Below are 286,900 nucleotides of genomic sequence, written 5' to 3'. Positions count from 1 at the left end.
GCTGCTATTGTAACTTTATATGTATCAATGTAGAGTCTTAGAACATGCAGAATATTTCTGAAGAAATGGTCCAAGAGGACAGTGTAAGAAGGATAGTTCGTTTAGCAATCTGTAGAGGAACCACAAGATCCTTTCCATTTCTTCAGGCATTTAGGAAAAATGAAGATATAGTGAGCAAGAGTTGGGATAAGGTTTGCCATTTGATATAGTTAGGGATTTTGCTCAGTGAGGACGTCTGTATATTTTTATGTGTAATTGCACTGTAAGCATGCACTATGTTAAACAGATGTCAGGACTGCAGTGGGCTTTACAAACTAAATAAACAGTGGAAGAGAGATTTAGTTTTTGCCTCTTTAAGATTTACACAATCCATGCAGATAAGGATTTTATTACTTTATTAATAAAAAATGATAGCAGAAAGCAATGAATCTAGGCATCTGTTATAACTCGTAGCTTAAACATTTGACTGAAAATGGACTATGTGCGGCAATGAACTATGCATGCCCAGATTCTCCAAGCTGTTCTGGGCATAAGACCAGAGAAGGTGACACAAAAATAGCTTCATGCCATCTTTGCCATTGCCCAAATCAAGTAGCAAACAGGGAGGCCAGACCCAGCTGTGCACGCCACCCTGTAGCTACAGGACCGCTCTGTGTATCACCCACCCGCCTGTGGCTCCTACAGCGTTGAGGACCACTTTAATTCCCCCAGGGATTTTCCCCAGGTACAGGAAACATTAAGGGAGCTGGCTGGTACTAAGGAAGTACGTGTCTGACCTTTAGAAACATCTCAACTTAAAAACTGTAGTCCACGAACTTTTTAGATGAAGCAATGCCATAAAATTAACATGAGAACACTCAGGTTTAAACTGGACAAAGTATATAGGCAAAGCAGAGATCCTACAGGTCACTGTGTCCATTTTCAGTTTCTGTTAATCCACAGTATTGAAAGGAAAAGTTCAGAGCCATGAGTTATCTAACTCCACCGCCAGCTGTATCAGTGCAACTATGCTCCCTTAATTAAGAGATACAGATCTCACAATTCCTTTCCCCAACAGGATGTGAACTCTTGCTCACCTAAAATACTTCATTTAGAAGGAAATGTTAATTGTTAGGCACACACCTGCGCTGCTGTATTACAGGCTTAACTAAGAATTATGACTTCTTTTTCCTCCCTAGTTACTGTTCCTGTAATGTTCCCTGAATATGTTTTGTAGTTTCTTTGCTTCTGAAGAAGGCAGCATAATATAAGTACAAGCATCACAGAGATGTTACCTGACACGGACAGGCTGAAGTCGAGACATTATCAGAAGCAAAAAAGAAATTTCAGAGTGCAAATCCCAGTGAGAAACAAGATTTAGGCTTTTAAATGCCTTCAATTTTTTCAAATGCTTTTAAATTTTTATATGTTCATCAGAAATTCCCCCTTTTCATCTCTGGGCCCAGAAATCAGATCATTTTCAAATTTGAGTACAAGCTGCTATCTACACCCATATTTAGATCAGTAACACGAACAATAGTACCCAACAATAGAAATCTGAACCTGAAAATTGTAGTTGTGTATTTTTCCTACTTTGATTATCCTTGATTCAAAATGGAAACCCATTACGCTGTAATTAGATATTTTTAAAATTTCCTTTAGATCTTTGAATGAAAGACAGTATCTGGATGCCAAGCTGTTGTCAACTGTTTTCACTGTCTGGAACTGTATGTTCAAATCCTGGCTCAATAAAGCCAATCTTTCTTATTTCTGAAACAGCTATTTCAGTGTGCTCTGGTTTACTACAAGCAGAGCTTTCAAACAAGGCCGTATAATACAAGGCTGTTTCAAAAACTGCCTATAAAACAAAGTCTTAATACTCCACATGTTGCGTGTGAGTATATTCTTTACAATTTACAAGATGTTATTGTTTTTAATGGCCATCCGTTCAAACTTACCTGCCAGTTTGCAAATTGCTAATAGCAACAGAAAGTCATCAGAACAAACTGCACCCTCAGTGTCACCTACACTCTTACGTATCCCCCAGTTTGTTGGCCCAAGTGTCAACAATTCTCAATTACAAGTCAGTAATTCTCTAGGCAATGCACATGAAGAGAGACGATACAAATTGTTGTGTCAGCTCTGCCAGTTTCGCAATATTAATAGAAACCACAGTGCCAAGATTTGTTTTAGTCTTTAGTAACTGCAGCTATCACCTTGATAAATATGGCAGCAGACGTACTGAATAAGAAAATAAGACTACTACAAATCACCTCCCAGAACAAGATTTCACTTTAAAAATTGCAAGCACTAAGATTATTGTGACATTATAGAAAAGATATTTTGGCAAAGCTATAAACACTTTCAGGAACAGGAAGTCATTTCAGAATAAGTAATGTAAATTATTTTGATATAGTGGCACCAAGATAACCTGTTCCTCAACAATAATCTTTGTCGACAGTGTCTTCTTGCAGGACGACATTGGGATCTTTAGTGTGATTTGCCAGGCACTGTCACCAACCTAAATGTTCTTTAAAAAATATCATCAAATGCAGCTATCACCAGCTAAGTCCCCACTTAGAATTATGGAAATTAAGTACTATGCTTCAGTTCATTGACAGGCAGTAAGTCTATTTCTACAAATAACATGTTGATGTACAAAGCAAGCAGTATTTTTTTAGGGGAGAAAGGAACCAAGTGTTATATAGGAAAAACATGTCAGCCTCACACAAATACAAATGGGGAGTACTCGGCCTCCCAGCCCCTTGTGTCACCTCACTGACCCTGCTGACTCCCACCGCCATGCCAGGGCTTGGTTCTTCCCCCATTTCACTCGTGCAGGTCTGTAAGAGAGCAGACAGCGCCAGCCCTGCGCCTGCCTCAGCTCCCACCCCACCACTGTCTCTTGTCAGGACTCCACATCTGCTCCAGACCCTCTCACTACTGCCGGTTTCGGTACCACTGCAGCAGCTCTCATCACACCACGCTGCCAGCTGCCTCATCCAGTGCTGAAGGTAGAACGTGAGACGTGTCCTGCTTCAGCCAGAGTAATTCCGGTTTGACAGGCACTTTGGGGCAATGAAGTATTTTATGAAGGAAGCCCAACAACAAGGAGAACCACTGCACTTCTCTCCATATTGTTCACCTATATGACACCAACCAGCACATATAGGTATTTCTGGCTGTAGTGAACTCCTTCCTATTAAGAGGGCCTTACATCCAATTTTTGTTGCTCTTTCTTCTTAACATACTTCACTGCCCCAACTGAAAACTGAAATAGACTCTATGAAAGCAATGAAAATTACTACAGCAAAACAGCTCCCAAAACCTTAATCTGCTTCATTCTGGCGATTTCCAATATACGGCAACAGATCCTGCCTGTGTGAGAGTCCAGCCAGAGCTACTGGTGCAGCCACGGTCAGAACACAGACTCAGCCAGAATGTACATACCTATGACTCTGGTGATCAGGCACCATGTGGTTTCATTTGAACGTCAGTTTTCAATTAAAACTAACCACTTCTAGATTTTGTGGCTGCGAAACAAAATTTCAATGCTTATGTAGAGTGAAACAAACACAGTAAATGTTGCAGATAGTCCAGAAGATGAAGGGATTCCAGTTATTAACACTAAGGAACTAAAGCTCAGGTTCTCAAAGGTTCTGGAGATATTCGTCACCCACTTTAGGCACAGAGATTTTTCCACCCTTGAAAGTGTCATCCAGCTGCTGCTTAAGCCAGAAGGGTTGAGACCTCATCTCTGCAAGGCAGCACATTGACACTGTGCCTCCTGCACCACTTCACAGAGGGACACTGCTCAAACTTGCAACGGAAAGCTCCCAGGCAGCACATTCAAACTACATGCTCTGATCATGCTAACTGTGGAAGAGGGAGGGTGAAAGTTTCTCCTTAAGATTAAGCAGAGCATTCTGATTGACAGCTGCTTTCAAAGGCTTAGGTATGCAAATGTCCACAAAAACGGACATGACACATCACAGACGATTACCTGTGCAAACACTTGCTTCCAGAGAAATGGAAGCAGCAGGAATTGCCCCTCAGCAAGCTGCTACAATTACTCAATCTACCACTATCCTGGAAAGTAAAAGAAGCATAATCTGCTATCAGTATGTTTGTTAAAGACAGAAGTCTACATCGTATCAAAAATTCATGCTTATACATTCAAACATACAATGACACACCACTGTTGCTATCAGTGTTTGTATCCTCATTACAATGCTTTGGACAAGGGTATCATATGGACTAATGTATTTAAAGGACATTGTGGGGCAACAGGTGGAACCTATTTCTGTTGTTTAGAAGCCGGACTTTTATACCCAGTTTGTCATTCACTAACCGGATCCAGCCCCTCCAATCTCAAATACATAAAACAGGAGAATTACAGTTGCTTCCCTAAGGTAAGATAAGGACTGTAGGCAGGTTCCCTGAAACAATAAACACAGGCAGCAGAAGATTTAGGATAACAGCTCAGTTTATAAATGTGTGCATTTCCCTAGACTGAAGGCCACCGAATGGAGGAAACTCATCAGCTGAGTTTGACATTTTATCATTTGTGCAAGGATATGACAGTCTTGCAAAATATATGGCTAGGCAGAAGACATAAAATATCTGTAAGACTTAAATGTGGTGTAGATTAGTTGTCCTTTGAGCAGGCTGTTGTCTTTCCAGTACGAAGTCTCCTGGAAGGAACTACTTCCACAATTCAAAATACTTACAAAACACTTGTGTAGAAAGAATGGCATCTGAAAAGCTGCAATACAGCATGGTGTAGTGTACTGCTTGGTGTGGACTGGGTACACTTACTTAAATCCCTCCTCAAAGGCTAAATGTAAAACATGCTCTAAAACATAAACAAAAAGAGAGATCTGAAAACTGGATTGCTGTTGCAGGGCATGGACAGCTGGCTTGATCAGGGTTAGTCAGAAGGTCCTAATGAGTGCCACTTATATGTTCAAAATATTTAAAACCACGTACACCTAAATAGGTCATCTTGAATGCAGCTACCATAGCAGACTAAGTGTGGTACACGTGGACCCATTCAGTCATGGCTTACCGCATCGGGGTTTCAAGTGGCGCTGAAGAACTGAGCAGAAACGTGCATTGTGCATGGCAAAGACAGCAATGAGGTGAAAACTGGAAGAAGATGGGAATAAGGAGTCAATCCCTGCCATAAGCACCAACTCCTGAGGCACTAATCTAGACATTCAAACCTGCCTACACCATGCCTCACTATAATATCAGAGATAACTGCACTGCTCTGGCAAACATAACACAGGACCTGCAAAAGATCCTTGCCCTTCTGGGGTGCAGCAGCTGCAGGCTAGGTGACATACTGCTGTGCACCTGAAATGGAAATCACTGTGTATTTTAAAGGTACCTGAACCTTTCTGGGAAGAGGGAAGGGTGCCAACAAAACCATCTGGAAGCTCTAGATCAGCTCAGGCTTTCTCAAAGAAGAACTTAAGTAGAAGACTGTATGAACAACTCATCTGCTACCTCAGTCCCTAATCTGTAAATTCACTGGTGAACCCCATCACCACTAGACCTCAACTTCCCTTTTTGCCTTGCCTCTGTGGAGAGTTTTGTGTGACAGACCACGCAAACACAGACATGAATGCGTGCTCCTGGGGAGCACAGCGTTTGCTGAGCGCTTTGACCCAGTCAGTATAAGATACAGATCTGTTGCATGTTCACTGAAACTGCCAGTCTGCTCCCATCCCCCTGCCCTCCTGATGCTTCCAGTTGGTACCAGAGGAGCCAGGAGTAACAGGGCTGGATGAAATCTCACCATAATATCACATTCCTCCAACAGCTTGTCTTCAGTGGTGCTCCCTTAGCACAGGCAGCTCTCAAACACAGAAACTTCACAAGCAAATGCTTGAATTAATGGTGCCAGGTCATTGGTGAACCAGAGGATAGAAAAACAGGAACGGGGAATGAATGTCCCCTTTCAGGAAGATTAAGGTTATCAGATAAAAAGAAAGCACAAAGAACAAAAAGTAAAAAAATACAGGTTAGACGGTACTTCTTGGAGAAAAGCACTACCTCTGTTAAGCTTTGCTTAGAGAAGATGGTGACAGGAAATGGAAGGATGAAATGTCTTTCATCTCCTTAACCTCATCTGCCCGAGATGACTTCAGCACTTTATGGCAGGGACCAGCTCGCTTTTCTGTTTGCAGAGCATACTGCAGACCACTGTTCTGGTTTGTAAGATGTCCTCCTAAGTGGAGACAAGTAAGTGTAACAGTAACGGGTCAGCAGCCCCACTGCTTGCAGAACCCACAGAGTGCTCTGAGCAGGACTTGCTGACTGAAGGCAGAAAGCAGGCAGAGCTTTTTACAGCAGGGGTGATTTATAGTGACACTTTAATGTTGCATTTTGCTCCAGGTTGCTCCTAAATGTTCTGTTTCTCACAAGATGTATGTAAAGAAACCCAAAGCCCCTAGTTTTCCATATTTTAAAGATACCAAGTGCCCAACTATAGCAGCATGACAACAGGCAAACAGCAGCATCAGAAGTCAAAGTCTTTCAAGCTAGAGAGCTTTCTGTAGATGAAGAGATCTATATGTTTATTATTCATGAAAAACACCTGATAAAAGTCCTAAACCAACCATCTTAAGTTCTATGAATTCTCGTGTATTTGATTTCCTCAGAAAGGTTGGTGTATCTGTTACCTATCTTTTAAAGGCCACACATTGCTCTTTGCAAGTAGTAAGTTTAATTAGCAAAATTTACTAAACTATTCCCATAATTTAAATAAGTGTTGTAGAGAATTTATTGTTACTTATTACGGATTACTTAATGTGTTCCTAACTTATTAAGCTGAAATAGCTGTTTCTAGATTCTGAATACTGGTAAAAGTCTCAAAAATAGTGTATTTGTGTGGACTATTACACAAACCGAGTATATTAAGGAATTCCTGTAGACAGTAGCACAGACAGTGAGTTAATTTCTCCAAATCGGTGCCCAACAACTTAGCTGCAATGAACAGAGTATTCCGATAACCCACCTACTATTTTGGTTGTGAGAAGTCTGTGAACAGACTGATTTTTACCATTTATTTCTGGACCATGAGTGTATCTTTCTAGTTGACTCATGGCTATGTATTCATTTTTTGAGATGACTGAATTTCATTTCATGACTGTCCACGGGTTGCATCATAAATTCAAGACTACACACTCCCCTCTCTCCACTGATCTCCCACAGATGCCAAAAGGAAGCTTGTACAGAGATCAAAGGAAGAATTTGGGCTCTGTGTAGTAAAATAAAACTTTCAATTGTTATTTTTTACATCACATTCAGAATTGCTTACTGGAAAATGTTCCCTTTGCTAAGATTATTGCCACCCTTGCTCCTGTGTCTTTTTCCTTCCCCATCCTTCTTTCTTTTCTCCATCTTCTTTTCCTTCTCATTGTATGTGTCATCACAAATTCCCGTTCCCTGTGCAACATGTTGGAATGGTCACTGTTAGCATGCAAAGTGCCACTATTAACCAGGAGTACTTGCACTCTGACAAGTCCAGAGAAGCAATGGTTCACATCCACCTCTAGACTTAGGACACAGCGCAACGGCCCTCACTTTCTGCACAAGAGAATATTGCATATCTCGATGTATAATGTCACAGCTGTGTTTAAACCCCCCCTCCTCCATTTTTCAAGAAGCAAGAATCAGAACCCAGGCCCTTACTAACTGCCATACCCATATCAGACACTCACCCAGGTGTTCAGCATGTTGTCCACCAAAGTATTCAGCACCAAGAAGTCTCTGTTCCAGTGCCAGGCACTGTAAGCAGAGACAGGTTAATATGCCAGGCCCAAGTGCCTCAAAGTAACTATTAAGAAATAGAAACTATCAAGTACAGTAGCATAAAGTTTTCCCTCCGACTCCAAAATGGATTTAGATCTGTTAAGCTAGTTTCAGGTACAGGGGATCTAGTTATAAGGTCCACCTGAAGACTGCAGAACAGAGAAGCAGTGGCCTGACCCTATGCACCACAACAGTCAGTTCAAGCCTCTGCAAATGGGGGTGGAAAGGATCAGAAACTTCTGAACCCCTCTACTTTGCCTGTTCCCATATGGTAAACATGCCTTACAACACCACCCAGCTTCTTGCATGGCAATTCCAGTGCTCTTTAGAAACCCTGTTTCTACACAAGACATTTCTGGCAAGACCCTGTGAGGCACCATTCTTACCCCCCATTGTGAAACCAGAAAACTGAAAGGAAATGGTTCACCTGAGGCCAGTGTCCAAGCCCAGAACAGGTTCTGAAATTGTCTTTACAATTAAGTCACTAGATCATATTGCCTTCACTAGCATTTCACGTCTGCACGAAGTGATTACAATCTCTCATATTCTGTGAGCTGAGTAGTTCATCTGTCCTAACTTTCTCAGCTGAACAAAAGATGTGCTTATACAGAATTAGCCCTAATACATCAGCAGAGATGATTTTGGCTCTAAAGCTACCAGACTGACTTCTGTCAATCCCCCCTTCATGCTACTTGAGTGTCAATAATGTTCTTAACAATCACTGGCACAAATTAGTGTGGGTAAAGCATTCTGCACTCTTGCAGTTAATAAGTGACTGAGAAAGCCTACCAACTTATGCAGAAGAGGTTGCTTGCAACCAACATGCAGACAGAATGGAAGCAGGCTGAAAAGCTCCCACTGTCTCACTTGACTTTTTTGCTTATATTTCGGAAGATAATGCTAACAAGTTTGTCAACTATCAAGGAAGTATTGAGGTTTGAGAATGGCACAAAGGGTATCAGACTGGCAGATCTGGGATCTCAATTGTTTCACTGAGCCACAAAGCTTAGCACAAGAGATAACTGTACAACCTTCTCTGTCAATATTGCTTTACTGCTACTTCAAGAACGATGTCAAAATTTTGCCTGCATGCTATCCACTCCATCACTAGCCTCTTTGAGAGGTTATGGGTAGGACAGTCTGGTGTGTCCTGTGGCAAGATCTGACACACACTTGGGCATAGAGTTGGGATCACCCTAATAATTCTATAGATTACCCCAAATATCAGTTATGTCATGTACTAAACTAAAAGAAGGGATGCTTTGGGATGCTCTGTGTGCCTTCTCATCACCAACGTGCCATAATCAATCTGCTTTAAAACTATCTACTTTTCAACACCTTCAATTATGTTAATTAAATGTAAGCTAGGTATTGAAACAGTGTTTCATCTGAACAGCTAACAGATCCCTTCGCCACATCTCAGTAAATCTCAGCAAAAATATTCCTAATAATCATCGTACTAATTTTTTCCACTCTCGTAACTGGAAGAGATGTATGGATCGAGGCTTCACAACACTGGGATCAATGACCAGACCCCAGTGAATGCACAGGGACCAGAACCAGATCCTGTCCCCGGGGTGGGAACTTGCATTTCTCATTGAAAGGAGAGCCTCGTCCCCCGGCGTGGTGAGGCAAGAAGGGTAGGACAGTTAAGTGAAAGAGTCCGCAGTTGCCCAGCCCCAGCCTAAATCAAGAACAGGAGTTAAGGGCTCTAATGTCTACAATTAGCATAAACACTCTCAGGGACACTGCACCGCCTGGGAAAGAGCCTTAGCAACGCCTCACTAATACTCCCCTGACCTTGCCCCTCCCAGCACATCCTCTCTGCGTTTACACCAGGTGGTGAAACTCGAGTAGGAAGCACGAGAGTCTCGGCAGCGATAGAGACGCTACTCGCAAGGGGAGCTCGGGAAGAGCCTGCGGAGCCGCTCAGCCCCGCGTACGGGAGCGAGCAGGGGCGGCGCGCTGCGCCCCGCCGGGCCGTGCCCCGCCGCGCCGTGCGGGGCTCCCGGGCAGCCCGCCGTGTGCAGCCGGGGCAGCTCCAGCGGGCACCGGGGCGGCACGGCACGGGGCGGCATGGCACGGCACCCCGGGGTGGTCTGGGGGTCAGAGCCTGAGGGTGAGCCGCAGGGCTGCGCGTAAGGGACCGCCCGTTTCAAGAGGGAAAACCACCCGTAAAAAGGCAAACGCTTCAAACAAACATATGGCAGTAACTCTAAGGGTCATCTCCTGCATCCACACAAGTGCAAAATGAAAATTTTAAGGACAGGTTCGTAGTTTTTAGAATCTATCTTCAGATATGTCGTGAAATTTATTTTGCGCAGTGCTAGAAGCTCCCCAGACTCCGAAGTGTGTTACAAAGTGGTGTGCACGCCGCTGCTGTTAGCCCTTTTCCACCAGGATCACCCGAGGTGATTTTTTTCCCCAGCGCGTGTGATCTCAGTGAAACAACCTGTTGCTCTTTAAAGTTTTGCTACAAATAACTGTTCTTCCTCTCAATATTATTGCTAGGTAACTTCAGCCAGAGAAAACACCCTCGAGCCAGATGGAAATGTCTCCTTTTTGCCGGTTCCTACACGCATTAGCAGCCACTCTGCCCGGGATTTGGGGAGGGGAGGCGCAGGGGTCCCTCCGCGGAGGGGAGGGCACCTGGCACGGCCGGCCGGGCTCGGCCCGCCATGTCCCCGGCTCCCCGCGGCCCTCGGCTCGCTTCCCACCCCGCCGCGCCGGGGGGCTCCGCGCCTCCGGCTTTCTGCCCCCCCAGCCAGACCCCCGCCCTGCGCTGCGCCGCGGGCTCTCCCCTCCGCCTCGCCCCGCCGGTGCGCACCGTCCTTCCCCGGGCGCCCCCAGCCCCCAGCGCCGGCGGGCTGGCCCCGGCGGGAGCACTGCCCGCCCCGGCCCGCTCCCGGCGCGCACCCACCTGCCCCGCTCGCCTCGTCCCGCCGCCGGGGCCGCTCCTGCCGCCACCAGCTCCTGCCCTCACTCCGGCACTGGGCAGGGCGGCGGCAGCATCCCCCGCCGGCCCCCCAGCTGCCGCGGCGGCACTTGCAGCCTCACGGGAACCGGCGGCGAGGGGAGGAGGGGGTGGGGGAGAGAGGAACCCCTGGCCAGGGCCCCGTCCCAGCCCTCCCCACCGCCTCCGGCACCCGGGCCCGCTCCCACGGGCCAGGCGAGGCGGGGCGGGCGGCGGCGGCGGCGGGGACCCGCCCGGGCGCGCCCCGCTCCGCTCCGCGCCGCCCCGAGCCGCGCCCGCAGGTAGCGGCCCCGCTGCTCCGGGCAGGCGGGCACGGCCGGGGAACGTGGACCCTTCCGCAGCTGGGCTGCGCTGCGCGGGGTGCGGGATGCCCCGCACCGGGGCGCGGCCGCGGCTCTGGCTGCTCCCCGGCAGCGGCACGCCCGGCAGGGGGGCACCCCAGCCCCGAACCCCGCGGCAGGCCACACCGCGGAGCACAGAGCGCCGCTCGCTCGGTTCGCTCTGCGAGCCGGGTCGCCTCGCCGTTCGCACTGGGAAAGCCTGGCCGGCTGTGCTGTGCTGGCCCCGGTACCCGGACCCCCGCAGGGAGGTACCGGGGACCTGCCTCTCCTGAAGCAGAAAATCCTCGGCTCGCCCTGCACAGTTAAACTGGTCTGTGGTGTGGGATTCCTCCAGCTCCAGCCCTGCTACGCTCACCGGTGTACTTGGATCTTAAGAACTGAAACGCAGAGAATGAAAAGTTTTCACCGTTGTTTGCTAGCACTCACGTTATTATACTGCTTTTCACCTCCAAAGATCTGTCAACACTGGCTGACAGCAACACTGTCTTTTCGGATCATTATACAGTATAATATAGCTCAAATCTCTTAACCTCAGGAAATGCTTATTGGAGGAAAAGCAGCACGTAGCCCTACACTCACAGGTTCTGGTGCCATTCTACAGCCTGGCCCTAGTGGCCTGGATTTGCCCTGAGAGGCTGCTTTTCATTTTCCCAAATAACAACAACAACAATATTGTTAGAGTTGCAAACGTACTGGTGAGAGTGACATTTACAATATATTGAGTGTTTTTCACCTTGAAAGGTGACAGAGACCTTTATTTCTGAAAGAGATCCATGAGACCTGACTTTAGCAAATGACTGGTCCAGGTGCCATTGCAGAACTACCAACAGACTTAAAGTCACCTAGGTCCTCAAACAGCATTTCATGTATTAGGATGAAGTTAGGTTTGATAAATAGTTGTATTTTCCCACTTCTATTGCAGTACACTAACTTTTGAAGAAATGGATCACCCTTATGATAGTTATTACAGTATAACTGCACAATAATAATGAAATTATCACGAACACTTTTCCAGATTAAAAAAAAAAAAACCCAGAAAAACCCAACCCAAAATTGCTGATTGCAAAAGTGAATGAATAGTAATCGTGCTTACTTGGAGATGATTCTAGATCAAAGGTCTACAAATTCAGAGACTTCCCTATCAAGGTTAAACTAAATGTTCATCTGGGGATGCAAGCAAACCTAACACTTCCCTGCAGCAGTCAAGTGTTAATGTTTCCAATCCCAAATCAAAATAAACTCTTGTTTGAAGAAACAGTAGAGATTTCTTTGTACACCAAGTATTTGGAGCCAGGTTTTCCAGGACTACACCGTAGCATGGCAACAAACCTAAATTTTTTTAAGGCTGTTCTCTGGTTGTGTAGAAACTGGAGAAGGAGACGAAGCTGGTTATTTTAAGTAATCGTCTAGCTATAGCTATGGGGCAAAGACAGAAAAGATGGAAGAGAACAAAACCTTTGAAATGGGAAATGATGCAGGTCAGATGTCAGATTGTGGTAGCTTTCCAAACTTCCACAAAATCTGTAGGTCAGATATTGCTGTATCCATTGCTGCACTACCCCCACTTAATAAACCACGGGATTTATGCTGTAGGGTTTTTTATGGCCCAGTATTTGAGGTGTGGTTGTATCAAATAAAAAATAACTTAACCAAAGGTTTTATTTTTTGATTTCTCTTGATATTAATTCTAGCTCCTCATTATCTGTCATTTCATCGCTTTGTGATTGCTTCTTTCACCACTATAGCAGCAACATGCTGTCCTTCTGAAACCCATGCTATCCTTCCTTTTGTTTCACATGGCCTTATTTTATCTTGAATTAGGTGGGAGGAAAAAGAGTAAGTTCCTTACACAAGGGAAACACTAACATTTTGAAACCTGTGCTAATGACAGTTGATTGAGGTTTTGACTCTATCACTTTCTTTGCAGATGAAGCTGACATTTTTATGAGAGTCTCTGGGTCCAAGCCAACTTCAGTAGTGACTTGATTTGGGAGCTAGTCCTTATATCTCAGCTTCTCTCTGTCTTTGCCATATGCAACACACACTTAAAATATAGCATAAAAATAACCAGTAAAAGCCAAATCTATTATTTCTATTATTTAATTCCCTATTTATTGTAATACTAAACAGCATTAGTAGCTCAGTGATACAGTACCTGTGAAAGAAGCAAGTCAACAAACACTGAGAATCACTTCTACTTCAAAGGCACATATGAAAGTAAAAAGAAAAGGAATACACAGAACTGCAGAGAACATGCAGCTGTTTGTTCCTTTAAAACTACAAGTCAACACCACCTTTGAACATTTCCTGGAAATATCACAAGGAGTTAAAAGGGAGAAGCCAGGAAGGGCTGAGCTGGAACACCAAACCTAAGGATAAAGAAGGAAAAAGCTGCAGTGGCAAGGGACTTCTCTGGTTTCCAAAGCAGTGTGGTCACCTCTGCCGCACTGTGGCCTTCAGGGTTTGATCTCAAAAGATCAAAGGCTGTATTGTCAAGCCCATCTGTGAAGTTGCAGCAGGTCCTTTGTTGCAGGGTCAGTGGGGAGATTCTTCAGGGAGCAACAAGGCATGTCTCGCAGAACAAGGAGAGGGTTCAGGACAGAAAGACCCTCAGAAACATCTCCTTCCCTCTTGCAAGGGCTTGCTTTGATTGCAGGGCTGGTATGGGTTCAACTGCATATCATCAGGTGCCCAGGCACATTAGCAACCCAGAGGCAAAAGCAGGTTGGGAGAGAGGTGGGCAACTGCTGGCAAAGACTTCTGGAGGAGACCACTGAGTTGAGTGGCACCTATAGTCAGTTGGAACTACTGAGGATATAAATCTTACATCATAAATCTTATGAGAATATGCATCTTATTGTGCAGAATTAAGGCAAACAGGATCTCACAGACTGTCCTTTGGGGCATAGCTGGACAAGTTATGTTAGACTGCTGATCCTTTTGATGATGCCTCTGATGATCCCTGGTCAGGAATAACGGCTCTGTTGGATGGCATTGCACACCCATCTTACACTGGCTGTGTGGATGACTTTTGCCACTCCCAGTTAATTTCCTAGTGAGTAGCCAGAGTAGGGAATGTGCAGGTACCATGAGGTGATGGAGTTCGCAAAGGCATGGGGAGTGGTGAGGTCATGTGTAGATGTGAAGAGGGCAGGTGTTAACCTATAAGGCAGAGTATTGAAGGTTGCTCTCTGCATACAGACATTTTGTTCACCCACAGAAGTGTTTTCCTACAGAAACTCGGCAGAGGGACAAATCTGTCCATCATCTGGACAAAGATGTAGGTGACGTCCCAAACAGAACTCTTGCAGCTCTCAAGTCCAGCAGTCAGGCAGCTCTCCAAAAGGGCTTGGAAAGCCTGATTCACCTCATTCTAGTCAGGAGGATGGACTGGTGCTAGAACAGGCTTGCTGCTCTGTAAGTTAGCCTCTTCCAGCTATGTGTCCCTTATTCAGGGCACGATTGTAGTTGGGGAAAAAGAAAGTGTCAGGAGGAAAGTGCAAAGGCTAGACGGCAAGGTGCGAAGTCAGATGGGATAACTGGAAAGTCTGATGTTCATTCTGACAAAGCTCTCTGAGGGTGCCGCTGGTACTTGCCAGAGGTATGATTAATAAAATGGGTGTGAATGCAAGTGGCTTCAGCCTGTTGCCTGGGAAGCTGAAGCCCAAATTCGAGCCAGGTTACTGATGGCTGAGTCTTGTTCCCGAGGCCTAATATGCTGAAGAGAATTGTACTGATAAAGCCTAAACCAAGGTCTCTATTGTTCTGTTCTGTTCTGTTACAGAAGTTGAGAGAAGTGTGAGACAGGGAGAATGACTGTCTGCCTCAACTTCTTAAACTACTTCTATTGCTAAAAAAAGAAGCTACACTGATAATTTGATGACTGACAACCCCAAAAGCTGAGGTCTTCTCTCCACTGGACAACCTGAGCACCACAGGCAAGGAATATCCCTGGCTCCCTCTACCCCAGAATGCTCCTCATCTTTGGCTTGTATAGGAAAAAAGGCTTTATTCAAGCCTTCCTCTCTGCTGAGACTGAATGATGAGTACTCGGAACATACACAAGCTGAGTTTTGACTGGGATTCCAAGAACATTTGAGCTGTTAGGCTGTGAAGGAAATACTAGAGAGGGGCTGGGGCTGTTACAGGGGTGTGAAGCTGACATACTTCGGCTATGAAGATGTGGCTATATCACTGTCTAGTGGCTGTCCCATGGAACACAAGTCCCCTTGCTGCAGCTAGACTTTATGGATACACCACATGCTCAGATAATGAGTTCTATGTTTTTCAAGCCAAAAATTCTTCCTCCCCTGCTGAGGACCATGAAGCCTGTATATCTGCAGCACACGGATCCCTTACAGAGGAGCAGATTTACTCTTGGAGAGCAGTTGATGTTGTTTTGGTCAGTGCAAGCATGAAGAAAGGAATCAGCTTTTGGTGACTAAATGCTGAAAGGACTAGGCTGGTATTACACTACCCAAAATTAAATCTACTGGTCCAGCTAGGAGTGCAACACTAAAAGGGCAAAATCTGAATTAAAGGCTGCTAGAGAGAGACAGCACCCAGTGTGCATTGGATAAAACCAGCAGCCCTGTGGACTGAGGACAATCCAACAACAACTCCAGCCCAGCTCCACAAATGTTATTGAACAAGTCTCACGAAGGTGTGTCCTATGTGAATTAGCCTTAAACAAAGAGGACTAAAAATCTCAAGCCTGTTCCTTCTTCCTCCCCGCTGTCTTGGTTTAAAAAGTTGAAAAGTCATGATTAAATTGGCTGAACTTGTTATTTAATATGTTTTATTTAGTTTGTATCTATGATTTTTTAAATATTTATCGTATTGCTAAAGAATGGTGACTGTTTTCATAGAAACTGGAGATGGAAGAGACCCAGTAAGTTCACATCCAGTCCATCCCCCCTGCTGCCATTGCAGACTTGTTCTGCATGTACATTTTCCAGGACCACCTCCAAATTAATTTTGAAATGTTCTACTTCCTTGGCGAGGGTCTGTGCTCCTTGTGTACAGGTCTGGAAATAGCTGGTGATGTCCATTCCCATCTTTTCTTTACTCCTTTCTCTCTTCATCTTCTTTGTTCTCAAATTCCCTTTTCAGGCACAGGGGCTTCTTATTTGGTTATCCTTAAGTGTTTCTTCTCCTTCCTTAGCTTTTTAAAAATGATCTGCACAGTTGGGCAGGGCTACTCTGGCAGATACAAGCAGCCTAAGCAATATCATTTGAGCAGTTATTTGTTGAGCAACCCTGGAATATCCTGCCCTGGGGAGTATGAAAAACCAAAACAAAAGCTCCAAGGTATTTGCTGAATATCAAAGCAGAAGCATACAGAGAACATTGTCCCTCTATTAATCACAGCCAAGCACACTCTTCTTAAAATCCTATTTTGCTGTAACTTCTCAGCAATGAATTTTCTGTTAAAAATGTTATTTATAACAACGTAGCTCCTTTGTTTATTATTCAGTCCCTTCACTTGTTTGATCTATAGATCATATTTGGCCTACTTGGGGCAGCTTAACGAGCTGGCTGTTTTCCCTCATGACAGAGTCATCTTGTGCTTCAGGAGCTAGCCATGGATAAAATAACAGTTTCATGTCCACATTTTATGACTGCAAAGAAAACTTTCCAGATGTGAGCCAGTCAAAATGGATGTAGTGGTATCTGCACCAGAAGGCTGCCAGCTCCAAACAGTAACTCTGAGAGGTAGGACTTGCTTTCCACATTTCAGCTCCAGAGCCTGTTAACAACTATTTAAAAATTAGTGCGGTGAACAGTATCTCTGTTTGCTCATAAATGAAAAGAGACAACTAGTGTGAAAAAACAGGCCACTGAGGATGAAGCTTTCCAGTGTTAGCACAATAACTTAACTGAAGGCAAAATTTACTAGTGTCTGGCTGTCTGCTTTTTGCAGTCAGGCTCCTCCTGTAATCTCTGATCTCCTTTCCTCAGTCAGGTGTGGGGCTTTTTTATTTTATTTTATTTTATTTTATTTTATTTTATTTTATTTTATTTTATTTTATTTTATTTTATTTTATTTCATTTTATTTTCCTTCTGATATTAGTTCTCTCGCTGTCTATCCTCATTTCAACATCTTTATTCCTTCTCTGTATTCCCAAAGTTTGATTCAAGAGAACTACAGAAAAACCTTGTGCACACTGCCCTGTCTTTTTTCCTCAAACTGAAGCACAAAGGCAGCGCATCTATCTAAGGCAACAGTGATTACTGTCTGCAGGTCTGTAAATGTTATTCCTTTTGTGTTAGTCTGCAGTTAGTGCAAGTGAAGTGTTGGGATGGAGAACCATCAAATCTGACCTCAAAGGAGGCTTGTAAACACCCCTTCAGCACTGACAACCCAAGCAAAAGTTACATCATAGGATTAAAAACAAACACAGAACCATGTTGAAATCAGAAGACTTTGAAGTTACAGCCGCGTAGCTTAAGAATGTTTCTCCCCCTATATTTAGAAGTGCTTTTGGAGGACCTGTATGTAGGTATTCAAAAATTTCAAGGTCAAACCTGAACCTTAAGTGCTCATTTACTCTTGGGAAACCTCTTGATCTTCCCTTGTTTCCCACAGCTCCTTAGCTCCTGTCCTTCCTGACCTCCTGCTGCACTTCTATTAAGAGAACATGTCACAGAAGTGCTGCATTTTAGCCAGATTTCTAGCCATATGCATATAAGCTTGCTTTTCTGGGTTCTTCTCCCAACTCCTTCCTCTTGTAATTTCTGTTCCACTTCTGAGTTGCACATACAATCTGTCCCAAAACTGTAGCATTCCCAGAGAATTTACACTTCAGATAATAAACAGCCTTCTAAGAACAGAAGGATCTTAATTAGCTCACACACTAAAAAGAATTTCAAAATGTAATTTATTTAAAGAGTCAATTCTGTTTCATGCGGTTGCAGGCGTGAGCAGATTTTGACAGATTGACTGGGTGTGGTGTGGATTTTGTGTTTGTTTTTTGTCAGTTCAGGTTATCTGTCTGGACAAACATTAACTGAGAGATGAATCTTAAGTTCAGCTGTTGTCATGGTTAATTATTCATGATTATGAAGGTTAATAGCTGCTTTTCCCTACGAGCTTTGTAAGTGAAAGTTTTACTGTAGTAAAGGCTGAATGCTAATGCAACCCTTCACATAAATAACAGCGATCTGCCTTTCCACAAATTAGTTGTTGTCTCCTGTTGTTCTTTAATAACAATAGACAGATGAAGAGCTGGCAGTGCAAGCAGTGATCTGTAAATGCAGATCCTTTAGGATACTTACTGTAACACACAACAGAAAGTGAGTGAAAGTGTAAGGCCCCATCAAAAGATCTGAACGGCCCCCTGGAGGTGCCCATCTCTATGGAGCAGAGAGGCGGCATGAGGCAATTTTTGCTTCTAACTAAGATACTCCCGTCAGGGCCTTAAAATTTAGATGAAGAAAAGTATCTTAAAAATAGGATGAATGTAGTTCTCAGTTATCTTTTTAGATTCACACAAAAGGCCATCAGTCTTACCTCAGCACTTCTACACAGTCATTCACAACAATTTAATCTGTTCAGCTGACGTTGGGCTGTTCATGATGGGTAATCCACAAACATTGACATTTGTTCGTGTATTCACTATGGCTTAGTCCTCAACTGCTATGAAAGGAGTTGGACATCTCAATGGACATGTAGATGAACATCACATTCACCCAGACAGTGCTGCACAGAAAAGTGTTAATTTATAAACTGAGGATCTTCTGCCTCTGATTTGCACTGCTGTGGCAACAGATGGAATGATGCATCAAGACCAAGTGTTATCACTTTAAGACAGATGGCCTTAAAACTGGAGATGAGCAAGAAAAGGGATATAAGAATTATTAAAGATTTGAAAAAAAATACGTCTCTGAAAATTTGAGAGAGATTTGTTTAGTTAATGAAGAGGAAGGTGAAGGTGTGAGTTTATCACAGCCAGCAAGTATCAACATGGCAGGAGGAGATAGTGGTAATAAAGAGCTCTTCAGTTTCAAAGGCAAACACAGTTTTATGGTAGTAAAGCAAAAAGTAGATAACCTTACCTGTTTGGGGTTCCAAGCTAGGCAAAGAGAAGGGGAAACCCTCTGCTCCTCAGAAATGGACAGACACCCATTTGCCCGTGTTTACACCCAGACACCTAGCAGGGCAAGAGACACTCAGTGGAATTTGAATTTAAGCAACTGCAGACTTGAAATCAAGTAAATTTTGTAATACTGCTGACAAATAAAACAATTACCAAGAATTTCTGATACAATCTCATGCCACGGAAATCTTTTCAATTCAAAATTGTTTTTTTTTTAATAGTCAGGATGTTACTTCCAAATCCAACAGTCTCTGTTACAGAGGAGGTCAGACTACACGTTCACAATGCTTTCTCTTGTCTTTATAACATCCCAGCATCTGAATTTATGCCTTTATTACAGTATTGTTTGATCATTAGTCTTAATGAAGCTCTCATTAACCACCTATGCTTTCCTGTGAAAGGGTCACATGTACTGTTCAGCCATTACTGAATAAAGCTAGTCATTAAAGAAAGGAAATAACTATTCTCCTTTTGTCTTCTGTGTCACAGCTGCTAATGGGATGATATGATATCTATAATGTACATCAGAAAGTACATTCTGTTTCCTTTTAATAACATAACAGGTAATTTAACATGTTGCTATTGTTTTGCACCTACTTGCTGTCATATACTTTTCCACCATTATCATGCCTTAGAACATACTTCATGGGCAGAGTGAGTCTTCAGGCTTTTATAGACTTTTAAATACTCAGTTATTGGTCAACATTGACAACATGTTTGAAGGATAAGGGAAGAAGAGGTGTTATGTTTCGCTAGATGTCCTACTACATTCTTTTTTTACATCAGTCTTAATAGTTTCTATGACTTAATGTCTCAGTTAAGGAAGTATTTTGCTTCTTGGAAAGTTCTTTGTTCCAAAGACACACTCAGTTAAGTATTGCATCTCCTTCACAAACAGGAATCAACTCACTTGAATTCATATCCATATTCAGTATTGCAGAGATTAGTTTCAGATAGTTACAAGAATGAGTAACTGCAAACAGCCTCACTCTCCTGCTGGGCAGTGATTTGTTACATAGGCCTTTAGTGCTGAGTATTTGAAAACCTCTCCACCTTACCAGCTGTGACTTGGTCTAATTGTCTGTAACAAATCTTGGTACAATCTTGTTTACCTCACAATCTGTCAGTGATCAGCTAGTTTAACTAACTGATCCCGCAGCCACATCCAGTCCTCTGTGGTAGCTGATTCAACTAAGTCACTATTGAAATAAAACAAACGGACCTATTGTCATGACACTGATATTTCTGGATTTTTAGCAGAAAGAAAGGGTCTAACAAGATACACAGATGAATATCACATATCATCTGTCTGTATTGGAAGCTAAAGCTCCAAAAAAATCCTCCTAGCAGAGCCACAAGGTTAAGAAATTCCTGCTTGCCTCCCTTGAACCCAAACACTTATTCACCCCTCTTTGTTGTGTGTGGTTGGCCATGGAGGTGGACAAGAAATTTGAGAACTGATCTGATTAAATAATCAAAATTAAAAATACATATGGTTTTAATCTGGTCCTGTTCCCTTTACATCCCCACAATCACTGGTATCACCACAACTAAGTGGGCTAGGTAGGAACAGAAAGGGAACCCTCCTGAATTAGGAGAAATAGCTATAAACAGTGGCCTGGAAGAATGCCTTTATTCCTGGAAGATTCCTGAAATTTTTCTGAGAAATAACCCAGAAAACATTAATTAGTCTGAGGAAGATTCTTCCAAGCTAACCCTCGCTTAGGAATTCTCAAAATGCTTTTGTAAGCTGAAGTCACTCCTCAGGTTGAAAGCCCCCTTCTCAGTATAATCGAGTTTCAATGAGACATTAATTGAAGTTTTTGCCTCTCAGTGCTCACCTCATACTTCTAGGCATTTGGGGAAAGATTGATAGAAGTACAATTATAATCTAGTAACTCAATTAATTACACATTTTCAACTCTGAAACTACAGGAAGCACTTTAAACGTAACTCATTTGTTATAATAAGGGTTCAGCAATCAGTATCACCACCTCACAGTTTTCCACTTTGAGATGACTGAATGACAGTACTCAGAGATGGTATCTCAGGTAGTATTCCAGAGTCTTAATATTGGTATTGTACCTTCTTCTTTATGTGGGTCATTGCATAGTCCTCCATCAGTACTTGTCATACTGCTTTCACCATTTGCCTTCTCTTTTAGTCGTTACACTTGTTTTGCATCATTTGCTTTTCTAAGTAGCACTTGCCACCGTCAGAAATTATTGTAGTTATTAATTTTTTAACTTTCCCAGAATCCAATTTATTTTGCTTGGAGTTTGAAATAAATTGATCATCAATCATCTTGTAAGACAGAAAGCAACATTTGGCACTGTAGCTTGGTGTTAGTAACATTTTTCCAATGTATTTTTCTGCTGGTGGTTAGTTTTGGGTGATGGCAAAAATTTTGTTATTTTGCAGTCATTGGACATTTTTCTTCTTGTTTTTTGGTGGTTGCTAATTTTATTTATTTCATTCTTTGTTTTTTAGAAGTATTTGTATAGTATAAGAGGACTTAAATCTATTACAGCTGGTTGCAGTTCAGCTACCAGTTATTTGCCTTTTGACTTGTTGAATCCAGTAGACTAGGAGATGCCATGGGAACTAGAAGAGGCACAAAATAAAGGAATAAGAATATTCAGTGGACTGGGACAGCTCATGTGCTGGGAGACACTGAACAGGCTATTCAGTTTGGAGAGGAGGCAGCTGAGGTATGTTATGATAGAGGTCTGCAAAATCATGAATGGTTCGGAAAAAGCAAAAAAAGAAATTTGCCATTTCTCATAATACACAAAGCAGACTGGGAGGCAAGTGAAGTGATATGGAGAACTGTTGAACAAACAAAAGGATGGAATGTCTTTGCCACATAGATTGTGGAGTTCAGTGACAAGGGATGTCATGGAGGCCAAAAGTATGAATGGGTTCAAAATGGGATTTGACAATCTCATGAAAGAAAGCACCACCCAGGACTGTTCCTGTTTAGGAAGGACTTGAACTGGTGGATTTCTAGAACCTGGAAGAGAACTGAACCACATTTGGACTGTTCTTTTACTCCTTCCCCCAGCATTTGCCACTGGCCTGTAGAGGCAGCAGGATACCTTCTTAAGTGGACCTTTAGTACAATTAAGGATGGTTGTTCTTATGTGCTTCCAAAGGTTGGGACCAGGGAGGGAGAGATGAGGAGGAGAGCTGAACACGTTAGAATATTAGATCAAGTCATCAGTGAGACAGTGCTGAGTAATGTGATTGTTGAGTACTAGATGGGAAAGGCAGAGATGAGGAGAGCATGGAAAGCATATCTTTTCCTCTCTTTGTTCTGTACTTTCAAGTGACTCACTTTGCGGTTTTCAGTGTGAGGCTACTGCCTTGTCTCCTATCTTTCTCATGTTTTCATTCTCTTTATGACCCTTTGGCTTGGGCAAGCAGTTTCCTTCTTTTTTTTTCTAAAATCTTTCAACATTATCAGTATACAGGTATGCATGTAAGGTGTTTGTGGCCATCTCTGTTCCTATTCCTGTCCCTTTCATAGCCTCACAACATTCCCTAGAGGCAAAGTATCAGTTCAAAAACAACTGACCTGAAGTGAGCCTTCCACACTCCATACCATCTCCTTTGTCACCAGAAGCCCTATAAAAATTGAATTTCTTCTGCAGGCTTCTGTTCCTCTCTTCTATCCATCACATTTCTTATTCCACACCAGCTACTTTAATGTCACTAATGGTTTCCCCTTGTTGTGCACCCAGTGTATAAAAAAAAGTTCTTTTTGCACAAAACAAAGTTGAGTTATCATCTTCGATCAGATTGTTTGGATCAGGTTCAGCTGACAACTACAGAGTTGTTTTTCCACCCCTATGCATTTTCAACATGCTGCAAATCCCTTATGCTTGTGGGATTTCTGTTTGTTTGCTTGGGTTTCTTCAGAGGTTAACTTCTCCAAAGAGCAGTGTGGAAAAGAGAAGAATGCAGCAAATTTCCCAGATCTGGAGGACAAAGAATGTGTGCTGCTGGCAGACAGAACATGATTGCTAAGAAACATCTTGGATGCCATCAAGATAAAAGCATAAGGGCTGTGAAGTGAGAGGGCATCCACAGGAAAAAGGTAAAGCTGAAGCTGTCAGGCCTTTGAGCATATGGTGCACACCTGAAATAGATCTTCAAGATCAAAGGTTAAAAGTTATTTTTTAACTCATGTAAACAGTTCTTTTGTGCTTCCACAGTACCTTTTGTCTGAGGATGCCAAAGCGTTTTTGTAGCTTGGGGGACCATTACCTTATCTAACAATCAGGGACACTAATGTGCAGTTGAGGTGCAAAATCCACTCATGCAATCAGAAAGTAAGGGCTGGCAACAGCAGACACTGTTCCTTTCTCTGTGGACCTTGTTTTTACAGTATCAAGGATCTAATTTTTAAAAGGGCCAAATACTTTGTTAGTAGTGTAATTATTAAACTGGCTAACCCTTCCTATAGCCAAAAGACCACCAAAATGTGACTTTATAATGTGATTTACCAAAGGGGAGACTGATGACCAGCCAGGTAAGGAAGTATTGTTATTCCCATTTTAGAGATGAGATACTCAACGCTCAGTCCTGTGTTCTAATGAATGAACAACATTTGCAACAACTTTTATGCAGCTATAATTCTACTCTGTCCACCTTTGTAAGAACATACATACTGAAACACATGCAGTCAGACAATGCAGCGATGCTTGCTGCGGGCTCTGATCGACTCCCTGCCTCTCCACCTGGGACCCTGTACATTGCAGTACTGGTGCAGTCAGTATGAAAGAAGTTATTTACTGGATACAGAACTTGACAAAAGCAATGCTAGGCATGCTTTGTCCAATGTATTAAACATCAGTGCCCAAAGTTCAAATTCAATTTGTGCTTTTCAGTGCTTACATATCTCTTCACTTGCCCTCATCAGTCAGAAACGAAACTAGAAATAGCACAGTACTATACAGATAGGTCAGATTGCTCTTGCAGTATTTCAGACCCTGGTACTGAAATGTGGGTTGTTTCTTTCATCTAGAAAGTCTGAATAACACCTAGAGTACCAAAGTGATCTACAGGAAAGGGCACAATGGAATGTATTCATTTTGCCAGTGTCTGTGATTTTAATTGAACAATGCTAAACACAAGCAGATGTTTGGAAAGTAGGAAAAGCAATTGGCAAAGGCCCTAATAAGAACCGCTGTAGAAGAGTGCCTGATCTGTGATATCTGGATAGGCATCAGTGATGTGAAAAAATAGAGGTTTACAGAGGAGTCTCAAGCAGTTTTTTGTTTCTGTGAAGGTCTGATTTTGAAGTATCTCTTCTTCCTGACATGGCACAAAGACCCTAAGCTTCTCAAACATAGTGAATGGAAATTCTGTGGGAAATAATTGGGGGGGGCGGAAAAAATAGGGGAGATTTGAAATATTGTTACGCTGATTTCAAAAACCACATTTTCCATTTGAGCTTCTAAACATTCTGAACATTTAAAACATAAATATTGGAGACAAAAAGATTTTCCAGTTGAAAAAGAAGGCTTCATTTTGAAAACATTAAATTCAGATATCATAACTACATATTTTTTTCCCCAGACTACTACTGAGTCAATTTATGAAAAACTGCTCTTTCCCACTAGCTGGGCTGGTTTCAAAGAATTAGCTTTTCATAATGAACAGTGTTACTTTGGAAAGTCTGTAACCAGTTTTAAGAAGGACTGTGTTTAAGAGCAATGCAAAACTCACATGGGGGCCTGCGAGCACATGCTGCTTGTCAGTAACATATCATCAGCTGGTGGTAACAAGCTTTTTATCAACAGCTGTCAAAAGGTACAGGTCAGCAAGACCAGCACAGAGAAAAAGGTGCTGATGCAGGTATCCTGAGTAGGAGTCCTGACCATGTAAGATGTAGAGATGATAACAAAGTCTTTCTTTTTTTTTTTTTTTTTTTTTTTTTTTTAACAGGGGCTGGAATTACTGGAGGCATCAATTAGCTACATGGATATGCACACAGGGAAGCATGTTCTTTATGGTTACAAATGAGACAAGAAATTATTTACAAGGCAATCTATCTATTTCTATATTGTCCCTAGCCTGGTAAAGTTTAAAAGCTCCCAATCAGCTTAGGAAGCTGGTCGCTGCTGCCTACAGACGGCTTCCTGGCACTTTCCACTAGCTGTATCTGCTCTGTACTGCTGATGCAACGCCTTTCCTTGGGTGTTTGGGAAGTGAGCGACTGCAGAAGGATTACTACGGAAAATCTATTGACACTGCTGTGTACTGACTGCACATGTACAATGGTCTAGGATGCAGGAGCCATGGAAATGCCAATGCCTGGTTTAAGAAATGCAGTTATTATTACAGGTTAATATACTTGTTGGGAAGGATGACAAGCAGGGATATTTGCTCTGGGTAGTACAAAAGTATATTCTGACAAGAATATGGGATACTTAAACCTATAAACCAATAATTCCTTTAATCCACATTTGTCAAACTGCTACTTTCAAGCCTCCGAATTGTTTCCTTCTCTGTGCTCTTTTTCCCTTGCAAAGTCTGCCCAGATTCTTAAACCTGCCTGTTATCCATTTGTCATTCTACATCCTTTTTTAACCTCATTCAAGCAAAGCTCAGAATGTGGATTTCCTGTTGGAAAAGAGGCCTGCAGTGCCTGAGATCAGTTGCTGAGCAGTTGGCTCAACAAGGAAAAATGGCCTTGTAGATCAGACAGTGGAGTGATTCTCAGGAGATCAGATTCCATACCCTGCTTTTTCAAAGCTTTCCTGCATGGCTTCAGTCAAATTGCATAACTGTGCTTTAGTTTTCCCATGGCTGGCACAACATGACAGTACTTGTCTACTTCCCTTGGGAACTGCTTGTATATTACAGTGATGCTGACAAATTGAGCACTTAAATGACTAGATAGCTCCAATGCCAATTTCTGTACCTGCCCTGACATACACATTAGTTCTACAAAGACACCAGGACCTTCACAGGTGCCTTCCCTTAAAGTTAGCTTCCTAAGTGTTTCCTCAGGTCTTTTTTGGAGCTGTTTACCTCCATTGTTTGAGTTCCAGGCTTTCCCTATTGCTGAAAGGTTTCATTTATGCCAGATTATAAATCAGATTGCAGCTAATTGTAACAGCCATTTTATTTTTTTCCTATCTACTTTCAAATGCAGGAAACAAGCATCTTGGAATTTTCAGCTAGTCAGCTGTCCTTCTAATTTCCTTTGAACCATTTGTCTGCAGGCGATGTTAAACAATTGCTGTGGTCCATCTCAGATATTTCAGTAGTGAGCTGTTCCTGCATAGAATGAATATGACACATACAGGATTAGGCAGGCCTCCCTCACTGAAGGTAACTTAATCTCTCAGGCACATTTGCTTGTGGCTGAGAGTCCATTGCAGGATCATTCTTGGGATGTGTTTAGCAGAGTCTTCTGAAAACCAGTAGGAGATAACTGGGTCAGATCTCAGTTCCCTATTTTCACGTGGGGGTCAGGCTGCAGGAGAGAAGTCATTAAGGATAAGGGTCCATGACACCAGTGACTTGTTCTTTCCTTTCACCAGGGACATTGCAGAGGGCCCTGTGATTCTTTTTTTCTATTACTTAAAGGTGGCAGATTCCTCCTTTGGTCTGTGAATCAAGAAGTTTTACTTACTTCCCCCCGCGCTCTGCCAATGCTTTTGCCTTATGATACATCACACAAGTTGTGTAATTATACATTAGGCTGGACAACTAACAGGGCAACAACATTCCTCTTTCACTGAAAATAAATTCCACCTAGCACTCTGCTGAAGAAGTTTCGGAACAGAGTGGAGCTTCAGGCAAATATCTTTACTCTTTCCCGTGTGAAGAAGCATGAAACATCTCCAAATATGCAAACTCACACAGGTAAGTTCTCCTCCTGATGGTGCTCTATGCGTACTTATCAGAAAGATAAGGGATGAGGTTGTGATGTTTCTGCTAGTTTGATTCATGCAGGATTGGTTCCAGGGCCTGTTACATTTTCTGGTACAAAGTTTCAGAAATTAGCCTCTTCTCACATATCTTCTTAAGATCAGTTAAGAGTGGCTTTATCACTCAGCTGCTTAATCACATCAGCTACTTCCAGCTCTCTGAGGAATAGAGTAAGCTTGTTGCTCTTAAGTAATAAACATTTTAGTTAACCACTGGGAGAAGACCACTGGACAAACATGTCAGAACCATCTGCATTCTCTACCATGTGTAAAATCTAACTCGCTTTTTCCTGACACCGCATTTCTACCAGCTACATTGGACTACTTACTGAAAAGCAGTAGATCTTCCCACTGAACGATGAGTATGCATTCACTAGAAGTATTGCCATAAAGAATGTTGGGGTTTTTTTTCTGGTTTTCTCTTACTGAGCATTGTGAAGGTAGCTCTTGCTACCTCTGCATTGTGCTAATGCACCAAGGTCTGCATTTACATAACCTAAGGCTCAGAAACTTATCATCAGGAGCTACAGAGGATCTAAATTTTTTTCCACTCAGAATCTTTTGTAAATAAATCACCTAAGCTTGTGGTGACCTGCTGTCATCTTCATCTTTTCACATAAACAGCATTTTGGTTGTATTCACATCACCTGAAAGAGCCAGGAAGGCAAAGACCCATTGCAGTTGCCTGCCACCCAATATACTGTCTTTGTTGACATACCTATTAGAAGTTATTTAAGGGGTACACTTGAATCAGGAAATTTACTTCTCTAGATGTTTTTCCTGCATATGTTTTTGAAGCTTCTTGTGCAATTTGGCTTTCAGGCAACTTTTTCTTCTCATTAGTAGGGCTAAGAGTATACAATGACTTTTGTTTCTTAGCCAGAGACCTAAGGGCTGGCAAGATCAGTACAGAGACTGTTCTTTTCCTTTGAATTCTTCAGATATGTACAGTGACAGATAGAAAAAAGATGCTCCTACTACAATCAAGGTATCAACTGCAACAGCCCAAGTGATATTGATGGCTTTCTTCCAGAATATTTTGTATTCTTGGAATGTGCAGAGCTGCTGCCAGGACTGGATGGGTGGGGCATTCCCTATTCTTTTTTTTTCTTTGGTTTTTTCCTGCAGATGTGAGAGGGAGAAAGGGAGGAAAAAGGAGTGGGGTTTTAAAGTACTTTTTAAATATTGCCAAGGCAAAAACTTCAGTTAATATTCCTTGTATAGCCAGAGTAGGGAAGGACACAAAGTAGCTCAGAGACTCTCAGTAATAGGTAAGTAACATTTTTATATAAAGCCAATGGGTAGTTATGGTAATGACTCCAAGACTTTAAGTCCCATGTGCTCTTGTTTACCTCCTAAAATGCCCAGGGAAAGCAAAAGCTGGCTGCTAAAAATCCATAATCACAGGAATACTTGCTTCATTCTGACAAAACCTTACATCTCCTTTGCTGCTGCCTTAAATAGTGCCATAAGGACATAACACTATCTTTCCAGAAGATGTTGAGGTCACCAGGGAATGTGGCATATGTGGCAAATAAATGCTTTGCAAAATGTCACTGTGACACCCTTACCCAGCTTCAGACTTCTGTCAGTGCTACTTTACATCGCACAGTGGGAGTCATTAGGGGTGTGTAATAAAAGCCATGTTGGACCCTTCACCTACCTAAATGCCTGGAAAAAAGAGGCATGCAAGAGAATGGATCTGCATATCTCAGATGGCTGATGTTCTGTTATATGGAGTGCTAGTGCAAACTGGAAGGACTTAGTACTACTGTTTCTTCACAGTTCTGCCATATGGAGACTCTTTTAAGGGGGCTTTTCTTGTGTGACCTTCTTGCTCTTAGCAGTATTACTTATTTCCATTATTTTCTTATTGTTATTTATTTTTGAAATTGTACTTATTCACACCAATGAAAGATTCAGGAAATAGAGCGGATGGAGAAGAGTATACACAATGGAGTTGTACGTACTATGTAGCTTAAAAAACACTGTACTTCCATTGATACATGTCTAATGACACCTGTTAGGTAGTGGAACCTGTCTAACCAAAACTGTCAGGCCTCTATTCACTAGCAGATCTGTCTCCCTGCATTTCTCTCTGGGTCTGTGGAAATCAGCCCATGGAGAAAATTCAGTGCAGAAAAGCCTTCAGGTATTAAAAATAAAATTTCAACAGATTTTTTATTCCTCTTGAAAATGCTGAAAACAATTTGCAAAAATTGTCTTTGGAGGGGGACAAATAAAACTCAAAAGGATTATTTTGATATTTTATATGTTCTTATTCTGGCCCTTATTTTGTTTGGATGGTATAGTACTGACACTACTGAAATTAAATGCTGAGACTAGATTTTTTCCCAGTTTTACAAATACTTTTTTTTTTTTTCATAATTTCCCTTTAAGAGTATGAGTATACTTCAAATTATTAACATTTTCCCTGAGAGGAAAACTGCTTTCTATCCACTGGAATTTTCACCTGCGCCATTTATAAGTTTCATGAAAAAGGAACTTCTCCCCTTAGAGACTTTCTGTCCCTGTCTCTGATGTATTATCATCCAGATTCTCAATTGTCTGTATGAATTCCATTCTCCCTGTTGCATTCAGTTTTCTGGATATCTTTTCACTTTCAAACACACCTTATAATTCATTTCCCCTCTTTTCTAAACCTCAGCCTTGTTGTCCCATGGCTTCTTTTTTTGCCTGGACTTACTTACAGTTCTGTTCACATGAATAAATCTCTTTTTCTCTGTATCTTCTGAGTACCTGCTAGTTTTACATGTAAAATTCCCAAAAATGTGAGCAGAACGAATTGCAAAGAATGTGTTGAGAGTGAGCTAGACTTGTGGGATTGGTCATGAGCTAGGCCTGAGAAGAGGAGGAGAAATGACAAGAAAACTACAATGTGACATTAAATACTGTCAGCGTGAATACAGTACCTCATCTCCAAAAGTGCTAGCTGCCGCTGCAGAAAGGACAGAGTGCCATCAGTAGTGAGCAGGGTACTGGTGAGATGATTCCTGTCTGTGTAGGTCATGACAGAAGAGTTCCTGGCAGCAAACAGGGCTGGTGGTATCCGGGGCTGTGTTGACAGCAGCATTGCCAGTAAACTGAGGGAGGCGAGTGATGCTGGTTTTTACTCAGCACTTCTTAGACCACATTCAGAATACTGTGTCCAGTCCTGGACTCCCCAGTTCAAGAAAGATGCGGATAAATTGGAGTAAGTTTGGCGGGAGACCACCCAGACGGCGATGGGGCTGGAGCACTTGCACTGTGAGGTGAGGCCAAGGGAGCTCCCTTTGTCTGGCCCGGAGAAGAGATACCGGATCGCACTTTCCCATACCTACAAGGAAGCTACCGAGAAGATGGAGCCAGGCTGCTCATGGTGGTATGTGGTGGGAAGATGACAGCCAACAGTCAGAAACTGAAAGAAGCGCGGTTCAGGCTGCGTGTGAGGAAAAACTTTTTCCCTGTGAGGACAAGCAAGCAGCAGAGCAGGTCCCCACTTGAAGGTTTTCAAGACCTGACTGAACAAAGGCTTGAGGAGCTCAGGCCGGCCTCAGAGCTGGAGCTGGAGGGTAGACCAGCAGCCTCAGAGCCCGAGCTGGAGGGCAGACCCAAAGCTGGAGGGCTGACCCGAGGCCTCAGATACAGAGCTGGAGGGCTGACCCGAGGCCTCGGAGCCGGAGGGCAGGCTGGAGACTCCCTGCCATCGCTTCCAGCCTGCGGCGCTGTGACCCCACACCCGCGCGCAACGCCCTGCCACCGGCAGCGCCTCCCCAGAGCCGCCCCCGAGGGCGCCGGCCCCGCTGCCCCGCCGTGGCGCCGCGGGCGGAGGCACCGAGCCGCCAGGGGGCAGGCGAGGCGCGCGCGTCCCGGAGCGGGCGGGCGGGTCCGGGGGCGGCCTGGTGGCACCGCCGCGCCTCGCTTCTTTTTAAGGAAAAAAATAGGGTCTAGAATGTAAAGGGCACCGCGGCGGCAATGCAGCCGGCGAGCATGGGCGGCTTTTCCCTCAGCGAAGGCCACGGGCTGCAGGTCGGGCCACCTGAGGGGCGGCCCCGCCTGATGGGGCTCGGCGGCGGGAGGAGGCCGGTGTGCTGGGCCGCCCGCCGGGCAGGGCCGAGGGAAGGGACGGAGCGGACAGGGGAAATAAGGCGCCAAGGCCAGCGGCCCGGCTGGGGCCCGTCGGTTTACGAGGGTTTTTCCTCAGTGGCGTGCGCGGGTGCGGGCGTTCAGGGGCCCTCAGCCAGCCTCCCGCCCGCCCGGCGGGTCAGCGCCGCGGTGGGGGGCCCGGAGCCTGCCCTTCGGGTCGCTTTGGCCAAGGGGGGGAAGCCAAGGAGTGGTAAAAACCGACAGAGACAATAATTATGTGCCGTGGTTCCTAACTCTTGGCTTCTAGGTTCAAATAGCTGCTTTGCGTGACTTCAGGGGCAGCTGGGTTTTGATGCATCGGTGTGTTATGCTGATAAAGCATTTTGGTGTTTTGCTTGATCAAATCTACTCCATTCCTCTGCCACAGTTGTTTTTATGCATTTTCTGCTCTGGGTGCTTACCTGATATTGAAGGACTTAACCACTGACCCAATTACAAAAAACCCTTCCTAGTGCTTACAGTCTAATTGAATTTCTATAAAGGTTTAGGTCTGCAGGCTGGTTTTCACTCCTGAGCACTTCTAACCTGTTTCCCATGATTTCAAAGATGTTAAGCAATACCTTTACATTCTAAGTATAATGATCACCTCTTAACTGTGGTTGCACCAAAGCAGAAGAAGGAATTAGTTGTTATTGAGAGGTTCTTTACTTTAAATGATCTTTCTTGATACATCTGGACAAAGATGACTGGTCATATGTCTGTTGTTATCCAGCCACATAATTCTGCCAGTCCCAGGCAAGCCTATCTGACCAAACCTCACCCGGGACACTCTCCAAACAGCAGCTGGAGAGTGGATCTTGAACGATATCCCAAATATAGAAAGAAAATCTCTGAAGAGAGAAGATGTCAGAGTTTTAGAGTCTTCCTCTGCTGGAAGCTTGACTCACAATATACTCTGTTGCCATAGGCAACTTGAGTAGTGGAAGCTGTGACCACTGATAGTTCTGCCAGGAAGCTAGCTAGTGATGAGGGAATGTGCTACTAAGCCTCATATTTTCTTTCCTTGGGTTGGCTTGGCTTTCCTTCACAGATAGGGTCTCTTGCTAGGTGTCAATTTTTCTCCCTCTAATTTTTTAAAGTCAGTCACTTTCTATTCCACAGTACAAACCTTTATTATGTGCTGGTCCTTTCAGATACATTCCAGTATCTGCCTCTTTTAACCTAACTTCTTTGTCTCCTTTCCATGCAGTAGCACATGCTGGGAGCTGACAAGCTGGAAAGCAGCTTTGCAGGAAAAGACCTGAGGGTCCTGGCAGACACAAAGCTGAACATGAGCCAGCAACATGTCCTTGTGGCAGAGAAGGCTAATGGTATCCTGGACTGCATTAGGAGTGTTGCCAAGGATGTGATCATTCCCCTCTTCTCAGCACTGGTGAGGCCACATCTTTAGTACCATGTCCAGTTCTGGGCTCCCCAGTACAGGAGTCCTGCAGTGGAAAGGATCTCTCATGTCTTCCTTACCTAACCAGTCATTCCAAGTGCTGGAATGCTAGACAGATTCATCAGGTCCTTTCTCTGTTTTCTTCATCATTTCCATAGGTTGAACTCCATAAACTTCACATTGTAAACTTGCTTTCTAGAGCCTTAGTCACTCTTTATCCCTTTTCTATTTCTAATATTTTAATACCTTTTTGAAATGTGACATGGTTCTGGATACAGTAGTGCATTTAACAGTGCAAGGTAAAGTAGTAAGATCTCTACTTCTGTGTCTTACCTGCAGGCACCGCGTTACTCCTCTCAGCTGTGAAACAGATTGTCATTTTGGCAAACTGAAAGGCAAGTGAAAGCTGTTTTCATGGTGTAACTGAAGTCCCTTGAGAAAAAATGTCTCTCAGACTGTGGATTTTGTAATATTTGTGGGAGAGTGGGAGGGCAAAGATGAAAAAGAGTGCAACGGAAAGTTGTTAAGGTGGTAGAGAGGATCTCGGTTTTGAACACCCTGAAAAGGGAGCAGTTTCTCTTGCCAACAGCAATAGGACTAGGCTGAGGAAAGCTTTAGAAAATTACTCTGAAACAAACTAGTTATGCTTTTGATTTAACTTCTGTATTTCAGAAGAGGGTGGGCTGTTCATCAGCTGTTGATGCATGTATGTAACTGCAATTTGAGCTATTCTCGCCTCATTTTCCACTTTTTCCTAGATCTTTATCCTTCCAAAACAAATAAGCACTGGTTGTTAGGAATAGGAGGCTAGGCATAATTTTTATGATTCTTACGAGTTTTTGTTTTAAGAGTGGTATTAACAAAAGCAGTGGACAAAAGTTATGCAGGTCTCAGCATCGGGCACATGCCCAGTGCTAGAAAATTTGATCTTGCATATCTGCCATAAAATTCACAAGTATGTCAGGAGGTATGGCAAGTCAAGGACTGTGAGAATATTCTGGATTTCAAGATTTCTGTGCAGAAGCTCTCCTTGGTAGTGGCAATGCTGCTGACTGGGTAGTGGCAATGCTGCTGACTGGAGAGTAGCCTTCCCCAGAAGGCAATGGGCAGACAGTTGCCAGAACCTTTTATTTCCTGGGGTCTGTGAAGCAGGGGCTTGTGCCTAGGCTCTGCATTTGATGCACGTGCACTTCCAGTTGCAAGCTAGCCCCGTGTGTTACTCTTTTTCCTTACACTTTCTCAGACTTTATCCATTTCTCCCCTCTTTCTCTTCTTTCACCAGCTTTCCTGCCTAATTCTATTTTTTCTCTTAAGAACCTTCTGGTAGCCCATTCTGAGATCAGAAAACATGTCTTCCCTAGATGCTTCCCTACCCCAGTGTTATGGCCCTCCCACTGTAGAACATGGGAAAGCAAAGAGGGACCAATTATGAATTATGACAGCCCAGCATTCCAAGGTTTTTTTTTTCTTTTTTCCTTCTGAGTTTGTAAAGGAGGAAGATAATTTGAAACCAAAACACTGAGGTAATACACACAAAACCTAGATTTCTGTAATGGAGTTGCCATATTTCTGTGGTCAAATGTAATCTCCAGTAGCAAATAATTCACCTGAAGAGAAGTCCACCAAGGAGCATTTGCCTTGAAATGGTTTGTTAATGACAATCCCCTCAGACGGGACTGGACTATTCTGGAAATACAATGCTTCACTGTCCCCTCACCTGTTAACCATAGGAACGTGTTGCTTGTTGCAATAGCACTGACTGACATTAAGAAATCTGCAGTAAAACTATACTGACTTTCCTCTTCACTAATGACCTTGATGATGGGAGCGAGTGTACCCTCACCAAGTTTAAAGATGATAAAAAATGGGGAGGAGTGGCACACCAGAGCGTTGTGCTGCCATCCAGAGGGACCTCAAGAGGCTGGAGAAATGGGCAGAGAGGAACCTTAACAAAGGGAAATTCAAAGTCCAGCACCTTTGGAGGAATAACCCCATGCACCAGTACTGGCTGGGGCAAACCATCTGAAAAGCAGCTTTGCAGAAAAGAACATGGGTGGCGTGGTGGACAAGTTGAAGATGAGGCAGCAGTGCGCCCTCGTGGCAAAGGTGGCCAACAGTATCTGGGCTGCATCAGGGAAAGCATTGCCAGCAGGCTGAGGGAGGTCATCCTTCCCCTCTACTCAGCTCTGGTAAGGCCCCACCTGGAGCCCTGTGTCCAGTTCTGAGCTCCCCAGTACAAGGGAGACCTTAATGTACTGGAGATGGTCCAGTGAAGGACCACAAAGTTGATTAAGGGACTGGAGCATCTCTCATCTGAGAAAGGGTTGAGAGCGCTGGGATTGTTCAGCCTGGAGAAGAGAAGCATCAGGGAAATGTCATGAGTGTGTATAAATGCCTGAAGGAATGGTGCGAAAAAGACTGAGCCAGGCTCTTTTCAGTGGTGCCCAGTGACAGGACCAGAGGAACTGGGCTCTGACTGAAACCCAGGAGCTTCCCTCTGAACACAAGGAAACCCTTTTTTTGTTGCGAAGGGTGACCGAGCCCTGAAGCAGATTGCCCAGGTGAGTCGTGGAGTCTCCCTCCTCGGAGGTAATCAGAAGCTGTCTGGACATGGAGCTGGGTAACTTGTTCTGGATGGCCCTGCTTGAGCATGGGGCTTGACCTGGACAATCTGCCTTGGTCCATTCCAGCCTCAACTGTTCTGTGATTCCGTGCTTGTTAATCAGGAAACCTGAAGCAATCTATCACAAGTGTAAGTCTGATGTCAGGATTTTACCTTAGGGTATTGGATACTGATTTAACACACCATTTCCATTTCTTTGTTAGCATGTTCTGGAATTCAAAATGTTACACCCAAAAATAAAGGAATAGTGTTTTCAAGTGAAGCTGTTACATGCTGTGTTATGTAGTGGGCATATGCTCATTTGTTTGCTTGCCATGTTTATAGGATCACTAAATGACTGAAAGCATGCTGTCAGAGGAAAAAAACCTACAAAGCGGGTGAGGAGATAACCTGGAAATCTGAATGTATTTGTATGGAGGACAAAATATGTCAACGCATCAGCTACTTTTTTCTTGTGCCTTGCTACTGTGCTCATTACACCTGCTAGTGCGGAGGATTAATGCATTTGAGCATAAAATTTTCCCTGAAGCCCTTCTCCTTTTTTTCCCCTTAACTGTCTTTAGCTGCAGGAGGGAATTAGAGTTGATTTTTAAGAGCAAGAAAAGAGGAGGTAGAGAAACTGAGCAAGTAATAGAAAGAGGTTGGCAGCCTAAAGTAGAGGGATGGCAAGGGGTGGAGGGTGGGGGAAACAAACAACTGCACTAATTAGGAACAAATTAAGGATGGAAGGTAGCTGCCAAAAGATAATCTAACCCACCATGTGACTTTTCCCACTACTTACAGCTGCTGGTAGTGATAGCAGATGGTGTATCGGGGTGCAAAACCCCCTCAGAGGTACTAAGACATGTTGCAAAAACTGCCGAATTTCCAAGTGTTCAGAATGTTGGGGGTTTTTTTTCTGCTAATTGAATGTGGTAGAGGACTCCCAAATCCTATATTTCCAGATACCATAGGGTATAACCACCTCCATAACCACCTGGATAACTATTGTGAAGGAACCGGTTATTGTTTTTCTCCTACAGACAAACATGAAAGGTCAGTGATGGTTTTTTTCCTCAGTGCATAAATATCTGACCAGATAAGCAGCACATCAGGATTTAGGGACTAGTAGGAGAGTTCTGAGACTGTGACTTCAAAAGTGTATGTGAACGTGCATAAACCTAGTCATATGGAAGACAAAAGACACACGAGGCTTGTTGTTTGGGTAGGAGCAAAGTAGGGTTTAGCTGCTGTTCTGACCACCTCAGTGTTAGTGAGGATTTGAGGTGGATGACTTGAGTGCGAAGGGAAAATGATGGGAAAAAAAATGAACTGAATTACAGCATGTGTTAAAAAAAGCAGAAAAGACAACACAAATAGAGTAAGCATCTACCTGATTTAGTATACCTGATAGTTTAATACATCTTTATTTAAGGAGCCAAATGTTAATCAAGAGTTAGAAAAGATTGCATGACCCACTGGAGATACATTTGACAACTTGCAGCATAGAACCAAAAGGCCAGGTTTTCAGAGTGGAATTTTGTATCTAATCTTCGAGGTCTATTGGTCAATAAATCAAGGAGGTATGCACACACAGAGTTGTGAACATATATCCAGCTCCGTGAATGAATATATGAAACCTTCAGTTATGCCATTCTTGGTCATTGCAGCAATACCCTTTTTTATTCATTTGCTTCTGAGAGATAATTCTGGGAGTGTTTCTTCCCCGAGAACTCCAAGTGCAGATATCCCCAAATACACTGCTTTAATGGCAGGAGAATAAAACACCAATACAGAAAAAGATGTATATTTTAATAAGTCATTAAATAAATTTGCTAGCAAATATAAACTTTTACATAAAAATAAAACCTTTAACTTTTAATAAAATGTGAATGATATTAATCTGAATTAAAATATTTGGAATGCTAGTGTAATAGCTTAATAAAGTGACTCCCAAATGGTTTAGCTAACTTAGAAGGGCATGCACATTCTCTTACACTCTCGAAAAGGGTAAAAATTGAGGTGAAATCTAGCAATTCACAACATCATTTAACAGAAAAGAATATTTGTACTCAGCAGAAACCGCAGAGAATTTATGTCCCTGGACTGCAACTCTGAGCTGAAATTTGTCTTGAGAATGTGATGCTAATGTCCCTGCTCTTGCTGAAAATGTCAGACCTACAAATGCAATCAAGCCCTCAGAAGAATTTTGTCACAATTCTGGTGCGTGCTTCCTCCTGAAAGATGTCAATGCTGTTGAAGAATATAAAGTGCAGAGATTGTTCAAGATTGGAGAACTGGCAAAGTAAAGACAATTTGTTTTGAGTAAAACAGACAATCTTTCTTTTCTGAAAAGTAAAACTACTTCCTATAGCTGAGCATACCATAGCATACAGATTCCTCTGTCTTCAACATTTGAAGCAAAATTAAGAAAGGGAGAACATAGTCAACAAAACTGGAACATGACCTACTTATATAATATTTTTTTTGATATCTGTTTATCTTAGTTTTGTATATTTCAATTTATACAAATATGAGTGATACCTCATGCTTTCATTTTCTATCTCTGCATCCACCTGAGCATCTGGTCAGAATACACAGGACCAAAGTGTGGAGGTACTAACTGTCTGGGCATATTAGACTTGGATGATAGTAAGAAAAAATAAATCAAAATAACCAGAAATCATGTTTAAAACAAGTCGTCTTTCCTTCAGGTGATTTCTAGTTTCAAATGCCTGATAGGAATTGCATGTCTTTTCTCAGAAGGTGGGTGGGGAAGTGCCCTGAAGTTCCTCTTTCTGCTGTGGAGCTTTACAGGAAAGTTGCTGGTACAAAGCCACACGGGCTCTGCCAAAAGCATTTGTGGCTCATGACTAGCTTGCCTCTGATCATGTTTCCAGTGATGGTTATGATTCACAGATTGTAGCCTCTTTCTGTTTTTGTGACCCATGCAGCTCTGCTTTCCTCATTGACTGTCAGGATTTTACAGTGACACAGCACGTAATGAAAGATGCAGCAAAAAGTCATGCAGACAGGCAGAGCATCATATTTACTACCATTCTGGAACAAAAATAAAAACGGAGAACACTGGACAGTGGATTTCGGCCACCAGACAAAACCATCGTGTGTTGCTCTGTAGGGTATCTGGGGAGGATTCTTGTTCTGGCAAAACATCTAAGAGCATGGGACCTCAGGCCTTGCTACGCGCAGAGATGGTTCCCAGTCAGCAGTCTGGCTGATGTCCTCAGTTTCAAGCTGGATAGCTTCTAGACTGCTAGACTGACATCTAAAATAGATGAATATGTGATTGATAAAAATGTGAGAAATAGGAGCTGAAAAAAGGTTGATAGTAAATGCCCAGTTATCTTAGGATTTGGAGAAAGAATGAGGTGGGGCTCAGGACCCTTGGCTGTACAAGGAAACAGGACTGACTGTGAGGAATGCATTTCCCCCTTGCTGTGAGAAAGAGTAGACTGTGATGTCAGCTTGAGGATCCTTTCAGTGCAGAATAAAGCCTGGAGTGCTGAGACCTAGTTCTGGATCAAAATAAAGAAATGCAATGCAAAGACTGAATTCTGGTCCTAGTGCAAGATGATCCTTCCAGTCTGATGTTGGGCAGCCTGTGGTGGAGCAATCCTTGAGCTCCGTGGTGACAGAGATAGTTGCTTTTACTGGACAGAAGTGTTACCTCATCCCTGCCTCAGCTCCACTCTTCTTATAAATGGTGAGACAAGAAAGGTTTATACAGCCTAATGATTTTGGGAACCAAATCTACTGAAAGAACAGAAAAAAAGGATGAAATTGCAGGAAAAGGTGGTAAGCTGGTGCCATGGCAGTCTCACAGAGCACAAAGAGGGAGAAGGGGATCCCAGGACAAGACAGGAGGAAAATGTTTTGCCTTGCTTCTGGGTGGACTAAGTTGTTGCAGGAAATAAATTGTCCAAGGAAGTTAGCTGAAATCCAGCATGAAACCTAACTTTCTGTCAGCAGCTTGAATGCAGGTAAAGGGATAATTATAAGGAGCAAAGTCTGCGACTTGAGGGACAGTTGAGCTGAATGAGAAGTAATAACTTACTCTGGTCAGTAGATGAGGTATTTCTATTCTTCTTCAATATCACAAAACCCAGAAGAATTGTGATCAGTACAATCACAGCTATAAGTGGGCCAAAGAAGTTTATCTTCATTTGCTTAATTTCTTCCCCCTGTATCTCTGATTAAGAAAACAGAGGAGATACACACAGCAAAGATTTAATTTGGTGACAATTAGCCTGAACAACCTATCCCAAAGTTATGTGAATTAGAACTTTAGGGAAAGGCCCTCAGCATCCTATGCTTTTACATTGCTTTAATAGTGTCAATAAATCACTATCCACATCGTTTCATTTCCAGTAACTAGTGAAACTGCCAGGTCTTACTGGCCACTTCAACAACGGTAAGGCAAAGTACTCTTTCTGAAATTTGGGTAACGTGAGTGATCGGCAACTTAATAGAGGAGCCTATGAGGCAGCTACTGTGCTAATGCTACTCTGTGGTGCTGTGCACAAGAACCTGGGATATGTTACTACTTGGTATCTGTTGGAAATTATGGTCAAAGCCTAATGAAATGCCATAAGGGATGTGAAAGTAGCAGGGAATGCCCAGGAGTTTCCCTCTATTTCTGGTTATTGAGCTTTGGAGGTTTTGGTTGCTAAGCTTAGAAACTGATAGAGCTTCAGTTATTGCCAAACAAAGCTTTTCTTGCCCACCATCACTGCTTATCAGGTGGCTTCTCTCATAAAGCCAAGGAGGAGAGAACAATTGACTAGGGAAAAGCAGGATGCAACACTATAGCTAATATAGTAAATATAGCCATGTTAACACTCAGGAGCAACACAGAGAGCTGTGCAGACCTCAGAAGGCTTCTGTATTGCATTTTAATATTATTTAAAAATCCTACAATGTAAGGACATCACAGACAGTTTGCCATATCTAGCATTGATGATTTAACCCTTTAGCTAAATTTATATGAAGAAAACTGCACTGTGGAACTTTTTTCAGAATAAGTGGTAAGCTTCTTTTACACCTGCATTAGTAAGGTGCATGCCTGGACTACCCTGTTAGGCTTTCCTGCGATGCTGCCATTCCCTCTTGGCTCCTCCTTCCTGTCAGTTGAAGCACAGTTCTCCATCTTCAACATTGTCTAAAGGAGACGTGCAAGCCCAACAAACTTATGAGCAGAGTGGCAATTGTCTATATTTTGATGTGCTTGTGCCATAGCTTACAAACAAAAATATGTCAAAGGATGTTTTCCTGTTCCAGGAGTTAAATAAAATGTTGCTTTATCTTAAAGAAAGGATCAGTCGTGTGGAACCCTGAGATAATCCAGCAGTAAAGTCTTACTGGACTTTACTGAAGCAGATCCCCAACTTCTTCTTGCAAGGGGTGTCTGAAAAAAGAACATCATCTCAGAGAAAAAAAAATCCCCAAATAGCCATTTTGGTATGTGCACTTCATTGTGCCCAATGTTATGAAAACCACCAGGAACACTTCTAAGACTAGTCAAAGTTTTATGGTCTTTATACTTAAAGTCAGCACAGTCTATTTGGCAGTTTCTGAGCCTGATCTGGTCTGAGGGACTCCTTTGTTTAGACTTCTGCCTTTCTCTAAGGAATGGTTAAGAACAGCAGCTCAAGCACTTAAACATCAGAAAAAAGCTTTTTTACTGTCAGGGTGGTCAAACAGCTGAGAGAGGTTGTGAAGCCTCTGTCCTGGGAGATATTTAAAACTCAACTGGATAAGGCCCTGGGCTACCTGTTGACTCTACTCTGAGCAGAGTGGCTGAGCTAGATGCCTCTTCTAGCCTCAACAGTTCTCTGATTCTGTGAAGCAGCAACCTCCCTTAACAGCTGTCACCTCTGGAGACTAGTGGCCACCTAATCCAGCCATCCAGGCGGCTCGGTTGCTACTGCAGCAGCACCTAGGGAGAGGATGAACAGGGCTGTGTTCTGGACTGTGCAGCAGTAGCCTTCCTTCTCTGTGCCCTCTCCTTGCTGTAGCTTCCTATATGGAAAGGGGAGGGAATTTGGTGGCCGTGGCTGTTGGTGAACAGGATGGAGAACATACAACCTTTGTAGCCAACTCCTGCTGCTCCTTAGGGTTTATTCGCTGCCTTGACTATGCTGCGATCTGTGATCGGCTCTACTGCAATGTGACCTGCTCCGACCCATGCAAAAATTGGAATGGGCAAATGGAGACTCACCTATGCCTAGTGGCACTGAGACAAGGCTCCCCAGCTGCTCTCCGAGGTGAAGCAAGCAGCTAATATTAGTGAGGGTGTTTGCAGGAACTGTGATACTCAGCTTGCTAGTAACATTGTACAGCTTTGTTACAGCATCCTGTGAGATGTCCGTGTGATGCATAAACCTGCGTGTTTTGTTTTCATGTGAAATTAGCCAAGTCATCTGCTTGGGCTTTGGATAACCTCCGCTGGAAGAACAGGAAAGATTCAAGTATTCGTTGGGCTTTAGCTCCCCACTGTGCAGCTGTGCTATCTCAGGTTGACTATAGTTGGCTGAAACAGACCAAAGAGAAAGCATTGTGAGTCAGACATACCACATCTCCTGACGCTTCTTGCCAGGGGTTTAAGATTTTCAGGCAGAAGAAAGCTTAAGCAATTTTCTCAGGAAAACAATGGGAGTCCCAAGAAGGGTTTGTTATGTTTTTGGTACATGTAGATTTGCTGCTCCTTGTCTTCAGGGTGTTTCTGAGTCTGATCAACCAGTCAAGAGACCTCTGTCTCTCCCACCTCCTTTAGATCCATTGACACCTCAGGATAACCAGACCTGGCCTGCTTGCAGGTCAGTGCTTAGGCACAAAATGGGAATGGGACACAGTGCTGCCTGCTCTTGGCCTCCTGGTTAGGTAAGGGGAAAACCACTGACTTCTAAATGTGAAATGCAGAGAAAGAAATCGTCTGAGGGACTTCAGATGGGGTAAATTGGAGGTCCACTGTGTCATAGGTAGAAATATCCTTGGTATCAGTATCATGAGTAGTCATTTTGCAGCATCTAAAGTAGTTCACTCAGCTTCCTAGCAGGCCTCCTTTTGCTTGTTTTTTTTTTACGTGGAGGTGAGCACGACACAAGGTTTTTACTTTATGTTATTAGATACTCATCCTGCTCAATGAAAAACATAGCTGTTGCTTTAAAAAAGTCAAGTTTCCCAGGCAAGAAATAGTTACTGAAACAGGATTGAAAAGATTTTTTTAAACATAAAATATGAATGATAAAGGGAAGCTTTTAGTGAACACTGTCTTTTAAATCACCTCCCAAATATTTTCAATCAGGATTTGTTTGGTTCAGGGGTCGTAGTAGAAATAGTAGACTATAATGGAAAAGGAGGAGAGAACGCAGACATAATATTGACTGCATGTTGGTATACAGCAGGTTAAAAAAAAAAAAACAAAACCACCACACCACAACAAATACCAAGGAACAGACTCAAGACTTCATTGAAAATACTTCATTATTTTAGTGCCAATAGGATTAAAGACAATATGGAGAAATATTGGAGAAGGGAAAAAGGATTCCTAGAAACATATGAGCCTAAGAGGGTCTGACTCTTCTGTACACGTGCTCAGTGTGCTGGATCCAGGCTCTAATCCTTGCCCTAGTGAATTCTTAATATGGCTGGATGAAGAAATGTGATGTTGCTTTTATTTGCTCTATCCCAACACACAGCGGGTAGGATTTAGCTTAGTCACTGAAATCCCCAAGAGATTCCATGGCTGTGAATTCAAAATGGAAAAAGCCCCACCCTTTTTAGACCCCAAAATTTAGTTATGTTGTCCCTCAGGAGAGCTCAAGCTTCCTCTTTCTCCTCAGGGTCTAACTTGCTTAGCTGACTGCTCACTCCAGCTCCTAGTCTGCAGCATGCGTTCTCTCCTTGGCATTTTACAGGGAGGCAGGAACGTAAATCCATGGCTGTGAAACTTGCCACATTGTCCAAGTGATAGAAGAGTTTCCACCTTATTGACAGGAAACAAGTGGAAACAGTGGAATATACCCTGAACAAAGCACTTCTGTTTTATGGCTTCTGGAACCTCGATTTACTGAAAAGTGAAGCTGGTTGCATGCAGGGTGTGGGCTATGTGTGTGTGAGCTTTGGATTGTTAACATAAAAGCATGTTTCAGGAAGTCTCCTGTATTTAAAGATGATGTGTCTTCCAAAAAGGCAATGGGCTTAGATTTGAATAACTCAAGAGACAGCAGATCCGTCAGGCCCTTAATATTTGTCTCAATGGCTTAATCACTCTGCCTGGTTTTATTCCGTTTTGTAAAGTGTCAACATGCCTTACTTCTCACTTGCCTCCAGCCACTGACTGTTTTTATATCTTCGCTGAATAAATTAGCCTTTTTTTTGTTTGATATCCAGTATTTTATGTGTATTTCAGAATCTCACACTCTGAAAACAAGACTCTTCTCAGTCTTCTGTGTTATAAGGTAATCAGGTTGATCTTTTAATGTCTCCAGTTGGACCGTATTTTTCCAGCCTTCAGAAAACTCTAGTAGAGCTTTTCTTCATGCTTTTAATTTTTTAAACATCCCCTTTAAAATGAGGACACAAACTGTTAAGTCTCTATCCTGCCATCAATTTCACTCCCAACACTTGGAACAGCGTGTATTTTGAACTAGCTTCCCTAGTCTCACCTGCTTCTGGAGACATGCTGTAGCAGCAGAACTTGCAGTTAAGCTGCTTGTCACCACGGTCCCTGCCTTGCCTGCTTTAAGACCCAAAGCTTCCCAGTGTGAAGCCCACCGTTCCTTCTGGAGAAGGTTCTGTGTTCGTTGTTCTTATACAAATCATCCTGGCTGTACACAGTAGTATATCTGGCTATATATTGTGCTAATGTAATTCACATAAATAACAGGTGTAAACTGTATTAGAAGGTACTTCAGTATTTCTGGATGGGCTTGGTCACCGAGTGGTTAGATAGCTTTGTGTGACTGCCCCGTCATTCTTGTACAGGCTGCAGTCCTTCCTATGGCCATTCCAAGTGTGACGTGCCATGCTACAGAGACCCCTCCATAATTAAGAAACAGTAGGTGAGTACAGGTACTTTCAACATTTCTGTTTTTCTTCTAATTATTTTTAAGGATTTTTTAAAAGTATGATTTTATATTGCTCTTTGAGAGCTTATTGAACAGAGAGTCATTTGGAAGGAGCACAGCAGCAGAACATAGTTTAAAACAGTCTTCCTAAATTAAACCTTAAAAGGTCTAGTAGAGTTTTAGTGCCAATGAATGAGACTTCTGTAACATGTTGCTCAGATGTTGGCTAAGCTGATCACTTATTTAACTGCTTGAATTAACTGAACGGCTGATGCTAAGCATCAATTAAATTGGAGGCCTTGATACTGAGTGCACATTATGAGTTTCTGAGTTCTAAAACTTTGCTGAAAATACTTGTCAAGTAGATTCTGGGAGAATGAAAATTGACAATCTAGGTTTTCTGTCTGTGGATTTGAGGGAATGCTTGCTGGTAGCACAAAACTCAATAGGCTGAGATGTTTTGGCACTCCGTTTTCGGCTGCCGTTACACATGGCCTGTCTCTCTTGAAGCACTGTGGTGACTGAAAACACCAGTGGAAGTTATTAGCTGTTGTGATTAATGACTAGCACTATCATAGTGGAAGAGAGAACACAGGCATATGGACAAAGGTTACTAACAGGACAGTTTAAAATAGAAAATCATTACGAAAATATATTAGGAATTACTGAAAATATTAGAAAATCTTAGGAAAAGATTGCTTCCTCACTGCCATTCCCCTGTTAAAAGATTTCCTGCCTTTTCCACTGATAAACATGCAAGAAATCAGGCTGAATCTTATCAACGTGTGCATTTTTTCTTCAGAGATATTTTCAGTCTCTCTTTAACTGAACATATGAATTTCTACTCCTCCACATGTAAGCTGCTCTTTTCTTTATTTTCCCTGTGATTTATATGATCATAAAATAGCTGGGTGTTTGCAGAAATCTTGTTATGTTTCAATTGTAATTTACCACCAATGATGATAACTACTGCTACTTTTAATAGAAGGTAGTGTATCAGATGCAAATAAAGAAGTGTGTTTTTCAGAGTCCTAAAAGCCACAAAACGTGCAGGAGTCAAGAGGAAGAAGGCAGAATAGTTTTCACTATAAAGTATGACAGGCTGGGAATCAGGAATAATACAATATTGAGCAAATTATTGCCTCATTTTCTACTTCTGATTGCTTCCACCTGAGCACTTTTCATCCAGAGCTGAGGATTTTCTATTGAGGATGCTCTTATCCATCTTTCGAAATTCTGCCCCAGTGCAGGTGCATCTTCAGTGGCTCGGGGACAGTACCACACATTTCTGGACAGAGCAAAGTGACAGAGAACTCCCCCTCAAAAAACCCAGACCAGACGACAATTAGAAGAGTCACTTACCAATGACGTTCAGTAAGCACTCAGATGTGTGTATGACCCTTGCTGATTCTTTCTCTCTCTGCTGTATAATACACATATACTGTCCCTCGTCCACAATTTCTGCGTTTAACAATTGCAAGGTCCATTTGTCCATGTCCATCTTGGTGCGATTTATATATTTAGGACTAAGGTTATCATGTTTTTCCTGGCCATAGTATACTTCATGCACCACTTCATTGTCTTTTTGCCAAAATATTCTTAAATCCTTTATGTCAGTTTTCTGAGAGTTTGGAAAATAGCAGGATAGATATGCAGTGTGATTGAGAAATGACTTCACCTGATGCACACTGGCAGCAATACCTTGGACAAAGAGAGAAGAAATTAGGATTTCCATCAGCTACAAGAGAACACCAAGTATTTGTGCTCACAGAGACAACACTTAACAACAGTAACTATAAAAACACCAGCATTTAGACACAAATTCTCCCGCTAGGTATGACAGGAGATGCAGTTCTTCAAACTGACTCAGTCTTCTGGAGTTCAGGTCATAAAACTCTTTCTTATTTTTCCTCCCATATTTTACTTTCCGAGGAAGGCCTACCACACAGAGATTGTGAGCGTCTGTATTTTAGAAGACTTATCTGCAGGCAAAAGGTCCAAACCATTCCTATACATAACATCCTGACTGTAATGAGATTCTGCCACAAAGGAGATAGCTGCACAATTTATTTTTTAAAAGTTGAAATCATTCTCCTAATAAAATAACACAGCATTGCTGTTTCAAAGAAAATGTGAAGTGCACACTGTGTGGTAAATGTTGGTGTCTAAGGAATATATGACCAGAAGGTCAGAAATAGGTGAACACTTTCAGTCTTGCTGAAGAATTAATCTAAAGTTTAATGACAAATTAAATGTCAGATTTAACTGTTCTGTAATTAATCTAGAGTTTGATGACATATTGAATGTCAGATTTAACTGTTCTGTTGCTGATCTTGTTAACAGAAATAATAAACACAATTATGCCTTTGTGCAAAGAACGGATGAACTGTGTCACACAAGGGATGATTTTTCTCCCGCTTTCATCAGTGTGCGTATCCGTAGGGGTGGCGATGGGCCAGGAGGGCTGTCTCTTCTTGAGATGAGAAATGCAGTCCTCTGTCCCAGAAGAATTAAACACCTTTGCTCCATTCAAAAGGAAAAGGTTTACAGTCTCTCTCCTGGTACAAAATGTTGACTGCTCTTCCAGAGCACCAGACTGCAAAATGATCTCCACGGCTGCCTAAAACTCCAGCTGTCCCATATCAAACTGTCAGCCTTCAGTTTAATACTGTTCTCCTCTGTAATATACAGAGGTGATATACACACACTTTAAAGACAGATTTAAATTGAAAATTTAACAGCAACATAAGTGTAAAGATATAAAGTTGAAGAGAGAAAGTAATTACTATATATTTTAGAGTGTCCCTGCATACAAGTTAAATACATGTCACATAGGCTATATGACCTTGATTGTGCAACAGAAATGATTAATTACTGCTGAGGAGTAAGCTGCTTAGTGGATGAGAGAGAATCGTGTAGCAGGACACAAATAACCAAACTGTTTTTTACAATTAAAAATGCGCCTTTTACCTGGGAGAAGTATCATAGCGTAAAGGAAGAATATGCAGACCTCCATGATGCTGTAAGAACAAAGAATGAAAGAATATGTTAGAGGTTGAAAACACTCCAGGACCTTCTCCAGTACTCCCACAGACACAGTAAAACAAGAAGTTTTAGCAAGAGAGGGACTATTGAGAAAGTTAATCTCACCTTTTCCCATGCACTAGAACTTCTGTGTGCTTCACAGCCTTTAGCAACAAGAGGCATGCCATGACAGATCTCTGGTTTACAGAGAAGGTGATGTGGTGCGAGATTGCTGCAGACAGGGTCTGCCATGGGAGGAACGCAGAGCCCCTGCGGTGCAAAGGACAGGATGAGCACCCAAAACGCCTGGTGTGGAGGAAAGAGGAATGGGGAGCATGCTTGACCTGGCAGGCTGGGGAAGAAGATGGGGGAATTGAAAGTAGAGGGGGAGGAGAAGGTGACACAGAAGGAGGAGGTGGGGGAGATGGCACGATGATGTCAGCTACCAGAAGTGATGAAGTGGTGACCTTCAGTTTTTTAACAGGAACTGTCCGTCGCGACAGTAAGTGCAGCGTCCTTCACAACAGTAAAAGGTAACTGAGATAAAATCCTATATGGTTTAAAGAGTCAAGGCTAAATGGTGCATAATTTGTGGTCAAAACCCCCTGTTACCTGTTTAGAAAAAAAGAAAAAAACCCTGTAATTCGTCTCATAAGCACAACACTTCTATGGCTGCTCGCGTTCCTGTGGTGTGAGGGGCTGTGACGCCGGTGCAGAGCCGAGCGTCATTCCCACGCACCCCTGGCAGCAGGGCGCCTGCGCCTGGCCGGCTGGTGGTTGTGGTTTGCATCTTGGCAACGCCTTTGTGTTTTTCCTGTGCCTTTTCCATATGTTTGGGAGAAGCCTCCACACCACCCCTGCCAAGGTCCTTCACTCTCCTCCGTTAAAAACCTCCAAGGAATGCTCTTTTGCTGGAGCAGATGTAAAACCTCTTCAGCTCTCACACTATTTAAACCGGGTGAGACTGCTGTCTGCTGTCCTCACTGGTAGTACAGCTCCCTGATGTTTCCCATTTTTTGTCATGTTTTATTTTAAGCTGGTACACTTGGATCTTTACATTTACCCCAGGTTTCTGGGTGCAGGAGTCTCTTCTGTTTAATGCAGAATTCTCCTCGATCTGCTGACATGTTTTTTGAGTGCATGCCGTAACGTACAGAACTGTGAATGACATTTCTTCCAGACCAGATCCATCCTGCCTTTTCTTAGGAAAGGGGAGAAGGAAGCCCAGATGTCTCAGAGGGTTTAGGGAACTTTCTTTGTGATTCTCCTGCTGGAGCCGAGGAGGAGGGAGGGCTTGGGGTGAGCAGCGGCTGCTCTGCCCCAGCCGCCCTGTTACGCGGTGAACTTTTATCAAGGGGTTTTCCTCCCAGGCTGGGCCCCGCTGAATTAAACCACACAAATGATCGCCTAAATAAAATTGCATCTGCCAAGCCACTGAAAACTGCAGAACCTCCTTCTCAGCACTTGTATTTCCCTTCTGCAAATAAGAATTTTTGCTTTCAGTCAGGTAAAAAAAAAAAAAAAAAAAAAAAAGGATAGCCCTATTTTTTTGATCCAGTGCAGGTGTCTAAGAGGAGAAATTAAAGCCATTTAGCAACTGGAAACGTAAGTGAAGCAGAGAGAGTGTACGCTATGGCTAGGCGTGTTTTGCAGTGACTGTCTCACAGCAGGAAAGGCCAAAACCGGAACTGAAAATGAGAGGGAAAGACAGAAATAAAGCCCACGCACAAATACCAGATATCACCTCTCGCCTTGCTGTGTGGGTTGGGTTTGGAGCTGGGAGGGCAGAAGTCTCAAAGATCCTACGTGGTGCCCTGGCTGCTGCCTTCCAGGAGAAGGTGTGTGGCGGGGGATGGCTGCACGGGGGAGGGTCCCGCGGGTGGGCAGCGGGGGGGACACCCACGTTCCCTGCAGGGGGAGGCCACTGAGCATGACAAGCTGCTACTCTTAACGTGAGCTGCTTCATGGAGAGTTGCTGAATCATGAACCGGGCGCTAAAACTTCAGTGCTGCGAGCAGCTTCTCTTCCTCTTTTTTACGAGATGCCTTTAACCAGCAGATGCAAATCCTTGGAGCCAGTGTCCCAAAAACCGAGGGGAGGAAGGAGAACTATGCAGTCTCTGTGTTGGCTACTTACACCGTTGCTTTGGTATATTCATTACAAATTCTGTGCTCAGTACTCTTTTAGGTCATAGAAAGTCTGGTTGTGTCCCAGGACTGTTTGGCAGTCGAAGGGGACGAGGTAAGAGGGGGAAGAGAGGTTTTGCATCAGGGTATGGTCCGCTGTTGGCGAATGATACAGACCGAAGTGCCCTCTTCATGGCCAGGCCCGTGCGTGAGCACGCTGCTCCGCTCCACAGCCTTGTGGGGCTGCCTGGGGACGCGTGGGCTTTCTGTTTGCGTGCTGGGTGCATCCAGCGGTGGAAGCGGCACTTTTTCATGATGCCAATAACAACTGATGAGGTGGGAGTGGTTTGAAGACCCAGGGCTTAAAAATTGTCTGACATGCAGAATGCTGTGAGGCCGATCCACAGGGAGGTAACCACTTTCCCTTGCTGAAGGAGGCTAGCACTATGTGGCACGGCTTTTTTTGCCCCTTGAGGCTGTTCCAGGCTTTCCTAGAGATGTCTCCATGACTCACAATTACAAATCATGTGTGGATTGAAATTATGTCAGTAATCACATTCAACCCTTTATTTACTATCTCTGCAGTGCAGTCACTGAAAGGGGAAGGAACCGTAGGAAGGAACATGCACTTTACTGGCTCTTTTCATGACTGCTTTGGTTTGTCCCAAACCAGTCTGAGAAGAGTCAGGAGGCGGTTCCCGCTGGGCTGAGTACGGGCGGATTCCTTCCCTGGAGAACTCTAAGATCGGTGTCTGGGAAAAAGAGGCAACTTCATTCCCTTTACGTTGGAGGGCAATTGCCAGAAAGCCCTGTGTGACTTAAATGTGCAGATTAGCTTATGCTTTCTGTCTCTTGTTCCTCCCACTCTAGCGTGTGAATCCAGCATATGAAAACCCAATACACACAGTGAAGCGTGAAGGTCTTGCAGTAAACAAGAGCTTTGTGTCCGGTATGCTTGCCTGGGCTTTCATCTGCTCTCCTGTACCGTTTGCATTTCTGGATGTAGTCATCGTTTGAAAGGCACTGTCAAATCTTTGCTCTTTGACTCTTAAATGCCATCGCTGCCTTTCAGTTCCTTTCAAAATATTCCTTTCTTACATGTTCTTACATGTAATTAGCTTTAAGGGTAATTAGATGCAAGAGGTACACTAATCACATTACATCAGGTACATATCTTCTATGGGAAGGCTCTCCTTCCCCAAGTTTCACAATGAATTCAGAACAAAACTGGCCACTGAACTAGTAACCTTTTTTGACTTTTCTAGTGTGGGGATTTTTTCTAAAATTTCCACCCGATGCCATGCTGAGCAGCTCCATGAGCAGCGCTGAGAGCCCCTGGAGACAGGACATCTGTGACTCAGACTTTCCACCACAGACCTAAAAGCTATCCTAGAGACTTCTGCATGAAATTCTGCAAAAAATGCATTTACCAGCCTTCCCCCATGTTGTAAGCACAGATTGATCTGAACAAATGTTAACAAAGGAAATTGCAACTTAAGAAAATTCCTTTAAGGTGGTGAAGTCAGAGAATTCTAGGATGCCCTACACACAAATACTAAGCCACACGATCACATATATATCCAACAAGGGACACATTAAAAACATACCATTACCCAGGCAACCTGTGTTTCCTACGTGCTTCTCCAGTTAGAAAGTGGCACCATTCTAATCAGTTGCTAAACGTTTTCCATTGCTCATTCTTTTAGAACAATCTTTAAGTTACATTTAAAAATTCTGGGCTTGATGTTTGATGATGTTGTTATTACATGAAAAAAAGCCCTCCATCTCCCTAATTTTTGATTTCTGAATGCATTTTGTATTCCTTCCCACTATCTTTCAGTAACATCTTTTTATTACATCTAAGACCTCCAGGGGAACTATGACTTTCTTTATGATTCTGGGATCACTTTGCTCTAACATCCAGAAACTGCCCTTTAATAACAACCAAACACCACCAATTATTTAAATAATACCTTTGGTCCAAAGGTCATGGAGCATTCCGCTGCCTCTGCAAGCAGAATTCCTCATCCACAACTGAAGGGCAGGTATCCCTGGCAGAGAGCGCAGTGAGTGCCCCACGGCACACAGCCCCGCAGCACAAACCATCGGGCACGGGCTTGAGCTCCATGGTGGTGAAACCGCGGGGGAAGTTTGGAGGGGAGGAACGTCATCAGCCAGGGTGAGACCTTCACTGGGAACAGCTGTGGTGTGTGTCCTGCGGTCCATTGAAAGCCTCGGGCAGGTTGCCGTATTTTTTACATGCTGTAAGCTACACCTGGCCACAGAACTGGCAAGTTGGCTGAGCCACCTCTGCATCACAGGTACCAGCCGCCTCAGGTGGCCTCTGTCCTCCCGCCCGGCCCTCGCACCCCAAGGTTATTAGCCAAGCAGACTCATCAGCTGGGAAGCAGCAATTACCGATCCACTTCTCACCAGATCACGCTAACCTGTTTGTGCAACGAAACAGAGGAGGAGCGCGCCCCTGCTCCCACATGGGTGACAGTTTAGAGATGCCAGCTCCGTAACAGACCCGTCAGTCGCTGGAGTTCCCTCGAGAGCCGTTGTACAGAAGAGGGAATTCAGTGCCCGCTCCCAGGTTGTTTCTCTTCTGCACAGGACACTTTGCCTGGAAGTGGCAGCACGGCTGCACACAGCAGACAGGCGTAACCTCAAACGGCAGCTTGCAGGGCACCTCGAGCACAAGATATGTACTGCACACAGGAGGGAGCATCCCTGCTCCATTGCCAACCCCTAACCAAACACACGTGCTGAGGATCAGCAGCCATACCGCACCTTATATGTTTTGTCCTCGGGTACTACATCCTTTATTTTCAATTAAGTGTCTTTCAAAATCAGCTAAGCATGTGACACAAACCTCATGCTGCTTCTTAAGCAGGAGGATCACTCATCAGGAGCTACTTTTTCTTGCAATAAATTAATCTCAATTGTTAAATGAAGATGTGATATTCAGAAGTGCGATTAAACGAGCCAAGCCCTCCTGCTCTCGGTTCCAGTGCAGAAATCGCTCCGGGGACACATACTGGTTTTCTCACAGTGCTTCTCATGGCACATTAACTGATTTACAAAGCTAAAGGAAAAGGTTTTGCCTTTTGGTTTTGGTTCCCTCCCTACAACCACCAGAATTACAGTAGTTGGGTACAAAGGACCCGATTCTCCTATCTACTGGTGGAAAATAAGACCACCATCCTTGTAACACTCATGATTGGAAAATGCCCTGCAGATCCACTTTGGTTCTTTTGCCCAGTTTCCAATTATAAATGTCCCGCTTCAGGAATTCAGGAATAATTGTGCTGATGCCACTATGGGCTCTGGCTCATTCTGCTACAGGCTGGTCAGCTTGCTCCAGAGAGTAAGGGATGTATGTGAAGCTGCTGCAATTAGCAGCTGTGACTCAAATGAAACAGCGAGCAGCTGTGGAGTCACTTTACTAATAGCAATTACATTTTTACAAACCTATGCTCCTACTTGTTTATAGGAGCATTACAAAGGCTTGCCTCTGTAACTGCTCAAATTGTTACCAGATAAATAAAAAAGCGAAACCACTCAACTGAAAGCATTATCACAATCCTAGGGAGTACCTTATTGCTTTCTCCAGGCTTTCTGTCTCACAGGCAGCGAAACACTCCAGTATGGATCTCACCAACAGAAACATTCATTCTTTCTTCTGTCCTCAGTGCCTGCCCTCCACCACATGCAGAAAGCCTAGGTCACAGGGAATTGAACCCTTCCCATCACAAATACGTATGTGCTTCTTTTACAGCAAGCACCCTCTGTCCAAAAGAAGCTTCCTCTTTCTAAGCTGAAATTCCCCTTCTTTCAAAGCCCATCCAATGCTCTCGCAAGCCGCAGCGGTATTCACAGTGCCCCTGCGCTGCGGCGCAGCTCTGGTCTTCAAGAAAACCTTTGCCTGGGTTTTGCCTGAAGGAAATAACCCGTCTTGAATAAGGCTTAGTTTTCCTGGCTGGCAAATTCCATTCACTTTTGTTTGCTTAAACAGGTCTTGTATAATAGAATGGGAAATGTATTTGTTGGCAAGGACCTAAGTTTCTCCAATGCGATCAGACAAAATTGTCTGTCCTTACCCAATACTCTGCCGCAGAAAGTCACCAAGTTAATTTAAGATCTGATGACACAATAAAAATACAGATGAAGGGATTCTTATATAAGAATGTTGATATCAGGACTGATTCCATGACATTTATGGGAAATGGGAGAAAGGTAAGGCCATACCTTTACCGCAGCTGCCGTGCTTGCCATGTTCCAATCAGTTTTTCTATATGACTGAGTGAAGAAGTCATGCTTACGTGTTTGACTATTTGTATGTAAAATTCTTTGATAAATTCATCACTTTATTCTCCTGTACTGTCAGTTTGTTGACACGGAATCTTATTTCTTCTGTAACCACATTTTGATTCTGCCACCTTAGTAAAACCGGCAACTTTATCACCCATTAAGATTTGTTTTAAGGTGGCTGATGAGCATGCAGTGAGCCTCATAAAAGCCCAGCCTAATGACTGTGGTTGTGCTTGCAGCCGTAGATCAGACAGCATTCACACCTGAATCTTTTTTTGTCTGAATCACACTTTATACATGGCTTTCAAAAAGGGGCTGTCTGGGGAGAAAAATTCATCCTGTGTCTGTTGCCTATTAAACTCTGTTAGAAATGAATTCCAAATCAGCTTCTATACAGATGCTTTTCTTTGCCCAGGACAAACTACTCAACAGCTCTGATTAAAAATAGAGGAGTAGGCTGTTATGAGTGAAAAAGGGGAAGTTTTTTCTCCGGTCTGTAGCAATCTGAGAACTGTAATTTGCTTTTAACTCAAGTTTCCTGTGGAAGCTGCCAAAAGAATAATTTCTTCCACTAGATTGATTGAAAACTAATTTGATCTAATTTAAGTGTTTTCCAAACAAGTTCAGCAAAAATCTAAAACCTAGGAGCTTTTACAGGCTTCATTTTTTTTACTTGCTTGCAACTTAGTCTAGTAGTTAACAAGAAAAACAGGAGAGGTGCAGAGGATTTTCAGAGGTGATGGACTATCTTCCCCCCACTCTAGGATGTCACCGAAAGTAATGATGGGTGAGACCTAAATGTACTGGAAGTAACCAAATTGAAAATGCTAAATATTGTTTGTCTTTCTGCTTACAGAGTCTCACCATTTGTACTGAATGCCATACAAATTTATTGAGTTCAGTTTCCATCTGAGTCAAACCGCCAGCCAGGCTGTTGCAGTTTTAGTGCCCTTTGTATGAGCCTGAGTAACTTTTGATGCGGTGGGATTTGGTTCCTTGCTCAGGATGAAAGTTTTGCTATGCATTTATGGGTTGGCTTTGCCTGTACTGTTAGTGATAACGATACTGGGTGCTGATAGCTCAGTTTGCAATGTATTGCCTGTGAGTCACTCTACAAACTTCCTGAGTGTCATCTGAAACAGAAGCCGATGTGGCTAAATCAGAAGAGAACCTAAAAGATTTGGAGCAAGACAGAGATGGTGTGTAGGCAAGGAAAAAGAAACTGTATCAGGCTTTAATTGAAACATGAAATTTACATAAGAAGACCACGGAGAGACAGAGATTTTGTAGAATAGAATTAGGAGTTAGCAGCAGGTAAGATTTTTAAGAAGACGTTAGCAAGAACACTCTTTTAAGAGTGTTAAGGGAAAAGAAAATACTTGATGGTAGATAATGAAGAAAAGGTAAGCAATTATTCAGAAAGACAGACTGAACTTTAAAGCTCAGGTTTAAGAGTGATTTTTCATCAACTGTTTAGCCACTTTTTTTGTCTGTTGCTAGAAGAAAAACATTGAAATTGAAGAAACAATGTAAGGATGCAAAGTAAGGATTGAAAACAGATCTCCAAGATACCAGGCACAGAAAGAAGAAACGCATTCTTTTTTGAAATGGGTCACACTAAACATTGTGTATATTTCTAATACAGCACCAACCGTACAAGCCAACAGGTGCCTGGTGAGAGGTTTCCTTGCAGCCTAGATTCCAGATCCAGAGAGGTTTCCCCTGGAGATGCATAGCAGCAAGGACAAGATGCTACGGACTGCACAGAGCCTTGCTGAAATTCACAACGGTGCAGCAGGGATGCAGGTGAAAAAGATTTGCCAGTCTGGAGCTGCTTGTGATGCTGCAAGTCACTTAAATTACAATAAGATGATACGCAAGAGATAACTGAAGTATCCATGGACATACGCCTGCCACCCACAGCACGGGTGCAAACGCCGTGAGCAGCTCAGGCTCATCCCCCCTGCGCAGCAGATGCTCCAAGCTGCCAGGGGGCCAAAGTGCGGGTGGCTGAAAGCTTGAGTGTCCTACACACAGATACTACTTACCAGCTTAGTGTTGTAAGTAGATTTTCCTTACAGTAGGCAGTCATTTTACAGATACTTGCCAGAGTTGAACAAATGGCATGAAATGGTCAAAGGCAAGCAGATCTGGTGTCCTGCATCATGTGCAGCTATGGGGAGATTTTCTCAGAAAGCTGGTACTGGTTTCGCTGGGAGGGAGGTAAAGGACATCCTGAAGGAAGGGATCGCAGTGCCCTAGGCGATGGTGTGGCCTGCAAGTGAGTGCTGCCTTCCTTGGGAACCCCAGAAAGCTTCCAGAGGAACCATGTGATTCATTGCCTGAGGCTGAAGTAGCCACCAGGGAGGCAGGTGAGAAATTGCCAGCAGCCCAGATCCTGGGTGATGCTGCCTGTGGCAAAGGGAACAGTCCAGTTTACGGTGAGAGAACCCCTCAGCCCTGTGCAGGATCTCGGTTTTCTGCTAAAGGCATCAGGGATGCCAAGACTCTCTTCATTAGCCCCAGAATATTACATGCTGATGCAGAGATGCTGCTTGACTGATTAAAAAGAAGGATGAACTCCAAACGGAGGTGTGGTACAACAAACTGGGAAGTACCCAGGGTATTGTTGGGAGGCATCTTGAGGCTCTGGAAGTACAATTATGGAATTGTTTCAGCATAGTCAGTCTACAGTTTCTGTACCACTAAGGCCAAACCCTCTGCTAAGTGGTCTGAGGGTACAAAGCAAAAAAGATTAAGAAATGAAACTGTCTTGCTCATACCGCCCCAGCACCCTGTGAGAAATAAGAACAGCCCTGGCACGGAGGTTTCCCCAAATGGGTTGTACAGGACAGATTTTAAAATCTAGGAAAAGTGGTAATACATTCTTAGCCATAAATTGATAAGAATGTTTTGTACGCAGAGAAATATTTTTTATTAGATCCAAATATTGGTGGAAAAAAAACCAGAAAGAGCTTGAAAAAGGCCTGAGAGTGTGCTTTCTTTTCCCTGGTGCATGAATCGCTCCAATAGCAAACATCATCTCTCTGCAAATCTTCCTTCACTTTGACTATCCTGGCTACAGCAAGGCTACTGTTATAATTAAGCCTTTGCATGCCCACATCCAGAAAAAAAGAGATGCCAAATATACGGCTTGCACAGTTCATGGGGAGAATGCAATGGTTCAGCATGGAAATGTTGACAATTAGCATACCGAGGAGGGAGCCAGCACAAACATATCTTCAATCTGACCACTTTCTGCAATGTGGCTTTTCTTAGTCTGTGCCAACAGGTACCTGCTTTCCCACAGGATTCACAGTCTAGAACTTTTCTCTGCTAACAGGTGTAGAGGAATTCTAGAGGCATGAAGGCAGGTTAATTAACATTGACAATATGCAGCTGTGGGCTGGCTTCAGGGGCGGCGGGGTGGCTGATGGGGATGAGGTGCAGCCGTGGCTGGTTCCTGCTAAGGAGTTAAATGGCTCTAAGGGGGGGCGGGAAGAGGAGCAGCCAAGGAAGAGAGAGCTGGAAGAAGCAGAGGGAGGAGAGAGTGTGCCCTGGATGAGGAGAGACAAGGAGAAGGATGCAGCAGAGGCAAGAAGCAGAGGGACTGGCCTGAAGAGTATGAAGAAACAGCAGGAACAGTAGATAAATCTTAGAAACCTTGTGGGGGGTGGTGGCTGTGCCAGGGCGAGGTGTGGGAACCACTTATTGAAGTTAACCTGGGATGGGAGGGTAAAAGCCTTGTTGCAGCTTGATAGTTTGTTTCTGCTGCAACAAATAGGTGCCTTCCTCTCCTCCTTCTTAAAGGAAAGGTGCATTGCTCTGTTGGAAGAGTCCAAGCAAATCCCCTTTCTCTTCTTTAGGAGCTAGGCCACTCACTCGGCACGCAGAAGGCCCATGTTCATGGTCACCATGAGAAGTTTCTACGTTACTTTTATGCACTGCTACTCTGTGTACCAGGCTAAAGGCAGTCCTGGAGTAGGACCAAATAATTTCTGAGCCAGTTCTGCTTTGCCCAGAAGTATTACAAAGCCTCTGGGTCAGAGAAGGAGCAGAATGGCATTCATTTTCTGGTGCTCCACGTGGGACATGGGAGCTGTGGATTCATATTGTAGCTCCCAGGACTGTTTCAAGAATTTTGCATTAAATATTATGCCCAATATGTTGGTGGTGGCTTGGGGTTGAGGAAAAGAAGACCAGGAATGACCTCTTCTGTGAGACTGCTTTCATCATACAGCTAAAGCAGTGTTCCCTCTTCCTACTTCACAGATTCAGGGGTGGTTGAGAAAACCCTCTGCCAAGGAATGTCTACAGTGCTGTTTAGGAACCTGAGAGAAGGAAGTGTGAAGATATCTCTCAGGCAGGACTGGGAACTGGCATGTACCCTCTCCATCTACTCATCAGGGCTCTAACCACTAAGAAGCTGTGAAAATAGTCCCAATCTAATAGGCAGAGACAGACATAGTCCTTCTAACTGTATTTCAAAAGGAATAAGGGCCTGCAATCCAATTTTGTGCTGAGACTGATTTAATAAATATATTCTGAGACAACTACTATGTCAAGTCCATCAAACAAGACAGAGGAAAGGCTTTCTGCTGGGGCTGAATCAGTAAACCCTAAGAATATCAGGTTTTGTCGCCTGAATCCCTGGAGACCTATAGAACTTAGGTTAAGTAATGGCTGTAAAGGGGCTTTCATGTTTGTCAGTCTGTGTTCGGAGGCTGTAAATCCAGCCCAGGGACCGCCCTTGGTACCGAGACCTCGGTGGATTTGCCCCAACTGGACGGACCTTCCCCCCCCCCCGCCCTGCTCACGGCTGGGGCAGCTCCGGCATTGCCCACGGTTAGGTTGTTGGTCGCTGGGGATTGCCGGTGCCTGCTGGAAACAGCATCCTGCATCATCTCATAGTGTGGCCAAAATGCCTGGAGATTAAGGCCAATCTCATAGGGGATGCCCACGGCGGTTCCTGGGAGCAATGCCCAGCAGTGCCTGGGAGAACGCTCTAGCCCTCAGGGAAGAGGCAGATTTAAAATTCTGCTGGTCCCAGGGCCTATTTCGGTGAGAGTTGTCTAGGAATAAGAACCCCATCAGAGTGCTGAGGCACACCCTAATTAGCTCTGATTCAGAGAAAGAAGCAGTTGCCATTATGGGGCAGGGGAACTACATTTAAACTTCAGTCCTTCAGGTGCTTTAATCAGCTGTGTCCTACAGGAAGTTCCGGTTAAACTGGGAGCAGGATTTATTTAGTATACAATGCCCAAGCCTTGTGAGACAAAGATTAAAGTATCCAGTATGCTTAGAGAGGATTTCTTTCTCATGGCTTCTGGTTTAGCAACATGCCTAAACAAAACGTGTTTCTTTGATGTAGAAGTGATGGTAACGTAAAGCGAATTAAATACATAAAATTTAAATTCAGGTAATGAGCTTACAAACATGTAACACTGTATATATGCTGGTTCACTGAAGTGATCCTGCCCATGCACCCTATAGACTCACTCACTTTTTTTTCTATATTATGCTAACTGGAAGAATGATGACATTTAAGACCAGGGCAGAGAGCGCAGCCTTTTCAGCTCAAGCCCTCCCAGAGCACAAAAGACTCTGGCAGTCCTAATAAAAAAATAAAAACTAAAACTGGCTGAAAATGGAAGAACGTGACTGTAATCTGTTCTGGAGTGCAAGTCCACTGTATGGAAAAGTTATCAAAAGAGAATTGGCATGTGTAACAGGAGATTTTGCTCTTAAATGGTTTGCTTTTTTAATGTAACTTAAAATAAATATTGCTGAAAAATAGGGGAAAATCACTTAAGAGGTTAAGCTGACAGTTTATAATCACTTTTCTGTGTGGTTTTGTTTTCTTTAAAGTATTGAGAATATCTAGTTTTTCTTTGAAGCCATCACTTGGAGGCAGCAGCGAAATAAGAAGCCCCTTTGAACAAAGCTGGGGTATTTAAACCTCTCTTTCCACCCTCTCCTATGCTATGCTCTGCTAATGCTGGTTTTCTTTGCCTGACTAAATTTCTTATTAATGGAACTGCAGACAATTCTTTTGCCAGGGGTGACCTTCCTCTAGCTAGGGCGAACAAAATTACTTCACTTCCCTGACCCTTTGAAGCTAATAGGACTAAGAATAATTGAAGAATCATCGAGTGCATACAAAGTATTGACATGTGCACTGGGGGCATCAATGAAGTCAGAGAAAATATTGGTGAATCAGGTCATCGATGAGACTAAACAGCCGGAGGGAATGAGAGAAAACGACATATCACCAACTCATCTTTTATCCTGTGTGGGAGTTGAGAAAAGAGCTGCACAGTAATCTCCTTATCCCAAAAGCTTCATGTTTTGAGACCCTTCTACCATTGCTTTAAAAGAGTGTGATAATATGCAAACTGTCAGGAAAAGGGTTCAGTTTTCAGAGTTCTGATGTGAGGCTAAATTGAAGATCACCAGAAGTCAAAGGGGACAGCACAAGGAGAGGAGGCAGCCTGTTTCAGAGAGGCAAGATGTGACACCCCTCAACACGTTTGGGGAGTTACAGGAGAAAGAAGGATCCCATCCATAAGGGGAAGCAGCCCGGACGGCATCCCCTTGGAGCAGCAGGATGCCGGCACTGCTGCCCGAGGCGAAGCCAAGGCACCCGCCGCGCGGGGCTCTGCACACTCCCTGCAGATCCTTGCCTACCGGTGAGTAATCTTTGTAACCTTTAGAAACTGTGGTTAAGCGTGTCTGCATGATAGCTTGTAAGCATCCAAATACGCAGAAATTGCTATCTTAAATTATATTGCTTTGCGAGGGTTGGAAACTGTGTTTGCAGAGTATTAGCTTGCCAAAATGGGAAACAGAGGGTTTTAAGCCATTTTGAATAAAATGAGAGCAATTAGGTTGAATAATGGAAAATTGCATAGGTTGCTCAATAAACAGCAATTTTGATATGTCTAGCAGCTGCCTCAAAGAGACTGAAGGAAGGTTATGTTTGTTATATTACCATTATTATGTGTTTTTAAGGCTCAGACAGGTAATTTCGCAATCTGAATCCCGCTTGTGTTTATCTGAAGTGCAGTTGTTGACTTTATGCTATATCTTAAAAATACATTAATTCACTTTATTCCAGTTGTAATGTTAATTTGAGCATTATCTTGCTGGAGTTCAGTTAGCTTAGTGGGAAACACTGTTTTATTAGGATATGAATGCATTTTAAGCTTGTTTGTTTATTAATAGGCAATCATCCTTGTAAAAGGCTCTCAGGTGTAGGGTGTTTCCCTTTCAGAAATGCAGTAAGGTTGTAAAAGCTGCGCTCACTTTGCTGGTAAGTATTTGTCTCTGCCTCTTGATGTGTACTGCATTCGTCACAGAACATTATGCACCTCTGAGACACTTGCTTACCTTATCTTTTAAGACCATGACATTAGATGCCTGTATATACACCTCTGTGTGAGTGCAAACACAAATAACAATGTATGAACCAGGAAAAAAATGTAGTTATTTCTGATGATGTATAACTTCAGGAGGTTTGATGGACTGTTTGTGTAGTTACAGTCCCCTAAAAACCTGTTTGGTCCACACTGTGTCTCCCGCTGTGTTTTGCCAGCCCTCATCAGGAGGCTCTGCTCTTTGAACTACTGTAACTTGTAGAACTCAAAGTACTTCACCTTAAAATTGCATTATGTGTAACAGCCAATGGATCTTGAACTACCGCTCAAGGTTATTTCACGTACTTCTGTTATCTCATTACAGTTCTGGCAAACTCCAGTGAAAAGCTGTGGAATTTATTAGCAATGCTCTGATATATTTACTCCATCAGAATGTGCCAAAAAAGGATTTTATAATCCCCAAGCATCTCTTTTTTTATACCTTCTAGATTTACATCTATATTGCAAAGGCAAGCTATCCAGGCTCCGAGACCCCTGCACACGTTGCAGGGCTCAGCCTGTCTTGCCCAGAGCCTTCAGCCCCGTGGGCCCGCAGGAGCAGCGTGCCAGGAGCAGTCCCTGCGCTGCGGTGGAACCAGGTCCCCTGGAACTGAGGCAGCTGCACCTGCCTCTCTGTGGCACCATTCAGGCACCTCCTGCAATGCGTTATTTCTGTCACGTACTGTCTTTTTTATCCTACGAAAAGTCATGAGCAGCATTTGGGTACCTCAGTGCTATGGCACACTAACATTTGAAATGAGGCATGTTTTGAAAGATTTTTTTATGAAGCATTGGGTTGCATTCCGATGAGGAAAAGACCTGAAGAAATGGAACGGCCTTAATAAAAAAAACTGACATTATCAATGACATTGACCTGCTCAGATGTTAATGACGTGAATGTTAACACCTCTGGTTATGATGTGATTTAGAAGAACAGAGAGGAAAAAGAGCTTCAGAGGTAGGACTATACAGGGAATATATGATAATCTTGTTTTAGGCATGTAGGTCATAGAACCAGGGAGAATCTACATTGGAAGGGACCTCTGGGGATCATCTAGGGGAACCTCCCTGCTCAAAGCAAGTCTAATTAGATCAGGTTACTCAGGGCCATGTCCAGTTCAATCTTGAGCACCTCCTCCTGGGACGAGACCCTGTAACCTGTCTGGGCAACCTCTCCCACTATCTGACCACTCTCAAGGGAAAAAGAAAAAGCAAACCAGACTAAAACAAAAAATATGATGTATGCTTGAGATTTCCTGTGTTCTAACTTGTGCCTTTTGCTTCTCATTCTGTTGCTGCACACCTACAAGAAGAGATAAATCAGAAGTGAAGATTCTGAATGGCTGTAGACTAGTGTGCCAGTGAACACTGCCTGGGAAAATACAGCTGAGGTGGCTGGGTGGAAGGAGACAGTACGAGGAACATGAAAAGGGTCACCCTTTTAGCTTAGAAGGGCTACAAAACTAGTGATTACATTGATGACTTACACCTAAGCAAGTTTCTACAATGGGTAGAATTAAAACCGACACTCTTATGGGGAAATTAAAAACTGGGAAATCTGCAGATACTAATAAAATATCAATAGACTTTCTCTTTTTTGCTCAGAGACTTTCAGAGTCTCTGGCCAGAGGGGACCTCCCTCTTCACCCAGGCTGACCCTCCCTGGGCAGAGCCCGGGTAATGTTTATTCAGAACTAGATCAAAGAACATCTTTTAAAAAGAGATCTAATCTTGTCTTCGGCATTCAAAGGGATGGTGACCTAACCACTTTTTCTGAAAAGCTGGTAAAATGTCACTTACATAACTTAAAAGCCTTACCAGGGTAAGGTAAATATTTTGGACATCACCGCAAGGAATAGAGATGGAAGTTGCTGAATTGGAAGTTGGTGGTTGCCAAGAGACCAGCATTCACGGCCTGATTGTATTTCACGTGGCCAACCACAGGGGAGTCCCACAGGCAGCATGAAAAGCTTTGATTTCTCAAATCTCGAGAAAGTTATAAGCAGAATCAGTTGGGGAAATATATCTGGGCAGAGCGACGTAAAGGGCAGATGGTGGCTCTTGAGCAGGGTTTATTCACTGTCCAAAAGTCACCGTCAAAGAAAAGAGCACTGGCCGTAGGGCTTTCAGTTGCTGAGGGAAAGCCACGATTCAAAATAAATAAATAATTTATAACAAATGGAAAAAATTTGAAACAAGTCGTAAGAATGATGAATGTGGAGCCACAAATCTTGGAAATCTGATATGGGAAGATAAGCCTGCCAAAGGCAAGGTCTCTGGCTGGAAGGTCAAAGGACAATATCAAGTTATTTAAGAACAGTAGTATTAAAAAAACCCAACCAAACCAGAAATGTTTCAGACACAGCTGACAGAATTGCTTCTAATGGTGCAGAAAAGGCAGAATAATTCTTTTACTATATTTGGAAGAAAACAGTGTGATATATGTATGGCAAATTAAACTGGTGAACTAATTGCTGACCCACTAATTATTGACATGTTAAGTAACAGCTGCTAGCATTGTTAAATCTGCAGGCCCCAATAATCTGCTCCTAGGACTCATGAAAGAATTGGCCGAGTTGGCTTCTGCGCCTCTGATAATGTTTAAAAAATTTTGGAATGATGGAAAAACACCAGAAAAACAAGTCTCGGTGATGACATTGTATCAGTGTTTAAAGAGAATGAGAATGGCACCACTAATTACAAGTTACTGAGCCTGGTTCAGTCATGGTAAAATAAGGGAAGAGTGGTTAAGGGATTAGCTGAGAAAGACCTGAAGGGTAACATTATAATTAATGGCAGTTAGCATATTTTTAGGGAAATTAGTCAGATCAAACAGTTGTGCTGGGAAGACAGCAAGTAATACTGATAAAGACAACAACGTTGATATAGTATATATGGATGTTTATAAGGCAGCGGATTTAGTACCTCATTACACCGATCAAAAAATTTGCATGGTGTGGTGAGAAGAGAAGAGAGCCCCCGTTGACGGGGTTAATAGCTGACTGAGTGAGGGCTACCAGCACCTCTTGGCCAAGCTGAGGTGTCACTAAGCCACCGAGGTTCCTTGCTCAGAAGTGAGTTTGGGGTGGCAGTGGGCAGTGTGGGCACCTCTGACCCTGCTCTGGGGTGGCCGCGCTGTGACTGAGCCCGCAGGGAGGTGGGCTTGTGCTTGGCAGGGCCACGTTGTGGGGCAGCTCCATAACTGCAAAGAGCCCGAGGACTCTCACCGTGATTAATTTAGCTGTAGGTAAAACAGACCACAGCTTCCCCTTAATTTTGGGGAAAAAGAAAAAAAAGACACCCACTTTCTTAGCGAAAGAGTGGGAGGCTTTGGCTGAGAGTCCATGCTCACAGACAAGTAGCTCAGCGGAACACGGTGAAGATCAGTAGTCTGATAACCATGGGCTGGCTTTTCTTGGGTGGGAAAGCTGGAAATCCGGAATCCTCCCTGGCTGTGGCACGAGTGCCCTGACTGCATCCAGCGAGATGCTTTCAAAGTCTCTTCATTTAAGTCAGTCAGAACTTTCTTTTTCTCAACTCATTGTTCAAGTTTCAGATGCTTTGGAGACAAGAGTTGTAACAAAAGAGGAATTCCCCCTGCTTTCCTGATGAAAGAGGCTGAAACTGGTTTTGCTTAAACTTAACAGAAGAAAATTCAGCAACTGGGTAAGCCAGGCAGAGGAAATTCTTGTCATAAAATTATGGGTAATTGCAACCAAGGGATCAGAATTTAAACCCTTATGCTGCCTAGCCAAAGTGAGCATTACTGATTCAATAAAACTGTATTGTAGATGATGCATATTTTGGTTAATCTCAGCTTTTCAACCCTTTTTCTTCTTTTCTTTTTTTTTTTCCCCTCCCAAAAAGGCTCAGGGTAGGCACATAATTCTCCGCTTCCCGCGACTGGTCTCTAGGAGCACTGAGCAAGGTCAGGCAGAAGGGAATTTTTGAAGGATCTTTCAGAATGAATCTTGGGTGCTTTCTTCTTAGGTGCATTTCTCTTTTAGTAATGATAAAGAAGTCCCGCAGTGGAACATTTATTCTGACCTGCGGGGAATGTGTCATGATCTGTTTTCTGCTGGCTGCTGATGGAGCTGTGTGGTGGTTTAACTCCAGCCACCAGCGCAGCATCGCCCAGCTGCTTGCCCGCTTTTCCTGGGTGGGATGGGGGAACGGGTGGAGAGGTAAAAGCCAGAAGACTCACGCAGTGAGATAAAGACAGGTTAATAGGTACAGCGAAAGCAAAACAAGGAATTCATTCACCACTTCCCACCGCAGGCAGGTCACACCATCACTCTGATTGTCCCCCCCCTCCTGCTTCTTCCCCCAGCCTTATATGCTGCGGATGATGCCGTATGGGGAGGAATTACCCCTGTGGTCAGCTGTCCCCACTGTGCCCCCTCCCAGTTTCTTGTGCCCCTCAGCCTACTTGCTGGCGGGGCAGCCTGAGGAGCAGAAGGGGCCTTGGCCCTGCGTAAGCGCTGCTCAGCAGTGACAGACATCCCTGTGTTACCAGCGCCGTTTCCAGCACAAATACAAACCACAGCCCCATACCGGCTATGGTGAAGAAAACGAACTACCCCAGGCAGAAGCTGGCCGAGCTGCCTGCGGGCGAAGTGCGGGCCGTTGGCCGTGCTGGCAGGAAGGCATCTCTGGTTTGTGAGAGCCATCACTGGGCACAGCCCACGCTGGGGCGTGCAGCAGGGCCGGGGCCTTTCTGGGAGAAGCAGGAGCTGCGGAAAGGGAAGTGGGACCGAGGGAGCCGCGAGCGGCCGGGCCGGGCAGCTGTGGGTGCTGCTCCTGGGGCAGGGCGGGCTGGTGGGGTGGGTGAGGGGGGTCCCACCAAACGAGGGCGAGAAGCCGAGCTGCTCAGTCGGAGGGTGACTCCCACAGTGCCCAGGCCTTTGGGAGAGGTGTGGAAGGTGGAACGAGGTTGCTTGCTCTAACTTCTCATTCCGTTGCTGCCCAGGGCCTGGGCTGTTAGAGGCATGAAGGCAGGTTAATTAACATTGACAATATGCAGCTGTGGGCTGGCTTCAGGGGCGGCGGGGTGGCTGATGGGGATGAGGTGCAGCCGTGGCTGGTTCCTGCTAAGGAGTTAAATGGCTCTAAGGGGGGGCGGGAAGAGGAGCAGCCAAGGAAGAGAGAGCTGGAAGAAGCAGAGGGAGGGGAGAGTGTGCCCTGGATGAGGAGAGACAAGGAGAAGGATGCAGCAGAGGCAAGAAGCAGAGGGACTGGCCTGAAGAGTATGAAGAAACAGCAGGAACAGTAGATAAATCTTAGAAACCTTGTGGGGGGTGGTGGCTGTGCCAGGGCGAGGTGTGGGAACCACTTATTGAAGTTAACCTGGGGTGGAAGGGTAAAAGCCTTGTTGCAGCCTTGAGAGTGCTGTGATGCTGGGTCAAGACCATTATCTCCCAGTGTACCTTAGAATGATCTTAAAAGTCTGTCAAATTAGTTTTGTAAGAGATTTCAATTATTAAACAATGCCTGTGAGGGAGATTGAGTGCAGCTGATGACAACATCTAAGGTGTCTTTGCTGTCACCAACCACACCTGAAGTTTAGGTTGCACTTAAAAGCTTCCTGGCTAATGTAAGCAGTACGTTTCTTCTACCTGTCGGTAATCAGGTAAATAGACGTGAAAAACCATGAAACAGCATAAGCGGAACTGTATCAGGCACAGATCTACACTAAATGTTACAGAAATTTGCTTTGTTTATTATGGGATATCCATGAACAATCTCTGAATCTCTGCCATGAGGAAAAATCAACCAAAACTAGATTTCAATGTCTTCCTAAAAAGAAATCATAAAAACAGAATGATGATGCTGGTATTTCAACAGTAGCATCTGAGCAAAAATGAATGGCTGTAAATTAGTCCAACCAAATCTAAAACAGATGCTAGAAGATTTTAATCACTGAAGAATGAATTTCTGGAACATCCTTGCACACTGAAAGGTAAGTGCAACCCAGGCTGAGACAAATATAGCACAAAAGGGGCAGAAAATGTGGGCATGGGCTATCATAGACTCATAAAAATGTAGCTGATCAATTGAGAAGCTGGTGGACCCAATGACAGGAGAACGACAGGCTGGGGAGGGTGCCGGCTGGGCCGCCGGCTCTGGCAGAGCTGCTCCTCTACGCAGGAGCAAGCAGGGTGAGAGCAGGTATGGGGTGGGAACCAGACCTGGAGGTGGGTACGGAGGTCCTTGTAGCTGCACACAAGCATCGCGGCTGCAGAGCATGCTACGGGCGAGTGTCATGAGGCAGCATCTACCAAGCACATCAGAAGAACAAGTCTTTAGTATTGTAAAAAAAAAATATTGTAGGTTGCACTGATTTCTAAGGCTTTTTATCAATATTCTTTTGTCTCTGAGAGACATCTCCTTCCTCTATGCGATGCGCCTAGCTGCTCAGGTGGGCCAGGTCTGTTAGGGAGGGTGATGCCCTGTAGCTGCATGCACCTTGCCCAGACCAAACACCTGCACCCCCTAAGATTTTGCTGGAAGCTGGCTGGCTGGCTGTGCCCCTGCGCCCTTATTTCACCGTTCCGCAGTTTCCCTGACTTGATCCTGCCCGGTTACCCAGGCCTGGGATTTCTCCCCCCACCTGGCATTTCAGTTATTCCTGTTTCTGCTTTGACTTTCCCAGATGGTTTTCTGGCTGTTCTGTATGTATGCTGGCGTCTGAACCGTTTGTGCCTGGTTTTATTAGGTATTCTCAGAAATTGCACATTCTTCCATTACCCTGCCTATAAGGAGCTTATTCCATCTTCAGCCCAAACATTTTTCCACCTTGTGTGCCCATCTTTGGGAACTAGTTGGGCTCACCACTACAGTTGCTGGGCTTCTGCCTGGCACTTGAACGTTTGCTATTCCACCTGCCAGCTGCTGTTTTGCAGACACTGTTTGGCACGTTTATTTCCTTTGCTATTTCATTTTCTCTCATCTTTACTGAAATAGTTTAAAACAGGTTGCTTAGTATCATGTAATCTGTGCCTTTTAAGGGCCTTTGGGATGTTGAATCAGTGGTCTTTCAGATATTCCTTTCTGTAATGAATCACAGGTTCTCTGGTCATTAATGAATAGTCCCGAATTAAAAAACAAACAATAACCGCACAACAAACAACAAAGCTCTTCAGGGGGTTTGTGTGGGGGGAAAAAAAAAGATGCTGCTTCTGGTTTTTTTCTGATCTCTTACTGAGAAAATGGGAAACACTTCTTCCTGTGCACACAATGTTCTTCTTCCTACCCTGGCAGAGGCATTTCAAATCGATGTTCACCTTTATCTCCCTATACAAAATGCAACCAACGCTCACCAAACCGGTGCCATTCCTTTAATCATCACCCATTTTACTAGCCCTAATGGTTTTCATGTACAACAGAAAGTGCTGGTTGAATCTGACCTTTTTCAAGGATTCATCAGCATCTCTCATAAATTTTTAAAGCTGCCAGGTTATTTACATGGTGCCACCCCAGAGACTTTGGAGCTTTGTTTTTATTGTGGTTTTTTTTTTTTGTACTGAGATTAGTAATTTTTGTCCAACATCTTGGAAATATAGAACCATTTAGACTGGAAAAGACCCTTAAGATCGAGTCCAACCACTAACCCATCACTGCCAAGGCCACCACCGAACCACGTCCCTGAGCACTGCACCTGCACATCTTTTCAATGCTTCCAGGGATGGTGACTCTGCCACCTCCCTGGGCAGCCTGTCCCAGTGCTTGACCACCCTTTGGTGAAGAAATTTTTCCTAATATCCAATCTAAACCTTCCTCTTGTCCTGTTACTTGGGAGAAGAGATGGACACTCGCCTCACTCCAGCCTCCTTTCAGGCAGCTGTAGAGGGTGATGAGGTTCCCCCCTGCACCTCCTTTTCTCCAGGCTGAGCACCCCCAGCTCCCCCTGCTGCTCCTCATAGCACTTGTGCCCCTGCCCCAGCCCCCTGCCTGGCTCTGGACATGCTCCAGCCCCTCAAGGTCTGTATGGGAGTGAGGACCCCAAAACCAGACACAGGATTTGAGGTGCAGCCTTGCCAGTGCCGTGTACAGGGGGACCATCACTGCCCTGGTCCTTCTGGCCACGCTGTTGTCCCCCTTGGTCACCTGGGTGCACTGGGGGCTTGCGTCCAGCCGGTCCTTTTCCTCCAGGCAGCTTTCCAGCCACCCTGCCCACAGCCCGCCGCGCTGCGTGGGGCTGGTGTGACCCATGGGCAGGACCTGGCATCATCTTCCACTCTCCTGTTCTTTTTTCTGTATTTACTGGGATTTGTGATTTCCACTTTTAGAACTCCATTGCATTCTAGGCCTATTAAATGCAAATTTTAGGTAACAAAAAGGAAAACAAACAGCAAGCACAGCACTCGTGCTGCTGTCTCTCAGCCTGACTTTAGTCCCTGCCTCTACTCAGGAAGGATTATGTGAAAATCTAGCAACGGTCCAACGCAATAACCTGCCAGCAGTTATTTAACCATTGGATGGAACATAAACCTCCATTGCGAGGCTGCAGGGAGGCTGGACAGGCTCTCTGAGGCATGAGGGCGCTGGCTGCAGAGCTCTGGACGTGTTCAGATGAGATCAGCAGATTTTTATTCGTGCTTGAGAGGGAAGGATGAGGCTGGTTTCCTTCCTCCTGAGGGGAGATGGCTGGGAGTTACTACTTGTCAGAGTGCGCACACGTGTATGCGTGCGTGTCTTTCTAGAAGGGAAAAGAAAGAGGCTATATAATGCGGCGGAGGTATATAATCATGGCTGCAGTAGAGCAGAAGTTCCCAGCCTGTCTCTGGGGGCATTCCCATCAGCAGTGGCAGCACCGGTCACCACGACCAGCAGAGGCAGCAGCAGAAACACCTTTTTTCCTCACCCCTTGTCACATGCCTAGATTTCCCCAGAGAAACTCCGTTTTGTTACCCGGAGTGCCAAGCTTGCTGGAACTGCAGGATTTTTAAGTGTATCCGGTAGATGCAAGTGGCTGCAAGTTTCTTGCACGGCTGCTGCACCGGGTGGCTCTGTGCCTGGAGGTCACGACGGCTCCACGCGCACACTCGGTGGCTGCTGCGTGCCTGCCCAGCAGAGCTGACGCCGCAGGATGCCCTGGACTCAGTTACATCCCTCTGCTCCTCCGTCAGCTGAGCCTAAGCAGCGTTTCCAGCCGGTGCTGGGTTCACCCTGTATGTATGACTTTGATTCACACCTTAATAAATGCAGCATGAGCCGAAAGCTGAGGCTTGCTACTCACAGACACCTACGTACATCTGGAAAATCCCAGCCCAGCAGTGGGAAGCCACTCAGCCTCACACGGCACCGCTGGAATACAAGCAGGGATCTGCAGGGATTTGTGACTGGAAAGCCTCATGCAGTGGGGGTGGGGAGGGTATTGGAAGGCGCTCGAGGCGTACCCGAGCTGCCGGCTAGGGGCACTTTGGAGACACCGCGCAGGGCCTTGGCTGGGCAGGTTTGCACGGCGGGTTCCGCAGGGAAGCCCTGAAGTGCTCGCCTGGCCTCTGGGCACGTGTGGTTACAGACCCGAGCACACGCTCAGCTCGGAGGCTGTGGGAAGGAGGAACCGTGGCCACCTGAGGGCTGGGCAGCTTCAGACAAGGTGGAGGGAACGATGGGAGAGAGGGAGAAAGTATTAGATAAGGGAGGGGGAGGATTATTGGAAAGTGCAGTGGGCAGACTGAGGGATGAAGAGAAGGCCTTGTGTCTGTGTGATGAGTGTCATCTTTCCTGGAAAGCAGATCCATTGCCTTGACTTTCATCCTGCACAGAGGTGGGTGGGAAATCCCTGGTTTAGTGCTGCCAGCCCTGATGGGTGCCCTGACACCTTCGCAAGGTAGGAGGGATGAGCACGGTGCGTGGGACGCAGCGACGCAGCTCTCCCTGCTGCCCGCCCGGTGCAGTTAGCTGCATGCTGCAGGCTGGGCACCGGCGTGCCGGGCCGTGCTGGCTGAGCACCGCAGCCACGCAGCACAGCCCTGCGTTTGCCCACTGCGGCTGGTGGCGGTGCCTGTGACCTGGCTTTTCCTATTGATTTGGAACCAGGGAGCGTCGATACATGAACCTTATCTAGTCCACGACGTATGACGCTACGTGACAGCTGCTGTGCCTGGTCAATTTGCCTTGGTGCCTTTGGCTGTGCCCGCGGGCGTGATCCAGCCTAAGCGATGCCGGGTATAAAGGTAACGTGGGTGCAGGTGGGGGAGCTGCTGTCTGTGTGCAGCCTTCCCTCCTGCCAGAGCTGCGGCTGGGCTGGAGCAGGGAGCTGCTGATGTGAGAGCTGGTGCTGTTACTTCACATCAAGCGGTATATTCGCCTTCAACAGCCGAATGCTTCACTGACTGCCCATGGCCTGACGAGCCATACATCCTACCTAAAGATTAGGCTTCCACAAGGACTGGCGTGTCAGCTTGTTTTAGTTCCAGGGCAGCTTAGACTTGAATGTCCATCTTTCTTTCATGGTTTTTCTCTTTCTAAAGATTTTTATTTTATCTTTTAATTGCTCTTTTAGCATGGAATGAAGATAATACAGAACTATCAACAATGCAATGAGAAGATGTCAACTGGCAATATATGCAGGGGCCCTTCGGTTTTCTATGTATTTATGACTGACTTTCTTTTAATAGAAAACATTTTTTTCTCCTTTCAGTGTACAGATATAGAATAAAATCACTTGAAAGCCAAGAGTGAAATTGGTTCTCATTAAAACACGGAGTTAGTGAAATGGTGACAGATGGGCCTTGCTGGGAAGGAGAAGATCAACGCATGAGACTGGGATAAGTTAGTGAGTTTGCAATTATAAAGCATGTGGCTTTGTAATTTCTAACCCCCCGATTTGTGAAGTAATCGGTGCAGTTGGACCCATATGCCTGCAGGGAGGCTCATTGAGACAGGCATGAATATCCGTGTGGAGGAACAGGGACGTGCAGATATTCCAAAACATAGCTGCAAGGAAGGGGATCTCTCTCTTTTCTCGCCAAATTTTAATCTGCCCTCTCTAGAATGGAAGAACACTTCACTATGAAATACGAAGCTGATTTCCAGGCTCCCCTGCAGTGGTTACCAGACCTGGGCTGGAGTTGTAAGAAAAACCTTAACCTTTCCAACACTGATTGATCTGCTGTTGTTCAGTGCTGTCCATCTCAGCAAGCCTGTGGCGATGGGCGAGAGGTTTCCTTAATTATGTTTCTAAGTGGACTCTGACTTGGTTTTGATAATGTTGAAAATCTTTGTCTTGACTCATTTCTGTAATAAGCTTTTGGCAACAGGAAGCTATAATTTATTTACTTAGAAATTTCTCATCTCCATTATCGTAAAGATGCCTTAGCAATTCTGTTTTTAGGATTGCACAAGTGGGGCATAAATCCTGTTTTTCTTTTAAAGCAGATTGTGCTTGGATGTAAAACGTCAAATGTGTGAGATTTGTGTCCATCTGAATGATCAGCTTGGTTTTTATTTCCAGGGACAACTTCAGTCATCAAGTCCCGTCATATGCAAACCCAGACCACCATGTGGATGATATATTTAACTTGTTACACAATCTCTTCCGTATGTTTAACAAGCTCCAGCGATTTAGGGTTGGTCCCCTCAGTGCACAACTACAGGCAACTATTTGGTCTCAAGGTCCGGAAGCCATGTTGCTCTTGGTCCTTTTTTCTGAGCACCTTTGGAAAACTTACTTTCACTCTCTCAGCCAAAGAACAGCAGTGCTACTGCTGATCACAACACACACTCATAGACCCACATTTTCTTCTTCAGTCTGGTATTTATGCCCATTTTGTGTCAATGTACAGAAGTTGCCATAAGTAAGTTCAGTTTTCATAGCTGCAATTTTACTGGTATAGTCTAACACTCTTTCATGGTTCCAAAATTTCCTTTTTGATGTACAAGTCCTTTCATGCCTTAGGGAAGCACAGAAGAAAGCATGGAAGTACTTGAAACGTTAATAAATAGGTGCTGGAGGCTGATATTATAGGCCAACTGGGTGTAGGAGGAGCTGGTGTCTTGGTGATGAATCAGAGATGCTGGGAGAGGAGGGAGGCATGTCAGGAAAGATTGGGAGGATGCAAAGATTGAAGTGACACAGTAAGAGCAATTGCAGACACAGAATTATTTTTCCAGAAGCACTTTGAATGGATGGGAAAGGGGCAAGACTGCCTTTGTGAGAACCAGAGCCCAGGAAGCAAGATAATGCCTCGGTGGAATAGTTTGGCCGAGGTGATGGATGGCAAAGTGCCTGTCTTTGATATGTAACACAAAAAAAATAATCAACAAGGTGTGGTTCAGAACTTGGATGTGAGGATGGAAGGAGAACCAGAGCAGAGGCCAGGCATGAGTTATGGGTCTGAACTAGGAGAAGGTTGTGTTCTCCACCTCAATCAAGAAAGGAAGTAGGAGAATGAGATCAGGGCAGTATTGATCACCCTGCTGTAGCCATGCTGAGGATGAGCAAGGCTGGTCTTCCTCACCAAGATCTAAGAGTAAGGCTTGTTTGGAACAAAATGGGATCTGCATTGGAGAGGTTGATTTGTGAGTTATCCATATAGAAATAATGGTAAAACATGTTTACATGCATTCAGCAGCACAGGGAGGAGGTATAGAGAGAGCAGGGAAATGGCCCAAAGACCAAAGTCTTATGGCAAAGCTTGGCTGCGGGTGTAGAGTCCCTTCCAAGGAAGTAACTGTTGGAGGGATAGGGTGAGAAACACGCAGACACAGGAGCCACTAGAGACCAGATTTCACAAAGAATGTGCTCGCAGGACCCCAGTCACCGTTGGGTCCGAGAGTATGTGAGTGCTGTTTCGAGCTGTGTCAGGCTTTCCATGGAACTTCGAGGCCAGAGGAACAACTGGAAGGTGTTTGGGGGAAAACTGAAGAAAAGGCTTTGCAAGTAACGATTGCAGCCCACGTGCCCAGACTGTGACACCAGAAGGGAGCACTGCAGTCATTTCAAGAGGAAAGAAGTGATACGGGGACATGGATCTGTACTTCCAGAGGACTGACTTTGCTTTTGAAAAATGTGAACTACCCTAATAGCTTTCCAGATATGTTGGTGTGTGGAAATACAGTGACTTTAGTGCTGATGATCAAGCACTTTTGCACCTCATGCTCCCAGATACATTAGTAATTGATCAAAGACAAGGCAGCGAGTACAGGAAATTTCTGGTTCTTGTGAAAACCTTTAGGTTTCAGTGCAGGACACTTCTGAAAATGGTCTGGGCATCTCTGCGAAAATACTAATAGATGCAGAATCTACACAGTGTAGCACGGGCTCACAAAAACAACAAATTCAGTATAGTTCTATATTTAATGTTGTTCAGCTACAAAGCACCACCACTGCAGCGTGGAAAATCACTGGCAGACTTACAGGAATATGCATATTACCCAGTATGACAGAACCAAAGGATGAAAAAATACTCTTAGACTTCGGTAAAGAGTAGGGAAGTCAAAACAAGCACAAAATTGTAGAAATACAAAACTTCATCATGGTTTAGACACAGATGCTTTAGAATTTGGAAAGGTCATCATAAACTACAAAACCTACAGAAATGTCACTTCCTTGCAATGAGCTAAACACAAAGAAACATTTTATAAAGAAATTGGAAAGCTTCTGCTTAGTCTTTTAAAGCAAAGAAAAACTAGCACTTGGAGGAGAAGAGTAAAGCAAAGGGCAAAAAGACTGAAGAACAAAAGTCTTCACGGACTGATCTTTTGCAGACTGTGCAAAAGCAATTTAACAAGTGAAGACTTGAACATACTTGAAAATACTTCAGTTTACCAGATCAAAACTAGAAGACAGCTGAAATGGCCAACAGACCAGTTGAAGCCTGTTGATCCTGTAGTAACAACACAAAATGTTAGGTGTAGCTGCTGTACTGGTTGGAGTGCATTGTGGTATCATTGATAATGCATCTCTTTTCGGGTATGTCCTCTCTTTGGTATTGCTGTCCCACACTGGCTCTTTGGTTTTTATCACCTTGTGGTGGAGTTTCTCACTTTATTTTGTTTTTTGCTAGTGCAAGACTAGTGAGCAGGGTCCAGCTGCCTGCTGCATGGCATTGTCGTGGGTCGTCTTTGTAAAAAACAGAAAAGGAAGCAAAAATGTAAATTGATGGAAGAGTTCAGCTGGGTGGGCAAATGGGAAAGGCCACTATCTCCGATATGTTATGCAAAAAGATCCAGCAAGGTGCGGTTCGTAGCTTGGATGTGAGGACACGGGCAGCGATCAGAGAGGAAGAGTTAATCTCCTGTGGAAGCTGGTCACCTTCACCTTTATCACTTAACTTCAGATAACCCGACTGACCTCAAGGGTTTATCAATCTGGATTTTTTTGACCCACCCCACACCCTTGCCACTGCATTGACCGTCAGAGTTTTTTATTAGCTCAGCTGCTTTTCTTCCCTGGAATCCTCCCAAGTTAAACTCTCTTGGGGCTTGATTTCCATAGTACACCACAGACCAGAAGCCCAGCACTAACCTTCATTAATTCAGCATGTCCAGCTGGGCTTGGGACATTTTTTTCACAGGCCAGCATAATTCCCCAAAGACTCAAAACATTTAGAGCAAAGTGTAAGACTGATAACAGACCTAAATGCCTGGTACTACTGTTGGCACGCCTGCCCCGCTCAGGTACCGGCAGCCGCTGTGCCTGGGATGAAGGGCACCCCAGCTGCAGGCACTGGCAGCATTGGTGGCAGTGGGCTCCCGGCTCTGTGCCTGCTCGACACATGCCTCAAGGCTTTCTCTCCCACTTTCCTTGTGTATTGACACCTGTAAACTGGATCGCTCACCCTCCTGCAGCTCAGCTGGGGCTGAGGACGCGGTTCCCTGCAGCGAGGTGCTGCCTGCCCTTCAATCCAGCCCTCGCCCTGCTGCTCCTGCCGCAACCCGGGGATGCTGCCTTACACCCTGGCAGTCCTCCCCAGCCCAGCCAACCTCAGCCCACCTGGCCTCCCCCCTGCCTTGGTGCTCCCTCGGCTGGGATCCAGCCTGGCCTGCCAGGTTGGCTGAGCACGCTCCGCTCGCTCCGTGACCTGGGAGCACCAAGGCTCCAGCGATACCGTTCAATCTTTATCCAGTGAAAAACATCCTGCTTGGGAAAGAGCTGCAGGTGTAACCTGTCTCCCCAACTTATGGGCATGCTTTTCTTTAACTCCTCTGAATGTGGTTCCTGCAGCTCACCCAGGCCTTTTATTTGACCTTTCCGTTTGCTTTTTGCATGAAACCCATTCCAGGCCGGGCAGCTCTGCCTGGCCTGCGTGCAGGTGGCAAACTGTGGCCGAGCAGGGTAAAGGGGTCACGTTTAATATTTGTAAAGGGTAATTCAATTATGGTTTCTGCCCATCACTTCATCTACGTCCCTTCTCATAGCACTTCTGCCTTGACCCTCGCACAGGTTCAAAGCGGTCAGGGGAGCCGGGTGGCTCAAATCGCTGAAGTCACCAGCCCTGGCAGTGTTTCTTGCCGAGCCTCAGCCACACCAGGCTGCCTGAACGGACCAGAACAGCTGTGCCAGGCTCAGCCCCAGGCTACGCAGGGTACTGGCACAGTCCTGGCATAGCTCTTGTGACATGGCTGCCGTGCTGGGGACATGTATTGCTCCTTCGTGGGGCTGGGTTGGATCTGCACAGTGTTGTCAGAAAACGGCTTGGGTTCAGCTGCCCAACTGTGCCACCCTCATGGCACCGCTGGCCCGGGGCTGGCCCAGCACGGTGGGATGCGCTTTCCCACTGGGGCAACGGTGAGTGCCGGGGGAGGCTGCAGTGCTGGCGGCGCGCAGCTGCCCTGCCCTGCCTGCCCTGCCTGCCCTGCCTGCCCTGCCCTGCCCTGCCTGCCCTGCCCTGCCCTGCTCAGCTCTGCCCTGCCTGCCCTGCCCCATCCCATCCCTGCCCTGCCCTGCCTGGCCTGTTCTGGCCCTTCCATGCCCGTGCCGTGCCACGCCATGCCATCCCATCCCGTCTCGTTCTGTCCCGTCCCATCCCATTCCACTCTGCCCGGCCAATCCCATCCCATTCCATCCCGTCCTGCCCGATCCAGCCCCATCCCAGTCCACCCGGCCCGGCCCTGCCCATCCCATCCCCATCCCGCCCCCTGCCGCGGGCCCCGCCCCGCCCCCGCCCCGCCCCCCCGCCGAAGGGGCGGAGCTCCCGCGGCCGCCGCTTCCTCGAGGCCCCGCCGCACGCCCCGCGCCTGCGCGCTGCCGCCGCGCCTGCGCCGTGGGGCCGGGGAGCGGGGCCGGGGGGGGGGGGGCGCGGTGGCCGTTCCCGGCGCCGGCGGCAGCGGCGCGGCGGCGATGAGCCTCCGCCCGGCCCGGCTGAGGAGGGCAGGCGGGCGGAGGGACGCGGCGCCTTAGGCCGGGCCCCCGCGGCCCGTGTGCCGCTCGCCACTACCGGCGGGGTCCCGCGGCCGCGGAGCTGAGGGAGAGCCGCTGACCGCAGCCGCCCGCTCGGGCCCTGCCGGCCCCGGGGCAAGCGAGGGGGACGCGCGGGCAGCGGGGCGGCTGAGCACCCCCCCCCGGGGGGGCGGGGGCCGTCGGGGCGGCCCGGCCCCCCCCTCCCCTCCCTTCCCCCGCGCCCGGTGGCCCGGCGGGCCAGGGGGGGCCGCGGCCCGGTGCCCGCGGGCAGGATGGTGCAGCCGCCCCCAGCCCCCGCGCCGGGCCGGGAGGCGGCCGGGGCGGGCCGGGCCGGGGCCGCCGGCCGGAGGGGCTGAGGGTGCCGCGGGCTGCGCGGCGGGCGGGCGGCGGAAGGATGACCACCCCTGCCCTGCTGCCGCTGTCCGGGCGGCGGTTGCCCCCCCTCGCCCTGGGGGCCGCCGCCTTCCCGCACCACAGGGCTACCCTGAGACTGTCGGAAAAATTTATCCTGCTCCTTATTCTTAGTGCCTTCATCACCCTGTGCTTCGGGGCGTTCTTCTTCCTCCCCGACTCCTCCAAGCACAAGCGCTTTGACCTGGGGCTGGAGGATGTGCTCATTCCTCACGTGGACACCAGCAAAGGGGGCAAGAACCTCGGCGGGTTCCTCATCCATGGCCAAGGGCACGACGAGCACCGGCACAGGTGGGTGCTCACCCGCCGGGAGGGCGGCGGGGCCGGGGTGCTGGGGGCGTCCCTTCCCCTGGCTCTTTCCCGTGGCCGTGTCCATCCTCGCTCCACGGCCCCGTGTCTTCCGACATCGTCGCGGCTCCCCCGTGGGTGCCACCTCGGGGTGCCACCTGGGGAGCGCTGGCCCTGGGTCCGCTAGCTGCCCGGCGTGGCTGTGGCTCCGGCTCCATCGTTTTTACCTTTTTCCAAGTGAATTTAGCATTCTGGCTAAATCCCTTCTGCCTAGCGAGGGCTGGGAGGATAAACCTGAGCTCTCCTCCAGGGACTGGTTTCTTTCCTCAGCCTAGCCCCTTCCCAGGGTCAGTCGTGGAAAGAAGGGGCTTAAGTTGTGGCATTGGTGGAGACGGTAGAAGTGACTGAAAACTCGCCACATCTTTTCTCTAGCTTTTATGTGTTTACTCAAAACAGCTGCTTGTTGCTGAATAGCGTAGTAAAACTTCAATCTGACGAAGACTTCGTGCTGTGATCCGGAGGCTGTCAGCCGATGACATGCAGGATGTAGAAATAGCGTAGGTGGCACACAATCGCCTTTCCTGGCCCTTAAAATCGCTTCTTGTAATGTTATTCCAGACAATTGGAGGTGCTGGTGGTTAAGCTTCCTTAATTGTGGTTACCAGCATAAGGAAATCGGATATAAAATAGCAGTTTGGAATAACAAGGGTGATTGTCATGCTGTGGATAGCTTTTTGGGGCCACCTAAGGCTTTGTGCGGTGCAAGCCTCTAAATGTTCAAGGCAGGGTCACGTGAAGTTAAGCCTTCAAAAGTGAGATTAAAAAACTTAAAGGAGGCTTATACAGTATCTTTGCATCTAACGTACTTTAATTGCTTAGATGCTTCCCTAGCACCTGGATCAACAGTGAAGCCGACTGATCTCTCTTCACTGTCAAAAATGTGCAAAATGTGATGATGGGTAATGAAATACATGCTTTTCCATACTCAAATTAGTAATACAGTGAAATTTAACAAAAGGTTACTTTTGCTGATAGTGTTCCTTTGAGAACAGCTTAAAGCGTATCCTATCGATTGATGTGATATAAGAACTATTTAAAGGTTATTTGTGCTAGCTTAGAAGGGGAGGGTATAACTACCTCATCTTATTCATCTGTTGTGAGTTACACGGTATTCGGGTTGTCTGTGTATTTGTCCTTAAGGCATCTTTGCTGTTGGATGACTTTGGGCATTTATCATGAGCTTTTCCTCCCTAACTGAAAGGGCATGGGTGCTTAATATTTAACAAAGGCTTCTTTTGTCTATGATGTGAATTGCTGGTGCGGTTAAATGTTGCACAAAACATAGGTTTAGACACACTCTAATGTGACTTAGAAGGTCTTATCTTTGTGGTCAGTTTTTTTTGTTTTTTTTTTTTCTGTGATCTTATTTCTTTGCTTTCCCTGTCGCTCTGGTACATACAGTCAAATTGAGGTTTTAAAATAGAAGACAAATGAAACAAAAGAACAGTTCAGAAATGTTCGAAACTCCAGCTGTGACTGTTGTACCTTTTGTTGCCCAGTAGATGGGCTGAAGAAAAAGGAGTTTGTTGATGCTGATAATTCTGGAGCGATGCTCTTGATTGACCTACATATGTGGGTCCTTTTCAGGTTTCTTCTTTAAGTGTAATTACTGAGGCTACAGCTTTAGTAACGAGGTTTGTACTGGTTTTGTCTGTCATGTACATAAGCAGTAACTTACAACTGTCAGAGCTAAATGTGTTGTGTGTTTGGGATCTGTTCTTGAAGGAAGTGGTAATCCCATCATCACTTAACTCTCCCAGGGTTCCTCCGTTAGCTGCGAATGTGTACACCTCCCTGTGCTGCTCCCCCCCCCCCCCCCCCCCAAACTGTCCCTGTCATGTACAGTTTTTTATGGCTGCCTCTTGAGTTATTTGAGAAAACAATAGATATTACCCTTGGTTTAGCCCTGCAAGTGTGTTTTAACTACTAAAAAAGCCCACCTGTTTAACCTGCTTGTGAGACACTTGTGTGAATGCCGCAGCAGGCATTGTGAAGCAAGGCCATGTGCTTTACTTTTGGAGCAGCTTTTTTGGCTTGTTACCAGGTAGTCTTACCAACAGGCTATTTGCTAACTTGGTGCCATTGTGGTGACTGTTTTCCATGGAGGAAAACACCTGTTGCCATTTTTGTTGCTGGGTTCCTGCTGCTGGATTGGCAGCGACATTGCCAGACAGCATTTTGGGACAGTATAGCGGCTTCAGTAGTGAATTCTAGCGTACTCAGTATCTGTTTGGGATGGAAAATTGTGTTCAGCATACTATCAAGGAGCAAAGTTGTATGTCAGCTACTCCATAAGTATTGTTTTTTGGATGGCATTGAGGAGTTACAGTACAAAAGGTAAATTAACCTACTGGTAACACAAAGGAGGGTGCAGTCTTGTATGTGGAGCGTGATGATGGCTTGACAAGCTGTATTTCCAAGAACTGTGGGACTTCAGAAGGAATCAAGTCAAAGGTCATTCATGTGAAGTATACCACTCTATCATGAAATGACAGGTGTGTTGATTTAGTGGCTAAAGGTAAGTGTTTCTTCAGTGAATGCTGGTATTGACCTGTATCAAATGCTAAAACCCACATATCATTATTATGCTGCTCCCTTGGTATATAGGTGATAATATTTTAATGCCCATTTCCCCCTACCCCTTACATTTTGAGCTGTGCAGGCTATTGGGGCATGTTCATGTTTGTCTTCTAGCAAAATAAAGCGATGGTGTACGTAGAGTCTTGTTGTGCAGCCGTGCCTTAGTGGTGTTGGGTGTGCAAACAACCATTCTCCCTGGACTTTGTACTATATTGCTTTCCTACATCTTCCCTGCCTCCCTTAACATTCTTGAGTGTTTTTATTGTTATTGTTACAGTGGTTACTCCTTGGTGATGTTAACAATACACCTTCCACTGACCTGTTTGTTTTTTGGTTTTTTTTTACTGTTTCTGTCCCTCTTCTCCCCTTCCAGACAGAAGAAGGTGGGAAAACCCACTCCCTTCCTGATGATCTTATTTGTTTCTGTTTAAGGACTTGTTTTTGTAAATAAGCATTTGTTAAAGAATTGCAGTGTCCTTTCCTATCATAAAGAAAAAGAGCTTTCTTGTGAGAAGATGGTTAAAATCTGGAATAAACCTGCAATTTCTATTTTGGGAAACGGATGGGCTGTAGTGCAAGCTAATACTTATTTTTAGCTGTTCATATTGTGGGTAAGCTCTTCGTGTGCACTTGCAGGAAAATGCGTGGGGAACGGGTTACTAATATTGGAAAGGTGTACAGTGAGATTTTGCCTCTGGGAGGAGGGAGGATGGAAAAGGCTTGTCCAGGACTTGTGAAGATATGTGCATACACATGCTTTTTAAAAATCAATTTCACTTCCCAGAGATGAATTTCTCTCAGTTTCAAATAGGATATTGCAAGGATTCTGGAAGGAGAGCAGCATGCTTTTGAAAAGACATCTTGTGAAACAAACTTGTGCATCACTCAAAATTTATTACGCTGTTTTGGGTAACTGTCACTTCTGCATCTCCCCTGCCACACAAAAACGCGTAAGGTGTTTCTCACTACCCTGTTACTTTCCAGCTATCTTAAGTATTTTATTGTTTGGTGCCAGTTCTGCAGGACTGTTTTGTTTTCATTCCAAAGCTTTCTTATGGTTTCTTGGCATCTAATGTAAATGAGTGAGGATGCAGATGCCCTGTAATTCTCTTGATTGATCAGATTTTTTTAAAATAAGATTATCTGTAATATGAAAATTGAGCAGACTTGTTTCTTTAATGATGTGTCAAGCAGCTGTTCTTTATATTACTTGACAAAAGCTAAGATGATTTCTGTGGTAAAAGTACATTAATCTTAGAGGCAAGGAGTAATGTAATTTTATGAGCTGAAAGCTGCAAAGCCACTTTGTAAGAGCACTTGGACTACTGTTGTGCCAACCATTCAGTGCCTCGGAACTTGCAGAGCTGTATCTTCAGCTGCTAAATTCCCGTGTATTACTGCAAGTCATTATTCCTGCCTGTGCCTAAAAAAGCCCTAAATCAACCACCAGCCCTTATGTTATCAGATTGATAGCAGGTGCTGCTAATCCCATTGACCGCCACAGCTGGCTTGGCCTCGGCATGAGTAGGTGCGGATGGGTGTAAGTCACGCCTTTGACTTGGTTCCTGTGAAGCTAAGGAATATTGACTTGTGTTATGCGAAGATATAATCAGCTTGGCAGTCTGGTATGGCCGGTTGTGGGTCAGCAGCTGTATGGCAATAATCTAAAAGTGCTCGCTCTGCTCTTGCTCAGTGTATGGCTGTCTGTGGCAGTAGCAGCTGCTGTCTCTACTCTTAGGAGGTGAAAGTAACAAAAATGACTCTGAAGACCTTTCAGTCTTAATTTCTTCTTTTCAATTGTGCTTTATTTTTTTTCCTTTAAAGAAATGTGACAGGCCTAATATCTCTTTTTGGATACTTCTGTCTTTGGTCTATATGACTTAATTAGCCATAGTAGAAGTGGGCAGAGGAGGTAGTTTAACCTCTGTTGCTCAGTGGGATCAGTGTCTCCTGTCATCCTCAGCCATGCCATCAAGTATAAAAGTGTATAAACCTCTTAGTTTTTCCTTTCCTGCCTTTACTTGAGGCACAGCTCATTAGGGTAATTAAGATTATTTGCTACTGTGATTTAGAGAACCTGTTTTCTTCCCTGAAAAATCAGGAGCTGGTGTAGTGTCTGGGCCCTGACTCCTGCTCTGTCCATTTTTTCCTTGCATGAAATTGAGACTGTCCTCGGAGTAGACTCCGCAGTCTCTCTGCAGTGTGGGTACTGAGTTTTAAGGTGAGGGGCTCAGTGTAGAAATGAGGGCTTTTTAGGGTGCAACGTGCAGGAGGTGCAGCTCCTCATGGTGATGCCTGTGGAGCTGAAAGAGGGCAGGAGTGGAACATCCCAAGTCAGGGTTCAGACACGTCTTGTATGCCTAGGGTAAGAGCTCCTGTCTGTCTGGTGTCGGGCTTCAGCTGCTGAAGCTATTACAGGAGCACTGCCCATCTGTACCTGGAGACTTTTCTCAGCTGGAGTTTTCAATAGCCACATGCCATTCTCTGTTCTGGCCTCCGTTTTGAGAAGAGGCTTGAGAAGCGATGCTGGTATTGAAGATTTGTGGGAGTTTGATTTGTCTTGATTTCTTCTGGAATCCCCATGTTGTACCCTTAAACCCCATTTGGATTTCACCTGAAGTTGTACTGGATTGCAGGAGAGGTACCCTCTTGTATTATTCCAAAGATTTTTCTGAAATTAGCGTGTTATGTTGTAGGCTGAGAAATGCTTTCATTGTCGAATTACAAAATGCAAATTCTAGACCATCTGTCTAGATGTCCTCCCTCCTCCCCCCCATCTGCTGAACAGCCTACATCATATGTACAATGATGCTTTCTTCAAGTTATCTTGCTGTACTCCAGTTTGTCAAAGTATTTCCTGTATTATGAAAAAGGAGTTGAGAGCTGGTGTTCTCCAGTTCTTATGCTTTCCAGGTTTGGTTTTGGTTTTTTTTTCCCCCCAAAAAAAGTTTTAACTTGTAGCTCACACAAACCCAGCAGTGTCTACAAGCTGGAATGCAGTCGGGCATGGGGAACTGGCAGAAAGTCTGCCGGCTGGATGTAGGCCAGCTAGTGGGTGGGAGGCAGTAGCACTTTGGTTCATTCGGAGTTTTGTAGATTAAAATCTCAAAAGAACCTAAGTATAAATGTGGGTTGCTTGATGATGGTAGCAGTGTAGGCAATAGTAAGAAGCATGGCTAGTTGTGGGCATATTGCACTATAGGAGTTCTCCCATCTTCTGGTCTTCTCAATTTGCTGTAGTAAACGCAAATGTTTCAGTCCTCCCCAGCTAGTTCTGAGTGACAGGTTTTTGCTTCCTTACAACAAATGTGTGTAAAACTAATGGTGAGTTTGGTGACATCGTGTTGTACGTGTACGTGTTTTCAGCACAATTGAACTGAGGCGGAATGCGGGCGAAGAGGAAGCATTTTGTAATGCCTTTTTTCTCCTCTTATGCCATTCCCTGGGAAGCCTGTAAAGTCCAAAACGCGGTCAGTGCTCGTATTCCACCACCCCAGGCTTTCGTCCGCGCAGCCTGGGTGTTGAGGAGCCCGGTCTGATGGGTGGGCCGCCGCTGTTGGGGCTAGCAGTGGGAGCTGGGGGCGTGTGTTCAGGTGTAGCTCCTGGGATTTGTTCTTTTCACCACCAGTTGCAGGCTCAAGGGAGTGCTATCACCTGTCTTAATTCAGCAACTAGTTATCACTTTATTGCTAGAATAGATTAGATTCAGAACACTGTTACAAGTTAGCTGTTTGTGGGGAAAGGAGCGTTCAGCAGGCCCACAAGGTAGTAAGGCAAGAAAGGGGAAAACCAAGTGCCTTTCCCCAGCTGCCCCAAAGCTTGAAATAAAAAGTCGGAGGCTCTTGATGTCCTGTATGACTAACTTTTCTGAAGTACCTGCGTTACAATGTAGATTTTTACCTCTTACTTGATCGTTATGGCTTCTGCTATTTGTTGTGAAAGTCAGCAAATACATTTTACTTTATTCATTCTTGATACAATAAGGTAATACACTTATTCATGGGGGGGAAGTATTGGGAAAAGCTTTGAGAGCTGCAGAGTTCTGGCAATATAATGTTTGCTCATAAAATTTGTAGGCTTTTGGTTCCTTTTGTCTTTATGTTGTCTGATCTAGAGTCCTGTACAGAGCAAATAAGGTACCTTCATTCATTCATTCGCTCAAATAAAAGGTCAGGAGTTTCGGTATTATTTGTGTCGGTTAGTATTTGCAGATTTCAAAAAATAAGGCAGCTGATTTTCCCTGGTGAATTCTATTCTTGTTTTTTGAGTACCCAACCAGGTACACTGGTGTTTCTAAAACAAAACAAAAAAATTGGTAAGATATTGTATAGGTTATTTATTAACCTTTTCAAAGCTAGAGACTACTTTTAAAAGGCTGCTTTAGCCTTGTCTCCCCAGGAAACAAAGTTTATGTGGCTGTGCCATACGTTCATTTCTAGCGCTGGCTGACCTTGTGCTGTTCTGTTCCCTCTTTCTCCCCCGTGACATCCATCAGCAGCAAAGGGTGACCTGTCAAAATAAGTATGTTTCTGTACCTTGTAAATATCTCAGGGCTGGGTGAAAGATAAAGACCTTAATTAGCAATGGTGCTGAAGGAAGAACTGCAGCCATGAGCCCAAGAATCCTTTGTGGTACTTGTTCTGCTGGTCAGTCTGTGCCGGGGTAGCTCTGACCCAGCCCCAGCACGTGTCCTCTGTTCTTCCCTCATCACTGGAGAAGGGTGGCTGGAAATCAACACCGTGGTGGCAAAGGGCTGGGGTTTGTGGGGTGCCAGTAGTGATGGGGAGCATTGCTGAGGCGGTGGGAAACGTTGGGAGAGAAAGCTGAAGGCTGTTGAGGTGTGAAATACAGGGCTATGTATGTTCTGCTCTCTGCAGGATTTATTCACCCAAATGTTGAATCATATTTGTGATTCTTTCTGCCTTCTTTTTAAAAATACTCTTATGATGCAAACCCATGAACTGGATTACCTTGCATATGGTGTTCAGCACATTAATGTTTTATGTGCTTTCTTACTTGTTAGCCACCTCTTAAACCACCGGAGGATTTTGTAAGTGCTTGCCTGACTGCTTGCTGCAGGGCTGCCATCGAGGCTTACGGTGATCAGGTAGCTGTTCTCTGTGATTCCATTTGAGAGCGCAAGCTGGAGGTTTTTATTTGGTTTAACATGACCTAATCTGATTGGTACGGCATGAGCAAAATCACAGCTGTACGAGAGTGCATACGATGGAAGTATTTTCTTGCTGTATGAAGTTTTAAAAGCTCTTAAATGAGGTTACTTTGTGTCTATTAACACCAGCATGCAGAAATACAGGTTTTCACATTTAGTATGTGCTGGTAGCAACTTCTGCAAGATGACATGCATCTCAGCTGAGGTTTAGCCCTGTTTGTAGGCCAGCAGAGCATCTGGGGTTTGCACAGGCAAGGTACATAAGTAGTTTCTCCCTCTCAGTAATTTTGTTACTGTATTTCCCTGGGACCTGCTGGCATGTTGGATGTCAGCATGCATGACATGGCTGGAGTGTAGGGTCAGGCCACTTACGAGCAGGTGACAGTCAGTGGTAAATCAAACTAATCTGTTTTCCTTTTTATTGGATCGAACAACGTGCTCACAAAGAGTAAGAAAAACATCTTGTGTATGGGAACGGCATATCCCTTAAATCCTTCACTGGGAAGGGGAGGATGACGTCTGCAGTGTTCTTGCTCTGAATATCCTGCTGGATAAGTAAACTTGTGCTTTAGCTTTAGGTTTACTCGTGGTTTAGGTTTGTTGCTGGCAAAAATAGCTTTTCAGCATGTGCTGTGTCCTCGGCAGATGTTTCTTGGATATGTTGCTATCTTTACAAATGTATTGTGTTTTGAGTGCTATTTACTATTTTCCATATGCATATTAGGGGATCTGCTTTTGCTCCAGAATACTTATGTCCTTTCTGTGATATATTTCAATAAAATCATGATCCAGAGCTGACTTTCTGGACCACAGACTTCCTGGTTGTTTTAATTGCTTCTGTGAAATAAAATTTGCCTTATGCTTTAAGAACGAAACTTGAAAAAACACTTGCCACTCTCTGGGCTTGAGATGATAGAAGTAGTGGGAAAGATGCTTCTTGGAGAAGAGGGCAGTTATTTTTCTGGATAAGATACAATATTCTTCCCTCTCTTTTTTTCCCCCCAAACAAAGAGAAAATCCAGTCCTGAAAAAACTAGTGTGAACTAGTTTGACTAAGAACCATGTTTCTAGTGACCTTTTAAATCTCTTGTTAATCAGGTTTATCTTGGAAATGCTGAAGACTGTTTAATTCTAAACTGAATAATTGCAGATGATACAAGAATGTGTCTGTTTTCCTGGTGCTATAATCACACATCCTTAGTTTCCTGAAGGCATCTGTTCTGCTGTCATTGGCTTCTATTTGAGTGGAAAGTGTTTTCCAAATTATTAAGTAACGCATGTATTGAATTCTAAGTTGCAATCCATGGTGTTCTGGAGAAGAAAATACTGCAGAGGGGTGAGCTTTTCTGCATCACAGAGTTCTGGTGGTATAAAGGGTGTTCAGGGAATTCAAATTTCTACTTTTGTGAATAATTCCACCTTCCAGAGATAGTGGAATCTGTGGCAATTAAAATATTAATGGGTCTGTGAAACAGCTGTTTTCCAGTAAATAGGAAAAATCAAAACAAATAAGTGGTGCTAAGAATTAGATACATTTTTAACTTCAGTTTTATCACTGTATTTTGCATGTTATTTTAACTGGTTGTTGTTGCTATGAACTGTTAAAAATGCTGATTTAGGTACTTAAACAGTCAGGTTGAATCTTCTAACAGTTAGTTATACTTGTGAAATTGGTCCAGATCAGTGTAGTGAGAAGTTCATACAGTATAAATGTTATGCCTGTTTCTGTGTGAAATTAATTACTATTTCCCATCCCAGATGATGGAAGGGAACTTAACTGTACTGCAATAACTGCCACCCTGATAACTGAGATTATTTTTTTTGTAGTTTTATATCATGTCTGGGAACTTTCTCATATCGAGGGATGGATACCTACGGAAGGATACCAAGGTATCTGTATATATAATATCCGTAAACTACTCAGTGAAGTGGATAATCAGTTGTTATTGCTGTCACTTCAGTGCTTGCATGTGAGACTAAAACCAGTGGCTAATGAGGTGACTGATATTCTACTGGAAGATTTTATAAATAACTTCTGTATGAACTTGGTTTAGCTTTTTCTTGTGGTGATACTGGTGAACAGAATGGTTGGGAATAATTCAAAGTTGTATTGGTAACCAAAGCTCTTTTATAAAAACAGCTTCAAACCCCATCAAAAAACCCTAGGCAAAACCGAACAAAAAGGACCCCATTTACCCCATCATTCTTGGTATTGCTTGATGTGAAAAATAACCACAGAAAAAAAACCCCGGTGATGGAAGAGAACTTTCTGACTGGCTTTTAGCCAGTAGTGAGTTGGCACTGCAGCATCTGATAGCTGTTTGCTGGCCAGAGGCGGCAATGGGAACAGTTTATTGACTCAAAGTCAAATGCCTAATGGTGACTTTGTTCTTTTGTGTGTTTTTGAAAAGCAGAATTTCTGCGATTGTGTTACTAACACTACACATGAACCCCAGGTCCTTGGTGTGCTCTGGCTTTTATACATCTGTAGTCTTTCGGTATGTTTATTTTGGTTTCTATAACTCACGTGAGCGCTAATTTTATTCAGATGGATATGCTATTGCAGTTATGCATAGTCGTTTGCTTGACACCCCCTCTCCCCTCTTTAGACATAATTTTCTCAGAATAGCATCTGGCCGTCACACTACGGTGGGACTAGATCATCCAGTCTGCTGCTATTACAAAGAAAAATGAGGCTTGACATATTTGTGTCAATTTGGCAAGATGCCTGAATCATTACGCTCAATGAAATATGTGACGTTTGAAGTGGCAATGTAACCAGCAGTAACTCTGGCAGGAGAAACTTGGGGCACTGCAAAGCAAATGGCACCTTACCTTGGTCTGGGGGGCTCGGGCACGGGCGTGAGCCCCCACCAGTCCCAGCACAAGGCTGCAGCTGAGGCCATGCAGGTATGCCATTTTATTCCAAAACTTCGTGTGCTCTGGGGTTTGCTGGTGGTGATCCTGGAAAAAGTTAAAGTGCCTTTTGAGTTTAAAAAGAAAAAAGCCCTGGTGATCCTGGAAAAAGTTAAAGTGCCTTTTGAGTTTAAAAAGAAAAAAGCCCTGGTGATCCTGGAAAAAGTTAAAGTGCCTTTTGAGTTTAAAAAGAAAAAAGCCCTGGTGATCCTGGAAAAAGTTAAAGTGCCTTTTGAGTTTAAAAAGAAAAAAGCCCTGGTGATCCTGGAAAAAGTTAAAGTGCCTTTTGAGTTTAAAAAGAAAAAAGCCCTGGTGATCCTGGAAAAAGTTAAAGTGCCTTTTGAGTTTAAAAAGAAAAAAGCCCTGGTGATCCTGGAAAAAGTTAAAGTGCCTTTTGAGTTTAAAAAGAAAAAAGCCCTGGTGATCCTGGAAAAAGTTAAAGTGCCTTTTGAGTTTAAAAAGAAAAAAGCCCTGGTGATCCTGGAAAAAGTTAAAGTGCCTTTTGAGTTTAAAAAGAAAAAAGCCCTGGTGATCCTGGAAAAAGTTAAAGTGCCTTTTGAGTTTAAAAAGAAAAAAGCCCTGGTGATCCTGGAAAAAGTTAAAGTGCCTTTTGAGTTTAAAAAGAAAAAAGCCCTGGTGATCCTGGAAAAAGTTAAAGTGCCTTTTGAGTTTAAAAAGAAAAAAGCCCTGGTGATCCTGGAAAAAGTTAAAGTGCCTTTTGAGTTTAAAAAGAAAAAAGCCCTGGTGATCCTGGAAAAAGTTAAAGTGCCTTTTGAGTTTAAAAAGAAAAAAGCCCTGGTGATCCTGGAAAAAGTTAAAGTGCCTTTTGAGTTTAAAAAGAAAAAAGCCCTGGTGATCCTGGAAAAAGTTAAAGTGCCTTTTGAGTTTAAAAAGAAAAAAGCCCTGGTGATCCTGGAAAAAGTTAAAGTGCCTTTTGAGTTTAAAAAGAAAAAAGCCCTGGTGATCCTGGAAAAAGTTAAAGTGCCTTTTGAGTTTAAAAAGAAAAAAGCCCTGGTGATCCTGGAAAAAGTTAAAGTGCCTTTTGAGTTTAAAAAGAAAAAAGCCCTGGTGATCCTGGAAAAAGTTAAAGTGCCTTTTGAGTTTAAAAAGAAAAAAGCCCTGGTGATCCTGGAAAAAGTTAAAGTGCCTTTTGAGTTTAAAAAGAAAAAAGCCCTGGTGATCCTGGAAAAAGTTAAAGTGCCTTTTGAGTTTAAAAAGAAAAAAGCCCTGGTGATCCTGGAAAAAGTTAAAGTGCCTTTTGAGTTTAAAAAGAAAAAAGCCCTGGTGATCCTGGAAAAAGTTAAAGTGCCTTTTGAGTTTAAAAAGAAAAAAGCCCTGGTGATCCTGGAAAAAGTTAAAGTGCCTTTTGAGTTTAAAAAGAAAAAAGCCCTGGTGATCCTGGAAAAAGTTAAAGTGCCTTTTGAGTTTAAAAAGAAAAAAGCCCTGGTGATCCTGGAAAAAGTTAAAGTGCCTTTTGAGTTTAAAAAGAAAAAAGCCCTGGTGATCCTGGAAAAAGTTAAAGTGCCTTTTGAGTTTAAAAAGAAAAAAGCCCTGGTGATCCTGGAAAAAGTTAAAGTGCCTTTTGAGTTTAAAAAGAAAAAAGCCCTGGTGATCCTGGAAAAAGTTAAAGTGCCTTTTGAGTTTAAAAAGAAAAAAGCCCTGGTGATCCTGGAAAAAGTTAAAGTGCCTTTTGAGTTTAAAAAGAAAAAAGCCCTGGTGATCCTGGAAAAAGTTAAAGTGCCTTTTGAGTTTAAAAAGAAAAAAGCCCTGGTGATCCTGGAAAAAGTTAAAGTGCCTTTTGAGTTTAAAAAGAAAAAAGCCCTGGTGATCCTGGAAAAAGTTAAAGTGCCTTTTGAGTTTAAAAAGAAAAAAGCCCTGGTGATCCTGGAAAAAGTTAAAGTGCCTTTTGAGTTTAAAAAGAAAAAAGCCCTGGTGATCCTGGAAAAAGTTAAAGTGCCTTTTGAGTTTAAAAAGAAAAAAGCCCTGGTGATCCTGGAAAAAGTTAAAGTGCCTTTTGAGTTTAAAAAGAAAAAAGCCCTGGTGATCCTGGAAAAAGTTAAAGTGCCTTTTGAGTTTAAAAAGAAAAAAGCCCTGGTGATCCTGGAAAAAGTTAAAGTGCCTTTTGAGTTTAAAAAGAAAAAAGCCCTGGTGATCCTGGAAAAAGTTAAAGTGCCTTTTGAGTTTAAAAAGAAAAAAGCCCTGGTGATCCTGGAAAAAGTTAAAGTGCCTTTTGAGTTTAAAAAGAAAAAAGCCCTGGTGATCCTGGAAAAAGTTAAAGTGCCTTTTGAGTTTAAAAAGAAAAAAGCCCTGGTGATCCTGGAAAAAGTTAAAGTGCCTTTTGAGTTTAAAAAGAAAAAAGCCCTGGTGATCCTGGAAAAAGTTAAAGTGCCTTTTGAGTTTAAAAAGAAAAAAGCCCTGGTGATCCTGGAAAAAGTTAAAGTGCCTTTTGAGTTTAAAAAGAAAAAAGCCCTGGTGATCCTGGAAAAAGTTAAAGTGCCTTTTGAGTTTAAAAAGAAAAAAGCCCTGGTGATCCTGGAAAAAGTTAAAGTGCCTTTTGAGTTTAAAAAGAAAAAAGCCCTGGTGATCCTGGAAAAAGTTAAAGTGCCTTTTGAGTTTAAAAAGAAAAAAGCCCAAGGAAATCTCTGTGGAGCTTCCTTTCATGCAGTAACAGGTAGACAAACCAGCAACTAGCCTGAACCCCAAAATGGCGTGTATTTTTGACTAGGTTGTAATTACTTAGTAGTTCTCTGGTTCCCTAGCAAGTTTGTTTTGAAAACAAACTGGATAGTAATGTCTAGTGTTCTAGTAACAAGAAAATATGTGGAAGCATAAAAAATTAAAATATTCCTTAAATCTGATACTTCACAAATTCATTTTTCTGTCTGACTTCTGTTAATAAGAAAAAATTCTAGAACCTGCACAAACTGCAAATAGAGCTCTTCCAGGCTGCCTTGAAAAATTGCCTTAAACTGCGTCAGCCATAACCTGCCTCACCAGCTTTCGGGTGGATTTAATAATGCTTAAAATAAGAGTGCCTTTCGAGATTCAGGAAGCCTTACACTTACATCAAACTATTCAAAAACATTTGTGGCAGGTGGTTTGTGGGTTTATATTTCATTTCAGTTTCTGCTCTACCTCTCCTCTCTGTAGATGTGGACGCCTGTTTTGAGCTGTCTGGCCCTGCCGGGTCGGTGCCCAGCGGCTGGAGCGGGGCAGGGCTGGGGGTGGTGGCGCCCTGGGGCTCTGCCAGGCCACAGCGTTAAACCAGCATCACCATCTTCTCTGCCATGTGGAGGTGGGAAAGCTGGGAGGCGAGGGAGGGTTAGGAGGGGTCAGATAGGAGTGTAACCCAGTTTTTAATCTTTTTCTTATGCTCCTTTACGCCGTGCAGGTTTTCAGATTACAGGTAGCCCTTGCCGCCACCTGACTCCCCCAAAGGCTAGGTGTGCTCCTGAAACACGCTGTGCGGAGGTTTGGCTAATACTGCCTCATCTTGTAACCCATCAAGGATCACTGAACGTTAACCTCTGAGAAGCAAGAGTAAATAAAAACGTCCATAAAAACGAAGGAATCCTCAAGAAGGGAAGCTGCGTTAGGCTCTGACAGCCATCTTAAGTATCATGTTTTGTGTTCTTTATATTTTCTCCCATCCCTTTCTGGAATCCAAAATGATAATGAGTGAAGGTGATGTAATGTTTATAGGGGAGGGAGTTAAGCTTCCATTGCCTAGTCTGAGTGCTTGATTTTTGCAGCATCTTTACTTCAGCATTGGAAAGAACGTCAGCTGATACCAACTTTCATGCATGACGATTGCAAGGATACGAGTTTTGCCATGGTGATATTCTTTCTCTATAAAATTGCCATGGGTATGTTTGGCATCTTGCAGCATACACAGAGGTTCCTCAAGCAGGAGATACACAGCAGTTGTTTTCTGGCTGGTGCAGAGAGCCTGGCCGGTTAGCTGCGTATCGAGGACTGATGTGCTTACCAGCTCCGTGAGTCCCTGCTGGCCTGGGAGCTGCGAGGTAGGAAAGTATCAGCCTGCTTTGGTTCTTGGAGTGGGTTGGTTCTTGATCTTGTTGAGTCAACATATTCCAACTCCACTTTTTTCTTTCTCAGATTTGTATGCCTTTTTGAGTCAATATTTTCCTTTTGAAGTAAGTTAGTGCTGCAGCAATTCCATATTTTTTTTCTTACCTATTGTGGCTTACAGCCATGGGAGTATCCTCTTGCGACTGTTTGATTTTGGTGGAGGTGAGCCCAAGCTCGCATTGGTCTTTGGGTGGTAAAGAGGGGAATCTCTTGGTCTGGTGGTCTTGGAGCCACGTGCTTGTTTACTCTGGACCAGTGTGTTTGAAACTATTGGGTCTGAACTTCTCCAAATAAACATGATTTTGTTGCCTGCAGCCAGTGAAGGAAAGAGCAGTGGATTGTTCCAGAATTTCCATTAGTCCAATCAACGATGTTATCCTGTTTGAGTCATCTCTTTCTTATGTACTGTAATATTACAGATAATATACTTGTTAGGGAAATGACCTCTTTTTTTCATGAAAGAGGTAAGGAAGTTGCCATAATCATCTGAGCTAATGAAACAGATTTTAATTTAATCTTAGGGGAATCAAACATATGACTGCAGCTGTCCACGAACTGTATTTTGTTGCTGGGAATTTAGATAGTTGACTATGGAGGCAGTGGTGGTGATGGAAGAAATTTGACCTTACATGCTCGATGTACATGTGATTGTATTAAGCAAATTAAGTGCAGACTCTGACGTTTATAAAGCTATTTGAAAAATCCGAGGTCCTGTGATCTTTGAATTGTCTTCATCAACATCAGTAAGACATTTTATATCCCCAGCTCTTCTGTTGTTTTAGATTCATGTTCTGAGCTACAGTACTTCTGTGTGCATTCTGTCTTGGTCGTGTCAAGAGTAATTTGTGTCCAGCTCATCTGTTGTTGCATACATACAGCCTGTGTATGTAGGCTGTAAAACACTTCAATATTAAAGCCTTCCACTGGTAGTGGAAGTGGCACTGATAGCTGTTGATCGGCATTTCATTGTTTTAGTTTAACCTGTTAATTCTGTCATAGGTTTATGAAAAACATCTGTGATAGTTCTAGATGTACTACTGTACTAGAGTTCAAGATGTATATACTAGTGAAACATTGCTAGTTTGCTCTATTTTGTTTCAATTCTTGTATCTTGACTATTTTTATTGCAGATGTGTATGAACAAAGATCTGCTCAGCAGTTCCCAAAGAATGCCAAGTCATCTTTTGCTGACTTAATTGTAATGTGTAAAAGTAGTTTACACATCACAGTTTCCTCTTTTATACTTTTCTTTGTGTTCTGTTGCATTTAAGGTCCTGATGGACCTTACCTTGGTTGTGGCTCAGGCATTCCTTAGACTATGTCTGTGTGGACGTGGTCGTGGAGGCTCTGGGTGTCGCTGCTGGAGCAGGGGGCTGGACCAGATGACCTCCAGAGGTCCCTTCCCACCTCAACCTTTCTGAGATTCTGTGATGGGGACTGTATTCTCTTCTGATGTGCAAAAACCTGCTTTCCATGTTCATATACGTGCTGAGTAGCATAAGCCTTGCTTGTTGTATTTTTTGTCTGGGGAGTTACTGATCCAGTGGTGCTTTTCTGGCCTTTTTCAAAAGGAAAAAAACCAACACCCAATTATCTGTCTCTTGAATCAAAATTGTGTAGTTTATTAGCAGGGTGGATTATTTTAATATGGAAACTTATTAAAGGCACCTGGAAGGCTAAATCATTTGTCTCTCAGTTGCCTTTCATCCTTTGCTTTATTGACAAGATTAAAGAACTTTGGGAGCAATGAGATACAGTTTTGTTCTGTGGAACAGTGCAGATTAGATGGTGTGTCATGATTTCCAGGTATTTTGTTGCTCTATCTTTAGGTACTGTTTTGGCTGATTTGCCAAGTAGAGAGGAATAAAGCTTTGCTGTTCTTTCCTTCTAATCAGTCCCAGTGGTGCTGTATGGGAGAGGAATCTATATAGATTATTTCTATTGTGATTAATCCAATATTACTGTTAAAAATATATCCACACTGCAGTCTGTGTCCTCTTATATTAAATCCTTTTGAATCACAGTATATTTGGATTTTTCCTCTGAAATAAGGATTGCGTTTGACAAGAGAACATTACCTGCAGCTTCTGTCCTGTCGGGATTTTTCTCATGACATGTTGCAAAAGACCTTCTGCAAGCTATTGATATTCTGAGACAGAGTTCAAATTAATTTTTTTTTCCTGTTGCCCCATAATTCTTCCAGTTTCTGTGAAGCAGGGCTACATCTTAAACTGCTGCCACGCAGAGGGAAGGGAGTGCTGGTGGCTGCTGTGGTCCCACCGATCCCATGGTGCAAGAAGCTGATCCGTGTCGGTCAGATGGATCAGACGCTGCTCTCGCGCCACGGCAAGGGCAGACGGCTGGCGCTGATGCTGTGTTAGCCAGGAGGGTTATGCGTAACCGTTTCATGGTGGCAAGAGGAGCAATTCAAGAGAGATTGCTGTAGACTTGCGTGTGGACTAACTGCACACCCCTAGAACTATCATTCCCCTGTAAGGAAGAGCTGGTGTGGGACTCACGGTGGATCCCAGTGGTTCCCCTCTCCTTTTCCTCTTCAGCTCTTTGCTATACAGCATTTAGTGTATGGTGTATGATGCCATGCATATTGACGAATATTATTTTAAATGCATTGATAGACGGGTATCAATTTACCAGATAGCTTTATGGTAACAGTTGTAGGTGGAGGGAGAAGATGAATCTCAGCAGTACGTGTGAGTTTCCAACAGGGTGTTTAAAGCGGCGTTGCTGCTGGGGTGTGCAAAGCAGCTCTGGCTGGGTGAGTAAAACAGCGTGGAGGTGTGGTAGCTTGTGCCGGTGGAACATTGTGTGAGGGCAGTCACTTCTCAGGGCTCTGTAGGACCTGCCAGAGGGTTTCCCATGCAGAGGACTCTGGTACCATCTGCTCACCTGAAAGTTTGCCGTCTCTGAGTCTGCATTATATGCTGCTTGCTACTTTTGCTTTGCAATAGCCTTTTCCTCTTTGTCTTTTTTTTGCTCTCAACTTATTTTGTATTTGAACAATTGATAAGTTCTAGACTAGGACCACACTAGTATCATGGCTATTGCTTTAAATTGCTAACTTTCTCCAGCTGTTTTTCTTCTTCACCAGCTAAGGTGAGAGCCTTAGCATTTACTGCTGGAGATCAGGCTGCCTGGAGGACTCGTGGTGTAAAAGGAGGGAGCTGCCATGCTTACTGTGGTACCTCTTCTGAACACAACGTCAGGCAGAGGCCATTGCTTCAGTTAATAACATTCTCATTTTTTCCAGTGTAGGGGGTGGGGAAAATGGAAGGAAGTACCTGACTGATCAGTACCTGAGAACAGGAACCTGGAGGGGAAACTGAGCCAGGGCTAGCAGGGGGCCTGGGTGGTGGTGAGTAGCAGCAATTAGTTTTTCTGTGGAAGCTGGGGATGGGAACTGCACATGGAACAAAATAAAGGGGGGTGGGATGACTGTGAAATTGTGCTTTTTGCTTCCGTCCCCTTTTTCCCCAAGCAGAAAAAGATGAGTGTTGGCTGAGGCAGCAGAAGAGGCGGGCATGGGCTGAGTTGAGGTATCAAAGACTAATCAGAGTGACCTTGGGTAGAGGAGACATTTGAAGCAAGTTGGTGCCCGGTAAGACATAAATAAAATTTAGGATGGTAGGGAGTGACTCTTACCTGATGGAGGAAGCAGTGTCATTGGGATAAACTAGAGGAGAGGAAAGGGTACAGCTGCGTGGGGGGACAGAGGTGGTGGCAGGGGAGGGAACGACGGCAGTTAATGGCCACCTGAGTTTGTGTGCAGAAAACATGTTCCTTTTAGCTTGGGCTCTAAGTTAACAGCCCTGAGCATGCAGGTCTGTAACACTTGAAGCTCACGCCCTGTTCTGCTGTGTTCCCAGACATTTAATCTCACCTATATCCTTGTCCGCACAGCAGTGTTTGGGCAGTCAGCCAGTTAGGAGACCTGATTTGGCCCAAAATGATCAGTGATTTTTCAGCTGGCTCAGCTCACCACTGGCTGACTGGCTTGTTGCCTGGTCTCCTGAGTACCGGCGTAAGGAGTAATGGAGCTTCCTTTTGTAGGGTGACTAAAGTCCTGAAGCTTAGAAAATGTGCGCAGAGAAGGTGGGCAACACAAGGAATACAGAGTTGTGATATCCTTTATTGCATAAACCGACATTCCAACTGTTACTGTCGATCATATTAATGCTACAGTCATACGGGACCAGTCTGTAACCTAATAAATCAGCAGCATGCGTGGGCATACAAGAATCCTTCATGTGCACGTGCTAGTCGTCTTATTTCTACAGAACCACTAACGTCGTGGCCGTCAGTGCCGCGCTGCAGCAGCACCAGGGATGCTGTGTTCCCGTGCGCTGCCTGCCTGCTGGTCAGGAGAGGGGACCCGTGCTGATGGTGGGCAACTCTTACTCATGCAGGGGTATTCTCCCACCAGTCCCCGCAGGTGGACTCCTCTGCCTCGGGCATTGGTGTCGTCGTCTCTCCGATGCAGCCGGGTCTGCAGGTGGCTCCCCTCCCAGTCTGTCAGAACTTCCCAAGGTTTGACCGGCCGTGGCTTGTGCCTGCATTGGTAACCTCTGCTCTAGGTGCTGTGTGTGGTGTCTAGTCAGTTCATGTATTTCCCCATGATTTTATCCAGTAGTCCTTGGTTTCCAGTAGATCCTTGCCTTACCGCTGTTGGCTCTGACTGTTTAACTCTGAGCACTACAGTTAGTTTTGTTCCTTCTTACCCCAGTCACCTTAAAGCTACAGTTCACACACTTGCTCTGTTAAGGGAAGGCTGTGTGGACTCAATCTGAAGGTTGCTCTCGCTTCTGTACCCATGCTAGCTTGGACTGTAACGTGACCCCACCGTCAGCTAATTCAGGGAGCTAACTCCATGCAAACCCCCTCAGAATGAACACGTGCCCAGGAGAGTGCTACCGAGCCCCCAGAGGGTCTATGGTGTGAAGACCCTCAATCAGTTCACCAGCCGTGGACAAGCGCCAGAGCTGGTGCAAGGTTGAGTGGGACCTTTTACTTGGCAGTAGCTTGGTATTAATCAGCTTAAATATAATGTGAAACTGTAGCTGGAATCTTTTATTTTTCTGCTGCAAGCTGATATGTGTGAAACCCTGTCAAGGTATTTTTCTCTTCCTCTGTTGTTGACCTACATAGTAACTGATAGCAGGAGGCTGTCAGCCTCTTTTAGCTCAAATGGTGGAGTCTCTCATGGATGTAAAGCTCCAGCCTTACCATTTTGAATCACAAGGATGTTAAAATGATTGTCATAATTTTTAGTGATTGCTGCTGCTTAGTTTCCTATAAAAAAAAAAAAACAAACAAAAAACCAACACCCAAAACCCAACACCCTACCCCCAAACACAGTTCTCTACAGCAAATGTCTTTTGGCACCCCGTTCTTCTCTTCTAGTGCCCCAAGCTCTGTCCTTAAGGTTACTTACTTGACACTTTCAAAGGTCAGCCGATATTTCTGCTCACAGTTGGTGTTAACTTTTTTCTGATTGTTATTTGAAACTAAATAAAACTTTTAAGTCTTGTTCTTAACAAAATAAAATCAAGTTAATTATGTAAAAGTGAGTTATTAGAGGTGTTCTTGGTAACTTGAGAAGTTTTCTTGGGTCTTTTTTTTTTTCCCAAGGCAAGAGTAGACTAGGAGTTATGTTCTTTCTACTGTTGTTCTTCCTGGACTCACACATTTATTGCGGGTTTTTGAGGCAAATTCTTTTCAAGTGTATGCCCTCTTGTTATTTCATTTATAACAAGCTTATAATGTCTGTGGAATGTCACAGAGGCATCGTCTGTCCTACCACATGTGGAGGGCGAGGCTGCCCCGGTATATTAAGTATTTAGTATGTTTATATTTAGCACTTCCCATTGCAAGGAATTAATGCAGCTTTCGTTGTGACATTTTTATGTAGTGATTTCAGCAAGCTTTTGATATCTGCTGGAGGGAAGTTTTCAAGCTGTATTTGTGAAGGTAAACGGGTAAAATCCTGGTTTTCTTCTGCTTAAATGTTCTTTCATGTATTGCTGTTTCTGTATCTCAGGTGAAATGTTAGGAAACTTTTCATAGCTTATTAATTAAACTGATGTCACTATGTTCTGTTATTGGACTAAAGGATGTGAACAAGAGCACGCTATAATCCAGAGATGTGCTAAAGCAATTCCTTTTCTTCTTTACCATATGGGTGCGCAGAAGGAAAAGGAATTTCTGAGCTGGCCAAGACTCCTGCTTAAAACTTCTGGAGGCTATTTGGGTCCTTTCAGTCTCTCCTGAAGTTTTTCAGCATGCCTCTAGGAACTCTTTTCCTCCTCTGGGAGTCTCACGTGTGCAAGCGGGGATTTGTAATCCTGGGGGCAAAGCAGATGAGGAAAGAAGGGAGAGCAAGGATGCTTTATGTAAAACACAATACGATTGGAGTTTGTTTGTCGCTTTTGTTCTTGTTTATGGCCCCATCTCCTCCAAAAATTCCTGTACAAAATCTAAGGCGGTGATGCCAGCATCCTGTCTTGCACAACTTGGGGGATGTAGCTAGTACAGAGGGTGAGGAAGCAGGAAGTTGGTGCTGTCGTGCTGAAGATGTAGTGCAGGCTTCTGTAGAGCGTATACTGAAACAGCTGCTGGTGTGGGGCAAAAAGGCACCCATGATTCATTTATTCAGGTAAAAAAGTGATGTAAGGGTTACGTTTTGAGAAACCAAAACTTTTCACTCCAGGGAGTGTTAAAATGTTCAGGAGGTGCTAGTTCTGCACTTGCACATGCAACTTTAATGTGGCTTTTCATGTGTTCAAAAGGGTGAGAGAATGAAGGTGTAGTGGAAACCAGTGATATTCTTGGTTTTCAGGTGTTTGAATCTTTTTTTTTTTTTTTAATCTAAAATTAGCCATCTAAGTCTGGCTAAATCTAGGATTCTGTTTAATAATGGACAGCTTAAGTAGGACTGTGGTTTTTGTGGGCAAAAAGTTGCTATCAAACCAGGTTTGTTTTTATCATTGTGAAAATGAGTGTTTACAAATATTTTTGTCTAGAATAAAGAAAAATAACTTTTGTAAGGATTGTAGCATGTTAAAAGATGAGCTTAGTGGTATGGAAAATACAGCAATGCTTCAGACTCTGCAGCAACTCCTGTGATCCATGCCAGGTCACAGAATGCACCACTCTTATTTTCCCTCCTGGCTTGTCTTGTTGGATTTGTCTCTGGTGGGTTTTTTCCTGATTGAAAACTTAGGTTTTGGTAGTTGTAGTTGTAGACTGGACATAATATTTAAGAGCTTGATGCTGTGCATGGGAGCGCTCTGGTTCCTTTTATTTCTGCTTGAGCATATGCTTCAGTATCCGATCTGTGCCATCGACATCAGCGGGACTGCTTTGTCCTATGTGTAAATGTGGTTATTTGTAAAGATGCCTCCTTTAATATTAAGCAGAGCTGATGCATTGCTCTTGCGTGAGAACCCAGTTCATTGCTTTCGCAGTAGTACAGGCCCAGTTATGTAGTATTCTGCCTTGATCAAACTATTTAATCAATAAATAATATAGTATACAAGATGTTTGTCCATACTGTCTTATACTTGATTGTGATGAGTAGAATGTATAATATATTGCTATATACATATCAAACTTGCTCGACAGCAGTGATGGCTTATAGTAGAAAATTCTGTGGTTTGACATTGTTAATTCTAGTAGGCTTCCACAGTTTTGAATAAAAAATATCCTACTCGTTTTTGGTGCTGTTTGAGGTCTGCATCAAAATAAACTCTGTTTCCAGATCTTTGTTCTTTTCTACCTTGCTAATTTCTAACTTCTTATCCTACCAAGTTCGCTTGTTCAATACTGGTTTATTTTTCTGTTTCTTATTTCTGTAGTCAGTATGTATCTTTCACTCCTTGTAAAGTTCTTCAAAGCATCTTTATTATTTAAAAAAAAAAAAAAGTCTCATTGGGGTGCTAATTGGAAAGGAAGATCCAATGCTCCAGTCAGCTTCCTGCCTTCTAGCATCATACTGTTTAAAATTCTTTTGCACAGGGCAGATAGCAACATTCGGGTTTCTTGATAAAACATGAAGAGATCCTAAATTTCATTGACTTTTCATAAGACTTAGGCTTTTCAGTGTCCTTTTTTTAGAAGGAAGATTGATTCCTAAAAAACAAAGTATTTTTTTCTCTGTATTATTAGCATTGTAAGTGCTTTGACAATCGAACTTAAAGACGTTGTGCTGTAGAGGCTTAATATTCTGCACAGAAGTAATTAGCTGCAGCTGTTAAATGAAGTTTCTTTAATCAGCAAAAATTCTGAAATAATGTCTACTTTTATTATATGTTAGTGCCTTAAAACAAATATAATTGTACTCTTTTACATCGTATAAGCAAAAGGATATAAATGAGATGTTTGATAGCTATAGTGATTGAAAACTCTACATTGTTGAACTTTATGCGTCTATTGCTTTTCCTAACAAAGTGGTTTTGTACCTGAGTGACATTAAGACACTAAAAACCGAATGACTTTGCTTACACGTAGTTGAAAACTTGTGCAACCGTTATATGCAATTTGTTTTTTGTTTGCTCCTCACTAATGAAAGTTGCATTCGTTGTTGTAGTCAAAGTATTATATTTCTTAATTAAAGAGTTGATCTGATTCTTCTGAAAATCTGTTTCAGCTGATACTGTAACTACAAAACTAAGAAATGTTACGTAAGCTCTAAATGCTTACGCAGTTTCTAGTGATCCTTCTTAGTGTTCGTGAGCAAATGCCTGGCTGCTGATACGAGTGAACTGTTAGAATGTGGAAAGCATCCGCCTTTCTTCACCAGTAAAACTGAAGCTGTGCCAGCTGTGACGGTGCTTAGGGGTCCCAAGGAAGCCATTGATTTGGCCTTGGTACCCTCCTCCTTTTGAGCTGATGCTTGGGTGTAGGTGGCTGCTGTAGGCAGAGGTGAGGAACAAATGCCTTGCTAATGGTCACAGCGCATGACAATCTCAAGATAAACTCTCCCAATTCTGTTCATGTTAATGCTTATAACATAGGAAGCAAATAATTCCTGAAGGATGACCCCTTGCCTGCCTGTCCTTTTTTTTTTTTAATCCTTCAAAGTTATACATGTTCTGCATTTGATAATGGAATCTGTGTTGTTTGGTTCTTAACTAGAAGCTACATTTTGTATGTGTGATTATCATTGTGAAAGAAAACAAGAGATATCTTATTAATGCACTTCACTAATGAAGTATTTAATTGGCTGTATTACCTTCAGATGATTTAGGAAGATTCTGACTATGTTCCAAAAATCTTATTACAAAAATACTTAGCAATACTAAGGAGCTCTTTGGCTTTCAGTTTTGCAGAGGACTTGCTCTTCATGCATAAGGGATGTGCTTCAGCTCTCCACTCCCTTCTGCAAGTTCTGTGTGTCCGTTCAGTCTGTCGTTTTGAAATTCTGTCTAAATGTATTCCCCAAGGGTTTTGCTTGTCCTCGTTCCAGAGCTGCTTCCAAAGGCCCTGCCTAAATTACAAGACAAAGGAAAACTGGGTAGACGTGGATACCAGAGTAACAAGCAGCAGTGGCCCTTAATGATCAGCATGGAGATCTGTGGATTTTAACATATCGAACATCTAGAAGTGGCTGTTTTCTTTCTGTTATGCCTAGAAAAATATATACAATGAATTACCATTTTTGCAGGAAAAAACCCCACCAGAATGGCAGTGCAAGGATGCAAATAATTAAGTGGCTTGTCTTCTGAACAGAATTGCTGGATGAACAGAACAAGATCAAGCTCTGAGGCTTCTAACTGTATGGGTTAAGAAAGGCTGCATTTAAAATATGGAATCTAAGCAGAGAAATTTGGGTGTCATCAAGTTCTAGGAAATGGGAAGTATGCCCAGGCACTGGCAATCTGGGCAATGGGGAATTTTCCACTGCTGAACAAAAGATGTGGGAGGAAGATTAAACATTAAGTTCCAGTTCCTTTGGCTTGGAGGTGACACCCAGCTAGAAAACAATGTCAGAGCCAGAGGTTTGGTCCAGACGAAAGGACAGGTCTGGAACAGGATCTGTGAGCTTCCAGCATCGAGGTGGGAGTTTTTGAGGGCAGTGAAGGCGAGGTTCTGAGAGCCCAGATCCTTGGTCTAAGACTTGGCTGCAAAAGAGATCAGTTAGGGCATCATTGCGCAGAAGTGGAAGGAAGTTTTGTGTGTGGGAAGCCTATGTGGGATTTAAAGGAGGGTGTTTAGGATTAAAGGAGAATGCCCGTGTGAGAATCTCCTCTCCCTAGCAGGGTCCAAAGAAGCTGCATGACGAAAGCAAGGAGGGCTGGTGTTCACAGTGGTGGCTGTGCCTTTGCAGAAGCCTGAGGAAGCAAGCTGGTGGAGCCTGAGTTGGTGCAGATAATAGTAAGGGAAGGCAGGAAACAAACGTGGAAAAGGTCAAGGGGAAGCATGATGGCAAGAGGGAAAACTTCTGAGGCTGGATGGAGAGGGGTAAGAGGACTTGAATAAGGACTCTGTGTCATGTTCCTTGTATTTGAGGAGCAGTACTCATCATGAACACAAATCTAACCACTTGCTAGAAATAAATTCTACTGTCACCTTTGTCTAAAAAAACCCACTTGAGGAATCTGCAACTTGGGTTAATACCGTGGGTGGTGAGGGGAATTGTGTATGTGTATATATACATACACGCACACAGACATCTCCAGTGTTCTTGTGTGTTGTGAATGTATATTCTCCATATACCAGAACATGGAGTTGTAGTATTTGTGCATGTTTTAAAATTGTGTATGCTGTAAGATTGGAGGGAAAGCCAACTTTGTAGTTAATGTGAAATGTTTTTTAGGTGCTGACTCTCAAAAGATTATTTTTTTAAAAAATTATCACCTATCATTGTGTTTCACTGTGTCTCTGACAGTAGCCTCTGGTTGAAGATTAAACTTGGCAAAAGGTTAAAAGTTCAGTGTTGCCACAGGGATTTATTTCTGGATGACAGACTTACACAAATATTTATGTGCTTTAACAGTTCTTGTCTATCCATCTGCTGAAAATCCAAATGATAATAAACTGGTTGTCCTTTTGCTGTGGTGACCCAGTGCTCGGCTATTTAGTGTGCGAACAGCTGCTGTTGGCCAGTTTTTCTTTTCTTGACTCCATTCTAATTTTTATTTCTTTTGGAGCTTGAATCTTATCAAGAAGTTTGAAAGCATTTTTGGGTGGTTTTTTTTTTTTTTTTGCAATTCAGCTTCTAAAGAGCCTGTTGTCACAGCAGATAGGAGAGACATGTTAAAAGTCATTGTCTTGGTAAGTGAAGCTTTAGCAGCCATTAAGTTCAGAAGGCTCACTACTGCGTGCATAATTAAAGCACATTAATTTTCGGTTAATGATTTGGTTATCAAGCGTTATAATTTATGGTCTTTTCTGAATAACATTTAGACAGTTTGTGGGTGCTTTGAGAGTAGATGCTGTTCCTGCATAAGCAGCTGCAATAGTTAATTGCAGCGATTGTTAAAAAACTTGCACCTGTTTCTAGTTTCAGATTCTAATTGGTCTATTTATGGTTCTTGCTGGCAAAAATAGTTTAATCGCAGATTCTTTTAAATAATGTTGTTTTTAAAATACTTACTGCTGTAGTTTTGTGGTACTTGAACGTCTGTCATGAGACTTCAGAATAAACGGTTGGGGTGACTAAAGGAAGCAGCAGCTTTCTGTTAGGTAAGGATTTTGAAGGTTTACTCAAAATACTGTGTATTTTAAGACCTTGCTTATGTTGCCTAGAAGGCGGGGGTGGGTACTGGATAGGGAAGCTGACACATTTTGGTATATGAGTTTATGCTGGGATTCTTTCCAATCTTACATTTTTAGATTGATGCTTTCTGAGGTCTCTAACTCCGAGTATGTGAATGTAGTGCTATCTGCATGCATCAAACTGCCTGCCTGCCTTATGCTGGATGGAGAGCTGCTTGGTGTTTGGGTGTCACTTGGGGGGAGCGGGGGGTGGCAGCTGCTCACACATTTGCAATCTTCTCATCCTCTTATCTTTATTCTGTATTTTCACTTAGTTCTTGTTGCTTAAGAACTCAGAAGAAACACGTGGTATTGGTATTTAGGGGTGTGATTTTATTTTTTTTTCTTCCGTTAGGCTCATATACTTCAATATATTTGTAAAGTAGATCTTCAGCTGGAGTGTAGAATATGACATTTCCTGTAGCTCATGTTGTCTATCATTGGTAATTGCATAGAGAATATGTGTCTGCAGAAGAAGCTCTTGTAGTACCTCTTGTAAACTCCCTCAAATACCTGTTGACCTTTCTTTTCATCTTACTGTTTTCTTATTTTGTCTCCAAATGTCACTTCCTGGAAGACTTGGAGCTGATCATACAGTTAGTGCTAGAATTTTTCATCTCTATTGAGTCTGTGTGCTTTCTTCAAACACTTAGGTATTCTGCTGAGTGACTGAAGGAAAGTAAACTGTCATTCAAACCTCCTTAATGAGTCTAATTGGGTTATAGTGCTGTAGAAATCAACAGCTTTTGTATGTTTATGTAGTGGTTCCTGCAGTGTAGACAGACGTGAGTTCAAAACTTGTTTTCCAATTTATGGCTGTTTCATGCCATTTGAATCTAGAAATAAATGAAGTTGCTAGAGTGACAGAGCTTTTATTGTTACTGTTGTGTGCAGCACCTGGGACTGAAAATTTATTGAAGGAAAGGTAAAGGCAAAATCTTCATGGCACTTGATCTTGATGGTGCACAAAGCCCATCACCAGTGACTCAGTTTAGGGAGTCAGGCTCACTTCTAGCTACTCAAACACTGTTGATCTTTTCTACGCAGAGGGATTGTTTCTGGGGGCATGCATGTTAACCATGGGTTTTAGCAAAAACATTTCTGGTTATGAATAAAGCACACTCATTGTAAAGCATCATCTTCAAATTAGGTTAATGTGGATGTGCCTTGGGTGTCTATTTATTAAATTCTGAGATACATTGTTACCCTGTTTTTCTAAAAATTCATGTTTTTCAGTGGTAGTTGATCTTTTGCAAAAAGGATTTCAGTATCTATTAGCAAAATGCGAGTAGATCCAGTCAGAGGGTAAAGGCTGTCACTTGCCTCCAGAAACTGAGTTTTGAAAATGAGAAACTTGCCTCCAAAATACATATTCCACATTGAAGTATTTTGATTCTGAAATGTTCAGTAACACATTTCTCATTCTCAAGCCATCTCCTTGGCTCCCGTACAGCATGCTGTCTCTTGGTGAGAACATGACTGTGGTGAATGATGTCTCGTTCTGGCGATCTCATTCTCTCTAGCTGCAGCTCGGCAGAGCCCTCTGCTAGCCCTGGGAAAGCGTTCCAGCCTACAGATGTATGGATTCAGATCCTTCAGCTGATAGAAATGTTCGGCTGCTTTTGTTACTGGGTTGAACACATCACTGCCACAACAGAATGTCGGTAACTTTTGCAGGAATATGAAAAGTTATTTTCCCCATAAGTAGGTCACAGTAGAAGAGTTACCCTAAACGGCATTACTTGTGTTTTCTCTCTTTAGAATAATGTTTTGACACTTTGAAAGTTGTTTCTTTGCTGGACAGTTGAGAGAGAGAAGCACTGTTACTGTTAAACAGTATTGATGAGCTCGGATTTGATAGTCAAAGTGAGGAGCTCAGTCCTTTGTTTTTTATTGGAGAAATATGAATGTGATGTGGGTCATATTGAGAAAAGCGGCTGAAGAAATTCAGTTTAAAAGCCTTTCAGGCAGTGCATCCATTAAAACCTCTGCATTGTATCTCTAGTACTGAAATATTGAAAGGTAATAATGCTGCTATAATTTTTTTAAATGCAAGCCTAGTAGCACTTCAGAAAAATGTAAGGGCTAATAAACCACCCTGTGTAACAACGCATTTTGCTGCAAGCACAAATGCTATAGTGCAGTGGTGGTTTTCCCCCAGCACACTATGCACATTGGCCTGTAAATTGGGAAGTTATTTTCTGGGTGACATCAAGTAGTGTCAGACTTAGTCAAATTGAGAATAAAATGTGTGCCTAAAAAAAAAAAAGAAAAGTCTCTATTTTTCAGCTCTTGAGCCCAAGCTAAAGACTGCAGAAAAGAGCTGTATAAATTTTAACTTAAAAATACACTGGATGTTATGAGAGCAGTCAGGGCTAGTGCACCGGGGGTTTGAACTGTGAATTTCCAGAGCTAAAAGCTTGATTTATTGCACTTGGACCTAAAATCAGCTCTCCTTAGGCAGAGAACTGTAACAAGTCATAAACCTTGCACAAAATGGGCCAGTCTGGTGGGATTGCTCTGATACTATTGTGTCATAACTCTATGCCAGTTATTCATTACCAGCTTTGTTCTTTGACCTTTATTTGTAAAGGTGAAGCTGTGCTCTGTAATAGACACGACATGATCTGTGAGATTAATAAAAATATTTCTGTTATACTTGGAAAGCTCAGTGCGATCTGTAGATATAACCAGATATTCCAGCATAGCACCCCAGGGAGTTCCGTAAAATTTGTTTGAATCTCTGGAAGTGTTAATTGGTTTATCATAGATTTTGTCAAATACTTTTAATAACTGTTGTAGGAAAAAAAATCACATTTTAAATATGTAGATACATTGCTGTTTCTGTTGTCAGTGTTTGGTTATCATTTGTCAATCTTGTGTTTGTTTTTTTCTGTAAGTTTTGGATTGGCGTTTAGTTGCAGTTGGACTAGGTGGTCACTGTAGGTCCCCTCCAGCTGAACTCTGTATCAGAAGGTGGTTGCTCCTTTTCACTCATATGTTTTCAGTATACTGAAAAAAATGTGGTATGGATCAAGTGGCTCAGTTCCTCCTAAAAGCAGTTAGGCCAAGCTTGATATTTCTTACATGGATTGCTGCTTGCCATCTTTCCATTATCCATTGTCGTCTTCATACTCTTAGAGGAAAAAGTGTTTTTGCCTGGGGGAGGAAACTGGCAGGGAGTGTGGTGTTTTGTTGGTGGGTTTGGTTTTGGGTTTTTTTTCTGCAATTGGTGCTTATTTTAGATCCCTCCAACTGTTTTGGTTTATGTTCGTCATTGAGCAACTATGTTTTAAAGACTCACAGAATGGTCGGGGTTGGGAGGGACCGGGAGAGCATCTAGCCCAGCCCCTGCTGAAGCAGGTTCCCCTAGAGCGGGGTGCACAGTCATGTCTAGGCAGGTCTTGAATGTCTCCGCTGAAGGAAGCTTGAATAGGTTGTGTTGTATTGAGAGCCTGATGTGTATCTTTCCGATGCCTTGAAATATTTTAGGACTGGAATGTCCTGAATAACATTTTTGTCTGTTGTTAGAACAGCCTCTTGTTTAACCCAGGCTTTAAAACAGCATTCTTTCATTTTGTGTGTATCTCAAAACTTTTGCTGATCATTAAAGATTGTGATGGAAGATTGTGCTTAAAGCCAAGATGTTGTTTGTTTTGTTGACTGTGAGTTTCAAAATCAGGCTTTACTAAAAGCTCTTAATGTTCCTAAAAGGCTTTATAATTAACTCTGCATTTAACTTGAGGTTTGTGGGCCGTACTGACTGGAACAATGAGGTCTGAATTCAAGACAAAACATGCTGTGGTGGGGTTTGCAGCTTTTGCATCTCACACCTCATTGTTAATAAAAGGAGTGGCCACAATTTATTTTTTTTAGTAGTTACTTCAGATCTTTTCAAGTTGCATGCGATGTATTTATTGTGCAGAAGGCAAGTGAGAGCCCTTCTGATCTTTTTTCCTTAAACTGAATGATTGCTAGATCTGCCTCTGCATGCATCCTGCGGTTGAAGCACAAGATGTAGGGCTTTTCCTCTCTGAAGTCTTGAGCAGAAAAGCAAAGATGCTGGGAGATAATCTAGAAAACCTCTATGACACATTTTTGTACAATAGTGTTGCTGATGTGTATGCTCTTGTTCTTTTGGGGTTCCTGGCGAAAATAGTGTATGCGCACTAACACAATTCAGTAACTGGTCTGAGTCGCTGGAATTACTTTGAGTAAACCAACTTGGGATGTGCCTTCTGTTTTGAAGCTGCAGTTTGTTTATAAGCAATGTGTTTTTAGTAATGAGATGCTGACTAGCATTTGTATCTCCAGAGAAGAAGAGGAACGTCTGAGAAATAAGATCCGAGCAGATCATGAAAAGGCTCTGGAGGAGGCGAAGGAGAAACTGAAGAAATCACGTGATGAGATTAAAGCTGAGATTCAGACAGAAAAGAACAAAGTAGTGCAAGAGTTGAAAAAGAAAGACAGCAAGCCATTGCCCCCTGTTCCTTTACCAAATCTTATAGGGATAAACAGTGGAGAACCAGCAGACCCGGATGTGCGAGAGAAGAGGAACAAAATTAAAGAGGTAAAGATGATGATGATGTGGTCCTATGTGTTCTTGTATCTGATAGCAGTTATTTATATGGCATTTAGTTGGTGTTATGATTTATATTAAGAAGAAAAGACAACCAGGATTACAAGTCTTTTTAATAAACAGTAAGCTGAAAGTGCACAGCAAGTATTCATGAACACCAACGCTATTGCATGTTTTTTCCTGGTGTTGGGGTGTTAATTTTTTAAGTTGTTATCCAGTGAAATATTATTTTAAGGATTTCTTCAGCTTAGTGGTATGGGTTCAGAGTGAGTTTGTTGTTAGCACATGGAACAGCACCAAGTGCATCTTCAAAGCAGAACCTGACCTTGTCAGGTTCCATTCAAAGAATGGGATGTGCTAGTGTGTCACAAGATATTTTTAAATGTTAAAAAGGTGCATTGAAGAAAGGGGGGAAGAAATGACCTGTTGCTAAAATTTTCAAATTATCAAATTGCCACACTCTTTTCAAAATGTTTTTAATGGGCCTAAAAAACTAGGAGTTCATTGAAGTAATTGCCTCATTTACCTTGTAAAACATTCACACTGAGATACTGGCCTAGGCTTTTGATTCTGTGGCAGCTTATGCTATGGGGATTGCTGTTTCTGGTCTTGTCCTTTCCACTCCTGGTTGGCCATGTGATTCATTGCCCTCTTTAGTCTGAGCAATGCCAATTTCCTACTGTTACTGCCAGGCATTTTTCTCAGTCTGTACTTCTAACTGGTACGGCAGAAACGTTGTTTCCTGCAGTCTGCTTAGTTTTGTGCCTAAAAATGAAGTTAGCAACCAGGGATGGTTAAGGCCAGAGGTAGACAAACACAGGCCATGTAACCACTAAGCGCTATTGTCCTGGATGTTCCTTAATTACATCAGCTAAATCTTTTAAATTATAATCTGAGTTTAGTTAGCTCATAAAACCAAATAAAAAAGTCAGTCATACACCTGCCCTCATAGCAGGGAGGAGTTGCAAGCTGTATGTACCGTGCTGTGGGTAGGTCACAGAGGCTGGAATTTTGCTTTTGAGTATTAATGATGACTGGATGAAATTTACTCTTGTCAAAGAGTGAACAACTGCTTTAGATGCACGAGTGATACAGCATGGAGCTGTATCGCTATTTGAATCTCTCGGGTAGCAGATCCTTCCCCAGAAGGTGTTCCTGTTCAGTGTCTACTGCAGAACCAGTTTTGACTGAAGTTGTGTGTGGAATATTGGACCCCCTTGGCCCTGCTGGGTTAGGGCTGTTTCCCGAAGGACAGCACTGAATTGGGGATTTCAAAAGGCTCTACTGCTTTTTAAAACAGCCCTCCAACGTTTCAGTGAGAGCATGCGGAGAATCTTGCTTTTCAAAATGTCTTTTGCAGGGTGAAGGTGAACGGTATGGTCATGTAGTTGTCAAAACTACTTAATTTTAACTACAGATTACTGTATTTAGATACCTTTTGAGTTTGCTACTGATGGATTTAACATGTAGAATGAAATTGAGTGGGCCAAGCAATGCGAAAGTACTGAGCACAGCTAACAGCAAAGAACAAGATGTGAAAAATAATCAGCTAAGGGATTGGAGGGACTGTTGAAAATTAGTATTTGTGTTTCTGAAGTTGTTTGGTCAGAATGTAGACTGAGGAGTTGAGAAGCTATAGATCGATACAGAATGGTAGTTTTCTTGGTGACTTGAATAAGTAGTACAGTTTACATCAGCAAGAATTGTCCAAACCTGGAGGTGTAGCAGTTTGTGGGTAAGGAATCCAGGGCAGTTTGTGACTAAGGCAGTAGGTCTGGTGATCCTTAGCTGCAGTTGCCCCAGATCTCCTGCTGTAAAAGGCTTACACTTTTTTTTTTTTTGTGATCAGCCTATGTGAGTCACGCTGACAAGCTGGGGTTTTATTGCTTAATATGTTGATGGGTCTTACTGTGGTTTCTGAAGTGTAGCTTTTCATATCCAGACCAAAGATTTTGTGGGAGTATCTATTAGGTAGGTAAGTACTTCAGTTAGGATAATCGTACCTTTGTACTGAGCAGTCCTCAATAGTTTGACCACTGTGCTTCAACAGTCCAGCATCGTAATGGCATGACTGAAGTTTCTGTCTTTGTGTGAATTGCCTTCACTGAGTCAGGCTTGTTAGTACTGTAGCTACAGGTGTTCTCCAGAATTTGTAATGTTTTTGATGCAGGGCAGCAGAATTATCGCTTCTACAGCCAGGTGCGTGAAGACATAAAATACAGGAGTGGAAGGTCTGCTAGTGAGAAGGGGAAACGATAATGCTGAGGAGCCCGTTGTTGGTATATTGTCATTTTTGTTTGGCTTCTGGATTTTGGCATACACTATCTTGCGGTGAATATAAATATAACATGGCACAAAACCCATGTATTGACAGTATCAGATAAATAATATTTTGCCTGAAACCTGTTTTTGACTGTATCAGATCTATCTGCAGCGATTCCAGAAATGCAAAGTGCCTTTTGAAATATGCTATGATCATCACCGAGGTATTCTCTCACTGTTCTTGTAACCAGTGTGGACTAATACAAATGGTCTTTGTAGATGAGATAAAGACTTAGCAAAAGAAGCCCAGGTTCCAGGAGCCAGTATCTCTAACAGAGGCTACACCTAGCACATATGCCATTTCTGACATGCAAGATACTATGATTACCTGGATTGAGGAGAAAAAAGAAAAAAAGTGTAGCACAGGGAAGCTCCTAACTCTTTGGAGGCTGCTTCAAATTCCACGTGGACCTGGGAAGGCATTTGGCCTGTGCCGTGCTTTACTTTGAAGTGTCCTGATGCATATTTGAGGAACTTCACTTTCACAGGAGAGCTTTAGACTGTTTAAATTAACAAAATGAATGGGTTTATACAGTCTGTTTTGCCTAATATGAGATGGAGAGAAAACTATGTAGAATTGGGCTGATTACTGGGGACAGTTTGTAATACAATCAGGGGAGAGACTGGAAAATTTTCAAAGCAGGATTTAGTTTCTATCCTTTTTTACAGAAAACTTATTACTCCTTTTTCTTTCTGAAGAACAACTCAGTGAATCTTTTTTTTAACATCTTTTGTATAAAAAGTGGTTTTGCAGTACTTAAAAATCAATACGTATTTTTAAAATATTTAAGTGTGTATAAAAGTGCATACACAAAAAAGAATTTGTGTAATGCTCATAAGAGAGCTTTGTAAAGCACTTGAAAGCTTTATATGATAGAAATGTTTACTGAGCACAGAGAGGGAGGCTTCTTAAGGTCACAGAATAAACCAGGAGCAGAGTCCACATCGCTTGGTTTGGTTTCTGTGTGTCTCTTGGTTCTCATATTTGTATTTAGCGTTACATTGCATTCTCGATTGTAACTAATTCACAGAATTGTATAATTTGTCTATATTCTCCTAACAAGCTTTTCATTCAGTTATTTCAATAAGGCCCATTTAAGGGTTGGCTGGTTATTTTAGATGCACAGTGACAACTTTGAGAAGTAAATGTTTTCCACCTGCTCGTTGTACATGCTTTGTAGCACTACTTTAGTATATTAGCTTCCTGTTCTAGCTTTTAAAAATTGCTTTGTCTTTTAATTAACTGGTATTTAAGAATAATTACATCTGAAAATTATTCTTGCTGCTACACTTTTGTATTAATATTTTAGTGATTTTTTTATACCAAGTAAAAGATGAGAAAATGGTTTTATAAGAGGGTAGATATAACTTGTATAATTTTCCAAAGAGATTTTAAGATTTGGGTTTTTTACTGTGGCTAATGCAAAGAAATTAAGAACAAAACTCATCTTTTGGAAGTCATTGGATTCATTTCAAAGTTAAATTAGATATAAATTGCATGAGCACTTGGAATTTTTGGCACTTAATTTCCATTATTATGCCCTTTTAAATGGTGTTCAGAATATTTAATTTTTTTCTGCAGTTGAAGTTTAATCATTACATAGTGCTCTCTTAATGAGTTTTGTTTCCTTGAAGTTAATTTTTACCCAGCGAAATAACGAAAACTTTAAAATTCTTGTCACCCTACTGAGGGTTGAGGTTTTCTTTCATTTCAACCTAAGATTTCATGGTGTTGTCTTACCGCCAGAGTTCATCTCGGATATGGGTTCAAATAGCGCTTTGCCCTCAGTGATGGTACTAACCCCACGCAGGGTATTCTGTGCATGCACCTTGTTCTAACCGGTGTTCTAACTTGTTTGTGTAGAGTCCTTGTGTTGCTAAGGTCCGTAGGTGTTTGGTCAGTGAATTGTTGAAATAATGGATGTATAAGTTTTGTGTACAAGTCAGTGTGTATTGCATTGCATATGCACTGACTGCAGAGCGCTGGGGGAGGTTGTCAGGGTCCTGGTGGCCTTGGGTGGTGTCCCCTTGCTCCTGCCGGTGAGGGGAAGGGGTGCTGGGAGGAGGGCACCAGCAGTGCACGGCAGCAGCTGGTTCTGCAGCTGGTGTTGGCAACAGGTTTTGGGCTCTGCACCATGGGACCCTGTTTGCAGGGGCTACCTGGGAGAGATGGAATCCACCTCCTTGAGGCAGAACAAAGGTGTCCTTGACCTTGTCAGGGCTTTGGGCTAGGAATGATGTGGGAGGGAGAGAGCAACTAGCAGCCCTGTGAGGGAGTGACTGACGGGGCGGGTGAGCAAACGGTGTGCAGTGATGTGGCAGAAAGGCATCACAAAAGCAACAAAACGGGGCCTGAGCAGGGTCACCTCTAGCATTTGCACATCAGCAAGGAAGTGCCTCCAAGGCACTGCTATGGAGAAATCCCCAACACCATTTCTGGGAGATCAGCGTGCCCTGGGGCACCTCTCTGAAGCGTGTGGACAGTAACGCAGCGTGGGGAGCGACCGCGGCGCGGCAGAGATCTGTGCGCGGTCGCAGGGCTGCAGGCGGGCTGGGAGGTGTGGAAGTGGATGGAGGTGCAGTGGAATGACTTGCATGGCTGGAGCGCTGCGGGGGGGGGGGGGGAATGGACTCCTTAAGAACAGGACAGGAAAATGAGGGGGTAAAGTATGTGCAAGAGCAGCTGGGGTGCCTGGAGCTCTGCCTGGGGATGGATGATGGACGGACGGAGTGAGGATTAAAGAGCAGACTGGCGTGGGTGACACTGCAGCATGTGTCTGCTGTAGGCCACCTGCCCAGGAGTAACAAGTGGACGAGGTGCTCTGCAGACAGATTGGAGCAGCATCATGTTTGCAGGCCCTGGTCTTCATGGGGTGCTTCAACCAACTCTGTATCTGCTGGAGGCACAACACAGCAGGGCATAAGCAACTTGAGTTTTCTGAAGCGCATTGATGACAACTCACTCCTCCAAATGTCAGTGCAGCCAACAAGGCGAGGTGCTCTGCCAAATCTTGTATTCACGAAGGAGGGGGTTGTTTGGGATGTGAGGTTCAGAGGGGGCTTTGGCTCTAGGGACCATGAGATAGTGGAGTTCAGGATCTTGAAAGGAGGAAGGGCAAAGATCAAGCTCACAACCCTGAACTTCAGGAGGGTGGAGTTTGGCCTGTTCAAAGATCTGCTTGGTAGAGTCCCTTGGGATAAGGCCCTAGAGAGAAGAGGATTGTGGAGTCTCCCTCTTTGGAGATACCCATAAGCTGACTGGACGTGGACCTGGGCAGCCTGCTCCCGATCACCCTGCTTGAGCAGGGAGGTTGGGCCAGATGACCTCCAGAGATCCCTTCCAGCCTCAGCCCCTCTGTGATGGCACAGTGTTTGTTGGCTGAGCCTGTCAGCTGGAAAAAAGCTTCTCCAGAACGTGACGCAAGTGCGTACAGAAAAGAGTGAAATACCTTCTATGTTCTAGGTTTCAAAGAAAGACTGGAAATTCTGAGTTCTCTGGAGCTTGTGTTCTACTGCTTGTTTTGTATTTGTTGTGACAGACAGTCATGTCATTAGGCAGTGCTAATTGTATGTAGAGTTTTTTATATTCAGCTCAAAGGAGATGGGGTGTTCAGGCAAATAAGCCAGAGCTGTGAAGCGAGCGCAGCCGCTGGCAGTGTGCTCGCTTCTTGTGCGGTTTAAAAGCTGTTGCATTAAGGAGGTGGGACAGCGAGGAGGTATCTTAGCTACTTCTGATAAGCTCTTTTCAACGCAGCAGAATTTTGGTTCCGTTCCTGCTCGTCACGGCTTAATGGTAAAAAGAAGCAGCAGAGAAAGACGTTTAAGCAAAAGTTGTGAAATGGGTGTGCAGGGAGCATGGAGCTTCAGCGAGGGTCGCAGGCTGTGCCGACACCTGTGGAACCAGCCGCTGGTACGTTTGGATGCTCTGCACAAGTGAGGAATAAAGTCCTGGCTGGGAAGCTGGGGACCTTCTGGCTGGAGATCGTTTGCCAGTGAACTTACTGTGGCCTGCAGCAAAACTTTCAGTGTATCCTCTTCTAAAATGTGGCTTGGGACTATGAAGACAATTTATTTAATATTAGTGGAGGTGCATTTGGAAGTACTGTTAGAAATGTGCCAGGAAAAGTGATTAAAATGTGCTTTCATCATGGCCTCTGGACGATGCTCAAGAGGCTGCTAATGTTGAAAAGTAACAGGCAGTTTCAGAAACAGTAAAACTAAGTTTCCCGTGGATTTTTGACCTACATCCCTTTATACCACCCCCTGCTCCTCATGCACACGTTGCTGTGAACACCCTCTTACCTTCCCTTTGACAGCATGAATTGCAGGTGTTCTGTGCCTGGTTTAGAGCTACCTGCATGCTTAAAGCTGCCCCTCTGACAGAATAAAAGGTCTTTCTAACCTATATGGCTCTATGAATAAAGGGTTGGATTGTAACTGCCTTCCTCTCAGTTGGGGTATTAATTTGTGTCTGTCTACCTTCTCTAGCCACAGATATTTTTTTCTTCCCCCCCCCCCCCCCTTAAAAGTAGAGCTCTCAAGTGTCTGGTTCCTCTAAGTCTGTAAAATCAAGTTTGAAATGAGAGAACATATAAAAGGCTACTGCAAACATATGTGGTAAATGACAGCTATAGAGACAGCAAGATTGCATAAACCTTATTCTCTTAAGAAATCAGGTTAAAAATAGTGTCTCTTTACCTCAATTCTGTTTTGTGTGCTCCTTGAGAAAAGAGCTGCACAGAAGAAAGAAATGTAGAGGTCTTTTCATGCTGCATAACTCCTGTTTTCGTAGTTACTATTTATACAACTTCCACTGCTAATCTCATTTATTTTTTTGTAATTGCAGTGTTTCTGATCTAGCCAAATAGGCTGCCTGCTGTGACTGGGGAACTTTCTTTTTTTCAGTATCTAAAGCGAACTTAGAATGATCTTGTTATTGCTGACACTTCATACTCATTTTGTGTTCTTGGTCAAACTTAGTTGGACTTCTGGTTGGTTAGAACATCATTTTTTAGTAATAGATACCTATTGTGTTAGAGTTCTGCATTGTATTTTGTAGCTTGCTGCTCCTGGCTTTGATCCCGATAAAGAAGCACGATAAGTATTACAACATATCTTTTTCAGTATTTAAGACAACACTCCCTGCAGTGTGTGTGTTTGTATAAAATATATATACACACGTACAGAGTATGTGTCCCTGAGTATTACATATCTGTATGTGTGTATGTGAAAATGTGTTTGTGTCTATACATATGTATACATACACGTAGTTTGTGAAGTGTTTTTGTTTGTGCACTACTTGGATTCTCAAATGTAATTCAGCATGTTGAGAACATCTAAGTTGGCTTTAAATTAGTTTCCCTGCACTTTTTTAGTGCTGATCTTATTTTTACTGAACGAGTAAAATCTGCGTAAAGTAAGGATGGGTTCTTTTTGATTAAGCCTGTTAGTAAACTAATTTTCAGTGGATAGATTAGAATGAAAATAGTGCAGTTAGCACTTTGGCTAGTACAGGCAAGTTAGGAATGGCTCTACGCAAAGTTGTGTCCCGGCATGTTGGGATGATTGTATAAAGAACTCATTTTACATTGGAGAATCTTTTAATTTTTCCCTAGGAGAAGCTCTGTAGCTTTGTGTATTTATTTTGCTCTAACAGAAGGATGAAAAGAAGGCTCCTAGTGTGGATGGTACGGTATTTCAGCTGCACATCCTGGACAGGTTGCTTTGGTTGGTAACTTAGAATGTGCTACTAATGAGGAATTAAAGTTTGTGTTTGAGGATATTTAAAGAATGAATCAGTTTATTCATGTTGTAGCAATTACAAAATTCTCCAATTATGTGCATTATTGGAAGCATGTGAAAAGTTCAAGGTCTTCATTATTTAAGATTTTTTTTCCCAGACTATTGTGGGAAGAACCTGTCTCTCAACAGTAAACTAGCACATTTGCAGTATTTAAATTTCATAAATGCAAAATAAAATCAAGATAACAAGGAAATATTTCACTTCCCTGATACAATCAGCCAAACAAAAATGAGCAAAACCCCAGGAAAATTACTTATCTTCAGAATGGGTAAATGAAAAGGCTCCGTGATATCTGATTGACCATGCCGCTATTTTTTATTTTATGTGCCATTTGTGCCATACTACAGAAACGTTGGTAGCAAAGATAATTAATTATGGCTAGATGGAAGAGAGCTCTATGTTAAATTAAACAAGATCTGTTATACAAGTGACAATGTGTGTTTTGCAGCTATGGAGACTGACTGGAAAGCAGGAGCATCCTCTTTAAATATAGTAAAACTTCTACTGTTTGTTAGTTGACTTTGCATAATTTCTCCTGTAGTCCCTCCTGTGTTTCCCAGAGCAGCTCCACAGAATGTATGCCAAGCGTGTTCTTTAACATAGTTTTCCTGATGATGTTACATCTCGGAATTATTGGTATTAATGATGTAATTGATACACCTTAGAGTGGATGAGTAACCTTTTATGGTGTGTTCTGTTAAGACACAGATATCAGTGTACAACACTGTAATACACGCAGCGTGCAATAGTTTACTCTGACTCTGTTTGCTCTGAGATTTGGATCTTTGATTTGCATTGCTGACATCCATTCTTATTTTCTGCTTTGTTACCAGAGGACTAAAAAGTGACTAACAAGACATCAGTTATGGAAGGGGGTTCAAGGGGACATCAAAAAACTGCAGACCCCTACGCCTGACAAATCAACTACAGATTAACAGAAACCAGAACAGGGAATAGAGTTGTTGAGCACCCAGATATGTAAGGTTTCTCAGTGTATTTCTAGTGATGTCATGATGCACAAAACTGTAGAAGATCCCTGAAAGAGTCAACAAGCATGTGAACAAGGGAGACGTGGTTATAAATGTAACTTTACAAAAAAATCTTTGGCAAGGTTTATCACTGACAGCTGTGGAACCAAGCAGCTGTGGGACGGAGGATTGTGGCTTTGCTGGGGGAAATTGGTTAGATGGTGGGAAGTGGAGAGTACAAATAAATGGTGCTGGAGGCCATAGAAGACATGTGCTGGGGATCAGTGTTCTAAATTATAAACCCAAAACATTTACAGTTTGAAAATGGATGAGTAGTGATATGATTGATTTTGCCGTCAACAGAGATCTGGAGTACAAAACTTCAGGCCAGGCTGAAGAATTGCAGAAAAATTTTATGGGACTGAGTGATTATCTTTTATTTCTCAGCTAAATGTAAAACGATGCATATTGGAATTTCTCCCCCTCCAGCACCAACTTTATGCTTAATATGAGAAAGTGTGAGGTGACATTATCACTTGAGAATGAGAGCTTGTGTTTATGATAGTTCCTTGGAAATGTCACTGTAGTGCTCAATAGCAGACAGAGCAAATATTCAGTATTTTAGGAAAGGAGAACAAAACAGGCAAGGTTCTTACGGAAGTGTGTGGAACTAAGGTGCCTCTGCATCTTGCATGCTTCATATAGTTACAGTCTCTGCTTCAAAAAGGATACAGGAAAACTGGCAGAGGAGCAGGGGTAAGGCGATGAAGGAGGTTCCATTGATAGCTGGAAGAAAGGAACTGCTTTCTGCTGGCTGAGGTGCAGTCCTCAAAATGATCTGGAAGGTTCTCATTTTCCGACTACCACAGGACTAGTCAGACCCGTGAATACCAGTTTCTTCTGAAGCCAGGAGGATACATAAGGTCAAAACCACTGATTCATCATCTTGGGGAAAAAAAGCAGTTGGCTTTCTTGTATGAATCTGAGCAGCTGGTTCGCTGCTCCAAGCTCTCCAGGTTTAGGCTTTTTACATCTACTGTTCCAGTTCTCACCAGTCTGAAGTATTTTCCCCTTAGTTCCATCAGGAGTCTTAGACTTCGAGTATTTCATGCCAACAAAAAAGGACAAGCTTCTCATCTCGCATACATTTCATAAACATTTTAGTTCTGTTCTAGTAATGGATTTGTTACCAGATTTCAGTGTGTCTTAGGGACATGTTCCAGTCATCTTCAGTGGCACTGTTCAGAAACGCACAGCGGAGGCAGAGACTGATGCCTGAAATAATTTCTTTTTAGGCAGAGATTTGTAGCTCCTGGAAGAATAAGTTTGCTGAGTTTCTTCAAAAATCTGAGTATCTGTACAAGGAAAAGGTAGTTCTTTAACCTCCAAAAAGTACTCTCTGCAGACAGCAGGAAAGCAGTTATTAATTTTTAATCTGCTGATTGAGCAGTAATCTTGTCTAGCAAGACTTTGGTTAATTTTAAAATAGAATTTTGAAGGTGGTTTATGTAAATCTCTTGAAATGGTACCCTTAACCAGAACACGGTCCTTTGAAAGCAAAACCTATTTGTTCTCTCTATTATGCGTGTTCCTGATGGAATGGCAAGAAGTCAATAGGTTTCTCATTTCTAGGCACAACCAGTAAATGCTGCAATTTGCCAGTAAATTGTTTCTTTTGCTTATTTCTCAGGGCTCTTATTTTCTATTTGCTAGGTGTCTGCCCTTTTTGAGGAGTGGAAAGGGGCTTTTGAACCAATCTGTGGTTTGAATTATTGTTTCTAACATGCTGCTGTGGTGATAAGAACTCCTTTATAGAAATATTTTCAATCACTGTAACATCCTTTCACTGTTACAATTATGATTACTGTCAAAAGAGATCATTACCGCTCTGTCTTTAGGAAAACCCGGTTTCCCAGTGACTGTAGAGGATCAGATCTCATAAACATATTCTGAAGTCATTAAAAGCATCTAAATAATGATGTACCTACAAAAGCAGTTTTTCACGTGCCCTGCTTCTTGTCGTTCAGGCTCTCTTGCAGCAGAGTCCAGGTTCATCATCTTGTAGAATTTTCGTGCTGTACATGCAACAGCATCTTGCTGGCTGTTGTATATAGTGCATCCCATAATTAACATTTACAAGACTGGTATTCAGTGGACCTATCCCCTATGAATGATTTTTGCCTTCAAAAGCAAAATCTGGCATTAATAGCATCAGTAGAAAGTCCACCGCCAAACCTGTTGGTTCTCTGGCAGACAGGCTGCAAGGTCTTCACACGACGCGCCGTCAGGCACCAGGCCCTGGCTGGGCACACGGCTCCAGCTGTGCATGCCGCAGCTGTGGAGATGTACACCTCGCCTTTTTCACACTGTTCATCCACGCCTGGATCTGCTGCTTGTTACCACTCTGCTGAGCTTAAGGTGCCTCTGTCAGTGGGTTCTTTAGGGATTGGCAGGTGGGGTTTGTGGGGTTTTTTTTTGCAAATATTTTACTGTCTTTCTATTATCATTAATGCTGATGTTCCAGTCGTTGTCTGAGACTTCCCTCTCCTCTAAGAGACAAGTTTTTGGGATTTTTCCATGGTTGTGGGTTTTCGTGTGTGTTGTGTTTGGTGGTGGTTTTTTTGTGGTGCTGCTTTTTTTTTTTTTTTTTGTTAAGAAAAGCCTATCTATACTTGCAGCTATTCCACAGCATTTACGTAGTGAAAGCTGGAAATGCTGTCTGGCATAACCATAGAGATAATCTTGTGTTTTTCAGATCAGGAGTTCATGTGGCTTGTATTTGCTGAGCCAAAGTGGCATCCTCTTAAATTTTTAGCTGTTAAAGGCATCTGTCTTCCATATCTCAAAAGCTGCTGCGTGCACAACTGCTCCCAATAGTGTAGATGATGTACCTAGAGTGTGTCATGCTACGAGTTTCTGGCAGTAACAGAAATGTCCACGTTGTTACAAGATCTTTTAGCATATCATCCTTACAAAACTTAATATCACCTACAAGAGCTGTGGGGTTTCTCACTTGCCTGTGATGTGCCGTTACCTGCTAATGCGGGTACCGAGAGCTCTGCTCGCTCGGCGGCAGAGGAGAGTGGCGAGCTGTGTGCCAGAGTGACGGTCAGTGTTCATCTGGAAAAAATCAGTTAACTAGTTAGTGTAATAAAATCAAAAGATTCTCAGGGAGTTAGAATACCCTACTCTTTGTACACTGTTTGGGGGAGGTGAGGGGACAGGACAGACACACGTTCGTCTTTATCACCGTGGCTTAGTGTCCTCAAAACCGTGGTGTCCTGTCTCAGAACCTTAGGCGATGCGGTCAGCTGCACCTGTCACCTGCCTTCAGTGGAGTTCCTGCTCTCGGTAGTGTATTCTTGAGTTACTTCTGCATTAATTCATGAATCTAGTGAAATTGACTCCTTTACAGTTCTATCTTAATGAAATTTTATCTTAGGGTAAATTCTGTCTTATGGGTATAGGGGTATAGAAACATCTTGCATTGTGATGTTTTATCCCTTTGTAATTTCCATAATTTTCTTGGGGTTCCTCAGAACTAAACAGTCTGTAACAAAATCCTTCTCCCCCAGAAGCCCGGCAAAGTGGGACAGTGAAATATTCCACAATTAACATTCTGCTGTGAGGAAAAATGTCATTGTTGTTCTTTTAGCCTTAGCTAGTTTTGATCTGTACTGATATTTGCCTACACTTTGAGATTCTTAAAAAGCTAAAATGTCAATGGTCATTTGATTCTCCTTCATGAAATGTTTATGTGATGTATCCAAAGGTCTCAGAAGCCCTGTTTCCCTTATGGGGAAGCAAGTTTGTTAGATCTGCCATGTCATGGTAACCTTGTTTAAACACCTGTCTGCTACCAAACTCGCACAGAGGTCACTGGTCAGTAATTCTTTATTTTCATCCTCTAGTGCCATCCAAAACTACAGGTCTGTGTTTTCCCAAGTACAACTTTTAGGACCTGAAGGTGGACTGGCAAGCTGCGAGTTAGAGCAGGACACGTTGTGGAGGCTTACTGTCCCATTCGGGATGGAGGAAACCTTGAGACCACCTGAGCGGAGAAAGCCTTCTGTTAAGCCTGGTCTGATCCCAGCAGGAGGCTGACCTAGAGACATCCTGGGCACCCTTCCCACCGGGATGATGCTGTGGTTCTGGATTCAAGGATCTTCAGTTAACAAACAACTCTTGATCTTAAGTTAATGAGCAACTTTGCATAAAAAGTTGTAGGTTGATTCTGCGTATTGTTAGTAGGAGATCTCAGAGGAACTTCTGTGCTGCCTGTGATCAGGCTTTTATGGCGTTTATTGTGCTGTAGTTTTCTTACCAGTCAGGAGAGGAGCACTTCACCTGAGTCACCTAGAGGTTCTAAGAGCTGTTAATTGGTCAGCTCACTAAGTGACTTGTAAACACTGAGGAATTTGTGAACACTAATGAAATTGCTTTTCTCTCCTCTTCTAGTATCATGAATATTATTAGCATCCTCTTTTTGTTACGTCACAGATTCATGATACTGAAAGAAACAATAGGGTTTTATTGCCTAATCAGGGTCAGAATCCCTTACTGCAAACACCCAAAAGTGACACGTGAGCTGACCTTGAATGCCAGGCGGTAGAAGTGGGACCTGTGGCATCCTGAGGGCCGTCAGTGCCTAGGTGGATGCCAGCTCACCTTCCCAGCTCCAGGCCTGTGCATGTACCTTTGTTGCAGGTCAAGTTTATTGTCCGGATATTGTCATGGCTCTTAACGGAGCCGCAGGAAATTTGAAGGGAGCTTATGTTCAAAGGCATCACAGCTGCATCGGTTGGACAGGGATCTGCTGCTGCTTGTAGGGAGACAGGGACTTTGTTTTGCACGTTTAGATGCGGTTTGAAAGATTTGGGATTACCAGAGGCAGACTTGCGCTAAGTCCTGAGCCCGGTAAGAGAAGAGAGCTGAGTGCGTGCTGGTGGGGCAGCTGGCTGCACCTCGCTCTCCAGCCAGCACCTCCTTGTTCCCTTCCATCGTCTAGGAGTACAGTGACTCTCTGATTAAAATGAGAGAAATATAGTCCTGTAAATTGCAGTGAAAACTTTACTTGCCCTGATACAATCAGATTCTTAAAGGGTCAGAAATGGTCTGTTAGTTACGTTAGCATCGTTTCTCCTTTCAGAGAGCATTTCTCAAACTAGTGGGGATCATGCTTTACATCCTGTCATTTTCTTGGGGATTTTGTTTATATTAACAAAATTTTAATACCATTTTTAAGATGCACTATAAAGATGAAATATGTATAATGCTATGGATACAGCCACATGGCTGTTGTTTTAGAACAGATCTGTTCCTGACCTTGTGTCGGGGCAGTATCATTTGGAGTCTGATTTCTTCCTGTTACTTGCTCTGATCTGTTTAGTTAAATAATATTTAATTTTTATATTTTTTTAATTGCATTTGCTATGCAGTCTGGAAGCTGCTGAATTTCTGCTTTATACCAACAAGCAAGGAATTTGAAAAGTTTTGGCAAATCCATAAAAGCACTGTTTAGTGGCTGATGAGCACAACTAATACTTGTGGGTCAACAAGATCCTTTGGTTTTTTTGATGTACTTTGCTTACTAGGTGGTAGAAACATTTATTAAAGAGCTGGGAATGTTTTGTGGAACAAATATTAATAATTTTATACTGCTTTGTTCATTGTGCTTTCTAACAAGAAAAACTTGATGTTTCTTTTCATAGAAGCTGTATGACAGTGTATCTTTGTCAAGTAGGTGTTGCTAATAAAAAAATTGATTTTTGCAAAATTGTTTAGTCATACTTGGATACACCACTGTAAATCCCTTTTATGCTTTAGATATTGGTAGATATTTTTTAATTTTTTTGGTTCTTAGATGTTAGCTGGTATTTTTCGCCAATTCCTTATGCTTAAACGCATTCCTTACGGCTGTGTCTGTATTGAAGGGAAAGAAAGAACAAGAAAACGATGTAATGCAGAGCATCAGGCTCTATAGCTCAGCAGAGCATCAGGCTTTATAGCTCAAGTCAAATAGACTTGGAGTTGTTTCCAAATTTATTCATGCTGTACAGTCTGATTTCTGTAACAGATAGAAATAGTGGCAAAGTAATTATCAGTATGCTGGGATGACTGTGAAAGATGAAGTCTCAAATAAGAAGTAAAATATTCATACAAAGTAGTTCTATAATGTAATCAAATCCTATTTTTTTCCTTCTCTTAGATGATGAAGCATGCCTGGGACAATTATAGGCAATATGGATGGGGACATAACGAGCTCAAACCAATTGCCCGGAAAGGACATTCCACCAACATATTTGGTAGGCTATGTTTTCTGATTGTTTTTTTCAATATTTCTGTCCATGCTGTCCTCTTTGAAAGTCTACCCAAACCTACTAGCAGATTTTAAAGTGTAGATGACAGAAGGGTATGGATTATTTCAATTGTACTTCAGTGAATTGCTTTACTAAACTATCTTTTGGGGAGCAATATGTTCTTATTGTTGCAAAAGCCAAGCTGCTTGTGTACACACACATAGAAATAAAAGTTGCACCCCAAAATATCATTACTGCATTGTAATGAAATAGCAATTTGTCTTTTTAAAAAACCAATCACATCTTGTCCAGACCTTTGTGGTTAGTTCCATGAGAATGTGATACAAGATAAAATGTACATGCAACATGCTGAAAAAACTGCTGGTACCATGGTGAAATCTAAAGTGGCCTTTAAAAAAAAAAATCTGAGTTAAGGAGAAGTGACATTGTTACTTGATGTGTGGCTTATGGATCTTGAACCTGTAGACTGGAATGAAAGAAAAAAAAATAACATTCAAAATGCATAAGTTTGAGGGTAGGGGTAAGTTTTGAAGAAATTCAAGAGATGGAGTGTGAACATTTGAGCAGTGGAGTGTGAATGAGTGTTACAAATGACATTTAGAATAGTATGAAACATGAGGAAGGTAAAGATCAAGAAAATAAATAGCTTTGTGTTGCGTGTGTGTGATCAGACTAGATGACTTTTCTTCCTTAAAATGTCAGGGATCTGCAGTAGCACTGCTTTTTTGGTGTACTTGCACTGGCACAAAATAAGTAGAAGAGTGATTGGAAAGTGATAAGCATTTTATTGGTACTGGAACCAGGGAAAAATCCTTTTTTTGTCCCCAGTTCTGTAGGACTGATGGTTGAAAAGACCTGGTTGTAACTGTTGAGAACTGAGCCCTGGGGGTTCTGTAGGTTCATCCTCTGGTACAGCGAAACACATGGCCTTGATGGTAGTGAGCAAGGCTGTGCTGCCCAGGGTGCACAGCACCTAGGGTGGCTGAACCAGCAAGTTCATGCATTCATTTCTGAAACGGGCACAGGAGAGCTGCTCTAAGACCGGTACGGTTTTCTGAATTTTCTTCAGGGTTTCATACTGCATTCATCCGCTCTGGTATCCGAAGGAGGTACAAATTTGTCATAACCGCTTTTTACACCAAGAGTGACTGTGAATATACTGTGTATGCCTTAATTATGTTAGTATCGGTTATTTATAACAGTTTGCCTGAAATCAAGATGTTACTGGCTTTTATTGTAAGGCAATTGCCTAACGACCTTGGGGTTGGTTCCCATTGTAATTGGTGTGTTTCGCTTATCTTGCTTTAAATCTTGAATTTTTGTGGATGATGGAAATACAGATTAGGACTGCATACGGATCATTTTCTGTGTTTAGTGCCTGAACCCAGAATAAATTATGTAAACTTAAATCAAAATGTGGTTAGCTTTTTCTTTTGCTGTTCGTAGGGAAGAAATAAACTCCCAGAGGAAATCTTCCAAAAGAAGAGTCAAAGGACTTGTTTCGAAAGTATTGGAATACTTCAAGGGATTTTTCATTTTTGCTCTGTCCCATCCCCTAATCTCCATACATTTTTATCTTGAAATTGGTCTTATATCTTACCAAATAAACAAGTGGTTTTCTTTACACCTAAACAGTTTTTCCATCAGATTTATTTGTACAATGAATTACAACCTTAAATGTGTGTTCGATATGGAGAAGTGAGAACTTTAACTAGGCATGCTGCTTCTTGCCCCTGCTCCCAGCGATGGAAGGAGAGCCTTCAAGTTAATTTTCTGCAATACTTCAAATCAAAAAACTGCCCACAAATACACCCTTCTCCCCAAACCTGCAGTGTGTAGAAGCCTATTTAAATCCATAGGAGAATTAATTCTAGCTGCTGTGCTAGTCCTGTCTGCTGTAAGCACTGTTCACCTTTCCCGCAAGCAAACCCCTCAGAGCCTGGTGTTGGCGGCTTCTGCTCATGCGCTGAGACCTGCCTTCTGGCACTTCGGGGTGGTGTGAGAGCTGATACTGTTCTACCTCTTTATATTCCTTTATATAGAAAATGACTGGGTCAGGGGGAGTTGTCTGGCGGGGGAGATGAGCAAGCTAGCATGCTCTGGAGAGAAAAGCATCTGGTCTGGAGGAGTTTGAAGAGTGAAATGGAAGAGTCTAAGATGCAGCCAGTACTGAGCGTGGGGCTGCAGGGAGGGCCAGAGCAACAGGCTTCTGCCGTGGCAGATGGAAGGAGATTTCTTGGATTCTTAAAGAGTATTGTGTAGTACTCTTAGATAATTTCTCTTTGCTACCTTGTATGCCAGCACTGCTTTCATTTCTGCTAGAAGAATCTCTTCCGAAGCTTCCTGTGATCTAGGTGATCTGTGTTATCTCTAATACATGGGTTGCCTTGATATTTTTTTTCCAGCTGGTGAAGTTTGGTCTGACAGCGGAAATCTTTAATATTCACCTGTATGATCATGTAGTTTTTGCTGTTGAATTTATATGCAATTCTGTTGCTTAATTTGCCAACTGTAATTTTAGATTAGCCTTAGTTTGTAACCTAGACTCTCTGTGAAGTGAGGTTTTGTCTTTATATGGCAGGAAAACATTTTTCTAATGTTTGTTTTTAATGCAACTGACACAATATTTTGAAGCAATTTTGAATTATCATTTTACTGTAGTCTTTTCTCTCTGTTCCTCCTCTGCTTGCTTCTAACATGTTTCCTAATGAGTCTGGAAGACTTCTACTTTCTTTTTTCTCCTTGGAATCCTTGTTCTTTGGAGTTTTGGCATTGCTGTCTGAAAGAAATTGCAGGCTTCCTCCACATTCAAGTTTCTGATCCTCTTATTCCAGCTAACTCTAGCAGCCAATTCCCTGTTTCTCTTCTGAAAATCTGTTTTGTGCCATCTAATTTTTAGCCAAATCATGTCAGGATTGCTCTGTTCAAGGCTATTTCATAGGAAAACCTTTCTGAAACAGATCATCTGGAGTATATACCAAGTCTAACATAGAATCAGCTATTGTTGGTTTGGTGGGTGGTTGATGGGAAGGGGGAAGAATAATGGTCCTTGTACTGAGGACAGTCTGGGCTTGTATTGTTATTGCTAGTACTTTACAAATTTCTGTTACCTGTAATGACACCATTCCCAGTGGTATTTGCCTTTATTGAAGCATTACATAATTTCTTCTGGAATCTGATGCTATTTTAAATGAAAAGCTGCTCAACAAAACCTGTTTGTAGTATTAATCTCAATGATGATTTGACCCAAGCCCTTCCCTGCCATTGCTGCAGAATGCTGTATTCCATCTGTTTCAATTTACAACACGCCTGAGATTCAGCGAGATGGTATCGCTGGTTGGCACCGCAACCCTTCGCATGAATCTTTGGGAAATCAGGTTTACTGATAACTCTCAAGCGAGGTAAAGGCGATTCAATTTAGAAGGCAAATAAGCCATTAATCTTCCCCTTTCCCTCTGAAGCAGTGTATATCTATGTCTGTGCCAAGAGGAACATCAGTGTTCCTATCACTGCAAGATCTAGGAGGGTTCAACCTGGGATCAGAGAAGGGAACAGGAGATTTCCTGCTCTGCTGCCATAAATCTTAGTTTTAAGTCATTAAAAAAAAAAAAGGTGATGAACTTCAAAGCAAGATGCTCTGTTCCCAACTGAAGCACACCAGCAAGAGCATCTGTGGGCTGCCCCAGTTATTAATTTGACTTTTTTAACAAAACCTGCCGGGGTTGTTTTAGCTGACCTGCAGCTGGAAACTCTTGACAGTCTTTTTTGAGTTGTCTGACCTGGTGACTGTAAATTGTAGAGGAGAGCCGGTTAGAAAGGTTGCCCATCAGGCATAGTCAGTCAGCAGTTAAACCCTGGACTGGTACCTCTTCAGCAGCTGGGGCACAGCATCGGTGGCGGGGTGCTGCCCTGGGGAGGTCACTGGGCATTGGTGGCCTTTTAAGTGATACTTACACTTAGGTGACATATGGAACAAACTTTTATAGGTTCTGTGTTGGTGAAACAGGGTGATAACTTGCTCTATTTTTGTAAAAGTCGCCTGCTTTTGAAAGGGCTGGTAATCTCAAGATTTATTCATTCTCACCCTATAAGATAAAGTATAAAAGGCAAGAGAGGTAATTTCTCTCTTCAGTTTAGATTTTTATTTGCAGCTCTGCTGGTGGTTGTAGTGGCTAAGCTATAAAAAAGTTAACTTTTTTGTTTGGTTGCTTAAATTGCTGGAATAATTTGATGGCAGCCGCAGGGTGTTATTGCAGAGGTGGGGCTGCATGGAATCTGGGTCAAGTTCTCATTAGAACACAAAGGGGGAAGAGAAAAAAGGCTGATGGAAAATGATGTGTATAAGATAATGCGCAAGCATGACAAACTGTGCTTCCTTTAGAAGGTTTTTCTGGGTTTAGCAGAAACCAGAGTAGTTGATGGTATTGTTGGATTCTCTTGCTTTGATCCTCAAAAGCAAATCCAATCAGATTTCATTAGAGTAACCATCTGAAACATGAAGGGACAAATCATCTTTAAACAGCGCTTGTCTGGTGATCCCCAGGTGAACATCTTATGGAAAGATCATTAAAATTATTCAGTCCAGATATGAGTCAGCTTTAAACTATGTGTATTTGTGGCATCTTTAACTTCAATATCTTATGAACTAATTAGCATAGCACAAGCTTTGAGGATGCTTTACTGTGAGTTAAATTGAGCAGTTTGTACTAATGGGTTTGTATCAGTCTTCAATCTTTATTTTTCTAAACCAGTGCTTATTTGGGAACTTGAATGACTCTTAACGGGGGAAAAAAAACCCTCAAAAACTAAAAAAAAAACCCACCACAGTCCTTGGGCAACTCAGAGCATTTTCCTTAGCGCTAGAAATAGTGTGCTGTCATCATACCTGATGCTTTCTGAAATGAGAGTTCTGAAATCTGTGGTGTGGCGGGTTTTTTATGTAATATTAACTAAGAATAAAGTGAAGATGTGCAGTTTGGTAGTCACTGAGTACGTAAAGCACTGATACAAACTTTTGCAGAATTGTAAGCTTCCCATATTACTAGCAGTGCATTTCTAAACCTTGCATTTGGACGTGTTCCATCTAGAGGTGAGCTGTATTATGTGAAGATGATCTGATGATGCACATGTATATCTGTTCATGTATGTCTAGATATGTTTTGAAAAGTGTCTTTCCGAAGTAGTAACGATGTGGTATTTTTAAGTTATAGATGCTTGCATGCAGACGTGCCCACTCCCATGCGCAAAGACTTAATGAAATTATGATTACTTATTTTGTCCTACTTGAGCTGTCTCATGCATCAATAGCACTTTCATGCCTCTCCTCATCTCACGTGCCATGCAGATGGTCAGTTTAATCGGAGATGTCTGCCAGTTCAGTCTTGGGATAACGTCTTCTGGAAGGAAGAGAGAATTGTGAGTGAAGTCACATTGTGGTTGCATTTGTATTACCTAGTAGTGCCTGAAGGCTGCAATGCAGTGCTGTATCTCTTCCCTAACACATGACCAAATAAAGCTGGTCTCTCTTTTCATGAGGGATTTTTGTCTGGCACATTGTGTCATGAACATAACGTGGTGCTGCTTCGTACATATGGAAGAATTAAATTTTGAGATGTATGTTGGTTAACGAGCAAGACTTGTCCAAGGGTTTGGCTGGGGCAGCTAGTGAGCTAAATTTTTGTAACTTGCCAGTGGGGTACTTGGTTTCTGCCACCTTGTGGAGTGTGTTCTGTTGCCTGGCTCGCTGCACAGCCTGTCTCAGCCTTCTGCTGCCAGTTCCGCTGATAAACTCCCGTGACCTGGGAGAAAGTTGCTGAGCCAGCTGTCAGCTGCCCACTGCCGCAGCGTGGGATGCTCTTGCCGCAGATCTTTGTGTTGCTAAGCAATGGGGATCTGACAGTGCATTTCTCCGCTGAGCCGGAGAGCAGGAGCAGCGATGCTCCCAAGCCCCCTGGAACAAACGCATTTGTCAGACTGCAAGGGCATGAGGCTGTTGCAAGAAGGAGCAGAGTCAGGCAAAGGAATCTGTTTTTCCAATACCTTTGGCAAGTACCGAATAGCTTGGGAGCATAATGCAATTTTATTTTTTTAATCCAGTTTGTGGTCTAGCAAACAAGAGGTGGAATATTTCTTGTAAGCACTACAAGAAAATACTTTAACAGATCATTTTTTTAAATCACCTTGGGAAATATTCATTAGTTTATTAGACATTTTTGTCATCTGTCATTGTAACAGCTATTGAGCTGCTCTGACATTATATCTGCTGTCATCTGATTAGTTGTCATTTATTTTTGAAGCTCACATAATTGAGTGTCAAGGCTGTCAGGTTTCATGGACCTTTTGCTTTTCTGGGTTTTTTAGCTGCTAAATAACCTGCAAATTTATAAACATTATGGAGACGAATGTGGGGAAGAAACTAGATGATACACCCTGAAGTAAAGGCTGAGAAATGACCTTCTGAAAATATAGCTAAAAACTTCTGGTATCTTCTCATTGTAAAACCCTAACGAAGATGGAGGGGAAACAACTGCTGTTCAACATCCTTTTTCTGTGCATGTTTTCAGCCTCTGAATTGGTATGGAGGATAAATGAATGCAAAAGAGGAATATGAGGTATAAGTGTTCTTGACTTGGCATTTTGATGTAAAAAAACCTACTTGGTGAGCAGTAGTTTTTAACTGTACATGCACAAGTAATCTATCCATCATTGCCTTTTTCTGTGGCAAATGAAAGGAGAAAGAAAATCCATTCATACCAACTAGTGAACGGAGAAAATTTCACGATGCAAATCTCAGCCAAATCTCTTATTTCAAGTTCTATTCAATTTTAAGGTAAATGAAACTGGCTTTGGAACAGGCCTGTGTAGCTGTGTCCTCACCAAATCCATGGTGAGGGACTACACTGTGGCAGTATTGACTATTACAGGTACATCGAATGTGGTGAGGATTTTTTGGGGGGCAGTAACACAAATTCTGGACAGATAAAATGTTAAGAAAGACCATAACTCTCAAGGGTTGCTGGCCAAATCTGTAATTGGCACAGTGTTCTGCTAATGCAAGAGAAGTCCCTTCAGGTCAGGTGAAAGATGAAACGTGATTGTTACTCATCCTCCAAAACCTGCTGGTGGCAGGTGCCTGGGGAGGAGATGTGGGAGCAGGGAGAGCCTGCAGTCAGGGAGCATTTCTCGGGGCTCAGCAGGCTTGCAGAAGTTCCTCAGCTTTAGTGTGTCTGTGGTCAGAGGCAACCAGCTCTATTAAACCACTTTTAGCTCATTTTTCTGTGATTTTTGTCCAGTCTGCTTTTGAGTCTGTGCAAACCTAAGAGCACCCACCAATCCCATCAGTGAGTGCTTCCGTAGCCTGAGTCCAAACTGTGTAGAACGCTTTTTAGCCTGCTCGGTGTCCTGGGTGACTAGTTCTGGTACTGGAAAAACCCAACCCATTATTCATCTCTCCCTTGCCGTTCCGGAGTTTGTAGAACTCCATACGCCCTCAGCTGTGTGCCTGTCTTACGTGGAGAGTCTTGGTCTGTTAAGTCATTTCTCATACCTATGGGTTTTTTTTCATATCCTATACATTATCTCCTTTATATTTTAAAGTTTGGGGGTTTTTTTCTTTGAAAGAAGGACCAAAACTGTTCTATTTTCTGTTTTGTTCACTGTTCCTTTCCTAATAATTGTTTTGCATCTTTTTGCCTCCTTTATGGAGTCCAGAATCTCACTATAGGGTGGCTTTTCTGCAGTAGCATTCCTTTTCAAAATCCTCATCCACTGTATATGGTACTTCCAAATTATGTATAAATATGATGATTTAGAAGTATTTCCAAATTATTTCATAAATAAGCGTGTTGCCCAAGCATTCATTTCTGTAGGATGCCACCGGTGGTTTCCCCTCACAATGATAACTGGTTGTTTATACTTTCCTGTCTTACAATTATTCATCTGTGTGAGAACAATTTTCTCTTACCCTGTGGCAGGTTAATTTGCTTAAGAACCTTTGTTAAGGGATGTTCTTACATACGTTCTGTATATATATCCTCTGTCCATATGCAAGTTCACTTCTTAAAAAAGTCTGTAATGTTGATGCCGAGGTAAGACTTCACTTTGCAAAACTTCTGACTTTTCCTCAGTTCATCTGATATTTAAAGCTGTCCTCTGACTGACGCCGCTAATTGGGCAAATAGTGTTCTGTAAACACTGTTTTGCTCCGCTGCAATGGATGTCATCGTGTTTATTCAGGAGACGGTTGTTCTCTGCAACTTGCAAATGTGTGCAGGCAGGATGCAATCTGGCTGCGCCTTCCCTCTTGGCAATGCTGGTGCCACAGACAGACAACTGTGGTTCGCTAAAAATATTTTTTGAATGTTACTGCTATTTCATCAAACTGTCACAAGTGTGCCTGTGTGTATCAGGAAAAGTCACCATGAGCAGCTGTTGTCTTCTGGTCTTTTTAATAATCCGCTGAATTCTTCTCACCCAGTTTGTACTAGCTTGTCTGCAACACATTTAGGTCAGTTGTTTTCAGTGGCTTTTTGTACATGTTTCTGAACCGATGGTGTTAAATCCTATGGCATTAGTCAGAAGGTTGAAAATTCTGCCTTTAAAAAAAATAAAAATCATTACATTTGCAGATGCAAAGTAGAATTAGAGAAACACACCTCATTTCTAGAACCTGCCTTACAGAATAGGTGAGGTAAACATCTCCATCAAATGGTAATGAAGAAATCAAGCCATGTTAGAGATCGGGGCTCAGGCTGAAATTGAGAATTTTTGCTCTCTGCAATAGTATCCTCTCCTGGTTTTCTCTTACAAACCAGATGGTTTGCTCTGAGGAAAGAAGTATATTTGTTTCCTGTTGGGAATCTTTGGACTTAGGTTTATTTCGATTTGGGAATTATTTAGGTTATGTGAATGCTATTCCTGAATTTAAACTGGTTTCTTGTCATTTGGAATTAACAGAGGGTGTGATAAGGAAACACAATTAAGGCTAGCCAGTCTATTTTGGACTGTTAAAATATTAAGTAAACAGGCATGACAACTAAATAAGGATTAGCATACTGAGCTCTAAAAACTGAATATGCTCAGGGCAGCGACACGGGCAGGCGTGTGAAGGGGAGGCAGCGGCAGGTACGCTTGGATGTCACCCGAGGCCAGCAGGTGTGTGAGGCAGCCGTAACTCGGAGCCAGTGCAACTGCGCTCACGCTGCGCCTCTGCCCTAACACACTGATGTTGTTTACTCAAGCTTTGCGCTGTTCTGATGAAGTTTTATGGCTACCACATTGAAATCGGCTCCTCTTCAGCTGTCTTAAAGAAAATTTAGAATGTGGTTTGGACCAAGTGTGTGCAGTGGCTCAAGCTTTTATCTAAAGATAGAATGCGACGTGATGGCTGTTAGAGGTGCAGGGGTTTGGGGGTTGTTGATGCTTTTCCCGCTGCGTAGCTGGCAAGGTAGTTTAACTTGAGATTATCTGTAAGAAATTTTATCTTCGCTGTCTTGGAAGGTCAGTACTTCATTCTGTGCTCAGGTCTCTCAACTCTACTCGAGCCCAGGCAACATCTTGCTCTCCTGTTTACTGTCAAATACTGACCTTGCTTTGCTTGCTGGTTTGCTGCCTGCCACCTGCATTTCAGTTCTGCAGCCTCAGGACCCCACGTTCCCAGGTCCGCTGCCCTTCAGTCCGTTGCTTCCTGACGTCTCCAAGTGCGGTTGCTCCGGAGCAGTGCTTTGGTTAGGTGTAAGTGACCACGTCGTGCGTGTGGCTGGTGGCCATTACCATTCTCCTGTTACTTTTGCCTCCCTTCTGGTGTACTTCTGTGTCCCCTCCTTTGTACTCCGTGTCGTCCTCTCTCCCTCGTTCCTTTCCTACTCTGAAGCTCATTCAAATCCTTCTGTCCTGACACCCCGGCCACTCAGTTATCCCCTGGTCTTAACCTTTCACTAACTCAGATCATAGTTCCAGCATTAATCTTAATTATGGTCTGCCCACAGTCGTCCTTCTGTCTACAGTGATGCAGCTTTGTGTTTGTGCTTAAAACCAAAGTAACAAACAAACAAACAAAAAATATGGAGGAAGCAATTGGAAGGAAGTGTAGAAAATGGAAAAGATCTGGTGTTGGGATGTTAAACCCTTTTCAGGTTCAGTTTGGAGGACATTCAGGCTTTGGACTCGAGGGACTGCATTCAGCTCTTGCTTGTATGAATTTTGAATTAAGCTGAAGGGCCACGTATGATTTAGTTGGGAAGTGAAGCAGTTCAGTGAGGAGCGGAGAAGAGGAAGGTTTACTGCAGGGTAAATTTTTAGACAAAGTTTTTAAATTTGGGTCGTAAGGACATAGGTTTTTAAGCAGCAGTTTGTGGTTAATGACATCTACCTGCAGGTCCACTCTTTAATAGATTAAAAGGCTAGCATACACTCCCATTACTTTCTCATTTATAAAATTAAGGAAAGCATTATAATTGATTATTTAGTGTTATTTATATGCTAAAATACTTTACTGTCTGGTACAAAAGATTAGGAACTCCTTTTCGTGTTGCCTATTATCAGCAATTTAACAGAACTAAGCAATCAACGTGCTTAGTTTTTTGTTCTGCTTCTTTAATTAGTCTGAAATGTTAAAGGCAATTGGTTTCTTCATGGATACTTAAAGGCTTATTCATTGCATTTTATGGCTGAGCTGAAATCATATGTTGCAGTTTTGTATGAAATGTATGGTCTCATTGACTAATTTTGTGACCCATATTTTCACAGTGGAATTAAACTCTGTGGTTCAAAAGTTTAATTCATTTTCTTAAACGTTATCTTGTTCCTTGTGAGTCATTAAGGTATTTTACAAGTGGTGTGCTTCAGTAGTGGCAGCTTTATTGCCAGAGCCTCATAAGAGATACAGAAAACTGGGTTGATAATTGTTTGTTTTTAATTTTCATGTTATGTATTTTTCTACCATGTCTGTAACTGTCTATCAGATAAAGAAATCTTGTTGCTACAGTCAGAAAACTTGAATTATTTGAATCTTTTTGAGTAGAAATTGCTGTATTTTCCCTAGATCAGTACCACTTTTCCCAGTCTGCATTTTTCAGCCATTCTGGAGCTGGGCAGTCAGGAATAGCAATAGCAAGAATACTTTTTTTTTTTAAGACTGTAATAACTTGGTATTTAATGTCAGGCTGAATTTATCAAGGAAGCATTTTTGCTCTGTTGCTAGGATTTAAAACACCTGTCTGCGTGAAAAGTAACTAATCTTTCAGGTTCCAAGTGTAAAGCCTGCTCAAGGAGGTATGCCCTGGCACGCCGCCTCTTCTGTTCTGGGAGGCACCGTGCTGCGCGGGGAGGCTGTGCTCTGCGCTCGGTGAGCGGCGCTGGCAGTAGTGCTGGGCCGCTCCGAAGCTCAGGTCACCTGCCAGAGCGGGAATGTAACTTGGGAGTTAAGTTAAATTACGCCTCGAGACAGTCCTCTTGCAAATCGGTCCTCTCAGCCCCCTGTTAGTCACGCCGGTCGTCGAAGGCATCCTGCACCAGCGGGAGCAGGTTCTGCTCCCGGTAAATGCCCGTCCAGGGCCCTGAAAAAATGGAGAGCTGTATACGAGTGGCGGAGACCAAGGCTGCTTCTGGCGCGTGGGGCTGGGGGTGTCTGGTGGTCCTGTCCCTCAGGATGGCCGTCCTCTTGGCTATGCTGTTTTGAGAGCGAAAGCCCTTTCCTTATCTCCAGATCTCTAGTCTTTACACATAGCTAACTAAACATTCCAGCTTTCTATTGCTTATGAAGAGGAGTTGGCCTTCTAGAGTATAAAATAACTTATTTCTATAGCAGGGATGTCTTGACACAGAGGTGCTTGCTGTTTGTGTGATATGTAGAGGTGCTTGTCTTCAGTAACAACCCAAATACTACTTCTACGTCCGACTGCTTGTTTTTCCTCAAGCAGTCTTGCCAATTCCCTTGGCTTTCTTCAAAACGTAGCTGGTGGTGGCATCCGCAGGCAGTCCTTGGAAACAAGGGGGAAGAGTCTCCGTTAGATTCCTCTGGGATTCTTTTTTTTTTTTTTGTCACCAGTTCAGGAAATATTAAAACCTTACCTTGATTGTAAAGAACTGATGAGCATCCCACTTCTGGATCTTTCATCTGCTATCTTGTCTACTGAATAATAAATATTTCCCTTTCAGTGACTGCATAAGGTAAAAGGGTAAGAACAGTCACGTGCATCTATTAGGCCCGTTGTGTATGACTTTCCTTGGAGGCAGAGTGGCCTCATGGTCATTTCCCACTTGGGCTGGTGTCCTTGTCTTTGCAGCAGCCCCGCGGTGACCTGGCGTGCATTTTGGTAATGAGAGATCCCTTTGAACAGGCTGTACTTCCATCGGGTTTGTTACTCCTCTAACCGCTCTCTGGCTAGGTGCAGAGTGCGGTGTAAGACACTAGTGCAAAAGTGTTACAGCAGAGGCAGAGAGTGGAAGGGAAAGAAGGAAAATTCTCTCGCCAGCAAGGCAGGGGAGAAAATAAGACCAAAAGCAAGAAACCCCTTGGGTTGAGATAAAGGTACTTTAATAAGTGAAGGCAAGGGGTGGGAGGGGAGGAAGTAATTTCAAGGCAATCGCTTGCCACCTACCACAAAGCAGACTGAAGCCCAGCTGGTCCCCAGGGAATGGCTACCTGCCAGGCTAACCCCCTCCCTGACTCGGCTTTTCTCATGGAGCGTGATGCCGTATGGTGTGGAGCATCCTTACGGTCAGTCTGGGTCAGCTGTCATGGCTGTGTCCCCTCCCAGGCTCTTGCCCACCCACAGCTTATTCACTGTGGGGGGAATGGAGATGGGGAAGAAAGGGAAAAGCCTTGATGCTGTTCAAGCACTGCTCAGCAGCTACCAAAACTGATGTGTGATGGGCTCTGGTTTAGTCACAAACCCAAAACACAGCACCGTGCAGGCTGCTGGGAAGAGAATTAACTCCATCCCACCAGAGCCAGTACACCTGCTCAGCCCTCGACTCGGGCTGATGACAGCTCCCATGGAAGTGTTTTTTGGAAGAATGAGGTTTGTGTGTGATGTCTACCTGTTGAAGAAAGGAGTAGGTATGGGCGACTTGTCAAATAACCAAAATTTCCATGAAGCACCTGTTTGATGACTTTTCAACTCTGAGTGCGTGGCTTCGGTTTGCTGGCAAAGTTTTATTGTGTTACCTTGTTCCTTGTTTACACAATGTGCCTGTGTCTCGAATTCTCAAAGTCTTCTCTGATCGTGATTGATCTGTGCTAGTTTGCGTGGGGTTTTTTTCTAGTACCTCACTGCTCCTAGTTTCTTCTGCTTCCACATAATAAACTGAGCAATGCAGTAGCTGGTATCAGGCTTTCCAAATCTCTCAGCTTATCATTATGGTGTAATGAAAAGGGGCTATTTATTTTCTTCATGTTCCTTTTGTCATGGAACACATGAAAACAATCTGTCTCCCCGTACTTTGATAGTCTCTTGTGAGACTTTAAAATGGTATAAATAAACGCGTTCTTCATCTAGCACTTTGGCATACCACAAGGATTTTAGATCGGGAGGCCATTTTTCTTTTAATGGCCCTGCTGTTTATACTTAGTCATACGATTTGCAGGATATTTCGCACTGTAGATTTATGTGCTGTCAAGTGAAGGAATTATTTGTCTGATCTCGGGAAGCTGAAGTCCAGCTAAATATAAATCTGAATTACTATTTTGCAGTCCTCTGGAATAATACTCTTGCTTAATGAGAGTGGGCATGATTTTGTTAATAGTTCAGCTATTTCACTGCTAAATTCCTTCCATTAGCTTATGATGGATGTTCTGTTTTATTTAGAAGAATGAGCGTTGCATTCATTACGCAAACTTCATTAAATTTGGAGCTCAATCAACTAGAACTATAATTATATGGAGAAGAAACTTCCTAATCTGACACTTGTAAAACTGAGCCCTTTTGGAATCAGTTACTATCTTCTGCAACACGACTGACCGAGCCTTTGTGTTGAGCAGAGGCAGACCCTGGGAGGAGTGCCTTCAGCTACGAGAAGTGTTATTTTCTGTTATAATTTAATTGTTTCATAGTCTTTTTTGCCACAATGAGACATCTGTGCTCTCTGTATCCAGAGCAATGATAGATCAGACTGGTTGAGGTGGTGTGTACTCCTATAAACATTTCATTGTTTGGAATTACTTTATTACTTTTCAAATGACACCTTGTGTCCCGGAAGACTGTATTTTTGTCCTTTAAGGCAAAATTTATGGATCTTAGCATAGTTATGAAAGGGGGGAAAAAAACCCCATACTATATTATGAATGGAAAATTATTTCTCTTTGTGATTTTAGATTGAATGGTTTGTATTGACATCAGGAGGAGGGACTGCAGCTGCCTATCCCTTGTAGTCTGTTTTCCCTGTGGCACCACATGTGACGAATGCCGGCCAGTGACCTCTGAGCACTTGCTGTTCCTTCCTGCTTTAGATGTCAGCTGATACTTGCTGGTAGTGCCAGGGCATCTGAAGGTAGAGGAAGACAGCTATGACAGCATCACTGCCTGTTCTGGTCAGGTTGTGGACCTCAGCAGATACAGAAGAACTCAGTGGAAGTTCTTACTTAGGAGCAAATTGATAATACCATCTGTTCCAGGTAGTCCTCCAAGAAAGAAGCTGAGAGCAATTAATTAATTTTGCTCTCTAACTCAGCCTAGTGTAGCTCACAAATGGTTTTCAGTTGTACCTGTCTTGCAACACGGGGCAGCCAAGGTGCTGCGTTATTGTCCCCTGTGTTGCCTTATGTCCAGTTCCACCCTCTGTTCTTGTAGGCACAAGGCTTCTGCGTTCTGGATTCTTCCCCCTCGGTGCCCAGAAGGGAGTCAGCTGGACCTGTGCTGCCTGGCTGACACTAAAGGAAGACGACTGGGTAGACAATCTCTTAAAAAATATTGACTTGTCATCTCTTAACCTTTTAGAAACGTGTTCAGCCAAAAAAGTTTAAAAGGCAAAGGTTGTTCTTCTGAGTCTTCCTCAAAGAAGTAGTGCTGGTGTGCAGTTAAGATTAGCTGCCATGTGTTTAAGAAGTAGAAGGAACAATAAACCAAATTTGGTTGAAATAGCCTATTTATGAAAGAAGAAAACCTAATAATTTATTATGGGTTGGGATACAAATGCTATCCTTGGGAGACCAGGGTAAGAAGTAGTTGGGCTCTCCCATAAAGTCTAGAAACTCTAACCATACCGATCTCCATCTCCGCAGCGGGCGTCGTGGCTGCAGGGACGGGGGCACGTGTGAGCAGGAGGGGCTCTGCTCGGTAACATTTCGTTGGACGTTTGTGCTTCTGGGAAAGGCAGACACAAAGGTGAAAGAAAGGGGCAAAAAGGCAGCGGGAGGGAGAGCTTCAACACATGGTTGGGGGGTGGCAGAGACAAAAGCTTGGAGTATGAACCTGTGCCGGTGACCCTCGAGGGTGAGAAACACTGAGCAAGCCTGGGTGGGCTGCCCCTGCAGCTGGAGAAGCCTGTGTGAAACGGGTTGTCATCAGTCCCTGTTGGGCACTTTTGGTTGAGGGGAGGTCTGTATGTTGAGCACTCGCTCAGTGCTGAGGTTGAAAGCAGGTTCCTGGTCTGTGTGATGGGGCTGGGGTTTCAGTCCCTGTGGGATGCGTCAGGAAACCACGGAGGCGTTTGGGCAGCTCTGGAGAGAGCTCTGTCCCTGCAGTCCTGGCCTCTGCGCTCTCAGTCCCTGGGTGCATCTGTTGGCTTTGTGAGGTGGCAGAAATAATCACGGGCTTCTGCGTTTCCATGGCCCTTCTTCCACGGCTCTGTGCAGAGAACTCCGTGAAAAACATTCTTTAAATTTGTATTTTTTAAGATAGCTTCTGGAGGGCTGGAAAGCAGGTATTCTGGAGCCCACCATACTGCTGTCCCACCTTGCAGACACTTTGGTTTACTTCTGAGACCCAGAAAACTGTGGGTGACTTTACAGTGGGGTCTCAACTTCTCTAGCACGGTGGGGGATGCTGACCTGCCAGTCCATCCCCGTGCAACGTATTCTCCTCATCCCCTGCCAGCACTAGAATATGAGTGTTTACTGATGTGGTTATCACTGCATCTGACTATTAAGTTAGAAGGTTTTCATTTTTTGAAATTATTACAAGAGGAGCTTTCAGGATTTCCCAAGGCTGTGCGTCCCTGTTGGTTCAAACACCCTCTGTATTTGAAAATTTCCATCTATGTGGTTTAAATAAAGGAACAGAAATGACTTGGAGTGCCATAGCAGTATAACACATTCCAACTTCGTCAGAAATACCTTGTCAGCTAATCCTGAAGTTAGTCCATGTGTCATGGTCCAATTTGCATATTTTTGAAGTGATAAATTAGGTAACTGTCACATCATGCTTATGAAGAGGTGCGAAGTTGAGTGCAGCCTCTGTGCAGCACAAGCAGTGGGATTTGGCACTTGGCTGCAGGTGTTAAACCTTGCAGGGCACCGCGCTGGATCCAGAGAGCTGGAGGTGTGCCTGGTGGCCAGTTTGTCAAAGGAGGTGTCTTTTAATTAAATCTTGTGACAGGTAGCGTGTTCCAATCTGTACTTGAATATTCTTAACACACCACTGACTTTAGGCTTTCCATATCTAGTTTAAATTAATTAAAACAGATGCACGGCTGTCTTTGAAGAAATTAGTAGGTGATTACTTTGTCATAGAGACTGTTTAATTTTTATTACTGGGGGGAGGAAATCCCTGAAAATGGAATTAAGTTTACTTGTAAGCGTTGGTCATTTACGTATGTGAAAAGAATGCAATGGAGGTGATGGCTTCATTCAGTTACTGTTATGCTTGAGAGAGAAAAAAAAATAAATCTCTAAACAGGTAAAAATCATTGTGGATTCCATTATGGATGAAGAGTACATTAAAAAAAAAAAAAAAACAAAATTGGCTTAACTTGTTAGGAGAATACTGTCATTAAATTGCTAATCATATAGTTATTGTGCTGTTTTATAGAGTGCTGGTGAGAGCAGTGAAATTCGGCTGCTTTCAGGGCGTAGGCAGTTCTCTGCGCTCCGTGACAATAGACCCTCGGCAGTTGTTGCTTTCCCCTGGCAGCAGAGACCCCAGCCCCCCGGGGCAGCAGCTGAGTGCGGGGTGGCCCGAGGGGGTGGGGGCTGGGGGGGGCGGTGGGTCCCCCCTCCATCCTCGTCCTGTCTGCTTGTGCAAACCGGGGAGTCGCTCCTCAGCCCTAAATTGCTGCTGTTTCAAGCGAATGGCGGTTTAGGGTGAAGCACCATTGATTTTTATTTGGCTTTAAGTGCTCCACACTAAATGGTGACGATTGAGGAGCCATTAGCAGCTCATCGTGTGGGTCCCTGCGGGGGGGATGGGAACAGCTGGGGGCTGCGGCTTCACCCCAGCCCAGCCAGGGCATCCCTGCGCTTCAGCCCGTGCTTCCCTGCCGAGGTGGCTTCCATAACTGCAAACCTGGGGAGGTTTCAGTGGGAAATGGGGAATGCAAGGCATTGCTGCAAGTACCGATTGCTTTTGTTGTAACACTTCTATCCTAGAATTCCCTATAGTTTTTTGAAGCTGAATGTCTTTTGTCCTTTTGTTTTGTTTGTGTGTCAAAGTACAGTTGCTCACGTTCAGGTTAGGAAAGCAGATGAGAAAGTTTTTTGTGTGTGTGTCTTTCTTTAGTCTTTTCTCCCCAGAAGCCAAACTGCCAGAGGACCAATGCTTTGGAAGAGAAGAGTGATCCCCCTTATGCTGCTGCTAATTCCTTGCTCATTTTGATTACTCTGTGCTGTTACCTTTGTAGTAACTTTGTTTTGCTACTGCTTGGCTTATTTTCTCATGCTTGTGATGTTTGAGAAAAGTAATGAAATGATAATTTGTAATGGAAATCCTTCCTTTTCTGTGTAGGAAACTCACAAATGGGTGCTACCATAGTAGATGCATTGGATACTCTTTATATCATGGGGCTTCACGATGAATTCAGAGAAGGACAAGAGTGGATCGACAAAAATCTTGATTTCAGTGTGGTGAGTAGAGCTTGGCCTAATCTTTCTCGAGTCCTTTTTGCACTGTTCCTCTTGGGGGGGGGGGACAGGACACAGAAGGGGTCTTTCAGCTGGATCTTAAACTTACGATTTGAAGTATCAGATGCAAGCCGTAGTGAAGTTCTCAGTGTTTGTAACTTTATCTTGAACAAAAAAAACCCAAACACCCAACCTTTTCACACTTTAATTATAAGTAAAGATACATCTATATATTGTATTTTCAGAGTACAAATTGGATAATGGAAGAAAGGGAAAGTGGTCAGTGAGAGCTAACAGGGTCTCAGAAATGAAGGCAAGAAGGTGGAGCTTTACTTGCTGGTAGTGGTTGGAGATAGTGGAGCTGCAAAAGACAATTTCTTTCCAAACTACGGTGTATAAATGACTTAACAATACAATTTCTTCTTCTTTCCTGTCCTTAAGATGTTTTAACGTGATGAATGCCTCTTGGGTCACCTTGGTTTGCTGACAGGTTCTGAATCTGTCACAGGATGTTTCCGGTTGACCAGGCAGCATTTGGCATTCTTCATTGTGTGCAGAGTTTGGAAGTGTTAAATGGAAGAAATGGCTCTTTTATCCTTATTGATTACTGTCCTTACTACTATTTTGGGACTGTCACAGACTGACGGAATTTGTATTTAAGTCCTTGTACTTGTCCTGTGGTTCCAAAAATAATTTTCATTCAGTAATGCACAAAATGAAATGTAGGTATACAGTCAAAATTGGGCAGATGCTTCCCATTGTTTTTATATTACATCCTACATTTCAGAAATGAGGAGTCTGGATTTTTTTTTTCCTTTTGTGTTATACATCAACTGTCTGGCAAACATTAAAAAATTTCTGTTCTGCTTTTTTCAGCTAGTGCCAGATAATTATTCAGTCTAAAACTGAAGACCCTAAATATATCAGAGACAGTGTAGACATAATGGTACCATTATGAGGGTGAACTAAATTATTTCTGTAACTCTTGTCTGATCCGAGGCAATCTCGATATAAATTTGCAAAATTAATCTAGGATTTGGGTGGAAGAAACTTGCATGACCCACTGGGGTTCAATTACAGCTTTCTGTGTATCAAAAGACATTTCTGGAGGTTAATGCCTTGCCTTATATATACACCAGACTTATTTCCTTATATGGTTTGAAGCTTATAAATAAATACTTTAATTTGCTCCTCTTGGATTCTTTTACTGGGAAATAGAAGTCATTGGTTTCAGTCTACACTGTACTGTTGCTTGTGTGATTCATGTCTTTAATAGGTATTAAGTGGAATCCTGTGGTGTATTGTTGATACTTTTCTTGTATCACCTGTATGTGAATGAAAATATGTCTCTTACTAAAAACCTTTATTTGGGAGTATTTCAAACTTCAGACTTCTAATCATCAGTGCTATTTGAGGAAAACTTTAAAGTATTTATATAATCTTTTAGAAATAAGTAATATGTGCAAAATGCATTTATTTTGGATACATGCAAAATGCATGATAGAACCACAGGTACCATAGAAATAGTGTGGAAGGAAAGACATAGCTACAAATACAATTTCGACTGTGTGCTACTTGGTGGGTCAGCTTGTACAGCGCACATTGTGGTGGCTTTTCTGGATAAAAGGAAGGAAGGAAAAGTCTCCCTTATCTCAAAATCTTCTAATAAAACTATATTCCTGTGTCTGATGGGTTGAATGAAGAGATTACGGGGCAGACAGATGGGGTGTGTCCAGGCAAAGGAGTCAGTGGGGGAACGGAGGGAGGCAGAAAAATGTTAAAACTATATAGTTCCTCTTAATTTTTCAGAGGACTGAGTCAAAAGGTACTGGTAAACTTAGCCCAAGGGTGTTAATGTGGAGGAAGGCAGTAAAATGGTTTAGTCTAATCAGTTTCTCAGTAGTCTTGCAGTAAATGTCATAACATTAAATATGTAAAGGCTGTTCCTAGACAGAGACTGTTAAAATGGAGCTCTTGGTAATTCAGATTAAGAAAGCGCATTACAAGAATTCTCTTAATTATTGTTCTACTTCATCCTGTAAACTCAGAAGATTTGTTGTTATGCTTAAACGTAAAAGATGCTGAATCATGGAAATGTAAAGTCCTTGCCTTCTTTCTCACCATCCCCAAACAACTTTAGTTGCACTTTGTGGTAATAATATGATTAGAGAGCAGGAGAAAAAACTAATTTGATTTTTTTAAAAAAAAAAAAAATCAGTTTAAGCTGTAACTAGAATTAACACTTGGTGTCATGAAGATGTGCACAGGAATGTCAGTATGGATCGAGATACCGAAACACTACAAACCTTTGATTGTGGATTGGCGTGCCTCTGCCTTGATGATTTTTTTTTTCCTTCTTTGATTAGGGGGTTGGTTAATTATTTACTCTCTTTCTGTTCTAGAATTCCGAAGTGTCTGTCTTTGAGGTCAATATTCGCTTCATTGGCGGTCTTCTAGCAGCATACTACCTTTCAGGACAAGAGGTAAGGAGGCTGGAAGGTGTCTGTGAAATACTCTAGCAAATATTGCATATGAAGAATTTGCTAGAATCTTTGTTTCTCAGTAGTTTGCAACCTAATTTTACAGCAGCAAGTTGTCTAAAGTAACCAAATTCTTAAGAATATGAAATCTTTAAAGCTTGTTTCTGTGCAGGTCTCAGCCAGTGTAGCACCTTTTGTTAGAGCTTTAAAATGCATATTTTATCAAGATATTTTCAGAAAATACCCACTCAAGTAAACATCAGCCTGAAATGTCAAGTCACTAACTTCTCACGCCAAAATAGCTTGGTTTGTTTTGATATTCTGTAACTATGATGAAGAAAGAATAGTTTTGTCACTTATCCTACAAGGCTGTCGGTTTGCTTCACAAAAGCATTACACAATCTTCTTACCATTTTCTCAGTGACAAACTGAGAAATACCAAGCCAATTCTATCCTGCTCTTGAAATTTCTATTAAAAAAGATCATAAACTTATTCTTCTGAGCACTTATGCAAAGACATGCTTAGATTGAAACGATGCATATACCCAAAGACTTACAATCATAGCCTACTTCGGTCCGGCAGTAACGCTGCTCATAGCTCTTATTTCACCTACTTTAACAAGGCTGGAGCCCTACCCAACCTAAAGTCAAGGCTCTTCACGTGTCTTACCAGCTACCTGTCTTTTGATCTATTGCCTGTGTCTTTGATTTATCTGGTTTTATCCTTTATTTTTCATGGCCCTTCTGTAGCCCGCTACCTAGAATATTAGGCTTTCAGCCATATTTCATGGCTTAAGGTTTGATAAGCGTCAAGGCATTCATATGTATCTTCCTTCTTTGTTTAGGGGAGCACCACATAGGTATCAAAAAGTTCTAGGGGATTTTTAAGACCTCAGCCCTTAAAATAACCAGGAGAAAACCCCATATTTATTGGTTCTTTAGGTCTTTGGCATCATCCTGGGATCTGACTTTTCTCCTGGAGAAGTGTCTTCTCTTTGGAAGAGCAGCTTAGTGGCAAAGCAAAAATCCAGTGCTTATCTTGAAAGAAATTGCTAGTCGATTGTTCATCAAGTGTTACTGCTTCACTTCTTTAGCGTCCACACCCTCCAAGCCCTCCATCTGCAGAAGGTTCACCTGCAAGCCATCCTTTCTGCTACGGCGGCTTTGTGCGGTGCGTTACAGGAGGCCCAAAGGGAAGGAAGGCAGCGCACCATTTTGCCCCTCTTTCCTTTGTGGCAACTGAAGAGCCGGCTGGGTGTTTGTGGCAGTGAGCCCATCTGCCTTCCGGATTTGTCAGGCTTAGGGCTTCCATCAGAGCTCCCTCGCAGCTTGGTCAGGATGCCACCCTCAGAGGGTGGTGCTGGGCGCTGGGGTTGCTGGTCAGCCTTTTGAATCTGCTGCCATGGCACCGCTGCAGGTATACAGCCTTTGTAGCAGCCATCCCTTGTCTTGGAGTAGTGGTGAAGCTTAAGCTTGTTAGTTTACACTTTTGTCCTAACAAAAAAAAGAATAAAAATCAGCGGATGATCAGCCCAAATATTAACTTGAGGCAGCTTCTGCGTTTCATCTAGGTCAGCTTCATTAACCTACCAGTTTTCTTTGGAAGGCTCCCAGAACAGGAGCTTTCTTTTGCTGTCAGACATAACCAAGGACAAATGCTTGTGGTTTTGTTTCTGTAGCCAAGAAGCTTCCTGGAGGGCAGCCTGAGCCGTGTCAGCCTTGTGCCGAGGAGCAGCTGCCGTAGCGAAGCTGGAGCTGTTTGGTGTGGCCATGGTGGTGCGGCCTGTAGGAGCTCAGCAGCACGGTGAGGCACGCTGCCTTGCCAGAAATCTGTGTTTCTTTTGCTTGGAGCACAGATCACACTGAGTCCTGTGTGATCGCTGAAGCCTTCAAGCATTGAGTAGAGCGGTCCCACATGCTCTTTTCAGCTGGGAACGTTGATCCTGTCTCTGGGTAACTTACTGAGGCTGGAGTGTGCTCCTTGGAGTCCTCTACCGTGAGCATGAGACACCTCGGAGAAAGAGCAAAGACCCCATATCAGTAGCTGGGTTGTTTGTATAGATCAATACCACACCTCTGCACAAGCCCCTGAAAAGAACTTTTTTGCCCCAATATGCCTGTGGGTACAGCCAGACACCACCAAAACACGTGCTTTGCCTGCATTTGTGAAGCGGAGTATTTCTTTTCCTTCCAGTTGCTTCTAACCGCTTGGTAGAGTCAGAACAAGCTCCTTTGCTTAAGGACTTTTCATCACCACATTTCATTTCTTTCCTTCTTACAAAGCTTTTATCCTCTGGCTTTCCTAAATTTTGGCCACTGGGTTGACTTTTGTTTTTAGAAATATTTTTATGGCATCAGTCTCTCCAGTGGACTTCACATGCTTCATGACTTGTGGCAAAAAACTATTCCTGTCAAAGTGTTCATATGATTTTTTTTTAATTATTTTCCAAAAGAAGAACTCGTAAAAAGTGTTCAAACTGAATTTCTCTCAAACTAGTGTGGCAGGTGGGGCTGCCTCTGGTACCTGAGAGACTGCTTCCGAGTTGGGTGGTTGCTCTGCAGTGTGCCGTGTGGGTAAGGCAAGGAAGGGGCCTTGAGGCTTTCCAGTAACTGAGCCCGGGAGATACCTGCCCCTGAGAACTTACTGGGCTTGGAAACAGGTTTGAGATGCCATTTCCAATCTGGTCTCCTCCCTTCTGTTCCCAAGGAGGGAAGGCTTTCCTCAGCCCGGGGCTGGGGCACGCTGCATTCAGCCATGAGAGCCACTCCTTAGCCCTGCTAAAGCAGGCGAGCCTGACCCCGCCGTCGGGGTGTTTTGCCTGGTCAGGTTGGGAACATGCACACGGGCTTATGCCCCTGGGGGGAGTCTCTGCCTGCTGGTGGGTATCCTGCCTTTGTTCATCAGGCCATCGCTTGCTCATATCCCTGTCCTGTGCCTTCGTGACATTCCAGTCCCCATCTCCCTTCCTCCAAGCCCCTACTTCCGTAAGACTGTCGCTAGATACTGCTTTAGAAGGTTTTCATACTAATTTCCATACTTCTGATGCCTTGAAAAATTGGTCCTGTACAATGAACAGTCTGCTTGGAATGAATTCTGGTTTTCCCCTTTTAGTTTATATAAATTCTGCTTAGGTCTGCAACAAGAGTTACTGCTACTTGATGACAGTTCTAAAAGATGTTCTTATTTCATTTTGACTTCTGTCGCTCAGTGCTGGTAAAGAAGCTGTAGTGACAACTATAAAAGAAAGTGTCCAAGACTCAGTTATGGAAGTTCAATCATTAAGTGGTCTCATCTGGAGAATTTGCTTGTCAGTGTGCTTTATCTATATGCTTTTGCCCTTTGTATGGAGAGGATAATTGTGCTTGGTAGGATTTTACCAGATTATGAATCGTAATGGTAGATATTGATCAGTTTTTAAATACAGCTGGCTATTAGTTTAGGTTTTGGTTTAGATTTTTAATTTTTTTCTTCATAAATTGTCCTGTTTTTAATGCTCTTACTAGAAACATGTTTTTAAAAATTAGCATGACTCTGGTCTCCATACTCTATTTCAGCTGTCGTGTTAGTGGTATTACTCAGAGGAGCATCAACTGTGCTCGTGGTTTTAATGATGCTGGTTACTGGTGATGGTAAAATTTTAAACCTTTTGTGTTAAGATCGTGGGTGTTGCTGTCACTTCTTGCTGTAAGAGTTCCTTCTCACTGCAGTAGATGGGGGAATAGTGAAACGGAGCTTAAAAAAAAAAACACAAAAAACTGCTGTTTTTAGCAGCTGACAACTTGGCTTGAAATGCTGCAGGCTTGTCCTGTCTGGTGTTGAGTCACAAGCCTTTTTTTGTGGAACACGACACCTGTGAATTTTTTAGCAGCTCAGCCTTTTACATGTGGGGATTTCTGCTGGGCTTCCTCAAGTGATGAGCATGAAAAGCTGAAGTTTGAGGAGGATGAGTTTGCATGTCCCTCTGGCCAAATGTCTTGGTTGTCTTGCCTCACTGTACCTTTCTGTTGATGTAGAGACAAAACAGTTTCTCTGCCTAACAGACAGTGCTCCTGATTTGAGGAAAATCACCATCTTTTTTTCCATTTTTCCATGTCAGAATGCTTTTTGGATAGAAGAAAATTAAGGTATGCTTGTGAAACTCAACGCTGTGTAAAACCTGCCTGTGCGTTCTGTTTCAGTCTGCTTGATCTGGAAGAGCACTGAGGTTTCCCTGGTGGCAGGGCAGGTCGGTCTGCAGCCTGGGAGGCCCTGGATTAAATCCTCTGCACAAGGAGTTCTTCCGGGCTGATGGTGGACGGGCCATCTGGTGTCTGGCTAGGTGTATATTTATCAGGTCAAAGAGTGTGCCTTCTGTCTCAGCTCCTACATCGCAGTGAGGTCCCAGTCTGTCATTGCTTTTGAGATTCTTGGGGATTTTTTTTAAGCTTTGAACCTGTGCCTTTTGTCCAAAGTATATTATTGAAATATATAATGAATATATGCTAAAATAGTGGAATATAGAGTCATAGAATGGTTTCGGTTGGAAGGAACCTTTAAACGTCATCTAGCCTAACTCCCCTGCCATGGGCAGGGGCACCTTCCACTAGACCAGGTTGATCAAAGCCCCATCCAGCCTGGCTTCCAGGCATGGGGCATCCACAACTCCCTGGGCAACCTGTTCCAGTGTCAGCACCCTCACCGTAAAAAAAAAAAAAATTTCTTCCTTATATGTAGTCCGAATCTACCCTCTTTTATTTTAAATCCATTACCCCTTGCGCTATTGCAGCAGACCCTGCCAAAAAGTTCACCCCATCTTTCTTACAAGCCTCATTAGGTAATGAAAGGCCTCTATAAGGTCTTCCTGGAGCCTTCTCTTCTCCAGGCTGAACAACCCCAACTCTGTCTGACTGCCCTCGTAGGAGAGGGGCTCCAGCCCTCTGAGCATTTTTATGGACCTGCTCCAACAGGTCCATGTCTCCTTTTGTACTGGGGACTCTAGAGCTGCATACAGTACTGGGGACCCCAGTACAAGTGGGCTATACTGTATATTGGATTATTATTATTATTATTAAATTATACTGTCAAACCAAAGAAAGAAAAAGAGACTTGATAAGAAGTGGAGGAAAAAAGCGTGAGATCTCCTGAGAGTGCTGGGTGTGCAGGCAGGCTCTCTTCTGTTCTGCTGTGTGCCAGAGCTTTCTGCCTAGTTTCCACTGAGCAACCAATACAAAGTGTTTACTTCACTCATTATTCCTTCTTAAGCTGTACGTTAATAGGTGTTATCTCTGTGTACCAAAATCTCTAAATGGGAAATGCAAGATTCATTGTTTCTGTACCCAATCAGGAGCTACTAATTACATATTTTTGCAGATAAAGGGTTTAGGAGAGTTGCTTTGAAAGTGGATGAGAGCCGTATCGTGAGAACTAGGCACTCCTTTTCTCCATCCCAGGTTATGATAGAATGGATAAAATTTCTACATTTTGCATTTTGATCGAAAAGGAAGCACGATCTTATGTTAAGGTGCGTGGACTGCAAGTTTTCCACCTCCTGAGTTCACAAGCACCCCTGTGCTTCCCGTTTGCTGTCTGTCAAATGGAGTTAATGGGCCTCGTTAACGTGCTGGCAGTGAAGTATGTAATGACTTCTGATCTGAACCGAGCCAGGCTGTTCCTTGGCAATCCCTGCAACAATCCTTTAACTTTTGCAGGGACTAGGCATGGCATTCGTCATGCTGGGGGCTGGGGGGAGCGATGACACTGTGACATAGTTGGTAACAAAAATAAGTAGAAATGAAATGTTCTGTATACCTAGTCTGGAGTAAACATTGAGTGTGGCAGTTTAGGATGAAAATCATCCTTACATGAATTAAAATAAACAAAAAAACCCTAAAAAAACCCCCAAACCCCAAATGAAAAGGCAACATTTCTTTGTGTTTGCATTAATAGATTTGTCTTCTCTTATGCATCATCCTGGCACAAATCCATTTTTTGTCTTTAGCTATGAATCCACTTTTTTTATAGTTTTCAATGATGCCTATCAAGGCATTCTTTAGCATTTTCCCTAGAACAGTACGTTCCTTTATGTTAATTCCCTAAACTTACTGTATAAAGGTGTTTTGTGTTCATCTTTCACTTCTTACCTAATACTAATGAAATAAAATATCTTGATATCACTCTTGTATGTAAGAGCATCAGGATGGAAATGGTTAACGAAAATATCATGTATATACAGAGATCAGAACAAGAGCTTGCATTTCACAAAAAAAGGATGCTATTGCAATGTACACTTTTATTATTGGAGCTTTCTGTTCATACAGTCTTGAAAAAAATCTCTTTCCAGGGAGGTTCCTCTGTTACTTGGAAATCGGCTGGATTTTATAGCTGATTTCTCAGGATGTGGTTTGAGAAGTCTTTCATCTCCCATAGCATCTATCCAGTTCTCAGAATTAAGACTTTGTTCAAGATCAGTTGTGTTTGGTGCTTGCTTCTTCACTGAGTAACATGAGGTTTTCTCTTTACTTTGTTGCTATTGGTAAATCCTTCTTTTCAACACATTACCTAATTGCTCTTTATTGGGTGTATGATTGGTTACATGTTCTTCTACTTCTGTCACATTTGTGGATCTGGGACTTTTTTGGCATCAATGTAGCTGATACTGCTTTCCAAGGAAGGCCAGGAGAGCTGCTTTGTAAAATCGCTGCCTGTCCAAAGTGTTCAACTGGTGGCACATAAAAGCAACAGCCAGGCAAGCGGTAAGAATGAGTGGCACAGAGATCTTTCTGTGTTAATGCTGAAACAGCAAAGCTTGCCAGCAGACCCCGCAGCTGGAAGTTACAAAGTCGATCCATGATGAGTGTGCCTGAATCTCATATCTGTGAGAGTAGGGTACCAGGAGATCAGGAATTACTATGTCCTCAAGGCTTAGGACAGCAAGATGTCTGTCAGAACCTGATGTAGGGTACACACTGGAATCTTCGGCAGAAATGGCATTTTCTCGTTTTCTCATGGTGTGCTGAATCAAATGTTCGAAAAGCTCTAATTTCTATTATGCTGTCCCCACGCCTGGTTGGTAAGGGAGCAGGAAGTACAAGTAGGACATCACAGACCAGCTATGCCAGCTGAAACAAGCTGCAGCTCTTCATATCGGTTATGTCAACCTCTTTGAGCTCGTAAAGGCAGATGGAGATTTCCTACAGCATCTTGCAGGATCTCCAGCCCGCTGTTCCCCATTTCTGAAGACCATCCAAAAGATGGCAGTGATGCCGAACCCTGCCAGGAGCAGTTTCTTCACTTCAAGCCTTTGTGGAGACACTGTAAATTAACTTTCTGCTGTCCAAACAGGAGTTTGTTCAAGGAAGGAGAGAGACAGCTGCAGAGCCCAGGCAGTGCGTACATGCAGAGTAATCCTGTAATTAAACACACTATATGATCATAGGAGCAATAAAGCATAAACAAGATAAAGAGCAGTGTTGCCATGTTTTTGCAAACAGAGAAGATAGCAGCGCTGATTGCTGTAACTGTAAAAAAAGCCGAAGATTTTGAACACACATTTGATGAATGCGCTTCTCCTTGACAGCTGCTGCCCAGTAGCTCCCAGCAGTGACTGCACCCACTGCTGGAATGACTGTGACACTAGTACCACATGCCAAATGCCTGTCCGACTTCTTGAGGTATAGATAAAGTCCAGATTTTTGAGCAAATCTACAGGAATCTTTTCACAGTGATCCCAATCATAGGCATGTCCACTGTCTCTGGATACTGTGACATCTCCCCTGAGGCTTAATAATCCTACAGTACAATTTATTCCCTGGAGCTCTCAAAGAAGTTGCAGTTACCTTTCCTGGATGAGGCCCATGCTATCGCCATCATCCTCACCGAAGAAGGAAGACGACATAAGGCTGAGAAAGGTGAGTTTCTGATGGGGCTGGCACCAGCAAGGCTGGCTATCCCTGCTCTTCAGGAGAAGGGACTAAGAAGCAGTAATATCATCCCATCTCTGGGGTAACTTCAGGTCCGGTTTGCTGAGTCAGCATTTGCAGAAGAAACAAGAGCAGCAGGAGGCAAAGAAGCAGTGCCACTGTCTTCCAGCTGTTCTCCATGCTCTGGGACTTCTTACTGCTCCTTTGTTTCAAGAAAGTGTCTCTTTCCAGAGTGACTGGGCGTGCTTCCTTGTTACTTGGCAAGTCCTAGCCAAGCAGGAATGAGCCCCGTCCACTGATTGTTGTGGCGTTATCTGCATTTACCCAACTGAGGATGGATTCTCCTGCCTTTGTGTCAAGTCTGCCCCTGCCCCATTGCTACAGCCTCACCCTTACCTGTGACACAGTGTGGCTCGCCATGGTGGCAAGCCCTCATTGCCATGGACATCTTCCATGGTGTGACCTGGTGGGGTGGGGAAACTCCTTCAAATAACAGCTCTTCTCATAGTCCCACCTCTCCCCTTGGCTCTGTGAATTGGAAGGGGGAGTCCTTTGCTAGTAGAGTTTCACTAATAAACCTTCCTGCAGTGTGTGGTACCTTCATAAACTTTCAGCCTTGGTTAAGGATTTTGACGTATCCTCTGCATTATTTTCTGTGCTCTCATGTTCCATGTGTGAGGAGTTGGGCGAGATGCCGTGTATACGGAGAGCGGAAAATAAAATCCTCTAATGTTGAGAGAGAGAGTATCTGGGGCAAGCATAGCCAGGGTGGAGAAGGCGGGATGCAAAATGCATGTCATTGCCAGGAGGCTGAAGGGATGTAGTTAACTGAGACCAAGAGAGTCAGAGGAATGTGGTGTTACATGGATTTCTTTTGTTTCACTGCAGACTTTCTTTCAGGTGCCTGGATTATATTGAAATTAAGATAAATCCTTTAAATGTGTGGGCTTCCCCTGCTTTTTTGAGCTTTGCCTTTGGGAAGCTTGATTCTTTCAGCCTTAATAACCCAGGGCATGAAAACTAACTCAGGTTGAAAATGTATTTAATGGAAATTTTGATTTGAAGGAATTTAAACATGACATCACTTCTTGTAGTTGATGTTTTGCATAACTTGTGTCTTTCTGTATAGGCAAGAGCTTTATTTACATCTTTTTCTAGTCTTTCTTCTTTAATGCTCGTTTTGAGGGGGAAGCCTATTTGTTTTCTGATCCTCAAGAAGTCTTTGCTTGTTTTGATATGCTTGTGCCGTGTTCGGGTTTTTGTAATTGTATCAGGGGCTCTAGAATGCATCTTCTCAGGGGGTGGCTTTGGTATGGGTACCCCCCAAAGCGGTGTGTGTGCCACTGTAGCTCAGTGCTGCAGCTCCTCCGTTCCAGCTGGGAGATGGGCGGTAGGTTGCGGGTGCTTGGGGGGTATAGCCCTGTCCTGAAAATCCATGGGATACCAGCCCAGCCAGAGGGGAGGTCACAGGGGAAGAGCTGCTCATCACTCCTACCTTCTGTGCAGGAGCTTTGGCAGATGGCTCACAGCTTTATAGGCACCCAGGAGGAACCTTCTAAACCTTCCCTGTAAAATTCTTCGGCATGTGCTCCGTGAAGGTTTATGGTATTCTTGGGAGGGTCTGTGTTACCATGCTAGTTTCAGACATCAATAATTGCATAGTGGAAGGACTTAAGGATAAAAATACTGGAGATATTCACTGGATTTGGGGTGCTTCTGTAAACAGAAGTGTGGTTTTACCTTTCCTCAGCAATTAGTGTTCTGAGTGCCTGTGGTCCTCCCAGACTGGAGTCCTTAAAACTTCTGGAAATCTCACATGATGAACCACAAAAAGGAATGGTACAGTTAGCAGGGGTCCCTGAAAACTGGGATGGAACTAGCATCTCACAGGGGTCTATAATGAAACCAAACATCGAGGCCACGGCTTCTGGGTTCCTCCCCCCAGAGGTTGGGCCACAGCTGTTTGCAGCACCATTCAGGGGCTGTTCCCAGTTCTTGCCTACGTTCTGGTTTGACTGAGAGGGCTAGTTAAGTGATACGTGCTTTGCCTAGATCGTTTGTTAGCAGTCCGTAAAGATTTTCAGGGCGTGCAGGAGTTAACCCCGTCTTGCCTTTAGAGCAACAAAGCATCATCATCGAAGCATCAGCATTGTGGAGATGGAGAGAGTGCACAAGCCACCTGCTGACTGCTTGCTTCCCCCGCCATGAAGTGGAGCTTCACAAATCATTAGAACTCCTAGTGTGACTGACAGAGGCAAATAAAATATTCCTGCTAGCAATAATGCATGGAAGGACAGGAGCCTGGAGGTGGGTAGAGGGTCAGTTGTATGGCACACGTGGTCGTGCTTGAGAAACGGCATCAAGTAAGGAAAACAAAGTGAATATTATTCTACCTGCTGCTGTGTGATGGTGGCAGGAGGACACTTACACCATTATGACAGTGTGTTCTTGTCTGCTGATGACTTATTAATACAATAAAAAGGGTGGCTTATTGTTGAATAAAGTTATTTAGGGTATTTGCAATATAAGAAAAATTAATGATTTACTTTTGCCAGCCTTAGATATAAAGCAGTTCCTTTACATGATTGTCTTCCTCATCTTTATAAACACCATCAAAGCAATATATCTTTCTGGGCAAAATAATAATGTAATTCACATGGATAAACCCAGCCTGAAATCTCATTTAAAGCAGAGAGCGAGGGCTGTTAAGTACCTGATACTCTGTTAACAGATAATTGAACTAATCCTTCCCAGGAAACTGGCAGGCAGCATCTCTTCTGTTCAGGAAGATTCTTTAATCAGATTGTTATGTATACCAATGGATGTCCCCAACAACTGACCTAAATATATAAAGTATAGGTCTTCAGTAAGCAAGGCAACGTATTTTGTGAACTGGTTCATCTTCCAGTGAAGATGAGATTTCAGTTTGCTGCCAGGAGATGAGCAGCTTGTTCATAAGTAGTTGTGACAGCTCACTGGTCTCTTAACAGGACACAGCCTGAAAAAAAAAAAAAAAAAAGTTTTTTTTTCCCCCCTTGATCTTTAAAGCATTGTTGCATACTGGGTATTGCCAGTACTCACTGCAGTGCAGCGTGTAATCCTTGTGCGGTTTGTTTACCACACTTGTAGTAAACTCTTTCTTGGATGGCAGATGACACATGGCCCAATTTACTGCTGCATCTTGGTACCACACAGCGCCCGAAGAGGAGGAAAGAAGGGGAAAACTGACTTTGCAATTTTGCTTCCTCTAAGTCTGATTGGAAATAGGTTTGCCTGTTAGTATGACCTGCTTTAAACTGGTAGAAATAAAGGACAAGGTATTTTGGCAATAGAAAATACAATAGCCATGTAGTGGTAGCCACTCTGAAAGCTCACTCTTTGGTCCAGTTCCTGTAGAGGGCTATAAAAGCTGAGCAGGTGTTTTGTAACTACTCACATGTGTCTGTCTCCTGATGACCACGACTGTTAGTTTCTGGCTCCCTCTTCAGTCATGCTGATGCTGATGGGCACCAGTGACAGCAAGCACAGTATCTTACCTTGTTATTACATTGGTTTATTGGCATTGCTGTTGACACAGTGATACGTTAATTTCTACCTGCTGAGTTTTCCTGTGTTCGTTCTCCCTAAGTTAGTGTCTGCACTGAGGGTTTTCGTGCTCGGCGTGATGTAGGAGAGGGAGTATGGCATTCTCTTTTTATCAACCAAAACCACAGTTCTTCCAGCAGGATTTTTTTTTTTCCCCACTTTAAAAAAAACAAAAATGCAACTTTGGATGTGATACCACTTTAAAACCCAGGCGTCTTTGGTTGGTTTTGCCTTTTGGAACTTGTTTTCATTCAGTGCTGACTGTTATGTTTTCCTCTTAGAAAGCAGTTTGAATATTAAAAAGTGCTTAGACAAGAACAGGTAGTGTGAGGGAAAAAGAAATGCCATGAATGCTAAAGCAAGGCTACTAAAAACTGGCAAAAATATTAACAAAACTCACGTTGCCTCTAATGACATGCGCAGCTATCCCATGGTAAAGGTGGTGAATTCTTCTGCTCTCAGGAATCAAAGGGATGCTGTCTGCAGTAGTGTTGCTACCATTTATGAGTTTGATTATCAGCAAACAGATTTATAAGGAAATTACTAAGAAGCTCTCTAGCCCATTAACATTTATTTTTTAATTCAAGATACAAAATTGTGGATGCGTTCTCTTGGTTTAGGCACTTAACTATGTGTTCAGGAAAGGTCCTTTGAGGTGACCTACGGGTCGGTGAGCCAGTTCATCTGGTTTCACTCCTCCTCCCCATCCTAGAAATTCACTTAATGGAAAATCAGAGATCATCAGTATAGTAGTGCCTTGACGATAGAAATCTTCTCATAAGAATTCATAGCTGACTGTAGATTTGCTCATGGTGAGATGGCTAATAAATAGAAAACTTCAGCAGAATTGAATCAGTTGTTCAGCCTAGCCTGTATAAATTACATCCATTTTAATGTTGCCAAAGGTGTAGACACAGGCTCCGTGTTACAGGAACAACCAACCCACGTTGGCCAGACCGACACGGGAACAGAACAAGGGGATGTGTTTTGAGTAGCTGCGGCTTTGAAGAGTACGTGGCCCTGCAAAAGGCAAGCAGCTCCCTTTGAATTTCTGGTATGAAATTCTGTGGCAAAAGACCTGTGAGCATTTGGGTTTATAAATAGGAGATTTGAATATGAGGAAGGATTTATTTCTTTATAAGTCTATGAATAAAGGGCCAGTGCTGGTATGCTGCAGACTTCTTGGTAATCCCATTCTTAAAAGGTTGTGTAAAACCAGAAGTGGTGGTAGAAAATGATGAGAAGGTAGAGGACTGAGAGTTACCTCTCCTGGACATATGTGGTGTATGACTCAATCCAGATACATCTCTGGAAGAAACGTTTCACTCAAATACTACTTACTGATGTAATTATAAAGGTAACTTGGTAATTAAGCTTTATACAGATGGTCTGATGAGCATTTTTTAATTTTGATTGCATGGTATAAAAGAAGAAATTTGTTGTCTTATGTTTCTGGCCTTGAGTTCTATAAATTATGCGGCAGGAGTTTAGGGTATTTATCTCACCATTTTTCAAAATAAATGTTTGGTTTTTCAAGTGCCTTGCAGAATTTATGCAGCTATGAAGATTCAGTGCTTACTAATTCATTGCTCATAGCTTTTGTTTGTCGACTAATTTTCTGTCAGAACTTGGTTCTCCTATATATACATGTATATAAACTGTAGATAAGCTAAATGTATTTGTAAATCTGTGAAAACAAGCCAGTTCATCCGCTTAGAAAAACTGCACAAAACGTTATTTACTCACTTTCATCGGGTGCAGTGTAATGTACTTTGCATCTGACATAGTGGAAAGGATATGTTTTTGAAGGTGTATAAGCTATGTGGTTTTAATTTTTTTTTCTAGACTCTCTCTCCCTGATTTTTGCATTCTGATCTTTGAGATCATACTGAAGGGAGGAAGGAGGCTGTGTGTAGTGAGTGCACATAGTGTGAAACAATATGTAATTTCATCTCTGTGTAACTTTTTCTGTAAAGGCAAATACTGTCTAAAGGCGGGGACTGAGTCATTTCTGGCAAAGTCTAAAGGGGAAATCAAGATTAATTTAAAATTGAAAGCTTGGCAGCACATTCAAGAGAAACAGGAGACAGGAATAACTGAGAAAGTAAGCAAATTGATACAATAAGCACAGAACTGAAGGGCAAAAAGATGACATGGCAGAGAAAAATACAGGGGAAATTAAAGAGATATTAGACATGAGGGGAGAACATGTTAGGAGCAGGTGTTACAAAAAAAAAAGCCAGTGCCAAAGAGATTAGTATCAGAAGGCAGGTATTTTTTTATTGCATGAAAATGATTCTCATAAGATTTGCAAGTATAGCACGGAAGGCTTAATTACTTAACTTCTGAACCATTTCTTAGGGTTTGTAATACAGATTTTCCTTTTTAAAAACCATAGAGAGATTGGATCTTTGGTTGGGTTGGGACCTTGAGGAGCTTAATGCAGCCCGTTACTCAGCTCAGTAGAACAGCTGGTAGTACCAAAACACCAAAGATCACAGATTAATTAAAAAACCTCCCAAGTTTCATTTTTTTGCCATTTGCTTTGCCTGGATGTATTTGGCTACAGGGGCATGTTTGGAGGCTGATGTGTTAGGGTCAGCTCTGGCTCCTACTGGTACGTTCTGGAGATGAAGCCGCCTTTGCCTGTCGGTTCCCCAGGATGTTTCTCATACTCCTGTTCCGTACAAGTACCCTCTTGGCACTCCCTCCGTGGGCCTTTCTTATGTCTTGTCGGCTTCAGCACTCCATTCATTCCCTGTCCCTCCTCCTGATGTCTTTTGTTTCTTCCCTTCAGCTCCTGTCCATGCTCTCTCCACTTCTCCTGGCACTTCACCTTGCACCAGGGGGGACTGGAAGCCCTCTGTCCTGCCCTGCTGGTGCCCCGCTGGCAGAGCTCCGTGCCCATCCTCTGTCCCTCGATGGCTCTTGTGCTCGGTTCCCTGATGACAGTCTGGTTCATTTTGCTCCCTGCCCTTTCCCCACACTCTTGAAATCAATTTTCCTCGTTGCCAACAGCTAGTGGGAGAATGTTTTTAAGCCAGGTGCCAGACATTGTCTGTGCTCTCACATCTGGTTCCTTGTGCTGCAGGAGCTCCCACGGCAAGAAGAAATCATCTGAAAGGAGACTTTCAGAGGCCCTCTTGCATCCATGGGGTGCTTAGGCAGGTGTGACTGTGGCTGATATGTTGTGCAAGCTCAGGATTGTTGCTTCTAGTCCTGAGACAATTTATTTGCAAAGGTGACTAATCTGACAGGTTAATACTGCTGGTGCAGGTAAACTTGCGGTGAAGTCGTCAGTGATGTGAAAAGCAGGGAAGATAAAGTATGAGCCTTGCCTAGGCTGAAAGCAACTTTCTAGTAGCAGTAATAGACGAGACAATTAACTTGACTGCCGTGGGTTTTGGCTCATTTAGGGGGGATGAGAAATGGTGCGTTATATCTTCCTGGAATGATCAGATCAATTTGTATTAATTAATTGTACAAATGTATGGCATTTGTATGCCAGATTTTCATCACATTTATTCTGAATTTGAAATGATCTGTGATGCTGACTGAATGGTGTAAAGTGCCTTGGATTTGAAGGCCCTTTAAAAATGGAGAACGTGTAACTTTTCTATTCAGATATGCACAAAGCCCACGCCAAGGAAGCTGATGGGGCCATTGAAGTGAATGGAAATTGAGTTTGAGGTATTATTAGCCAGTGCTAGGTAGCTTAAATGTGATTAGCTGGTTGTCCAGTACGTGCCAAATTTTTACATTTAGATGTTCTAGAGCAGAAATTTCAAATATTTCTAATAAGCTAATATATGCACAAACTCTTACGTGGGTTTTTCAAAAATATCAATAGTGTGAAACCAATGAATATTTCATTAGATCCTAAGATGCTTCAGTCAACAGTAACTAGATTCCTCATGTCTGTTTTCCAGGAAAGCAGCTTTGGAAAACTTCAGTAAAAGATAAAGATAGTATCACTTAAGAATTCTGTTTGTGACTCTTTCCCTTCTGATGGTAGAAAGCCACCATAGCGTTTATTATCTTCTGCCTAAGAAGCAGCATTTGAACATATAATTGCTAATTTGTAAAATGTAAGTAGGGAAGGTTTTAGTCAACCAGAGAATATCAGTCTTTTCTGCATTTAACTGATGCAGTTTAAGTATTTTTCTGTGTTTATTTTTCTGTCATTTGTAGACTGTAGCTGAACAATATGATCAGACAGGCATGTTAATGCTTTTCAGTGCAACTGGAACTTAAGAACTGACACTAGGATAGCGTTCCTGCGTGATCTAGTCTGTCCAGATCAGTTGATATGATGGGGTAGTTTCTTGCCATCTCTTTTGCTAACGCTTTACCTGTCCCTGTATTCAGTATTCCAAGTAAACCATGGCCTTTGTTTTCATCTCAGAACAGCCTAGAGCCCCTAGGAAAGGGGAGATCCAGCGACGTGGGTGTATGAACAGACCTGTATGCTTCTGTGAGCTTTACTGAGCTTGTTGTTTTAGAAGTAAAGTGCAGGGCACAGTTGCAGCTTTTTCCTTGAAGTCAGAATAATGCTGATACAGCAAATTTATTTTTCTTTTTTGCAAGCTGAATCTTTAACTCTCCAGACAGAGATACTAAGGATAACAAGGCTTGTGTCACCATGACTTTGATATTAGAGGCAACAATTTCATCACCTGATTTCATGCATCATCTGAAACCAGACAGCCTTTCTAGCCTTCCTACCATTCTTCCAAATTGCCAACAAAAGCTAATCTTTCAGGGAGGTATCCATCATGATTTTCTTTTATAAAAGCATTTGTAGAAGTCTTACATGCAATGTTACTGGCTAAAGAAAATGCCAGCCTAGTCTGCATGTTTTGAAAACTAAGGCAGTTTCAGAAAATCCCTTGACAAAGGTCTTTCAGTGCAAAAAAACCCTGGTTTGACTTTAGGAAGCTTTAAAGGGAAGAGAGGCATGGATCACAATGGGTGCAGGAGGCAGCAGTCGTAAGTATTCATAAATGTGGACTTTCTGAGTTTGCTGAATTAGTGATGGGGTTTCTGTTTTGGTATGAGTTGGGGGGGGGGGGGTTGGGGTTTTGGTTTTTTTTAGTAGATCAGCAAAGCAAGTTATATAATATATATGAAGTACTATCTGCTTTATCCTGTTGTTCTTGAGAGAACAGAACTCTCAAGGCACAGGAGGACTCTGCAGCAGCAGCTGCATGAACAGAAGTAACAAGTCCTGGGCTTCCATCGGGTTGAATTTGGCAGTGTTTTGAAATTTTGGAGGCTGATAGAATTAAGGAGTTAAACCCAGTTGCATTCTCTCTGCCTGTGTAAATCTTCTGTGTTTACCAGGTGCATGCCTTACAGAAATGTAGCAGCTTAAGAGTAAGGTTTAAATGAGTGTCACAGGGCACCAAAGCTAATGCATAAGGTGAATGGCATCACCCTTGGAGCACCCCTACCTTCAAAGAGGGGCCCAGGGAACTACAAGGCGGTCAGCCTTACCACAATCCTTGAGAAGGTGGTGGAGCAACTGCTCTTGGAAAGCTATTCCCCAGCCCACAAACAGCAACATTCTTGGGAGCAGCCAGCATGGATTCCCATGGGGGAGGTCATGCTCTGCCAACCCTGAGAACATGTGATGAAATGACCTGCTTGGGAGATGGAAAGCGAGCAGTGGATATTGGCTTCTTAGACTTTGGTAAGGCTTTTGGTGCTGTGTCCCGTAAGATGCTCACAGACAAGCTGGTGAAGTGCAGGCTGGATGAGCAGACAGTGAGATGGATTGAAAACTGGCTGAATGGCTGGGTGGTGGTCCCAAGTAGATTTGAAGTGTACTTCGAGGCCAGTACTGGTGGTGTGCCCCAGGGCTCAGTACTGGGTCCAATCCTGTTCAGCATCTTCATTAATGATCTGGGTGATGGGACAGAACATACCCTTAGCAAGTTAGCTGATGATGCAAAAATGGGAAGAGTGGTTTATATGCCGGAGCGTCATGCTTTCACCCAAAGGGACCTCAGCAGGCTGGAGAAATGGGCTGACAGGAGCGTCATGTGGTTCGCTAGGGTAAGCACAGAGCCCTGCACCAGGGGAGGAGCAGCCCCACGCACCGGTATGTGCTGGAGGCCAACCTCCTGGAAAGCAGCTTGGCAGGGAAGTGGTGGACACCACGCTGCCTGTGAGCTGGCAAGAGTTGCCGAGAAGGTGAGTGGTGTCCTGGGCCATGTCCCGAGTGCTGCCCCAGGTTGGGGAGGTGAGCCTTCCCTTTACTCAGCACTGGTGCGGCCACGCCAGGAGGGCTGTGTCCAGTCCTGGGTTCCCTAGAACAGGAGATGTTGGACATACTGGAGAGAGTCCAGTAAAGGTTGACAAAGGTGTTTGAGGGCCTGAAGCATCTGTCATCCGAGGAAAGGCTGATAGACCTGGGACTGTCCAGCCTGGAGAAGAGAAGCCTCAGGGGGAATCTCATCAATGTGTGCAAGTACCTGAAGGGAAGGAAGTAAGGAAAGCAGAGCTGGTTGACACCATAGCCATTTTAAGGTGACATCACAGTCCAGATTTGAGTTGACTCCTGTGTTTTTACCTCTGATCTTAGACTGCTGAGATGGATTTAGGTTTTTAAATTCCATATATAATTTTATTTTCTGTCAGAGAAAGTAATATAAATTCACAGAGCATCCCTTCACAAGATAAGTGTCTCTTGTTTAAGGACTTGTAGTCTTTTAGAAATGCTAAGTGCTGTTCATCAGGTACTTTGGTAATCATTACAGCTCACTGAAGACAGCAAAATTACCTTAGTTAAGGCGTTGTCTTTGCAGTGTCTGCAAATATTCCTTCATTTCTTCCTTGTGCATCTGCTAGGACTCGAGAGACCTACAGTGCTGAAGAGGTGCTGTTGTATCCATGTAATTCTACATAGTTTCACCACTACAGGTGGTCTAGTTTGTAGCTGCCATGCTAAGTCTCATGTGAACGTGGCTTTATGTTCTCCAGGGCCAGTTCTAGATGTGGCGGCTGAGTGCTCTCCCACTGCCAATTCATACTAGGACCTGAACTGGGAATAGACTCATCTCACAAGATCCTTTGTAATTAAGTTCGTGGAATTTATTGGAAGCAAATATGTGAAGAGGGAGTGATTTCTTGGTTTCCTGGGAGCAGGATAGCCCCCACTTGCAGTGGGAGATGCCCCAGGAACACTGTGCTGCCCACCTTGAAGGGGGAGGTGTGTTGGAACTTGGAGCAGCATGCAGGCGTCTTGCTGTGCAGTAAGGCTTCTACAGGAACAGGCAACAAAACAGCAATGCTTAGTAAGCTAGCTACTTGGTTGTTTGTGTTTGTTTTGGTTTGGTTTTTTTTTACAACTCTGCTTTATTTTCATCAGTAATCACACCATGAGCCTCTATCCCTGCTCACGCAGAAGGTCCTGCCCCACAGGCTGAGCTCTGGGTGGGTGGGTGGCCACAAAGGGCAGCAAAGAGTTCACTGCTGCAGGCTGAACTCTGAAGGTAGAAGGGGAACTATTCTAGCTGGAGCTGAGAAATACCAAATATTTTCCACAAGGGTCTGAGTCTGCTCTTGCAGTCAGATGCTCTGGGAGTTTTCATCTGTGTTCAGAATTAGATAGGTCTGCCTCATCATCTTCGTGCTTAGTGTTTGAAGGAATGTGGTAGTAATAGTAGTACTGATGGTGAGTACTTGAGTACTACGTGTTTGTGAACTTCTGCAGGGTTTTTTTGTCTGATGCTTGTTTTTTTGAGGACCCAAAGTCATCAAACCTACAGAACCAGCTATATTGCATGACTGTGGATACTCACTAGGTAATAACTTCCCGAATTAAGCAGAAGTCTGGCATTTGTTACTGTTTAAGATTGACTGAAGGGCTGATCTGTGCGCATAAATGAAAGATTCTTTACTTGTGTAAAACACCTATAATCCCCCTCAGAGTTAAGAACAGTGGCCGTTGGTGGTGCTGGAAGGAACACCTAGCAGCAGCGTTAGCACGGTACGCTCTTCTCAGAGCTGCAGCCGTACATCTCAGCAGTCACTGCATCAATCAATAAGGCTTTTGAAAGAATCATCTTAATCTTTAAGGCCTTTTCTGCGGAATGTTTTGGCCTCACTTGGATTAATAGGCTCAGGAACAAGCTGTCGTGTTGTGGGGTGGATGGCAGGTTTGATGTTAGGCGTCAGTTTAATGGATGGAAGTGGCTGAGGCCCTCACGGCTGCCTGCTGCACGCATGAGTTTTTCAATACTAATTGATGTTTTCATCTTAATGGGGGATCCGCTTACCTGATTTGGGGTTTAGGTTTTTCTGCTAATTTTCTCTTCCCTCCTAGCTGTAAACAGTTTGATATGTGTTTGATAGGAGGAAGATTCCTTCTGTTGCTGTACATCATTTGCAGAAAGAAGAGTTAACCGACCAAAGGCGGTGTAAATGGGTAGATTTAGCGTATTAGATTTTGCCATACAGAATGGAAACACTTCTCCAAGGCTGTGGTGGCTTCTGAAAACTTTCTGAAAGCATGTCTGTGTTCTGAGAATGGACAGATCAGCTGCCCTGGGGTTAATACCTGGGATTAATTCCCCTCACACCTCCCTTCACTCCCAATGTCTCTCCCCCCACTCCCCAGACGGGGCTGGGGCTGCGGCCAGTCCCTCACACGCTGTCACTGCTGCTGCTTCCCCCTCATGGGGAGGGTCCTCACACCCTGCCCTGCCCCAGCGTGGGGTCCTGCATGGGCTGGGAGCGGGGATCTGCTCCCCGTGGGCTCCATGGGCTGGGGGCACACCTGCCTCACCGTGGGCTTCATCACGGGCTGCCGGGGGGGATCTGCTGCAGCACCTGGAGCCCCTCCTGCCTCCTCCTGCCCCGGCCCGGGGGGCTGCAGGGCTGCTGCTCTCACACAGCCTCACTCCTCTCTCCCGCTGCAGGTTTTCCCCCTTATTCTTAAATCCGTCACCCCTGAGGTGCTGCCGCTGTCACCGCTGGGCTCAGCCTTGGCCAGCGGCGGGTCCGGCTGGGAGCCGGCTGGTGTGGGCTCTGTCGGACACGGGGGAACCTTCTGGCAGCTCCTCACTGAAGCCCCCACTGCAGCCCCTTGTGGCGCAAACCCAATTCAGCAGAAGGGCTGGCGGAGCGGTGAGGAAGCTGTGTGGCTCTCAGTTATTGTTCCATGCTCTGGCAGAGCGAGATCACATCAGCCTTCTTAGCTGCATGTGCCGCACTGTGTGTTTGTGGAAGCTGGAGCGATGACTCTGCAGCAGTCACAGCCATGCTTCGCTATTAGTTACTCTTATTAGTTATCCTTATCACCAACATTTTCCTGGTAACTAACTTTCCCTTGCTCCATTTTGGTGTTACTTTGTATTCTCTGCGTCCTCGGAAAAAATTACTATTTTTCCTTGTATGAGCCTTTTTTATACTGAAAAGTCATTGTCTTGTCCTCTTCTGAACATTTTGCCTCTGCACTAAATAACCCCAATTCTTTCACTGTTTCCTAATGAGCTCTGTTTTCAAGCCATCCATTCAGGTTTTGTTCTTCTCTGGCCTTCTTGCCTATATGTTCCCTGAAACACATTGCCTGTCAGCAGGGAACCACCAAGGCTGAAACAGAATCGATCAGTTCAACCTGTTTCTTTTTTTTTTTTAAAAAAAAGTAAAAATACTTACTATATGATAAGTAACCATGTTGTCTGATGCCAGCACATTATCTAAAAGCTAGAGCCTGAGGCATTTACTGATGCTTTTATGGTAAGTTGGAAACTTAGTAAAAGAAGTGACTTTAATGAGCTCAGCAGAGCACTCCGGTCACATCTGCAGTCTCCCATAAAGGGCAGCTCATCTGCCACCACTTGCTAAATCTCTATTATTTTATTTTTTTTCTTTCCTCCTACATCTCTCCAAATATAGTCTCCTGGTCACTTTGCTCCGATAGAAGCCCACACTGCAGTCTGCACGAGTAAACGCTGCGGCAGGCTGGGCTGGCTTTGTCCCCCAGAAGCAGCAGACAGGGCTGAGGTGTCGGGGAGGGCAAGTAATGGCATCTCCTCAGCCAATTTAAGAGCTTCCTTGCATTCGTTCTTGGATAAGAGGGACCTAGGGAGGCAGCGTTTTGCCTTCTGATGCGAAATGCGGGGGACATGGAGCACTCGGCCCAGCAGAGGTGGCAGGAGGGCACCTGTGGCTGCTGCGGGCGCTCGCAGGCCGAGGGGCTGGCGTGGGGCTGGCCTGGCTGGAACTGTCAGCGTCTACACTCACCGACGCTGAGATCACCTCAGCCCGGACTTCATACGCTCCTAACAGAAACTCCTTCCAGTACTATAGCTTGTTCCCCAAATATCGCGGTACATTTCAGATGGATTAAAAGCTGGGTAGTGGTACGTAAATAATTCACTGCTAGGAATTTTATTCTAGCGAGGGTGTTTTTAGGGATGTTCTCCCACTGAATATTCTTACCTTAATATTTCAGCATCTTTTATTAATGAATAACACAATGTGTAGCACTTTCAGACGGTGCAGGATCCAAAAGCTGAAGCTAAAATTAGTGCCGCAGATGTCTTTCTGAACTGTGTACCGTTCACCTGGCGGTCGTCCTTCTCTGCCAAATTCGGTGGTGAAGCTTGTCCATGCTGTAGAGGAATGCTCTGCAGATGACTGCCTAGAGATCTGTCTGGTCTTGGCCCACCTACCCCTTAAAAATCTAAAAGTTCAGGATGAATTGGTGACATGTATTTACAGATGCAGATCAGGTCGTTTTTATGTAACTGGGCAGAGATAGAGCATTTATTTCTCTCTGGGTTTTTTTGTTTCCCCGCTTACCGTAGACTCCACCAGTATTATACCTCTTATTTATACAATGCCTTCCTATTTTGACTTGGTCCTTTATTCGAGGGCAGAGTCTTACCTAAATTTTACTGCTAAATTTCTGCATTTTTTCCTCAAAGGCTGTCTCTTGTCAGTATCTTTGCTAAAAATCATTCCAGCCATATTGCCTATGTTACTTTACAATTCTGTCAAACCATATTCTGAGGTGCCCTCTTTCTCAGTTTAGACACATCCTATCTTAGAAGTCATTTAGAGTACCTCTGTAAAAGTTCTTTTTCCTGGCTCATTGCTTTCAGATCCACCTCCATCTCTCCATACTTTACTGCATCAAATACAATTAGATGTCATCTTTAATATTCTTTTCTGGTTTGCTTCATGTCTCGCTAGTCATCTCCTCAAATATTAAGATATTGATCTTTTCCAACCCTCATATGAAAAATGAGGATGTTCTTGATTACTTATTTTTCAGCTACTTTTCAGCTTGCTTTTCTATTGAGCATGTTTTCCATTTTCCTCCCATAGACTTTACAAAAGGGAAAAACCTTTTTAGAAATCCAACAGAGTTGTCTTGTAGTCCTCCTTAAAGCTCTTACTCTTCTCGATTACCCAGTATTGGTCAGGTAGCTGGTAATAATAGAATCATGGAATATCTCAAATTGGAAGGGACCAGTAAGGGTCATGGAGTCCAACTCCCTGCTCCTTGCAGGACTACCTAAAATGAAACCGTTTGATGGAGAGCATCGTTCAGATGCTCCTTGAGCTCGGACAGGCTTGGTGCTGTGACCACCATCCCAGTGAAGAATCTTTTCCTAATGTCCAACCTGAGCTTCCCCTGTTGCAGCTCCATTCTGTTTGTTTGTGTCCTACTGCTGGTCACCAGAGAGGTAACGTTTCCATAGTCCACCCGTGTTGCAGAAGTTATTTTGGGGCATGGTAGCTCTTTCAGATGTTTGTGCAGTGCTTCAGACTGGTGAATAGCATTATCTCCAAATTATAAAGATACATCTACAGAAATGCAGTGAATACTGACAATGTGTTAATTAAAATGTACACTAACAACTAGCTGGTAGAAACAGCTTTATGCCATGGGACTCTGCCAAATGCCTTCCTTGGGAAAGGTGTGTTCCAGAGGCTTGGAAGGAACTTTCTCCCAACTGCTTGTTTAACCGATAAACATTAAGCTCTGAATAAGCCTATTGCAGATTTATGTTCCAAAAGTAAGCAGAAACAACACTAGAAGTGAAGGAGGTTTTGTCTTGTCAGGAATTTCTGTGAGTAATCAGACTTGAGAGGGAAGATTAAGCCTATCATTATTTTCTAATGCATTATCAATGAAAGAAAAGCCATAGAAAATTGTGGGTTTTATGGTTTTTTTAATATGGTTTTGCATCGGCAATGTTCATAAAAGAACAGGAACTTTGTCTGCACTATAAATCTGTCTCTCATTAAGAAGAGATTGGAAATTTGTAAAAGTTAAAATACTTGTGTGGGGGTGGGGGAGCTGTCTTTTGATTTCTAGCTACGAAATTTAAAGTATGATTTAAAGACTGCTTTGGAAAGCACTTAAAATTCCTAATATTGGTGGAGGGAGGTGGGAGGAGAATTGATATTCTTTTTTAATAGGAACCTAAGCACTATCGCTGGAGAGCATGGAAGGGAAGAAATGAAAATGACAGGTTTTCTTTTCATGTTGAAATCGTAATGAGATTTATAAAGTGAGCAAGTGAAAAATAAATGATAAGTTAATATATTTTTTACAGTGTAAAACTTTTCTAATACAAAGAGGTGGGTGGGGCAAGGAAATTTCAGCCTTTATAATTCTTGGAGATAAATCAGACTTTGTAACTATTTGCAATTGATCCTACTATCTTAGGTTTTCAAGATCAAAGCAGTGCAACTGGCGGGAAAACTTCTTCCAGCCTTCAACACCCCTACGGGTATACCATGGGCAATGGTGAATCTGAAAAGGTAACGCATTTTCTTTTGTGGGGACGTGTGCTCCTCCTCCCTCTGACTTCAGGTTAGTTACGGCATACGTCAGTTTTCCTTAGCAGTAGAGCTATAAAAGATGCAGACAAATTGGCATTCCTGGCACTTTGGGGTAACCTTAATAGAGTCCAAAGCATTCTACCTCGTTAACTGCAATAAATTGTGACCGTGATTTATTTTTTTCTCCTCCTGATTCTGCAATAATTCCACATGTCATTAGAACGTACCCAGCGTATTATGCCACGTGTTGCCCTGGGGCTTAATCATTGGCTCTCTAGTCATTAAAGAACCTATTAAAAACCATAATAATTTCCAGGCAGTGGTTGGATTTACTGGGTTTTATGTACTGTGTGGGCTGTACGTTACCTTCAGAGGACTCATAGTGTCTGAGAAGATGGTGGGACTGAAGATAATAATGAATTTACAGTTCAGCTGAGGTGTAAGGAGCAGGTGGTGAGCCCGCTGGGGTCCCTGCAGGTGGGGAGGCTCCTCGAGGTGGCTGTCGGGCTCGGGTGCCGGCGCAGGCTGCATTGCCCTGGGGAAGGGCATCACCTTGCCCGATTTATCTGGAGTTGCTTGTTCAATGCCGGGATTCCCATCGGCTTTTGGGAGCGTGGTTTTGATGTGAAGTATTTTGTAAATTTTTATGTTCTTAAACGGTAGCTGAACTGGGATGCGTGTCTGGGTTGTGTGCACAGTCAAGCAATTCAGCATAGTAAATAGCAGAGAGTTCTTCAATTGTTTTAAATCTTATCCTTTTAGGGGAGATATTTGTCACACTTTGTTAGACTGCAAAGAGGTTTAGGATTTCTTTAAGACTATTAGCCTCGTGTGCCACCTTGTGAAGGGAAAGAATCCTGACTTTGTCGTCACCCTCGGATGAAGCCCGAAGCCCATGGAGCCGGGGTTTGCCCCTCTGCTGGCGCAGGGTCTCACCACCCTTCCCTGGTGTTCTCTGCTCTGCTTGGGCTGCATTACCCCCTCCGAGGCCGTTTATTGGACCTCTCTACAATTAACATTGTTTTGTTTAAATTTCGTGATGTGCTTTCTGCACGGCATTACGGTTTTACTCAGCCTTGTGTTCTTTCCGCAGTTTCCTAGGGCTTGAAATTCCTCTGAGTTACTATTTTTGCTTTGTTCAGCCCAAGCCTGTGCCGTGGTTGCCGTGTGCTTGGTGGGCCAGGGTGGCCACGCTCGCGGGCAGCACGGCGGGTTCCCTGGCTCAAGCGGCGCGGGCGGCGAGGTTTCGGAAGCTGAAGCGGTTGCTGCGTGGGGGCCGCAAAGCACAGGGCTGGTGGCGCGGGTATCGGGGCGCAGGCAGGACGGCAGGGCCAGGGAGGAGGGTCTGCAGTAGGCGGAGGGGAAAGGGCTGGGGTGCCTGGAGCTCCCTGCGTTGCCGGTTCTGGTCCTGCGGCCGCTGTGTCGGTCTGGCTGAGGTGCAGAACCAGCCGGCATCACAGCAGAAGCAGCGCCTGTGTGCCGGGGGCAGGGGCGGCAGCAGGCGGGGGGGGGGGGGGGGGGGCGTGCGGCTGCCATGCAGTACAAGATGAGACCTGAAAAAAGTATTTGGGGAATTATTGACTTGTATTGTATTAGTTTTTGTGTTCATCATGAAACACCTACTTTTCTTTTTCTGTGAGAGCTGTACACCAAAAAAGCCCCGGGCCAGCCATGATTTTGTCTCTGCACTCTAAGCAGTGGCTCCTGCGTTTTAAAAGGGGTTGTCAGAGCTACAAGGACTGCCCTGTGAGCAACATCTTCCCTTTACGTTTCCTCTTTCTAATTTGTAATCTAAAAAATAAGTAAAAAGACATTCCTAAGTGGTTGTAGTCTTACTGATAACTGAAATCTTTTATGAGAGGAGGTAGAAGTAATCTCCAGGAAAATGTAGTTACCTTCAGGAATTAAAAGACCTGATCCTGGAACGTGGTGAAAAACTCCCATTTTCAGTGAAACCAGAGGGAATTCAGGAGTTATGACTTAGCAAAATAGTATTTCTTAAAGTGCAAAAGACACGAGTTATATGATACTTGCTGATGATTCTTTACGTGAGCCTGAGGACCTCGTACTGTTCTGCCTACAGCAAGCATGCTGGTTTGGGATGCAGATAGGATAGGGCCTGCTCCCGTCCTGCTGGAGTGTCTGATACTGCCTCGAAGCACGTCCCACCCAGGCCAAGGGGACGCAGCAGATGTCCAGCAGAACAGGGAAGCGAGTGCTGCCACCTTCAGAAGCATCCTCCTTCTCTGAGAATTGCTTTTGATTCACGTCCTTAGGGACATACGGTGAATAAACAACTGAGGTTGCGCCCAGTGTTAGGTCATTATATTTCTGTGATATTGAGATATTATATCTTCTAATCAGAGGACTTTATGTTGATGAGGTTACGGTATCTTCTTTCCAGAAAGACCCAACCAATGAGCCAACTGATCAGTCGAACCCCAACTCCTGTAATCTGAAGTAGGGGTTAATATTTTGCTGTTACTTGGTTAATTTGCTGCGGTGGTTTTTACTAGTGCACAGTAATTCTGAATCTTGCTGTTTTCTCTTTTTTATGCATATTTGTTGGAATTCAGTGGCGTGGGTCGAAACTGGGGCTGGGCTTCTGCCGGCAGCAGCATCCTTGCAGAGTTTGGAACCTTGCACATGGAATTTGTCCACCTCAGCTATTTGACAGGGGACCCTGTATACTACAACAAGGTGGGTCTCAAATTCAGGTTTTTATCATACAAGTGTCTCTTATGCTGTTTCATCATAAATTGCAGTAAAGGGGAAGTACTTTCTATATTGAATTGTGTTTGCATTCTTGGTAGCAGGTAAATATTTTCATACTTGTCATAAATTTCTACTTGAAAGAAATACAACACAAGTTTTCTTACATGTTTCAGCATACATTTAAAACCCATAATTTTTAAACACGTTTGTGTGAGCAGTCCTTTAAAAACAAAAACATACTAATCTGCAGGAAGCCCTCAAGAAAGCAAGCTTCTGGGTTCAGATTAAGAAAATTACTACTGAAAGAAAAAAAAAGAAAAAAGATTAGATTTAACTATGTGCAGAGAGCAGATGAACCTTGTTAGTGGTGATCCTGATTCTTGATTTAATTTAGGTCATGCACATTCGGAAGTTGCTTCAAAAAATGGATCGTCCTAATGGACTTTATCCAAATTATTTGAATCCAAGAACAGGCCGATGGGGTCAGCGTAAGTATTCTTATTTTATTCATTCCTAATTAAAGCTCTACTTCTTACTTTGTTGCTGAGTGGGAGATCAGAAAGACTACTCTGTAGGGTACAAGCAGCACTGCTTGAGAACATGCAGTGTAGCAGGGTAACTTGGGCCTGAGATCTCCTGAAACCGATTTTTGCCTGTCACTTTCTGAAGGCACCAGCTCAGTTTTTATGGTACTTCCCAAAAGCAGCTTCCTGCTCGTTCTGGTGCTTGTCCTTTTAGCAGTCAATAAAGTCTTCAGTAGTAAAGCATGAGGCTGCAGATGGTTTCCTCACTTTGGTTTTGTTCTGCAAACCATCTGGTTAGTGGCTTACTGTACGGTAACGGGGAAGTGATGTGTGTTGTGGTGGTTAAATTGGAGCTCCTTCACCTGGTGTTAGGGCTGACGTTTACAAACATCGTTCTTCTGCTTAGTGGCATGTGGAATGGCACCATGAGCCTCCTCATAGATCCTGCTGGTATCAAGGTCTCTTTTTTTATTTTTAAAAGGGCGGGGGGGAAGGGGCTTTGGAATAAAAAGAAAAAAATGTTTTTGTTGCTGACAGTGTGAGTGGAGAGAGAAAACACAAAGAAAGTCACAAACACAATTCTTTTTCTTGAAGTGATTCTTCCAAGAAAACTTGAGTGGTGTAGTGCTGTCAGAGTGGGTGTGATAAAAGAGAATCTTTTTCTTCAAGGTTTCTGTTCCTGTTTCTTTTATGAATGCAAGTTTATTTAAGAAAAACAAGCAAGATCTATTTATGAACTGTTTGACATCATTGACAGGTTTCGAGGATTTCAGTGGTTGGCATTAGATACCTAGCAGAATGTGTTGTGGCTTGCAAACAGAATTTGCATCTGCTTTGGAGCCGGTGTACGAGGGACGTGCGTGCGGCTGGCGTTGCCACGACTCTGAAAAGAGTCATCTCATGCCATCATTAAGGCCAAAATTCTCTCCAAAGCATCTAATGTCTTTGAGAGAATAGTGACACCTTCTAAGATGGACACATGGGTAGATGACATAAATTCTTCAGACAAATTTAGGTTGATCAATGCACTCAGAAAAAAGGTGAAAATATAAAAATATTCACCTAGTATTTATTCCAAAGACGATTCTACCTTGTTCTGAAATAATTTCTTCTATTGCTTTTTGCTGTTCCTAACCAGTTGCTCCTGCTGCTTCTATCAAAGGTGATCTAATGTGGCGTATCACCTGGATTCTGTAGGGGCTGTCTGTCAGTTGCAATAGTAATGCTTAGAATTAGCAGCTCTTGAAGAAAATATTCCTGGTCACTGAGAATAAACATACAGTGAAAATTTTAACTTTGCAGAAGTTTGGTGGAGCTCAAACATACTATTTAAATGAATTTGGAAAGATAATACACTTGGGACTAAAGCTTAGGGTTAGAGGCTGAGACTTAAGTTCTTAGGATAAAAAGAATACAGCTTCATAGAGCCTTTAATTTTTCTGTGCTGCTCATGAGTCACAAACCTATTTCCTCTAATTTGGTTGTTGGGGGGTTTTGTTTCTTTTTTTTTTTTTTTTTAGCAAATAAGCTTTCAGTTACAGATAGAGATGTTCTGGTAGTATTTCTAAGATTTTTCCCCAAATGAGCAAGCTTCTATAAACGTATCTTGAAATTTTTTGGGGGGGACAAGATAGCAAGAATTGATAATTCTATTTTTCCTTTTGCAGACCAGGTGAGAAACAGTCTTTATTGTGTCTTTGATAGATCGCTCCTCACTGAAATCTGTTTGCAGAAGTTTAAGAGGTTACAGTAAGGGTGCACGTGCTCTGGAACCCTGGACACGTGAGCTGGAATAGCTGTGGCTTGGGCAGGAATTTTCCTTCTGCCTCTCTTGCAGAGACTGTCCCCTGCATCACAGCAGCCGGTTACGTGAGGGTGATGCCTTTACGCGCTGCATCTCAGTTCACTGGAGGGCTGGGGTCTGAGTCTGTGATACTGATACTGCCTTGAGTCCCATTGTTGTTGTTAAGGGCAGGCGAGGCTTTCATGTCCTCCTCGGAAGGTAATTTCAAAGAGCATTGTGTTTGGCTTGTTACTTACTTTAGTACTGGAAAGGCTGAGACAATGGGAAGAGTATCAAAGCGTAACTTCTCTTCTTGCAGCTTCTGGGAAGGCTGCCCTTTTCATCTTTGCTGTGACCTTTCCTTTGATGCATTTTATCTTGTGCAAAGTACCTTCTCCACATAGTTTCTGAGAATTATTTCAGAACTCTTTATTTGCCTAGATACGTGTAACTCTTGACTCTGACCTTTCTGGGTTTTGGGTTTTGTTTTTGTTGTTGGTGGTTTTTTTTTTCCTCTTCTGCCTAACATTTTTTTTCCCCCTTCTCAGACCTTTTTGGCTCAATTTTAGTCAGCTTTTCTGTTGATTTGTACAGTATTCCATCTAAGTCATGAGGGGTATGAAACAGGTAAAATAAATCTACCTAAATACACCGTTGAAGTAATATGGGATGTAGCTGCAATACAGCATCATTCTAGCAGTGGGTTTATTTTCTGTTTCCGTATCTGTCATTCTAGCAGTAGGTACATTCTAGTGGCGGGTACCTTTATTCAAAGTAAGAAAAACAGCAGTGATGTGCACATAGCAGTCTTAATACCAGTTGATTGTCCAGAGAGTATTAAACAAAATATATAATGGAAGAAACCACTGAGGTCAAGTTTTCTCAGTGTTTATTTTTGGTAAAGAAAAAATTTAGATGATTTGAGTAGAAGAGAAAAGATAGTATTTCTGTGTTGGTTTTCTGATTAATTTTGTTCTAGCAGGCTGATAGGTAGACTTGAATACTTAAAGGCCATTCCTGTTGTGAGACAGACTTGTGGAAGAAAAGTGAAGCCTCGTTCTCTTGGCTTTGCTGCGGCCCCAGGGGGCTGTAAGCCAGCTGTAGCTCTACTTGCAACAAGAGCTTATCTACCTTGATACCTGGTAACGTATTTTGACACCTTCTCTGAGGTGTTTGCACAAGGAGCCTGGGTACATCCTCATTTTGTGTTTTTAACCGAGAAAGCTCACGAGGACTGCATCTACTTTGACTTGCCATCCCAAGAATTAACTGTTAGCGTGAGCCACTAATGTGCCTTGAAATACCCCATCTGGAAACCTTCCCTTCCTTTGTCGTCTTTGCTCCGGGGATCTGTGCAGTCGTTGATGCTGCCATGTAGGCAACTTCTTCACACATGTAGGGTCTCACGACATACTGCCTTTCTTTTTTGGAATCTCAGATTTTGCAGAATCTAAATGTCATGTTCCCCGTCAGAATGTTATATGAACTGGATATAATTCGTAAATGCGAAGCTTATATCTCAGCTGCGGGTGTTGGGAAATCAGAGTGTTAAGTCAGTGATAGGTTTTATGGAGGGGGAAGGTGATATTTATTTGTTTACAGAGTCATTAAACAAGCCTGGTTTTAGCTGCTGTCATTTTCTCCTACGTTTAATTCACTGATACTTGTGGGTACCAAACCACTTCCAGTTGTCTGGACTCAGAGAAGAAAGGGACGCTGGCTACCCAGTCCTTTTCACCTATCTAGGGTTCTTGGGTGATGATGATCTAGCTTTTGGACAGATCTTTCAGAGCTTCTGGACATCAGCAATATGTTACAGGGTTTTTCTGTGCTTCAGAGTACGTGTGTGTTTAGCCCACGCAGATCTGAGGCCATGTTGCTGTGCCTTGTCTGTTTTCAGTCATTCAGATGCCTGCTTTAAATGTGGTCCCTTCCCTTGGGTTAGGGGAAGTGGAACAGTGGATGTGACGTTCTGCAACCTTGTCGCTGTCCTTCTGCTGGTAGGATGCAGGGTCCGATGAGTCATTTCTGCTGCGGTTTGATTAATCAGAGCACAGGCCCTTTGATCTCAGCGTAAACAGTGTGTTCTGCAGTTTCACTGCTGGGGAGCGATGCTCTGGGGACAGTGCCCCAGCCATGCAGACCGTCCTTTTTGCTCATTGTTCTGCTGGTGCTCACAGAGATACGTGTTTTCATTCAAAAACCAGTCGATGTTTCTGAAATAAATACCTAAAAAGGTATAATCAGTAAAGTAACGAAACCAGTCAATTAGTAACTATGGTTTTGTCAGGAAGGATGTGACTGACCGTTGCTTTCGGGTTCTTCACAAGCTGTAGAGTGGAGTCATACTGTGTGACATAAATCTAATCCCTAGCCATGTCTTTGCAATGTTTACATTTTTATGAGCATATGTTTCCCTGTGCATTTAATGCATTGAAGCAGGGTTCTGGAGATGGATTACCTCCTTTCTTTTTCTGCCTGCCTCATGAAGCAGCAGCAGCCAGGGCCAGGAGCCGCAGCAGGCAGGGCTGCACGTGGGCTACTGTTGCATCCTATCATTTTTTTTTTTCCATTTAATGCCATAAACCCCAACCCTAAAAACTGTGGGGTGAGTGTCTTACTGGTCATTGCTAAATCTCCGTGGTTTCCAGTGAAAATGCTTCATAATAGAGCTGTACACGGTGGGGCCCTTGCTGCTTGGAGCAGGAATGGAGCTCGTTATACCCCAGAGGAGGAGAATGATGTCATGTGTAGGCTAAATATTTGTGCTTAAGATTGTAATGCGCAGGTATTAGCACAGCATGAGTGGCGTGACAGACAGCTTCTTAATGGGTTCTGCTCAGGATTTGTCAGCTCACTGGGGATTCTGCTAGAAGGCAGAGCTATCATGCCCACAGGAGTGTTGACAGATTGAATTTTTACTTACAAACTGAGGTGATGGTCCAGTAGGAACAAGTGATTTACAACACTTCTGCCTTCGGGTTTCAGTTTCTGTAAGATTGAAAGGAAAATAGCCGGCAAGAAACATTTTCTAACCTCTCACAATAACCTACATTTAACTTTGTTAGCTTTTCTTTTCACTTGGTGAGCGGTTGGTTTGGTGTAAGCATCAGAACTTTGAATTTAGATTATTTTCAAAAACGGTGACAGTGCTTTCTAGAGGAACCTGCTAAGCAGATACAACTAGGATTTTTATTAAAAGCAAGAGATTTCAGAATTGTGGAAATTATTTTGTACTGAAGAAAGGTGATTTTTTTAAAATGAAAATATATTGAGAACATCTAATTCTAATTTGCATTTGCAAACAGGTTAGCTGAGAATACCAACTAGAACAGCAATAACAAAGAAAACACCAATTTTGCATGTTATTGCCAGGTCAGGACATGCCACTTGTGTTTGCACATTTCTCTGAATTGGGCACTTTTCTGCTTTCCAATAGTGGAATAAATCACTGCATTTCATCTGGTTCCAATATCTCTTGCAAGTGATAGCGTTGTTGGAGGGGAACCCAGATCGCCCTGACTTCCTGCACCTGGGCTACCTGTGGAATTACCTGGGCTGGTTACATTAGCAAGCTGTCGGCTTAACTAAAATCTGGTTTTAAGCCATATATGGCTTCCATATGCAAGAAAACAAGCAGAAGTACCTAGTCTGTGTTAGCCACCTGTGTTTATTACACCTTAGTGATATGTGAGCACATTAACAAGTTACTGTAAAGTGAGCTAGTGTGAGAATTTACGGTGTGTGCGCTGAGTAACTATTGCTATTAGGAATGTAATAGCAAATACTGAAATTACCACCCCTGAATGCTGATGTGATGAATGTTCAGACTGCAGCCTGTTCCACAGTGCTGTGTTCACGTCTCCTCACTGAAAACAAGCCCCTTAGCAGGCAGATTTGCAAGTGGACTAAGTTAAAAGCATGATGAGGGGGGTACCCTGGCAGTGCAGTTACATCGACCAACATCGTGTTGTTGGTGAGTCCTTGTATGTGTATTAATGCACGGAATTTAAATGCTGCCTTTCACGTACCAAGTGATGACTAGTCTCTGAAGACAAATAAGAGGGTTAGACATGTTGCCTTAGCACCTTTTGGTGATGTTCTCACTTCCTTGTAGTTCCCTGCATCTGTTACTACAGAGCGAGTAAAGCACAACCAAGGTGGCTGAATGGGGGAAATCTGTACCCTCGATTTCCCCGTTGCTTGCGCTGTAGGCTGGCCTTTAAATGAACCAAAGCAGATACCTTTGTAGATGTGCATGTTTCAGTTTCTTCGGGTGGTCTTTCATTTCTAGCAATACATTACTAAATTAAACCAAACCAAGCACTTTTAATTTTAAAATATTATTTAGAGAAGGCATCTGTTGATTTAACTTAACTGGATGAGATTGACACTTCCATTAAAATGGTGCAATTTTCACAGGTAGAAAAAACAATAAAAACAATTTTAAATTACTGTCATCAAGTTAGTGTGAATACTGGATGAATATTCCTAATTTTTTATGCCTGTCTGTACAGCTGGTTTTGCACTAATGCTCTTGGGCTGAGCTAGGTAATTAATGGAACTGCTTAATTTAAACTCTTGCAGGTAATAGACAAACCATGAGCAATACACCCCATCTATTTTCATTTGTCATATGACGTGGTATCAAATACATAGCACCATCTGTCTATATTTGTCAGTATTTAAAGGAAAACTGAAAATAGATTTGATCTAAGTGTTTGTAATGCAGTTTGTTAAAGAAGTTCATAAAACCACTGTGTCCAGCAGTCTCCAGGACTTGGAGATTCCTCCTTCCCAGTCGCTGAAGCCCAGCCAGGTAGGGGTCCCTCCATCTCAGACTGATGGATGCAGCTGCTGCTGTTACTGGGTGCAGGTCTGGCCAGCAGCGAGGCCGAGGACGTGCCTAGAGAGGTGCGCGCGTATGCTGCGAGGAGGAAAATGCGGCTGCCCGCAGGCTGCACCAACGGCGCTGCCTTTGTAGCACCCGGCGCCGCCGTGATGCACATAAACCATACGTACAGGTAGCCAGGTCTTGCTGCTCCTTGATGTCCCCTGTCAGGTAGATGCATATGCTTGCACGCTCCTTGCAAGTGCCCGCACACTCGTGGATCCGTCAGCACCCGTGGGGCTGGCAGCCTGCCCGATGCCTGTGCTCGAGCCCTGCAGCCCAGGCACAGCCGCTGCCTCAGAGCTCGGGTCTTTTCAGGTGCAGGTCTCCTCCTCTCACTGGTGTGTCCAGCTTGACGTTTGCTGGTGAATTCCATGTACACACATGCACTCAGGGTTAAGGTCAAGGGGGGGGGGTGGGGAAAACCCAACACGGTTGTTTCCAGTTGCCAGCACATAAACCACCACATGGACCTGCAGCCCCTTTCTCCAGTTGCTGGCACTCTGACCGTGCAACATGCTTCCCAGTCCCTCCAGTTACTGGCACCAGACCTCTCTTGTGTGCCAGCCTGTCGAGGTGCTGGCATCTAGCCCTGCCAGCTCTGCAACCTCTGGCTGCTTCTCCAGCTGCTGATGCTTGCACCTTGCAGCACCCACACGTAGGATAGTGAGTGGGGTTACACGCTAAACCAAAGGATTTAATAAGAAGATAGGGCAGTCAGTGCTGGTAGGGTGCAGGGCTCAGACAGACAACTGTGGTGATCTACAGCCTGTTTATGTGCGACCAGACCCTTTCAAGCCACCTCGTCTCCATTTTTTCCCCTGTTCATTCCTCCCCAGTCCACCCTGATCCTTCCCTTTCCGTCCCTTTGGCCCTAAATAGCTCATAAAAGTTTTATCTAAAGCCATAGGCCCTTTCAGCTGTCCCATAAATAGATTTTACAGTTCTGCAAGTCCCCTGAAATATCTCACAATGCTCATGACGATCATGTTGCCCCCTTCTCACCAGCGACAGAGTTCAGGGTGGCTCTCCCACGTTGTGCCAGAGAAAAGTTCCTTTAATGGCCCATCAATCAGTAGCTGGAGAGTTCTGCTCTGGGTTATTGTTTGTCACCACCTGCCTGTTAATGTCCATGTTTAATTTACCGATTTCCTTGTCATTCGTTACTTCTTCTATACTGAGTATTCCTCACCCAGATAACTTGATGAGGAAGGTGCTTTCCCATTTTGTGTACCCCACGTGAGGATGCTGAGAACGGTCAGCACATCGGCTGGAGGGTGCTGTCCTGGCTCTCTGGAATGCAAACTGTCAAGGGTGTTGCAGAGGCTGATAAGTAAACGCTCTTTGGATTTCTATTTTCGGCACTTTCATTGTTCAAATTAAGCAAGAAGCCCTTTCAGTCTTCGCACCTACCTCTGGGAGATCAAAGCCCTTGCAGATTGTAAGGTGGAGTGAATAATACTGAGAAATGAAGTGATCTTTCAGAAGATCAAAGATATATTGCAGACAGATATTTCAGATAAAAATATAATTGTAACATAAACTAACAGGTTGATAGTCTAGTTATGGGTAGTGAGAAGGATGCTAGTATTGACAGTTCCTGTCTTTGCCAGCTGCAGCTGCTAGCGTTCTCCTTTAATTATGAAGGTGCTTTGAATTTTCTGCCCCCCACCCTTACATTGTTCATATATTTACTTAGACGCTTTGTTTAGCAGAATTAGTCTCTTAAATGTTATCTGTTAATACCCCTAAAGGCTCTAAGAAACCAGCGACACCAAGAGTTGCAGAAAATCAAGTTGTGACATATAATGTCAGGTTCTGGCAAAAAATCCATAACCCAAAAGGTATCGGAGGGAATTGTGCCAAGCAAACCTGTATTTTACAAAATGTATTTTACAAAAACCTTCAGATAATTGCCTTCAATTTCGACCTGCGGGTAATAGTTTCTAATGCTTTAATTCTTGGGTGATTTTTTTCCTTTTGGTGCAAGGAAAAGATTTTCTTTCTTAAATAGAAATGGTGCAGGATTAAAATAATTCATCTTGTCTATTGTAGAAATACTTGCAGGAATAGTTCCCAACCTGACTTCATCTTTGCACATGTATTTGATTTAGCAAGTGAATTTCTTTTTTTATGTGTGGTTGGAAAGTCAGTTATAGAACTGGAGATGTGCAGTCTGCGAGGTGGTTACTTTGCTGACTGATGCAAGCCTTTATTGAGGTGGGTTTTTTTTCATTTCAAATCTGCTTTCAGTTGAGTACATTAAGTACAAATACAAAAACACAAGATGATTATTAGACTTCCAGCAGCAGGCATGCATGTACCAGTTGCAGATGAGGAGGTGGGGGCGCTTCTCTGCTGTTTAATTTTCTTTGCTATCTTGACAGATGTCCTTAATTTTTCTTTCCAAAATATTGGGTCTCATTCTGTATTTAGGAACATGTATGTGTTTTGAATAGAAAATAATCTATGTAATCTCTACTGGGGAATTCCCCCTGCCCTTTTGCTTTACAACCTGGTACAAATGTAATTAACTATGTTCCAAGAAAAGGTTGCATTCAAATTTGTTTATTCATTAGAAGCCAAGAGCAAGTTAATCTGTTAAAACTTTGCTTTAATGAAATACAACAGAGCTGTGCGTTATAGGGAATAATGCTTTCTCTAAGTCTACAAGGTTAAGACATTTCACTGGTCTGTTGAGCAAGATGCTGAAAAAGCTGAACAAATAAAAGCTTTGTTTAGTGTGTTAAAGATTCTAGTGTTGCTGGAAGGTTAAACATGTGTATGAATTATGTATTTGAAAAGGAGTGTCTATAAATAATTCCTAAAGGAAGGAGCTGGATATGGTGTTAACTGGGTTTTGAAAGTGCTTGCATACGTTACTGTGGAAAGAGGTGAATATTTTATTTTGCTGTACCACCAAACCATACTTGAGAGCATGATCTTGGTGGGGAATGAATCAATATCTAGAATTTTAAATCTGCCCTGCAACAGCTTTAACATTTATTTTCTTTGCTGTGAATTCAGCAAATTAATCTGCATGAAGAGGGTCCAGCATGTCTTAGGGTACTGCCTGGTATTCCTGAGGGTTTCATTTGTTGGCTCTGAAGACAGCTAACTGAGAACAGCAGGGGAGTACAGAGGTATCCTTCGGTACGTGCTCTGTGAGCGCCTGTGGAATCTTGCTATTTCTTTAACAACTGATTTTTGTCCTAGGGTCTCCGTATAGGTAAACTGTATTTTTGAACTATTCTAGACTTACTCGTTTCTTACTAAAGGGGAGCCTGACAAAGTCCGGTTACAAACTTGTTGCAGCCTGATTACAGTTATGTGTGTTTATTTTATTCCTGCTGCATCACTTGCTGGAGCCTGTGCACCTCTGGTTCTATCAGCGTTGTTCTCCAGACCCCAGATAGATCCAGATGATGCATAACAGCCATTGCGTCTCATTCTGTCTGCAGTATGTGAGACTTCATAGTCTGAGTTACATGTGGATGCTTCCAGTTTGGTGACACTGAGGGAAGAGGGTCTGTAGTTTTGTTCAGTGGATGCTGAATGTGTCTTCCTGATGAGTGCTTTTAATTGTGCCGTTCCGCTGGGAGCTGGGCTGTCCGTAGCAGCGAGGTAAAGTACCAGCTCGTCTTGGGCATCTGCCTGAAGACATAGCTGATGCCTGGGTGTGCAGAGCGCGCTGTAACGCTCCTTGGCCTATGTGGTCAAAACAAAAGGGAAGGATGGCGATGGCTGCAGTGCAGACATGGGCTGTGGTACCTCAGGCTCAGTCATAGCATGTGAACGGAATGATTCTTACCATCAGCACAGTGTCCTCGCACCTACTGAGTGACCAGAGCCTCGGCTGGCTGTGTGCGCCAGTCAGGCGTCTGTCATAAGAAAAATGAGAGAGATAGGCACAAGTCTAGAAGGAACAAACATGCAGAGTACCTGGATTTGTATTGCAGGGGGCGTAATCTGTAAGTACATAAAAACCAGAGTGTGTCTTGCGTTGCTTCTTTGACTCTTTTGACTGCCGGCGTTCGTGTCTCGTGTACATATACGCGTGTGTGTATGAGTACGTGAGCTGCTGCGCTCTTGGTAAAGCTTGGAGGAGAAGGTGAAGTTGGTGACTGTGGGTTTGCCAGTTAATTTTGCATAGATGGATGTTGGGTTAGATTTAATCTAGTAAGGGTTTTCTCTCTCCCATGTTTTTGGTTTTAGTCAGCAAGAGGAGAGTTGAGATCTTATGGGTGAAGACTGAGGTGAATAAACTAAAGGTTGCAATGACCTTAAGAGCTTGGCAGTCCCCCACATAGACACTGTCCTTCAAAAGGGACTCTAGGGGCTATGGGCACATACCTACTGCAGCGCTGTTTGTAGCAGGTGATGTTACCACCCCATAGCTGTTTTTTCACAGCCACCTTATCAGATAAAAAAAAGTCATCAGAGGTAGATGTGTACCTCGCTTCCTATCGATCCACTGCAAATTCCAGCAGCTTCCAGTTGAAGCTGCTGCTGCAGGTGGGATTACACTGACTCCAGACTTGGCAGAGGCAGGCATGCTTCGTTCAGGGGCTCTCAGTGAGTGTCAAAATCTCAAAAAGGCAACTTCAGGTGATAAAAGGCCATGTCACTTTTCACTAAAAGCACCAATGTTTAATGTGTTGTTCATTTTCACAAACGGACTTGATGTATTTAGATGATTAGTCTTAATTTGTGGACATGTCTTCTAAGAAAAGGTCTCAGTCTTTCCAGAATTATAAATAACAGCTGGAATGTTTTGAAGTTTTAGGGAAGTTTGAATACAAAAAGGAAAGTATTTGTTCCAGCTGTGAGTTCCTGAGTGTGAAAGGAGAGTCTCTTGTAAGATGCCAAATTAGGATACTACTTTGACATTGCAGAATCAATAGCTGCGTTCCGTGTGAAGATGTGTTTTAGTTCTAACGTGAGTTACCTAAGTATGTGTATGTTATATATATATTGGGCTAGCTGTACTTGCTGTTCTGTTTCAAATTATTTCTATTGTCTTTGCACACACCTGAATTGGGCAAGTTTGAGAATTTTAATCTTTAGTTTGATAATCACTGCAGTTCTAGGAAGTCATTTTCCTCTAGTTTATTATGCAAGAAACTGGTAGCACTTAATATTGCTCTACACTTTCCATTAAGTGATTGTGTTTTCAGTTCCTTGTAGCTGCCAAACTTCAACTCTTCCAACTGAATTACTCTGTCTGCCTCAAGCTGTTTTGTTGGGCTTTTTTAAACAGCTTTGATAAAAATCCTTCAGACGTTTCTAAATGAAGCTAGAGGTGGAATGCGGTTCTACCCAGAGTAAAGTCTGTTTTTTCTCAGGGTTACAGTTAGGAAACTCAGGAACCATCATGTTTTGGATATGAAATACCATGGGAATTATTTGTTTCAGGACTGCATGAGGAGAAAACCATCCATATTTTTCCAAACCTTTCGAAAATACATCTGTTTTCTCCATATGGAGTATTTGGAGTTGAGCTGCTACGTTCTCTAGAGTTGTGCGTGCCGAGCCGGCGTGATCGCGTACCCCCAGGCTGGGAAGGGCTGAGCTGTGTTTTTGTTGTGCCTGGGTCTGTTGTGACCATAGAGCAGGAAGCAATGCCTGTCCGGCTGCTCCTGGCTTACTAAGGCTTGGCTTTGCAACCTGAACTGTTCTTGGGAGTAGTTCTGTTATGTGACAACCTGCGTGTTTTCAGAAAAAAAATGCGTGCTGGTACCATGTTCTTCAGTGATAAACGATTCAGAGCTGACTAAAAATTGCACCTCCACCTCCTTTTATCAGGCTTGCCTCTGCTGCAGTTAATGTACAAGTGTTTGCACTTTTAAGCCATCCTTTATGGCTTATGGCATCCTTAGGATGAATTTCCACCGTGAATTGCAGCAGCTGCAATTTCCAGGGCCTCAGCATTCTGGATTAAAGGATTAGAAGGGGAGCTTGCACCTATTTAGAGCAGCTGAGGGGCGCTAAGCCCAACTACATGAAGTAAAGATTGAACTGAAATTTAATGAGAGCCACTCTAAAGGCAAACAGAAAAATAATTCCTCAAAAGTTTCCTGCACAGAGCAAGAGGGCTCTTGCAGTGTAGGGCCAGTTGGTACCCAGATCAGCTAACGGTGAGGGGGTGTGGGGGTTTCTTAAGGAAAGTTAGTATTAGCTTAATCACTTCGCTGCTCCCTCCTGGTCACTTAACTTTTCCACTCCTTCCCTGACATACTACAATAGCACTTTGTCAAAAATATGGTGTTCGCAATCCTTGAGGAAAATCAGTCTCCCTCTTTACTACGTTCTTTTGTTGCAAAGTGGTTCTGCACTGCTACTCCTCTGGTTGAAATGGATCGGTAGTTTGTTCACCTTGGTCTTTCCAGTCTGTTGGGTGCAGCGCTGTAGGCAGGTTTAGGTTAATTTTCCTTTACTGCAGAGTCACAACTAATGATTCCAGTTCTAAGATTTGAGTTGCTTTTACATATTGCCAAATTTCTGATTCTTTGGTTGCTAGTTCTCTAGCTGCCTATACTTAAAGATATTAAGTCAGTGTTGTAGGTGCAAATTAGTGAATTAAAAACATTGTGGGTGTAGTTTCTCCTCATCTCCACCTGCTTGTGCTTACGTACAGGTAGAAGGTTACCTCACCGTACTGCCTTTCAGCATGGCAGCCTGTGCACGCTAAACACACTCCTGTTTAGCGCTTTATTTCATCTTTTTCATTCCGTGTGCAGTGAGTGATGCGTAATAGCTTTATGGACACAGTGGAAGGACGGCAGGAGGTGCCCGGGGGTCAGGACAGGGCAGTGTCTCGCCAGCCATCTGCTCACGGGTGGCAGGAGTCCTCACCCCCCGGTGTTGTGACTGCAGCATCCCTTCTGACATGATGTGCTGGTTTTAAAACAGCGCCTGACTTCTTTCTTAATTCCTTCTCATTGCCAAGAAATGACAATTGAACAATTAAGGCACAAAGCAGAGAGGGTTTAGCAAATCATGAACTGTTTTTAATTTGCCTCGTTAAGCTGCTGTTAACTACTTAAAGCCATCTGCTTAAAAATAATTTGCACATCTTCAGTTGGCTCTAGAGAGCAGGTAGGCCTTCATTAGAGCAGGTTTTGTTATTAATGTTATCTTTAGGGGGCTTCGGTGGTTGTGGAAAATATTCTATTGCTCATTGAACGCAACTTTCCCTGTAAACAAAGCAAGTGGCACGTGTTGGTGAGTTATAGCGGCTGCCAGAACCGCGTGCCTGCGAACCGCTGCCCTTCGTTTCGAAACTGGCTGGCTGTGGAGGAAACTATTTTTCAGCCACCGGGTAGATCTGGGTATGATCTCCGAGGAGGGTGAGCTGTGTGAATGCCCCGTATCTCTGTTCCCTACTGCCTTCCCCAGGAATTAGTCCTGGGGAGGAAGAACAGCCAGATGCATCAGAGTGCCTCAGCTGTAACTGAGGCGGGGGAACCCGGCTGCCTATGCCCTGGGGAAAAATGAGCTTGTCTCCCTGGATTTGTAAAGAAAACTAGTTCCCTTACAGAGAACAAATCACCAGAGCCACAGCCTCTCCCTCCCGTCTCGAGCTGAGCTGCACTGTCGCGTCGGTCAGTAAGTATGTGCCCCCCGGAGCCGCTGTGTTTCTGCGGTTGGCTGTGGAGTAGTTGTCCTGCTTCTCCTTGGAGGAGACTGTCTGAGCAGTGAGCTAACAGGTTGCTGATAAGAATAAGAACATTTGGAGTGAAACTAGATTTAGAAATACTCAATAATGATGGCGTGAGAAGTTTTTTAAAAGAAGATCCTCCACTCGTTCTGTGGAAAAGGGGTGGATGTGATTTTTGGAATATTAGCTGAGATACGGTATTTGACTTAATATAGATCTTCTTTTATCAATAAATTAAAAACTCATTAAGATATTGCTATGAAATTGATTGTTTAATTGTTTCTTTCCAATTGTGTGCTGCTTATTAAGAAGAAAAATGTCAATATTTACCAGGATGTAAATCTTGTGAAGTATCCAAGCAAAAATGTTGCTATGAACTGTAAATATCATACTCTTTCTAGTAGGATTTTTCTTGGTTCTTTCTGGCAAGAAGGAAGTCTGCAAACGGACTGACTGGTGTGCAGGTTTGCACACGTGTTTCCAAGTGTGTGACAAACCAGAAAAAATAAGGGCTTTCTGTAAATGCTTCTGGTTGCAATAGGTGAAGGTATTCTTTGCAGCTGCTGTGTCTTTTAGTTTAAAATAAAGACTTCCCAAGGAATCATTGACTTGGAATACTTTTAGGTTTGCCCAGTCATCTGAGCCTACATTTGAAAAAAAATTGAGGAATGAAGAAAATATCTTTGTCCTGATTGGAAGGAATGAATGTTCTAAAAATGTATACGTGTCATTGAACAGGGTATGTGGCTTCTGCCATGTTTGATAGGCCCTCGTGCTTCTGTTCGCTTTGCTATATTTGTCTTAACCTGGAAAGAATTTTCTTTCAGAATTTCATTGTGAAACGCTTCACAGTAAAACCCTTTAAATGACATAGAGCTAATTAATTCTTGTAGATCAAATATTAGACATTTGCCAAATATTTATAAACATTTTAAACATGATACCCTCACAGCTGTCTACTGAAGAGTACCCAGTGCCAAGATGCTGTTGCAAAGTCCGGTACTGTGATCATGAGTTGTTCCTTTTTAGTGCTCTGGATTGACATGCGAGGTTAGGGCCGATTGAAAAACTTCAAAATATTTTACGGGCAAAACGTTTACGAGCAAAACATTTACGAGCAAAACATTTTGAGTTGATCTTAGTTAAATCCCTGAATCCATCTAGGCTGTAGCTCAAATAGCAGGAAAGAGTGATAACTGCAGTGGACCTTCTGATGATAAGTTTGGGTAGAGAGCTTTGTTTGTAGGAGAGAATGATACGTGATGACCCAAATCTAGAGTTTTCACCAAGCTGTGTATTTGCTAAGGAATCTTGAAAAATAGCTCTTTAGTATTTCCACCGTAGGTGAGAGCAAGTTGTCAAAGTCCCACAGTCTGTCACAAAAAATATTTTAATTTTCAGCCATTTCTAGTTACAGTTGTTACACAAAATGCAGCAGATTCTGCTTTAGCAGTACCTTCTGACACTAGCAGAAGACCTGAAGAAGATCTTTCCAGGGTGCGGCTGTAGAAGTCGGAAAACTTGCTGTACTTCACCCTCAGCTGAGCTGCTGCTGTGGCCTCCTTTGCACTTCCACCCTTCCCAGCTATTTTTTGCAGATGTGGAGGGGTCAGGGCAGTAAAGACAGCCGTGTCTCAGCGCACTGGGCTCCCTTGAAATACTGCTTCCCGTCTGTGTGAAAGGCTGTGATGGCTTACCATGTGCGACCACCAAAAATATTTCATCTGTCCCTGTACCACTACTGAAGAGAAGGACCAGAGTCAGTTTGCCCTTTCTGACAGGTCTGCCCTCTGATCCAGCTGTGAAGGGCATCAGCTGGGGAGTGGGGGAGCCCGCTGTTCCGTGAGAGAGGAGCCTTGAAAACTCCTACAGTTGGGAACTGGAGTGAGCTACATGAAACAGGGATAAAGAAAACGCTGCTGCCGGGAGCTGCGAGGCCCTCAGAAGCCTTTAGCCTTGCCATGGTTGCTTCTCGCTTGCTGAGTGGGAGGACGAGGATCTGTATCTGGGACGCTTGCGCAGCTCTGTTCTTCGAATGCGTGAAGAAGGTGCAAAAAGGGCTGTCTAGGGGATGGCTCAGAGTCCTGTGTGTCCTGATGCTTCCTGCCTTCCCTGTGCTTTCATCTGAGATGAGAAGCACGATGGAGGCGGAGGAGAGCTGCTGACAGAGAGACAGACAGTTCTCAGATGACTGCCTGAAGAAGTAGATGTGAAACGGGGTCTGTTTCTGATAATTGACTTTGGAAACTCACCTGGAATGTGGATTTCTCTGTTTAGGAAATAAAACTTTTTCCATTCATCTTCCTGTTCTCTCCTGCCCTGAAACCCAGCTGGAGCTGCTCCAAGACGAGCCCTGCTGAGGGGTCCGCAGCCTTGTCCTGGCCGGGGAGAAGCGCTGGCTCCAGCGGCTGCAGAGCTTGGCTGGGGAGGAGGCAACGGCTCAGCAGAAGTAGTTTTAAGCCGTGTCTCCTCTGAAGTCAGTCCCTGAGTAGTGCTGGCATGAGTCGTAACTGAGGTCTTGGCATGGTTTGCTGCTTTTTTTCTGAAAACTGTGGAGCCTTAGTTCTTGTGCCTACTTGAGAATGTAACTGCATTGAAGGAATAATTTCTAGCCCTTGTACTTGTGGAAGAAAGTGACTCATGACCTGAACGCCCTCTTACAGCTCAGAGCTAGAAGGCTTATGAAAATGCATTGTTTGCAGTTAAATCACTGAGTAGCTGGGTGTGAAAAGGCTGTCTAAGAGAGACTGAGATAGGAGAGAAGGGCATGAATTAATTTGCTCTGGATTCACAACCTGAAACCAAACGGGTAAGCTATAGGCTGGCTCCTTCCTTTGTTCAGAAATCCATTGTTACGGAGCAGAGGAGTCAAGAGGCAGCGAGAAGAGTTGACGCAGAAGCATCTACCAGCTCTAACCTCCTACTCACATCTTCAGAGCCAAGCAGGCATGCTGGGGCAGGACGGTGCTTGGAGGAAAAAGCAATAGAAGGAGAGCTCCAACCTCTCTTTTACCCCTTTATCCCAGAAAGACTGTGAATACCACTTTTTTGGAGGTACTTTGGTGAAGGAAGTACCGTATCTTCTTTGTTTTCACCTGGTAAAATGCGTGACCGTAACAGCAGTGCAGTGGGTTTCTGGCATTGTGATGAAGTTGGTCTTAAACCTTTCTCTCGCCTCACTTCTGCTGGCCGAGGTCTGTCTGGTGCCTGGGGGGGGGGGGGCTGTGGTGCTGGCAAAGCAAAAGGTTGTGTGGTTGTGTGCGCTTCTGGTTGGAGCCACTGACTAAATCTCATAAACGTACTGCCTGAGCGAGAGGTGCCCGCGTGGGAGCAGGCGTAGCTCACCCGGAGAGGAACGTAGGTTGTTCTCATGGGGTCTGCCGGCACAGAGCGATAACTACATGTGAAAGGCAAACCCTGCAAGAAAAAAAAGATATTTAAAAAAAAAAAATAAATCTGCATGTTAGGAGTTGTGGTTTACGTGGTGGTGGATTTTAATAGTCAAGCAGCCTTACCCTGCTGCTCAGGTACAGTGGAACAGAGCAGGGCTGGTGCTGCACACTGCAAAGGCAATTTGCCTCCCTTTTGACTGAAACAATTTAAATGAGAACGTTTACTTTGAGAAATTCATTAGTGTGTTAAGGAACTACCTAGCTGGAAATAAAAATCTCCTGGAAAGATGGGATTCTGTGTAGTTCATGGCAGTTCATAGCCAGCCACAGGACCTGGTTGCATCCTGGATACAGAGACCTTATGGGTGTTTATATATACTTTTACGGATGTAAAAAAAAAATTTAGAGAAACCTCAAACTCTAGCAAGCAGCAAAACAATTAGGTTTTGTGGAATGAAATAAAAAGAGAGGTTAAATTATATTTTGATACGAGGGATAGCCTGTGCAGAATGAGAAATAGTGAAGGCACAGAGCTGCTTCCACACCTATGAAGTTCGGACGGGACAGGAGATACAGTGCAGCTTTGTGCTGCTAAACAGGCTTAAAATATTGATAATTCTATAACAGTAGACCTTAAAAATGTAAGTTCATGTTTTGAATAAATTTAAGGTGCTATTATATAACAACTTCAACTTTTTTTTCCTCTTTCCCTCCTACAGATCACACATCCGTGGGCGGGCTGGGAGACAGTTTTTATGAATATTTATTGAAAGCCTGGCTCATGTCAGACAAGATGGACACGGAGGCAAGGAAAATGTACGACGATGCAATTGAGGTGATTATGATTCACTGAGTTTTCCAGTACAGTGGTACTTAAAAACCATCTTTTACATTTAAAAAACAAAACAAACAAAAAAATCCCTAACTCGCCTCTTCCCCCCAAAACAAAAACCAACCAAAAACCCCACAGGGATTGCTTTGATTATGTAAGTTTTAAGAAATGCAGGGATGAATAATACTAGCTTTCACTCAGAGTAGTTTAAAATGTATTGTTGTGGAATACATCTGATGCAGATTATTGTGCTAAAAATAACCAGCTTGTCAAAAATGGTTTAATGTAAAAGCCTAAGCTATAGTTTATTGGAAAGAGATCCAGCAACCCTAAGGTGTGTGAGGAATGACCAAGTCACTTTTCTTTAGTGTTCAGAATCATTCTAGGAGTTGAAGTCCTGAATTGTTTTATTCTTTCAATTATTTTCTAAAATGTTTCAATGTTATAGTCCATACTTATCTTGTAAAACGTAGTTTGTACCCGTTTCTTGCTCTGTGACTCTTGTGATAGAGTGTGGCTCCCTCTGAGAGACCCGTCGTGCTTGCCCAGGCAGGGCAGTACCGTGGGGCGGTTCGGTGGGCGTTGGGATGGGGGTGGGGGCCCTTTTGTGGTGCCTCTGAGCTTCATGCAGCCCTCTTGCTTGCTTAGTTTCCCCATACACAGGCATCTTCTTTCATCCGGCTCGCTTGTGCCCCTGCGTGCCAACATGCCTGTGCTACGGTTAAGACACATAGAGCGTAGCTAAGCTAATTTTAGTCATTAACCGTGCTACCAACAGCAGCAGGGACTGTCTAGTCTTGTCCACATGCAGACGTGTGTGGTGCCTAAGTTGTTCCATGCTCTAGGCATGCTGTGTTTCTTGCAACACAAGCTTTTAAAGCTTAGGTTTAGTATAGTCAGTCTCCTAAAACAAAACACCTGTTCTTGGAGTTCTCAAAATTCACATTTTAAAGGACGCATAGTGGAAGTTCAAATCCAAAAGTGCTTTGAAGCTGCACTATGTCTTATTCCTGACCTGAACTTGGTACGTTTGGCTTTCAGCTACTTGAACTTTTTCATTCCCTACATGTTTTAAAGGGTTATCTGCATCAGGTGGCTGGTTACTAACAAAGGTACGCTCAGCGTTCTCTCCTGAAGAAGAAATGCATTATTTTCTTTAGTCTCACAATATAAAACAGTTCTTGAATTATTTCTTAACCTTTTTGCTAAGTACTTTCAAGTGTCTTCAGTATGGAGACAAGAATATAATAGTTCTTATAATGTCATTGCCTGATCTGTTCTCAGTATCCTCCTCTTCATCCATCCAAGAGCTGTTTGCACTCTCCACCTTTGCTTTCCACTGTCATCCATCCACTTTCCAGTTGGTTTTGCTCAATGTGTGATCTTGTCTCTATTAAAATAAACACAATTGTTCAGGCAAAACCCATTTTGTCAGCTGCTCTGAATGATTTTACAGGACTGACTTTATCACTGTCTACAGCTCCATCAATTTTTGTGTAATCTCCAAATTTTTTTTAGCATTTTTTTCTTGCAGATCATTGGTAGAAATGCTCCCTAGCATTGAATAAAAGTATCTTTGCAGAATCTTCATGGGTGAGGGCTTTCCACAATTTTTTGTTTTCACTTTGAACTGTTCTAGCAAGCCAACTTTTAATCCACTTCATACGTGCTGCCCTGAATTTGTTTAGGACTAATGTCTTGTACAATACCAAGGAAATTCCTGAAATTCCTAATATTCCTAATACCAGCATGCACGTGTCAATCAAACATTTATTTTTAACACCACATCCTTCATTTTATATGATTTTTCTATTAATATTTTAAGATACTGTTAAAGCATCAGCTATTTCCCAGTCCTTTTGAACTTCCTTACCTTTCCAGGGTTTGTTAAAGTCAACATCAGTAGTTTAAAACAATAGTTGAGTACTTCTAATATTCTAAAATAGTCTATTGGGTCCTGTGGGTTTTAAAATGTTTAGCAGTTGATGTTTAACATGCATTGTAGTTACCATTGAAATATTTTATTCTGATTCCTAAACTGTGAGCACTTTAAAATTAGAGGAAATAAAACTTTCCCTTTCATCCTCTTCCCTGTAAGCCCAGTCTTGCAAACATTTTGTATGGGCAAATCTCTGTCTCTGCATGGAGACACAGCAAAGCAGATCTGGGACTAGATGAAAACACGCTGTGGATAGGAGGGAGAAGGAGCTGAGCTGCTCGCACTTCGTGTGACATGACCTGCAGCGCAAGCATCAGCTGGTTTCCTCTTCAACTTTCTCTCATCTAAGCCCACTGTGTATGTTTGAATCTGCATGAACCGTACTGTTTAATGCGTTGTGGAGCATCCTTCTGGTTCAGGGTTTGTGTTTGTCGCAGGTCCTGTGTGACATTGGAAGATGTGGGCAAAGACTCAGTGAGTAGGATTTGTTTTGCTTAATTGCAATTTGAATTTTTATTTTAAAACTTAACATATTTTTAAGAGCCCATTCCCTTACTATTCTTTCATTGTTGCCCATAACATAGGTCTTCCTCCATAGCTGACACTTCTTATTCTTTGTTTTTCAAAACTTGGAGCAAAAGCTCATCACATCATTTATGCAAGCAGAAGGGGGAAGGTGTAAAATACATTCCTCCCACTCCATACAGCGTTGGGAATGTTCTCAGCACCTGCCAGTCTAAAAGAAGGTCTCTGTCCAGCCACACTTCACTCCTTGGCTTAGGAGATAGCCAGCCATACCCTAACTCTCAAGACTTGCAGTAGGCAGTGATACCCCATTCCTTGGTGGTATTAAGAGGAAGAAAGATAACAGCGTCTGTTCTTCAGATGTTATGATTTCCAGTCCATGGCATATGAAGTGTTACCAGTCACTGCATACTTCATAACCAGAGTACAAACGAGTTCTGCATCTGTGACCTCTGCATGCTGTGTAACAGCAGTGCAGTCTTCCACTGTAAAGGACACTTCATTTCTATGTCCTAGTATGTAGATTCACAGCTGTGATAAAAGCTGAAATTGTGAAATTTGCTGAGAATTCTTTGTTGGTATAAATATTGAGGTTGGGCCTCTTAACTTTGATTTCAACATTATTGTGTGGACCTCCCAGCTAGTCTAGTTTAAAGTGTCTTTTCTCCTTCTCGCATCAGCTGGAGGATAAGGAAGCTTCCCTTTGATCTGTTGCCTTGAGTAGTCTAGTCTGTTAGGCTCACAAATTTGATCCTCACTTTTCGTACTGCACAGCATTAGGTAGCTAAAAGGATTTAGCCTTGTGTTTGACCATCATAACATAGCACGGCAGCTCAGAAAATGTTTTTTTTTTTCTTTTTTGTAGTCATAAAAATCGCAGAAAGCATGAACATCAGGTAGAGAACATTGTCATTTCACATCGTGGCCTATTGTTTTGGGCATTTCACAGACTACAGAAGCTTCTTCCTGCAGTTAATCTCTTCGTTGATGTGAACAAAATCTTGTCTTTGGGAGCTTAAGGATACGTGCCCACTCTGGTGGGTGGGTACTCGTGGTCCAGTGGTATGGTGTTGCTCTACATACCCCTCGGGGTGCTCTGTGGCCCCAGGCACCCAGCCCAGGGTACAAATGTCACATCTGTCCAAACCTGCTCAGCTTTTCTTGTCTGCTAGTCAGTGCTGCCAGCAGTGCCCAGCAGTTCCTTGGTAGCTATGTAAATATCGATTGTCCTTTGTATACAGTTAGCAAGTCGTGGGTTGTTGAATGATGAAGTATTTTGAGAGGGTTGCTTTTTTTTTTTTTTTTTTGGTCAGGCTTCCTTTCTAACTCCTAAGACTTCAGCAGCCAACAGAACTTCATTTTCAGATTTCAAAAACTACCCCTTACACAAGACAGCGATGTTCAAGTTCAGAAGATGTGCTCTCTATGTAGAAGAGAGGCATATTGCGCCTAGATGATGTTCTTCAGTCAAACCCTGAAAGCGAGTTTAGAATGGAGTAGCTTGTGGAGACGTGTATAAATTTGCCCTTTGCTGCCTGGTGCCAACCACAGCGGTTTTGTCACCCTGGAAATGCTCCTGCAACCATTTAGTCCTCAACAGTTATGAAATTACATAAAGATACAACTCAAAAGGGAATTTCACACAACATTTGGGAAAAATGGAGTTTTCCTTCAGGAAATAAATAATCTAAACCCTTTTAAGTCTTTTTGCTCTATAGTAAAAGTGGCTTTCCTTTAAAAAGGACTTCTCAACTTTTATGTATCATATGGTCAAAAAAATCCTATAATCATAATGTCAGTGTTGTCACAGTCTAGGGTAATTGAATGAACAGCGGTGGTGCTAAAGGCGTCAGTATCATCTTCAGTGGCAGAATTTTCAGCACATCCAATCTTTCCTCTACCTGTACTTCCAGAACAAAGGGGCTTGGACGGTCACCCACCTCGGGGTCCCCGGCCACAGCAGCCCTGGTGTCGTGCCAGTCCTCATGGCCAATTTGTTAGACAGCCACTCTGGCAGCTGTCAGAGGCTTAGTGGTTTCTGCTCCATCAGTTATTTCTGTGTTGTTCTTGCTGGATCCTGCCGTCAGGACAACCTTCAGATCCATCAGTGGTATTAGTGAAGAAATGAACCCAACAGGAATGCAGACCAGCGCTTCCCTGTCGTCACCTTCAGAACTCACAGGCTCGGTGGAGGACAGTGGAGAAATTTTACCATCCCAGTGATGGCTCAGTCCCCGGTGGAAGTAAGGAGCGGGGCCCTACTGATGGTAATGCCGTCTTCTCCCTGTAATCTGCTGCACTGGCTTTTAGCTAGTGCACTCGCCGTGGCCATATGGGCACTGCCAGACCTTTGCTGGCTGCATGGCTGAGGTGTAGATTCGCGTCGCTATAACTGTTCTGAGAAGTTGCTCCAGGCAATACAGCATCTCAAGTCAAGAACGTATTCAGAAAACCATCCAGGAACACATACATATTCAGAAACACAGCTATTTCATACTACCGTTTATATTATCGTCTTCCCCAGATGAGGCTCCTAATCTTACAAACTCTTGCCTTTTCTAACTGTAATTTCAAAAACTTTGTTCCTAAGAATTTTTTTTTTGTTGAAGAAAACTTTGAAAGGCTTTCAGATGTTATTTCAGTACCTGGATGGAGGAATTCCATGTTACAAAATCTTGCTGGCTTTAATACAGCTGCTTCAACAGTCCTCTACCAGTTAAGCATCAGCTTGATTAAAAAAACAAACAAAAAAAAAACCAAAACAACCCAAACTTGAAATACCTACTGCGGTCACAGAAGAGCTTGAAGCTTTTTGTTTGTCCATTTTGTGGACAAACAAAAGTCTCGCTTTTTTCTTATTTGGAAATTGGTTATTTCACTGTCCACTAGTAAACCTGAAGTACAAGTTGCAAGCTTATTAATCTATTTATTAAATCTCTGTTGCAGCGAACTGCATAGTTTGTGCTGTGTAGATAGCAAGGAGACAGTGGTGTGCAGCAGACATGACCTCCACATCCATGATACCCGCTTTAGTTGTATGCGAGGTCCTCTGCCTGTGTGTTCTCAACTGTATTTTGCACTAAAACTAGATACATTGTGGACATTTGGGATGTCGTTTGCTGCAGGTACCAGAAGGGTGATGGGGAGGGGTGTTCACTGCTGGAATGGATCTTGAGGGTGGCAAGAACAGTAAATGCCTTTTTAATGGCACTTTAATCCTTCAACTCTAATCAGCCTTGGAATACTCTGACCAGTCACGGGTCGCGCACTTTGAAGGAAGTTGTGAACCCGTCAGACAGTTATGTGTAGAAGTACAAAGGAGATTTCTGGAAAGAAGATAAGAATAATGTCTCCAGGGTAAAGAAGATAGTGGTCTTTATTGTAGGACTGAAACTGTAACGAGATTCTAGTTACAAGAAAAACTGTCTAATGCTAAGGTAGAAAGTACTGCGGTAGACTGTGGGGATTGTGAAGCTCTGAAAGAAGTAAATGTGTTGTTCCATGTAGTTTGAAAACTAAGGTCGACTATTCTCCTACTACCACAGTAATACCATTTATAAGTCAAAAGCAACAGCATCTATTGGTACAAATGTGCAAAGAAAAAGCAGGAGTTGCCTCACCTATAAAATAATGTGGTTTTGTGAACAGCTGCTCTAACCTTCACCCATCCCTTGACTGTGTACAATCAGAAAGCTGCTGTGAAGAAGCAGATAGAAGGTGGCTGGAGCATTCCTGTTAATTAATGCTATTAAAGACTGATTGAGAGTGCAGGTGCTGCCTTTATATGTGTTGCTGACCAAAAGTTTCCAGCATAGGTGTATTTTTTAACTACACACAGACTGTACAGCAGCGCGAATGGGTACTTGTCTGAGTTAATAAGTAAACAAATATTGTTGGAGCTGTAAAATTTGTGCTGATTTCTCAGCTAAAAGTGCAATGTAATCTGTGTCGTTATTTTCCTGTGTTTGATTTCATTAGCATCGTTTAGCAGTTGCGGTATTTTTTTGTGTGCATTGAAATTAAATTCTTACGGTTGTTTGTTCCTGTAGTGCTCAGAAATGAATCTGAAAGAAGAAAATTCTTTTTGTTTGGAAAACAGTACATTTATTCCTTGAAGGTGAGCTGGTATGTAAAACTTGCATGTGAAACAATATTTAAAAGTTCTCTTAATCTTCTTGTAGGCCATAGAAAAACATCTCATCAGGAAGTCCAATGGAGGACTGACCTTCATTGGGGAGTGGAAGAACGGGCACCTTGAAAGAAAGATGGGCCATTTGACCTGTTTTGCAGGGGGAATGTTTGCCCTTGGAGCAGACGGTTCCAGAGATGATAAAGCTGGACATTATTTGCAGCTTGGAGCTGAAATTGCACATACGTGTCATGAGTCATACGACAGGACAAGTAAGATAACATTGCTGATCTGGTTATTTCTGTAGTTGAAATACAGAAACTGTCATAATCATTTTAAGTTTTGTTATGGACATATGCCTTGTCTAACACGTACTGGTTTTATACCAGTATAACTTCTTACACCCATGTATTTACTTCTGATCTACATCATGGTGAGTAAATGTAAAAATAGTCTTTATATGGTTCCTTCCTGCACATTTATCCCTGTTTTTCGATTAGTCAGCTAAGATGGGTGATATGGGCACAGGGAGGAAGGAGTGTGTGTGAACTTCTGTCTTCCACAATATATAGGGCAGGTTTTCATTTCATATATGCTGTTCTTACAGTTACGTAGAGTGAAAAATTTGCAAATAATACCTTTTACTGTTTTCAGTAACAGTGTATTCTGGGTAAGTACAATTAAACCAGAGAGAAGGAAGATGAGTATGGCAATGGTGAGATGGCCAAAGACGTGAGTAGTGCAGAGGCAATATCAGACTTCATTGTTGGGCTGGAAGTTTCTCAAGTTCAGTCTTTTGGACCAGGTTTATTTTCCATCTTTAATAGTAACCTTGATGCATAAAGTCCAAGTGTGCTGATGGCACTTGCAGCGGCTGTGAAGTCCTAAGACACAATTAAAACAGAAGAGTCTTAGAGCAGTAAACAGGAAGATGTTGAGGGCTGGACTGTCAGAAATAAGTTCGCTAGAAAAAAGGCAGGAGCTCTTTCTGTAAACTGGGAGTTGAAAAATGCCAGTGCAGTCCCAGTCTGTATCAGCTGTAAAATTTCCAGCAGAGATTAGTGCGTTAAAAGGCACCTGTAATTTGTCATCCAGAATATGCTGTATAAATCTGAATTTCAAGCAGAACAGATGCAGAGAAGGACCAACAGAGTTATTAGAGCAAGAGAGCTTTTATCTTACAATAGGAAAATAAGAGAGCTTGGCCTGCTCAGACTAGAAAAATAACGCCAAAGAAGGGTATAAGTTTGTTGTCATCTTAAGGGGTAAACACTGAAAAGAAATAGAGTTATTTTAAGACGTAAACAACAGAGCTGTACCAAGAGCAAGATTTGTAAGCACCCATGAATAAATGTAGGTTGGAAATTGGAAATGGCTTTGTGTAGCCATCAGAGAAGTGAGCTTCTGAAATAACTTCCCAGTAGAAGTAATGGTAACTAAAACTCAAGGAGTTTTAAGGTGAGAATTCATGCGTTTATTCACAAGATCATGTAGTATCATTGTGTAATTGCCTGTCATTTTAAAGAATTCAATCATATGAGTGATACTTCTACCCGGGTGGCAACAGCCTTAAAAAGGGAGAAGAAAAAATGTGGGGATGCTTAAGGAAAAAGGGAGGACAGAGTAGCTATCGTTGCATTCTGAAAAACTGTGTTTAAATGTTTAATTCAACACTTAAAAACAAGCAATGCTAAATTCACAGTTGTTTGTGCAGTCCTAATTTCATTCCTTCAGGTGTTTATTCTGTACCCTAAATAAATCAAAAGATGGAGGGGATAAAAGTTTCGGTTACGTATTTAATGACTATATAAGAACACACATATGTAAGAAACAGACTGAAAGTTGTGCAGACAGCTATAAATTTGCAGTGCCCTAGTTTTCTTTTGTTCAGTCGTGCAATCTCAGGAATGTGGAGAGAGATATTTGGGGTTTTTTTGCCTGGACTGATTTTTCAAAGAAAATAAAAGAACTGTTATGTGTGAAATGTCAACTTCATTATGCTTTAACAGAAAGATTTGAGGGATAATTGTACACTTTAATGACAGAACTAGCTGGTTGCAGAAAAAAACCCTCTCTTTCAGAGGGTAGATAGTCATCCTGGTTCAGCTGGTAGGTTTATGTTTCAGTCAGCAAAGGGGAGAGCCTGATCCCTTACTGCTATAGACCTGGAGAACTCTTGCCCCATTTGGTGGCCCCAGAGGAGAGAGCAAGGTGCTGAGGCTGTGCTGAGGGTACAGAGCTCTTTTCTTCAGACAAAACAGCCACAACTGTCCCTTCCTGTGTCTTCCCAGGGGTGCTCGTAACAAACTGCAGTATAAGCCTGGTTTTATAATATTTTAGTATAAAAATACTTTATGAAGCAACCTGAATTTTCATAAGGAAAAAATAAATGCTGTTTCAAGGTCCAGTCTCGGCAAAATCAACACAGAATTTCACAGAATAAAAGCACTTCTGGAAAAGAGCAGCATTATATTGTCAGCTGTCAGCAACCTGTTGCACATATTGCAGGTATGAAAGCCTGTTTTAAAAAAAGAATAATAATTTGCTATTTCAGAAAGTTTGCCTGAAGCTGTATTTGCTGCTATCTTTACAATAATGTTCTCATGAATTATGGAATACAATCTCCTGAAATTCTGATTTGAAATCGTGCTTTCCCTGTCTTGCATAAATAAACAAACACGGTGACATGGCAGATGAATTAGGGTCCAGGACTTCTGGGGTTTCAGGTAAAATTCCACTGGAGTAACTTTGATCTGGATGGATTCTACCAGTGTGATATTAAGTAAAACGCTCTTGTCTTGCAGTAACAGTCCACGTGCCTATTTAGCATTGAGGTGATTTTCTGCCATGACGTTCGTGGCTGGAGGTTCTTGATGTATTAGGATTTTTTAAGGCAATAATAGTGTCCTCTCAGGTCACTCTCATACATTACCCTGTGTCTCCAGATAAACTCAATCACCCTCTGTAAGGCAGAGCATTTGTGGTAAGCTCAGCCTTCTTTAACAAAAGGCGGCCTTACTTACTTTGTCAAGCTAATTTATAACCCTTTCACTTGTTCTTGTATGTTTGCCTCTCTCCTTCGTTCACTTGTTATCACAATTGATGTGAGAAGTCGCCTGTTGAATTATGATTGCCCAAACTCTCATCACTTCTAAGACCATCTCTCTGGTCCCTTGATTACATTTGCTTCTGTTGATGGCTCCTCAGACCCTCAAGGTCTTAGGCCATTATGAATCCTTCTCTGCTTTCTGGTCTGCCCCTTGATGTCAAGCATTCTGTCGCCATCCAGTTTGTGCTCTCAGCAGTGCACCTTCCTGGCGCTGCAGAGCTCCTGCCCCAGCTGGCAGTTATACCCTCCTCTCCCAGCTGCCCGGGGCAGCAGCAGATGGTGTCGCAGGAATTCCATCCAGGCCTAGCTGGGTTACAGTGCTCCCAAACAGATGATAACCATTCCTCGACTCAGATACTTCTTTTAGGTTCCCCAGAAGCATGCTAAAAAGATGTGTGTTTTGCCACCAGTTGTTTGGGGAGGATTGAGCACCACCCTGCAGATAGAAAAGCATCCTGCTTCTTCACCTCTTTACTGGTGAAAAAATATCCTCTGCTTCCCATCCTTTCATTGCGTTTTGGTAAATAACTTCGCCATGTAACCAGCAGAAGTTGCCACATGGTCACGGATTTGCACAGTAATTTGTTGACTGACTGACTTGCTTAGCCTTGGCATCATTGGGGTGAGAGCTTTCCACTGTCATCCTGGCTATTCCTTAGTCCCCTGGAATGTGTATTTAGTGATCCCTTGCAGGTTTTTTGGATGCTCACAGTGCGTCACTGGGGCTTGCTGAAGATTTTAGGACATTTCTTAACTTCATTGAAAGTGTGGCACAAGCTAAAGCCCACCATCACATTTGGACAGATTGTTGCTGGCGTGACACCGTGCCACATCTCCCGACAAATAAATAAGGCCAACCTCAGATCTGTGAAGCTACCTTAGAGAGGCCACAGCCTGTTGCACCTGCATGTCTCACTGGGTCAAGCAACGATACTTGATCTCAACCCACACAACTCGGTCTCTTCCTCATTAGCTAACACCGTGATTGTTGGTAGTTGCTGCTGCTCTAGCCAGGATTACTCAGCACTAAGATGAATAGTTTTTTCATAGATGCAGATGTTGAGGAAGGATGAAACCCCATTTGGACTTACAAGGGCCGCATGTGTTCATCACCATCCTGAGCTTATGGACGGAGGAGATCATTGCAGCTCTGCAGAGAGAAGGGCTTTCGTCTTTTGTCTCTTAAATTCAAGGATACTTTATTCTACATCTCAGTCAAAACAGGTAACAGGAGGTGGGTCTTGTGGTAGAAACAGACCTATTCCAGTTCAAAAGTCAGGTGCTTGACTTCTGCACAGATCTGAGGCTTTTCATAAGGTACTTGGCCTTTGTAGTAACCAGCTTGGGTGAAAGTATCTGCTTTTGTTACCCAAGTGGCTGAGTAATTAAAAGCAGGTTAATAATTCGCTTCAGGTTAGCTTGGGGCTTTTTAGCTTTGGACAGTTAAATTGAGTCAACACCCTGCTGTTTTTTGGGAGCAAGTCTTCCAGACCTACCCCCCAAGAAGATTCTGCTGTCCTTCCTACACATGCTTTTTGCTCATATCAAGCCCAAGTCTTATTGTCCAAAGGTAAAGCGGTCTGTCTATATGTGACAGCTTTCTCCTCTGTGGCTTGTTACAAGTTCTGTCTTAATCCTTCTAGATGTTGCTCCATCCTTTGTGTTCTCTTTCCCACTAGATTGCTTTCTGTCAGCATGTAAGTTACCCATGTCATCTCTCATGACACTGCCTGTTCCACAGTGCTGATAAGTACAGAGAAGCTGGAAAGTCCTTGCGACCATTCCTGGTGTATTTCCATGGGCATTATGTCCCAGTGACAACTGGCATCCTGCCATGTAAGCAAGGAGAGGTTTATGCAGGGACACAGTCTCTCTGATAATCCGATTCACCTATCGGTGTTCTACAGGAATATCTGAGAGAAGACCTCAGACTCCTGAGTTTGTGGGCTGGAGGGGTGGCTGGGGGTATCCTGAGAAGCTCAGGCCCTTCTCATGGCTCTGTGAAAATCCTGGTAGGTTCTGCTTAAGCTGAGGACCAGTCCATAGCACTTTCTGTAGGATGCCTTCCTAACTCACCAGCTGGAGGAAGCTGATGGCCTTTGGAAGGTGAAGGCAGGGGGTACAGGCATGATTCTGATCTGCCTCCGAGCAAGGGATTTGTGTTTCCAGGATCCATTGAACTTGTCAGGTTGAGACCCCTGAGGCTCTTCCTCTCATCAGGAAGTTGTGACTGCATGTGGCACCCCTTGGAAACACCAAAGATTTGAGATTTATTGACAGTCCAAGTCAGAAAACTTAACCATAACCAGGATTTTCTTGTGATCTGTAATCTACACGTGCCTCTGCTTCCCACCTGCTCTGCTTTTTTCCGTACCATAACCTATTGATAATTATCACTGCAGTCATCCTAAATCTCCCATCCTGTGACGGGAAATGTGAAGGTTTTTCTGTAGTCGCGCGTGCTCTCAGTTTGGAGAGATGATTGAGAGAACCAAAGAGAGAAGTACGCCCTGATCTTCATGCCCCTGTGCCGGCACAGCACAAGGAGCCACGCTGCTGTCGGTGGGCACTGGTAAGGCTAAAGGAATACAGCTTCACGTGCTCTGGGGGCAAGTTTCTCCGTGTTTCAGCTTGTGTGTGGACTGCACATCTGGAGGTATTCCAGTTACTGGGGATTAGTTCTTTTTTACATGCTTAACACGCACCACTGAGAAGCACGGCAAAGGCATAAAATAACTACTAATGTGAAATCCATAAATGGTTTAAAAAGTCCAGCAAATGGAAAGCATCAAAAGACTGCTAACAAATGAATCTAAATAATTATCTATCGGATGTATTGTAGAGGTTAGATCAATAAGCAAAATCATCTATATAGATGGCAGCATGTGCTGATTTATAGCACACCATATTTTTAGTAAAATATACCATCCCTTATGCATAAGAATTTTACCATCCATTAGCTGGTAGCATGTAAAGTATTCACTGACTACAGACAGATTATTTTAGGATGAAGTTTTTTGCACATCTTTTAAGTTTCTTGACGAGTACTGTCCTCGCAGTCTGGGTGCAGCTTTAGCTGGTTTTGTAAGTGTGACAGTTCCACTGCAGAATAAGCCCGATGACTAAGATTTCAGCTGAGACATTATAAGGGTATGAGTAGATGCTGTGTCTGTCCCAAGACTCTCAGTCAGAAGCTAAACAGGTAAAGATGAAGAAACACGAATAATTACTTGTTTTCAGGAGAAGTATGAAATAACAGTATGTGTTGATGGAATGGTTCAGAGAGTCTCAAACGAAAGTACCTTGGAGATTCTCCAAGTTTTGTATGAGTTAGATATTATGTATCCTTTCTTACTTACAGAAAAATTGTTGCTAGCTTAACTGTAGTCTTAAAGGAGCACAAAAAAATTAATGTTTTCAAAATTATTTCTCAAATTAGATATATAAATATTTATCTAGAAGTCTGAGGATTTGCCCTTATTTTCAGCAGTGCTAAGTACACGCTTATTGAAGTCAACTTTAAATCAGTTAAAATCTCTTTTTAAATGGTACTGGCTTAGCTTTAGTTTTGCACTACGACGTGAAATTATTTCTCATGCGCTCTCCCTGCCTAGACAGGCCTGTCAGCCCTATTAATACTAAAATACCTGGATTAAAGTGTGACCACTGTAGCATTGTAAAATGGCCTTAGGTGGTTCTTTGCTTAGAAGCATGCTCCCCTGAAAGGTACTGTGTTCATAGTAGCTTCTTTATTTTAGTCAGCTACTAGTAGAAGTGCTGTAATTAATTTTACATCCTTGGTTTCAGATAAATAGACAGTGAGATTGTCACAATATACAGGGGTAACCTGTCCTTGGGTGGTATAATTTCTTGGAGTGCCCAATAATAGTAGAAGTAGATAGAAGTAAATAATCAAAGATATAATGCAACGGCAAGCTACAGAGCAAGAGAAGGTGTCGCCGTTTCTGTAGGTGATGCATCACCAGAACTGCCTGAAATCCACCTTTTTCGGGGGATAAGAGTAATGCAGCTGACATGGTTTACCTGATTTCCAAAAGGCTTTTTCAGAAGTTCTCTACTAAGGCACTTTAAGGATATTAGCAGCTACTGCGTAAGCAGCAAGTACCTGCATGGAGAAAAGAAATAGTTGTAGTATGACAAATAAGGTGGAGGTAAATAGTCAGCTCTTACAATGAACAAGTGGTGATATTCTGGTATAGCTGATGTATATTTATACACACATGTGTATAGATGTGTATAAATTTATAGGATATTTACATTTTATATTTTAATATATGTGTGTATATTTACATATATACATATGTAAATGATTGGGGAACAGGTAGAAATGGTAAGTGTGCTGTTAACAAAAAAAAAAGCTACTCAGGATAGCAAGGATAAAATAAAGCTGGAAAGTTACACAAGAACTATATGAGGTTGAGTACTTGTGTAATGAATTACTAAGCTGAATTCAGTGCAGTTAAATGTAAGAAAATGTAAAGTGAGGCACCTATGAAAAAATTATTCCTAACCTCACATATAAAATTATGAGCTCTTAACTGACCGTTGCAACTCAGGAAATTGCTACTGAGATTATGAAAATGTCAGCTCAGTAGCAGTCAGGAAAAACTGAGAACAAGCAAAATGGAAAAAGTCATTATGTCACTGTATTAATCTTGGCAGCACTTCTAGCACGATATTCAGGCTGGTGCTCTCATTTCACAAAGGATGTAGTAGAATTGGAAGAGTGGCAGAGAAGGGCTAGAAGGAAAAGTAAAGGTATGGAACAGTTCTCATTCAAGGAACAACTGAACTGGATACTGTTCTTCCGTGTGGAAAAGGGACATTTTAGGTAGGATACAACAGATTTGCAAAATCAGCAGAGGACTGGTGGAGTGAATACGAATCAGTTGTTCACTCTCTTCTCCAAGACAAGACCTAGAGACTATTGAATGGATCTAGCAGGAACCAGGCTGAAAATGGAGAACAAAAAAGTTGGTTCTGCACCAAAGAGGTATTGGAGATGTGGAACTCCTTAGCAAAGGTGGGTTTGGATGCTTAAGGTTTGCACAGGTTTAAGGAAATGCCAGATAAGTTCTTGGGAAATAAATCTACTAAGACTTACTGAGCATATTAAAATATATGTCTAGATTGGGAGAAGCTTTGAGCTCAAAAAAATTGGAGACTGGTGGAGAAGCTGGAGAAAGGTATCTGAGATATTTGGCCTGTCCTTTCTCTTCCCCATCCTTGTCTGATTTTGGCCATTGTTGGAGACGTGATACTGAACCAGACAGAACTATGATTCCATCCAGCATGGCCATTCTTATCTTCTTAGTTTTGGATAGGTAGAACTCTGTATCTAATATCATTGGTTCTGCAGTAAAGCTTGTAAATTATTTTATGAAACTGGTAAAATGACCCACTTTGAAATAAGTATCGTAAACATTTCCTGTGGACTTCCCTCACCACGCATGTGGCTGAAGCAGAGTGGTGCTTTTTTTGTTGGCATCCAGACATGTACTCCCTTGAAACAAAAAGATGAAGGAACTTTTTTGGATGCCTTCTGCTGGGGCACGCACTGGGAGGTGCTTATATTTTTCATTGTAGTATTCTAAGGTTCCCCTTTCAGACTCATGAGACCATGGTTAATTTGAGCCTCTAGCCCCACAGGAATTATATGATTAATTGGTTTGATAATTTTTAAAGCTCGAGTGCAGCTTCAAAGTTCATTGCCTTAAAAATTCCCTGCCAAAGCAAAGGCTGGGCTGCAGCTGTAGATAAGAGTGCGTTATTTATGTCAGGTTCAAGGAATAATGTGGAGCTGTGTAATAAAAAAAATATATGTAATTGCATCTTCATATTATAGAGGGTTTTTCTACAGGTACCACCTCATATGAATAGTCTTCGAGCTGCTGGCACAGGGCCATTACAGATTCCTTTAAGGGCTGAAATAGTGAATCTCTTAGTTCAGAGATTTATTTTCAGGTGTGGCTGAGTTTTTGTTGCCTGGTGGTAAACTCATTACTGGAGGATCACTTTCTGAAGCACAGCAGTTACTGTGGTCTGACAGCACTTCCCTAAACCAAGAGAGTTTGGATAAAGATGTGGGTTATTTGAGATGGTGGTAACTGATTGTATTCTAAAATCTTTTCTTGCTGTGCTGGGTGGGATCAAAGGACATCAGAACCTTTCCTGACCCTTCTTATTTTTCTTTTGCTTGCAAAGAACGGTCACTTTAATTTTGTCCTATAATTGAATGTGTTAATGTGTTTATATTCTTAGTGTTTCATTAGTTTTCAAGAGGATTACTGTATTCCTGTCAAGATAGGTAGTTTTCCCACAGGAATTAGATAAATTATTCATTAAAAAAATTATAGGCCTCAACAATAGGAAATATTTATGAGACTGCTTAAAGACAAGCTAGTTCCTGTTGTTCTCTAATGCTTGGGTTATAGCAATCTCCTATCCACCCTTCCTGCAAAGGTTGGTAAGGAATAATTTTTTTCTTTCTTTTTTATTTTCCCCTTTTTTCTCTGCAGCATTAAAGCTGGGTCCAGAAGCATTCAAATTTGATGGTGGTGTAGAGGCGGTGGCAGTGCGGCAGAACGAGAAGTATTACATCCTAAGGCCAGAGGTGATTGAGACCTACTGGTATATGTGGAGATTCACCCATGATCCCAAGTACAGGCAGTGGGGCTGGGAGGCAACGCAGGTAACTGTATTCATTATCTGTCAGTAATCTAATTCTATGTATTTTTCCTTTTGTAGCCACTTTAATCTCATGGTACTGAAACACTTCAGATGGTAAATGATTTTTCAGGAGTTCCTGTAAACCAGGGTACATACGGGGTGCGCGCAGTTATTCCTGTTTTGCAAGTGCTGAACCAGATGCACAGATGAGAATTGTGTTCAGCATTATACAGCTGATGAGTTTTAGGCGTGGAAATAGAATCCACTGGTCATGATTCCTACAGTTATCAGTAGTCCACAGCCCCCAGGAGAGATAATTTATCTTGGGAGATGAAGGTGTTTTATAAATGACTGTTAAGCATGTGTTTGTACTCAGTTTAGATTAATTGACAAAGCTATTCTTACAGTTTCTTCTTGGTTGGCTATTAAAACACAACTGGTAGAACAACTGTTCTCAGATGGTTTGTAGACTAGATGTCATGTACATACGTATATATGGGCTGGTGTCATGGCTTTTTCTTTTCTTAGCTATCTGATTGGAGGGAAAAAAATTGCCAGTCGGTTTAGATGTACTGAATTATAACAAAAAATTACAGCATCACAAGTAGTAGGTTGTAAAAGAAAGTCAGAAGTGGCACATATGGCAGAACTTAAAAATTGTTGGTAAGGTATTGTAGATTGTTGCCTTTTTTTTTTTTTTTTTGTAGCTCCTTTCCTGGGTTTAAATCTAGTTGTTGAATGTTTTAGTCAAATTCGTGAGTGTGAAAATGCTTCTGAGTCTTTCTCATTGGAAATACTTGTACGGGTTCGCAGAAGCCACGTGTTGTAGGACTGGGATATACCGTTCTGTGCCCATGGCCTGCCTTCATTCATCCTCTGTACACAGATGGATAACTCCTTTATCTGGTGGTCGTACATTGTGGGCTATGAGTAACTAGGCTTCATTCTCACACGGCAATATAAAATTATAATTGTAAAAATTACTTGTAATCCCCAAAAGACTTCGGTTTTTAAGTGCTTCCTAGGGCTGAACTTCTTGTCTTTTTTGGTCTCATGTTTCTCACTGCTCCCACCTGCTGGGCTGTACTGGGCTTTGGTCATTTGCTGGCCGAGCAGTTTTCAGGTCGTCTTCAAAAACTGCGGATTCCCACAGCTTGTCCACTTCCCAGCTTACAGCTACAGCAGTCTTTGGAAACACAGCTTAAAGCTAGTTTCAGAGATGAGAATAAACATTAAAGATAATGAGACACTAATGCAATATTTTGACTACAGCCAAAGGAGATGAGGGAAGAGCAAAGGAAGAGATGAACCAAGAGCCTGGAAAAACTTTATTCTGCAGGTGAAAACAAGTTTTGCTCCAGAGACAGGAGACCCAGAAAAAGTACTTGGAGGAAGAGATCTATTGAGAAGCCTGTATTCATCAGGTGGAAGATAGTTAAGGCAGCTTCAAAATGTTTAGCTGAGCTGATCCCTATCCTGCCCTCAGCACAGTTACAATCACATAGAACAGTCCAGGTATTTTAAGAATGTGTCATAGTCTTGGTTAGGTTTTGCCTTGTAGACTGTTTTGTTAAAACCAACATGATGTTATTCTGGAGAGAGGTTCTGTATTTGTCACGTTCTCTAAAACATTAAACATTGAGTCACATCACCCCTCCTGCTCAAACCATGCATGTTTCTAGTGTGACAAAGAAATGGATTCAGTAACCTCCTCCTTGCCAGTGTGCATACTACAGATGCTTTCTGATCTAACACCAGCTCCTGTCAGAAGCTATGGCCGGATGATCCAAGCTGAGACTGGGTCCTTTCTACTAGGTTAAAGAATTTACAGATGTACATTTTTTCAGCCCAGGAGCTGTCTTTTAAGTGCACTGCAAAGCATGTCTTTGAATTGAGTTTTGTTTGGTTTTCTCTATTTGCCTTCATATCTTGGTCTCCATTAATGCTTTCAAACCAAACCCTCCCTGCCTCCTCCCCTGCCTCCAGTTTCCGCGGCGTGCAGGGCAGGATTTTATTTTATACTTCTGTTAACCTGCATCAAAGTTGTCAGTCAAGCAGCCCGTGTACTTTAACTGCCTCTGTCCTTACAGAGTGCCTTTTTTTGCTTGCTTCCTCAACAAAAAGTTTCTTTATCCAACATAGCTGTAAAATATTCTTTAACTCTTCATAAATGGTTTTGCATACAACTCCCTCCCACAGTTCCAGATTTTCTTACTCTACCAGCTAATTAACTAACTACTAACTCAGCAGCTTGGGAAGGTTTTTTGTTCCCCAGGGCTTTCTATTCCCTGCATATAGATAATAAATTCTTGTGTTTACTCCTCACACCTACACTCTACTTTTCCTTCTTCCCTACCACACCCAGCTCTTGTTGAGTTTATTCCTCCATTTATAAATAATCTGGTATGACACACAGAGCTGTCGGCTTGCTGCTGTTGTACAACACTGTCTGCATTAACTTCCCTTTTGCCTTTCAACCACTGAAGCATACTTTGAAATCTGTATTGTAGACGTCTCGTGGTGAATGATATTTTCTTCATCAGAAGTCTAGTAGCTCTTTTAAACTTTTGGGAAAACAGAGTGGTTTGGTTTTTTTCTGAGTTCTAAATGGTCTTCATTTTCTACATTGAACCTGTGTAGCCTGGTGTCTGAGGACTGAGTTCTTGGTGGTCTCCCTTGTTTGCTTCTTTGAGTGGATTACATTCCTACCTGAATGGATTTGGGTCAGTTCACTGATGCATTAGAGATCTGCTGCTGTCATTTTGACACTTCAGGGGTGACCCAGGATACACTGCAGAACCACCTGGCTTTTAAGTATACTGCATTACTTAAGTTTCTTTAGCACTTCCAGCCCAGACCTCTCCCTTTTATCAATGAGTATTTGCACAGAGGGCTAAATTGTGTGCATGTGCAGATCTATGTACTGTATTTTCTTAGTTAGTAGCTTCTTTTTGGCTTTATTATCTAGATTTTTGGACAAAAATTGGGCATTTTAGTGCAGGGGATGTGCTTTGACCAAGGCCCATTTTGTCACATCTTTCCAAATCCAGCGTCTGTGGGGGGAAAAAAAACAGGTAGTTGAATCTTATATTGCCTCAGCAATCATAAATCCCTGTGACAAGGGGTCTCTCTTGCCCAGTAAGAAAAGGCTAATTCTCCCTAATACTATACTTAGCACTAGAGACAACAGCCATCTCAATTGTATTAGGCCAGCCAAATTGGATGATGGTAAGCTGGGGGGCTGGCTGAAGTATTACAGAAATACGTGTGCAAGATATTCAGGGTAAATACAGAAAATAACTAAAATCCTTTTTAGGCTAATTATTTGAAAGCAATAAGAGCCACCACTTCACAGTAGGCATGTAAAGCCAATTACTAATCTGAGTGAATGAAGGGTTCAGATATTTGTTGGGGACTTGCATATCTGACTAAGCAGGATTGCACCATCGAGGCTGCAAGTACATTCAGAGTTTCTACTTAACAGTAAAAATGATATACGATACCTTGAGTTTGGGCTAACTTCAGGCAAATTGAGGATTGATGGTAAGATGGAGTGGAAAGATCTATAGCTCTCTGCTTAGTGAAGTGGAGTAGACAGAAAAGAGCCAGGCAAAAGTTGGAGGTTAAAGAAACATGGGTTCACAGTTGAGGGCTTGGTAGCTGTGAGTACCATGTCTGGTGAAGAAACTGGCACAGTTTCTATGAGCATGTTGTTGGCATCATCAAGGAGAGTCACACTTGCAACCACAAGAACAACCTCAGAGGAACTGAGGGAGCTGGGGTTCAATCTAGAGGCACTTCTGATATTATTTCCAAAGAACTTGGAGCAACAATGGCCTCCCTGTATGTCACAGGCCCTGAAATTTCACTTTGTGCCATTTTTGACACACATGCATTTGGCAAGAGTACACTGTTGCATATTCTTCTGTTCTATTCTTGATTTGAATAAAGGGACTTCTTTTGGTAGTTTGTTCCGTTATTTAATTACTTGTGCTGTTAAAAATACGTGCTTTATTTCCCATTTGAGTTGGTCTAGTTTCAGCTGTCAATCACTGGATTTTCCTATGACTTCCCCTACCATATTAAAATGTCTTTTATTCCCCCATGTTTTCTTTTCAAAGAGCTTTTATAGATTGTAATAAGCTTACTAACGAGTCTACTTAAGATTCTAAACAAATTGTGTTATCTTACTGTCAAGCATTTTCTCCAAATGTCTGCACCCACATCAGTTCATCGTTCTTTTTTAAAAATTAATTCTAGAATTCCGTACTCCAATTTTGACTTTACCCACAGCCCTGTGCAAAAGTATAATTATATCCCCGCTGCTGTTTACTGTCCCTGTGCGTGCACCTGCCACAATAGCCTAGCAGGAACTCCTCCTGAATTGTCTCATGTGGCCATTGAATTCTTTGAAGTGTCTCTGCTTCCCTGGCTAATCTGGTTCTGCAGTTACACAGCCTTTATGTCTAGATTTAGGATTATGTGCCTGGTTATATGAAACTCGCTTTGTTTGGGGCCCCGTTACTGCCAGATTACGCTGTGCTGTTATTTATCTCTGTCATTTTTGCCAGCAGCGGCATTGTGGTGATTGCTAAAACTTCAGACCGCTCCTTGTGGATCTCTGAGAGGCAGTTCTATTTGGTGATGATTTTACATTGCCAGTTCGTTCTTAGAGCACTGTGAATCAGTTTTAAATTAAGACAGCGATATTAGTATGGTGTAGAGCTGCTTTGTCTTATCATAACATCCTATGGTACCATGAATTGCTTTAGAAATTTTTAAGTTTATTACAGCTCTGCAGTTACCTTTCTTTGTCAATTTGTAGACCTCAAACAATGAAATCAAGCTTGGGAGCAAGATAGTTTTCTATAAAACCGTGCTGATTGGTGTCAATTATCCTCTTATATTCTATATTTTTACATGTGTTTCCATAGTTGTTTGAAGCTAACGTCAGGTATGTCGTCCTAAAATTATGCAGCCTGCCGATGCTTCATAATAGTAGCATTGCCTTGATACCCTTCCAGTCATCTAGGACTTCCAGGGTGCAACAAATTTAGCATCACTTTATCAAGGATACTGGTCTCCAGCTCTTGAGTGAAAGAGCATCCAGGTGGCAAATCAGATGCCTCTACAGCAAGTACTCTGCGATCTGTGTGAAGGCAGAGCACTGCAAATGTCAAGTGCCTTTTAAGCAGCTTGTCTATGGCACCAAACTTTGCAGCCAGTGTCCTGAAGTTCTGTGCACCTCTCAATCAAGGACCGTTCATTTATCCATTTTTGGATGAATAGCTGTATAGCAGCCTTTCAGAGGAATTTTTCCTCTGTTGTTTATTACTGCCTGTAGTGTCTAGATCTCTGATCAACTAGGATAAATCCTCTGCCTATCCTGAACTCCAATCTAGCCAGCGTCTGGTTCCCCAAGGGGAGATTTCCGAAGATATAAAACTACTTGGTAATTTCAAAGGGGGGAAAGAAAAATCGATATAAATCACAATTTTTTCTTTCTTCAGGCTTCTAGACCTGCTATAGCTGCACCAGTGTTGCACTTAGTTATCCAAGCATGAGAGCCCTACAGCACAGACCAGGATCTCAGTGATACCTGTTATCTGCAGTCTCCAAAATAAACGAGTTGTGTCTCTTACGATGACTTGGGGATTTAATTCTTCAGGGGGAAGGAGACAGTGTCCTCACAGTGATACCATTTGTTCCTTCTTTCCATTTTGCCACAATCACTAGCAAGGTTTTCCTGTCCAAGCTATGGCACACAATGTCAGCATGGCTGAATCATTGACCAGAGGAACACCTGCAAGGTCAGGCTCTGCATGCTAGAAATTCTGGCAGAATTGTAACTGTTGGCGCTTCCCCCCCACATCTTGCCGTACTCCAGAGCAGAGAAAAGGTCGTGCTCCGCAGTACTATATAAAAGGGATGGTGGCAAGAGGAGGCACTTCATTGCCTGCCTAGAAAGCCAAGGTGCTTTGGTTCTTGTTGACTGACACACCACCTGCCTAGTAGCTGTAGGACTTGTGGGGAGGAACATGCAGATGGTTCCATAAACAGCATATGCATCATTTCTTCAGAAGTCAGCCAAACAATTTTTTCTTTTCCCATTTTGGTTTGGGGGTTTTTTGGCTGCCATGTGATAGCTAGCATCACTTGTGGTGTGCAAGAGCATGCAGACAGCTGGTCACGTATGTGATGCTGTTGGGCTAGATGTGTCACATACACCTCTCTCTCCAGACTGTAGAGAAAATATGGTCAACCCAAATCCCAGCATGTAAATAGTCTTGGTGTAGCCCTGGCCTGCACCAGTAACCAGATCGGAGTAGAATTCATGCAGACTCCTTCTCCTTTTAGGCTCAAGTCCTGACAAAAAAAAAAAAAAGGGAGTTTCCATCCAAACTTGAAGAAAGCTTTCCTTGACATAAGGAATTAGAGAATTAGATTTTGCCAAGAAAGACTGTACCTTTCCTGCAAAAGCTCAGGCTCTAGAGCCACAGCCATTCCAGTAACATCTTTTTGCCAGTCTCTCCTCTCACTCTTTAAAAATCTTGGCCTTTAGAAATTTAAAAGAACTTTGTACAGTCTGGATTATTCTTTGGTCCATGAACAGCCTCACATTTCCACAGGGTAAGAGTGATACTCAGAGGAGGTTAGCTGTAGTACCTGATGTGCTGTGACTTACTGCCCTAGGTACCTTGCTCATTGCCTTTTCACTTTTCCTCCTGATTTCAATGATGGCATCTACAAGCATTCTTCATACATGTGTCCAGTGGAAAATTCTCCTTTGTGTCTCGATATTTCTAGTATCCAAAGGCTATAGTAAGGACCTTGGAGAGTTAATTTTTGTTTGATTTGTTTTCTTGGCAAAGAGGGACATCATTCAAAACTTAATTGCCCCCTGCCTTGACTCCCCTCAGCTTCTGTTGGGTATAACTAGCAAAAATCAGAATTAACAAAAATCTGGGCCTAAAGCACCATGCAGAGGGAAACTTCACACAGGCTAACAGGCCGAGTTGTAGATCACCGAACTCGGGGAGCTGCCTACCTTCGGTGGCTGGTAATGACAGACATCCTGAACCAAACATTTTCCTTCATCGCTGCACCTTTTCTGCCCCTGCATTAATCTTTTGAAATAGTTGGTGTCTACTGAGGAAGCACTGCCAAAGCAGCAGGGAAGCACAAATAACCTCTGAATCGTTTCAGAGTCCTTTTTTGGGGCCTGGTTTTAATGGCTGATATCCTTGTGTGCTGCAAGGTGGTGCATGTGAGTGGAATAATGAAAGCGTAGGCGAGAGGCGCTCTGAGCTACTAACACGTTCTTTCCAGTCTCCTCCTCTTCTATTGTGCTTTTTGCAGTACTGTGTTGGAGCTGACTAGCTGGGTGATTTGTGAATCACGGATCCATTGGCCCCTTTCTGCATGGAATGTTTATGGATTTAAACTTCATGCTTTAAAGATAAAGAGCTCTTCTGCAGCCCAGCACACAAGCTGACTTGAGTTTCAACTGTGTAAAGGGAAAACAAAGAGCAGCACATGTAGGAGATGGAAATGTGGGGAGAAAGCAGCAGCTGGAAGAGTTCATAAGGTGAATTCAACAGTCCCTAAAGATGAGTACAGTATTTTATTCCTACTTTCAGTAAGTCCCTATGACTTGCTACTAGTGGCAGAGTTCCTATAACTCTTCAAACTCTTCCAGCTGCGAAATCCAGGGGCATTGGTCATCTTCCTGTGCACCTCAGCACATGTTGCATTGATTAACTGATGGATGTTCTACTCTGTGTTACCTATGAGGAGCTGTACCAGCTCAGAGCAAAAGTCTGCTGAGTCCATGTCCTGTCATTAATATCAGTCAACAGTAAATACCTAGGAAAGAAAGTATTCTTCCCCAGAATACTTTCTTAGCACCTGGCAGTTTGCCAGATGTGCTGTCATTAGTAGCCTTGGAGGGATGATTTTACTTCTGTATGTGTCCAGTCCCTTTTTTTTTTATTTTGGTCAGCATAAACTGTTAATATCCACAGCGTCCTGTGACAAGGAGATTCACAACAGAATAATGGATCGTGGAAAGAACTACCTCCTTTGTTGATCAAGCCTGATCCTTTAATGTTTCCAAATTTTGTTTTACAATTAAATTCTCCTTTTCTTTTTCCTTCCTCCTTGCAGGCAATTGACAAGTATTGCCGAGTCAGTGGTGGGTTTTCTGGTGTCAAGGACGTCTATTCCTCATCTCCTACATATGATGACGTACAGCAGAGCTTTTTCCTTGCTGAAACTTTGAAGTAAGTGCTCTTCAGTCTTGCATCTTCCTGTAAAAGCTGGCATCTAAGTTCTAGAAGAGTGCGGTGGGTCAACAAATAATCTTGTCTTGTCAGCATGGGTTTTTGCTTTGGGCTTGCTTTTGTTCCCAGGTTTATGGTCCTGGATCAGTCTGTTTTACAAGCAGAAGAGACAAGTGGAATTTCCCATAGAAGAAGCTTGTGCTGAGAGAGCTTTAGTTTTTAAGATTTCTCTTTGATTTCTGACATCACAGCAGAGAAGAGGTTATCTTTTTTTAAGAAATTCCCTTTGCAAAAGACACTTTTTTTTAGTTGGATAAACTTGACCTGTCTTATACAAGTAGTTGCTACGCTCTGATGTTGTACGACCTGTTTCTCCTGTGTCACTGTAAGGGAGTAAATGCATGGAACAAAAGCCCTTCATGCCCTTGGATGATTTTTCTGTATTTATCCCACAACATGTTTTTCTAGAATGCTTTTTGGCATAAGCAAGAATATCAGGCATATTTTAAAATCTGTTACATAAATATTTTTAATTCAGTCAGATCAGTAGGACACCTGTAGTCCACCCTGCAGAAGCTAATCCACTCTGTTGTGTGTTTGGTTCAAGGTAAAATGTTCAGAGTCATTGGTCTCTCACCATGTTTCTTTTCTAATTAATAACAAAAAATGCTATACTAGAATACGCTATAACATCTGACTTGTGGAGATGATGCATACAATAAGAAAAACTAGTATAAAGATAGGAATATGTTATGGGGATTTTATTAAGAGACACATTTTTAAAACTGAGCTAGCTATGTCATGGCTACTCATCTTTTTCATCATTGACACAAACCAGCTATCAAGAGCACTGTTTTGTCACATGGTTGTCATCGCTCTGAGGTGTTTTGCCCATGAAGCAATGTCCTAACATGTGGCAATTTTCTTAATACTCAAGTTACATCAGCAAGTTTGGTAATACAGCTCTGGCATTGAAATTTCCCAAGATTCCTGTATTGGTTACCTCCCTGAAATCTTGTGAATTGTCTACTTTTGTAAGAAAAGTGTCTGAATTGGCTTATATTCCTTATGTCCCACCCACCCACCCACCCACCCACCTTTTTTTTTTTTTTTTTTTCCTCCTGCATAACAGTTTGGAGAATGTTTTAGTTTGTTAAATTCATAGGCAGGTGCCACTGCTGGGAGTGTGAATGCGGCCAGAACTGCTATTAGGAGACACAGTTGTTGCCTCTGCTTACATACCTATACCACTTTCTGCCAACGTGTGATGGAAGGGATGATACATACGTTGTTGCACAAACGTGTTAGCAAGGAAGGCTCAGTAAGGTGCCCTTTCTGTCTTTACAAACCGGTGATATGACAAAAAAACCTGTTGTAATCATTTGGCAGTCTAGCATGTCACGCAGGCTTTGCACAATAAACAGGGTTTCTGTACAGTATCAGCAATATCAAATTTTCAGGTCTTAATGGTAGCTGATGTATGTGAACATTAATTTTGGGTATTGGGAGATCAGAATGCAGCAGGGAGAAAGCAGGTCCTGAAAGTGGCAATGCCGGTGCCTACTTCAAGCACCACAATGTTTCACTGGCAAGAAGGGACTCTGGGTTCATCACATGTAAGAGGAAAATCTGGCTACTCTATCCTTCTGCTGGCTCTGTACCAAATTCCTCTACGTAGTCACAATACTTCTTTTCCCCAGGTTATCGTTATAAAACAGAAAGTCACCCACTGCCGCCTCTGTTGTTCTCAGGATCTGGAGACTAAAAGCTATACTCCCAAAAAGAGAGGCTGCAGTTTCAAACAGGTCCAGTCAGAGAAGCAATACCTCCCCAGGAACTGATCTTAAACAATGGATCTGCCTATAAAAGCCGAATTAGAGAAGGAACTCTGTAGTGGCAAGGCTGACCTTTGAAGTATCACCAGAATTCTGTCTGCATCTTAAATAATCAGAAGGAAATCTGAAAATTCACTGATGCATCACTCAGTAATGGGATGTGCTACAGTGCAAGCATTGCAAAAGAAGCTGGTTCTAGGAAGGAACACAGAAAACTTTATTGGCTTTTAGTTAGGATCATTTCCCGCTTGTGGGACAAAGTGAAGTTGTATTGGAGAGCTGGATATTAGATTTTTGACATTGATGCAGTTGGCATAGCCAAACCAGAAACTGGTATCACTTCAAGATAAAATGGAGAACATAAGGTCAGGATAGCTCAAATGGCTATGAAAATAAAGACAGGGTATGATGCCATGAGGAAAATGAAGATATCCCTCAGAAGAGGGACATAAAATATGTGTTATGGAATGTTTGCTGTGACCTTTTCTGGTGGTGTTAACAACTTCTGCATCTTTGTTCCTCTCAAATTCAAAGTTGATACCTCTCCCAAACATTCATTGTTGCTGTTCAGATACTTTGGCTTATCAAAGATACTTGGCAAGTTGTGAGAGTTTGGGCAGTATGAGTGGCAGGGAGGTAGCTGTTGAGTGGGAAGGAGCAAGGCCTAGAAATAGGTAGCTTAAGTTATTCCAGGGAAGAGCATTAATCAAATTAGGAAGGTGAGTTTGAGTAAGATGAAACATTGCTGCTGTGGTGAAAAAGAGTTTGGAGAGCTGCAGAGGGAGAACGCAAGGTAGGAGTACAGAGGAAAGGAAAGGCATGACTCTGAAGATGAATGAAAACCAGAGAAAGACACCTAGACATGTGGAACAAAATCATCTCATCACAAAATGTTTATCTGTAAACAGTTAATTGGTGAGAAAGGAAAGAAGAGGTAGAGCTTCACTGACTGGATTGTGCTGTGGACGCAGCTGGCAAATGAAGGCCATGGGAGAAGCATCAGGCAGTGACACACAGCTGTGGGCAGTAGACGCTACCAGCATCTGACTGAGGGAGAGGGAAGTGACAGCAGCCTCAGCAGAGTGACTGCAGAACAACATGTGTGCACATTGTGGATGTGACAGAGCCCACTAGTGGGAAAAACACCCCATCCTTGTCACATGCTGCAAGACCTATTATTTTGTGGATGGCAGGAAAGCAAGCTGTAGCAGGAGCTTAGAGGTCCTCTACACCCATGGTGTTATGCTTGCACAGTCAGGTTTTCTGGAACAAGGGAAATGTCTTTAGAATTTTAGCAATTGAGTTTGGAAGCCTTGACGAATATCCCTACCACCAGTATCTCCTACAAAGTACGGCACAGCCGCAGTCGAAAGTGTGTATTAAGAAGAACCAATACGCATCTTCCACCTATGTCCAGAAACCTTAACTTTGTTAAACACTGCATTTGCTCTGCCTTGCTTTCTGATGTACAACACTTACGAATCCCCTCTGCACGATATATTGGCTCATTTCATCCCACCAGAAGCTGAACCAGCTTCCAGGACAGTGGTAACAAGTCAAATATCTGGCATGTCTTAGTGGCTTCTCTTGTGCTTCCTTGAAATCTTTGATGTAGGTGAAAGAGGATTAGTAATCTCCAAGTGGGTTTACTCTATTAAGAAGAAATTTTTGCTGTCTTCTCTGCTCCCCTGTCCCCCAAATCCTGGTGCTTGGGGTCTTGATGTTTGTTTTACATTGCAAGTCTTTGAAAGGAGTCTTGAAAAACAACTTATTTGGAAAGATTAAAATGCTGTCTTCATAACTTTTCATTGAAGGGCTTGATCATGATAGAGTGATCTGAAGAGTCATTTTTAACAGGGAAGGTTGTGTGGGTGCTATACAAACATTGAAAGCAAGTAACTTGGTTATAGCTTTAGCTGCTGACTGGTGGGGCCTGAAGCTGCTGTGTTGCCCCAGCCTCTGTTGCTCTGCTTTAATACCCACCATTTTTCCTCTTTGTCTTGATACCTAGGTATTTGTATCTGCTTTTCTCCAACGATGACCTTCTACCACTAGACAACTGGGTTTTTAACACAGAAGCTCATCCTCTGCCTGTTTTACATTTAGCCAACACCACACTGTCAGGAAATCCTGCATATCGATAAAAACAGCTCTTTGAAGAGGATAAGAGACTGTTTTCAGCTCTGTTTTGTTTACATGGACCACTTGAGACTTTAAGCAGGAGAGGAGACAGACGCTTGATAAAACTAGACCTCTGAGGAAAGCAAGTACTGGCGTGAGAAATGAAGCACTTCAGCATATAGATAAGTTAAAAGTTCTGTTTTACACATGACCAAAACACATTAGTGTGGTATTTGCAGGACAGAAACTTCATGTGCTTTGAACCCTAGCAAGACATGGAAGCTACTGTTTAATATAAATGCAGCAGCGTAAGGAAGAAGAGGCTTTCCCATTCAGGGAGAGGAACTTGCGGCTGCTGCTGTTTGCTGTTGAAAGGAACAACACACCAGTCACATCTTCAGATCGGGTGGGTTCCAAATACCTAGATTTTATTTTTCTTTTTCTTTGTTTGATGATGGCATGAACAAAGCAACAACAAAAAGCAACATCACTGCACCAGCAGCATCAGGATTTGAATATTTTTTTTCTGTACCTGTCTGAATTTTCTAAGGAGGATCTGTTTGTCCGGATTGGCAGCCATTCTCAGGGCCTCTAAGCTATTAAAGCTAAACTCTAAAAACTATTTCCCTCCTCATTTTCCCTTTTCAAATAATGCTTTTATAATAAGAAAGATCTGTGGTGTATGCTTACATCCAAAAAAACAGTTAGTAAGCATTTGGTTTGTAGTTCACTGTCAGCAATGTGGGCTTAGTTCATTTGGCAAGTACAGTCACAGAGTCTGGAGCATATCATGGGTAGGAAGGAGGCTAAGTTTCCCTTCCTCAGAAATCCTGTCATATCGGAAAAAATCTTTCTTATTAGTCCTGGTTCTTAAAGCTAAATAAACACAGATGACAACATGAGAAAAACATGAGATTTGTATAGGAGGTTACGTTATATGGTACTTAAAAATGCTCCCTGTGAGCTAAGCAGCAGGAGTTTGTTGCTTTATGTTTTTCCACACCATCTGGATTTTTCCCAAAAGTTACAATTTCATTCTCTGGGTACTATTCACAGAACCTTTTCTGCAGGTGTGTGTATGACAGAAGCCCCAAACTGCCTTTGAATTAGTTTACAAAACTCCCTTTTCTTCTGGGTGCTCCAGTACAAAGCCAACATGATCATCTTTGAAAAAAACGTAACATCTCTTACGTACGAGTGCGAAAAGACATGGTCTCTTCTTCCCTTGGTTTATGAGAAATTAAATGCTACCTGCATGTGTTTTTTTTCAAGTACTCCTGGGCTTGGCAGAACAATATCACTTAAGTGGAGTCTGCTTCAGTCTTCACTTAATAGCTAAAAGAAGTTTTGTCTTTTCAGGTATATCTCAATCTCTTTGTTTTACTGTTGCTCTAGAATCCTTACAGCTCAAATTATTCCTTTTATTCCCCTTCATAGCTCTCAAATTCTCTTACCATGGTGGCTGGCCCCTTTGCTGAAAAAGAGCTGTGAGGTGCACCCTTCCTCCCTAATTAGTGCACAGGCTGAGTCTCTAAAAAAAATCTTGATTGTGTTTTCATACTGAAGTGAATGGAAGAATTCTTCAGTGAGCTACAGCAGTACAGCATCAGATCTAAAGGGAGTGAGGGCTATTTGTCCCCCTCAAAAAATCTTTTATATGAAGGTTTATATATAAAAGCTTTTCTCTCTATCATATTATAACTGACTCTACGTTATACTAGCATTTCCCCCATAAGATTTTTCTTCACTCATCTTTGACACTTAAACATAGAAATCAGGACATGATCTAAGAAAAAATGCTATCAAACGCTTTTTTCCAGTTACTCTAGTTTAAGAGGAGGAAGACTTAGAGCCTGGAAAAAACTCCCATCTCAAATGTTTTTACCTTAGTACCAGTTACTTAGCTACTGTAATGTGCAGTAGTATCTTAAAAATAATTAGAGAATTATAAAGTAATCAATATAGTGATAATAATGATTCAAGTAATTGTTTATTTAAAATGAGAAGTAGCTTAATAAATTGATTCTTCTTACTGGTCCCACTTTAGTTCATTTTTCTAATTAGTATTCAGTGACTTACTGAAGAGCTAATCATTTTTCATTTTCCAAAGTTCAGACATGTTGCGTTTTCAAATTGAGTTCTTCCCATCCCATGAGAACTGTTACTAGTTTAAAACTGCACTCGATCACCTTGTTCTCCTAAATCTCTCTGGGTACAAAGGAGAAAAATGAAAAGCAGAGACTTCTATTTTCAAAAAGAAAAAGGCATTTGCCACGTCATACACCCATCCCCGTACACCTCCCGATAAATGCAGATGTAGAATGGCTGCCAGTCTGTTCAGAGGAAGGTCAAGGACAGAATTCTGGAGTCCCAGAAACAGCAAGCTTATCATTGCTGCTCTTCCATCGCCCTCTTGTGAATCAAAGAGCGACCCCTCAAATTAACCCCTCCATGAATCCCCATGGGTTAACTCACTGCCACAAGAATGCTTGAATTGAGGACCTAAGCCATTTCATGTTATGGGATGGTGTTTTTCTCAGAGCAGGTGTACAGCACTGCTATTTCTTCTTTGTGTAGACAAGCAGCAGGCACCAAATAAAGGACACTTGTTTCTCGTTTTCCAGTTACCCCAACGGCTGTCAGTTTCTACTCTATCAGTCTTTAAAATACAAACTATCTTTTTGCTCCAGAAGCTACTGATGTGCATAGTCCAACAAAAATAATGCATTTTAAGGACTAATTGCTGTGTCATTTACGAATCTGATCCTGAGATTTCCTAACGCAAGCTGAGTTTGGAGGTAATGGGTTCTGGGTGAGGTGTGTGCATAATAACCAAGCGCCACGGATATTGAACCTTCTGACTGAAGTGACATGCCCTCGGTCTGAGTCCTTCACAGAGAAGTAGGTTCTGATCTGCAGGGTGGCGTTACGTGCAACCCAAAGTTCAGACTGTTTTCCCTCTGGGTACTTAAGGTACAGTAGAATATTGCCATTTTCATTCCGTTGCTGCTGTGTTACATACTTTCATGAAGATAGAGTGTAAATTTAAGCACAAAATGACTTTTTTAGTCCTAGTTGTTTCTGAGTCTTGCACTGTATTCTCTAACAAAACAATCCTCGTTTTCTTTAGGTAGCTGTCCCACTTCACCGATTTATACAATACCCTCTCCTCTTACAGGATGAATTAAAGAACAGAAAATCATGTACGTTTTTGGCACACTGGATTTGGGCAAGAGCCTGGAAATCCCAGAATTGTCTATTTCCTGTTTGCATGCAGTCAAAACAAGGATGTTCAGTTCTTTTCCTAATCCAAGCCTCAAGCTTGCCTGTTGGTCAGGATCTGCTAGCAGTAAATTTTTTTCTAACACTTACAGCTTGACTTTTCAAAGAAGCCAGATTTCTGCAGCTTCCATTGATCACCCCGGAGCTGTGTGCGTCCTGCAGTCAAGAAGTCAACTTCTTAAGCTTTGTCTTCTAAATAAAAACAAAACCCTTGAGTCATATTCTGGGTGTCCTTAAAACTGAATGTTTAAGAAAAGTATGGAAAATAGTAGGTACTCTGGAGTAAAGGGAAGAGCAGGTAATTCCCTGTGCCAGTCTCACCTTTGAGGCTTCTTTAGTTCCCTACTCCAAGTTTGTGGATCATTGTCTTCTGTCTCCTAATCACTGACATGTTCTCACCCAGTATTTTACAAGATTTGAATGTTGATTTATCTGGGTTCTGAAAAGTAAAAATAGTTACACTCCCTGTAATACCATCCTTTAAGGTTAAAGGTCTACGCTGTGCTGACCTGCAGCTAAGCAAAGCCCCACTGGGCTGTCTTTTATGACCCTGTCTTCTGCCCCTGAGGAAATGGTATTACAAACCTTCGTAATAAGTCGCTAATGGCATCAACTTTGAAAGGATTAACAATGTCACCTGGCATCCACAGAAAATGGTGATTACTACAACATCTCAGGGTTGTAGTAAACAGGCTTTTAGCAAATTGAGCCTGTTACGTACATTAATAGGTCTAGTCCGTGTTTTTAAGGGGACAAATAAGAAACAGACTTCTTGTTATTAGGGAAAAATGAAAGCAAGCTGTTGATCCCTGATAAGGCATCCCTCTTTCACTCCTTGAATGTTGAGAAACAGTCTTCTGACTCAAGAGTTTAAGTTGCCATACAAAGAGGAAACCCAGGCTCTTTTGCAAGTTATGTGCGTACAACTGTAGCAGAGATGATAAGCACTAGCTGCTTCGGCTGTCACCCCCTTCTAACAAACTGCTCTGTAATTGCCCAGGAAAGTTGGGAGCCACCAAAGTCAAAGGAGACAACCTGACTTGTTACGGTGAATTGTTGCCTTTAATCCTAATCGCTTGGTGGAAGTTGGATTTGCATTCTACCTTTATTCTTGCTTTGTCTAAAACTGACAGATTATTTTTCCTCCAAAAATAATAAAAGGGCAAAAGTCTATCTTCTGATGTGGAAACCTTCTGCCTCTGACCTGGAATCCTGCATATGTACTTTTTACAGATTAAAAATAATATTGTATATAAAAAAAAAAGATTGAATAAAGAATGTCTTTAAGTGAAAAAGGTGTGTTTTGTGTCCTTTGCCTCCAAGAGCAACCTCCTGTAGCATGGGACTGTGAAGCTGATCCTGTGTCGTAGGCTTGGTGGTGCTGCAGCTTTTTTCTCCCCTGCAGCTCTGCTCAGGACTTTGCCAACTTAAACGTGCATCAGGACCCCCTGTTGCAAAGTGAAACCCCTGTACCCCTTGCTTGCTTTTAACAGGTCACTGTAGTGCTCAAATTGTTCTCAAGATGTAGCTAAATGTACAACAGTTCGAGGCTGTTTGTGTGCCGTTGTGAAAGCCACCAAATCTCACAAAATTTTGAGATTTCTACCCTTTTGTTAAATTTGCATGAAAGGGGCTAAAAATTTCAAAGATTCCTAGTGATGAAGGTAACGGGGGCAGGCAGACAAGCAGTGCTACTAAATAAACTTAATGTTCCTCAGACACCAGGTTGAAGCCCCAGGTTTTCTTAATACTAAATAGCCAGTGAATTGGGCGACTAAGTCTGTCTGTTCATTCCTCTGCCTTCGGTGAAAAGGAAGAAGTTTAAATGTTGTTCACAGGGAAATTGGTGTGAGGAAATTGCTTTGAGTGAGCCTGTTTCCCCCTGCACATTTAATTCACTGGAACTGCTGCTATAGCTTTCTGTTTTGCAGGACAGCAAGTGAAGAACCAGGTTTGCTTTCTGATTCACATTCACTGTGGATAATCCTTACTGTCTGGCATCACCCGTACTGCTCGTAAGTGGTCCCTTGTTTCCATGGCGCGCTGTGACTGCCATCCCGTGTGTCCTGTTTCAGTGCTTTATATCCAATGCCCAGCCTTCCCAGGGTGCTTCTGCCTCAGGATGCAGTGACCTCCTGCAGTATTACTTCACAAGAGAAAATTGCTTCCGAAGTGCCACCATTCAGTGCAGCACGTGACACCAGGTATGCGCCTGGTGTCCTGGTACGCCGTCCATGTTGAGATCCAGTTACGCATTCAGCTGCTGCTCCCCAGCTTTCCACACAAGCACGGCATGTTCATCACTACTGCAGCGCCACTACCAAAGCAGCATCTTTTGTATCCGTTTACCTTCCTGTGGTGTCCTTAGCCCTTAAGCCACCTCACTGAAATTCACTTCTTCGTTCAAAGCATGTTTGCTATGCCTATCTGTGTCACACCATCTCAGCCGCTGAGCCCTAAGGCACAAAGCCTTGCCTCCTGCTCTCTCTCTCTATCCTTGTCTATAACATTTTGGCCCGTATGGAAGGCCTTGTTACTGTCCTCACTGCTCTCCAAATGGGATCCTGCCCTTGATGGTTGCACTGCATTTTCTCTGCCTCTTCAACGGTGAAGTGTTTCATCCCTCTGTTTCTACCTCTTCTGAAACACGCTTTCTTTGCACGTCCTCTATCCAAGGATACATAACAAATAATCCTCTTTTACTTCTGCTTTGGCACTCTGTCTGCTTGTCACCCACCCCCTTCCCTTGTAGACTTTGTGATTGTGTGTGCTCCTTCCTGCAGACCCTGTGCCTTTCCTATGCATATTAATTAGCTGTATTTAAAAATCCTGAAATTGATCCTTAATGGGTTATTTTTAGCCTTCATCTTGCAGCTCTGAGACTTGGCTTCTCTCAGTGCAAAGCCATAGGCGTTCTGTGGGCTTTGGAAAGGAAACATTACTCTATTTGTGCCAGTTCACATGTGGGATGTGTGAAGGTTGGTGGTGGTGGCTTTCTTTTTAATGTGGCTTTTTCTTTTTAATGTGAAGAGCAAGAGTCTTCTTGATGACAATATTTCAGACTGAGCAAACTCCCATGTGAAAAGGTTTAAGAGCAGTCACTCATATAACCAAATTACTTGCAGGGATTTGGGGAGGAAGAAAAAGCTCTGTGTGTCCATGTGTACCAACAGTTTCAGTTTTCTTTCTCATATGGTTTCCATTGTACAAGTAGTTCTAGGCAACAGGTATGATACCTGTCTGTTAGCATATAAACCAGAAATGGTGAGCTGCTACATGACTGAGAAAACAGCATCATGTGTGGGTACGGGGTCATGTAGAAATCCCATGTGAACTGCATTATGGTAGAGCTGCAAAAAGGAAGAAGTAATTTCTTCCACAAGCTGGTGGTTTGTATGTTCATACCCATCTCCACCAATCCATGCTGAAGCTTCAGAAGACAAATCAGTGGAGGAGACCCCCAAGAATGCGAGTGGATGCCAGCAGTCTGCTACAGCAGCTGTGACAGAGGCCTGTGCACGGGTCTCGGGAGGTGAGGTACAGGAAGATTTCTCTCATGGACAGATAGACCCGTCCATGACTGGTGTGTGGATCATGCCGGCATTCCTGTGGATTCCTCCACAGAGCCTCTGGCTTGACTGGAACCATCTGTGAGACCACAGAATGTATTTTGAAGAGTCACTAAAGATGTAGAATTGCTTGGGATACCAAAGACAACAGTTTTCAGGGTAATCAAATACTACTTTTTCTTAGCTCTGTCATTCTCCAGATGCAGAATGTCAGGTACATCTCATGTAACTGAACTTCAGTAATGTATGCAGTACTACATCTTTATTAATTTGTCTTGAAATTATGAACACGAGGGCTGCACAGTGGATAAGGAACTGGATAAAGGAGAAACAAGTATAAAATGGAGAAAGAAACTTGTAGGTGTTTTTGTGAATGTCACTAAATCCTGGTACTAGGGACAAATCTTCTATACTGGCAAGAATTTGCAGAAGAAAGTTAGGAAGAATCGTCAACAGAGAATGAAGGGTCAGATAATCCTGAGACCTGGAACAGCAGGAGGCAAAAGAAATTTTAAAAAAGTCAAAAGGCAAACTTGTTCCTCCAGGGACCAGGAATTAAACCTTTCACTGTAACTGGGATGTTGTCAGTCTGAAATCATTAACATTGATGAAAACTTGAACATACAGGCAGCCATAGTGACACAGATCAGCAATGCAATGGGAAAATAAGCAGGTGAAAATAAGAGAGTGGCTGTGCCGTATCAGAACTGATGTCTGCCTAACCTAGCGACTTGGCTGAACAGTGACCAAGGGCAGATTCCCACAGAAGAGTAGAAAAATGTAGAGGCATGAAGGCAGGTTAATTAACATTGACAATATGCAGCTGTGGGCTGGCTTCAGGGGCGGCGGGGTGGCTGGTGGGGATGAGGTGCAGCCGTGGCTGGTTCCTGCTAAGGAGTTAAATGGCTCTAAGGGGGGGCGGGAAGAGGAGCAGCCAAGGAAGAGAGAGCTGGAAGAAGCAGAGGGAGGGGAGAGTGTGCCCTGGATGAGGAGAGACAAGGAGAAGGATGCAGCAGAGGCAAGAAGCAGAGGGACTGGCCTGAAGAGTATGAAGAAACAGCAGGAACAGTAGATAAATCTTAGAAACCTTGTGGGGGGTGGTGGCTGTGCCAGGGTGAGGTGTGGGAACCACTTATTGAAGTTAACCTGGGGTGGAAGGGTAAAAGCCTGGCTAGTTTTGATAGTGATATGACAGAAAAATAAGTATATACCCTAAAATGATCTGCAGCTTCCTGAGCAGGGGAGATGTTCTTGGTAATTAGTCTGGTAAGTTCCTGAATCAGTAGAGGCTGTCAGTGTGCGGAACAAGTGCTGCCAAAGAGCCTCGTGGTGCTGGCAAAGCGTGCCTGTGCTGAAAGGGTACTTTGGGGAAACTGAAAAAGCATCCATGTTGTACAAAGCAGGGTGGACACGCTGGAGATAACGTGTATGGCTCTGGTCACCAGTGTTTAGAAGGGCTTGTTACAGGTACAAGACAGGAGTATTTAAGTTTACGAGGGAATGGAGAGCTGGCGTTATGGGAGGTGAGAAGAAGAGTTTAGCCTGGCAAAATGGGAGGCTGACAGAGGCAATAACTGCTGTCCACAACACATCAAGTGTTTAATCCTACTGGGAGAGAAAAAGGCTGTTTTTCCTGGAGGACAAACCTGGGAGGGTGGGGGATGACAAAAAAAAAAAAAAAAAAAAAAAAAAAAGAAACCCACACCCACCAATTGATCCCTGCAATATCTGACATTCCTGACAATTCCTGACAATGAGGTCCTAGAAATAGAAAACATCTTGATCTGCTGAAGAAAAGGATGATGTATGTGCTTGCCTGCAGTTTTAGATACCTGAATCCAGGATATAGGAGGTCCCTTCCTGTCCTACATTCCAGAGCCCCTATGGGAGCTCTGCATCTAGAGCTGACTTTACAGAAACCTTTTCCTTTGTGCTGTTACCTCTTTCTAGTGCAGGACAAGTGCAAAATGCCTTTGGCTCAGAAAAAAAAGCCCTTCTTATCTACACAGATGGGAGTAATTAGTTCACGTTTGCTATGCTGGTTGAGTAATGATGAGTAGAAAATCACCAAAATACTTGCTATTAAGTTTTTTAACATGATTATCTGATCAGTTTTCACTGCTGGATTTGCTGTGGCTGGATCAGAAACAGGCTGCAATGTGTTGAAGCACAGTGCTATCAACATAGGACACAGATTTCTTTTATCTAAAGACTTGTTATTGAACAAGAAAGAAGGAACAAGGAATGCGATACTAAAATAGAGTGGAATGGTCCACAAATAAAGTCCTTTGTGCAATGATTCTTACACAGCAAAATAAGTAAAGATAAGTAAAGTGCGCTTGGAGAGACATTCGCTGAAGATACCGTCTGTTGTATGCATTTATATTCTGTTTTGCCCATATTTATATATGGCTCATCTTGTCGGGATACACATCCCATTATTACTTGAGGTGCTTTATGTCTGTGGGATATTTCTATATTACTTAATGTTTACATCAAAGGATTTCCCTGACAGTTCTGTGGCATTTTGCTGTTAGATCTGCACTGATACATAGTTAGGCATTTTGCACACTTTAGCCAGGCAAATAGTTTCAAACAATCCATACATTATTGCTCTTAGTATGCTCAAGTCTTAGAAACAGGTCACTTGGGCAACCATTTATGTCAAGCTAATACTATAGTCTGCTAAAGCCTTATGCCAAGCTCCTGTAAACTCAGACCCTTTCCTATTTGTATCACAGCGAGGTTAGGTTTTCAGCTTGTCATTTGATATTTTTCAACTGAAGTGGAAATTTCCCCCAGGAAAAGAATCCCCAAAATCTTTGAATATCCACCAAGTCATAAACCTGTGGGATTAATTGCTTTCCTGTGAAGCAGACTTTGATGAGCTTAGTCACAACAGGGCAAAATTTACCGCCACATCCAGGAGACATCATTACACTGATGTTTTTTATTAGCTTAAATAATACACAGATGCTGCTTTCCCAGGTGTGTAGTCTGAGTAAACCTCTGATTTCCACCAGTTCCTGCTCATACTATTTCTTAATAGAGCAGGAGTCTATGAGGAAACACATCAACCCCTTCACAGGGCACAATGTGTAGCCCTGGAGATGTTCCCTCTGAACAGGTTATGTTCGGTGCCAGATGCATGTTAGCTGCATCAGAAAGATGCTCTGCCCACGTCCGTGTGTTACCCCTGCAGCAGAAACTTTTCCGCCAGCTTGAGCTGTTGGGGAAGGGGCACTGGTGTGGCTGGCTGTACACTGATGCTGGTCCCATCTTGCTCACACTTCTGTTGGCTACTGTATTCTGTGTTCAAGGCATATCCAGGCTAGTCAGCCCAAAATGGGAAAGTCATGATTTGTTTTCAATAATAGTATCAGACTAACTTCCAAACTGGTGACATTTGAACACATCGGTTCAAATGTCACAGTCTGTCTTCCAAACACTGGACGTCCTCTGCCCAGAGCTCTGCATGTGTAACACCTGATGCAGCTGACTCGCCAGGATGTGTGAATTCCCCTGCTTCAGGAGCCAGCAAGGCTCAGCAGACCCAGCCAAGCCCAGTGGACGCAGCAGTCTGCCCTCAACAGATCAGGAAATCAACACAAAGGATGGTGGTGAGTTTGTGATGTGAGACATGAACTGTGACTGTGAGGAGGTTTCTTCCTGCAGGGGAGCAAACACACCTGCCGGGGGTGGGGTCGGTTTGGTAACCTCTCTGGAGACCGTGGAATTTCGACTGGCTCCTGGTGAGAAAGGACTGCACTTTCATTTTTAAGTTTCATTTTTAGCTGCTTGACAACCCCAGTTTTTCATAAACTCTGAGTCAGGCTGCAAGAATTACGAGATTGCTTCTAAATAATAATTTTGAGGATCTGTTTCCATGTCTTCAGGTTTTTGGCTTTTTTTATCTTGAGCCTTTGAGTGACACTTATTTTAATATTTCTAAGTCCTTTCTTTTTCTTCCAGTATGGTGAAAACACCCTTAAAAATAAAAGAAAAAGAAAACTTGGCATGTCTCCCAATCTGGCAGAGGCTGCAGCGTCATGAAATGATCAAGAGTGGGCACTGCTGCATTAAGCTCACCCTGACCACTGCTACAAACGTTAAAGTAAGGGCAACTTGCTTTCTGGAAAGCAACTTTTTTTTAAACTTAAATCTGATGCAGATACAGATCTTTGTTCCCCAGACATACCAGGCAATTTCTCTTTTTGACAGCTCTGGTTCAAACACAATTGGCAGCATCCTGTTTTTAGTGAGATGGCTCACAGTAACCAAGTACAAAACACAACACTGAATAATGTCAGGGCTGAGTACAAAGTTCTCTGTTACAAATCTGAGCCCCACCCGCAATTACTTTTGGGTTCTTGCACTGATCTTTATACAGGCAGGTTAATTTTTCTACTCCAAAGTGAATAATGAATGGCATTCATGCACTTAGCCTTAACTCTATCACCTGTAGTTTGTCCAGCACCCACTGCAGGAGTACTGGAGGGAGAAGGGAAGGGAGAAACCTGGAGGTTTTTTTAATCCTGTGCTACATATCTACTTGTACAGAGAGGCCAGTGCAGACTGTCAGTGTATTAAAGGTTTTGTGCTTAGACAGGAGCAGAAAGCTAGACAGTGTCTAGCTGTCTCCAGACTCTTATCTGGGCTGTGCTCTTGTTGTTCTGTTGTCACAGCTAAACGTGTCATCGCTGCCACTTGGGCAATCCTTAGAGGATGAACCAGAGACCTTTTCTTGAAATAGATGAGTCAAGCCATTCCCCTAAAGCTACACATAGTGAAATTTTGACTTGTAAAAGGGGCTACAAAGCACCCAAGAATGTTAGCAGGAGAGGAGGTGAGATGAATACTTGCATGAACGCTGGACACGATGTACCAGTTAACCTTTTGGCTCTCTGTCTGAATCTACCATACCCAGTAGCAGGCAGTTTGCACCAGCAGCCTTGCACTGTTATATGTGATAAAAGTGCAGGATCTGTGAATACAGAAACTCAGCAGCCAGAATATTAAATTGGGCTTTATAGAGCAAGCGAGGGGAAACTGTTGCTAAAGATACCATCTTGTGGTAGGAAGAGGCACAGACCAACAAAGCCAGCAGATTTAAATTGTGTGAAGCTAGCATCAATCCTATCAAATAGCTGATCATAAACTCCTTCCTCTCAAAGCAAATGATGCTACCGAGGAGTAAATACTAGGCTCAGATCTTTCTCTGCCCAGTGTGTCCTAGTCCAGGAGCTGCATGGAGGGGATGTAAGAAAAATCACAGGTTTATACTGCACTCAGCGCACCCAGCAGTTGGTCTGTGACAGCCCTTGTCCAAAACACCTTCCCCTGTGAAAGGGTGATGAGATGAGACTGCGGACCTTGTCCTTACACTGAGACATTGCCCAGATCTGCCTGGTGGCCACTTCCCACCTGCCTTCCCAGTACAGCAGGAAGCTTTGCCCTCAGTGCCTCTGCCACCAGCCCCCTGGGCCCTGATGTCCAGCATGGCTTTCAGAGCACAGCACGTCTGCCCGCTGCCTGCTGTTTTCCCACAGCCTGCATCCAAGCGCGGAGAGACTGGCACTAAAGCTGGGTGGGAGAGATCCCAGCTGTCTGGCAGCGGGACCTGGTCGATTTGCCATCTATCACAGCGCTTGTTACAAGAGGTGATCAAGCTCCTGCTGTGAAATTTTCTTACTTCTCTTCCCTCATTCATAACAACGCCATGAACAGAGAGTTCAAAGTAAATGAGATCATGGTAAAAGTAACTACTTTCTCTCTCTCTAAATATGTAACTAGTAAATCTGGGGACTGAGGAAGAGTCCCTAGAAGGAAGAAAATTTGAACACTGCAAAACAGTCGCCTCAGCCACTTCTTAGAGGCAAAACCTACCATGCCACACTCAGTGTCAAAGAGTTTTCATGTCTTGATTGTTCCTTGTGGCTGGCCAGAAAGACCACATTGCTCTAGCAATACTTGTGTGCCAGAGCTTATTTCAAGCGCCTCATAGACAAGAGATACCAATTGCAAGATGGACCAAAAGAAGCTTGCCATGAGGATGGCTGTCCTGAACGTAGTGGTGGGTATACACTGTTCCTTATGTTGTCAGTGTTTATAGTGTGTAGAAAGCCCAAGTACGTGTAAAAATCCAGTGTGCTTTTGGTCTAGATCAATAAAAAGCTTACATGCCTAAAGTTGCAAATTTATATCTAGCTCCTGATGAAATCACTGCATTGAAAAATTTGAGGTGCAAGAATATTTGAAAAAGAAAATAGCATGTAATGAGACACTGAAGAGGCTCTGTTCCTGTAATTTAAAAAAAAAAAAAAAAAACTAAACACAAATGATGAGGTGATTACAAGGTATACAAGTACCTTCACTGGGAGGAACTTCAGAGTTCTCAAAAGCTTTTTATGCTAGTAGAGCTAGCATAACAAAAATCAAAAGCCAGAAACTGAGCCTTCACAAATCCAGACTGAAGAACAAGGCATGAATTTTCAACAGTATAAAGGCTTAATCACCAGGCAAAGTGATACATTCTTCTTCCCTTGACACCTGGAGATGAGGTCTGGATATTCTTCTTTATTATATGTTTCAGTCAGGCCCAAATCATTAGGCGCACTGGACATAAGGTGGTGAAAGTCTATGGACCACATTATTCAGGCAGTAGGAACAGATAATGCAATTGTCCCTTTTAGCCTTGAGAACTATCGCAATAATTCTTAAAAGGCTTGGTTGGCTTTCTGAATAGTATCACTCGGTAATTAATCTGAGGAGAAAGTGCTACAGCAACACTTCAAAAGAGAGATCTTCAAACCAGGCTGTGCCTTGCTGAAGGAGAAAGTCCCTGAGAAGGGATACGGGTGAGACTCTGGGTTTGGAGTGCAATAGCTGCTTAACAAGCTAGGGAAACTCTCCTGTGTATTGACACCTTAAAATTCTTTAATCATGTTGTCTTTTACAAAAACTGAGAAATACCTATAAAGACTCACAAAGGCAGATGTATTGTAGCTATTCTGCATTAGATAGTAAAGGCTCTCCTGGCTCCTGGCTGAAAAAACTTGATGAAGAAATGCCTCTCTACACCTTTCTTGGAGACTCTACTGCTTAATATCCAGTGCTTGCTGCTAGCACTGGAGAGGCACATTTTGTTTAAGAAATGTGGGAAGTTCAGTTGTGTGAATGAGGAACTTCTAGAAATGACAAACATTGGTATGAGAAAGAAATCCATGGCACGGCCATGTGTGAATTCCAGCTGTCCAGTGGTTTTTGAACTTGGAGATGCAGGTGGAGATCTTGAAAGAGGGAGAGGAGTATTACGTGGGACTACAAGGCTCATGACAGGAACTGGTATACTGAGGATGTCTTTTGAAATGTACCCTACTCTACTCGAATTTCCAAGTTTTCAGGACTGTTTATTGCAGACGCTCCACTATTTTGGGCAGATACCTGAAGGGAGAAACAACACAGACACAAACCTGAGGGTGCCCAGGGGGGGTGGTTGTCTGCGTCCATCTCTCCTCCTCCCCTTCTGCCAGCCCTCCCTGCGCCCTGGCACCAAGAAACTCAAAGAAAGGATTAGAGGTGTAAAAATCCCCACCATGCTGCAGAATTACAACTAAAAATAAGTAACGTAGGCCTTATTTTTTCCCTCCTTTTCTGCTCTCAGGCAGGTTTCACACCAGCAGACACTCTGGGGCATGGGGTGCAGCTCCATGGGGCAGTGAGCTGTGAGAAGCTCAGAGCAGGGAGCCTTTCTACAAATTTGAGGCTCTTCACCATGGTTTGGGTTTCACCCTTACCTCATGGGTTTGTTCACAACAGACAGGAGGTGCTGGGCGGCTGGGGCGAGGTGGGGACACCCAGGCCTGCCCGGGAGCTGCCCCTGCCCCCTTGTGCCGCCATGGAGGCCGCAGGGCAGCAGCGGGAAGCGCTTCGCGCCTCAGTGTCCCCCCCGTGCTGCCGCAGCAGTGACGGGGACAAGGGGAGCCCCTGGGAGACTGGCGGGTCCCCAGCCTGGGCCTGAGGTCAGGGCTTCTCCCAGGCGCCTTCCCGCCATGTCGGTGCTGGACACGCCGCGTGCGCAGCCGGCACAGCCGCGGGGCGAGGCTGCCTTTCTCACCCTGTGTGCCTGGTGCGGGGACTGCTGCGGGCAAGGAGCAGGGGGGCTGCGGCGGGACTGATGTGACTTCATTTTGGTCTATTCTGAGGCCTGGGTTTAAGCAAAACTGGAAAATCAAACATAAACCCGAGCTAAGCGCAAAGCTAGGCAGCAGGGGCTGATCCTTTCAGCAGCTGCCTGTGGACAGGAGACCACTTTAAACCATATTTTATTGGCTCTCTTTTTGGATAGGGCAATCGCCCAGCTTATGAAGTATTTTTTTTAGAAATGTGGGTGGCCAAATTATGTCCAGCTGACAGCAACTACTACAAACATGTAGAGGGCTCCCCGAGTTTCTCCCCATTTGTTTGTCACAGGTTCCTCACCGCAGAGGTGGAGCACAGAGAGGAGCAGGGAGCACATGCCAGCTGCCCCTGTGTGTGGACCTGTGGCTCCTGCCGAGATGTTGCAGCACCCGAGGCACAAGCACTCGGGGCTGTTCTGTTGGCTTTGCTCCCGGGCAAAGGGATGGCAAGGACCTTTGTAAACTGCTGCTGTAAGATCAGTTGGACCAAATTATGGCCTCTCTGGGGAATTAGTTTATTTATTAACACTATCTTTATTGTACTAACGTGATGTTGAGGCATGAAGGTCTCCTAGTAGTGGTTATACACCTAGTTTGCAGTCCTCACTGATGTGCTGCTCGTCTGCCACAAGCAGATTCAAATGTGTGAAGTAATGCATTTTATCTGTTTTTAAACTTTAGTGCACACGTCACTTTGCTTGGTGCAGATTCTATTGACGAGTTTGTAATTCCAAGTTTCATTTTCAAGTCACCTGTTCTTTAAGGTTACTGCAAACCTTCTCACCCTCCATCAGTCCCTAGAGGTGTTATTGACCTACAGTGCAGCTGGGGCTGTGTCTCCATCGGCGTGGGCTAGATCTGTGTGCTCACTAATACAGGAGGAACTCTGACGGAGGTTTTAAGAGTACTGCTTACTCAGTGGAGAATGGTGGAGGTGTTGACGTGGTTATCTGTGAAGTGATGGCATTCAAATAACATCCACAGTACTAGTTTGCTGAGTGTTTACAAAGCTTTCAATGGGAGCTTGGGAAACTTATTTCTGTGTCCCAGAATATGAGTGGAAGTTCTGGTGACTGATATTCTACTGCTTCAGATCTTACATACTTAACCTAAGACGTTACTAAAAAAAATGGTAATATTCGCACTGGGACTATCTAATGTCTAGGGCACTGAATAATTAAACTCAACACAGACTTCAAGCTGCAAGCATCTCTGGAAATGTGATTTATTAGTACTGAGTCAGGTAAAATGTTTCTGTTCAGGGCACCATGAACAGAACAGAGAAATCTGAATATTTTAGAGCTGTTTTCAGCAAGCAAGCTGTATGTTTAAGAAGCAAACACTGCATCACATCTATTTGTTCAGACAGGTTCTACATTTTTGGCCTGAAAGGCAAGTTAAGCATTCTGCAGAAACTCATACAGCCATCAGAAAAGCACAGGGACAGCACATGTGCATCTATCAGCTAAATTTAGGTTTTGTTCCCAGCTGAAACCTGGAAATAGCATGACTGTTTTTTTAAGCGGTTTATTTTTCCTCAGTGTTCATAAATGTCTTGACTCTGCGATGGAAATCCTTCCGTGACTAAGGCTGTCCTTCAACATTTTTCTCCTTTTCATCTTGTTGAAGCTGTTATTTTGCTGGGCAACCATAAAATTTATTGCAAAATAAACTAGGAAAATGAGAATAGATGAGAAATTCTTCACTTGACCAAATCTCCCCCTTCTCTCCCACCACACACCATCCTAACTAAAACTGTGTTGCTCTTACATTGTACTTTTGGCCTCACGATGCTTGAAGTACCCACATTTGCTCTCACGTTTGACTGTCAGGTGAATGGCACATGAAACTGGACAATGCTCTTGGAAAAAGTCAGCAAGATTTGTAACAGCTTTTGCAATTGGCGGCTTCTACCTGCTGCGTGTTTGGTAAGGCTGGCAAGCGCTGCGTGGGTAGGGTAGAGCTGAGTAGTACATATTTGCAAAATATAATCATAGTTCTAGGGCAAATTGTGCTTTACAAAAGCCTCAAATGTGGCATGGAGTGAAAAGGAAGGCTGATGTGTTCACACCACGGGCTGTGTGAAGTCTTAGTAAAATAATGCCTTTGTGCTGCACGAGATGTAGAAGTTCATGTGGACTATACAGTAAAGCTACCCTGATCCGCCTGTAATCAGCAAACAAATGAACATTTCGCTTTTATTTTTTCTAGGTTGGGGGACATGGGGCAGATAAGGGGCTGTTACACAATGTCTTCATTTAAATGCTTTGTAGTTTGCTGCTGCTGCTGTTCACTCAGCTCTCCTCTGGCTCAAGGCCCTACTTGTTTAGCCAGGTCTCAGCTCCTCTTAAGACTTAGGCAGCCTTGCTTTTCAAGTACTCCCTTCTCTGTGGGACCATGGAGGCAATCCACTGACCAGTACACTGCCTGGCCTCTTCCCACGTGTAGCGGGGCACATAGCCAAAATCCTTCTGTGCTTTTCTATAAGAGAAGGTGAATGGGGTGTTCAGTAGAGTGACCAAGTGACGGTTGGTGGAGGGGATGTATCTGACAAAGGGCCGGAGCAAGAAGCTCACGAGCTCCAGCAGCAGCGAGAAGTAATACAACATTGTCAGAGGCATGGGGAGCTGGGACTCGATCCCAAACCCCAGCTCCCTGGTCAGCTCGTAATTTAGATCTGCATAGCTCATATGAGGAGTGTCATCTGAGATGTAGTAGAACTGCCCCCTGATGTGCTTGGCTTTCTGTGGGACTTGCAGGGCTTTGGCTGCCTGCACGTGTGCCCAGGCAATGTTCCCCACATACACAGGGTTCACCAGAGCCTCCCTCCTGGAGAAGCGCAGGAAGACATTTTTGTTCAACAGACACTTATCCAGATGACCTTGAAGAAATGGGCATCCTTCTCCAAAAATGTACATGGATCTCAGGGCACAAGTCATCAGCACGCCACCATCCTTTAGCACCTGGCCATCTGCTTTCAGCACAGAATCCTCTGCCAGTCTCTTACTCTCGGCATAAGGAAATTTGGATGTACTCTCATAAGCTGTGTCTTCATCACCATTAAAAATTGGGTCACCTTTGCAGTTTGGGCCTGTCACTTCTATGGTACTGGTATATATGAAGTGCTGGATGTTACAGCGGATACATGCCTCCAGCAGCAGCTGAGTACCTTCAAAAGAGAAACACGCAAGTCAGTCTAGACCTCCCCAAGCAAGAAAAAGTGGGCTTGTAGATCAGAAACAGCATCTCTGGCTTGAGCTTGGCCAGGTTTCCCCTCTCTGCAGCTGGAAGAATCCTGTCCTGAACCGAGCAGCAAGTTCAATGAAACTGAACCTGCTCTTAATCTGTGTTTAAGTGCTATCAGTGCACCTGCTGGAGTTAAACAAGGATGAACACTTGATCTTAACTGCATGTTGTGGGCTTTTTTATGCCAAGAGTCAAATTTTGCTCTTGCTAAGATTAGTATGGATACTGACGACAGATTCAGGGGCTTGTGCCTGTTGGTTGGATTGAGTTGGCTTAAGGCAGAGAACCTTCAGAAGCCATCCCTCTCATTAGGTACCATCCATCCTGTATGCTGAAGCCCCAGTTTTTCAGGCTTGAGGATGCTTTAGGTTAGTTTGCTAAGGAGGGACAGAATTAACGTGGGACCTGAAGGTTTGCTCCAAAATCAGCTTCACCCAGTGGAAGTCTATCCACTATTCCATTGGCTTCAGAGGAGGGCTTGAAGAGAACGATCTTATGTCAGAGCAATGCATGATACCATGTAGTCAAAGATCATAAAGTGCAGTCAGCAAAGTGAATCTTGTGTATGTATGCCTCCTTCTTCAACACATTCTGGCTTTTACTTGCATTAATACAGGATTTCTTACTTCTAAAAGCCTATCATAATGTTTTCATCAAGTAGAATCTTTTCCTTTTCTTCTGAGCTTTGAGGCAAAAACTGCCTTATTTGTTGTGCGTGATGTGATGAGAGAGATTATATGTGAAAGGGCCAGTGACTTTGGAACAGAAGATACAGCTCAAAGACATTTGAAAATGTTTTTGGCAAAGGAACATTAAATCAGGATGACTGATATGATATCAGAAGGGTGTGGCCTAAAATCTGGGGGATAAAATCAAACACTAGGAATGAGGCACATAAATGATCTAACAACTCTGCTCAGTCTGTTACGACAACTAAAGGCAGCACTGGAGGGAGCATTGCTAGAGAGAGTATGATGAATAAAAGAGGTTCAGAGGACCAAGGAATATTGGCAGCAAAATACGGACCTATTAATGAGTGAAAAATGGGAAGAATTATTGAACTGAATATTGTTACAGCACCAAAATTCCTTTTTTTCAAGCTTGAACAAGAGAAAGAAAAAAGTTGAAACAAATGGAAAATAAATCTGCATGAGGCTTTAAGAAACACTAAAGAAGTGCAAAGAAAAACAGTTTACACAGCCAGGAATAAATTCATGTGAAAGGTGAGTTCATGGAAGTCACTATGTCTAGGTGACACACAAGTCAGGGTCATCTGGAAAATTAATTAATTAATTATTAAAATATATTATTTTGAAAATTAATAGCTTAATTCCTGCCATCAATGCTGTTTAGAAAGTGAGGGAAAGTAATACAGTGCAGAAAGGCTAGATAAAATCAAACGAGATTGCAAGTTTTAAAAAAAAGCAAACATAAAATTATCTTGACAGTTGGTACCTGGTCAAGATCGATTTCTCCCAAATAAAATGTGTTTTGTTTGCAAATCAAAGTTGTATCTAAAAAATGAAAAGGTTTTTCCAGTAATGGGAATCTGAGCATCTTTCACATACCATGTAATGAAGTAAATCTTCTACAGAGCAGGTCTCCAAGTTTTGCTTGCACACAAATCCCTTCTGGCTGAGGATCTGATTCACAGAGGGTACTTTTATTTGGATTATAATTAATTATTTCCTTAATTCCCTTCCTCCTAAAAATTTGCTTCCCTTCCTCAAAAGATACTTTTGTACTGAGACATTGTGTAGCGTGTGAGACAGGAAAGCCCTACATCATGGCGTTTAACTTGTTTGCTCCTGTTCTGGTTTGTGAACATCCACATTGACTCCTTGACGCTTTTATTATGAAAGTTCTGTTTTCTAGGAGAAACAAAACCTTCATCCTGCAAGTCTATGAAGTACGTAGCAGTGTCTTGGCTGGTCAGAAAGCCAGAAGAGCATCAGAATGGAAACTGAGGGAAACAGCGAAGAGGACAGCAGTATTCACTGACTGGCCTTAGGGTCAGTTTGCTCTGGGAGCAAGACTAGTGTGTGCATTCCCTCTAGCACATGTTCCCAGCTAACCCTCACTGGCCCAGTGCAGTTTTTTTCACCCACTGGGCAGACTGTTGTGGGGCAATCTGAAAGATTTATGGAAACCTAGATACTTCGTGCTTAAGTCTAAACCTGCCAAAAGGAACCATGGGACAGACTTAAATGAGCTTTCTAGCTCTGACTCCAGCTCACAGCTAGAGAGCTTTCTGCTTTTGGGACATTTTAATACTTGCTTGGGGTTTTGTTACATTTTTTTCCCCATGGGTTTAGGCAACATGTCCTGCTGTGAAAAACAGATTGTAGCAGGAGTATGATCATACAGAGAGAGCTTTACAAATCCTCTTTCTGAACTACCACCCATGTATATTTATTTTTCATGCTACCCAATGTTTATTTTTCATACTACCCAATGCACAGGTTTACAGGAACTTGCCTTTCTGCTCTTTCCTCCTGGAAGGGACATGAGAAGCTGCCCGCTGGGTTCTAATTTGTGGTCACTGACAATTTGTGGCTTTGACTGAGCAGAAATGAAAGGGTCTGGAAGCTAAACATACAGGCAATGACCCAGGCTACGGCAGCCAAAATGCCATCCCACTGGTTTTTAAGGTGCATGTGAGAGACAACGAGACTACAAAGAGTGCTGTCTTGCTCTGAACACTGGTGAGTAGCCAATATTTGTAAAAGTGGTGCCTGTAGAGGTATGTTCCTTATTTCTCTGTGAAGAAGCCCTGTATCTGTGGCAGAGAGGAACAAAGAACCAGGAAAACTATTCACGGGAAGAAGAACATCTTCCTGACATCTTCCCCAAGGACTGAAGTAGCACAGCCAGGGAGGTCAGTGTGCATGCAGGTGAGGCAGTACCAGTTCTCTGAAAGGCATAGAGGGCTTGGGGATCAGAGAGATGGGGATAAAATTGTTCTTTTAGGGAACAGATTAAAATGTCCTGGCAACTGATGCCATACAGGCTATTCTTAAGCCAAAACCCTCCCGCTTCATGTGGTATTTTCATGAAACACCAGGGCTCCTCAGTAGAAAGGGAGATCCCATCACTGAGTGAGAAGTCACTGAAACCCTTCCCTCCCACAGCCTTGAGTTTGATGGGGGATTTTAATGATAATCTCAAGGTGGGAGAACACCTGCTCCTCTGAACTGCATCCATGCCCACAGAGACATCATGGCAAATGGGAGGAACAGAAGAAGAGGAAGAAAAAGTATAGGAAGCAGAGAGCCACAGCATCTGGGATGTTAGCAATGCAAGTTTGCTGTGATTGCAGCCAAAGCCTGGAGTGTTTGTAAAAACAGAAAAATGTACACAAGCAGGGATGCTACACAGCGAGGGAGAATAAGAACCAGTTTCTTGGGTGCACATTGGGGTTTCAGAGGTGAATTGCTTCCAGAAAGGTCCACTGAGCACAGGATTATGGCTACCCCGACTGAAGGCAGAGCCTCTGCAGACCTCAGGATGGGCATATGAGAGTGCTGACGAGTGAATGATCCTGCAGTGCCCTGCAGTGGAAGATGGATGGATGCCGGGTGTGGAGAGGACCAGGGCAGCACATACGTGTGCTGTGCACTCACAGGTGCATCTGTGCAAGGTGCAGAGCAACCCAGTTAATCTGGTTCAAAAAAACTGGTCAGGTGCTCCCTTTCCTGAGCAGATGATGGTCAGGACATAGTAGACCTGGGTTTGACAAAGGTGTTTCACCCGCTCACCTGTTACATTGACTTCCCAGAGCAGCTGCTTCTCTACAAGGCCCAAGGTGTCGATGATGGAAGCTGTATGAATGACGAGGGAGACCCCCTGACAGGCTCTGTGCAGGAATGTCACATCTCGGATGTCTCCTTCCAGGATTTTCACCTCAGTCTTACCTTGGAACTCTGTGAGGGCAGCAGAAAACAAAGCAAAAGTCTGTACAGGCATCCTAAGCAGAGCACTGAAAGGAGTGGCGAAGGGCTGTGAGGAAGCTGATGCTGTGCCAGGGAGGCGCTCACCACCCAGGCACAGGAGCGATTTTTTAAGGCTGGCAAAACAAAGGTGTTTTCCAATGGCTATATTGTCAAGTGCTAATTACAGTGCTATAGAAGTTTATGTTGCATTACTGTATTTTTGGAACCAATATTCAACATGGTTCTTTCCTTTTTTTTTTTTTTCTTTAGGAGAAAACATTCCCACTGCTAGCAAGGGCTTGAAGCTTCCTTCAGGTGTGACTATTTTATTGTTCACAGATGGAGGAGCTTAAGCAATGCATGTGCTGGTGACCGGCTATTGATAGGTATTAACCCAAATATACCAAGCAGCCAGGCACTGCATACTTCTGTCTTCAGGGTGATGAATGATGCTCTCCACCTACAGCACGCATGCACAGAGCTGTGTTCACACCTCTTTTCAGCCCCTTGACCTTGCCCATCTTTTTTATGTCCCTCAGGCAGGACTTACTGTGGTTCTTCTAACTCCAGCTCTGGCTCCATTTCCATGCCTGTGCTGCAGGGTCATTTTTAGCATGCACATCTTTCTGGTCCAAATCTGACTTCTCAAGGCTGCTCTCCTGAGCTACCTCAGCCCTGGCTTGCTTTAACTCCAGCCTTTTAAGCCCTCCAGCAGCTAGTGTGTGTGACCCTGGAGGAGCTCTAGGTCTGAGAACTATCCTTCCCCTGTTTTGCTAGGCAGGAGCATCCTTTATACAGCCCAGAGCCACACTAACGAACTGAGCCAGCACAGTATGATCACCTGGAGAAATTTACAGCCTGAAGGGATGCTGATCTCCTGGGAAGTCTGCTGGCCCAGCTGCAGCTATGTGGGGAGAGGACTCTCTCAGCATCACCTACAGCTTTTAAGGTGGTGGTGTCCTTACAGCAAGTCCTCTTGCAAGATTCTGCTGTGGCTGCGCTAGAGGGCTGCCAGGCACAGCCGTGGCAGGGCACTCGGCAACACGGGCAGGTCCTCTGCCTTCTTCCAGCATAATAAAATGTCCATTTTAGATTAAGAGAAGAACCTGATTAATTTCTACAGCTTTTAGCCTCAGCCATGACTGAAATCTGAAGTATCCTAGTGTCACCAGCTCCAAACCAGGCACTATTTCATCCCGTATCTTTAATGGAGAAGCATGAAGAGAGACAGCTGATGCCATCTGGAACTGAGTAAGAGTATCTTTTTAAACTGTTTTATCTCATTATCTTTGTAGCAGGCTAGAATGTAATCCTGTATTAATTTAACAGTTATTCTGATGCAACAAGCTTGAGGGTTTTTTGTCTGTTTGTTGTTGGTTTTTTTTATCACAACCAGTTGGTCTGAGATGTGAAATTTGTGAAACGTTCACAAAACTGTTACTAAATCTGGAGTTACTGCCCTCCCAGCACAGTCACTGCCACACAGTCTCTTATGCTTTTTTATTTTACAGAGTGCATTCATTTCCTAGGGCTCCATTTCCAGAAGGTTTACATTGACTTTTACTTCTGTGGGTGCCAAAGTGTCAGGCTATGTGGCTAGGCTTTTTGTTTAGTGCGTGGCAGTTGGATTTGCTCTAATAAACACTACTCTTTGTACAGCCCTTAGGTTGATGTTCTCCATGCATAAAGCTTTGTGGGGTTGCAAGAATCCAAAGGCTTGACATACATGGGCTTCAAAATTAAAAATTCTGACTTAGCCCTTTCAGAATGGTCGTGGTGCCTGAGCAGGAGTTAGGAAATAGAAGTTTTTACATATGCAAATCAAAGCTTTCAAGAAAAATACAGAAGAAACCTGTCCCTTTTAAAGTTGTTCACAGGAATAGTTGGTGTTAGTGACTAGAAAGCTGCGGTCTAGCTGCTTTGTGCCTTGTTTGGGCTTGCAATTTAAGTTGTGTGTGAGGTACTAAACAGGAAAGCTGCTCGCCATTCCGCTTTAGCCAGCAGAAATGGCCCATAGGGGCCTCGTTCACTTTACCAGCATCAGTGAGATGTCAAGAATCAGCAGCTTGATCTGGTTTTGTTCTGGGGCAAGAGGAAAACTACAGGTGAGCTTGGAAGCACAGAGAGGAAAGAAAAAATTACTGACAGACAGTGGTTTCAGTTTGAGATGGACAGTGGAGAGAAAATTGATTTCCATCTGCACAGACCGTAGCGCAGGCATCAAAAAAGCACGTGTGTGTCAGCTGGAAGGGGGATGAAAAGAATAAATTCAACTCAGCTTTCCATTTTTGCACACTGTGATTACAAGAAAGTACCTACCCACTGGGAAAGCTGCTTTTACTTCACCAAAGCTTTCTGTGTCCTCTGAGCTGTAAGCAATGCTCCCTGCTTGCTACAGCATAGTTTTTGCTTGGAAATGCAATGATTGCTCAATAAAATTCAGTGTCCTGTGAGCAATCCAGTCAGACTATTTGCCCTAAACGGTCTCTTTTTCCTATGTGGTGTTTGTTATTGAAGCAAACAGCGATGTCTGTGGGACTCCGTTTGAATTTTATAGAGGCCCTAACAGCCGTGGGGTGGATGGTGGGGAGGGGCACTCCTCATAAGGGATCTCCACTTCCCTGCTTAACTGGATGGTTCATCAAAATGGTCTACTTGGTGTATTCATAGGAGAAAACTAAAAATTGTATCTTATTTTCATTTGTAAAAGGTAAAGCAAATATTTCTTTAGAGAAGCTGAACTATTTATTCTGTTCCCATTTCAGCTACTGGGATGTTCTGTTGCTGGCTCTGCCTTTCTGCTCTGAATGCAGCAATAAGGCAAATGAATGCCTGCAATGTTGAGCAAAAAGCCAGGAGCAAGTTTCCCAGAGCAGGAACTTTCCCCCAGAAAAAGTTGTGGAAAAAAACCCAAAACATTCCTTCTTCGTCTCCTTTCCTTCTACTTTGTAACAGTACTGGATTAGCAGTGCAAAAACACGCAATGCTAAAGCATCACACAACCTGTAAATGTCTGAATAATGATGTGAAATGAGGGCTCAGCAGGAAAGAGGGGAAACAAGGGGAATTCAGTGCTTTGAAACAGCGAGAAATCCTTTTGAGAACAACCTAGGAGTTTCCAACTTTTCCAGAAATGCCAGAACAAAAAAAAAGATTGCGTAAGTGGAAACACCGGAAAGGCAGAAAGATACGTTTGGAGATGGGAGGTAGGAAACCCAAGGCACCAAACTACCATCTTCAACATGATGTTCATTCTCGACCATGCGGTGTGACTGGGTAGACTCCAGCTCACAGCACGACACCGATTGCCCCTTCTAGCCTCCCTAGGGCTGTTTCATGCAGACTGAGTATGACAGCCGAGGTCTCGGCAAGAAAGTTGTTTGGACACGAGAGGACTGTCCCTGAGTGCCTCCTGGTACAAGAGCTGTAGCTTGCACATACTCCTCTGTCTTACTACTGACAGCCCTCACTCTGCAAAGGTGCTGCAAGTAAAAGATGCTCAAGAGCTTAGTGAGAAGGGCAGCCACAGAGCTCTGTTCCTGGCTAGGCAAGAAATCCAAACAACGCAGGTTAGCAAGTAAAAATCCCGGCAGTAAAAATAATGCAGGTCAGAAGACTCCAGTCCCTTGGTTTTTGCAGCAGCCCTGCATTTGGAATATGAGCCACTGTGCTAGAGAAGGGCTTGAAAGGGAATGGCAGGAAAATATTCAGATAGTCCCAAGCACAAGCACTCTTGGGAATCTTGAGAAGATGTAGCTAGAGAGGCTGATACAGGCAGAGGAACTGCCAGTCAAAGGGCAGGGCTTCAAAGCTGTTAAACACATCTGAAATGCCAGCTTGTTGTTCCTACTACCTGTTGGGGGGGGGGGGGGGGGGAAACAAGGCTCTGAGGGGGAAAAAAAAAAGGCTCTGAGAAGTGATTTTTCCCTTCCTCATGTGCTGGTCAGATGGGCAGCAAGAACGTTACAAGAATAGGAGTGTCTGGGCAGTGTTTGGTGGAGGAAAGAGGGAGGGTAAGGAAAGAAGGTGCAGAGTTTTCCTGTTAACTAAAAAAGAACAGTGAAATCTTTGCTGCAGTCCAGCCAGGACTGTGCTCACAGTCATTTTCACTCCCCAGGAAGCTCAGAGCTCTCCTGGCCCCAGTCAGTGCTGATGCTTCGGTCACTGCCCTGCTGCATCAGTGCTAAACCACACGGGCTCCTGCTGCTGCAAACGCTTCAGCCTCTGCTGCAGCTGCAGGTTTTGTGACGGTAGGAACTGCCTGGGAATCAGAGCAGGAAGGACTGCTGCAGGGCTCAAGGGCATCCAGCAAATCCTCAGTGAAATGCTGGATGAGGTTTAATGAGGCAGAAGTCCAAGTTGTATAATACCATCCTAAATGCTTGTGCAATTTGCACCAAGTTTATGGTGTGCTGTTACTACACTTTGATGACACTTACTCTGTAGATTGTGGCTCTTTAGCAAACCGTGTGCGGATAGTCCATAAGGGTTCCCGTATAGTTGCTTGTACAGAGGAAGAACAGTCTTAAGGTTAAGATGCGATGGAGGAAAATGTTATGTGATGTGTTGTAAGGACTTGAGAATTTGATTGAATTTAGGTTCCTGTGTGCCTTTTTATAGATGTGCTCAGGATCCCAAGAAATGGGACATTTAAAATATAATACTCTGAGCTGCTTGCCCCACCTGAGACCATTTCTGATCCTGGGCATATCACTCATTCGTGCTGTCTCCAGTCCATCCAAGAAGCCAGAGTCCTGACTTGCCCTTTGGAAATGGGTCCTGTCTCTTCTATGCATAGCACAAAACCAGTCAGCTCTCTGGACAATTGCGATAATAATAATAACATCATTTTTTTAAGATTCCTCATCACAACTCTCAGCCAGAAGATGCCTATTAACCAAACTAGTCATAGCTTGAAGAAAACCATTAGCATCTGCACCCATGGCTTTGCCGCTGCCTCCTAGCCTAGCACATCCGAGCCCGGGACAGCAGGCTCTGACACCCCCACCCTGCAGCAATGCCTGTTTTCCTTCCCCCCAAGCAGAAGTTGAGGGTTTTGCACTAATTTAGCTCTGTGGATTTTGATGTAATAGAAGTCAGGTTGAAGACAGCCTGTTTACTACATGAACAGTATGTAAGTCTCTCTTCCAATCCAGAGAAGCCTCAGGGTCTGGCAAAAAAACCCTCTTGCCTTTACATTTTATGTCTGATTTCTGCGCTGGAGGGAGAGGGAGGGATAAAGCAAGACTTCCTTGAGTTAAAACCTCTATCTGCAAAGCTGGTTTGGATGAGAGGCAAAGACTTCCAGGCTATCCACATGAGACAACAGCACATATACCTGCAGCACACAGTCCTCGCGAGACGGTACTTACTTCCAAATCTCCCAAGTGCTTCATTGCTAAAGGCTTTGTCCAGCAGTCGGATCTCAGCCAGTGCCTCCTCTTCTTCCAACAGCAAGCGGACAATCCTCTGGCCAAGAAATCCTCCTGCTCCTGTCACCAGACAGCTTACCCCAGCCAGGGACATAGCTCTGGGCTGCTCCTCACGGCAATATGCCTGTCCCCCGAGCTTACACGGTCCGGTTCCGTTTCTGCCTGAGGAAATGCACACAGGACATCACCCTCTGGAGTCTTTATAAATCAAAAGTTCTGGTGTTACCAGAAGGAGACACTACTAGAAAGCAATCTCTAGTTCCTACATTAAACAACATTTTTTTAAAGCATGTCTTACTTTTGCTAGTTATTTGTATTGAGAACTAGCCTACGCGTTTTTCCATGCAAAGAAAGAACTCTTTACAAACTATTACAAACTGAAGAAATTAACAAATCTGAAAATGCTCAAAATCAACTTCAATGCCAAACAAACCCCACAAAAGTCTGCTTCAGTCCTTGGCTCCACCTCTATAGCACTCAAAAGGCTGTGGGGGAGATTTGCCTGTATTTATATACTGCAGAGCACCACCTCGGTCATTTTTCTTCCCCTCCCTCCCACATGTCCTTTGCCGCAAATGAATACGGGGCTTCCACCCCCACCCACCACCCACCCCCAAAGAGGAAGGCTCTGGATGTGGTGAGGTCTGAGCCTAGATGTGGTCCTATATGCCTAAATCCTTGGAAGGCAAACCCTCATACTGATAATTCTCTGCAGCTGCACTTGCTTGTGTAATACAGTGTTAATATGAAAGTAGAGAACATTAAAATTAAATGTAAATAGCAGGAGTAGCTGTTTGTAATGGTTTGAGACAGGGACTCTGCTGCTGTCGTTTTGTGGGATACGGGGCTCCCCCGTTGTAGCGTGGGTTTCTCTCTTTTTGCAAGATCGAAAACTAACCTCTGGGACTTTGTAGTTGTTCAGTATACTTGAGGCATTTGAAGTGATGGGAATGGTCTGATGTGCCACTGAAGTTAAATTAAAGCTGTAGGAGAAAAAGATTCACCTCTGAAATGTCTGGTATGGGAATACCTAGTTAAAATAAGGCTGTGGATGGCTGTTTGTGCCTTTGCAGTGACCTGTGTCGATACTTTATACATCTCCAAAACACCAGGGAAATGCTCAGATGTTTCTCCATAAGGTTTCATCCCAGTTCTAGCAAAACTCCTTTCTAGCATGACCAGGGCAGGGCTCAGGCATTAGCCTGGAGCTCCTTATACCTGTGCTGCCTTCCTGGGGCTTTGTGTACGTCAGAACGTGCTGACTGGAGCTGTGCTTTCTCTCGCACACAGGACTAAGCAGACATCCCTGCTGAAGCAAGATTATAAATAGATAGCTGCCTTGAGCAAGAAGGAAGTTACAAAGAAGCCCAGCAGCACAACTAATTAGGCTGAAATCACTGGGAAGGGGATCACTGTGACTGGAGGCACAGCCCTCTAAAACTTGCATTGATGCGACCAACCCCTGAACTCCCCTTTTTATTCTGACATTAATTTTGTTCATTCATTAAAGAGAGCCCTGGAGAAAAGCTACAGAAGCAGCACCCTCGTACTGTTACTTTTTTAGAGCAAAACTGGGCCTGAAAGTGACGGTAGGAAAGAAAAAACTTTTCTGTTGGAGGAGAAAAGTTTCTAGCTGACCCAGATGACAGTGTTTGGCAACTTGTTTCTGTTACAGCGTCCTTGAAAATCCTTCCCTGACCCCAACAAAACTTTAAAAAAATTGTTATCAGTATGTCTTTCCTTGGCTTCTCTCAGGCAGGACCTTGATGCTGTATGTTCTTATCAGAAGCTGTTGCAAATTAATTTTGTGCGGTGCCTGCATTTTGCAAGGAGAAATAACTAACCAAAGCCTGCTGCTGCAACAAGTGTTCTCTGAAATCATGTTTCATTTTTACTGTTAGAAAGGAAGTAAAATGCCTTAAAGAGGCATTATAAAAACAGACAACATCACCTCTTAGGGTAGAAAACACTCTCCTGCACCAAGCTTGCCCTTTAGAATGACCAGGTTTCGCAGAAGAGCGATGTAATCCCCCCTCCCGTTCCTTCAGCCATCCCAGGCTGAACACACCCTGTAAGAGATGTTAAGAAAAGTTCACAACCACTTTCTCCCTTCTAAGGGGAGAATTTTGGTACTAATGAAACAGTTTTCTTTGTCTGGTTTGAATGCACAGAAACACTGAAGCCTCTTAAGGTGGTAATCTTCACACCTTGCTTCAAGTGTCTTAAAACTGTATGAGAAGTTGTGTTTACTCAGCGTTCGACTCAGCATAGCTGTCCAAAAGTTACTTGCTTAAGTCTTGTTGCTTCTTGTCAATGTGTAACCACAAAAGAGAGGAGGCAAAGTGCCTCCTGCTCTTGAAGACAGAAGCTTTCCTTGAGTAAATCTACATCTCAAAGTAGCTCTTTCCCAGAGCTGCCAGCATCTAGGCATTTTGAGCTTATACAGGCATTATGATGCCAAGGAACACCTTAATTTTTTCACATGAGAAGCACATAGATATTTTTGTGGGTTTTTGGTGATGATTTTGGTCACAATCTATGTTTAGACAGCAAAAGGTCCAGTTAAAATAATGAGAATGCCTTTGCTTTTCCCTGCTTCAGTTCTCATCAAGTCTGGGCAACAGAGCAGACTCCAGAAACCTTTTTCCTAAATCAGTCTCTTGTTGCCCATCCTTGAAGTCCATCAAAATGTGTGACGTGGTGTAATTCCTGAGTCTTATCTGCTGAGTTGTCAGTCTGCTGGCAAGGTTTATTGTTACTGGAACAGAGGGAAAGGGCTCCATGTGAAGGTCTCTGAAAAATCACTGCAGACACTGTTATCTCTGCAAGAGACTCAGGTCTAAACAGAGTGAGCTAACAGTGCTGGCTCCTCTCTTCTGCCTCCTTAACGCTAATTCAAAGTCGGGCTTATGCAGAAGGTTGCTTCTTGGTAGCATGGTCCTCCCGTGCGCGCCAGGGAAGTGGGCACCAGGGCAGCTGCAAGGCAGGGGGGTCTGTCCCGCTAGGAGCTGGCCCTGTGCCCCACAAGTGGTACTGTGCCACAGGCAGGGCCTTGCCGGTGAAACCGCAGCTAAGGAGCGGCCATACCACTCGCTACCCTCTCCCCAGGATGCACATGCCCAATTCTGTAGCGGTTCCCCTTTGGTACTGATCCCTGTGGCATGATCCTTGCACAAACCTGACCCGCGACTCTTCCCTTCCTCTTACTCCTGGGGGCATGCAGGACTATCCAAGTGCACGGACATTGCCTCTGTTTTGGAATACCTGTTGATCTGAAAGAGAGGAAGGAGCTAGGAGGACGTTCTCTGTCATTGTATAGTTTGAAAAATCAGATAGAAAAATTGTCTGGCTGCAAAGAGCCAAAAGCTAGAGACAGGACTGGAGAACAAGATACTTCAGCTCTGTGACGCTGCTCATTCCAGATGCTTGCAGTCCTGGACCCCTGCTGATCTTCATTTCACTCACAAATGCTCCATGCCTCTCAAAATCTGGCTCCAGATGTACTCCACTAGACATCCAGATCACAAGCGTTGCAAATTAGTGGCCTCTGCAAACATTTTTGGTTTAAAACGTTTATGCTATTTCAATACAACAAACCTATGGAACAGCTCGATCAAAGGCTGCTATTTGTCTGGCTACCTTTAGTAGGGTTCACAAGTCCTTCAGCTCCACCTGCCCTCCCACCCTCCACCCCCAGCTTCAGTAAAAACAGAAAAGGTGATCACGAAATAAACCACTGGGCTGATTTTCAGGATGTGGCATTGCTTTTCCTTCAAAACAGATTTCAGTCCTATGGTTCTCAGCAATGGTGTAACTGAAGCCACCACAGCCCAGCTCAGCAGTGCAGACAGTTGCCATCACAGTTGTTTCAGCTCCAGCAGATCTCTCTGAGTTTCTTAAGGTGGCTTTCCTCCTTGGAAAAGATTTCCTTCACAATTGTAACAGCCATATCCTTTCCAGCATCTTGTTCTGTTGGTTTTAAATGAAAGCCGAGATTCTGCAGCCTAAAATGAGAGGGGTTTCTGCCTCAGCAGAGGGGCGCTGAGCAGAGCCTCTGCCCAAGCAGCGCAGACTGCTGCAAGGAGCAGCGCGAGCAGACCAGCCATGCCACGGAGCATTGACGGAGTCTGACTGCGAGTGAAAGGTAGCTAAGGGAAATGCAGGTGAGAAACGGGTGATTTTTTCAGTACCTGGATTTCTCCAGACGAAAGGGATTTCTTTCAGTGAATGGAAGTGTAGAATAAGGAGCGAAGGCCTTGATGGCCATCTGCCACGGAGACAGAGGAGCTCGTTTTCATGGAAACAGAGCTCAAATGCAGTTGTCCCAGCCTCTCACCGCTTTCCCATTTCACAGCATCAGCTCCAGAAGACAGCAACTAAAGTCAGGCACCTGCTTACTCTCACACTTCACATGCCCATGTTTAGGTCTTCTAGATCATCCAGAAAGAGATCTAAAAAAACCCCCAGGTGCTTAGACGCAAGTCACCAAGATGAAGCCTGCTGGAAATCCTGCTCCTCCCCAGAGCTCAGCCAGATGTCTCAGGTCTGCCAGCAGGCCTCCTCAGCCACTGACGTCTGCATAAGCTGGAAGACACTCTTCTAGCAAGTTTAGGACCTAATGAGCCTCATCTGGTTCTTCTAAGATACATGCAAAAGGAGGTGCTGCTGCTGCCCCTGCTTTCCCTTGTGCACCAGGAACCAGTGGGCAAAGTTCTCAGAGGGAACTGGGGGAGCAGACGTGCCACCTTCTCTGCAGAAAAAGCAGCTCCTCTTCTCTGCCAGGAGAGACCCTCGACCGGAGAAGCTCACAGGCAGTTTCACGGGAGGAGAGCTGGCACTTTCTTGTTGAAACTTGGCCACACAGCACTCCAGGGTTAGGTAACCATGTGGACCTGTGCACCAGTGGCTCCTGTGGCATCTTCCTCCAAGTAACTACTGGATAAAGTGATGACCTTGCATCCCCACCTTCACCATCACACACAGGACAACCTCGACCACTAGCCAACAGAGCAGCACTCTTCCCCACCCCTTATTTTTGGTGCTTTTACCAAGAGCTCCACGGGGAGCTGAGGTCGGTCCCAACTGGGGATGCCCACGCCTGGAACCCAGGGCAGTTTGCAGGAGACCACCGCCCAGGTTGCCTTCTGCCAAGAAAGGGGGCTTCATGTGCATGGGAAGATGGGAGGTGCCCTGAGCAGAGGAGGTGCCCAGCAGGCTGGTACTTCTTTGGCACAAAGCAACATGTGGCATCCCCTTGCTGCCCACATCTCTCAGTCATTTTGCGCAGCCATAGAGCACCACAACAGCAGCAGCTGCACCAGTGGGTCTGGCCTTAAAAATTATTTACAGGAAAACAAGGTCAGGTGCCTTACCAGATAACTTTAAGATCATGTTGCACTTTTAAAGATGAGGCACATTTGCAGTTTTCATGTATGTACAGTTCCAGTTTGCCTAGCCTCATTTAAAAGACCTGATTAAGCACGAGTAGTTAAATCAGTTAAACTCTTTATGGCGATTCAGCTTATTTCTAGTTACTCTGGCCCAGTTCCCCATGGATTTACACACCACGTTTATAACAAAGACCAAATGTGTACACAGGGCTTTAGCCATTTTAGCCACAGTTTTAGCCATTTTAAAAAGAAAAATTCTGTTTACACCTTTACTTGGGCAGCATTATATAAAGATTAAAAAACCAAGTGTTATTAAACTCCTCCTAGTGACAATAGTTCAGAGTAAATACTCGTGCTGCAGCCTGACACAGACAGACCCCAAGGGATGTCAGCTCCAAATAACACAACAAGAGCCTCACACGCTGGCTGCAGGACCCTGTGCCGTGTCCATGCTCCCCAGCAGCTGCCCCAGCTCAGCCAGGCTCCTGCGCGGCGCCCGGGCAGCCAGACAGCAGCGCCGGCATTCCCACCAAGGGCCTGTGAGTAGCCTCAGTGAGGACTGAAATTGTCCTGAAGAGAAATAGTAAGGAAGGGGCGCTGCGGAGGGACAGTGAGATGATGCAAGCACATGGAACGAAGGAGGAGGAAGACTAGGTGGTGTAGCTGAAGAGTGTGCTCTAAGGAGTGCTACAGAGATGGAATCATCCAGGTGAAAGAGAACTAGAGGGAAGGAATGGAAGGAGGGGAAGGAGGGAAGGAAAAAGAGCATGTGAGCTCCTAGTTCTTGTGAAGGAGCCATCACCAGCAGGTGACAGCAGGTGGGTAGCATAGCCACAGGTGTTCTTCCTCATGGGGATGCAAGACCCATGTCTTTGGAAGACACTTGGACAGGGAAGGGATAAGCACATGTTTCTGTCACTGTAGAGAGCACAAGTTTCTGCTGCTCTACGCTGACAGCAGGCACACCACTGCCTCTGCACCATCTTCCAAGAGCAAAGGCCACGTGGTGCTGGCAGCTCCTGCCCACTCCACCAGCCTGCGCTGACGGTGCTCAGCTCTGGCAGAGACCGGGGCACCCAGTGAGTTATTTACACAGTGCCACAAACCTGTGATGTGCTCAGAGAACACATAGTCCTGACCGCTGCTCGGATGAGTTTGCCTTGCACATTAACCATGTAGTGAAGAGGGAGGCACTCTCAGCAAGGAACGCAGGGTGTTGCTTTGGTTGCTAGTGATTTCATCGCTCTGCATTTAGAAGCAGTGGGCAAGAACTGCCCCCACCTCCGAAGGGTAGCTGGGTGCTTGTGAGCTGCTGCATCTTGTTTCTGTATCTGCTACGACTACATCCAGGGAAGCCCAAGCCGTGCAGGGTACCAGCACCACACTTGCTGCCCTGCAGCAGGAAAGATGCGTAGATTGAGTTGCACTCAGACTTGGCAGAGCAACCAAGTGGGAGAAGCAAGGGATGTAGTTTTCCATGTCTGACTCTCCAGTGTAACAGAGCTTCGGAGTAAGGCCCAGCACAAGTAATGCCACAGAACACCAGTTTAAAGCAAATGTATTTAAGCAAGTAACAATTACCCAAAGTCTTAAAGAACTCATTGGTCTCAATAAAAGCAGAGAACATCCTTTGCTAAAACGGAGCCCTTCCTAATCTCCTCAGAAGTTCCCTGAAGGCCTTATCAGACACATATTGCACATTCAACATCTGCCCCTCCTTTTTCTCTCTTGGGTCTGGCTGGGACCTCCGAGCGAGCTGCCTTTGTTCAGTGGGCATCGCAGGGGGCTGCTCACAGCTTTGCAAACTGAACTAGGTGTCGGCCAATCTCTGAGATGCTGGCACAGCCTGGAAAAAATAGAGAAATGAAATGGGTTGGTGAAAGGGAAAGGTCTGTGGATAAAACTTGGAAGCCCTCTCTGAATCACGGTCTACTCTGGTATGAGCCATGCGGGGATGGGTTGGTGCTTCAACAGCCCTGCTCCTCAATGGCACCTTCAGCCTTGAGGTTAGGCACCAGGCTGCACGCACAACAAGAGTTAGAAACATGAAAATACAAAGGATCCTGATAAGAAGCTGAGCAGGGCACCATCTGGTCCAGCCAGAAGCGAAAGGCAGACAGAAAAAGACACAGGGATTGCTGTGTGTTGAGTAGAGGTAGAGATTTGTATTGCTGTTATCATTCAGGCAAATCTGGGTGGAATTTCACAGCTCTGCCAGAAAGGTCCCAACCTACAACTTTTGCCAAGTTCAGTGCCCTTTTGCATGTAAAGAAGTGTGACAGCCTCCTAGAAAAAAAAAACAAAACCAAAACTTGTAGGAATCTTTACTAGTTGAAAAAGTAACCCAAAAAACCTATTAAGAAATGCCCAACGGGATTTCAGTTTCACTCTCCTAGTCAGCATTGCTAGTCGTGAACTACTTGAGTTCATGGTTTCATGGAGCATGAAAATCTTTAAACCATGATTTGAAGTGGTATAAGACCCTTTGCTGATGTCTGAATACTTGGGCACTGGATCCACATGTTGTACTTGTTCGCGTGTGAAACCGGACTGCACGGCGCTGTGCAAACTGCTGGTCAGCGAGGGGCAAACACAACAGCTACAGGAGGGAGCTCAGGGGAGAGGTGCAGGGTGAGGAGCAACAGGAAAAGCTTGGAGGAGACACGGATGCAGAGAACTGAACCTGCACCAACAGACTGTATTCTCTAATAGCCAGAAAAAAATTCTGCATCCATTTTTCCCAAACATTTCACGCAACAAAAAAATTGATTGCGTTTCACCCTGGTAAACGTTAAATTAAATACTGAAGAACATATGTTGCAATTCCCAGTGGAACAGAAATTCCAAGTTCTGCTCAGCAGTTTTGTGTCTCTTGAATTGCATCAAAAAGCTGCTTTAACCTACTCGCTCCTTGCAAGCTTCATTGCTATAGGGCCTGAAGTGCCAAGTGGTTTCACAGGATGTAAAGAATCACCTGAAATACAGCAATGAGGACCAGCACAGCTTGCGTGGATTGCCTTTTTGTGACCCATCCATCAGACTTCTGATTTTAGCTGGCTTGCATGCAGAAAGCTCGGTATCACCAATTACAACCAACCTGCAAAACGCTTACCAGCTAAGGCCATCGATAAACGAAACTCATCCTGCAAAATTCTCAAAACATCTTGAAGACCTTCTTCACCCTGCTCCAACAAAGAAAGCAGTCAGGGAAAAAGGAGCACTGGCACAGAGCAACGCTGCAGGATGCTTGCACTGTGAGAGCTGGGACAGTCCCTTACGTCCGTGCCAATTCCAGTCTCTCATACAGATGAATGATTAAAATGATGTGATGGATGTGCTCAGCTCATCACAGATTAGTTCAGATGCTTTTCCTTTTGTGATACATCTGAACAGGGAAAGAAAACAAAGCTGTTTTTCACTTCTGACATTTTCTAGCTGGCTTTTTTCTTAGCTTTCAGTTAACCAATGGGCTTGTTTTAAAATGTCAAGCCTTGTAATGCTGACAGTATTTTATGAAGTAGTAAGAGTTTTATATATGGTACAGCTTTAAAAACTTCAGTTTACTAAGATACCAGGCCGAATCTTTAAAAATAGTACACTCTGTTTTCCTCCAAGCAAGTTACACCAAGAAGCTCAAAAACCAATCAAATGTACATATGATTTTGATCTTACTGTAAAATATTGAAAGATTTTTTTTCTTTTTTCTCTTAAATTTTATTTTTATTTCTCACAATAAAGAAAGCTTTGGGTGCAGACAGTGTCAGTGCTTCTTCCTGCCCTAGTCTAGTCTGTTCTGTTCTATTCTTCTATTGTTCTGTTTTGTTCTCTTCTACCCTATTCTATTCTATCCTACCCTATTCTGTACTTTTCTGTTCTATTCTATTCCTCTGCTCTAGGGTAATGCCACTGAGATACATCTTTAGGAATATTCTGTGGAATATAACAGCAAAGCACAGATGAACTCAGAAAATCCCATCTCCTTTCTATTTACATCAAGGAAAAAATGCAGGCACTCACAGTGAGCCCCCTCTCACATTAGGCGCTTTGTCCTGCTTACTGGCGGCAGAAACAGTGCCGCCAGCTCTTCCAGGTTCTCAGAAGGTTCAGGTGATTTCTCACTGAAAGACTAGCTGCCAGAACCCCCAGCAATCACAGCACTGGGCGAGAGTCCCATTTAAAAGGCAGGAAATGTTTCTAGACCCTAAATATTTCCCTATCCAGTTTCAGTCTCGTGCTGGACCTGTATCTTTCCGCATAAAGGGGGGTGGGGGCAGAATCCAAGGGAAACACCTGGTGGGGTGGCCAGCGCAGCCAGTCAAACCTCCAGTCACATCGACATGGTCATTATGAACACTGACCTGTCCAACTGCTCATGGTTCCGTTCCAGGACAGCTTTTTTCCCTTAGTAACCCTGCCAGAAGTCCTAAGAATCCCTTCGCACACTTGAAAATACTGGTGTAGCCATCTGCCCCTGCACCCACATACATACCAAGCAGTATTGCCACAGTGGTTTGTTTAATTCTAATTATGCAAATTAGAAATATCCCAAAACTGATACAGTACTCAAAACGTCTCTGTTAGATTATTTATATTATCAACACAGAATGATAGTGCTTTGACAGACATTTACTTGCTACTGAAAATGTTTACATCTGCTGCGGTTTCATTTTATTTATGTGTTGGAGAGGTGGTATATAGGTATGTGGAAGCACTCACTAATGTATGGAGTGCTCAGAATGGGAATGTAGAAGTCCATTTGACATCTCTGCCCCCAGAAGACCATACTCTAAAAAGAGCTGGGATGTAATTTCAAAAAGCCTTAGAAATTTCTCACTGCAATTTGTCCAAAATACACCAAAAAAACCCATAAAGTACTTTTTCTTCCAGAGAAAAGTTTGAAAGTGCCAGTCCAGAGCCTAAAAAGCAAAAATTTAGCAAAGCAAACAACTGGTATAATTACATTTTGATTTTAAATACGTAAACTTCTGCATCAGAGGCCTGATTCATGACTCTGGACCATAGGAATAGGCTGGCAGTTGGGAAGCAGCGAAGGTGGGACAGAGAGCAGTGGCACACTCCGGCACCCGCGGGACATGGTTCAGCTCAGTCTTGTCCAAAACATTTCAGACATCGGTGGGATGGAGTCCTACATGTATTTCTGAAGAATTCATAACACCACTAGGAAACTGCTGTATCAAACCCACATATTATTTCCCAGTAAGCTAACAGCAAATAAAATTATCAGACTCTGCGGCAAATGAGCCCGCTGCCAATTTTCAAAAGCTCTGATGGTCCCAAGTCCTACAGTATTTTAGCACCAAACAGCAACACCAAGAAATCAGGTCCCACAAAACCATGTTATCAGCTTCAAAATAATATTTGAAATCATAAAATTCAGTGGTATTTTTAAATCATAGAAAATACCTAGTTTTGATTCCGTTTGGGGTGTTTCCAACTTAAAATTCAGCAAAACCAACAAACAAAAAAAAAAATGGCTAAGAATCTTCACTGGTAAAAACTGCCTCTATTGACTTTTAAGTAACAACAACAGAGTGTTGGAGAGTATGAGAAGTCCACATGCAAACTCAAAGCTTGTTACTCACCTTGTAAGCCAGACCCCACAGAGCCGGTCTGCCAATAAAGACGCATTTTGCCCCCAGTGCCAGCGCTTTTAACACGTCACTTCCTTTCCGTATCCCACCGTCTACATAAACTTCAGCTCTGCCTTGTACTGCCTCCACAACCTCAACCAGAGCATCAATCTGCAAAGGAGAAGCCGATCTCAGCTTTAGGTCAGCTTTCGATTCCAAGAGACACTCCAAAGAGACAGACAGGGATGCAACGCTTTAACAGCATCTCAAAGTGAAAAGTGACAGCGCATCACGTCTAGCTCAGCACCAAAAGCTGCAGACCAGAGCGCGGCTCCCTGCCTGTTTGCCAGAGTTAATTCCATTTTTCAGTGCTTTGCTTATAGTGATATTCTTTGCTAGCACTTCTGATAAACAGAAAAGTAACATTTTCACTCGGTTTCCGAAAGATTTGGAAAATAAATTTCAGTGGAAATACCTGTTGTTTGTATCTTACTTTCAAGACAGTGGTGAATGAGAGAAATGTTTGTAAAAAAGGCTGATGTCAAACTTCCCCCTGCTACTGTCCAAATTGCCTGAACTTACGTACCAGCCTAATCCTGGTGGCCACCTGTCAAAAGCCTCCATGACCCCCCTGAAGCATCTGTGAAGGATTTCATTTGCTATGTACTACAGTCAAGGTACCATTTACTCTGGGCTCATTCTCCCAGTTCCCTGAGTCCTTCCTGCGGGCGCAGTGCGGAGCCAGGCTGGTGGTGCAGGGCAGCACCGCGAGACACTGGCTCCAGTCCCCGGGGCAGGACACGGCACTAGACCCTTCACAGCAGACCCAAAGGTCTCTTTTCTGCAGTCTCTTACACTCTTTTGCCTTCTTTTTATCTTTTGGAAGTAAAGCAGCTGTAAGTAAGATTACTAAGTAGATTTTTTTCCAACCGGTCATAATCTTTTTCAGAATTTCAGACTGAAAAGTTTCAGGCTAGGAAGAAGAAGCAGAGCTGAACGAAGTACCTGCTGCTTTGTCTGTGTACGTAAAGAAACTTTTAAGGTAGAAGAGCATTTTAATATGGATGCCATTTCCATTATTACATCCTTAGCATTAGCATTTAGATTAATATTTTTTTTTTATTCATTATTGTCAGCCTTGGCATAGAAGTCCCTGGTACCTATTTTTAGTTTTGAGGAAAACAGAGAAAAGAAAGCCCCTAAGACACTGTGCAATACAGCACTGTAAAATCAGAACAAGTGGAAAAACTGACAGGAGCCAAATTAAACCAGTGAAACTCACATATGTCCAAACAATCCAGAATTTCTTTGTACAGATTAAAAACAGGGGATTTTTTCTCCAGATAAGTTATCCTTTTTCTGGCTCATGAAAGTCAATAAATTCCCATTTAGACTTGAGCCGCAAAGACGCAAGCGGACCTCTCACTAAATCGAGCTGCATTGTTTGTGCATGTTCTGGCAGATGTGAACAAGGAGAACACATTCTGCTCTCGTTTGTACATTTTTGGTTCCAGAGTTTCAATTTATTTTTGCTGCAGTGCGCAAAGCCTACGTGTGCACTGCATCAGCTAATGAAGGCGTAGGCAGAAAACTTTCACTGTCTTAGGCCAGTAGTTCCTCTGCAGTAATGTGGGTTCAATGCTGCTTATACAGAACCCTCCCCAGAAGCTAAGAAAATACTCCGGTGGGTAGCCCATGCCCAGGCACGCAGCTCACCAGTTCAAAGCTGAAGTGCATGTGCACACCGCCACAGCCACGCGACGAGTCCACCAGAAGCACGTACACAACAACAAGCACCGCAACACCCAGCTCGGCACAGGCACAATAAATGCTCGTGGGGCGTCTGTTTTCTCACTTACAGTGGCAGGTACTCCATCCAGCTGCCTTCCACCATGGTTGGACACAACAATTGCCTTAACGCCATGCCTCACTGCCAGCTCGGCGTCTTCTTTCGTCAAGATGCCTTTGATGATGATGGGCAGGCGGGTCAGGCTCCGCAGCCAGTAGATATCGTCCCAGGTGACCGAAGGGTCCAGGCTGTTGGGTGGCAGGCCGTACTCAGAGTGGTCATCTCCCTGCAGCGTAGGACAGGAAAAAACCTCATCTGAGCTGCAACAATATGCAGGCCCCTTGAAGTCTTTCCTTGTCCTAGAAATGATTAATTAAACTGGCTAATGGATACGTTCATCAGCTCTGGAAAGCACGTGTCCCTGGAAGAGAACAATTACAATGGGAATGGAACCAGTGTCTTTGAGGCAGCTGGACCGGGATTTTGAAGCCAGAACCCAGGCTGGCAGGAGGTCAAGCCAGGATGCTGCAAAACCAGAGGGGGAGAAGATACGCCCCGGGTACAGCAGATGCCAAGGCAGCAGTTACCCAGTGGGTTTTGTCTCATGTGGTGCACGCCAGGGCAGGGAATGAAAGGACGGGCTCATTTTACAAACCTCAAAAGCTCCTTCCAAGTTCTTTAATTTCATGTGTGGAGGAAGGCGGAAACCATTGCGGACATCGTCGCGTCTTTTGCCCGTGTAGGGCAGATCTGCGGTGAGGACGAGGCCCTGGAAGCCCGAGGCCTCCGCCCGTTGGACCAGCCGCTGGGCAACTGCCCTGTCACGGTGGATGTAGAGCTGGAACCAGTGGAGGCCACCGGGAGCAGCGGCAGAGATCTCCTCCAGCGTGCAGGTGGAGTACGTGCTGGCGATGTAGCAGGTGTTCATTGCTTTGGCCGCTGCCAGAGGAATTGGAAAATAATCAGATGCAGAGTCATTTGAACTGTCCTGCCAGACATTGGGTACAAAATTATGTCCTGTTTGCAGAGACCACCTGAACTCCTGCATTGCATGTATTGAACCAAACACAGCACTGTACCAATTGGCACGTGCGCCCCTGGGATTAAAAACGGCTGTGTTTACCGTGTACTGTTGTTGGATCGTGGTGAGAAAGCAGGAAAGGGAGAGGGAATTTGCCAAGTGGTGCTTTCATTTTACAGCAATTTTTTTAAAGGATATTTATTTTAAATGGATATTATCTTTATGACTGTCCTCGCAGGAATGCACTGTTGAACGTGCTCAGTGTACACAGAAGCACAGACAGGAAAAAAGACTCCAACTTTTGAATTGAGTCAGTCAGTTCTCCAAACCCAGCACAGGATTTGGGAGGATATGTTATCCTTTTCTCTGAGGGAGACACTGTTCTGAACCAGTAGCAAGGAATTTACAGGCTGAGTCCCATCCACCACCTGTATGTCCTATCTACAGCCCCCAGGACTGAGAACTTTGTGTATTCGTGGTGCCAGACACGTGTCCACTGCCTCTGTCTTAGTTTGCAGCAGCCTTCACAGGGTCTTAATAGTGTTATTTTATATATATATATAAAAAATACATCACTTAATAGTGATAGCTGGAGAAATGATGCAATGACCAGGCCCAATGGGTCATCCACAGGCAGGAGTGTCAGAAAGTGGGAAAGGAGTTTTCCCCTTCAAGCCTGAAGATTTTGCTCAGTCACACTTCAGGTCATCCTAAGAGCTTCCTGAGGCTTTTCCGCGAACCCCTTCTGGCTACGTGGCAGCAAAGCAGCAGACTACCTCTGGCTGTGCTTTTCTCTCCGTCAGGCCATGCTAGCTGGTGGAAGCCGGTAGGGGCGATTCCTACAGGAAAGCTGATTTCAGTCCCCAGGAGCGTGGTCCTGATGTCCATCAGGGATACGTCCCGCAGCATACGGGGCCGGAAATGGATTCTGTAAGGCAAGTAAATACCCTTCGGGACAGTAACTGTTCGGTGGCTTTTCTAAGGTTTCATGGAAACCAGGACTTCATTTACCTATTGCAATGCAGGGATCTGAGCCAGTAAAGAAAACAGCATATAGGAAACGATTTCTGGGCTTTCTGTTTGCTTTTAGAGGTCAGTTCAGCCACTTCCACTTTTCATTAACCCCGTACTCCTGCTTACTGGCCATAGTATATAATTTCTGCATTTCCCACCTCTGCTTTTGTTGTCCCTGTGTCCATCCCACAGATTCCTTCTGCTTGCAGCCCAGTCCCAGGTCACTGCCTTCCACCCCACCCTTCATACATCTGCCCTCAGCGCACACTGTCTGCCCCCACTCTCGGCAGCGAGTTCCTCGGATCCCACCCTACTTACACACAGGCATCCTGCTGTCCACCAAATGCTCCTCACTGCATCTCATTCTATTCTAGTTACTCATCCCCTTTTCTGTTGTACCACACCATACCATACCCTTGTACCCTGAGCATCCCTTACACCTCGTACAATCTGTCATATTCAGGATATATATCAGAGAATAAAGCATATGTCATTCAGGTATGTAAAATTCAAGTGCATTTTGCTTGGGGACCACCTTGAAAGGGCAAGTGTTAGGTATCTTGGCTTGAAAAGGCAGTGTTAGCTACCTTTGCTTGTGAAGTCCAAACACTTGCAAAAACCATAATTTAAAAGCTTCCAGTAAAACACCCCTCCTTTCCTCCTCACATTACCTTTTATATGCCAGGATATTTTCATCTCGGGTGCTACAATCATCTGCTCCAGCTGCAAAAAAATCCCAAGCTATCTTGGGTAAATACTTTTTAGCGTAAGCTTCAAAGTCTGACAGACACACCATAGCCATTGCCAAGAGAGGCTCTGGGAACCCTGGGGAAAAAAATAACATGGAGCAGAAATTAGATCCCTGAACTGTCATTCTGTCTTCCAGGGCCTCTAATGTCATTTAATGCAAACCTGGGACCCATCTGTCTTCTAGAGGAGTTGCCGAGAGGTTTTCTCAGTTTATCTTGCTATTCAGCCTCTGCCCTCATACGAGAAAAATGTGCAGATGCAGCCGTAAGAGTAGGAAGAAGCTTGCACCTCTGCGCCTCGCTTCCTCCTGCCTTAAACAGAAGCCCAAAGAGGACATTTTAGGTCCCCTGCTATTTTAAGACACACCAATTGTGCAATTCTGTTGTAAATTCCACCTTAAAACTCGCTGGCTTATTTGTTTTCCTCAAAGATTGTCCCAGAACATGGTTTGCTGAGCAATTAGTTACGGGGCACAGTGACTAGGATCGAGCTCGTGGAATCTGGAAGCAAGTTAATACAGAATCTACATCTAACCTGCTCCAGCATGAACGCATCATAAAAATATGTCCAGACTCTGAGTGCAAGTCACTGTCAAGGCCAGTGCTGGGGAAAAACAGTATTTTCTACAGATCCTCATTCCTCTTTTCTAACAGCTATCTTCTGGGGTTTGCAGGACTTGCTGGAGCACCGATACATACTAAAAAAGGAGCACAGAGAATTTGGACAAACGATGAGAAAACACTGGCAAAAAGAAAATTCCACAACATGAAACGTGATTCTAAGAACGACCCTCGGTTTTTCAGGGAAGAGAAGTGACGCTGTGAGACCAAAATGTCTAATCAAGCTGACATAAATACTGCCTACCAAATGCCTGCCCTTTCCTGCTTTTGAACTAGCCAGCACCAAAAGCTCTGCAAATTGATGTTTTAGCAAACCGTGCCCCTGTGCGAGGAAACACGTACAAAACACAGACAAAATCAATTTGCTAAATCATTTGCTGCAATTACTTCTGCAGCGCTGATTAAAACAGGCATTTTGCAAAGCATATGAAAGCATGAAGTTTTAAAATAGCTGTGGTTTGGTCTAGTTTTTCTAAAAATGCATGGGAAGAAGTAAATATCCTAGTGTTCAGGACCGCAGATTAGCAAGGGTTGCAAGCTTCACCAAAACCAGCCCCGTGGGCCTGACGTGTGCCCCTGGCACAGACAAACACCCAGGTTACATACACGGAGCCAACCTGTCTCACTGCAGACAGGGACGTGTCTCACTGACAGAGGTGCCTCTGCATAGACTTGAAAATTAAGACTCATCATTCTCTGCTAGGAAAGGGCCCAAGATGAGGGACTCATTGGGAGGTGACGAAGAAATGTGACTGATTTCATCAGGTCTGGCTCCTCTGACAGGCACCAGGTGATACCAGTACCCCGAGTCCTCTCCATATGCCTCAGGCACCAAGTGCTGGTAGCACAAGTCTTGATCTATCACACATCACGATACACCGTAACCCACGTATCATGACTTCTGCTTTTCCAGCCATTAGAAAGGCCAAAGCCAGCAAGCACAAAAAGATAAACCCAAGTCCTCTCATGGCAGAATAAATGGGAATTTTAAATAACCCAGCCCAGTCCTCACCACCTCCCAGTTCAGATCTCAGCTCAGACTTACCTGTTTGGGGGCGAGACCTTTCCCTTGAGCCAACAGCACGTAGAGGAGTGCTTTTCTGCTTGTCACTGAGCAGCTGCTGGGTTTTCAGGGGTCAATAAGCAACCACCAGAAGATTAAAGCTCAATCCTGCAGCAAACTTTGTACTGTTTATACAACACTAACTCTGTTTTGCTATCAGGTGATTAAAAGCTGCTTCCAAAAATGTGCATCCCCTTGTCAGCAGCACGGCTGCTTGGGGCACGGTGCTGGCGCTGTGCTCTCCGGCTGTGGCTGAAGGGTGCATGTCCGTTTAGGGAAGCAAAAGTATTTTGGGGGGTTTGATGCAATCTCTAACTGTTGGTAAATTGCTGCTGAATAAGCTACAAATCCCATCAAAATGACGATTTGCGACATAAGTTCTTACAGCTCACAGCTATGGAGCCTTGAATCATTACCACCAGGTGTGGAAAAGACCTTTTTTGCTTCCTAGCGTATACAAGCAAGTCAAGTGCCCTTTGCCTTCTGCCATTTTTAAAGGGCTGTGAGTGCTCTCATGATCCAGTTGCTCTCCCACCGTGCTGGCAGATTCCCTCCTTGGGCTCCCCAGAGGACCACTGATCACATCCCTTCCTTGTGCCTGGAGCTGGTGAGACTTCTCTGTGCTTCCCCCCCATCTCCCCTGCTAAATATTACGAGCTGGGACTGAGGTGCCAACAGATTTATGATATTGACTAAAATTTGCAAGATATGAAAATTAAACACTGGGTAGGTTTATTTGTCTTTTGATTTTTTATCCTTTATGGTTCATGTTTTCAGTTTTTCCATGCAAGCGTGAGAGCTTGAAACTTTGATTTTTACTAACTGCAAATTGAGATATTTTCCCCATAAACATACAATACCAGGTGCAGAGGGTGAGGCAGAAACTTGTGAAAACGTTCCCAAAGTTTTGCCAGTATTGTTGCCCTCCCAGCCCCAGCAGCCCAGCTGGGGCAGTGAGTGAGCCAAGGGAAAAGAGCTGGAAGCTCAACAGAGCTGCAGCCTCGGGACCGGGTGTCCAAGAGGCTGGGCTGATCCAGGGCTGGAGATCTGATGCTCCTGGCAGCAGAAGGCCCAGGGCACTGACAGCAGCTGGCCAGCTGCAGGGAACACCAACGCTTTGGTTAGATGTATTCACCTGACCCTGCCCAGACTCTGGAGGCAAGCTCATCTGTACTATCGGCTACTGAAACAGGGGAACCTGCTCCAGCAGCTGAACTAGATGATCTCCAGAGGTCCCTTCCAACCCTGACCGGTCTGTGATTCTATGAAACTTTTTTAAATTCAGCCTTCAGAGCCTGTTATCCACCAAGAGCACTGTGAAGCTGGCTGCTGGCATCCAGCTACGGATGCAGGGCTCGTGGACGAGATGAGGCGGGCACGCTGGGATAGAGGGCCAGCGGGCAAACTGGTCCTCCGTCCTGCCCAGGGCAAGCCAGGCAGCAGGCGGCCTTCAGGTCACTTCCGAAGAGAAGAGCAAAGTGTCTTCATCTGCGCGCAGGGGAGCGCATCCCCGGGAAGGGAAGCCCTGCGCTCGCTCTCCCTCCGCTAGATGTCAGCTGCGGGTCACGTACCGGCCGTGCGGGGAGCCACCGCCAGCCGGAGCAGCCCCGATGGCCCGCCGGGCACTGCGGCCTCTACAACTGGTGTGCTCACATCACCAGAGTGCCTGCTAATACGTTTGGAAATCTTCATTCCCCGTGGTTTATTCTTAACATTTTCTGGTGCGCAGCACAGCAATAAACGTAGCTACATCTGGTCTGGCCTGATCTTCATTTCAAGTTCTGTGGGGTCCTCGGGCACATTTCTCATCATGCTGATCTCACTGCTCCCCTACTTTAGGAATGCACATCGCAGCCAACTCCCCAAACCATAAAGTTCACGATTTAGGGGTTATCATGATTTCACATGAATTAAAAATGGTCTACGACTACTGTATTTCAGATCAGGAGAGGGGAAACATCTCTACTTCGGTGCTGTGGGGTTTAAGAGACTGTACTTCACATGAAGATAAATTCTCTTCCTTCAGCAGTGAGTGGGCTCAATTCAACATATCAATGACTTCTTGTCCCATAAGTAGTATTTTCTCTGATACTAGTAATACTTCTGATTCAGTTATAAAGCTCTAAGGAAATCAAGATTTGCCACAGAGGCGATTTCTTTCATCAGAGCCCCTGCTATATACTGGGAAAAAGCAGAGAAGTTTTAAAGTTCTGGATCCCTTTCACTGGAGTACAGCAATAGACTTAAAAAGACTCTAAAAACTCTTCTGGAAGCCTTGCTGGCTTCTTTGGAGAAGCGAAGAAAAAAACATCAGAAATACTCACGCTGCTGACCCAGCCGTGCAGGTAAAGTGTCAGGCAGTCAACAGCCAAAGCTGGATTTTTGCACAGATCTGCATAGCTGTGGTTTTACAGTTGCTTACTTTTCAGTACTGACATAGTCAAAGGCTCATGAGTCCAAACACAAAGATCTTGTGTAAATCTGTGCTCCAGTTCCTATTACAATCACAATGCTCATTACTCCAGTGGGTTATATTTGTTTGCTTTTCACAGATGGCAAATTGCCGTGGGTCAAGCTGTCATCTGTCTCACTCATGTATCCACTAGTGGTGGGTTCAGTCTGGGACTTTACAGCACTTCAGTGAAGAATCTGGTGAACTCTAAGCAATGTAAATAACTCCGATCACATAACAGTTTGCATACAGTTACTGCTTTTTCCTTATCAGATGTCTTTCTTGGGCATAAGCCTCATGTCTGTAAGGAAAACACTTTTTCCTTGCATGTCAGTCATGCAAGAAAGTTCTCCCAAAATTCAGTATTTAGATAGCCATCCCTCTATTATAGGTGGAGATGGCAACAAATCTTATATTTAACATTGCCTAACACTTGTTATTATAAGATCCAGTTTTCAGTTGCTTTTAATTTTGTCATATTTTAATCATTCTAGTCTGAAATTTTCCATCCTTGGTCTGTGTTGGGCTGAATTTTTTTGGGAACATTTCACTGAAAGCCGGTCAGCAACTTCCAAGAATGAGGTTAGTGAAAAATACGGTGGTTGGCCCACGCTGAAAATGTCTTACAGCGGTTCCACTGCAGTTTGGTGCTTCATGCAGGGCCTTGAAATTAGCGGGGGCTGATCCCTGGGGACATCAGCCTGTACTCGCTGGCCAGATGAAAATCCAGCCAGCTCTGACCTAGCTGTAAATCACTGCGCTCCACTTACACATACTCAGCAGAGCTTGTCTGAAATCCAGATGTTTGCTTTGCTGAAGACTTGCCTAGTGCCGAGCATGCTTCTGCCCGCGGCCAAAGGAGCTCAGAAAGCCCCAAAGATGAGCAAAGGGCTGGCTGCCCCCCGTGCCACTTGTGCTTGGATCCAGCCTGAAACAGCACTGGAGGGGAGAAGGAAGAGAAAAAATAGTGGCTTAAAGCCGCAGGACAGAACCCAGGGACAGGCAGGGTGGGATGCGCAGGGGCAACAGGGTCAGAGACAGAGCAGGGGGGAGTAAATCAGGACAGGGGGAGGATGACAGGACTTCAGGTAGGTAGAAGAACCAAGAGAAGGGGACAAGTCTGAGGAAGAGGCAGAAGGGGACAGCCTGTGACATGCTGGCCAGAATGAGTTCTAGGAGACTACCAAATATTTGGCTGTTCTTTCTGTAACCATCTCTGTCTCCAAAGCCCAGAAGAGAGCTCCATTTGTTCTTGGCATTACTCTGTGGAACAGCAAATACTACAGAGCCCGTTGGGAAAACAGGTCTCATCTACCCCCAGCGTTAGATTCTCAAAAAGGAAAAGTGTTTCCCACTAGGTGATGCCTCCTCCAGCTCATGTGGCAGGGCTCTGTGCTGTGTCTGGATGTCTGACCATATAAAGTCTCACATCTCCCGTATACTGTCATATGTGGCACAACGTCACTTTTGAGCTTTTCTGCCCAGCTCACCTAACGGCCAATGTGTCACCCAACTATGAGTCTCCCCAAGAGGCAGCTGCACCTCACCTTGCCATCCGAACCAGAGTTAGAGAAAGGGTTTGAAGCCACCAGCTGTGACGAGCGTGCACCAGGAGAGCACCGAGCACAGATCTGCTGAGCCCGGGACAATGGGGCACAGGGAAATTGCAGGATGCCAAAGCAGAGTGGGTCTGCAAAGAAACACCGAGGCTGGTAACCCACCGCCGTTACCTGCTGGTAGCGCTGGGTGGGCACAGCCCCTGCCCCCTCGGTGAGCATTCGGAGCTGTTCCTGGGGTTACTGCCGAGCCCTAACCTCTGTGCTCTGCACTCTCAGCTGCAAAATAGAGATCCCACTGTCACCACACACAGCACCGCCTCGGGACCATTCTTTCTTGGCTGGGTTCCGCAAGAGGCTACTGGACTTGGACTGCCTGAAACAGGGCAATTCAAAGTCATGGACATGCTGGGAAAACCATGCCTTTTTGGGTCCTATCCCAGCTGCCTCAGGCTGCCGCTACGGTCCTGGATGTGACATCTCTTCTTTTTCCTCTGGAGAGTTTAGGTCAGAAAAGCAATGATCTTTTTTCCTTGCAAGGTGCAGCAATCCCTTCTGCCCTCTCACAAGGTGAAGGGAATCAAGCACAGCAGACTTTCCAAATCACAGGCTGGATTTCCAACTTCATCCCAATCCAAGCCATGGCAGGACCTTTTGGCTGACAACTCCTTTGGCATTGTCCCACACCACATCCATCTTAGTTTCCCTGGACATGGCAGCTTGTAGGTGGAGCACAATGTATCCTGCCATCCATCAGTCTGAATCTTCCTACATCTCCAGATGTAACTCAGTAACCTGGATTTTTGTGGTATCTTTTCTTTCATCTCATTCCTACCCTTTTTCTCCCTTGCTCCTTTCCCTCCCCACCCCACCAAAAAAATTAAATAAAAAAAACACCCAGGAGAAAGCAGGAGCATGCTCCTGGGTCCTACTGTGGAAGTCTGTTCCCTTGCATCTCTTCAAGCAAGGAAGGTCTGGAGTGCTTTGTGGCACTAAAGAGAGATGAAGCAGTCTTCTCACCAGGTTACCCCTCTTCATAAAGATGCTGGAACTGCAGACTGACACCAGAAACACTGGAATCAAGCCAGTAGGTTGGGAGGAAAGTTCACATCAGGCTTTGATGTAGGAGATGCACTCGCTGTCACGTGAGGAGTCATGGGCTGCAGGTAGCAAGGAGAGAGTGCACCAGCAGGGTCATAGACTGAGCACACAACCATTAAAAAAAAAATTCAGAGAGCAGTTCCAGAGCCATTTAAATATTGCTTGGAAGAGCTGAAGAAGGGAGCACAATATTCTCAGTGTGAAAACACACAGCACTGCTCATCTCAGGCACGTATCTAAGACTACTGTCAAGCAAATAACTGCACAAGTAAGCACAGGCTGAAGTACATATGCAAAATAGGAGTAAGGGTATGAAGAGAGCAAGAAACGAGTTAGGGAAGAAGGGCTGAATCTGCTGTTTCCCAGAACACCCTTTGGTTCTCACTAGCTGCTACTGAGGCTGCCTCCAAAGACACTGTGCTCACACAAGGTGGAGCAGCAGAGATGCTCAGGCACCACTCAGCTTTGAGTTTCCCCCCTTGATTTTCATGGGCAGCTGTTCCTCTTAAAGCCAGGGAGTCAGAGGCAGCTAGGTACAACATTAACCAAAATACACCCTTATGTAGGTTTATTTTGTCCATCCCCTTACCTGGGCTACTCTGCTGGTTAGGCTCACGTAGTGCATTCTTTCTCTTCCTGCTTTGCCTTGTTTTTCAAGTACCACGGTGCTGACAGTGAAAAAGGTAGCTCACTCAAACCCACAGAGCACAATAAAAAGAAAAGCAAAGTGTACCTGGGACCTGCAGCCATCTGAGATGAAGGGCACACCAGGCCTGATGTCCCACTTCCATTTTACAAGGTGAGCAAAGCCACCACAGCTGGGAGTTGCCAGGAGAGTGCTGCTGCTGTCTGACCACCACCTGGGAATGGGCCAGGACCAGGGCTCCACCTGCCATTGCACAGCTGTCACAGGAGAGCAGGAAAGCAGGGCTGAGAGAAGCCACTTAGTCCACTCCTCTTCACAAAATCAGAATCAGCTATACCTGTGCCCATCTCCACTCCTCCAAAGAAAACCACTTTCACTGATTTACTACCCTCAACACAAGGAAGGCTTACCAATATTTCACCTGGATCTCCCTTTCCCTAATTAAGCCATTACCCACCTGCAGTGGGCACAGAACAAGATTCAATCCTGTTCTCTTTATGTCCATCTTTAAAACATGTAAAGAACATTGCCAGGCCACCACCCCCCGTTGTCTCTTTTGTAAATCAGACTATGCAAACTCCTTCAGCCTTTCATCATGAGCCATGTTTTGTAGCCTTCTGGTCATCCCCAAATCTGACTCCCCAGCTGTTCCACATCCACCCTTAATTACAGCACCAGAAACTGCTCATCATCCTCCAGCTGAGCCCTCTCCTGCCCTTATCTGGGACAGAGCAGAAAGAACATGATAATGCTCCTGTTTATTCAGCTGTGATGGTAGAAGAGTATTTTTGTGTTCATTACTCAGCAGTACATTCCTTACTCATTTCTTTAGATGTGCTGTTCCATCCCGAGATAAAGGAGCCAAATGCTTTTGTTCATCTCTTTCAGACAAAGAGGTGCTCTCATCCCTTTTCCAACTAGGATAAGGGTCAGGATAAGGCTAACAAGTCTCAAACCCCAGAGATCAGCCACCTTGCTAAGACTACCAATTTTCACAAAAAATATTGAGAATAGATGCCATAAGATGACTCCATCCCAATACACGACAGAGACACCCAAACACACCCAGGATGTCTCCTCAGAAACAGACAGAGAAGACCTGATATACGTCATATAAAGGAGGCCTCTGAACAGCAGCATCAAGAACAGTCTTGATCGTGATTCACATCAACCTGGAGATTTTGTGGTGATGGAAGGGCAGAAAATAAAGGAGATTTTCATTACTCAGTCCAAATGAGAACATGGACTCAAAACAGAGGGGCTCCTTTTAGCCTTGAGACTCAATTAGTAGTTAAGCAAAGCCCAGGACTCCGGAATCCCAGAACTGATGCCATCAGGAAAGGAAAACTGTACTGGTGCCTTGGAAGCTGGCTTATTTATTGTGGTTCACAATAATAAACAATTATTCTGTGGCAGCTTTCCACGGAGAGATTTCTCTGTCTCGCAGCAGCATTGCATGCACTTTCCAGCTTGGGCACACTCCCCCCTGCAGTGCTGCTCTCTAGCTCATGCCCAGCTGATAATTGATAGCTAAAGGCAGAAGATGTTTTCCTAATAAAAATTGCATCCTAGTTTTTCCAGACTATTTCTCCAGTTTCTCAAGGTCAGCTAAAGTAATTTCACACCCTCCCAATTCACTGTGATATGGGAATATTATGAGTGTTCTCTAGTCCGTCATCCATTCCATTAATTAAAAAGTTAGCAATAGAGATATCAACATATACTTCCAGGCTAACAGTGACCTAGCAAGAACTACTCTCCAAATATGCTTTTCAACCAATGTTGCATTCATCTGCTAAAAGTTATCCACAGCAAATATTTCCTTCTCTTGCTTCTGAGAGGCCCATAGGAGACAATGTTCAAAGTGTTACTGAAGTTCAGCAACACCTTTCTGCTGTTCTTCCCTATCCACAAGTCCCATCACAAAAGAATATTATATTAGCTTGGCATGATTTGTTCTTGATAAATCCATACCAGTTGCCACTCACCTTGTAGTTAACTTTTGGAGGCTCAACAATTGCTCCCCATGCCCCCTCATTACTGAAAAAAAATACTGAGGCATTTATCTCTGTATGCCCCGATTCCTCAGGGGTAACAGCTAGTAGTTCTGGCTTTGCTTCAGACAATCCTCCCAGTATCCTAGCAGGAATTTGATCAAGTCCAACTGATTTGAAAACATCCCAAATATCTAACTCTTCCATGCTATTGCCTGGTCTTGCAGCAAATTGAAAACATTCTCAGACATTCTTAGCAAGAGGAAGGCCATAGACAGTCATTTTGAAATTAAAATATTCCCCAACAGGCTGGAAAACCCAGGTATTTGGGTGCTGAAAAGCCCAGACTCAGCATGAGCACGCTTATGAGAAAAAAAAATAAGAAAGTTCTGAATCCTGAAAGAAAGCACTATCTCGAAGATGCAGATAATCCAGCAGGGCAAGAGAAAAAACACACGAGGTTTTCTACAAGGTACCAATAAAAGCTCCAAAGCAGTGGTACGTTCACTTCTACACAATGTTTGACATCTAACAAGCAGGTTGAGGAACCAGAATGTCTGCTCCAAGCCACCAGACACTGACATCCAGGCACCCTGGGGGAAGGCAGGCGGTCCACGGGCCACACCACCCAGGACACACCGCAGAGATAAACTATGCCAGAGCAGCGCTTCGCCTTACTGAAAGCTCAGCATCAGGTCACATTTCCAAGCTCACCAACTCAACAAGTGACAAAGTCTGTACAGGTTGAAATTCCAGGCCTAAATAAGACTACTGTAATTATGAAATATAATGTTACTGATGTGGGATAGCAAAATGCCTTGGATTCCATAAGCTGAAAAAAATCAGAGAGGCAGGAAAAACAGTAAGTAATGGGAGAGGTCAACTGCCCTCCTGTAGGTTGACAAATGTCATGCCAGGACATGAAAGAGATGACATCTTTGGGCTCTGTCAGCAATTATGCCATGGAGCAGCTGGTTAGAGAGCCCACAGGAGCAAAGGCAGCCCTGGTCTTTGTGGCTCTAGCCCTTCCAGTGGAAGCTCCGCTCTGCAACAGTGACCACAGAGGACTCTGCTTCACCAGCTCTACATGAGCACCACAGGCCAAATATGCCGCTGCCATTGTCCTCAGCATCAAGAAAAGCTATGCAGAACTGGGGAAGCTTGTTAAAAAGAAGCTAGAAAGGTCAGCAAAGAGAAATCCTAACAAGCGGCGTGGAAACTTCTGAAGAACACCAGACTGGAAGCATAACACCGCTGCGTATGACCTATTGAGAAAGGCTGGAGAATGGATTAAAGGAGGCCAGCACACATAAACAGCCAAGCAAGCAAGTTTATTAGCAGTAAGAAGGCATTTTTCAAAAAGATGCCTATTGTATCCAAACCAATAAAATGAAATGAATAGCATAGTCAAGCAGATTAAAAGCAAAATCCTAATTAGGAAGGCTAAAAAAGAGTTTGAGGAGAACTAGCTAAAGAAAGTACTAGTTTTAACTAGTACTTCCTCAAAAATGTCAGAGGCGGAAAAAAAACTGTGAGAGACTCTGCTCGGCCAGCTAGTGACATGGCAAAACTTGGAGACAGTGTAGCCACTGCACATTGCTGGTCACTGGGAAGACCTGGGGGAAGTTTTCACATGGGGGAAAATGTAGAGGACATGCCTGAAATTAAGGTGATTGTGGATGAGATTGTTTGAAACAGACAAAGTGAGAAAGAAAAAATTGCTGGGGCCAGATGGTACCCAGCAGAAATCAAGGATGAAAACACCAAGTGGCCAGTGACCACTTGTCATGTGCAACCTCCCACGTGAAACCTCCTTGGGACCTGAGGAGTGGAAGGTGGTATGTATGGAGTCAATCTTTGAAGCATTTCCTGGGAGGCATCCAGGGAAGCACAGGTCTTATGCTTCATATTGTTTTTTAAGCCTAGAAAGGTGAGCAGCTCAGCTCCAGAGGACCAGGGTGCGCATGTGTGAGCAGGCAAAGTCTGCTTTTGATGAATCGTTAGCACACAGTAGAGAATTCATTGATATGTGATTAAATAGAACATACTTCAGGAAAATGCAAAATTACATGTGTAAAGAGAAGTCCTGTCTGAGAAGCTTCCTTGGACATTTCTGAAATGATCAGCAGCAGGCAGGTAAAGATGGCCCCATAGACAGAATCTGCCTTCAAAAGTTGCTTGCTAGAGGCTGCAAAGTACACTAAGCAGCCAAAGCATAAGAAGGAAAATCCTGAAAAAGATTTAGTTGAAGTAAAGGAAATAGAATGTAGGAGCAAACATTTTCAGACCAGACGGATGTCACCAGAATTGTTGCACAAGGGTCTGTGCTGGGGCCTATGTTCAACTCACAAATGACCTGATGGCACAACAATATTCAAGCTCACAAGGACAAAGGCAGGCTGTGAAGGATGGTGGAGGGATTTTGGACAGCTGAGTAATGAATGAATAAATTGGTGGGCAAAATTTAGTGCAGATAAGTAAAAAGCAACATACACAAGGAAAAATTGCCATTTCTTACATGAACTGATGACCTCATGCTGACCATTACCACTAAGCGTTGAAATATGAGGGTACAATTCCATGAGGATGCTAGCTCAGTGCTCAGGGGCAAGTAAAAAGCAAATCAGAAGTTAGGAGTCACTAAGGAGACAGCAGACAACAAAACAGTGAGTAACAACATGCCCGTGTATAAGGCCATAGTTAGCCCCAAACTTGAACCTGCATGCAATTCTATTGCTACCAGGTATCACGGAACTGGAAAACATTCCCAGAACAGCTGCAAGGATGAACAAATGCATAGGATGACTTCTGTAGGAGAAATGACTCAGTAGACTAGAACTTTTCTGTCTGGAAAAGAACTGGCATAAGAGAGTTCTGCAAAAGCTTGAATGAAATTGTGATGATGCATAACAATAGACTGTCTACTCCAGCTCAAGAACTAGGGACAACAAAATGAAGCAATCAGGTTAAAAAAACCAACAAACAAAAGTGAGTTTTCAAACAAGTAATAAAACTTGAGTACTTCATCTAAAGATGTTTTTGATGTGAAAAACCTACAAGGATTTGAGAGGACAAATGTTTGGAAGTACACTACATCAAAGAGATATTTGAGAAAAAACCATCAGGAAATCTCTGGAACTAAGTCTGTTTGGCAGTTAGGAGTGTCATTAATGCCTCACCTGTTCTTACCCTTCTAACACCTGCTGTGGTCATTGTTGCACAGAAGCTACCAGGCTATGAGTATCAAAGCCAGGAGAGCGGTTCTCATACCTCTTTTGCACATAGAATCATTTAGGTTGGAAAGTGTTACATCACTATCAAAACTAGCCACGTGTAACAAGGCTTTTACCCTTCCACCCCAGGTTAACTTCAATAAGTGGTTCCCACACCTCACCCTGGCACAGCCACCACCCCCCACAAGGTTTCTAAGATTTATCTACTGTTCCTGCTGTTTCTTCATACTCTTCAGGCCAGTCCCTCTGCTTCTTGCCTCTGCTGCATCCTTCTCCTTGTCTCTCCTCATCCAGGGCACACTCTCCCCTCCCTCTGCTTCTTCCAGCTCTCTCTTCCTTGGCTGCTCCTCTTCCCGCCCCCCCTTAGAGCCATTTAACTCCTTAGCAGGAACCAGCCACGGCTGCACCTCATCCCCATCAGCCACCCCGCCGCCCCTGAAGCCAGCCCACAGCTGCATATTGTCAATGTTAATTAACCTGCCTTCATGCCTCTAGAATTCCTCTACAGAAAAAGACCTTTAAGATCATCGAGTCCAACCACTAACCCAGGAGTGCTAAGGCCACCATCAAACCATGTCCCTAAGGACCACATCTACACATCTTTTAAATACCACCACAGATGGTGACTCCACCACCTCCCTGGGCAGCCTGCTCCAATGCTTGACAACCTTTTTGGTGAAGAAATTTTTCCTAATATCCAATCTAAACCTCCCCTGGTGCAGTTTGAGTCCATTTCCTCTTGTCCTCTGGCTTGTTACTTGGGAGAAGAGACTATCTCCCACCTCACTACAGCCTCCTCTCACGCAGCTGCAGAGAGCAATAAGACCTTTTCTCCAGGCTGACCCCCCCAGCTCCCCCAGCTGCTCCTCATAGCACTTGTGCCCCAGCCCCTTCCCCAGCTCTGTTGCCCTTCCCTGGACATGCTCCAGCACCTCAAGGTCTGTCTTGTAGCGAGGGGCCCAAAACTGAACCCAGGATTTGAGATGCAGCCCTCCAGTGGGACAAGGGGAGCAATCACTGGCCTAGTAATGCTGGCCACACTATTTCTGAATCAAGCCAGGATGCTGTTGGACTCCTTGTCCACCTGGGCATGTTGCCGGCTCTTGATCTACACCTCCAGGTCATTTTCTGCCGGGCAGTTTCCAGCCACTCTTCCCCAAGCCGTAGCTTTGCATAGGGATGTTGTGACCCCAGTGCAGGACCCAGCACTGAGCCTGGCTGAACCTCATACAACTGGCCTCAGCCCATGGGTCCAGGCCATCCAGATCCCTCTGCAGAGCCCCCTGCCCTCAAGCAGATCAACACTCCCCCAAAACTTGGTGTCACCTGTAAGCTTACTGAGGGTGCACTCAAGCCCCTTGTCCAGACCATTGATAAAGCCATTAAAAAGGACTGGCCCCAGTACGGAGCCCTGGGGAGCACCCTGTGTGACCAGCAGCCAGCTGGATGTAACTCCAGTCCCCGCCACTCTGGGCTCGGCCACCCAGCCAGCTTTTCACCCAGCAAAGCATACACCCAGCCAAGCCATGAGCAGCTGGTTTCTCCAGGGGCGTGCGGTGGGAAGCGGTGTCTAAGTCTGTCAATACGGTGCCAACAGCCCTTTGAGTGACCGGTCTGGGGTGTGCACCGTAGCTACATTCAGGCCAGGAGCAACAAACAGTACAAGGGTCATCATCTACCTTATCCACGCGTTATCAAAGCCCCGTGCACTCAGCCTCTCCAGTGTACCCTCATAGCCTGAGTGTGCAGTAGATGGTACGGAGTGTCTTTCTCTAAGCAGGCTTTCTAACTCGTCTATTCCCCATTTTTAAATAGATGGAAAGATAAACATTCTTTGTAAACATGAACTGCAAAACCAGTTACTAGTTCACATCTGGCTCCTTAGATAATGGCAATTATTTCAGCAGTTTATAGCTGTCTAAGCGCAACCGCACGTCTCTGTGCAGCGCACAGTAAGACCAGTTCTGCTGGCCAGCCTACGTTTCTTGTCCAGTTTCATCTGATCATGCCAAGGTGTCACCAATGCGGTTCCAGTCCCTTCTACCATCCATCTCCTTGATCCAAATCGTCCGCTTTTCATAGTGTTTATGCAAAAAAACTGGCTGTCAGATATGCATACTTTTGTACTACCCCACAATATTAAATCATCAGCCCTGACAGAACAGAAGGAACTCCTTGGGATGAGTTTGGTTGGTTGAATTGGTTTGCTCCATTGGAACAGGGCAGGAATTGCTCCATTTGGCCAGCTCTCCTACTAGATTATTAAAGAACTCTTTAGAATGTAGTATCTATTACAATGAGAAATTTGAATGACTGCATCATTTCCAGTGTGGTTTTGATTTTTTTTTATATGCACCACTTCTTTCTCATCATTTTATTTTAGAGCAAACGAAAGCTTGGGGGAAAAAAATAAGCAATCACTCTTCCTTAATTAAGGGATATCATTCCCTCTGGTGAATTTGTGGAGAGCAGGAACAGAATAAATTTCTTTTCATTTCCTCACTGGGAATATTAAATGCAATGCAGCTAATTTGTCTGTGAATTAAACTTCCAGCTTTTTTCAGCTGTTTAGTGCTGCTCTTATCTTTTATTTTACTGTAGCAGGGGAAGATGCAGCACTATGCTAGCTGAGGTGTAGTGGAGGGAAAAATCTTTGTATTTTGCTTGCTTTTTCTGGTATTGAATTTCTGTAACAGAGAGGCATATACAGAAAATAATACATGTAGTTGCTCTACGACTCAATTTCTTATCAATCTTCTCAGCCTATTGAAAACAATAATTCTCCTTTAGAAAGCCAACTTACAACAGCTGACAGGGATTCTTATTTTTCAAAGTGGCATTCTTCCTCCATTTTCACAGGTTTCATGTGTGTCACTTCTGCCGGCTCCTATCAGCCAGCGGGTCTGCGGCAGGAGCATTGAAACCAGCCCCTCTCAGTGCATTTCCCCGTAGGTCTGGAGCCTGGGCAAGATTTGGGGGGGGCTGCTGGGGGCAGGTGGCGGTGGCAGTGACACACATCCTCAGGCTGGGCCGAAGGACACCAGAGCCTCTGTGCTGTGTTAAGACTCCCTCCAGCCTATACCTTCCAGAAGCAAATCCTGCACTCAAGCAGGATGAGGAGGATTATTTCCTTTTCCTTTCATCCTGTCCTGATGAAAAGGATTATTTCTTTAGAGCAAAACCGTACGGAGTAAACATGTTATAACGTAGCAGACCAACATATCTGCTTGCAGACAGAACCCACTGGCCGCCCCATACATTCATCTTCTCTCCCTTCCTCCACTCCCAGCACTTTTTAACTGTTCAATGTCTTTTCCAGCTGTGTCACTTTTGAAGCCTGAAATCTGGCTGTTGCTCGGTTAGTTTGGAGGTTGGCTGGAAACGTTGCTTACTTGTTGGCTACTGCATTGCTCTCCTGCTTACTTTTCCTGCAACAAGGCCAATTCTTGCCCCAGTGAAAGCATTATAATCTCAAGTATAGTAAATCATCTCACTAATAAAGTCACCCTAAAATTATTATATCTCATTATTCTTAATTAATTTGCAGTGTTTCCACATTTTCCCCCAAGCTCCATGCTGGAGAGAAGAGGATATACAGCCTTTCTCAGAGCAGAATTAAGGATGCGCTCCAAGAAAGAGCCTAGGGTAAATTTTACTCAAAACCAAGATCCATTTTGTCCCTAATGTTCCATGTTTGGGCTGTATTTTACATGTGGCAGAGTGGACATTTAAGTTTACACCGAGTTTAACAACTCCTTGACTGTTACTGAACAGGAAGAAATAAGACTGGATATGTTTGTTACATTCACATGTGAATTGATCATGTAAAAACTTTCTTGCCCTATTTACTGTAAGAGCTTACGAAAACCTGTCTAGATATGAACCTGGTACTCCTTTAAGCAGGCCTTCTATGGGCTGCTGTTCCACTTTTCCATTACATCTATATCTGCCTGAAAATCAAATAGAGTATGCAGATAAAAAAGTGTTTCTGTATTATATGTCATGTTTGTAGTTCCAGATGAGCTATGGTTCTCCTTCACAAGCTTTCTGAAGTGGCCGAGGAAAGCAAGGACGCTGCGGCTAGGAGAAGCCTGCAGAGCACAGGTAGTGGTTCCCTTGCCCTCCTCGGACACCAGCAGGCTGGCTGACCTTTGGCAATTCACTTCTCAGGATGTTCTTTCACTTGGGACTTCTATTTTCATCAAGGAACAGTGTCCTGAAGGATGTGCTGTTTATGTCATCCAAAGAATGGTGTACGACACTTGACAGAACGCAGTTGCCTTATCATGCAAATAGTCGCCTGCTATATCAACATCTTAATTTTCTCTCCTTATCTCTTGAAATTTTGACATATATCCTCCTGACTGGCCTGTCCCAGACCCACACACCCTAAATCCTAGCTAGCCTATGGGATGGGAATGGATGCAGAACTGGTGGATGGTCTGCTGGTAAAGCGGGGAGAGCACAGGTCTACCCTTGTGCTCCTGGGCTCTCGCACTGTTCAGGCATCTCAGGAGATACCAGCTGTGGGTAAAGGTGCTGATGTTTCCTGGGAAGGTGCATTCAACAAGCAGCAGTGGGAAGCTGAACCTCTGCAGTGAACCTGTGGAGTCCATCAGACGTTTCCTCTGCTCCCCACCTGCTCTTCTCAAAGTGTCCGCATTCAGTCCCTACAGCTGACTCCACCGTCCTGGAAACAATCCTGAGGACTACAGGGCAGAGTCACATCAAAAAGGTGTCACCCTCAACTGAAAAGAGCTCCTAAAGCCTCATGAAAAATTAGGAAGAAAATGCCTTACTGCATTTTAGAGGAAACTAAGAAATAACGAAGGCTAAGGGCAGACAGCAGTGCCCTGCTTTGGAGGAATATCTTGAAATGGAAGTTTGAACGCATCTTGTGTGGCTTAACATCTGGTAGAGTGGAAAACCTGGGTGACAGCTTTGGATCCAGGTCTGAATAACATTTGCATCCATTTAGGTCAAATGTATGGCATATATTTGATCTTGTTAGGCTCTATGGCTTAGACTAGAGGAAGAACTAAAAAAAAAAAATAATTTAAAAAATGGAGCCTGTGTCTCTTCTCCAGTATGTTCAGCACACTTAACGTAGCTGTCTTATCCTTTTATGAAAAACATACACATATTTGAAGTCCTTTTCTCCACCTGTCCTCTCCTCAAAGAGGCAGGGTCTGGGTTTATTATTTCCTGCTACAAGCAGGCCCATGACATGGGAACAGGGGCTCAAAAATTTTGTTCAGAAAAAAAAAAAAAAGAAGAAATAAAAAATGCTTTAAGCCATCTATCCTCCACTCATTACAAGGAATCCATATGCTCGGGGATACAAAGCCAGCCTCTTCCCTTTTCACACAGTGGAGGTGCAATGGCATTTAAATATAGCAAACAGAAGTAAAAGGCGTGCTGGCAAGAGGAGACGACTGGAGCCCCAAATCTCTTTTGTGAAAACACACATGAACAACATCAAGGTTACAGCAGAGCAGCTGATACTGCCTTAACACAGCACAAACCTGCTCCCAGGGTCTGTTGCTCCCTTAGGCTTAGATCCCTTCCATTTGCACAGCTTGACAGTACAAGGACAACCGATGCTGGAAGAATATGGGCTCAGTATGTCAGTCCAGCAAAAGGAGATGAATAACTATCATACAGATGGTGTGTGCTTGGAGGAGAGGACAGGATGGAGACACTCTCCTTATAGCTGGCCCAAAATTTAATCATCTGTGCACCTGGCTTCAGACAAGAGCGGAGATGTGGTTTTAGTTAGGGGTGTATGCTGCATCACAAAGGCAGAACGTCTATTAGTTAATGGCTAGTATCAGCTTTCATGCCTTTTAAAGCCATAAATATTTTAAATATCAAGGCCTTTTTCTTTCATGTGTGTATCTATTTCTCTTAAGTGCATTCCACTGCTGTCTGTCCCCTTCTCCTCTGCTCTGCTCTGCAAAAGATTAGACATGATTTTGTCTGGTGGCCACCTCCAAGCCTTCAGTCACAGAAGGTGTTGCTGGCTTACCACAGGTCACGTCACATTAATCCATAATTATTTCATAATTCCTGTTCCCTTTGAGAGAGGACTTCACATTAGAAGGCTGGGCACTCAGTCTCACAAAGATGTTGGAGATTATGGCTCACAGCAGGGATCAGGCACTGCTCTGGGAGATATGGGTTAATTCAAGAAAGGCAGTGTGAAGCAGTGACAAAGCTCATATTCCACTTGCCTGTAGATGCCTGGGACTGCTACAGAAGCACAAAGGCAGGCCTGTCCCACACGGTTAGAGCAGCTTCTGAGAGCCTCGAAAGTGCAGGGTGGGGCCTGATATCTGTGTCCGTTTGATACGGAGTTGCTGTTTGATTCGCCAGATGTGCTCTCCCCCATTCCACTCACCCATCATCTCATTTCCTCTCCAGCAGCGACTGTGGTATTCAGAGTGTGTTTCTACATATAAGGGCTTTCCTACTTGGTGCTGGGCAGGTTTTATTGGAAAGGCGTACTGTTCCTTTGCCCTTGTGATGGGGAATACACTGACCTCTCCCCTGCCTTGCCTAACGTGAGTCTTCTCCCACTCCCCACTCAGCTGGCACGACAAGGATAAATGGACTTGCCTCCTTTTCTATGTATGTATTCCGCTCCACGGGAAGTCCCCGCTCTTTGCATTCATTAGACATCAAAATCAGTTAGTGATGTCTGTTTCCACGGTGACATACAACAGAAATCTCCAAGTGGGGGGGCTGACAGCACAGGTGAATCGTACAGTGATGGGGAGAAATATGAACGTGAATTTACCCTTGGAGAGAACTGTTCACAGTACAGACAAGCTCCAGGGATGTGTCCAGATCCCCTGAATTCCCCTGAGAAACACTCGTGTAATTAATTTAAAATAGACAATTCCGGCTCCTCCAACTTAAGTTTTTGTTTTAATAATGCCAGATGTTAAAAAAACTGGCAGCCTTTTTGGTTCCAGAAGTAACAATAGGACCTAAATAGTAGCTAAATCCTGGCTGAAGGATGTAGGGACAGCAGAGACGTAGCTCCATTATTCTTATCCTACATGTGGCATACAAAGAGGAATAATCCTGTTTAACTTCTGGCATCATCTGGTGGCAACAGAACATGACAGAAACTCAAGACTTTTCATCTTATGAAGCTTATCTGTCTTTAACACGCTTTTTATGAGTGCATACTTTGCAAGTTTTGTCATTTTCTGGGAGTAAAAGCCTCCCTGCACAATTGGTCATAAATGCAGATTTGCCTGTGTATGCCATGTGGGTCGCCCGGGTCCCTGACGGTTGAGCGCTCAGATGCTCTCTTTAGGCATTTCAGCATTGAGACTCTGCTGCATTATGATCACTAGCAGCACGAAAAATTCCTACTTTTATCAAGGTTGATGAGCAGGTAAGTTTGTAATCACTTGTCTGCTGCTGAGGCTTATGTGTCCAAAACTAGATTAGCTCTGTAATTTTCACAGTCATATATTTAGAGGTGTTTAGCTGAAGTGACTTCTTTAGAGACATCAGTTGTTGCTTTCACATTGTCCTTTAAGAACGATCTGCTAGACCTCGAGCAGCTGGGGTCCAGATTGGAAAGAAGATGCCTACAGCAACTGAATATGTCATTTAACATCGTAAGCTTCACAGAAGGTGTTAAAGGGAGCTGGCATGCACGCTATGCAGGGGCCAGAGGGATTCAATCATACACTGTGCAGTTTCAGACAACCCAACTGCAAAGAAAGAATGAAGTGAAATTTGTGCTATTATCTAGGAACAGTCCAAAACACTTTGAAGTCAATGGAAAGATTTTCACTGACTTCCAGAGCTCTGGATCAGGTCCTGGATAGTCTTATACAGAATGACAGGGAACTTTCATCTTCAGGAATTCCTCTCAAGGGACGTTGCATTAAATGGCCTTTACTAGCTGTCAGGGTCGGCATATCTTTAGATAATGACATGGAAAATGTTTGGATCTTCATGGCAACTTCAGCTGTTGTCCACTAAGTGATTCAAATCTAGACACCTACACTGAGATGTATAGATCTATATTTAACATCTCTATAACTGAGGTCAGACGTGCAGAGAGGATGAGCTCTTAGCGCTTGGCATTGAGGTTCATGACAACTGTGGGTGACTATTGGATCTAAAAGACTTGTGTTTTGCTGCGGTGCCTAAATGCAGATTAAGCAGAGGGATGCACCCGGGAAGAGGCCCTGTATCCAACAGTGGATACCCATGTTTGCTCACAAACACACCTTTGCTCTTATGCAAGTGTCTGCAATCAAAAAGCAAGCATTCCACAAACGTCCTGAGGGATCATACACATGCACCATAGCTGCAGTCAAACCAGCCAGCTGTTTGAAATTTGAATAAATGGTGTTTTCCCAACATTTGAACATTTCTCGTATAGAGTTTATGTAATCATTTATGTAGAAAGCACTATATATACACACATATAATATATACACACACACACATATGTGTCGGTCTTACCAGCTCTGTCACAATCTTTGTTCCTTTCCACTGGATTCCTCCAGTTTGTCAATAACTGCCCAGCAATGACGCGGCTACAGCCCCAGCTGGTGTGAACTGGTGCAGCTTCGCTGGCTTCAAAGCCCCTGAAACTCTCAGGTGTGGTCACACCAGCTGTGTAGAGGGGGGGTTGTTATCATGTTCTCTGATGTGGTGCTTTCGTGCACGCATCCCAAACTGCATCGCTGACACATAGCAAACTCGTGTCTGATTTACTGTCTGTGCTCAAGCTTAGGTTTCTTTCAGCCTACCTATTGCCATGGCTCCCTCAGTGAATAATGTGTTTTAGATAATTATCACCATATGTATTATTCTGCACTTTTTCTCAAGTAAGATTTCATTTTGTCACCCAGTGACCTACTTTCTGAAAGTTTGGCTTCTCCAGTTTTGCTCTGCTCACAGTGCCCTGAGGGAGTTCCCTCCCTCCCGCAGACCCCAGGGACCTGAGGCTCACCCTCTTTTCCATTATGAAAAAGCTGGAAAACATCATAATTACTACTCAGTGTCCAATATTTTATGCAAATTTCTGGAGAACTATTGATCATTAACTGGTTTTCAGGCAGTCCTCAGCTTGCCTGTTAGTGACAAAGCATTTTAAATTGTGCTACTAGAACCAAAGGCACAAGGTTAGAGTTACAACATGATTGACACAACCCTAAAAGCAAGACGGGGCGAAGCAGCTTAGCAGTGCGGTACCTGAGCAGGGAAGCACCCTTAGCGCTTCCCAGCCTGGCCATCAGCGCCTCCGAAGAGCTAGAACCGCTCTGATTCACCTCACCGACCTCAGGCCGGAGGCCAGGCACGGTGGGGACGGGAAGAAAGCAAAGGTGGCAGGTCTGCATTGGAGACCTGGAGCAGGGATAAAATAGAAGGCAGTGTGGCTGGCTTGCTGCAGGGCAGGAAGGGGGGTGCTCAGGGGGCCATGGAAGGGACATTTGAAGCTGGGTCTGTGCCAAAGATCTCATGTCAGACCTTCTCACCTCCTGCCCTCCCTCTTCCCATCCGTCCCACACACTACTAAAATCTATTTTAAAAACTTCTCTCTGGCGAAGTCTGCTTTCTCTTCATGCTTCCCTAGTGCAGATCCCACTGCTTGCTTATCCCTTGGCAGGTGAGATCAGACGCACAGGATCAGGGCTCAAAGGCAGCACTGGGTTTAGGCACTCAAATGATGCACACGCAGGGGGATCGTGGGGAAGCAGCTGCAGCAGAAGGTGAGAGCTGAAGCACAGAAAGTCTGCCAGGAGCTCTTCATAAAGTGGCACAGCTCATAAGGTGGCACACCCCCACCTGCAAAGCATGGCCACACCTTCTCTCCAAGTTGGAACCCACATTCCCGGTGTGTCCGGACCATAAAATCACAGAGGCTGTGGTGCTGTACCACAAATGACTGGCATAGGGAACTTACGAGTAAATACTTATAAACAGAATAGAAATTAGACATGTAGGACACTTTGTTCATTTTTAATAACATTCTAATTGCTTTCATCAGGTTTTCCAGTACCATCTCTGCTGTTATCAATCACGACTTCATCATAAAAACTAAATTTGAAAATAGAATGAGAACTTGCCTGCCAAAAAATCATAGCCTACATCTACCCCAGCGTCTACCCTGAATATTAAACAACAGCCAGGCCCAGGCAGTAGAAGTGGTGCTCTGTCATCTCCCTGTTAAATCTCCGCAATTGCCCTTTGGTGCAACCTTGGTGTAGAAACCCTTAGTGGAAGGCAAGATGAAGGGTCCTTTCCAAAGCAGGGACCTCACAGTGTACAGGATGGTTATCACCTTCCCAGGTGGGGGGAAGCCTTGTGAGAGAATGGCGTGCAAGGCAGGGGCAAGGTGGAGGCTCCTGAATACAGCAGCAAGGGCAGAAGAGTTGGCAAAGCGTGGGGGAGCAAACTGGGAAGGTCAAGCAGATGAGATCAAGACAGGGCAGAACCTGGTAGCACCTTTCTATTGCATAAGGGACCAGACAGCAAGTTGTGGCTAAACTGTGCTTGGAAATCCAATGTTCCTTGGCTCCTGCTTTTACACCCGTCACAGATCTACATCCTGGATGTTGCAATACAATCGCCTTGTAGTAACACACAGTACATTGCCCTTCGCTGGGCTGTATTCCTGGTGAGCACATCTGAAACATCCAACAACAAAACTGAAGTCACTTACTCACCGTAACAGGATCCGTATTTCCCTCTAGTCTCATTCAGTTTCTGCTGCTGTCTTGGTATGTGGTTTCTTCTACAACAAGGTGACTGATTTTGCCATTTTAACTCGAACTCATGCTCAAGAACCTCCTTGTTGAATGTTTAGCTGAACAGCTTTTTGAAATACCTCAAGTGGCAATCTCTTCCCATCTCCCACCTCAAAAGTGCAGTGTCCTCCCAAAGCCTTTTGGGTGCCCAGATAGCCAAGCCGAGATT

General features: G+C 43.6%; 6 protein-coding genes across 14 annotated transcripts in view; 1 reads left to right on the top strand and 5 right to left on the bottom strand.

The window, feature by feature from the left end:
- The window catches only part of CSTB (cystatin B), an 85,617-nt gene extending 74,914 nt beyond the window's left edge, over nucleotides 1–10,703 (bottom strand). The window contains exon 1 of the mRNA XM_056341187.1: nucleotides 10,700–10,703. The gene's annotated coding sequence lies outside the window, so the exon portion shown is untranslated. The remainder of the gene's footprint in view (nucleotides 1–10,699) is intronic.
- The window catches only part of CASR (calcium sensing receptor), a 77,717-nt gene extending 66,799 nt beyond the window's left edge, over nucleotides 1–10,918 (bottom strand). The window contains exon 1 of the mRNA XM_056341180.1: nucleotides 10,721–10,918. The gene's annotated coding sequence lies outside the window, so the exon portion shown is untranslated. The remainder of the gene's footprint in view (nucleotides 1–10,720) is intronic.
- A 26,163-nt stretch (nucleotides 10,919–37,081) lies between these two features.
- Nucleotides 37,082–55,461, bottom strand: CD86 (CD86 molecule). Of its 5 annotated transcripts, none has more exons than XM_056341370.1 (6): nucleotides 53,129–55,458; nucleotides 47,350–47,399; nucleotides 45,742–46,080; nucleotides 41,529–41,840; nucleotides 39,366–39,500; nucleotides 37,082–38,576 (listed from the first exon to the last, which is right to left on the bottom strand). In XM_056341370.1, the coding sequence occupies exons 1-6, from the start codon at nucleotides 53,200–53,202 to the stop codon at nucleotides 38,557–38,559; spliced, it is 930 nt and encodes a 309-aa protein (XP_056197345.1). In that variant the 5' UTR covers nucleotides 53,203–55,458; the 3' UTR covers nucleotides 37,082–38,556. The 5 variants fall into 5 exon arrangements, with proteins under 5 accessions (XP_056197345.1, XP_056197346.1, XP_056197343.1 ...); XM_056341371.1 differs by lacking the exon at nucleotides 53,129–55,458 and adding an exon at nucleotides 47,530–47,754; XM_056341368.1 differs by having other exon boundaries at nucleotides 37,082–39,500; nucleotides 53,129–55,461.
- Nucleotides 55,462–77,483: 22,022 nt separating this feature from the next.
- Nucleotides 77,484–224,660, top strand: MAN1A2 (mannosidase alpha class 1A member 2). 3 transcript variants are annotated; one of them, XR_008822007.1, is made up of 14 exons: nucleotides 77,484–78,311; nucleotides 109,213–109,468; nucleotides 124,779–124,875; nucleotides 142,770–142,888; nucleotides 145,288–145,368; nucleotides 169,541–169,635; nucleotides 172,233–172,356; nucleotides 172,766–172,859; nucleotides 191,341–191,456; nucleotides 198,099–198,318; nucleotides 207,695–207,867; nucleotides 216,012–216,127; nucleotides 219,974–220,489; nucleotides 223,262–224,660. XR_008822007.1 is itself a non-coding variant. In XM_056339746.1 (13 exons), exons 1-13 carry the CDS (start codon nucleotides 78,004–78,006, stop codon nucleotides 223,269–223,271), a joined length of 1,809 nt encoding a protein of 602 aa, XP_056195721.1. In that variant the 5' UTR covers nucleotides 77,484–78,003; the 3' UTR covers nucleotides 223,272–224,660. The 3 variants fall into 3 exon arrangements, 2 of the variants coding, with proteins under 2 accessions (XP_056195721.1, XP_056195720.1); XM_056339746.1 differs by lacking the exon at nucleotides 219,974–220,489; XM_056339745.1 differs by lacking the exon at nucleotides 223,262–224,660 and having other exon boundaries at nucleotides 219,974–222,346.
- A 12,638-nt stretch (nucleotides 224,661–237,298) lies between these two features.
- LOC130150760 (3 beta-hydroxysteroid dehydrogenase/Delta 5-->4-isomerase-like) lies at nucleotides 237,299–248,177 on the bottom strand. The gene is made up of 3 exons (XM_056342004.1): nucleotides 247,665–248,177; nucleotides 242,119–242,283; nucleotides 237,299–238,283 (listed from the first exon to the last, which is right to left on the bottom strand). The coding sequence occupies exons 1-3, from the start codon at nucleotides 247,816–247,818 to the stop codon at nucleotides 237,469–237,471; spliced, it is 1,134 nt and encodes a 377-aa protein (XP_056197979.1). The 5' UTR covers nucleotides 247,819–248,177; the 3' UTR covers nucleotides 237,299–237,468.
- A 6,479-nt stretch (nucleotides 248,178–254,656) lies between these two features.
- Nucleotides 254,657–265,051, bottom strand: HAO2 (hydroxyacid oxidase 2). 3 transcript variants are annotated; one of them, XM_056341671.1, is made up of 8 exons: nucleotides 264,945–265,051; nucleotides 263,201–263,354; nucleotides 262,292–262,443; nucleotides 261,150–261,433; nucleotides 260,565–260,780; nucleotides 258,718–258,876; nucleotides 256,227–256,296; nucleotides 254,657–254,960 (listed from the first exon to the last, which is right to left on the bottom strand). In XM_056341671.1, the coding sequence occupies exons 2-8, from the start codon at nucleotides 263,329–263,331 to the stop codon at nucleotides 254,905–254,907; spliced, it is 1,068 nt and encodes a 355-aa protein (XP_056197646.1). In that variant the 5' UTR covers nucleotides 263,332–263,354; nucleotides 264,945–265,051; the 3' UTR covers nucleotides 254,657–254,904. The 3 variants fall into 3 exon arrangements, with proteins under 3 accessions (XP_056197646.1, XP_056197647.1, XP_056197648.1); XM_056341672.1 differs by lacking the exon at nucleotides 256,227–256,296; XM_056341673.1 differs by lacking the exons at nucleotides 254,657–254,960; nucleotides 256,227–256,296 and adding an exon at nucleotides 256,323–256,499.
- Between the last annotated feature and the right edge of the window lie 21,849 nt (nucleotides 265,052–286,900).

This window comes from Falco biarmicus, chromosome 5 (assembly GCF_023638135.1).
Source record: "Falco biarmicus isolate bFalBia1 chromosome 5, bFalBia1.pri, whole genome shotgun sequence".
Classification (NCBI taxonomy): domain Eukaryota; kingdom Metazoa; phylum Chordata; class Aves; order Falconiformes; family Falconidae; genus Falco; species Falco biarmicus.
This window is presented reverse-complemented; position numbering and strand designations above follow the sequence as displayed.

Bases quoted from the DNA above. Each gene is read 5' to 3' on its own strand.
- CD86 (XM_056341368.1), bottom strand. From the start codon at position 53,202: ATGTTTCTGTTGGTGAGATCCATACTGGAGTGTTTCGCTGCCTGTGAG. The intron at 47,400-53,128 runs GTACTCCCTAGG...TTGTTCTTACAG, and splicing joins AGCCTGGAGAAAGCAATAAG to CATCATGGAGGTCTGCATAT. The intron at 46,081-47,349 runs GTAAAAGGCGCA...TCTTTGTCCAAG, and splicing joins CGCTATGATACTTCTCCCAG to GTATTGCTGCCAGTGTGCAT.
- MAN1A2 (XM_056339745.1), top strand. From the start codon at position 78,004: ATGACCACCCCTGCCCTGCTGCCGCTGTCCGGGCGGCGGTTGCCCCCC. The intron at 172,357-172,765 runs GTGGGTCTCAAA...GATTTAATTTAG, and splicing joins ACCCTGTATACTACAACAAG to GTCATGCACATTCGGAAGTT. The intron at 198,319-207,694 runs GTAAGATAACAT...TTTTCTCTGCAG, and splicing joins TGAGTCATACGACAGGACAA to CATTAAAGCTGGGTCCAGAA.
- LOC130150760 (XM_056342004.1), bottom strand. From the start codon at position 247,818: ATGTCCCTGGCTGGGGTAAGCTGTCTGGTGACAGGAGCAGGAGGATTT. The intron at 242,284-247,664 runs GTAAGTACCGTC...CTGCCCTCACAG, and splicing joins AGCACTTGGGAGATTTGGAA to AGTTCCAAGGTAAGACTGAG. The intron at 238,284-242,118 runs GTGAGCGGGTGA...TCTCTTTTGAAG, and splicing joins CTGGGAAGTCAATGTAACAG to GTACTCAGCTGCTGCTGGAG.
- HAO2 (XM_056341671.1), bottom strand. From the start codon at position 263,331: ATGGCTATGGTGTGTCTGTCAGACTTTGAAGCTTACGCTAAAAAGTAT. The intron at 261,434-262,291 runs GTAGTCTGCTGC...TTCCTCTGGCAG, and splicing joins AGAGAAAAGCACAGCCAGAG to CGGCCAAAGCAATGAACACC. The intron at 254,961-256,226 runs GTAAGCGTTTTG...TATTTTTTCCAG, and splicing joins TTTATCGATGGCCTTAGCTG to GCTGTGCCAGCATCTCAGAG.